Genomic DNA, 257,331 nt, shown 5'->3' with positions numbered 1-257,331 from the left:
CTTAGACTTTGTGTCTGCAAGGCTCAAGCAAATGCTCTAAACAAATATTCTGTTGAAACCTGTGTACATAAAAAGTTTTTAAAGAAACCAACTATACTTTATTTCTTGCACAGACATCCTTATTCTGCTGAGTTCTATTTCACATCACCTTACAGATCATATTCCTGTTTTTATATTTGTATGTAACACCCTACTTTTTCACAGTGAAAGAGTGTTTTTGAACAACACTCACTTGTGAGCCACTACAGTTCCAGATTCTTGTCTGCAGGATTGTTTCCAGACCTGTTGCTCCCTGCCTGCCCTTTCTTTACTGGGTTCTGCCCTCTGCTTCCAGGTATAAACCGCTGATTTACATCCTGTCTTTAAGGTCACTCTTCCATTTTTACAAATAACTCTGAGTTCTGATCCTTTGTTCCTCTCCAGTTTATGTCTTCCCAGAACTCAGTGGCAGATTCTGCATTCTTTATCCTTACCAATAAGTAAATTTAATAGTACAGGCGGAAGGAAAGACTGCCAAAATTATTTTACCAGCAGAACCATAGGTAACTGTTCTTTGATTATGGGCTCTGGGGAGTCTTGGGGGAGGAAAAGAGAGCTACGTAGAAAAGTGCCGTGAGGCGGCAGTGTAGCCCTGAAATGGAACCGCTTCTGCACTTTCTGCTGCCTCTGGCAGCCAACCGAAACTACCGAGTCGGAGCAGTGACTCAAACCGTTTCACCAGTAGGACACTGGAGGTTGCCTAGTTACTTGAGAAAGTAATGTTAGTATAATATTAAAGGAACAAACTGAAAATAAACTGGTTACACTAGAAAGGGTGTGACTGCTTCGTCTTGCTTCCCCAGTTGTATGTGTGGTGTTTATTTCCTTTCCCTGTGCACAAGAAGGGGGTGTTTCAGTACCCAGTCTGTTGCCATTGCCCTCAGTCCCCTGGCTCCCTCGAGGGAAGGAGTGCCTAGTTTAGATTTGTACTCTAATAACTTTGATGTTTATCTGGTTTTAATGAAGCCCATAAATTTAAGCAGAGTCAAATCTATACAACTGTCCTCCTCACACTCCCCACATAAAAGAAACACAACTGTTCCAGCTGCAAAGCTTTTGAACCTCTCCAAAATCCAAGCCAGTCCTATGGTATACAGTAAGGGTCATATACCACAAGTTCCCTCCCCTCCTGCCCCCCCCCCCCCCCCCCCCCCCCCCCCCCCCCCCCCCGAGATGTGTGTCATGACCATTCCAGACTTGTATGATCTGAAGCCATTTTGCACTAAGTCACATTGTCTCAGACAGTCCTTAGAGGATTTTGATTAATCCCTTGCTTAGTCTAGGTTTGTGATGATATGATGCCACTTGCTTTAGCATGTGTGCATCTGGATGCATGTGCAGAAAACCTGCAAATAATTACAGGAGAGAATGTTATGCTTATAAAAGCAGATCAAACAAATTACAGAATTAAGGATGTTGTTTAATTTGGCTTCCTGAGCTTTGGTAACTAAAATACACTCTTGCCCTTTTGTGGGGGACTCAAGAATAAAACTTACCTCTCTAATGTCACACTTTCAGAAATTCTTTTCTTCTGCCATGATTAAGGGCATTCAAAATTATCTTCAGTTATGCAACTAAGACTGCTCTAAATTTATACAAATAGAATGGAGACTGAGGAGTAAGAAAACAGATGTCTGGTTTTAGAGGGGTGGAGAGTAGACCCTTCAGGCTGACAATTTTCTGTTCAGCTTTTTTGTTTTCTTGAGGATGGTTAAAAATCATTTAAATGCAAAAATTTGCTAAGGGAATTTGGCGAACTTTCTCCAAACTGCTGAATCTCTTCTGGTAATGTTTGTGACTTCCTGCATGAGTCCAATGGACCCTTACTATTATTGTGTTCCTTAATTTGGAAATAAAGTACAGCATTGTTAGAGCTGAATTCAGTTTCACCTGGTCCTGAGTATTACAAGGCAATGGCTACACATTTTTTTCTAAATGTTATTGTAATATTAAATGGGATCTTCCACACAGTTTTGGCCTAAAAACTCAGAATATTTCACTGTATTATTTGTTTACATTTGGATATTAGATTGCATTACTATCAGTCAGGCAAGTCCTGAGCAAGTGGCCAAAGGCAGTGCTAGCCAAAGGCTTCTCAGTAGTACTGGGGAGTCTGAGTTGGCTAAGCAAAATCTGGAGCTGTGTCCTAGGCCAGAGACAGAAAGGAGTGGAGAGACCTATACACTGTAAGGAGATCTGTATAAAGCTGGGTTTGTGGCTCCAGAGGCTTGGGTGGAGGTGGGAAGCTCAGACACCATGACCTGCTGAGCAGCACTGCTGTCCAATGGACTCACCTGCCAATACCAGCAATCAGCATGGATTTCCAGGGCCCAGGTACAGGCAAGATAAGCAGTAAGGGCACAATAATTTTGTTACCTCCGGCAGTCAGCTGTCCTAGGCAAATCCTGGCTTTGCCCATGGTTCTAGTTGAACCTGCACAAAGGTGGGTTTTAGTTCCAGCTGTGCATCTGTGATGTGTTTTCCTTGCTTAAAAACCCTGGGAGTCTTCGCTTGAAGGGCCAGGGTATGCTGCAAACAGACTCACCTGCAAAAGTAGTTGCTAAAGAGTAGTTCACTGTAAAGCCACAGGAGAGGGAGAAAGAGGGGAATATCTCTTCAGAAAACAGCTTATGGAGACTAGGAAGAGTTGGCTGTGTATCTACCATCTGGATGAGAATAAGGTTTACCATACTGGTTTTCAGTTTATGGGTCTTCTCCAGGCTCAGTCAAAATCAATGAGAAGCTTTCTATTGATTTCTGTGTGTTTTCAGTCAAACCCATTGTGTATTAGTTTTCAAATATATCAATACATGTCAAATGTACAAGCCTATAACACTGATATAAACTAGGCAAAACATCATGAGATTTTAAGATTGTGTGTCCTATGTTCAGAGTTTGGAAACACACGATTAACTTCAGCTTTACTTAAATAATCAGTAAACATGAAGAAGAGATCACAGAATCATAGAACCAGAGAATCATACAATCATAGCACCGACTAGGTTGTAAAAGACCCTTAAGATCATAAAGTCCAATCACTACCTCAGGACTGCCAAGACTGCCACTAAAGGATATCACTGAGGGCCTCACTAAGCATTTTTTGAACCCTTCCAGGGATGGTGATTCCACTACTTCCCTGGGCAGCCTGTTCCAATGCCTGAGCACCCTCTCTGTAAAGACTTTTTTTCTAATCTCCAGTCTAAACCTTCCCTGGGGCAGCTTGAGGCCGTTTCTTCCTGTCTTACCCCGTATTACTTGGGAGAAGAGACCAACCCCCCACCTCACTACAACCTCCTTTCAGGTAGTTGTAGAGAGCGATAAGGTCCCCCCTGAGCCTTCTCTTCTCCAGACTAAACAGCCCCGGTTCCCTCAGCCATTCCTCATAATGCTTATGCTTGAGACCCTTCACGAGCTTTGCCGCCCTTCTCTGGTTCTGCTCCAGTAGTTCAATGTATCTTTTGTAGTGAGGGGCCCAGAACTGAACACAGTATTCAAGATGCGGCCTCACCAGAGCTCTGTACAGGGGAATGATCACTGCCCTGGCCCTCTTAACTCTGTTAATTTTATAGTGTCTGCCAAATAAGGCAGGATTTACTTATTTTTGTCTAACTTCAACTGCTTAAATGATAAAATTTTTACAGTAATTATGCCTTGGATCTTTTTACTACGTGGTGCCACATCCCTTTCCTCTACTTTTTCTTCAAGCACCTGTCTCCTATTTCATGCAATAGTGCTCTCCTGGTTCCTTTGCCAGCTAGACTCCAGTATTGTCTTGCCAGTGCCGTATAGTGCAGCTGATAGCAAATTTTCTTTCCCATTAGAAACCTCAATAGTCACTCATTTGTTCTAAGTTATGTTTGCTGGAACATTTCCTGGGGTTTTGCAGGTGGTTATTTATTTCTCAAACAAAGCTAGCACTTCAAGTGATTTACATATTAGCCAAATAAAACAAACTTGTAAAATTCTGCTAGCTCATTTACCTGAAGCAAGTACATTCTGGTGAGGAATGGAGCCATATGAGTTGGACGGGGTGTGCATGGGTGAGAAAAATGCATGTGTTATATTTTTCTATAGCAGCATGACAGTACTTTCCAGCAGGGCTTATAGCAATTTGTTTTAGTCTCCTGTGAAATGGGTTCATTTTTTTCCATTAATTTTTCATCAGTTTTTCAGTGAGAGTAGACAAGCAGACTCAGCATCTGGTTTCCACAAAGACTAGATTTGAAGGGTGGTTGGAAAGATATATCTTGCTTGGGTTTTATATGCACTTTATGTTTGGATGTTTTGGGGTTTTGTTTTTGTTTTGTTTGGTTTGGTTTTTTCCTCCCTCCAGAATTCAATGCCTAAACATTTTAAGCCGTTCTAATTGCAACATATAGTATGCTCTTCAGATATGCAGCTCAATCAATGCTTTAAAAAAACTGAAGATTTATATTGAAAAAAAGAGTTGGGTAAGCCATTTCAGAACACATTATGACCACATATCAATTTCCAATACTAACATTCATCCTGAGGGAGTTCTAATAGGGAAAACTCAGGGATGATAATCATGGCTATTTGTGAGGAATAGGCAGCAATGAAACCAAGGGATGCACAATATTAGAATATTATTTTTACCTCTTTTTCACTCAGTCTGTTGAAATGGAGGAAGGCAAGACAAATTTAGTATATGGGGTCATGATAATGTGGCAACCAATCGCTTGAAAAGATAGCAAGAAAGATGGGCAACCTAAATTCGTGAAAGAACATTTCTCAATGGCTGGAAAAGTGTTTGAGACAAGTGATCCAGCTGGCTGACCCAAAGCTGTGTAAATGTAGATTTCCAGTGTGGATGTTTTTATAGCTCTTCTAGGAGAAGTTTAGCTGAAAGAGCAGATCAGAAAACAGAAGCAAAGGAAATCTGAGCCAGTGTGAGTTTTCCTGTTATTTTTCCAAACTTTTCAAACACGTACATTCGGGCAGCTGAAAAGCTTCTTCATTTGTCCCACAGACTTCTTTCCACTTGTACAGCAGGAGAAAAGCCAAAGGTAGAAATATAAAATGGTGGTGCTTCAGGGTGTTGTATTCAACTTATTTTCTTTCTGTTTTTCCTTTATCTGGTGCTTATCTTAGTAACTAGATTCTGCACTTGGCCTACCTATGACTGAAGTATTTATGAAGACTGAAGCTTGCCTGTTAGCTATATGTTAAAGAATGTTCAAGAGCATAAATTATTCCAGGAAGGGAAAGGAATAAAATACTCAACAATTTGCTTCTGGATTGACTTTTCCTTGGACAGCAGATAGGAATAAGTTCTTCACCTCTCCCAGTGCATGTAGTTTTGCTTCAGCCATGTCTCTTTTCCAGATTGCTTGTGCCAGCAAAAGATGTTTCATGGGGAGGACCAAAACATGTTGCAGAGAAGAGTATGCCCTGGATCAGCCTAAATGTTTGACACTAAAGGGCTGTCCTGCCCTCTTAAGTGTAATTAATTTTCTTCTTAATATGTTAGAATTAATGTAAACCCCACAATGACACTGAAATGGGCACTTGAGGCTATTACTGTAGCATTTTATATTAAAGACCACTTTTTTTTTTTTTAGCTAAGGTATCAGTCCCATGAAAGGCAGGGTGAGACACTGTCACCCTCTGAGACTCATTACCACTTAGATCAGGGCTACTTAACAGTTCAACAGGACAGATGCCAATTTTGGGCACATCTGCTGTCCATTTATGCTGCTCTTTCAACTCAGATGGGATTATTGCATCAAAGAAAGGGCTGAAGCATGTGCAACCACAGTAGGATAAGTCTGAAGTGTTAGAGGCTGAGTAAAATCACCCCACAAGCTGCCAACTGCCTCCAGTTCTAACCTAGACTAGTTACTCTCTGGTATCAGTTCCTACCAGACCTCTGTTTCCAGCATTTCTTATTGCTGGAAAAGTGCTCAGCAGATGAGCAACTAAGGAATAGAGTTTTTTGTTAACAAGACTATCATTCAGCATCAGGGAAGTTAATTGTAACTCTTTGTAATACTAGATAACCAGTCTAAGACTATAACAGGTCAATGAGAAATCCAAACACAAGGATCTCAGAATGAGGGTTTCTGACAATACTTCTTTTCAAGTTATTGTTACAAGGACACTAATTCTCAAAACAAAGGCTTGCATCCTCTTCTTGCATGTACAGTGCTACACTGTTATCAGTGGGTTGTTTATATGCAAAAAAGAAAAAAACCTGTGGATCTGTCTGCCTGCCCAGAAGGTTTTTTGAAAAATCTCTGTGCAGCCAGCTGATTAGGTTCTTAATGGGTTTGAACATTTGATGTTGTCAAACTGAAATTGGACATCATTAAAAGCAATGTAAAAATACCCATTCTTGTTTCAGGAACCCATAATTGTGTAGTAATCAGTGTGCAAACAGATCCTTTCTAATTAAGGATGCAATGATACTAATTTGATTAGTCCTATAAAAAGTGGTCACTTGGATGAGTAAAAAAGCAGCAGACCTGAAAGTGGGGACAAATTCAGATCATAATGAAAACTCATTTTGAGATTATTGCTTTTTTTGGGTTGCTCTTTCTTTGAGCAGTTTCACATGTGTCAAGCTATACTCATGTAAGGAAAATGCTATTGGACTTTCGCTGATGGGAAATAAGTCTTATGAAATTGCATGCAGGTAATACTAACATGTCTTGATTTATATGGCTCCCTCAGAGAGAGTTCCATTAAGAATAATTTAGAAAAAAACCCAGGTTTTGAATAGATCTTTTTTAAAAAGGTTTTCTGTCATGGAAAAGCAGCATCATACAGAGATACTGAGCTAGAATTAAATCAAGTAATCTGCACGCCAGAAGAAATTCAGATATGCTAACATGGTTCCCTATCTAGCTAATTTTAGCTAGCTTGGGCAATTTTTGCATATTAGCTTTGCTTTATTCCAGTGTGCATGTGTGCATACATAGATCTCCCTCTGAGAAATGTAGTTTGAAGGTGACATTATTTATGTTCCTAATTAAATAATGAGAACTTTCTGCCTTTTGTAGGCAAACTCTCTCAGACAAGAATCCAAAACACACAATGTCTTCTGTTTGAAGAAGGAGGCAAGAAGCACATCATAAAGTCAGAGCACAGGCACAGAGAACAGATTTCCAGTAAATGCCTCTGATGTAAAACAGAAAGAACGCCAGTATTAAGAACACATAGAAAATGTGCCTCAAAACAAACATGTACACAGAGATGCTGCATTGGCAGACAGAAGAGTATAGGCAGTACCGTGTATGAAACTGGAGAATGTCTCCATAGACAAAAGGTGAACAGCAATAATAATTTTCTTTCTTGGGGGTCATTATGTGACAATAGCCATCCACTGTGGACAATAAAAGCCTGTGACTTCACGCAAAAGTTCATGCTAGAATTAGATTTAAATAGGAGTCAAATATAAAATAAATTCAGAAGTACTTATAGACAACAATCTTAAGATTAGAAACAAAAATCATGCACAAGGGAAATTAGAACCATAAGTCCAAGCAAAAGGATTCACAGATTTACCTGAAAAATAGTGGGGTCATCTTACATAGTTTCACATATATAGAAGTGATGCATGCTGTCTGAGCACATTATTTAGACTTTATAGTCACTCAAGAGAGGTGAACAATCCTACAGAACAGTTCACTTTACCCTAAAACATCACCAGTAAAATAAATGGCCCTCTGGAAGAGACTTGCTTAGAATATGTACTTAGTTTGAAACAGTCATATGTAGGTGAGAAGAACCACATGTGACATGATCATGATAGAAAAATACAGGAGTTAAACATTCGTTTGTACTAAATAGAAAATGTTAAAGGGACCCTTTCAACAGGAAAACAAATGCCTTTGGTGTTACAAAGCAATGCATGCTTACTATGCATCTAGAATTAGATGCAAGTTCAGAGAAAAAAATTAGTAGATGGGTATCATAGAATCACAGAATCATAGAATGGTTTGGGTTGGAAGGCACCTTAAAGATCATCTAGTTCCAACCCCTGTGCCATGGGCAGGGAAACCTGCCACTAAACCAGGTTGCTCAAAGCCCATCTAACCTGGCCTTGAACGCTTGCAAGAATGGGGCAGCCACAACCTCTCACGGAAAGAATCCAGAAATTTGGTGATACCCGTTTTTTGCCTCTTCCAACAATTTCTGTGATACCATTTTAACTTCCTTTTTCATAGCTCCTGTTAAACAGGCAAAAGCAACAATAACTTTTTAACTGCACTCCCAATGGATTTCTGAGATTTTTCTTCTTTATGTGGCCAGTGCTAGAATAACACAGATACTTCTAGTATTTATTTTCAGAGCACACTAAGAAAAGGGAATTTTACCATCTCTTCACACTCTGACCCTGCCAAATGCTACATAGGCTGAAATTTGCCTAGGGTTTGGCTTAGCTGCTGGACATATAGAAATCTTACTCATTCTTTACTATTATCAAAAATATTACTGCAACTATTCTTCATATCCAGACAGCAATGGAAAATAGATCTATGGGAAGACTGGCTAAATTAATCTAGGTTCCTTGGATTTACGCACACTGCTTTTGAACCAGTCTCTTCTCCATGTAGTCACAGGCAAGAGTCTACATTTACCTCCAACCTGTCACTTTTATTTTGCACATAGAAGAGGACAGGTTCTTGAAGCACATTTTTACAACATGTAGGTTTCTCTCTCTGAAATAAATACATTAGATCAGTGTTATTGTAGTAACTTCTTTCTGGTTCCCTTGGCTAGTACTTTGTGAAATAAAGCCATTGCAGCCACAAAGGGTCAGTAAGCAAGAGATAAAGATACATGTGATTCACAGCCTTTCAATCTGACAAAGCTATACTACAAGCATTTTTAAACTGAGGTTTACCATGTTTCTAAAAATCTTTACATTTCCGGCCTCTGGTAGATAATAAGTATAATGGAAATCAGAGTGAATTTCTCTAGTTTGCCAGACAAATTAACCCCAATCCTGGAAGTACTTTTGCAGAGACTTAGCTTTACATCTGAGAAAGCAGACCCCACTATGGGTCTGCTCAGTTTAGTAAAATCAAGCATCTGTCTACTGATTGAACAGTTGTAGGGAAGGAAACAGGTAAGATGAAAGGAAATCCTAAATTGATTCAGTCTCCTTCACTGTGTAATTTACAAATTGGATTGGAGGAAGCTTTGATGTGCCATATGGTGTAATTTGTCACAGGATGAATTTCATCAGCACCTACAAGAAGTCCTGTTTCTTCTACATAAGTGAATTGGCACAAGAGAACTAAGGAAGCTTCTAAGGAAGCCTTGAACTTCGATCTTCTTATCTGAAAGACAAAAAGAAAAAAAAGAAGTTCTGTACAACTGGAGAGCTCACATCTAATTATGATTTAATGTCCCTTTCAGGACACAGCTGATACACAGAGGAGCCAGCTGTCCTTTTCAGCAGGTAACATCCTGCCTTTTCTAAGAGAAAATAAAGAAACTGGTACAGAAAGGACTTGAGCATCACCTCAGGTTATTTTGAGCAGAATAATGGGAGTATCTAGTATTTGGTAGTTCATCAAAAGCTTTGAGTCCAGAATTTTTAACAACTTCCTAGAAGCAAAGAAATGTAGGAAATTAATGTCAAGATTCAGAAATACTGTTAACATTATGTAACAAGATTGTTCCTCTTGCAAATTTTGAATTTTAGGGCAGTAACCTTGAAGTCCTGGGAAAGGTTTCATTCATCACTGCGGAAATACAGATAAGTACAAAGAAATACTTATTATAATCTCTACTTGTATAAAATGGAGGGTAGTGTGAAGAATCAGGAAAATGATATTATCTTTGTTTATAGTGCTGATACTGCCATACTGTGTACAGTAGAAATGCAGACAGAAAGTGAAAAACAAGTAATTAAAAATCATTATAATACCTTATAGTGATAAATGTAAAGAGCACAACCTGTTCATATACACCCAATAAGCTTCTCATACATAAAATACCACCCTTGATACTTTTACCATGGACATTACAGTAGAGAAAAACACAACAAAAAAGAATGTCCAGAAAATTTGAGAAATGAGGAAAAAAGCATATATGTTTAATTGTGGTAATGACATCTAAATAAATTGTCAAGAGAAATGTGGGATTCTCCATCCTCAAACTGAAATTGTCTGAAACACTTTCCAGAGCTGAGCACAAGACTCAATGTGAGTTACTGGATGCCACTCCACAGATGACATTATGCAGGAAACCAGGCTGGTGGTTTACTAATCTATGAATCTATAAGATTTTATTGGCCCAGCTGTGCTATGACTGTGGACTTCCTTGCAGAGTTCAGTACTATTATTAATATTATCAAAGCAACAGATAAATTACAAATTATTTTCTACTCTTTTGCTTTATTTATTACCTCCATGTGTTGAAATAAAGAAGACAAAGTCATTATTTAATTTAATTTTCTCAGAAAGTGTTCTGCCCAAGAGTGTCAATGAATCACGGTTTGTTAGGGTGGCCCCTTCAAGTCTACTTGAAAATATTCATGTGTTTATTGTGGTTGCAATTTGCCCATTAGTGGTAGGATAAAAATAAGCTTCACAGATGTCAAGATTTATAGAGTCATATGTGAAAACGTAATTTGGAGGGGTCAGAAAATGAGATCAAGCAGTTACTTTAAACTGAGAACAAAAATAATATATTTATTGACCAATTTATTTCTAAATCTGTTATCTCACATAAGCCTTTCATTAAGTCTCCCCCAAGTTTGACTGTTAAGGGAGCAAATGTATTTTGTCATCTGGTTTTATTTTGATGAAATTATGGCTCAATGTTAAGATTTTTATAATAAATGTCTTCAAGGAAAGCTTGAGGGAAAGTAACATTAAATCAAATTCCAAGCAACAATTCCAAGACAAAGTCATCATTAAAATTCTGATTCTTAATATATTGTATTTATTAAGACAAGCATGAAGGGTTACATTTGAAGTTACCACTCTGTGGCTGGAGTTGTAGATTTATTTTTTAAAGCAGATGACATAATATGTGTGATGCAAAGTGAGCTCTCATTCTGTTTTCAGAAAAAAAAAAACCAACCCAAAACCTGTCCAAAGTAGCTTTGACAGTGCAGAGAATTACACTGGTGCAAAAATAATCAATCCTAAGGTTTCATCACATTGCATGAACTTGGGCAATGCAATGTTGCTTTAAAATGGAAATACAGAATTCATACAACTTCTTCCACAGACTGGTAACCTCAAATGCAGCATATTAAATGCAGTGTGTTAATAATTAACTTAATTTTAATCACTACTGTAATTTGCTGTTTGGGTTATAATCTGATTTTAGTTTTCCTCAAATTTGCCTTTACAATGACATAAAACTAAGCCATAACTCTTCCTGCCCCACAAATCACATGATAAAATGTATTTGATTTTTACATATCTATGTCTGAAGTTTTTCATACAACATGAGCTGGAGCAGTTTGGCTAGATGTTTTGACCTACATCTGCACCAGTGTAATTCCCAATGCAATCAGAATTTCTCCTGACTGATGCTTGTTTTATAAAGGCAGAATGAAACTTACTTTACACAGTTTTATTCCATTGTGCATATCAGTGGATTTCAGCTTTTTTGAGTTGTTGACCTTTCCTACTTTTCCAAGGGAAGTACAGATCCCTGGATAGTGAATTTAAATGTCTTGGGTTTTATAATCACATCTTGAAAACCTTTCAGAAGCAGTCATCAAAATCCCAGGGGTCTGTGGGACACAGTGTGAGAAACACTGCATCTGAACGCTACTCTTAGAGGAAATACTTGCCAGCCTACGCTGTGACCGATAGAGATCTTTCCCTCTATTCTGTAGGGCACAAAGTAACCTCAGCTTCACCTCCCTCCTTTCCATTTCTGTAGTCAGACTAGAAGAGCAGGACTCCCAATACATCACAAGCAAAGCACAATTGAAGTACTTATAGTTAAAAATACATGGAAGATGAAGAAGTCTGATTCCAGACCATTTCTTATTTCCAGTCTCTGAGCAAAACACACCATTTTAGAGCCTATTTCCAAAACAGTGTGCTTCCTCTTCAGTGCAGGCATTGACTAATGCTAAGGAATGTATTCCATTACAGCCCTGCTGGCTTGCACTGTAACTTCATGTAGAACCAGTTAGTTGCTGTGGTGACAGTGACCAACAAACAAATAAAAGTCATCAACTCTTTCAGGACTGGTCAGAGCAGTTTAATGACAGCATCCACACTTAAAGCTTAAAAACTTTCTTGCTCTGCTCTCTTTTAAAAAGAGACTCAAGCTCTCTTTTAATAGGAGACTAATGTCATTTATATCTTCTACCAAGATGTTGTTTCACACATCTTGTAAATTTTGGCAGCTATAGAGACACTAATATATAGCTGTTGTTTCTGGAGTTTATCTCTCTATTAACAAATTGAACCACAGTTAAACTTGATGAAAACCCCTTTGTCTTTTGGAGAGATATGTGAAGACAGAATCTACACTTGTTGGTGAAGAGCTGGAAATAAATTATAACATTCAGGAAAGTTGTTTGGAAGTTAAGGCATGATAAATATAACGTTGCATAATTTAAGAGAGAAGTATGAATTACCTAAAAACTCACACACACAAAAAGGTCTTAACTATCTTCATTATTGCTTTCTTTTTCTAACTTACTAAAATTTCAAGAAAGGCATAGTGCGGGGCTCAGCCTATAAAAAGGTGGACATTTCTCATTTTAAATAGGAAAAGATATTTTACAAGTCCCTTATTCAATTTTAAACTTTTTAGAGTTTAGTTCTGCATATGCAATTCAGTGACAATGGGTGGGTATAATCTGTAGTTCAGGTTACTGCAAGGATGTGTGTTCTTATGTGCTTTATACTGAAGGAGATGGAGCTTGGGGAAAAAGGAGGTTACTTAGGATTCATACTGAAACAAGAAGATTCATATATCAGGAGGCGATTATTGTGCTCTCTTCCCTGGGATTATTTTGTTCAGTTTGATCAGTAAGGAACCAAGGAAAAGAGCTCACTACTGCCCTTTATGTTAGGGATAGGCTGGAGAGTATGGAACTCTCTCTGGGGACAAGTGATCAGTTAACAGAAAGTTTGTGGGTCAGGGTTAAGGGGAAATCGGTGATGGGACACATTACTGTGGGGATATGTTACAGACCACCTGATCAAGAGGAACCTGTGGATGAAGAACTCTACAGACAAATAGGAAAAGCCTCACACTCCCAGGCCCTTGTTCTCATGGGGGACTTCAACCACCCTGACATCTGTTGGGGTGATGGTACGGCCCAGCACAAGCAATCCAGGAGGTTCCTCGATTTTGTGGACGACAACTTCCTTCTGCAAGCAATAGAGGAGCTGACGAGGAGAGGCGCCCTGCTTGACCTCGTGCTCACCAACAGGGAAGGGCTCGTTGGAAATGTGACTCTCCAGGGCAGCCTTGGATGCAGTGATCACAAGATGGTTGAATTCGAGGTCCTCAAGACAGTGAGAAGAGCGTGCAGTAAGCTCACTGCCCTGGACTTCAAGAGAGCAGACTTTGGGCTCTTCAGGAACCTGCTTAGCAAGGTTCCATGGGATATAGCCCTAGAGGTCAAGGGGGCCCAAGACTCTTGGTTAATATTGAAGGATCACCTGCTACAAGCTCAGGAGTGTTGCATCCTGACTAGAAGGAAGTGCAGCAGGAGGGCCAGGAGACATGCTTGCATGGATAAGGAGCTGCTGAGAAAAATTCACAGGAAAAAAGATGCTTATAAAAGGTGGAAACAAGGACAGGTGGCCTGGGATGAATACAGGGATGTTGTCCGGGAAGTTAGGGACCAGGTTAGGAAAGCTAAGGCCCAATTGGAGCTAAACTTGGCAAGGGATGTTAAAGATAATAGGAAGGGATTTTATAGGTATGTAGCGGCTAAAAAACAGACAAAGGACAATGTAGGCCCCCTCCGGAAGCTTTCAGGAGAACTGGCTACACAGGATTTGGAGAAGGCTGAGGTTCTGAATTACTTCTTTGCCTCGGTCTTCACTGGCAAAGGCTCTGACCGCAGCACCCAAGTCTTGGAGGGCAGACGCAGGGACTGTGAGAACCTAGACCTTGGGCCCACTCTACGAGAGGATCTGGTTCGAGACCATCTTAGGAACCTGAATGTACACAAGTCCATGGGACCTGATGAAATCCATCCGTGGGTCCTGAAGGAGCTGGCGAATGAAGTTGCAAAGCCACTGTCCATCATATTTGAAAAATCATGGCAGACAGGTGAAGTTCCTGATGACTGGAAAAAGGGAAATATAACCCCCATTTTCAAGAAGGGGAAAATGGATGACCCAGGGAATTACAGACCAGTCAGTCTCACCTCTGTGCCTGGCAAAGTCTGGGAGCAGATTCTCCTAGAAGGCATGCTAAGGCACATGAAAAACAACAAGGTGCTTGGTGACAGCCAGCATGGCTTTACTGGGGGAAATCCTGCCTGACCAATTTGGTGGCCTTCTGTGATGGGACTACGGAACTTATGGACAGGGGTAGAGCAGATGATGTCATCTACCTGAACTTGTGCAAAGCATTCGACACTGTCCCACATGACATCCTTGTCTCTGAATTGGAGAGACATCAATTTGATGGATGGACCACTTGGTGGATAAAGAACTGGCTGGATGGTCGCACTCAAAGAGTTGTGGTCAATGGTTCAATGTCCGGATGGAGACCAGTAACTAGTGGTGTCCCTCAGGGATTGGTGTTGGGATCGGTCTTGTTTAATATCTTTGTCACTGACATGGACAATGAGATTGAGTGCGCCCTCAGCAAGTTTGCCAATGACACCAAGCTGTGTGGTTATGTTGATACGCTAGAGGGAAGGAATGCCATTGAGAGGGACCTTGACACGCTTGTGAGGTGGGCTGATGCCAACCTCATGAAGTTTAACCATGTCAAGTGCAAGGTCCTACACCTGGGTTGGAGCAATCCCAGGCACAGCTACAGGTTGGGCAAAAAGGAAATTCAGGGCAGTCCTGCAGAGAAGGACTTGGGGGTGTTAGTCAATGAGAAAATGAACATGAGCCAGCTTCAGTGTGCACTTGCAGCCCAGAAAGCCAATCGTATTCTGGGCTGCATCAAAAGAAGCGTGACCAGCAGGTCGAAGGAGGTGATCCTGACCCTCTACTCTGCTCTCGTGAGACCTCACTTGGAGTATTGTGTGCAGTTCTGGTGTCCTCAACAGAAAAAGGACATGGTGCTGTTAGAACAAGTTCAGAGGAGGGCCACAAGGATGATCAGGGGACTGAAGCACCTCCCATATGAAGACAGGCTGAGAAAGTTGGGGCTGTTCAGCCTGGAGAAGAGAAGGCTGCGTGGAGACCTCATAGCAGCCTTCCAGTATCTGAAGGGGGCCTACAGGGATGCTGGGGAGGGCCTATTCATTAGGGACTGTAGTGATAGGACAAGGGGTAACAGGTTGAAACTTAAACAGCAGAGGTTTAGATTGGATATAAGGAAGAAATTCTTTACTGTGCGGGTGGTGAGGTAGTGGAATGGGTTGCCCAGGGAGGTAGTGAATGCTCCATCCCTGGCAGTGTTCAAGACCAGGTTGGATGAAGCCTTGGGTGATATGGTTTAGTGTGAGGTGTCCCTGCCCACGGCAGGGGGGTTGGAACTAGATGATCTTAAGGTTCTTTCCAACCCTAATTATTCTATTATTCTATGATTCTAAGTTTGGCCTTTTTTGTTCAATCCTTTCACAACTTATACTGACTGCTAAGAACTGTGATTGCAGTTTTGTCCACTGCACATCTGTGATAGAACTGAGTTTCTCTTCTCTCAATACTTTCTGTTTTAGAAGAGTGTTATAGTTAAAATTGATTATGAAAAACTATTTCTAGCTGAGGAACTCATGAACCTGGAAAAGTCAGAACCCAATCAGATTTTCAACCAAATTGCAGAACAACAGCATAGCCCAGGCTGAAAGGGACCTCGAAATGGTCCTCATTTGGTCCAGCCTTTCATGTGAAGGTGAGCCTAGATGAGATTATCTATCTCACAACACGCTCAGGAGCTCATCTGAGCATCCTATCACCTCATTGCCACCCCCACAGAGAAGATGGCAGAGGGCTCTTCCTGTATGGGCTCAGCTCCATCTGAAAAGAGGGAATCTGTGATCAGTGGGCCATCTGAGTTCAGCCAAAGGTCAGGCAGCATGTGAAAATACAAACATGAGATACCATGAGGTACCCAGGGAGAGCTAGAGGGTGCCTGGGCTCCCTTGTCTCAGAGGAGGGTGGCTGTAGCAGCATGTACAGGCACATCTATGCATATATATACCTGGCATTGTGAATCCATGGTGTTATTCTCATATATAGATGTTGGAATGGCCTAACCATCAGATCCATCTGCTGTGAAGAACTGTGAATGTACAAATCTACGTGGAATAAACAAGGTTGCTATGGTGTGAGGTGAGTTGTGGATTTTGGCTCAGAAGTTATACATATGCATATAGCTGCCTGTAAGTATACATATTTGTATGCATGTGTGTGTTTGTATATTTCATTAATATATAGTTTATTATTATTATAGTTGGGTAATTCTCATCACATTACTTTTATTGCTATGTTTGTTAATTTACCATGTATCCTCAAGAGACTTTATTAACATTGGCAGGGTAAGCCTAACGGCTGTTGTGATGTCTAGACAAAAGGAATTAAAGACACAGCAGAAATACTTACACAGTATTTCCCTTCTGTGGGAAGTTTCTGCCTCCCTCTTACAAGCCTTTTAATGTAACTATATTAAGGATTTAATGTAATAACCAGTGTGTGCTGTAATGGAATAAGTGTGAGCATTTTGCGTGTATTTACAGTTGGCTGGGCAGACTCTTCCTGCCTAATATCAAAGCCGATTTAATGTTGTGGGTTTGAAATTAAACCAGGAATGTTAAGTCTCTAGGACTGTCATTGCAAATGAAAAAGTATCACATTAGTTAGACTGGTACTGTGGAAATCCTGCACTATTTTCAAAGAGAAGGTAAACCCAATTCTTTGAACAGCAGCAGTCAGAAAAAGTGAAAAAACTTGTGGAGTCCCTGTGCGGGAAACATGAGCCAGGGAAGATCAAGGGATGCCTAGATTCTAGGTTAAGGAGGACCATTATGAGAAAAATCTTAAGTTCCTACCAAACCACTGGACAAAACATCCTGCTGCATGCTCCTATTTTAATTGCTGAAACAAGAGAATTAATGAGAAGAGGAACTGATAGCTCCCTTTCAAAAATTATGTCTTGATTTTAATTCTGTCACATCTTCTAAGTTATTTACATTGTCTTCTGCAAAGAGGATCTGAAATTTGTGATTGAAGTAATGAGAAAAACTCGGGAGAAAATACAAATATTAGATAAAAGGACAATCCAAACATCAGGGGAATGATCTGAGGAAGTCTAGAGTAATGTGAGATGGAAAAGAGATATGTCAGAAGATAAAGACATTTTGAAAACTTCCATAGTTATGAACATTGAGCTGAGTGAAGCTGGTCTGAGCCTCCAGCAAATAACTGAAAATATTCACTATTGGTTCTAACTCACCAGTCTCTTCTTCCTGGGGCCGTGCAAGAGGCGTTTCAGTAGAATTGCTTAATTAAAATTAAAGACAAAAGCCAAGAAAAGCCTCCCACATTTATAGCAAGACTTAATCCCAGCTATTGTCATCCTTTCCCTTTTTTCTGGAGTTGAGTCACCCGCTTCATCTCTCTACTTTCACTGTCCATCCCAGCGTGGAATATCCCACATTGCATTGTGGGAGGCCTCAATCTCTGCTGCATCACAGCCCACATGCTAATATTTTTCTTTTTGCAACATCCTGTTGCTTTGACCCCATACATACTTTTACTACCAACGTGGGCATGTGGGCCTCACCTGTTATCCTAACTACTACACCTTCCTCCACTGACAGATTAAGTATCTTAAAATATGAGAACAATGAAAGAAAAATAGATGTTGCTTGGCTTTGGAGATCCACTCATCTTTATCTTTTCCAACAGGGAAAATAATGTAGTCAGAACCAGAAAGAGAAAGAATTTATATGACTAAACCCCAGAGTTTTGTTGTCCAGATCTTTTGGTATAGAAAACATAGTCTAAAAGAGTGATATAAAACTAATGAAAAGAAATGCAGAAGAAAAGAATAAGACAAAAGTACAGAGCTTAGAGAAGGATATCTGGTTTACATATGCTGTGTTGTTAAAAAGTTTAAAGATGTATTTTGTTCTGGAAGCTAGGAATATCTTTCGTGAAAAGATAGAACTCCATCAAGACCCAGATTATGAAAAGGCTTTCCCCTGACCTTACTAGAAAAGGCAGTTGATAGCGGTTTGGAGGCTGTTTGACAGCCTGGAGCATGGGGCTTAAAATGATCTATTTTTTCTGGACTTGATTTTGAAGTTAGACTACATTGTCATGTCAGCAAACCGCAAAACTCATGTAAGCCAAAATAAAGCCACTAACCAATTAAAAATGCAACAAAATACAGGATACTTACAATGCCAATGTGCACTTGGGTAAACTGTACCAAACATCTTTATCAGACTATAAATTTTCAAAATACAGGCAAGTATCAATATATATTTTTAAATACATAAAATGATGAAAAGAATACAAAAGTAAATAAAGGTGCATAAATGTTGTGTAGCCAATTAATTTAAATTTAATTAACACATTTCCTGCCTGATTCTTACACCAATGTTGAAAACTCATGTAATGGAAATGTTGTAAATTTTGAGAGCCTGAGAAAGCAACATGGGTGAAAGGTTCCACTGTTCTTCATGTGGCCATCTTATTTGTACAGGTACAGTTTTTAAAGGAATAGTTTCAAGATGTCTGCAGACTCAAGAAGGCAAAATACAATCTAGTTGATTGCAGACATTGGAAGTACCACGACGGCAAACAATAAATATGCCCAGTTTTCCACAGGTGTCTACTTGGGTCATTAGAAAGCCAGCTACCTCCATGGAGCACTTTTATCTAAAATCAGCTGTGCAAGTGAGGGGGGCTAGGAAGAAAGATTTGATTCTTAATAACAATTCTGAGTAAATAATTATATTCTTGAGTGATAAGGTAGTAAGTCTCCCCCTCTACCTTATGAAAAGCTTAAGGATTCAACAAAATATATAGGTCTATATTTTTTCATACAATTTAGAACTAGAACAAGTTCACTAAGTTCTTAGTATTTTCCTCTTCTAAGTGTTCTAGAAAAGCAGTATGCTCTGTGCATCATTCTTGGATGGTACCCAAATGAAAAAAAGTAAGCAAATATAAAACCTGAAAATAACTAGTATAATCTTCAGACAAATGCTGGCCAGGGGCACCTGTGTATATCTGTCCTTTGCCCTATTCTCTGGAAAAATCATAGAATCATAGAATAGTTAGAGTTGGAAAGGACCTTAAGATCACCTAGTTCCAACCCCCCTGCCATGGGCAGGGACACCTCACACTAAACCATATCACCCAAGGCTTCATCCAACCTGGCCTTGAACGCTGCCAGGGATGCAGCATTCACTACCTCCCTGGGCAACCCATTCCACTACCTCACCACCCTAATAGTAAAGAATTTCTTCCTTAGATCCAATCTAAACCTCTGCTGTTTAAGTTTCAACTCGTTACCCCTTGTCCTATCACTACAGTCCCTAATGAATAGTCCCTCCCCAGCATCCCTGTAGGCCCCCTTCAGATACTGGAAGGCTGCTATGAGGTCTCCACGCAGCCTTCTCCTCCAGGTTCCAATCCAGCCTTCCCTAGTGTCTGAATGCTTCAGGTTTTGCTTGCCTTCTGCTTTGCAGATTATTTTCCTTGCTGGCTTTCTCAGCCAAAATGAAGTCTGTAATTTTCCTGGACTGTTCCAATCCTGAAAAAGTGCTATTAAAAGATTTAATACAGTTAAGGGATAAATAAGTTATTGTTAAATACATAGTGAAGTCAGCTAAATCTCTGCTAACATTTCCTACAAGTCTTGAGTAACTTCTAAGGATATTTTTTCTTTCTGCTTTTGAATTGAAGTTCCCAAGGCAACTCATAGCTGTAATACTGAGGGTATTCAAAAAATGATTCTTCTGACATTCTAGCTCACTGTGCAAGAAACAAGCTTGGTATCAATTTCAAGGGGTATTCTGAGAAACCAAATGCATGTATAGGGTTGAAATAAATGTTTCTGTTTATATTCTGCATAAAGCACTCTACACCTGAAACTTGAAGAATATTGAAAATACTGGGTGTTATTGACTGATTCAGTTGTTTGGTACACGTGGGGGTAGGTAGCATCCTACCCGTGTTTTCCTGGAGAGCTGAATGCAAGGACCCCCTCCAAAGTGCTGTTGACACATAACTCTACCTGGCAGAGGTTTATTTCTGAGCAGGAGCCAATGACCACTCTGTTACAAGCACTGTTTAACACAACAGCTGCATCCTAAGAAGGTTCAGTTACCCACTTTTTCCTGTTTCCAAGCCAAAAATAATGAAATTAATTAGCAATGTTGATGTAAGCAAAATGTAACTTATGTAAGCAATTTACATTCAATTATTCTCTGTTTCAGCCAGTGCATTCAGAACTGTTGTCTGATGAGCAGGTCTCCCCAAAGACACCTGTGTTCTGTTGTTGGTATGTTTGTTCATCAGATTGTATCACATGCCAGCTCAGCCTGCAGTGATTGCTCCCCCTCATAGACTTCAGGAGCAGCAGCAGCTCTTTGCTTGTTATCTCCCATGTTTTTGGGAGAAGATGCGTATGACTCCATAGGTTTTATGTAGCTACATATGACAGTACAGCTGCTGCTTGCAACTGTTTTTCCACGAGAGGGGGTTTGTTTTGCTTTATCTGTCTTTCTAAGACACCAGGCTCTGACTGTGCTCTATTGTAAAAAGGCCAGCAAATAACTCAAACTTTGCTCTCTTCCCCTCCTAATAGTGCAAAGTACTGTCTCTGTAACCTGTGGTACAGAGGTTATTTTATCCATTACAAATGTCTGGAGTGTAAATTAAACATAAAACTGATAGAAAATTGGTGCTGTATGGCACATTAGATAAATTATATGAAGTATGCCATGTCAGAGCCATACACTATTGTGATTTTCAGTTCTCAGCTGAGCTATTTTTCTAAAGATGATAGCATATGCTTTCTTGGTGTCGTTCTATCATTTAGTAGTGCTAAATATGCATCAATGTCCTGAGCTCCTTTACCTGATTCCTTCTCTTTTTTAACATACCAGAAGCTGTTCGCAATGCTGCTGCTCGTATGAAACGTAACATACAGATATACGTATGTACATATGTGTACATATGTACACATTTCTATGTATACATATGTATTTCTATACCATGAAATACATATGTATTTCTATATATGTACACAATTCTATGTGTATATATGTACACATAGAATTGAACTTTCTTAGGAACACTTTTTTTCTAAAACCCAGTTGTGGATGTTTTAGTATTGCAGCAATGAGTCATCACCACTCTAGTGCTCTTAAATCGGATTTCAGCAAGCACTGACTGTTCCTTCTCTGTCTGACGGGGGTCTGTGAAATTACTGGACTAGCTGCTTGTTTTGCTAGTGTGTTGTGTTAGTTGCACATTAGCACATTAGTTAGTCTCATCCTCACCAGTAACTCTGACACTCACAGTTTTCATTTCCTCGGGCAAGGTTTTTATAGTCACTCTCCAAAATGTGTTTTATTCTGTGTTTATCAATGCCTGAAAGGTATTTGCATAAACTCCAGTTTACTGAGCTTAGTTTGAAGACATATGTAATCGAAAAGAAAAAAAAATCTGTCACTACAGGATACAGAGATAGCGTGTTTATTTGTTGTGAGAGAAAGGCGCATGAGGCTCAGGTGTTTATGGCATGCATTTTAAAATTCATGACACCCACTAGCTTCCCATGAGTAATATGTAAAAATCTTTATATGCATGAATTATGTTTCAAGTTGTGTGTTCTTGTATAAACCACTGAAATTGATAATTACCGTTTCTCTCATATCATCTATCAACTTTAGTGAGGCCCTCAGTTTCTCAAACACATTTACATTATAAGTATCCTTGGGTGATATGGTTTAGTGTGAGGTGTCCCTGCCCATGGCAGGGGGGTTGGAACTAGGGTCTTGAGGTCCTTTCCAATCCTAACTATTCTATGATTCTATGATTGTTGCATACTAGTACTTCCAAGCTGCTTGTTCGGGTAGTTTAAGTAGGCAAATATTTTCCCATCAACAGCAAATTCCATTACAAAAGGTCATCTATTTTTCTTCAAACTGTTTTCTGATTTATAAAAACTAAACTAAAATAAAATAAAGGGATGCCAAATGTTGAGGCTTTCAGGTATTTAATAATTGTGAAAGTTGGCAACACTCTGGAAAAATAAGTTTGTAGTACATTATGCTTCCATATTCCCTAACCTGTGATTTCAGCTATTTCTGGTTTAGTCTTTACCAACTTCTCAATTCTGTAGGGAAGTGAAACACTCCCTGACAGATTTTGTTTTTCTGAAAGCAAACTGTTGCTATAGCAATATCTGATGTTTCAAATTTAACTACAAGGTAGGCTAAAGGAGAGCAAGATATTTTAGAATGTAAATCCTCCCTGTGAAATCACTAAACATGATGTTTAATTAACCAAAGAGGCTGAAATTATATTTAATTGGAAACTTTCCTGTTACTGAAAATCCTCTTTCTTTATTGGAATCTACCAGCTTAAGTTTTCTGTTTAAAAATATTTGCAACTCTCTTCCAGGGGCAAAGTATGTATATTTTCTTTACTGTATGCTTACATATCTGTAACTTAGCAGGTGAGATTAAAGTATACAAGGAAGCCACTGGCCTGGGTCTTGCCTAGATCATTTCTGCTGTATACTCTGGGACAGCTGGCCTTCATGGGAGGGTCTAATGGAAGGAAAAGAAGTGTGGTAGTCTGAAGGTGGATCATTTCCCACCTGGTGGCCTGGCACTCCTGCTCAGACAGCAATTTCCATTGTCTCGTAACCCTGATAGAAAGCCCCTTGGTATCAATGCAATGCTGGGGGAGGGAGGCCTTGGCCAATATATGGGAGCAAGTTGCTTTACTCTCTGCAAAGACATTTGACCAGGTGAAAAGAAATCCATTCGTGGAAAAAAAAAACAAAAAACAAACCATGATTTCTTTTGTGACTGGGTATAGCATTGCAAATATTTGCCTTCATCTGGTATCCCAGCCTACAGCTGCCCCTGGCCTGATGGGAGTCTCCTGACTCCATCTCCCAACCCACTGTCTAAGTCACACTGGCACTGAACTTAAATATTCCCAGTGTCTGAAAACATTCACATACATGTCTATATAAAGGATATAATGGAGCATGGCCATTGGAGACACCCAGGCTAGCAGCAGCCAGACAGATTTAGGACCAAAGGCAGTGTTGTGTCAGTGTAGACTCTGCTTAGGTTAATTAGCTCTGCCAGAAGTAGGGCTAATATAGCTCAGGGGCAGTGTTGCAACCTGCAGAGCTTTATGGAGCATGTGATGCCACATGGCTACATTACAACTGCTGGGAGCTAGTTTAGAGGGGTTTGCTCCATACTACATGGCACAGAGTAGACATTACCCTTCATCCCCAAAGAGCATTTAGTGATGTGCAGTAATACCATGAAGTAATGGGCCAAGTAATTTTCACACCTTCACCTCTCTCAGTCTCAGAGCTGGGTTTTGTAACAGTTATAAGGAAGGTGTTACCCAGCATTGTGGCAGACTCTAGTCAAGGGTTAACAGTTTTTTTCCCTCACTTTGATACAACAAAGAAGTCGAGGGGAGTGCAGGTGGCTTCCATCTTACACAGGAGCTGGCTGAAGCCTGCATGCTGGTCCATCTGACTAGGGCAGTGTGTACATAAGAAGAAATCTAAGAAAAATTTTAGACTGAAGAATTAGACATCAAATTCAAAACAAACTGTATTTTCAGTTTTCATAGTCCTGACACTACTGTAATGCAACAAAAATTAAAACTTTTTTTTTCAACTGGTAGCCTACCTTAAGTACAGGCCACCATTGAAAATGAGCAACTACTTCCCATATTTGTGTAGCACAAGAAATGTGCTATAAAAGACGAAGTTGAACATCTTGACCATTTGGGAAGTTAAAGTTCTCTTTTCTTTAAATATGGAACTTTGAGTATGATGCTTTTTCAAATGATAGCTGAAAATGTCTTTTATATCACCTAAAGGGTGCCTTTCATATTTAAAGCACAAAAAACCTTATGGACAACCTGCCAGCAATATAGAGTCACAAACCAATCCAGAAATATAGCTAAACATGTTTGAATAGAACAAAACACATTTGAGTAGAGAAGTTTAATGATCAAGCAGAAATAAACAGCTTTTGCAAAGTAGTCCACTTTTGCTAAAACCAATCAGCCACTGAGCTCTCCCTCACCTGAACATCGTTCTGCTGTCAGCCTGTGTGCCCTGTAGAGACACCAAGGCTAGAAGGCACCTCTGGTGCACCATTCTCTTACAAGATAGGGTCAGCTATTCTTACAGGAGTTCTAAGGGACTACTTGGATATTATTTGTTAATAATGGAAAATTTTACATGACATGTGGGCTTCCTATATAGTTCCTGTCCCATTCTTATTTTACCAAAAAGCTTTTTCCATGAGTTTATGCTATTCTGTGTGTTTTTTTTTTTTTTCACATAAATAGAGCTAAAATAGAGTTGTCAAGGAAGCAAGTAATGACTGTAGTTAAAACAGCCTGAAGTACTTATTAGTATTCAACTTGAGTGTTGAAGTGGACAAAGCCTTGTTCAGGAGAATTTTACTTGCCTGAATCCCAAACTGGATTGCTTAAATACAGCTGTTTCCATGGTGTGCCAGAAATGGTGTCTGTGTTTGTGGAATCTCACACTGAACTGTGTAGATCCCGATGGATAATGCTGATAAGGTCAAAAGAAGAAGATGTTTGAATAACACCCACCATAGATTAATGTGCTCAAGCATATTCTCAAAAATTGGAAAATTAATGAATTCTTTTAAAGATCTGTGTTTTCTTACAAGCTAGAAATGTGTGACACATACCAATATTTTGAAGATATCCAGTGAAATACTTAATTTTCCTTTATAATCTGTAATGTAAATTATTATTCTTAATATGATGCTGCTTTTTACAACACCTGCTGGGAAACCACCTCCATCCTCCACAGTGCCCTCTAGATGCTCAGGAGAGAGATTTTCTTACTTTTGTTCCACCAAGAACAGGGTCATCTCTTCATCTCCATCAGAATATAGAAAAAGGAGACATAAGTAAAGAAGCCACTGCTGTTGGCTACCACCTAACCCTGGAGTTCTCTGTGTGACTGCTCAAAAGGGACCTTCATTTTCTTTTACAGCTGTAGGGAAAGCAGCATTCTGCTGCCACATTATGTTCTTTCTACTCCAAGACTGTGGCTGTTCTTCTCTTCAGTGTGTCTCCTAGTATTGATAATATTTACAGCTATCACCTACAAAGCTTACCTTCCTCTCCATTCCCATAGCCAAGCAAAGGTGATTTCCCAGGTGTTTACTTTGCAATTGCTGCTCTTCCCAAGACTGAACATTTGTTCTCACTTGGAGGAAAGGCAGATTATTTTTATCTGTGTCCTTTTGCATTTTCTTAATCTTGCTAACAGGAGATAGGCACCTGCCAGAGGCATGGCTGCCGCATGGACACCATACTGGCTGACTGCCACTTTGTGCCAGGCAGCTGTGCTTTGGCTCTACACCCACCACATTCCTGGCAGCCATTCACATAGTCAGGGCTGCAGGAATGGCTGCCAGGGTGAGGCTCTTCGCTGTCCCAGCACCATGCTGCTTGCTTGCAAGGGCGTCTTTGTGTTTAAGTGGAAAATTAACTACTGTCTCCTGTGCTCAGGGGCCACTTCAGAGCCCTTTGAAATTGGTGGGGATTTTTCTACCCACTTCAAAGGGTGGAAATACTCCTGAGTATACAGCACAAGGTGCAACAGTTAATTTTTAAGCTCCCATTATCTGAAAACTTCTCAGAAAGTACTGGAGCGTAGGGCTGGGGATGAGCTTGCTGAAACACTTGACAAGTCACAGCTGAACAAGTGGAATTAAGAATTTCTTTCTTGACTATTTATTCTTTTATATCACACACAGGCCTTTTAACCATTCCTTGTAATCATTTACCCCTGTTTTCTACTGTCCTACATAGTTAGTGTTTCATTGCTCCCCTTGAGACAACCTTCCCAGCAACGCATGGTACCCAGCAGGGTTATGAAGCATGCAGGACTTCCCTGAGCTGACCTTGTATTTCTGAGCAGCCCGAGGGTTTAGAAACCCCTGCTGTGTTTGAGTTCAGCCTGTGTCACCACAGTGGTGACTGCAGAAAACCACTGCCACCAAGGAGCACAGTGCGCAGGCTGTGCAGTCCCTTGACAGGGTGCTAGGTGGCCATCACTCCATACCTCCCAGCCTCCTCCAGAGCATGGCACCCAGTGTATTATCTCCCCCATCATTGCTTGGGGTGCTTACCAACACAGGATGGTTACCAATAGGACAAGTAGAAGTCATTCAACAGTGTGTAAATGCTGCTCTTTTCTTTGGCTCTTGTTTGTAAGTTGCATAAAGAATGTGGTGTGATACTAAAAAACAAAAAAAAACCAGGTAAAAAACAAAACAAACATATTCCTTTTATTTACTTTCTCAGGAGATCTTCATGTCTTTGTTTCATCCAAAGTCTTCGCCATCCACCATTTTACATCCCTGCTCCAAGAGTAATAAAATAAAATAAAATTTAAATAAAAAATAAAAAGAAAAAAATAAATTGGAGAGTAGTTTTTAAAGTAGTGAACATAGGCAAAGAAATTTTATTCGAAGACCAAGGAATAAATAAATATACCTCCAACTGAACTGTAGAGTAATGTCCCAACGGAAATAGTGGAAATCAAATTCCTTGAATAATTTAGAACTAGACTGGACAAAGCACTTAATAATATATGGCAGAAAGAAAGCCTGCATTGGCAGGAGATGGAGTGAATGACTTAATAGGTCTTTTCCCTCTCTAGCCTGTATGATTTTATGGTTTGTTACTGTAGATGACTCAGTGTTAACAATGCTTAGTTTATTTTCTTACAACTGCTTGCCACAGGACAGAGTATGTCCATGACATTATACCTTATTAATTATCCCAGTTACCAGAAAGGCACTGGAAGTGCTAAGCAGTGTTTATGCATGAAATAATGTGTGAGTGCCTCTGGTTTAGGGCTGCAGATGTGAGAAGAATGGTGAAGCCATCCTTCAGCTCCATAGATCATCCTAGAAGGGTATGATGTATATCACATATCACTGTCATGCTTTGTGCATCATTGTAAATTAGAGTAAAACTCCTTGTGGAGTGTTTTTAAAAGCATTAAAATGGGTTTTGTACCACAAAACATAAAGCTTACTTTGCTTTATTTACCACAGTGTAACATTGCAGAGCTCTGTGAGAGGGGAAAATACAGTCTGCATTGCATCTGAAGTGGACACTAGATAAAATACTATATTAACTTTAGAAGTACCTATAAATGACATAAAAAGTAATGGGCACCTGCTGTTCTGTCTTATTTGGCTATAAGGGGCCTTCACACTCCTTGTGTGAAACACACTGAGAAGCATGTGGGCTGAGATACTCCCTTACAGGTCCAGGAAGTGTTTATTGGACGCTAGGTAAGTCAGAAAGTAAATTACTGGGAAGTCCAGATGCAAACCAAGAACTACACAACTATGACAATATTTCTTATGAAATCTATATTAACAAGACAGACAAACATTAATCAGATAAATGCAAATGACTTAAATGTAGGAGAGCCTTCCTTGGTTCAGGGGCTGGGCTAGATTAGCTCTAAGAGACTTACAGGAGAGAATAGAAAAACACTGTTTAGAGACGATGAGATGGGAGACACAATATAAAAATCTCTAAATATAGACAAAAAAAACCTATATAACATCTTCTAAGTGAGAGCAACAGCCTTGGAGAAAGTGAAGTGTAAGACACATGGAGAATCTTTCTAAAAGTAAGAAGAGTGAAGAAATGGAATATTTTGCTTGGGTAGTATGAAATTGTTCAACGGATGCCAGACAAATATCCATTTAGCATGATTTAGGTGCATTTGATACTACTTTGGACCAAAGTACAGTAGATGATTTCTTCATGTTCCTTTCAGCCCTGCTATTCATGAATTTGTGAATCAAAGGAGAAGGCATGTGTGGAGAGAAAAATCCTCAGAGGATACTGACAAAAGGCCTTATGAGACTGGCATGGAAAAGACATGCATGCAGTTATCTGTTGTCCAATTTGTACATTTGTCATGCTACCTGAAAAAGACAGAAATCAACATTTTGGAACCATGACAAAATTTTTCAGCTGATACGTTGGTATTGTAATCCAAATCACCTACAAGACAGGAGTGCCGGAAAGGTGCATTTATGGAGATACTGAGAAGTCTGCATTAATTCTAGCCTGAGGATCCAAATGCTTCTGCAATGTGTAATTTAATCTCCATGAAGGTGCTACAGACAGGGCTGAGGAATAAAGACACCGGCAAAGAAGAGATTGTTACTTTGCCAGTTCTGTGTTGAAAATACTTTCCCAATACTTCACAAGCTCTCCAACAGCAACAAAAGGTTTTGTCAGTGTTCTCTGACCATGTTAATGTATATTGGATTGTGGCGGTATTCCACATGCAAACAATATAAACCATTCAGTTTTAGTGTCTGGGTAACTATGGTAAAAAGTCCTCTGAACCTCTTGGTTATTTCTGCTCTATAAACCTTGAATGCAGTTTTAAGCTATCTGATTTTCACATCTCCAAATGCCTGAAATGAGCTGAAATTAGTACCAGATCTGTCATGGATCTCTATCACATCCATCAGTATCTTCAGAAGATCCAAATCCACCTGCAAGGGACACGCAAAATACTAGCTGTAATTGGAGGTTCTTTTAAAAGTTTATCCCCCATGTTGTTAATAATCAACATAAAGTGCTATTTGTTGTGGTGAGAACATGGCTTTTGGGGATTTAGGATTTGGTTTTACTCCTTTTTTTTTTCCCCCTCTTACATGGGATTTATGTCTTCCCTTGTTCTATTGCTCTCCTTTTAGTTCCTTGTGTTCTCTCTCTGGAAACCATATCATAAATAACTGAATACAAGCTCATCAGAGCTGTCACCCTTTACCAATACCTACAAGTATAACTTCCTTAGTGATGAACTCCATGAAATGAAGCAGAAAGCACCCCCCAGAATGCCATCTATTCTGCTCTGTGCTGAAAGCCTCTAGGTCATTGCTCCCCACAGCTCTTTTAGTATTTTTTCATTGGCTTTAACAAGCCAAGGGTGAGATATCTGTAGAGCTCCTTGGGAAGAATAAAACAGTTGGCGGCACAAGCAACTTGGAACAGTGTCACTCTTATTTTCTAGTTCTCTTATTTTTCCCCTACACTTAGTAAAGCCATTACAATACTAACCTCCCCTCAAAGCTGCACTCTGCAAAATTATTTGGCTGTTCCTGTTCCAGTCCCATGGGGTTCAAAGCCTATTAATAACAGCAAATTTAACTGATGCTTTTTGGAGTTAGGTGTTCATAGCCACCTTTCTGGTTTGTTTTACTGTTTGTGTTTTTTTTCTACTGTAGGAAAATAAAATGGTTTAAAGTTGTCAAAAAGCACAAAGTAAGCCTTGAAGAGATGATCAGAGTGCTTCTCTGGTGTTTCAGAAGGGAGTAGCTGATGAGATGTCTGATGAGATGTCTGATGAGACGAAACTCATCAGAAGCAGATGGCCCTTCTTAGTTGTACATCAGAAATACTCATACAGCCAAGAACTACATGCACTGCAAAAGCTTGAGAGGAAAGGAGGCCTTGATTGTGAGTCACAAGCAGAAGCTGCCCACATGGCTGCTGGCAATGGCAGTGACCCAATGTGGGTGAGGGCTGGGGGTAGTGTGCCACTAGAGGGCAGATGGAAGGCTCAGGATACCATCCCACTGCCTCTGATGGCTTTTTTTTCCAGGAGATGAGGATTTGGATAACTTAGTGAAACCTAATAAAGTGATTCAGATGTAACCTGCGGCCTGCATTTGAGCAGCAGGTAACAGGTTGATGACATCTGATTTATGCTGTAACTATCCGCTATTTATTTGTGCATGGGTGTCATGGTTTAAAACCAAACTGTCCACCACCCATGGCAGGGGGGTTGGAGCTAGATGATCTTTAAGGTCGCTTCAACCCAAGCCATTTCATGATTCTATGATTCTGAGCCTCTGATCTCTTCTTTTAGACCTAAATGAGCTTAACATCAAAAATCACCTGTGCTGTACTTTTTCATTTACAAGTTTGAATGAGTCACTCTGGTCTGGATGAGAGTAAGGAACATAGCCTCTTAAGAAAAAAAAGAAACCAAAACCCAAAATAAACAGCGAAACCATCAACCAAAAAACCAAACCAAGAAAATAATCCATGCTTCTGAACAAAATAAATCAAATCAATTCAGGACAGGGCTAAGGCAGAAGTTGGACAATTTGTGAAGTTGGCAGGCAACAGGCAGTTGACTGAAAAGGGTGTGCATCACTTGGCTTCAGGAGGAAAAATAACCCCAACAACATTTAAATAGCATTTAAAGTACAAATAATAAAAGAATAAAAATTATTTCCAGGTTTGCTGTAGGGCATGTGCTAAGATTTCTAGCAGAGGGTAGTGGAACCGCACCCCTTGGTATCATATATGCTGTGGTCTGGAAGAGACTTGGAGAGATGCCATTGCAATTATTGGCCTTTTGCTGAAGCAATTAATATGACTGAGACAGTAACTGATTGGAAGCAACAGCAAAATTCTTAGCAAAGTAAAGAAATCTCAAGAAACAGAACAGTCCACAGGCCTCCCTGCAATTTGAAGGAAGTGCAAGGTCCTACACCTGGGTCGGAGCAATCCCAGGCACAGCTACAGGCTGGGCAAAAACGAAATTCAGGGCAGTCCTGCAGAGAAGGACTTGGGGGTGTTAGTCCATGAGAAAATGAACATGAGCCAGCTTCAGTGTGCGCTCACAGCCCAGAAAGCCAACCGTATCCTGGGCTGCATCAAAAGGAACGTGACCAGCAGGTCAAAGGAGGTGATCCTGACCCTCTACTCTGCTCTTGTGAGACCTCACTTGCAGTACTGTGTGCAGTTCTGGCGTCCTCAACACAAAAAGGACATGGAACTGTTGGAACAAGTCCAGAGGAGGGCCACGAGGATGATCAGGGGACTGGAGCACCTCCCATATGAAGACAGGCTGAGAAAGTTGGGGCTGTTCAGCCTGGAGAAGAGAAGGCTGCGTGGAGACCTCATAGCAGCCTTCCACCATCTGAAGGGGGCCTACAGGGATGCTGGGGAGGGACTATTCATTAGGGACTGTAGTGATAGGACAAGGGGTAACGGGTTGAAACTTAAACAGCAGAGGTTTAGACTGGATATAAGGAAGAAATTCTTTACTGTTAGGGTGGTGAGGTACTGGAATGGGTTGCCCAGGGAGGTAGTGAATGCTCCATCCCTGGCAGTGTTCAAGGCCAGGTTGGATGAAGCCTTGGGTGATATGGTTTAGTGTGAGGTGTCCCTGCCCATGGCAGGGGGGTTGGAACTAGATGATCTTAAGGTCCTTTCCAACCCTAACTATTCTATGATTCTATGATTCTATGAAAACTGGTGAGAAGAAGCAATGACAAGTGATTGACATAGAAAAGGAGAGGCATGAAAAAATACCTCAAGGTTGCTAGCCTGGGAATTTATATTCCAAGCTTTGCCTTGAGTTCAAAACTTTTACCGTGAGGCAAAACTTGTGTTTTAATTATAATTCTGCTGAATTCTACTCCATTTAAACTGACCATATTTGAGAGGCAGGAAGTACCTGTCCCTGTCTGTGTCAATGACCACCTCTGTGTGCTGGCCCAGAAATAGTTCTCGGTTGGTGGTTCTGAAGGTGTGCCAGATCCACACAAAAACTCTTATGTCACCATGAGCTGTGGGGCTACACCTGGGCTTCCCTCTTGAGGTATGTTGATGTCCACACAGAGAAATCCCAGTATCTATATCAGTGGAGAACAATTTTGCTGTGTATTCTCCAGTATGAATAATTAGAGTGATTCAGGTGTATGGCTGTGGCTAAGGACCACAGAAGATCAAGCAAGCAGATCTTCTTAGACTGAGGAGTCATTCTGCTACTATGGCACCATATTTGCAGATTAAAAGGGAAATTTGTCTCAGCAATTTCTCACCTGGAGAACTGATGGTATGGAAGTAAAACCCATAAGATGATTGCACAGGGGCAAGTGAAATAAACAGGATGGAGACATGTTAAGCCTAACTCTCTACAGTCCTCTGCTCTGCAGCCTGTTGGCAGCATATACTGATCTCTCATCTCTTTCCAGTTCCGGATTGCCCCATAGGGAGGATAATTGCATTGTACTTTCACCTAATCTTCTGTTTGTTCTGAAAATAAAAGTCTCTGTTGTAGATCTAAAGGTAAGAACCTTATCAGTAATTCAGTTTGGTGGCCTGCATTGCTCCAAATGATGATAAAACTTCCAGTTCCCAATTTTACTTTCTCTCCCTTCCTCCATTTATACTGCCACATTTAAAACAGTCTTAAATGAACTTAGAAATTTCAGCCAAGCATTCCAGACACTATTAGACTTCACCTTCACCTGCAGAACAATGGCTTAATGGGAGGCATCTCTCTTGTTGCTGTGGTGAGGATTTAATACAAAACCTAAATGAGCAAATGCTCTATGCTAAAATAATCACTGGTGCTGCCTGGAGGAAGACAATCACAATTCACAGTAATGTTTCAAAGTGTGGGTTGCTTTTGTGTGCAGGTATGTTCATTGAAATAAAACTAAAAGCTTTCAAAAACTTTTGAAAAAATACATCATCATTAAAATATCTGTTTTGAAATGAAGAGCAGAGATTTGTGCAGGGGTGGCTGCTGGGAATCCTATTTGAAAAGCATTATTCTGCTTGTTTTGGAGCAGACTTCCTATGATGACTCTGAGGATTATGTCAAAACCATGTATGTCTCTGTGAAACCTTTCATTTTTAGCAAAACAACGTATTTTTAAAAAAAAATTGTTAAAAATATTCTGAACAGGCCTATTTTCCATATGCTGCAGACCTTGGAAGAAACTGGTGGCTGCCTGAACCATTGTATTTGGTCTTATATAATAGATCTTCAACAAGCAACACTTCAAAACTAAGTAATCAGAGGACTATCTTGAGTCTCCTTTTATGCTTTTTTATACCTACAAATTTTAAAGAAAAACAGAAAGTATTTTCTTTTTAAAATTTGACTAAAATCTGTTTCTCTTCAATGCTTAGAACAAGTGCAGTGTCACAACTTACAGTAGAGGCATCTGTTTGCATTAAGAAACTTTTGGAAATTTCATATTAGCTGTAGAGGCTTCTTACAGAGACATGTAAGACTTAAAAGCTTCGGAGGATTCTTGAGATAGGAAGATGTATACATATTGCTCTTGATTTTATGACCTTTAGCCTTTTCTTGCTTTATCTGTTTTATGAGTTGAGTTTTCAATCACATTATCACTTCCCTTCCTATTGGGAAGGAGAGAAAGAAGACACATTCGAGTGTGTTGGAACATTAAAGCATAATAGCAAGGACTGTGTATCAAACAGGCACACGGACACAATAATTAATAAACTGTCTTCCCAAAACAAAAATAAGTCAAAGATCTGAGTAGGTGGAAGTGCACAATTGTAGCCTCCAAGCAGTTCAGCTTTAGTAAGTGAAGCAAAGCATGAGTTATATGGGCGTTCCTTTTGGGGTCTTCCAGATTCTGGAGCTGGCTTGCAGTCATTCTGATTTCTAATATAAGCCAGGACAATTCAAGCTAGATAGTGACGCTCACTGCATTTCAGCTCTGAATATGGATGTTATTCTGCTTTCTAAAATTTTAAGAAACCTCTTTGAAAGCTTTGATTTCTTCCTTTACCTAGGGTATGCAAAGAGCTGTTCCAGTAGACACCCTTGGATAGCAGATTTGCCATTAAAGTTTTTCATAGATCATTAGCTAAATAATTATGTAGACTATAAAAAGGCATTCCATAATTATTTTTTCCTGCTTTTATCAAGTATTTCAGGTATGGCATATCTATTTCTAATCATAGGCTCACAGAATTGTTTAGGTTAGAACCTAAACCACAAACCTAAAACCATTAACCTAACACTGCCAAGTTCCCCACTAAACCGTACCCATAAGTGCCACAGCTACACATCTTTAAAATATTTCTCCAGGGATGGTCACTCAGCCACTTCCCTGGACAGCCTGTTCAGTGCTTGACATCTCTTCAAAGGTGAAGAAATTTTTCCTAATATCCAATCTAAACCTCCTCTGGCGCAACCCTGGGCAATTTCTTCTCATCCTATCATTTGGGAAAAGAGACTGACCTACACCTCCCACAACCTCCTTTCAGGTAGTTGTAGAGAGCAATAAGGTCTCCCCTCAGCCTAAACAACCCCTGTTCCTTCAGCTGCTCCTCATAACTCTTGTGCTTGAGACCCTCCAGCAGCTTTGTTGTCCTTCTCTGGACCCACTCCAGCACCTCAATGTCTTTGTTGTAGTGAGGGGCCCAGAACTGAACACAGTATGCAAGGTGTGGCCTCACCAGTGCTGAGTACAAGGAGACAATCACTTCCCTGACCCTGCTGGCCATGGTAATTCTGATACAAGCCAGGATGCTGCTGGCCTTCTTGGCCACCTAGGCACAAGCTGGATCATGTTCATCTGGCTGTCCATCAACCCACAGGTTCTTTTCCTCAGGGCAGCTTTCCAGCCACTCTTTCCAAGCCTACACATGGCATGGGGTTGTTGTGACCCAAGTGCAGGACTCGGCACTAAGCCTTGTTGAACCTCATGAGCTTGCCTTGGCCCATAAATCCAGCCTGTCCAGATCCCTCTGCAGAGCCTTCCTACCCTCCAGCAGATCGACATGCCCATCCAACATACTGTCATCTGCAGACTTACTGAGGGTGCACTCAATTCCCCTCATCCCCATGACTGATAAAGATACTAAGCAAAACTGGCCCCAGTACTGAGCCCTGGGGAATTACACTTGTGAATGGCCACCAACTGGGTTTAAGTCCATTCCCCACCACTCTTTGGGCTCTGCCAAAGACAGTTTTTTACCCAGTGATGTGTATGCTTCTCCAAGCCATGAGCAGCCAGTTTCTCCAGGAGAATGCTGTTGGAATCAGTATCAGAGGCTTTACGTAAACAAGATTCGCAGCCTTTCCCTCATCCACTAAGTACATCACCTTCTCATAGAAGTAGATCAGGTTAGTCAAGAAGGACCATGGTCCAGAAATTTTCAGTGAATACACAATAAAAAAAACTTGAACAATGTTATCCCTCTTTAGCAAACATTTGCTAATAGATTTCACAATAACAGTTCATGTTTTCAGGATAAAATCACATGCAAACTAAGCATGCTATATTCTGTGTGGGAACACTAACAGTTTTCCATCTTCATTAGGGATGGGTTGGACCCAAACATTTTTGCTATAGTTATTAAATCATATTACATGTTCCGGTGTTGACAGGTCTGGACTTCTTCCAGAATGCTATTGATACAGAAGGCTGCATAATTTCTCTCATTGGGTAATTTTTGAACAGTGCTGTTTATCTGTTTTTTTAGAGACACAACTGTGTGACTGATGGCTTTATTTTATGAACAGGATGTATTCATTTCACCAGCTTGTATATATAATGTGGCAGGGTATCAAAATTACTATCTGAATAACCAAGACAAATGGGAAAACTGAGTTATTTGACTATTCTAAACTCTGGGAATGGTTTAAGAAATATTTCTCCTGGCTTATCCCTCCTGATTCCATTCACTGCCTTCTTCCCTTTTGTCTGGGCAGCAGTGCTTTTCCATGCAAGAGTTATTACATGGCCCAAGTCTTTTTAGCCAGTTAATGTCTCTCCATAGTGTATATGAAGCCAGATGAGGTCTCAGGAGTGAATGAGGAGTTATTTCCTTTTAGTTCTTTGAATATACACCCAGTTTAACATAATAATTTTACACTACCTCTTTTTGCACTTCTTTTGTGAAAAAGAATTACCAGCTGAGCTTATTCCTTAAAACTTTATTTTAGGATAAATTTCTAGTGAATCCCATGCTTGAAGCAAGACCTATCACAATGTTGCTCATTGTTAAGTTTTGATTAATGTTTCCACTCGATTGCTGACTCACTCTCTTTCCAGCATGTGCAAATATTTAATTTTTTCTTTTTCTGGAACATGTTCTGTAGAGCCCATTGCTGTAGTATCCAAGCAAATTTTCAACATCAACAATAATATTAGCAATAGAGTAGAGCTTTTGTGATATCCTTTTTTTAAGGGTCTCAGAATTCTCAATTTAACCGTCTTGGCATTCACATTAAGCAACTATGTGCTATTCTGTTGTTTTACACTGAGTGAGAACAGTGTGATATCACATAGGGAGGTATCTTACTCCAGGTCTGCAGCTGAAGGTTACATCAGAAGTAGTGTAAAAAATCCAAGTATATTAAAGGCAGAGCTGAAGTCCGTAATCCTTATGAAGCCAGTTCAGAAGACCATTTACAGTCACATATTTGACGTTAACAAAACTGAACCAGTTGGGATAAATTTTTCAAAGTCTGTGGTTAAATCTAATGCAGGTTTTCCAACACTTCAACCATATCCATGAATAAATCAGAATCTTACTCTCCTTGAAAGTCCAGAGTCAGAACTTTTAAAATAAATCTTATTTAGGCTGGTTGTAATTTGAAGCTCATCCTTGATGAGGCTGTTGGAAATATAATATTGCTCTCCAGCTTTATTAGTAAAGCAGATATCTAGTGATCCTTATGCTCTTCAATGAACTTTCAAAGACTGCAAGATATGCCTTAACAGAAACTTCCCTCATAAAAGCCTAGAGGCAGTCTTTCAAAGTAAAATGACCCCCTGGATCTCTGGGTCACTAAAGTTTCATAACATGGCTATGAAATCCCTCTTTCTTTAATTCTCTGCAGTCCTTCAGGCTGCTTTTCCCTTTATTCCAGCTCTCTTCTTCTACAGTATCTCAGAAAGAGTAGTTGTACTTAAACTTCAAGAGTACCCCTAATTTTCCCAGAACAGGGCTGATCTGGGAATTACCTTGCTATACTTGTCTGATCCAAACAGTACTGAATTAACACAGTTTTCATAGAATCACAGAATCATAGAATGGTTTGGGTTGGAAAGGACCTTAACATTATCCAGTTCCAACTCCCTTCCATGGGCAGGGACACCTTCCACTAGACCAGGTTGCTCAAAGCCCCACGCAACTGAGCCTTAAACACTGCCAGGTATGGAGCATTCACCACTTTGGAAAACCTTTTCCAGTGCTTCAGCACTCTCACAGTAAAGAACTTCTTCCTTATATCTAACCTGAACTTCCCCTTTTTAAGTTTGAACCTATTACCCATTGTCCTATTGCTACAGTCCCTGATGAAGAATCTCTTTCTGGCATCCTTGTAGTCCCCGCTTCAGACAGTGGAAGGCTGCTGTGAGGTCTCCACATAGCCTTCTCCAGGCTGAACAGCCTGTTTCCTCAGCCTGTTTTGCATTTCTTGAAGCTCTCCCTGGAAAATCTAAACACCCATGTATACATTAAATTTCAAATGCAAGTAGAAATAGATCAAAAGCCTCTCACCAGAGAAAGTCTCCTACCCCCCTAATCAGTCAGTGATTTCTAACTCATGATTTTCCGCAGTCAGTATGAAATTGCAGCCCAGACTCCAAAACTGCTCTTGCTTGAAATGTTCTGTCCCTTGCTCCCTAATTTATAATACCCAAGCTAATATCCCCCAAACAATCAAAAAACATTCCTCACCACCCACCCTCCATGAAATAAGGTGTAATTTTTATTGTTGATGTCAAGGATAAATCCTGGTTTCCTTTAGAAACAGGCATGGATTCTGTCTCAGCAGTGCAACTGAAAGAGATTGCTTAATTGCTTTCTGGAATCAGCCATGTCTCTGCCTGGAAGAGAGCCTTTTCTGTTACCTAATGATCATTAGGCATTTCTTCCTGTCCTGGTGCCTGTGAAGAACACCCTGCTATGCTTTGATACACAGGAGATGCATATTACAATGCTGTTAAGGTGCTGCAGATTATATTTTCACTGAGTATTTGGGTGGGGAATGTTTTGTCGTTATTCGGTCATCTTGAAGTCACTCTTAATGCATGCCAACTTAACCAAAGATGCAAGCATTAAAGCATTCATTCATTGAAACCAAGCAGACCATGCATCTTAAAAAGCTTACAAAAGACCATGGTGAAGACAGGACAGAAAGAGTGCACTTGATCTGTTTGAACTATGAACTGGCTGAACTAGTTTAGCTGTTCATGCCTACATCAGGACTCATGATGAGGACTGAGTAGGCAGTCTGACCACACTCAGTGGGAACATTTCTGGGTTGCCACCAGTCTGATCAATAAGGTACAGACCATGTATTACACATCTATATTCTGGCTGCCAAAGATCCAGAGGGCTTCTCCGTCGTCTTTTTCTTCAGGTCAACTCAGTCTGATATGCAGTATACCATAGCAGGCAAACAGTTTCTGCCTCATCATGCTAATACAATTGGAGACAACTGGGTCTCCCCATTAGTATCCAGGCACTTAACTCTGTAACCCTAGTGACCCTTTATATCTCTTCAGTTACAAAAGGTGCATCCAATCAGGCTATTTAACCTTCTACCCATTCCCCAATGGAATTGAAACAGATGAGCTCTGACATGAAGCAGACTATGCTTTGAGGCAGGAAATGGCAGGCGGAAAGAATGTTTCATGCTGAAGGTAGCTGCCATATGGCAGCTTTAGTAAGACTGAAAATACTGGTTCTGTTCATGGGCCATATGGTTCAGTTTTTTCTCTCTCTCAAGAGCCAGAAGGGCCTTTTGAAGAAAACTCAAAGCAAACTGCCTTTCCTCTGGTGCCTCAGTACTCTCCTAGCCTTCATTTGCATCACAACTGATTTCCTGAGCCTTGAAATCACTCGTAATCAGGTGATTTCCTTTGTGGCTTATTCAGTAACTCCCAGGGTGGATCTCTCTTCCAAGTACTTCCTCTGTCCCTTCTGAACCCACATAAACTTCATGCACCTACACAGAGCTCCTGTGTGGTGCCTAGAAAGCCAGTGACTCAAGCACCTCTGATGCCACAATGGCAGAATGTATATGGGTATATCTGCCTGCATATAGCTGTTGGCCCATGATGTTATTCTGGCACCTAAAAAAGTATATATTATTACTTTCCTGGTGTGGCTGCAGAATGAATATATTGCATGCCAATACTTGTTAGTTATTATATCAGGAAATATCAGGACTTCAAATCTGCTATGCTATGAAGTACCAGGGCAGTTCAACTTTAACCACTCTTGAGTATATAAATGAATTTATTTTTTTTTTTGAGTACTCACTGATAGAAACCTAAATGACTATAATAGTACCTGTTTACCATAAAGGGACACTTTAAAAACAAATTAATATTTGTGAAGCACTCACAGCAATAACCACTATAAAATTTTATATGGAAGACCAATTTTTAGAAAGCTGAGAACATGCAGTTAAATCCATTATTACAGTGCCTCCCACAAGAAAGCTGGTAAAACATTATACAGACCACCATAACCTGCTGTACACCATGCAATCTTAATACTTGATTTTTCAGTATTCCTCTGAGGACTTACTTAATAACAGATATTAATCCAAGTTACATGATCCTGATCTAGGTCCAAATGTAGCTGAAATATGAGGTAGCTGAGACACATGATTTCTAAACAGGAACTGTCAGAAATACTGTGCTCTTCTTCCCCAGCATACCTGAAGTGAACGATGCTGTCGAGGGTCAAAATATAAATCCACTGGCACCATTAGAGAGGTACACACTAATGTTAAAATTCAACAGAAGATCTGAAGGTATAAAGTCAATTCCACTGCCATCTTTTAATTAAGAGCATTTCTGTCTTTGGCCTCTTTCTTAGGACTGGACTTAGAACAAATCATCCCATGAGTGCAAAGGCAATTCTGTAATAGAAATAGCATGTCCTTTCTGCTCCTCACTGGGCTATTTCTAGGAAATTGAGTTGTGTTCTGAGAAGATAAGCCTATTGATCTATGCTACTCAGTAACACACAGAGAAGCCAAGTTGACGTTCTGTTGTGCTAGCCTGGTTTTTACTGTGATTCACAGTTGGAGTTGAGGGAACCCTTGAAAGACGATTTTTCTCCTGTCCCCTAGGTATATGGATGACTTGTGCTAGTGTCTGACTGGGTGCTCTGCCGTGTTCCTGTCCTGTGTTCACACCATAGCACAAGTTATGAGGGAATTGCTCTGCTTGTGATTCCTAAAGCCACCTGTGATGTGGGTATCTCATGACTATTTCTGAAGACACCGAAACATGAGAAGAATGTGAATATTTTAGAAGCACCTTTGCTGTGTTATTAATATTCCTTCAGTGTGAATCTAGTCCCACTCTCTGTAAAGGTTTGTGCATGTAAAACTAATAAATGGCAAAAAAAATAGACTTTTATGACAATGTATTGTTAAGAGTACAACAGGTAACTATGTTATTTATTTTCATGTATACAACACCATGTTTTATAAATCCTTCAGTATGGTCTTATAGCAATCCAGAACATCTGACTACTAAATCTATTACTTACTCAGACTTTGTTATAAAATTAATGTTAATACAAAATATAACTTGTAACCATGGAATTCCTAGAATAAAGTCATACTCAAGAACTGAATATCTCATTCCAGAAGAGACTCAGAGGCACAGAATCAAATAGGTTGGAAAAGACCTTTAAGTTCATCAAGTCAAACTCCAGGACTGCAAAGACTACCCCTAAACCGTGTCCCTGAGGGCCTCACCCACACATTTTTTGAACACTTACAGGGATGGTGATTCCACCACCTTCCTTGGCAGTCTGTTCCAATGCCTGACCACCCTTTTGATGAAGAAATTATTCCTAATATCCAATATAAACCTCCCCTGGCACAGCCTGAGGCTGTTACCTCTTGTCCTATCACTTGTTATATGGGAAAAGAGACCAGCTGCCTCCTGCCTCCATCCTTCTTTCAGGTAGCTGCAGGGAAAGACAATGTCCGCCCTGAACCTTCTCTTCTCCAGGATAAACCACCCCTGTTTCCTTCAGTGTTCCTCATAAGACTTGTGCTCCAGGCCCTTCATCAGCTTTGTTGCCCTTCTCTGGACCTGCTCCAGTAATTCAATATATCTCCTATAGTGAGGGGCTAAGAACTGAATACAATATTCAAGGTGCAGCTTCACCAGTGCTGAGTACAGGCAGAATCGCATAGTGTTTCTAAGTATATAAATAACTTTACCTATCTAAGAAAAGCTCCAGTTTTTCAAACTTGGGCCTGTATCTCTATATTCTGTTTGTTTTAAAATTACTAAGCAATTGCAACACCAGCAAATTGCCAAACGAATACACTTGCTCCTTTGTATGTCATTAGAGTGCCAAGATCCAGCAGAAATTGAGCCTTCAGCACATTTTCCCATTTCAATAGCAAAGAAACTCAACCTAAAAACTCTTTACTCTTAACAGATCATTGATCACTACTTCTACACAGATCAGCCAATATTTCAAGACTAAGTTATAAATTGTAATTCTTTATTTTGAAAGCAAGATACCTGAATGAAGCTCGATGCCCAAGAAATGTAAGCACACAATAATCAGGCCCTTCTAGTATTTCTTGCATTTTAGGCATTTGAGTCATATATTATCCCCTGAAATTTCTCAGCACTTGTGAGTATTATGATAGTGATGTTAATTGCCAGACTGTGGTGGTACAGAGCATGATCCATGCTGCAAATATGTTGATTCTGTTACTTCTTCAAGGTTAACTCACAGGGTGCAACAGACAGCATTTGTAGGGTGCCACTGATTTCAGAATGTACCTCTAAAACTGGTTAGTTTGCCAGAAATTCATTTATAGCACAGGCTTCATAACAGAAGAAGCTTCCTTTGGCAGAAGGAGATAAAAATGTAGACTCTCAGGGGCACAGAAATAAGCTTCTTGTTAAAGGCCAGTATTATACATGTCTATTGCTGGAATTTTCTTGGCATAAGTAACTTCAGTGAAGCTATGTCTGCTAGTGTCAATAAGTGTGAAAAGAAGGTATGCATATTCCTGAAAAGAAACAATAATAGAAGAAATAACAAAAATAAAATGGCATTCAGTTTGCAATAAGGATTCCTTAAAAGGTAGGTCAACAAAAGTTTGTTTAGTTCTACCACTCATCCTCATTGTGATTTGCAGGAAACCATTACTTTACAATTAATTTTCACACCTGCCTACAGGGAAAGAAAATATTTATCCCTGTGTGGGAGGTGTCTTGACATCTCTGTGTGAAACGAATTGCTCAGATGCATATAATATAATTTTTATTCCAGTATATATGATGGAATTTATTCCACAATTGCTTCCTCATCAAAATTCTCATTAACTTTTTGGGGTGGCTTTGTCTTTGCCTCTGGTCTGTACAAAGAATTGCTAGCAACACTTCTGTATGTCTTTGGGAAGTGAATATGCCTCTCACAGTGCAATCACGTTATCCAAGGCTGGCTCATATAAACAGCGGTTTGCAGGACAAAGCCATGACCTTGGCATTCAACTTTCACTCCAACAAACTTCCCACAGAACATGTGCAATTCTGCTCTAAGGAAATAGCACCTACCCTCTGTTCTAAGTAAATAGCACCTACCCTCTGATCTGTTCAGTGTCTTGCTAAAGCACTGTGTAACACTAGGAAATCTGCCAAGTTTGCCTCCAGCCAAGCCTACTCTGAAAGACCCATCTGGACTTCACTAGCACAGAGGCAGCCCTGAGCACAGAGGAAGGTTAACAACACATTTACCTGAGGAGCTCTCAGCCTAGCCAAAAACCTGGAGAAGTTACTGTAGGCAGAAGAAATTACAGAAGGAGAGACCAACACTGGTTTTTATATATTATTCATGTATATGAGAGGCTGATTGCAGTTAGTAGAAAGATTTGAATGACTTCAACAGCTTTGGAGCAGTTCCTACATTTTTTGGTAACTTCTAGTACAAAGCTTTTGCTAGTACAAAGTAAACTGGTTTAAGTATTTCCTGTGACTCATTGGAAAGTAAATGAGCTATTTAATAGAACTGCTATGTTCATTTCAGTGGATATAATCTAAGACCAGTCAAACTACACTGGCAGAATTATGTAAATCACTATTGGGCTGGTAGCAACTGATAAGATAATTGTTAAAACACCATTAACAAGAAAGCACTCTGTGAAAAAGCTGTGTTGGATCAATGCTTATTCAATTACTGTGAGATTTCAGTTCTGGAACCTTGTTCCTTATTCTTGCCTGACTAATTTAAATAATGAGATGCTGTGTGTTTCGTCACAGAAAACATTATTGTAGGCTGTCCTCAATATGCAAGGAAATTCTTGGGATGCAGTTAACTGTGCAGTAGCTCTACTACTAAAAATAAGAATTTTTAAGCTAAAAGTATGTTTCATGCTTAAGAAAACAGAAAAACTCTAACTGAATTTGAATACCTTACACCACAGCTAAGCAATAACCATGAGACAGGAAAATGTCCCAAACATCCTTTCAAACAAACTACAAATCCAGACTGGGAACTCAAACTCACAATAGCTTCTCTGGATAATTACAATGGAAGACTGGAATTCTTTTTTTGGTGTCCTGCAGTCGTAACACGCATTTAAGTGTATATAAGAAGTTGCTTTGGCTGTATCTGGATACCATATACAGTGAAACCAAAGAAGTATTTTAATTTAGGCCTTATATTTCATATAAAATTGACAGAATTGCTTGCTGGTGAAACAACAAAGTACAACCAGAGTTCTTAAAATATAGGTGAATTTTAAATCAACGAAAAGATCTTCCTGTGCTTGCTATTTTAAGTGAAACCTGAGCCACTGAAAACCTAGAAAAAAAGTCAAGGTCATTGCCAATAGCTTTGATTATCAATAAAAGGGACATAAGAACAGGCTAATGGTAAAAGGACATTAAATATTAAAAAGGTGCTATTGATTTAAAGTGCTATTGTGTAAACTAAGTAGCAGTAGCTATTGACCAAAAGGTAGACCGTATGTTTTTGACAACGCGTCCACCAACCTGTTAGTATTTATCCAGTTGTCTTGTAAATACTACTTATTCTGTCTAGTTTCACATTGTCTTTTTTTAATCTAGGTTTTAAAAACAGACTACACCAAGAGAACAAACATTCCAACCTAATCACAAATCATTACACACAATAAATTATGTTTCTGTGTCCAGGAATATGTAGAAAAAGAAGTAAATAATACCCATTATTCTAAGGACACCTCTCTTATATTCCAGTTTGCAAGAAAAGGCATCAACGCACAAATACAGCCTAGGTGTGAGGACGTGCATCTGTGAGTTACAAGTATATATACCTTTGCAAAACATTGAAGATTTCTCCAAGAAGACAAGCCACAGGAACTGAGAAGTCCTCTCAGGAAGATGGGATATCCCTTTTATTGTTCACAGAGGCTTGGATGGATGAAAGGGGGAAGAAGTAAAGAGAAGACCCTGAGTGTACCTTTTTTACTGGCCTTCCTCTGCCCCATTTCCAAATAACTTATATGTTTTCAGCAGAAATATACACCTACAAGATTTTACTGACACCTTATACAACAAACACCAGGAACACTTGCATGTCATAAGAAGATAGCAAAGAACACAAAACAGTGTTTTAAACTAACACTTTCGAGAGCCAAGATGATTATACTCATGATGTACAGAGGGATGACTCACACACATAAAGTTAACAGGTGCCTTAATGCATTAATAACTCTGTGACTCTGAATCTCTCAGATAAATATCTAGAATTCTACATGGTATTTTTTGGCTTTACTTTGTAACTTCTGAACTCAGGACTATGGGCATTTTTTGTATGCTTACCTTATACCCTAATGATGATAGGAGCCTTTGTGGTGTGCTGAAATACTATATCAATGCAATGCATTTAAGGAAAATAAGTATAAATAGAAAATATTTATATAGTAGTGGATTAAAGCACTGGAGAAAGTAGTACACAAAACAATTCCACACTAGCAGTGAGGTGGATGTGATGAGCAATCTTTTAAGTCCATTAACTCCGTGGCTCAGTGAATATCTCAGATATATATACACATAACTCTACATAACAGTCTGTGACTTCTTTGTTTCTCCTGTAGCTTCTAAAACAATTTAAATTTATATTTGTTACTTTATTATTTTTAACTCGATGTATTTTTAGCAGCCTTTCTTTCCTGGGAGTGATGAGACAGAATATGAAATGTAGAAAACACAGCGGAAGTGATATCCTCACTTTAGCCTCACTTTTGCCATCACTAGCTCATTTGCAGTAGTGGCACAGAGACTGCTGTGATAAAAGCAAATGTGGAACAATTTCTTTAGAAATACTATTAGAGGTGGTTTGGTGTGGTATATTGAAATGTGTGTGCATGTACAGTACATGAAAAGGCTTTTCTTTTCATATCATAAGAGTCTGGGAAAATCTGTAAATGTTCCTGCCACTGTACATTTTGCCTTGATTTTTGAATGAGGCCAAAATTAAGAGAATAAGGATTTATCTGGGTTTCAGAAGAAATGTTGTGTGGCATACATAGTATGGTATAGCAGTATAAAGAGTTACAGACACATCAGTGAGTGAAGCATGCATCTGGACCAAGAGATAAAGCAAATGTGAGTTTCAGCTTTCACATAGATCAGTTCATCAAAAAGAAGATGATGATGATTTGCTCCTATATTCACCAATGGAAAGTGGTCAACAGATCACAAAGTGCACTGTGATCAGGTTTGCACAGTGATAACTTTTTGGCCTGCACATGCTTAATGGCGAATGAAGTCACTGAGAGGATGTGCTCAGGGCAGGATATATCAAGCTCCTTAAGAAGCTCTTCAGAACTGATTTTTTTTTTTGTGAGACTCATTCTGTATATTCCCTTCTGGCTCATCTGAAACCTTTTCCCTGCCTTATGATATGCAGCACATTCAGGTTTTCTACCCAACTGAGCGGCACAGTGGAGCCAGCTAGTGTATGATGCAGCGGAGTAAATCACTGCTTGGTTCTGCTCAACACAGTCACTTGCCTGTGCTGGACTCCCTTTTCTCTCCAAGTTATCCTAAGACATATTTCTGTAATTTTCCCTTTGCCCTCACCACCATCATGCCTTCCAGGGGCAGGGTTTATGGCAGAAAAGTCCCTGCATACAGAAACTCAATCCAGAATCCAACAGGAATCCCTGCACAATGAATCATGCTGCAAAGGCACACCTAATCCTTTATTGTCTATTTTTACCCTTGAGGGCATGAAATTTTCATTAAAACTACTATTTGTTTGCTTGTTTTTCATAGAAAATAGTATGTATTGGCAAAGCCTCTCATGGGAAACATTAGCCACCCTTAAGAAAATCAGACATGTTTCAGGATGCTGCAAGCCTAAAAAAAATAATTATTTTGGCTGAAAATATTTGGGGTTTATGATAAAGTGTTTCTACTTTTAAAAAGATTTTGTGAATGTTTTTGACGTTCTGACACATGGACTACCAATTTATTTTTCCAGTATCTACCAAATACTGTAGAACAGAATAAGATGTGGAAGAAAACAATACACTGGACACAGAAGGAATTCACCGAAAACAGAAGGCATAATCTCTGTGTGTGTACCCACCTCTAATAAACATTAGCCTGTTTGCAGAAATTTCTATGAGATTGTCCAGGGAATTTGATGGAACCTGTGGTTAATAATTGATTATCTTCCTATGTAAAACTGCAAGTTGCATGACTTGGTGAATAGCATATAGGGGAAGAATGTAGTAAGTAAATATTTAGCCATTATTATTTCCATTTGTGTTATGTAGAGCAAACAGTACTGTGTACAAGCTGCCACTTCTTTAATAAGGAAAAAAAGTAGTAATGCCAATAAAAGGTGATTTTTATTACAGAATAGTAAAGTGGTTACAGATTTTGAATGCTTTAACTTCACTTATTAAACAAAGATTCTTCCATTAGTGCATAGTTTAGCTATTGCCTTTGTTTGCAGTACAGTTTGTATTTCTTTGAAAAGTGTTGGAAACAATCTGTGAAGGAGTTGCCTTAAAAAGAGGTGGGAGGACTTTATAACTACCTTCAAGTACATAAAATTTAGTGCTTCAGAAATGTTCAGGGCCCTTAATCTTTAGATGTTTCCTGTGAAGTGCTTTTTCCAGTATACAATCTATGTGCTTTAAAATGTTACATGTGTTATTATGAAAACAAAGAGACTTATGATGATCTCATTGCATGATTTATGACTGTAAATGTAACCACAGATGCTTCATTTTCTGAAGATCCTCCTGAGAATCAAAACACCAAAAAGTTAATCTTAGCACCTGCACCCAACCACAGCCTTGGAAATATGTGTCATTATATAATCAACATGAGCAAGCCATTGAGTTGAAATTGGGAACACCCAAACTGGTTGTGCACGCTCAGATGTTAAGACAAAGTGCATGGGTACTGATGTGCATTAACCATACATAATCCAATTCTTACCTAAAGTAAAATAATGAAAATATTAAGTAATTTCACTGTAATTCAGTCTTATAGTGGAACGTAACTCTGGTGTATTCTGGTGAACACTGATTTGTTTTACAGAGCACATGTTCTACTATAGTTTAATATACAGCAATAAGAAATTCTTTCAAGAATGTACTTTTGCCAGTGATTCAGTATTTGGTATTCATCCTTCTTTTTTATCCCATTTTAAAGCTCTCAGGCATCTGGGCAGTCAACTGGAAAACGTTGTTAGACATATTTGACTAATCACATACCCTTAACAGTGAAGAGCCAATAGTCAAATGAAATACCCTTCGGGAAAAACAAACAAAAAAAAACCCAACTGAAATTTATTTCCTAAGTTCTTTGGCACAAGCTTACGGATAGTGAAATATGTTTACAGTGATCACAGCGAACCTGTGAATTATATGAGTGCTGAAGGACCTGGCAGAGGAGCTTGCTAAGCCACTTTCCATTATCTATCAACAGTCCTGGTCTAGTGGGCAGGTCCCAGAGGCTTGGAGGTTGGCCAGTGTGACACCTCTCTACAAAAGGGCAGGACAGAAGACCCTGGAACTACAGGCCTGTCAGCCTGACCTCAATTCAGGGGAAGGTCATAGTAAAGATGATCCTAAGTGAGATCATAAAGCATGTGCAGGAAAATGGAGACATCAGGCCCAGTCAGCATGGGTTAATGAAAGGCAGTTCCTGCTTGATCAACGTGATCTCCTTCTACGATAAGGTGACCCATGTGGTTGATGAGAGAAAGGCTGTGGACATTGTCTATTTTGACTTCAGTAAAGCATTCGAAACTGTCTCCCACAATGTTTTCCTGGACAAATTGGCTGCTCATGGTCTGAATAGGTCGATTCTTTCCTGAGTTAGAAATTGGCTGGATGGCCAAGCTGAAAGATTGGTGGTAAATGGCGTCACATCTAGTTATCAACCAGTCCCTAGTGGTGTCCCCCAGGGCTTGGTGTTAGGGCCAGTGTTGTTTAGTACCTTCGCTGATGATCTGGATGAGGGGATTGAGTGCACCCTCAGTAAATCTGTGAACAACACCAAGTTGGGCAGGAGTGTTGATCCTGCAGAGGGATGTGGACAGGGCTGGATTGATGGGCTGTGGCCAGTGGTATGAGGTTCAACAACATAAAGTTCTGGGTCCTGCATTTATGCCACAACCTCATGCAGAGCTTAGGGAAGGCTGGTTGGAAAGCTCCTGTGAGGAAAAGGACCAGGGGGTGCTGACTGACAGATTGACACAGCTGAATCACCATCCTGGAAGTGTTCAAAAAACATGTAGATGAGGCCTTCAGTAATATGCTTTAGTGGTGGTCTTGGCAACCTTGATGATCTTATACATCTTTTCCAACCTAGTCTGTTCTATGATTCACAGGTAGGAAGATCTTTTTTTTTGTAAGAAACCCAGTCTCATAAGCGTCATAAGCACAAGAACCTCCTATCTGGAACTCATAGTAACAGCACTATCCTGGGTGTCCATCAGACATCTCAATTCACTTGAATTAGCCTAGTGGGAGTGTGTGCAATCCCAGATGCAGAGATAGCTGCATCCTGATCTGACCAGGAGTGCAGGTGACCTGCCTAAAATCTGCTGGACAAGCAGCACCCCCAGTTCGAGCATCAGGTCAAGTATCAGCCAATGGTCACCTACCTTCAGTTTAAGTAGTGCTTAAAAAGAGTTAGAGATACTGCCTGGTGAATGAGAACTGCCCCAGGGAAACACTTGAGCTGCAACTTAAGATAAGCAAGCATGAAAGTTAAGCAAACCTGGCAAAGACAGACCAGAACAGATACAGGCTAAGATTATAGGATAAGCCCTGGGATAGCACAAAACTGAATATGTTACTGGGTGGCCTGCCTGAGGTGAGAAGATTTCTCATCCCCTTTCCAGAGAGATTTTACAAATAAACCTGTCAGTTCTAAAGGGTATATAACCCTGACTGATGTTTGTGTTCTCCTGGAACCAGACTAGTATTCAACTTCACATATTCCCAGCTCCACTGTAGCATGTTAGCTTTTCCTTATGTTGGCCTAAAAACATAGAGAAGAGTTGATTATTTTCTTCCAAATTGCTAGTTAAATATATGTCTTAATGGAATAAAAGTGTTGTGGGCTCAGGGTATTTTTAGGCTGGAGTACTGGGTTCCCACAATATTTCTTCCTGAACTGTCACTGCTCTTGAAGAAACACTGAAAGAACTTGTTTATACAATATTTTTGTGGGCCGTGCTCTTCCATATTCATCTGATCAGGTAAAAAGAGAAAATAAATCTGTAGAAAGGAATTTCTCTCAGCTGCCTTGGCACTAACTGTTTACTTTTCAACAGTTTTCCCAGCACTCAGTTTCTGATCCATTAATGCGCGTGAAACTCCTTTGACCATGCTGAGCTTGTGCCTTATAGTTGATTTTTTTTTGTTACAAGTAGTTTTTGATTACACTAAGTTATTGTTGCTCTTTGTTCAGCTACAGGATATCTCAGTATTTATATGTTTATGCCAAGCTGCTAACCATGCTATGTCATAAACAACTTGTGCATAACAATTAAAAAGGTTTAAAAGCAAAACAATCTAGTCTTTGGATCTCTTCAACCAGACATATTGTTGATGCTTTTTTAAGTGCTAGTTTGACTGGACTTAAAAAAAATTGATTTCTGCAGTTAATGCAGACAAAAGTACACTGAGCTTCTTCCCTAGGTTGTCTGCGTGAGGCTAGGAAAGCTCAGATGAGAAACCCCCCAGGCTCAGTTTCCTCATTCAGCTACCCAGCCAGCAGTCATGCTGCGGCTGATGGGGATAGTTCCTTCCCCTTTGCCCTGGCTATGATATTCTACTGTAATGCTGGTGTTGGCAGCAGCAATCATGCAGCACATGGTCAGCTGGCTCAGGACACTCCTCTGACAGCTATGCCCTTTTGTACGGCCTCGTGTTCAGCTCTGTTCATGAGCTGCTCCATCGTGCCGTGTGACAGGACACTGGCTATTGCATCTTCTCAGCCCGCCCCTGACCATAATTCAGGCGCAGACACACCAGTGAGTGTGCAGGATCCTGGCATCCAGGCCACCAGGAACGGCTCCGCTGACACTAACTAGGTGTTGAAAAGGCCTCATTTGGTTGGGGGAGCGCGTGGACTGGCCGCAGTTTCCAAGTCTGGGACACCACACCCGCGGGCTTGCTTGTGCAAAGGCAGCAGCTGCGCGGTCCAAGGGAAATGGAATGAGATGCAGCTGCTGGGTCCAGTGGCGAGATCTGCTCTGCCACTCCCTAATGCATCCCAGAGGCCGCCACAGGTCCCTAGGCTTTCCAAAACATGTTCCTAACCCAGATATGAAACACTGACCCTGGGCCTCTATCAAATGTTGATTCACTTCAAATCATGGATACATGTTGAATAAACTAATTCAGTTATTCATGACAAATATATGAAATCACCGCGTATTGCAAAAGCAATTCACTTTTAGTCTTGTTATCTTTTTCAATTGCCTCCAACTCTTAATACCTTAGCCCACATGAGCGGCCAGAGAGATTTATAACATATTAAAAGCAGGGCTCTTTTAAAGGCAATCAGCTTGTGGGAGGTAGGAACCACAGATTTAATTTCTTTTTCAGTGCCCCAACAGTCTCATTAGGTTTATTTATTTATTTAAAATCTGCAGTGCGCTAAAGGCTTCTCTGCCAAATGTTACAGTATACTAAAAACCACCTCAACATAAGGATTTAGAATGGAAAGACTGACACAGCAATGCTAAAAATGCTGGAGTCCTGTGCTCTTATACTGCTTCTCTTGTGTATATTTTTCCAAATGGAAGGGACTTGTTAAGGTCATTAAAGTTGAACATTGACCATATATTTAATTTCCAACGTTCTGGAGTAAAACATTCACTTTGACAGAGCAGCTGAAATATCTCACTCTCCTGAAATCAATGAAGGGCCAGAGTTCTGCAGCTGTGCCTGTGACGTAGAAATTTTAATAGCTTTGGGGAAACAAGAACTGAAGTTGGCACATTCAGATTGTAAATACGATTTGATAATTACAGTGTCTGTGATCTCGTAGTAGCTTTTCCTTCATATTGCAGCATTTTTCTTTCAATACTTTTATGTTGGCTCATAGCTTTTATTTACATTTTCTGATGTAACCAGAAACACTCTGAAAAATCTGAAAATATTTTCCTTCAGTAATTACAGGGTGCTTTACTTCTTTAATCATATTGCAGAACTAAGTTGTTTAGGTTTAGAAATGGAAAGTTCTTTTTATAAACTTTTTACTGTGCATAATGGGTGCTGCTGGTAACTTGCTAGGCAAATGATCCCCTGTTCTGAATTACGCCCCCAACCTTAGTAGCCTACTCTGCAGCTGGAGCTACTGGTGGCCACAGAAGAGAAACTACCACGGAGCTTCTATGACATGTTTCTTCTGTGCTAGTTGGTATTTTTGTTAATGTTGAATTATGTCAGGGTGTATTTAGATAAAAATTGAAATGTGATTAACGTGCCTAGAAAGAACTTTAATTTTTTTTTTGATAATTGGATTAAATTTTTGAAATAGGAAATCAAATTAAAAGCAAGATTATGAAAATATGCTTTGAATTTTAAGATGATTGATTTAGTAAACCATCTGTATGCATAATTAGATAAACAATTATTTCAGAACAACACATCTTACATAAACAGTCTGATCTTACCACCTTTTACTTTTTTATTAACTAATTTAATTTTAATTGATTAAAAAAAGAAAAAATCTTATTTTTCTCTTAAGGCTTTCTTTACATTGTCCACATTAAATAGAGGCCCTTCAAAATATCTAGTTTCACCATTTTTAATTGCCGGCGTTAGATAATGTTCAGCTTGCCCACAGGATTTGTTATCTTCCTTTCATGTGTACCTGATGAGCTGATAGAACTGAAATGTCCTTCTATGGGCTGGATAGTTTAACCCCTCTCAGCCCTAAAATCCTAAAAAATCTGAAATTTAAAAAGTTCTGAAGTTCTGCAAAGTGAGCTGTGTCCAGGAGTTTCAAAGTCATCTTCCTATAATAGAATAGATTTAGGCATCCACACCTGGGTTTAGGAATGCAAGTAAAACAGCCTCTTTTGCATGGGAGAAGGTCAATGACAAGAGCAGGCATTTGCCACCTCAGAGATCCACCTTTGATTAGATGCCTAACATCAGGCTGCAGAGCTGGACAGTCAGATCAGCATGCAGCAGAGCATGTTAGCTGCTCCTACAAAAACTGCCAGGGCCGTTACCTTGCACATTTCATTTTATGAGAGTGAATGGTTTAGCAGGTGGAAATGACAAAAGAGCTTGACTTGTTTAACATTCCTGTGGCTCTTACACTGAAAATCATCTTTGGTTCAGGTTGATGGTCTTTTTCATTGACTAGTAGGTGTGAGTGCTCATAGAAATACCTGTTGCTGAAGAAATTAATTCTCCTAAGAGCTGGAACTTGCCCTCTGTGTAACACAATTTCCTTAGTCTCCTAAAAACTCCATAACTAATTCAAGATGGTGGGTTTTAGCAAGGTTTTGAATATGATTTCTAAGCAGGCAACATACATTACATCTGCAGTTAGGTCATTATTCCGTCACTTGAAAAATCTTGTGCAGTTATCTAAGAAAAATCAGATGACTTTAGATATTATTGCAAAATCATCTGATTATTCAAAAATGTTAGAAGTTATCTTGGCAGCATTAGATATCACTGAGCCAAGAAGATCTCATAATTGGAATACACTGCAGATAAATTAACTTGTACTTTGTGTAGATCTCAAGTTAGTTTCACAATACCTCTTCAAATTGTCATCAGTTAATGGGAAGAAAGTTTACAAAATTCACTTGTTAAAAACTTTAATTGAGGAGACAAGGAGGCAATCTGAACATAAAGATGTCATTATTTGAGAAAAAAACCCTAGGTCAGTTTATACTGATTGTAGATCTTCTGTGTAGGAATTTTAGCTTTACACTGAAGTTTGGTTGAAGTTACATGAAACTGGTAACTGCTCCACTGCTATGGCAAAGCTTTGCTTACTGGATACTGGGAATTGACTGGCTTCCCTGTACTGAGTTTCTACTTAAACACCCAGTAGATGTTTGTGTGGTAAAACAGTAAGTTGCAATAGCTTTTCTTCCCACACAACATTCAGTACTTTGTGGACTACAAACATGGGAGTAAAGGGGAAGTTCCCTCCAGAAACTTCTTATCTTTGGTAGCCTCCTTGCCTCTGATTTGCCCTAGCCTGTTTTTCTTATCCAAATGATTCCTTGTCTTTAATCCTTTCTGCTTTTGATTCCTTGTGTATATACTCTGTAGGCAGGGCTGTGCATGAATGTTGCAACGAATGTTGCTCTTTACCTACTCAGGAGCATGTGATGATTCAAATATATAAACTTCTCCCATACAGATCACAAAACCCAAGGGTGTTTTACAGGGTTTGCAATTTAGGCAGTTTCTGTGGGATGTACATATGTGGCATACAGATGAGACTGGAAATTTAGTCACCTTCCAATTACTCACATATATATTGACTGAATGCAGGAATTTATTTGTACACATTTTTTGGAGGGATATGTTGCACTTTCTAAAGAGAATCTCCATACAAAAAGCCTGTATACTAGATATTGGGGCAGAAGCCCAATGTCCTGAGAAAGACATAACACAGTTTTTCACCAAGAGTGAAATGAAAATAAACACCATGAGCTTGTCAAGAATATATTTATAATAATTTCATCTAATATATAATTACGTATAACTACATAATAATATATGTTATCATTTATACATCAGAATATTCTTGCTAAGAATAAGCCCTCAAAGGAACTTGAATATGTAACAACAAACATCTGTCTGCACATTTGGTGCTCATCATTTCAAAAGGGAGGAATTTGCAAGCAGTTACCACACGGCAATATCTGGCATTACCACTTTCACTATATTTAGAACAGGAAATGATTGCATTAACTGACACAGCAGTCCCATGAGTGCTTCAGGCCAAGACTGCCACTGAAGGGAGTGGCCATGCCTCACCCCCCATGCTGCTCCCTGCTCCTGCCCCAGAGCCATCCTCCACTCTTCATGCAAAAGCATCCTGTGTGGTCCCTCAGCCTCTGGGCTGAGGCACAAACCCATGTCAAACACCCACTTACAAGTACCCCAGTTTACTGGGTGGGCAAGCAAGTAACTGCGGTGCTGGTACAAAGCAGGTCATGATGTGAAGAGGGGAGAAGGATCGGCAGCTGGAGAAAAGCAGATGTGCTGCACTGGCTTAGTCTGTCTTAGCCACTGTATGAAACCGTGACATAAAACATTGACTTCTGCTTCACATACGCACAGGGACTGAATTTCCTTATAATTGCATTCTTTATAATCAGATATCTCTATTTACGGCTGAGGAATATTTGGCAATTTCACAGTTATTTATTAAGGAACAGTAACATTGGTACAATTCAAAACTCAATTTCATATCTGAAAATCCTGTAGTTTGTGGTTAGCATCCTTTCACAAATAAGAATGGTTCAAGGGGTATCAGCCAGGTCTCTTGATCATACACTCTGAGCAAGTATGACCAGCCTGAAAATCAATGAACAGAGAGCAGGTATGCCTAGGAAATTTACACTTGCCTTTCTTAATGAATTTACCCACAGAGACTTTCCATATAGTCCTTAATTGTAATGGCATTTCACCACTTACTTTTCCCTATAGAAAAGTTTGAGAGGACTTAGACCATAGAATGGAACATTTAGGGTTGGAAAGGACCTTAACATCATCTAGTTCCAACCCCCCTGCCATGGGCAGGGACACCTCACACTAAACCATGTCACCCAAGGCTTTGTCCAACCTGGCCTTGAACACCGCCAGGGATGGAGCATTCCCAACTTCCCTGGGCAACCCATTCCAGTACCTCACCACCCTAACAGCAAAGAATTTCTTCCTTATATCCAATCTAAACTTCCCCTGTTTAAGTGTCAACCCATTACCCCTTGTCCTATCACTACAGTGCCTAATGAATAGTCCCTCCCCAGCATCCCTCTAGGCCCCCTTCAGATATTGGAAGGCTGCTATGAGGTCTCCATGCAGCCTTCTCTTCTCCAGGCTGAACATCCCCAACTTTCTCAGTCTGTCTTCATATGGGAGGTGCTCCAGTCCCCTGATCATCCTCGTGGCTCTCCTCTGGACTTGTTCCAACAGTTCCATGCCCTTCTTATGTTGAGGACACCAGAACTGAACACAATACTCTAAGTGAGGTCTCACAAGAGCAGAGTACAGGGGCAGGATCACCTCCTTCACTCTTTATACTCACTGAGAGCTCCTGTGGGAGATGGCAGTATCTAAGTTGTGTATATGAAGTAATTCACATTAATTTTTAATATTTCTGAAGATAAACATCAAACTTATTACCCGAATGAATTTCTAGGCTTTGTGGTTAAGAATATGCTTTATCTTTGACAATCATTCTTTAAAATGCTTATTAGATTTTCCCAGCACATTTATTGAGTTTTCTCCATCCAGCTGGGATTCTACATACTTAATGCTCACAGCTATGTCTCTATTAATCTTCGTTCATTTATCTGTAAGTATGTCATTATCTATCACTCTTGGCTTAAGTAGCAGTTGAAAGCCGCATCAGGGTTTTTTTGAGAAACGGAGAATGAGTATCAGATTAAAATTGTTTGAGCAGGTTAGTTCCTGATAATGTAGATAAAATCACTTTCTGTATCTGTGCTATAAATCTGTGTTATAGACAGCCTACAATAGCCATCACCTTTTCTTTCAGGAAAAACACTATTGGGAAAATACATGGAGCCTGGGAGAAACCAGTAGCTGTGAAAAAGCTTTCACTCAAGCAGTCATGTCTGATAGAAAATTCCAGATCTTAAGCTTGTTTTTCAGTGGAAGAGGATGAAGAGGGATGAGCATAATATTGAACCAAGCCAGGTTTGCTTCAGCCTTTGGAAAGAATTAGGCCCTCATTTGCTCACCAAAGGCCTGAGAATTAGATACGTGTTTTACCTGCAAGCAGAATGAACCACAAATAAATTCTTTTCTGAGGACACTAAACCAAGATTCAAGTTTCATTTTCCTGCTGTGGTCATTCTCTGTAAATAATGTACCTGAAACTATCAACACATCTAAGTATTAGGAATTATAATCCGGTTTACACTGACAATGAAGTTAGTGGAGATACGTCTGTTCAGTGGTTCTAAGCCAGCGATGACTTGGGTGTTTAGCCCACAAAACGCTAAGAAGCTGATGAAGTTGCTTCCTTCTTTCCCCCGCACCACTTCAGATTGCTGCAGTGAAATGTGTTTGACCAAACAAACCAAATACCGTTACTCCACAATCAGACATTCTCTTTTACTTCTTGTGAATGATAGCAACCTAATAATTGAAAGTAATTCAAACACTAATTAAAAAGAGGTTCTTTTTCAGACAAAAGTGAATGTTTTTAGATAAACTACTTACTGAGAACAGTCACTGAAAGGAACTTCTCAGTTTGGTGAATATGAATAGTCACATACATACGTAATCAAACACTTTGATTTTACATTTCTGAAAAAGCTGATGGATACCTGGTTTTATAATCCTAAATAATTAAAGCCAAATCAGATCTTTTAATCATGTTGATGATTATCCTTTATTATTTGCATATACATACATACCTAAAAGATAAGCATAAATTTACATAGATATTAAATGCTGTATATACCTCACACAAAGAGTGATACATGTTTCATGGTTGTAATTCAAGCTAAATTTGTATTTTTGCAAAAGCAAACAGAGGAAAATCAGGCATTAAGAGAATATACTGCAGGCTGAAAGACATATCATTATCATATTATCACATATTGATGAAATTGTTTACAATATATTATATAAATTATATATTATGTGTGGAGAGATATTTAGAAGACAAAAGTTGCAATATCACAAAACAAGTCAGAAGAAGAATCCAAGGAGCAAGTTCAATTTTCCCCAGCAAATTACTATTCCATTGTTAGGTTTATTGTATCTTAAGGTAAGCACTTCCAAGATTTTTGGTTGCCAGCAAGCAACTGTGAAAATAAGTTCCAGTCATGCAAGAACGCCTGAAGTTTCTTTTTGTCTCCCTGGCCACATCACAAGAGCATGAAGACAGAGTTGAAACATCTGCTACCAGGATTAGATTAGTTACCAGAGCCTAAAGAATCTACACTAACTTTAATCTGATAACGTCTTTATATTTCAATAGCTTCATCTCTTAAACTCCAATTACATTTTAATGAAATGCTGGAGAGCCAGCACACATAAAAGAGATCTTAAGTGTCAGCAAATTTAAATTAAATCGAATAAGAGATAGCTGACTGTAATGAGAGAAATACGTTTTTATTGGCTTTGCAGAAAACTGGCCATCTTTTCAGGCTTCATGAAAAACAAAGGGCCATTTTTTCATGCAAAATGTAATTATTGGACTTCATAATGTTTTCTTGGCAAAATGATAGTCAGGATATGCAAATCATGCTTTTCAACTTAGGTAATTTGTGAAAATAGTTAATAATTAGTCTATGGTAGAATTTTATTGTCATAGCAGTGTGCAGTGACCACATGAACCATAATAAATCCATTGTTTCAGCAACATCCTGTGGAATTAGGGTGGCAGTCTGTACCCTGAAGTGTGAGCCTCTTACTAGAGGATGTCTGGGGGTTCATCCTCTTCTCATTCAGAGCTCTTCTTAGACTGATGTAACTCCATCTTCCATGGAGCCTGGAAAACTAACTCGTATTTAGTGTTGTCTAAAAAACAATCCTGAACTTTAGTGTAATGCCTCTGGTGTTTCTGTCTAAGTTTCTCTGGCAGGGAGGCTGTAGGCAAGCAGTGTGAGACAAGGCTGTGGCTGCCCGCAGCCATCTCCAGAGGACCCAGTGCAGGGGACAGGTAAGCCCCTTAGCTAGGATGGGGGTGCCTCTGGGAAAAAGTTTTTAAGAAAGGGCAAAATGCCACATGGCAATGTGAGGAGCAAGATAAAACACTGAAAGAAAGAGTCCTGCAGACACTGAGGCCAGTGAAGAAGGAGAGGAGGTTCCAGCCAGAGCAGAGGCTCCCCTGAACTCCTTGGAGGATATCATAGTGGAACTAGTACTTCCCTGCAGCCCACGGAGAGGGTCCTGGTAGAACAGATATCCACACTGGTGCCCATGGAGGTAGATATATCCTGAAGGCACGGTAGCTCATGAAGAGTCTACACTGGAGTGGGTTCTGTAGACCTATGCTGGTGCAGGTTTATCCTGAAGGACTGTAGTGTATGGAGAGGACCTGTGCTGGTGCAGGGAAAAGTGCAAAGAGGACAGAGCAGCAGAGAAGAAATGTCCTGAATTGACTGCATGCCCTATGCCTCACCCTCTTCCAATGCCTGGGGAGAGAAGGGAGAGGAGCTGGAAACAAAGAAGCAAATATGAGCCTGAAATATTCACAGGGTGGGAGGAAGATGGTTTATTTTTTCCCTTTGTTTCTCACTATCCAACTCTATGTTATTTGGTAATAAACTAATTTTCCCCAAGCCCAGTCTGTTTTGCCTGTGATGGCAACTGGTAACTGATGTCCTTGCATTTATCTCGACTATGAGCTTTTTAATCATGTTTTCTCCCCTGTCCTGCTGAGGAGGAGGAATGAGAGAGTGGCTGGTGGCTGTCTATGAACCTGAGAAGGCCAACCCACAATATGAGTATGATAGTTTCTGTTACCTTTTATACACAACAATATCTGTTTTCTTTTACAATATACTGCCACTTCTTATGTTTTTTTTTTTTTAGTGCAGCTCAGACAATGTTCTAATTTCACAGTGCAGCAAAATATGGAACTCAAGAACTGCACATATATGGCAGAGAGAAACACATGCCAGATGCTAACTGTGATTTCTGGCTTATTTTGCCCCTAGTGACATGAATCATTTTTATAGTTATAATGCCTGATACAGTCTCTGGAACCAAAAGACTCCAGAAATAACCTTGCAAATGTCATATATTTGAAATCAAATTATTCAGCTTCAAATAATTAAATACCATAAAAGACAAATAAGACAACTCTTTGAAGATACCATAAAGCTCATTTAGTATTTTGAAGAGCCAATCATTATTTTAATGTAATCATGTTGAAATGGAAATATTTCTGTGGGGCAATATTTTAATGCACTAAACCACTGAGTAAAATGAAAAATGTACCTAACAGCAAACAAAGAAACTAGAGCTAATGTGTGCCTAAGTAAAAACTTAGCAGACAAAAAAGATGCAAGGTACCCAAGACTGTATTGCCAGAAGACTTTGCAAATATAATTTTTCTGGACCTACTGCAAGGTTTAAGGTTAGCCCTTATATTACTGGTGGAAAACTTCTGTCAAGGCCAGATCTCATGAGATGTCATATATCATCTCTAAAGATCATATATGAATCTCAGTGTGCCATGAATCTAAGAGTAACTAGGAATGTAAGGCCAAACACAACTACTGAGAAAAAAAATTGGATTCTACTGTCTGTGTACAAATATCCATATTCTTGCATGCTCCAGGTGTCAGCTGACATTATGATCTCAGCTGGTCATTAACTTTGTTTAGCAATATTATCTCCAGACATGTAATACAGTCCCATCCCTTTTCTTTATTTTCTTTTGTGGCCACAGCTATGGGCTCTTTGCTGACCCAGGAACCTAGCACAGCCAGCAACCTTTCCAGGCCTATTTCCATTTGAATGGACCTTTCTAAATAAAAAGGATTAAACAAAACTCCTCTTAAGACCCTAGTGATTCTTTGGCAAACCAAGGCGATTAATACAAAGTCGTATAAAGAAGTCTGTGCTCAATACTTTGCTGGGGGTACACGGGACCACCATTGGGACGTTCCTGAAAGTCAGAACAAAGTTCTGTCAGCATTAGTTAGGGGTATTTTGCATCTTGTATAAAATTAATTTCTAATCAGTACAGTAACCAAAGAATAACTTAGAGGAAATAATTCATCACACAGAAAAAGATCCTAAAGTCATGAGTAAGTTGGTTTTCTGTGGACATCTCGTTTATTCATGAAAATCAATCATACAGTTCTTCAGTTTTGCCGCTGTTAAAAGTCAGACTCAGATACCATTATACATTGAAAGTAGCTAAGGCAGTCATCAAATACTATCGTAAGCAATGTGTACCTTCTTTCCAGCGGACAGCAGTAGGTCCAATTCTACATCCAAAATGCAAATACAAAGAATGAATTCCATCTATGTTCAGAAGATTTGCACAAGACCTAGCAATCGCTTAAACAATACCTACGTCCTCAAAACAGATATCTAACTCCACAAACCTTTTGTAAAATTTCTCCTGGCCTAATATATGATATATACTTGAAATACATATGCTATTACTTGGGACTTGTTTATCCAGGATAATATAAAGATTCAGGACCTTGATAAATTTTAATTTGATCTTGGAGGTAATATATTTCAGAAAATTATGTGACATTGAAATTTGTGTCATAGCCAGGCTAAGTTTGAAGCTGATAGAATATAAATCACACAAAAAGCCCCAAAACAACAAGAACAAAACAATTCCCCAAAACCACAACAAAGTACACACCTCCCATAAGAAACTCTCAGACAAGTTTACCCTACACAAAGGGCACCTTAGCAAAACAAAATATAAGAAGATAGTTAATACATTATATTGATATATCAGTTATTGTGGTTTCAATTTCTGCACTGCAAGTCCAGTGCCACCACTACGTGTTTCAGTTGCCTTGTCCCACAGCTTTCAGACTGAGCAAAGACTTGATACAAAGCACAGAAACGTAAGTGGAACTTTGAAACAAGACAAAATTTGAGAGCTTTGGAGAAAAATTTGCAGTTGCATAAAGTTATGAAAAATTTTTACTTTGTTTTTTTCTAAATCTGATAACTTTACATGAAGAGACAATGACAGTTTGTCTATGAGTTTGTCACTGCAGCAAGGGGGGCTGTAAGACATAACTTTCTCCTGAGTATCTTCTCATTTTCTTCACTCATAAAATAAAGCTGACTGAAACTGAAAGCTTAAAGTTGCTGTTTAGTATAAAGAAGCATAGCAGTATCATATTTTTTGTAATATGAGGTATAGATATAGGACTGCTTGTCTCAGGGAGAAATTTGCGAAGAGTTTAGTGATTCTGTGAAGGACAAGGAAAGCATTCCCCAAGTGCGAAAGATTCACAAGTAAGGTTGTGTATGCTCAGTAAAATGTTCATCTGATTTCAGTATGATAATTAGCACATGGATTAAATGCACTATTAAGAGTGAGTTGTATTTATGCAAAGTTGTATTTAGGGGAGCACAATCCTATGTTTTCCAAGGCTGGCCAAATTACTGCATTTATCTGAACACCAAAATAAGGCGGGTAGGAAGATGGAATATAATGATGAACTAGGGATATAAAAAGTGGTTATTAAAGAATACAATATAGTAAGTAATGTAAGGAGTAGAAAAACATTTGCAGAAAAGATACAACGGTTTAGAATCAGGTTGATAGTTTTCTGTCAAAGGTTTTACTCCCTTAAGCTCCATGGAGCTTCACCATGCTTATCCCAATGGAGGTTTTAATCTAGATAAATACATACAATATCTTAAAAAAACAGGGCAAATAGCAAAGAAGCCTGGAAGAAAAGTTAAGACCAAAAATAGTCATAAAGCCATTCAATACAGAAAAGTTCTACAGCCAGAAAGTTGCAGTTCCTTAAATAAAAAAGGTTGCGCCCCCCTTCCTTGCCATGGCACAAAATCTAACAGCTTCTATTATAAAAATATATTTTGAGTCATTCCATTGGAAAAAAACTTTTTTTTTCTTAATAAATTCGAGTTTTGTGAAAGATCTAGAACCTTTAAGAAGACATTCCAAATTATTTGAGGAGACGGGAACATGAGGGTAAAAGAAAACATTGATTTCCTGGCACTCAAGGCTTTATACACTTCTTTTTTTATCTCAATCACCCAGTATCACAGGTTGTTTAATATTTAATATTGCAAATTATTTGACCTAGGTAGAAACAAGAAGTGTATTTTCTGCACAAAGCATTCAGAATGTCAGTCAGATTACAACTAATGGCAGTGCTGAGGTTTATTAAAACTCCTGTGGTTCACTTAGCCAGAGAGCTTTCTGGCATCACTGAGAATGACATATTATAATCGCTGTTAACATTTTAAATGATTAAATAAAAAGATACTTCGTGTAAAACAACCAGTGTGTATAGAGAAAGGTTGAAATATTATCTCTGGTCTACAGATAAACAACTAAATTGCTGTCTACCATTTCATTGTCCTTTTCCATCATACATCAAACATGTCACTACTGATTTCAATGCACCCCAAATGAAGATAACAAGCCATATCTTATGTGATGACTCTTACCATGCATAGTATCTGCTTCCAATCAGATGTAAGAATTGTTGAAATGCAGTTGACCTGTTGCCCAGCTGCACATAGCTTGTTCCAGAAGCTGCCACTTGAATACCACTTGAAATTTCAGTCTTTGCCTCAGAAATTGTTTATTGTAAAGTCTATATATACTGAAGACTCTGGACAGCTAGATATCTCCCTTGCCTTAATCCTCCTGCAAAGTAGCAGCATTAAGTCAGCTTTATGACTTATGTATGTATATAAACCTGCACTCTAGACAGAGCCATGGAGGAAGGGTTATTCTGAGCTGAAAAATTTTCAGACTCCAGTTTTCCTCCAAATATTTTAGTGTGATTAAACTTTGTGAAACAGATTTATGTTGGTGTAAAATCAAAGGCAGCATGGATTAGCTGACCTTTTAGGAACTGTGTTCCTCACTTCCAAACCAGTAAAATATTGAAAAATGGATGAGCTTGAATGATGAGTGGCATTAAAATAGAAGGAGTTGAAACTTCAGAAGAAAGGTCTTCCAGATGACCTCACTTGGAGTATTGTGTGCAGTTCTGGTGTCCTCAACATAAAAAGGACATGGCACTGTCAGAACAAGTCCAGGGGAGGGCCACGAGGATGATCAGGGGACTGGAGCACCTCCCATATGAAGACAGGCTGAGAAAGTTGGGGCTGTTCAGCCTGGAGAAGAGAAGGCTGCGTGGAGACCTCATAGCAGCCTTCCACCATCTGAAGGGGGCCTACAGGGATGCTGGGGAGGGACTATTCATTAGGGACTGTAGTGACAGGACAAGGGGTAACGGGTTGAAACTTAAACAGCAGAGGTTTAGACTGGATATAAGGAAGAAATTCTTTACTGTTAGGGTGGTGAGGTACTGGAATGGGTTACCCAGGGAGGTGGTGAATGCTCCATCCCTGGCAGTGTACAAGACCAGGTTGGATGAAGCCTTGGGTGATATCGTTTAGTGTGAGGTGTCCCTGCCTGTGGCAGGGGGGTTGGAACTAGATGATCTTGAGGTCCTTTCCAATCCTAACTATTCTATGATTCTATGTACTGCAGCCATTTGCTAAGGTCTCCCCCACTCCCTGATTCGAAAATTTTCTATAAAGTGGGCAGAGTTCAACACTGCAAAACGGGAATACATTATGGAGTTAAACTGGGGAAAGGAAGCTTCCTCTCCTTTCATACATCAAAAGCAGGTTTTCTTTCTCACTAATCCTCAAACCATGATGGCATCTTACACTTTACTCTGCCTGCCCCACCGTCTACCTCATATTTTACAGCTGAAATGCACATACTTTTTTTAAAAGATACAGCAAAGCCAAGAACAGAGTTTACACAGGACAACTATGAATGCAAGTTTTCCTTTCAGGAAAAGAAGAAAAAAATGCTGTCAGAAAGGAAATGACTTGGCATGAAAGCTAAAATCCTTTCCCTAGTATGTGAAAGATACACATTGCAGACCATACATTGGAAAAGTGTTCCCTGATTAAAAAAAGTAAAAAAAAAAAAAGATCCTTCTCTTGCTTTACAAGTTACATAGGCCTGGGAATCAGCAGGAGTATAGTAACCTCCTTGCCTTTATTTTAGCAGTCCATGTTATGATCAAGGTCTTACTACACAAAAGCATTTAATGTGGAGTCAGTAGAGTCAGTGTAAACTTTCAGAGGTTAACATAGCTTTTTTTGCAAATTAAGTTTTAAAAAAAGAAGAGCAAAAATGTGAAATGTTCCCAGAATGAGAATTTTCCTGCCAAGATCCACACAGACCTATTTTTTTATGGACAAGTTACAACTCTTTTAAAATGCTTTTTTAATGGAAATACAACTGTTGGTACAATTTAAAATGAATGAGTGCCATAAATAGAGAATTGAAAGTTTTTATAGTCTTTTCCAGGTGTTCTCTTCAGAATTGCTTTCCTTGGCAACTCTTCCCTGTAGTTTCCCATAATGTTAATTAGCACCTTGGGCTGGGCTTTTGCGTATGTGAGCCTTTCATCACCTTCAAGTGTTTTACAGTTCAAGGACCATTGTGCTTTGCTTGGCCAAAGGTGTATTTTTATGCTGAAGGAAAACAGAGGGTTAGCAGTAGTTCTCACAGCATCACAGACCAGCTGAGGCTGGAGGGCACCACTGAAGATCCTCCAGTCCAACCTTCTGCTCAGAGCAGGGATTGCTGCAGGAGGTTGCCCAGGACCAAAGGCCTTCGAATCTCTCCAAGCATGGAGTCTCCAAAACTACTCTGGGCAACCTGATCCAGTGATTGATCACCCCCATCATAAAGAAGTTTTTTTTTATGTTTAAATGGAATTTCTTGCATTTCAGTTTGTGTTCCATTCACTTTTAACTCCACCAGATAACAATGAAGGCTCTCAACTCCAGAGAATGGAGTATGGCATAAAAACATATGCAGAAGATGAAGTATTGAAGGGCTGATAATCCAACAGGGCAGGATGCTTGTCCTGCTGCTACATCGAATCATAGAATAGTTAGGGGTGGAAAGGACCTTAAGATCATCTAGTCCCAACCCTCCTGCCACAGGCAGGGACACCTCACACTAACCCATGCTATTCAAGGCTCTGTCCAACCTGGCCTTGAACACTGCCAGGGATGGAGCATTCACAACTTCCCTGGGCAACCCATTCCAGTGCCTCACCACACTCACAGTAAAGAATTTCTTCCACATATCCAATCTAAACTTGCCCTGTTTAAGTTTGAACCTATTACCCCTTGTCCTATCACTACAGTCCCTAGTGCATAGTCCATCCCCATCATCCTTACATCCCCCCTTTCAGATATAACCATTCACTCTTCCTATTAGTAGCATGAATTTTTGCTAAACAAAACAGCATCAGGAACTAGATGATCTTGAGGTCCTTTCCAATCCTAGCTATTCTGTGATTCTGTGATTTTCTTGTGGCCTGGGTACTGGACAAATTACCTCCCACCTTTATCCCATTTTGGAATGTAAATGCAATACAGACACTGAGCTGGAATACAGTCCTCTATGACACGGCTGTGTATGTAAGCAGGAAGACCTGCAACATGGAGGTCAGTGGGACCAATAACATGGTGAACATAAATATCACTTGTCAGCAGTAATGACACAAGCCACAACTCTCTAAACATGTCTTCTTTTAAAAAGTAGTGAAATGCGTATTTTGTTGGTGAGTAGAGGCTTAGAAGTTAACCACAGAGATACAGTTTTTGTGGTTGTTGTTGTTATCGTTGTTATCTATTATTATTATATCATTCCTGGACCTTCGGTTAGAGAAGATACTACATATTTCTCTTTTTATGAAGAAACAGCAACAGGCAAAAGAAAATCTTCCACTGAGCGTTGTACTTAGTATTTGACAACATGTGTAAAATCACAGCTGGACAGACTAAACCTTCTTATTTAATGATTACATATCTAAGAGATTTCTTTTACATATTGGTTCAGTTAACATTCAGCAAACAATCTGCTCATGGTATCCACACCTATACGCTACTTTCTGACAAAAGAATATTAATAAGTAGTTATTCTATTAGAATGCTAGACAGGTACATCTACTGCAAGGACTCTTTTGTAAGAGATGGATTCATTGGTCAAGCACAAATTTGGAACGGACACAGCCTCTTTTTCACAAACTGAGCTCTCAACTTTGTGCTAAATATGTGCAGTTTTAAGATTAGATTTAAGATCCTCCTCCCTTGATATGTTTAACTCCTTTCAGCATCATAGCTAGCCCGTATCACTTCCTTATCCTAAAATTGCTCACTTGCTGTTTACATCTTTGCAATGTTGAAAGCAGAAAATAGACTGAAAGTCACAAACGATTTTATTTAATTTGCAGTGTTACAATTAGTTTAAAAAACACCTATTTTTTACCTAATAATTTGTAATTTACATGACTCATAACTAGTATATGAGATTACAGAACATGAGTAATTGGGGGTGGAGGTTGTATTTATGTATTAAACAGAGAAGTGTAACCATTTTAACTGCTTTGCTGTACCCTCCTTGGAATGGACCATATACATAACACAGGGCAAAGCAATCTTCAATCCTGAATACTAGGAATAAGGAAGGAGAAGAGAGAAGCAAATACAGAGCAACACTGTCCTGTCAAGCACCTCTGAGAAACATCAGCATCATACTGTAAGTGAATAGGCAAACAGACCTCACCTCTCCCACCACCTCTCCTCTCCCCTTTCTCTTGTCAATTACTTACGTTTTTTCCTACCGGGACATGAATTACATCATTAGAACATGTCCTGTTTGGATAAGTAACTTATAAACACAAAATGAATACTGGAGTATGTCACAGTACTGGCTTACCTCCCTAGGAAACATATACACACACATACAAATAAAGAGTTTAAAGAAAAAAATAATAAATCCCAAACCAACTGAAAGCATAATATGAAACTTTGGTTAAGGTGAAGTTAATGGAAATTTAGACGCTTGCTTTGTTGGCGTCATTGTTGGGGTTTTTACATTCAATCTTGTTAAACACAGGTGAAAGTAAAATTCTTGAATTGTCAAACCTTTTAAATGCAGTATTTCTCTGCACAGGAAGATATGTAGCCAAACACATTAACACCAGTTTATGGTATCTGTACTCTCATTTTCAAGTTAGTCACCTTTTGATCAGTAAGTTCCTGAAACAATAGCTTTATTCAAGGTATTAATATGATCATTTTGCCTGGGGAGAAAAGATCTGCCTCCTTCTCTCTAAGGGAGCATTATTCTCTTAAACCTGTGTACATCACCTGCTATTTCTACTAAACTAGTGTTCAGTATTGCGCAAGCATAAAATAAAGGAGGCATTGAGCAATCTGAATTAAGACAATCTTTTTTTTTTGGCATTTTCTCAAAAACATGACAAAACTACTGGGACTGAAAAATTTTTTATCATTCAATTATCCATGGTTGTTTCTCAGACCTGCTACAGTCTACGTTTTCTTGGTGAGTACATGGGAATTCACCTTCCATGTGACACTGGCCAGATCCAGACATGCACTGGTATCTGAGTGAATGTACATAAATTTCAGGGACTTCCCCATCTAAGCACAGCTGTAAAGATGCACTTTGGGAATTAAGTTTTTTATTTAGTTCTGTTTTTTACGTCATTATCAATCAATCTGTTTAGTTTCTCTTATGTTACTGGACACTACTCAGCTGTATGAATACATAGTTTAAATAAACAATTATAGATATAAGTTGTGTTTCCCTTTTGTAAATTACACAGTATTTTCTCCTGCTAAATGAACTTGGCTTGACTGAAAAGGGACTAGGTATTTTGAGGTAATTCCCTTGCCTGCAGTTACATTTCAGTGCTTGAAAGTTCAGCAACTGGCTGATTTTAATAAAAAAAAAAAACAATCATATGTCAGAGGTGTCAGGTGGACAAAGGCAGACTTCCATTTAGTTGTGCACTGGTATCTACTCACACAACAAGCAACACAGTGAGATTACTAACCCTGCACTGCCAACACGTAATGTGCCCAGGGGGAACCTTGGCTTTATTTTCCAACCTCATTCAAACTTTCAGCCTTTCTATTGAGACATCGCTAAGCCACATTTGTAAAGCACACTGTTTGTGGATGCGTCACAACAACACTGATGAAGAACCACGAGGTGTGTCTTTTCATAGGCAAACAATATTCTCATATATCACACCCCTAGCATTCAGGACAGTTTTTCTCTTCTTCTGTATTGACCTCAGATGTCCAGATCAGAAGCGAAGGAGACATGGTACTCACAGGCAGTAAAAGCTAGGAAGAGAACACCATTCATAGTACTTAAACATCTGAAGAAGTTAAAAATTTAAGATATCCCACTAAGCAAGGCAAAGAAAAATAAATGTCTCCTGTTTTTTCCTGTATGAGGAACTGCAAAAGCACTAGCCTTGTGTTCCATTCACTAGATGCCAGCTCCAAAGTGTCCAAAAACACCATCGACTGGAGTAATCCCAAGCACAAATACAGGCTAGGCAGTGAATGGATTGAGAGCAGCCCTGAGGAGAAAGGCTTGGGGGGCACTGGTTGATGAAAAAGCTCAACATGACCCAGCAGTGTGAGCTTACAGCCCAGAAAGCTGTGTATTGGGCTGCACCAAAAGAAGCAGGACTAGCAGGCTGAAGGAGGTTATTTTCCCCCTCTACTCCACTCTTATGAGACCCCCCTGGAGTACTGTGTTCAGCTCTGAGGCCCCCAATAGAAGAGTGATGTGGACCTGCGTGAGTGAGTCCAGAGGAGGGCCATGATCATGGGTTGCAGCATCTCTCTTACAAAGACAGGCTGAGAGAACTGGGCTTGTTCAGCCTGGAGAAGAGAAGGCTCAGGGGAGACCTTACAGCAGCCTTCCAGTGCCTAAAGGGGGCCTACAAGAAATCTGGAAAGGAACTTTTCACAAGGGCATGCAGTGACAGGACAAGGGGGAATGGCTTTAAAATGAAGGAGGGGAGATTTACATTAGACAGTAGGACAAAAATCTTCCCAGTGAGGGTGGTGAGGCACTGCCCAGCCACGGATAGGTGGGAGGTTACCCAGAGAAGCTGTGGCTGCCCCATTCCTGGCAGTGTTCCAGGGCAGGTTGGACCAGGCTTTGAGCAGACTGGTCTAGTGGAAGGTGTTTCTGCCCATGGCAGGGGGATTGGAACTGTATGAGCTTTAAGACCCATCCAACCCAAACCATTCTGTGATACTACAAGCAAACCAAAATAAGCCTCTTCAGGTAACCCCAGCTCTTCTTCATAGGTATTTTCTACATGAAATCCTGCTCATCACATAGACTCATCCCACCCTGCAGCCTCAGGAAGACCTGCTGCAGTTCCTAGAGTCTATTGCTGTCTTATCTTCAGTAACACTGAGGAGAGTCAATTGCCTCAAGTTCCAGCCTTTCCCTCAGGATGTGCAGGCTGAACTGCTTTCCCCAGCTGTGCCCAGGTGTTAGGCTTTTCTCAGCGGTGTCTGGTGACAAAAGCTCCAGCTCGCAGACAAGAGAGCAGCTCCTACACATTTGGTGTATCAAGCAATTAAAAATAAATAAGTAGTTGAAAATGCTGCATTTTCAGAATATGATTCATTACAAGCAATTAAAAAGTGGGAAGAGGGCCACAGTTTACTGACATCGTGGTGGCTAAGTGATGTTCATTTGCACGGCAAGTAACCTGAACCAACTGTTGGTATGAATCTCAAACGAAATCGAATGAAGGCTGTTAATTCTGAAAAACAAACAAAAAATACATTAGGGCTTATTTGGTTAAGTCTGTTTTACGGGAGAAGTAAACTATGAAGAAAGAAGGCCGTTGTAACACTGAACACATTGTTCACCAAGGAGTTTAAAACAGTCTAACCCGACTGGTAACTCCCCCCTCCACCACCGAGTGCTGTATCCAGCTACAAAGCGTCCCCACGTTCTGTCTCAATCTAGCCGACACCGCTCGCTGCCTCCAAGCTGCCCTCGGCCGACCGCACCCCTCAGGTCTTGTCCCGCCAGGACCAGGGTCCCTGCAGAGGCCCGAGACGACGCCCGCAGCCGTAGCCGCCCTCGGGCCCGCCTCGCCGAGGGGGTGCGGGGACCGCTCCCAAAGCCACCCCAACCCGCCGCCGCCGCGCCGGTTTCCTCTCGGCTTCTCGCAGCACCTCCCTCGCCTGCCTCCGCCCCCAGAACCGAGGCCGGCCGCCGCCTTTCGTGAGCCCAGCGCGGAGCGGGCAGGGCGCTGAGGAGGGCGGCGCAGGACGGTCCCCCGGGGCCAGGTGAGCGGCTGCTCGGCTCGCGGGGGGCAGAGGCGGCCAGAGGCGGCGCGTCTGGAAGGCGAGGAGGGAGCGGGAGACGCTCGGGCTCAGAAGGTGGGAGCCCGCCCTGCACTCCCGGGCTGAGGTGAGTGACTCTCCGGGGCTGCGCGGCGGAGGTGCGTGGCTCTCCGGGGTGAGGGCAGGGAGGTCCGGAGGACAGCTACCTGCGGAGCTGGCGGTGGCGGGCGGAGGAGGGCAGGTCGCGGAGCTTTGACCTCCGGAGCCAAGCCCGGCGGCTCCCGCTTAGTCACGTCCCTCTCACGGGTCCTCCTTGAGTGGCGCTTGTGGGTTTCGTCTGTCCGCGGAAAGCCCTGCCCGGGAGAGCTAAGGAAAGATCCCCCTCGCGAACGCTAGCCCTGCCGCTCGCTGCCGGAGCAGTTGTGCGTGGTAGTTGGGACCCATCGCCGGCCCGGTTAGGGTGTGAGGCCACAGTGAGGGGCTGCCGGAACACGTGTGTGAGGTCGTCTGGAGGGGGACTGCGCATTTGACCAGGTACATTCCTCGGTGCTGCTGATGGAAAGATTTCTTTCTGGGTTTCAGCCTTATTTTTAAGCGCTTAATCAGAGGTGATAAGAATAATAATAATAATAATAATAAAAAAAACAGTAACGCATTTAAACCGGCTTAAAAAGTGAACTGTTTTGACTAACGTGGTTTAAGATGAAGAGCTAAGACAGTGTCCCGTTGGGATATTGCCTTCCTGGGCTGGGCCAGGGTTTGCTCACCTACGTTTTCTGCGGGAATGAGTGCTGAGAATGTATTCAGCTCAAAAGTTTTTGCTGCTTGTACGTTCTGCAAGGTAATGTGTCACTGAAAGTAAAATGTCTCTGGAATCAGCTGTCGCGCACAAAAATTGGTTTAGGAGGTTTTCTGCCTTTTTGTCTTGTCCCTTTTACACTGCCTACGTCTGCTGGAAGCATCCTTGCCTAGATGCATTCAGTTTTGCTTTGCAAATATATAGGTTTTGTTATTCATGGGTATTATTTATAACAGTATTTAACCGTTGCTTTTACTGCGGGGCTGTCTTGTATTGATTTATGCAGAAATGTTGAAGAAATATTTGTAAACTAACTCATCAGCCTTCTAAAGGCATGCCTATCTAGCCAATTAAACATGCAGTTGTACAAGTCTGGGCTAGTTTTGGCTTACACGAAATCAGTTATAGTAATGCTGAAGACATGGTAGAATGAGCTTCAATATGAGCCAAAATAGAGTTTATGATCTTAGGCATGCAGCTCTAAGTGTTACTCAGTCCCAAAACAAATTAATTTCTGTGACTTGTGCTGGAAAGGTAAAGTTGGCATTATGTGTCTCAAAACACATTTCTTCCTTTTGCTTGCATAGGCTTAACAGTGTATATCATCTTTAGAAGAGAGCTGCTCAAGTTGATATTTATGTTCTCTAGCTCTAAGCTTGTGACTTTAGCTCTTCCTTCCTAAGCTGTAATGTATAATTCTGTAACTGTTCGCATGCGGCAAACAAGCAGGCTTTGGTCCTCTGTTGGATGACTGGAAACGCGTTTGATAAATCGAACTAATGAACAGAAAACGTTCTTGGTTTGGAGGGTCTCCAAGCCCTTGTCTTCACTGAGGAAGCACACTTAGGACTTACTGATAAAGACAATCTATAAGGTGAAATGCATTGAATGAAATTGCAGGGAAGAAATTACTTGTAAACAGTTTGCTCAGATATGAGTTTGGGCCACAAAATTTTTTACTTGCACTACAAACAAGCATGATGTTACTGCTGTAGTGGCAGTCAGACACCAAGTCTATTATTGTATTAAGAATCTTTATTATTACTAATTTAGTATCAAGGTAATCCTATAGATCAGATGGAGTTTGTGAGCATGTTTTTTTCTCTAAAATGCCTTCCAAATTTAATGTTAAAAACTTCTAATACATCAAGAGAAATTGGCTCAGTTTAGAGCCAGATGGAGAGAAATAAAGAACTAAGTTCCCATTCTCAAGTTAATTGCTCAATTTATACAGTTTTTTGTGCTGTGAATCCTTTCAGTCAGGTCTTCCACTAATAACTGTAGAATGTTGGCAGATAGAGAAAGTTTTGGACTTCGTGAGAGAGTAACTATTGTTAAATTTGGACAATTTTTAGTTCTTAATATGTAATATGATCAGTGGCCTTGGCAAACCCAGTGGAGCTTTAAAACCAGTCACTACACTTGAGTTTGAAATTTTATGTTTTCAGTCGAATAGTAGATTAGATTGAAAGCCAAAATCAAGGTAGCATATACCATTAGTCTCATTGACTTCAATGGAAGAATTGGCATGAAAAAGGCATGCTGTTTGCCCTGAAATGTTAGCTTGCTGATAAATGGTAAGTGCAATAGTATTACTCTATCGAGGTTCAAGTAAAAGCTTTGCTCTTTTTTTTCAGATGCATGGATTTAGAGAATATTAGTTTGTTGCAGCACATTGGTAGGTGCTGTTCAGCTCGTGAACAAGAAGGGAGCAAGGTGAATAATTTGATGCTTTTTAGGTAGGTGCTCATGATTATGAGGGTCTTATTCTTTCCAGTTGTAAATTCCTGATAGTTACGATTTGGAAAAGATCTATACTTGTTCTATGAACAAGGCTTGTGTAACTGTGCGGTAATTAATAAGGACTCAGTTATTTTGGAGTCTTGCATTCCTTTTGTGCCAGAATATCTTTGAAATTTATTGTTGTTCAGGGTGGACAAAGGATCTTTTGTAGCAGACAATAAATCAAAGACAAAAAAAAAGGGATCTCAAGCTCCTTCCTGCATGAGTCACATGGATTTGTCTCCAGCTTGTATACCACAGGTGCTCAATCTGTGAGTGTTTCTTACATCAGCTTCAGGACAGTTTTACTCCAGGTAGTATGCAGTGGAACTGATACAAGATTTTGGAAGTGTAATTTCCAGCTGAAGACCCAGCCTCAGCATTTTGTTTTTCTTTTATCGAAGAGCACTGTAGCTTAGAAATCTATATATTGTTTGACACAATAGCTGCTTTTCAGCTAGTGCCTTAGTAAAACAGTGGTTTAGTTCTTTTCTAGTCCTCTTCTGCTGAAATACAATGTTCTTAACATCTCAAGAGAAAAAGCTATATTTTACAACATGTTTTGCTTACTTTTGTTTGCTTTAAAAGAAAACTAGAATGTCAGTTATACTAGATAAGACAGTGTACAGAAATTAATAGTTGCCCAGACTACTTAAAATACTTTTTAACTCCACAGAATTTAGGGGAAATTACTAGAACTTTACACATTATTTCTGTTTTCTGAAATTTGCATAAAATTATTACTTCACGTGATGCCTTATTTGCCAAAAAACAACCACTCAGAAACTGAGCACTGTGTATGTTGTCATTTATGGCGTTTTTTAAAGGAATTGTTGAAGAGTTAAGGCCTAAGAGATCCATCAGTAGGTTTTCCAGAAGTTGTCATGTTTTACGAGATGTGACGCATACAGAAATGGTAGAAGTAGCAACAAAATGAGTGATATGAGAATGCTGATTATAGAAACATTAATGTGCACATGTAACAAAACCCAACAGCTTCTTGCAATGCTTTTAGTGGTTTAATATTCTCTTTAAAATCCCTTTTATATTCTTTAGAGAAAAAGTTACTATGGCTCTCTGCCTGGATTTGTTAGACATCTGGGTATGCCCAGTTGTGAATGTTGCCAAATTCCTGATTTCTGAGTTCCCAGCAGGACTTTGAATATCTTTGTTTCTTTTGCACCAAATTAATTTTGGCCATAAACCGACTGAATAGGTTTCTGATAATACTAGTCATTTTCTGTTTTGAAGTATGTGGGACTTAGTTCCATCATTACTTATTCATAGCATAATTCAAGTATTCATACAACTTGAATTAAAAAACTTTCTTTGTTTTTTCCATGCTTATCTATGTTTCAGCAAGTCAGTATTGCGGTTAGCGTGGCTTATTTGTAAGAAGGCTAATCGCTTTTTTTTATAGACATGGTGGTGGTGAAAGAAGCCATGTGGAGCATGCTTGTAAAAAGTAAGTTTTCTGGGCTGATAGATTCATGGGACTGTACACAGAAATGGTGCTGGTTTAAATAAATTATTAAGTTGCTTTGAAGTAATTGACTCTGTTGTGTGATGACTTTTAAGAATTTAAGAATGATTGCTGTTGGTTAACTTGTTTCAGTTGTACTGGTCTAGCATGGGTTCTAGTCAGAACATAGCTGCCTCATTTTCCCTGACAACTGATTATGGGGTTTGTCCTTTCCCCTGTGCTCCATAAACTTACATTGTACCCTAAGGAAGAACAGTGTTAAAAGAGGCCCAGAATACTGTTCTGTCATAACCCTGTTTCCTCAGATGTCTTAATAGAGGACCTCTAAATATTTGCCAAGGGACTGAGGTGCAAAAGTGACTGTATTTCTCTAGGGTAGAGATGCCTTATTCCTAATCATCCTGGAAGATGCTTGCTTCAGCTCTTCTATCTTTCAAAACAGATGAGCTTTATTTCTGTGGTGCAAAGAAACTACTAATTTTGGTCATTGGGCTGTTGACTACAACAGTTTGAGAGGTTGTTTAGAAAAAAACCCAACCAAACACGAAACCTTTATCAAGTATTGTGCTTCTTGCCTTCCAGAGAAATTTTAACAGCTCCAAATGCAAGATCCAAGAGACCTGCTAAGTCCATAAAGTGAAGCTTAGGATGAAACCACAATATAATTTCTATTTTAGGGTGCTGCCAAGACAGCATCGAAAGGAGAGTGGGAAAGGCAGGAACAACTCCCTCCCCCCCTTCTCCCTTACACTAAGATGAAATAAACATTCATTTTTGAAAAGTAGGAAAATCAAAAGCATAAGCCAAACAGTTTTCCTTCTGTCATGTTTGACCCTCACTTGATTCCTTAGGGCCTGCTTATATTGTTCACTGATTTCAATATTCCACCTTTGGAATTGTCCTTCCCTATTTCTGCATCAAATTCAAGTCCTGTTACCAAATATAAAGGTTTTTGCAAAACTTTGTCTACTTTTCTATGCTTATGTCATTGTACATAATACTGTTCTTTTGAGGAATATACAATGCAGAAGAGGGTTTCCTTGATGCAGAACTTTTATAAGAGCTAGAAAGAGGCCTCTTGCTCATCTCCCAGATGGCTGCTGGATATGAGGAGGTAAATCACTGCCAAACTGGTAAGAGGGAACAGAAACTTGCTTGAAATTGTCCTCTATTCCATTTTTGCACTATATACAACACAAGTTGTTGTTAAGAGGGAATTAAGTACCAGAAATGCTTTTTTTTTGTGTTGAAGTATCTAATCATGAGCCATCCAACAGAATATTACAATCATGAATTTGCTTATACAAACCTTAATTATTAAGCTTACACTTTTGTGTGAATCTAAGGGGAGATCTGTGAGTTGAACTGAGGGAGGACCTTGGCTTGCACAGCTTGGTATTTACAAAGTAAAATAAAATTGAGTCTTTCTGACAGCAGTATCCTTAAGCAGCTGAAATACTGTTGAAAGTTGAAATGGATTTCTGGGAGAGTTTTTCCTCCTGTTTATTTCTGTTAAAAACTGAACCAGTGAGCTATGAGTTTCACAGTAGACTGATGCCTGTAACTAAGCAGCTTGTTTCTCTCTGTAAGCCAATTTATTAAAAGCTGAAATGCTTAATATCTTTCAAAACAGTAAAGATTTGTCAGGAGGGTGTGTTTGTAAGTTCCTTGAACTGCCTTCACACATTGCCATTGCAGTCTTAGAAAAAGCTGGTGTTCTGCATAAAGTGACTGTATAGGACACAGTATGCTTGTTTTTTTACAGCCTTTGATAAATACTGGAGAAAATTAATGAAAACCAAGGTATTATCAGACTGTAATAATCCTATTACTGTCTTCTGGAAAAACATATTAAAAAACTCCCTGTGGAACAACATTCTTAAATCAACGGTGCTACTTCTGCTGTTAAGTCAGTGAACACAGTATGTGCCAGAATTCACAGTGACGTAAGACTTTCCAACATAAGTGTCCTCCCTATTACATCTGACTTGCTTCAGCCAAAATTTAAAAATAAAATAACAACTTTATTAGGTTTTAGTTCCAGTCTGGAAAATACAAGGGGTTGATGGAAAAAGTCTGCAGTCTTGCATTTCTGAAAGTAATTAAAGGCATCAAGAAGTTTTCATACCTGGGCAATACAATGTTTCTCTTGCTCTTTTCTGCTTTTAATCACCTGGTATAGATTTGAGTAGTGCAGACTGTCACAGAACAACAGCCGGAAGCTTACCATTCACTGTTACCCTCCTCAGAAAGAAAGAAATTCTACAAATTTATTGGGTACAAGTACTAAAGTAGACAGAATGAGCCCCAGACTATGGATGAAGTGTGACTTGAAAAAAGCTTGCTACTTGGTTAGCTGACTAAACAACCTTATCAAAATATGATTTTTAGGCATTCAGGAGAAGCAAGCTGAAGACAAATTTGGATGTGTTTCCTGTGAATCTTTAGAAAGCTAGCCTGTCTTTGAAATTTCTTGCTTTTTTAACTTTTTTGTTTGGTTGGTTAGTTGATTTTGGTCTGTTCCTGCATAGGTTTGTGTGTATTAGCTATGTCCATTGTTTTATTTTTTGTCAGCTTTAGGATGATTGATTTTCATACTGGTTTTATCAGCAGCCTTTCTTCTTGCTTGTTAACACCCATGCAGATGTTAGTCAATTTGACAATTGCCTTAGTGTATTTAGATTTTAAATGTAGCATCCAGAATCTGCAGAGGGGAAGCAGTATGTGTCATCATCCAGATGAGTCTGTTTCAGTGCAATCACAATGTTCGTATTTTTCTGTAATTATTGAAAACACTGTCTGGCAATGGTGTCACAGTGCTCTGAGTTTTCAGAAGCCTTTGCTTTGTTTTCTGTTCTGTTATTGCAGGTATATAATTTATTTTGTGTGTACATTTAATCAGTTTCCAGAATGTCAATTACCTAGCAAGTAGTGTCAGGACAAGGGGTAATGGCTTTAAACTGGAAGAAGGTAGATTTAGATTGGATATAAGGTACAAGTGATTTACTGTGAGGGTAGTGAGGCACTGGAACCAGTTGTCCAGATGCTCCAAGTTGTAGATGCCTGATTCCTGGAAGTGATCAAGGCCATGTTGGACAGGGCTTTGAGCAACCAGATCTAGTGGAAGGTGTCCCTGCCCATGGAAGGGGGGATTGGAAGTAGATGATCTTTAAGGCATTTCTAACCCAAATAGTTCTATGATTCAATGACCTTTAGGTGCCCCAAGAAACTGGGCTTGTTTTGTACACACAGCTGGAAGGCAGACGGGATGAAGTCTCTGCCTCTGTAACAATCCTCGAAGGGGACTGCATGGTACAGCTCCACTCAAAAGTGATGCATGAGAAACCTGGACTGCTTTCCAGCTGTGCACACACTGGTGACATATCCTGAAAGAGTTCACAATTTAGAGTCCCTGAAAAGAAGGAAACCTATTATAGCCTGGTATATATAGCATGTGCAAAAATACAGTCAAGTTTGCAAGCAGTATGAATGGTAACATACACTCATATATGCATCAAACATGATGGTAAAGTTAAACTTCTGGTGTCATGCAGGATTCTTCTGTGTACCATAAAGCTGATAAAAAATACATAAAGTTTATTGCTTTGCATTTGTTTCAAGAACCAATTATAGAATCACTTGTAACCTATGTATCTCTAAACATTTTTGTTTAAGAAATAATGCATGCAAAAAGCACACTTCACGTAACATTTCTTTCAGTATATAAAATCAGAAGATGTACTTTTTTTAAAAAAGATGTCTTTAAAAAAGAAGTGTACAATTTCATAGAACTTATCTCTTATAGTAGGAGGTATATTCTATTTCCACCACCATGTCCTATTACTCCCATTTGGTACCCATTGCTAGGAGGAAATGTGAACAAATCAAGTTTTCATTATGCTGTCCATGAACTTGCTGCCCACAGTGACTTGAGGCATTTCTCATTTTTTTTGCTTCTTTCCTTGAATGAGATGATGATTGGGAATCAGTCTCTTGCTTCTTCCTTATGAGTTCACTATGCTGCTATTAAAATGTCAGGTGATAGAACTTTCTGGGTAGGGGACTGAAGAGACGCTTTGTATATACTGACTGAGATTATCGAAGCTTTTGGATAATATCTCCAAGCTTGCTGTCTGGCTGCTTTTAGTTGGTTTTGTTTTTATTTTTCCTCTGTGTAGGTCTTTTGTGGTTGTTGTTGCTTGTTCATTTGTTTTTAAAATGTTGAAAGCCTTATTTGTGCAAGGACTTATAGCCCTGCTCTGATGTATTTGTGAGACTATGGAGAATTTGGTCTTTAGTGAGTTTGTTTTGTTTTGCTGTTTTGCTTTAAGCAAACAGCTCTTTCTTTCTCAGCAAGTTGGCAATATACAAGGTATCTGCATTTCTATATGCTGTATACCCAATAGTGTAACAGGGTTGGAAAGGTTTACACTCTTGGGTTGGAAACACAATTTATCATAATATCTATACACCTGCACTTTTTTTAGTCACTGTGTTTTGTTCTGTTATTTGTGATTTTTTTCCTTTTAGAATGGCTGCCTGGGGAAAAGAGCACTGCTGCATTCGCAGTATACAGGACATTTTCTTGAGATTCAGGATTGTTCTAGCAATTCTTTTACTTCATTTGTTCCTGGCTACAGCAGGCAAAGGTAAGACATTCTTTCCTCATTTATCTAGTGTTGGTATTTCAAATGAATAGCATCAGACTTGATGAATAGGAGCAGGCAAGTTTCTGCCCCCTTGAAATCAAGAGGAAAAACTGCCATTAACAAGCAATAAATCAGTTTGTGTTTAACACTTTGGATATACAAACCCTATGCTTAGAGTACTTGTTTTCATTAAAAATTCATCAGTGGTAACTTCTTTTCAGCTATGGATGAGGACAAGAGGTAAACCCAACGTAACAACAAGAAAAATTACTTTCTAGCTGTTTTTGAACTAGAAGTGCTACTATTTTCACAACCTGTTGTTAAATCTTTCACAGTGTTCTTACACAAACACCACAAGATCCTTTGAGCTTCATTCTACTTAGTGCATGTATGAACACAGAGTATCTCCTGCATTGCTCTTGGTTGTGCTGAACATGGCTAGGGAAAGGATAGAAAGATCCAAAACATGTAACAGAAATGATGCATTTGATTTTAACAGTCTGCTCTTTATGTAAGAGTTAATGAAAAATAAATTCTTATGGTTCTTGTACAAATTGGGTGATTACCTGGTGATGCTTTTCTTTGAGGTACAGAAGAATAAGCAATTTGTGTTTTATTCATGGCTATTCTGTAAGCTGGCAGATACAAAACTATTGTCTACTGCTACTCTGGACCTCAACTGATGTAGATTTACAATTTACAGTTTACATTTGCAAGTGAGAATTTACATTTACAATTTACAGTTACAAATGACAACTGTGCTTGTCATTTGTAAAACTTCCTTATGTCAATGGTGTGTAATACATTCATCATGTTAGTAATGTGCATGGAATGTTAAAAAATTTAGAGTTGTCTTTTTCCATGTACTTGATGGATATTTAGGAAACTGTTTCCTCTGTCATGGCACGTTACTTTGGCTCTAGAAGGTCAGAGTTTCTTGCAGTTTAAATGTGTTTAGTAAGTATGCCTGCTTAATGTACTAGCAATGAAATTTCATACATATACAGACTAGATTAATTCTGATTCTAGTTCTCCAAATGAAGTAATTTTCATAAAATGAAGCTTTTACTGAGACACTGGTTGAGATTCAGGTGACAAACCAGTTATTATGATGATGAGTTTTAACCTTTTGTACTTTGAATAGTAAAAAGGACAGGGCTGCTCAGAAGATGGTTGGATGTTCTCTCCCCACCTAAGGTGCAAAAGTATGTTTGTGTTCTCCAGGAAATATGAAGAAAGAGGAACTGCCTGTATTCTTTCTGATATTAGGATACTGAAAAATGTGATGTAGTTTATCCCCATATCCAAATAGAAGTGTCAGTGAACAGGAGGACTGAAACTCATTTTGAGGAAACAGTTCTTAGCTTTAGATTTCCAAAACAATCAGCAGGATGAAGTGACCCATATGTAGAAAGCTTAGAGTTTGAAGTTTTTATAAAGAACTGTCATGAGGTCTAGGCAGAATACATGAGGCTACAAGGTTCTTGTGATGTCATTTTAGTGGACTAGTAAACCAAATGTGTTACAGGTGGCAAGTGCTTGATAGAAATTGACTGTTGTTGCTGCTTAAAAGCCAGATTATGAAGACACATAAACTTGTGACTATTTTTATTCAAGAAAATACTCAACTGTATTAATGCTCAACTATACTGGTACAATAGCTATTAGTAATGTAAGAAAAACAACAGTGCTGCTTATGTACTGGGAGAATCTGCTTCTGTATGTCTAATTCTTACTACCTGTGGTTGGATATCTCTTGTAAATACCAAATATCACTATCCAAATATGTTTGAAAAAAATTACATTTTTTGGTTTACATTTCCATTACCTTGTCATTCTGAGAAAGTTTATTTTCAATGTTTGAAAGAATGTACATACATTTCAGGGTTTCTTTTAGGGCTTAAGAGAATGTTAAGTAGATACTGTTTTAGTGAGGGTAAAAACCCCAGCTCCTGCATCTATTAGAGATAAAAGTATTAAGAAGGAACAATCTGTATTTCTGAAAGAGTTTAAGAGCCTGACTACAGCAAATGACATTGAAAAGTCAGCCCATGATTACAACTGCATGGAGTTTCCTTGACTCCGAATTGTGATTTTTCGCTAGTTTTTCTTACTCTGGAGATGTTTTGAGCATTCCTTCTACTATGCTGCATTTCTGGTCTGTGGTGATAAACATGGCTGGGTTTCTGAGTGTGATTTCTGAAGTCTGAACCCAAAGGAAATAATTGTAAGCCAGAAATGCCACTGTCAGAGCACAGTCAGTTGTAGCTCCTCGGTTTTATGGTCAAGGGCATGTTGCAGACCACAGCTACAGTTACGACAGAAAATAAGTGATGATTAACAGAACTTCCAAAAGCTTTAAAGTAATGTCATCTCGTACTTATGTTGCATCCACCATATCAGTCCATATCAGACTTATTCAAGATGGTGATAATTTCCAACTAATTCAATGCTGTACTGCATGTGTTCCACTTAGAAAATGCATTTCATGGTTATGATTTCCTTTGTGCTTTTCAGCATTCTTCGGGTAGACAAACCGTGTAAAATTTTCCAAGCCTTTCTTGTAATAGATCAGGTAGTATCAGTATCTATTCTGTTAACTTTGCCACCCCTTTTTGTTTTTTAACTATTTAGAGCAAAGTAGGCCAGACTTTCCAGTTTCCAGAAGGGTAGGTCTCTCTAAGTAAACTCTTTTGTTAGTTTAAATTAATTTGTTGGGCCTTGCATTCTGATCAACAGCAGCCTTTTTTGAGTGATATAAAGCAGACTAGGAGAATCATCAGCAGGATTGTTCTCATTTTGCGTTATTTTTGCTGGTTACCTGCTGTAAGACTGTTTTCACCTGCAAGTTTATGTCCACTCTGACTTCCTTGACTTCAGTGTCAACTCCCCTAAAGAATGTAATAGGATTTTGCAGCCCTTTAATTGATTCACTGTTGGCACATAAGCGCTATTTTTAATCAATCATAGCGTCATTTTAATGTTTAACATGAAATCAAGCCTCTCTCAGAACTCATTCACTTCCAAAATCAAGTCTGCTGATGGTACCTCAAGTCTTGATTAACACTTTTGCTCAGGAATGGATTTACAGTCTTCTGATCTGGGTAATTAACAATGACTTCAGGTTTTGAAGCTATGTTGGGAAACTTCCCTAACCACTTTGGCCATCCCTGCATGCTCAAGACAGGAATTTTGGAGGGTGTGTGAGTCATGCACTCATTCACATCAAATTACTGAATTCATGTTATAGTTTTGGGCATGGAGGAAGTAATTCTACTGCTTGCTGTTAGGTTAAGTATGTTTTTCTTCTCCATTGCCATAAACCCATGCTAAGTATTACCTCGCAATTCAAAATCCGCTGTCTGCTAGTTAGGATTTTCACCTAATTTAGCCTGTACCCTGAGAGTTTTCTTGTTTGGTCTATAGCCTTCTATGGCACTTTCATGATGTATGTTGAACTTCAAGAATGATGCAGGGTTGTAAAAGATGCCTACAGGTTTCTGCTATTTAGCACCACAAAGAGAGTCAAAGCTATAGTATGCAACAAGCATAGTCATTAATGGCTTTCCATGAAATTGGATTGATTTATTTTATGTGTCAAACTTTTTCTGGTGGCTTGTACCTATTAAGCTGTACTTGGAAGTTAGGAACCTCCTGATTTAATTTGTTGCTATTGAAAAAGAAATTTGAAAGTGCCCTGGTCAAGACATAGATGAGTCAGAATTGGCCTGATGAAAGCTGGTGCTCTGGTTGGTTGCAAATATCACAGAAGAGGGAGCTGTGACCTTGAAAGTTAGCTAGGACTATGACTGTAACCCACCTTGGGAAAAAAACCCAACACCATAAACTGATCCAAGCACCTGGAAATTTGTATTTCAGCAGAGAGCTAATGGAATAGATTTCCCCCTATATTGACTGATCTTTTCCTGCTATCCAATCCTGACCAATCATTACTAATCACCTACCTCATCTGGAAGATACATAAAAGTTCTGCATATATTGATAAATAAATGCCTCCTAAAGGTGTTAGTAATGTGTTCTCTTGTGTTGGCTGAGTATCTACCAAGCTGTTTCATTTTTCTGGACTTACATTTCATGTGCTGTAGGAGTTTTTCTTAGATTGGATGTATTTTGTTGCTGATGGGTGCACCATAAAGCAAGCAATCATGATAATGATTATATTGTCGGAATGTGCATTTTTCCACAAAATAAGAGTCAACTCCAAAGAGCTTACACTTATAGCCGCAAAAGCCTGAACTTCCTTCAGTGGGACAGTAGAGGAAATGAGGCACCTACCAAAACTTAACAAATATGATTAAGTTCCAATGTTTGGGGTATTCTCTGTCACTGCTTATTTTACCAGCATTGACAGAGCCTGAAATCTTGTTTCCAACAGTAAATTTACTGTTAGCACCTTAAATTTTATTTACTCTCACAGTTGAATTCTGAGCTGCTGTCACCTCAATGCCTCATCTAGGTAGCAATTGACAGACCAGATGTCTCTGCAACTAAATGCCCTGGTAGAGAACAGGGAATGGGAGCTGGATGGGATTAAATTCAAAATATATCAAAACACATTTTCTAAAAGTTACTTAAAACTCATTCTCTTCTAGAATATGGCTATTTTCTACCTTTCTTGCTGAAACCCTGCTGCTATGCAGCACAGGATTTAAGAATCTCATGGCTGGAAAAAAACCTGAATCATAGCATCATAGAATGATTTGGGTTAGAAGGGATCCTAAAGATCACCTAGTTCCAAGCCCCTAACACAGGCAGGGACACCTTCCACTAGAGCAGGTTGCTCAAAGCCCTATCCAACCTGGCCTTCAGTACTGCCAGGGATGGGGCACCCACAGCTTCTCTGGGGATTTATTCCAGTGCCTCACTACCCTCACAGTAAAGAACTTCCTTATAGAATCATAGAATAGTTAGGGTTGGAAAGGACCTTAAAATCATCTAGTTCCAACCCTCCTGCCACAGGCAGGGACACCTCACACTAAACCATGCCACCCAAGGCTCTGTCCCACCTGGCCTTGAACATCGCCAGGGGTGGAGCATTCACAACTTCCCTGAGCAGCCCATTCCAGTGCCTCACCACCCTTACAGTTAAGAATTTCTTCCTTAGATCTAATCTAAACTTCCCCTGTTTAAGTTTGAACCTGTTACTGCTTGTCCTGTCACTACAGTCCCTAATGAATAGTCCCTCCCCAGCATCCCTATAGGCCCCCTTTCAGATACTGGAAGGCTTCTATGAGGTCTCCACGCAGCCTTCTCTTCTCCAGGCTGAACAGCCCCAACTTTCTCAGCCTGTTTTCATACAGGAGGTGCTCCAGTCCCCTGATCATCCTCGTGGCCCTCCTCTGGACTTGTTCCAACAGTTCCATGTCCTTTTTATGTTGAGGACACCAGAACCTAATCTACATCTACCCTCTTTCATTGTAAAACTGTTATCCCTTGTCCTATCCCTACTTGCCCTTCTAAGGTTTTCTCCAGATTTCTTGTAGGCCCCTTAAGGTACTGGAAGGTTGCTGTAAGGTGTCTGTGGAGCTTTCTCTTCTCCAGGCTGAACAAGCCCTGTAGGAGTTTTTCTTAGATTTGATTCTCTCAGCCTGTGTTCTTAGAAGAGGTGCTCTGGCCCTCTGATCATCTTCATGGCCCTTGCTCCAGCAGGTCCATGTCCTTCTTGTGCTGAGGACTCCAGAGCTGCACACAGTACTCCACGTGGGGTCTCACGAGAGTGGAGCAGAGGGGCAGAATTACCTCCCTTCACCTTCTGGCCATGCTTCTTTTGGTGCAGTCCATGGTGTGATTGGCTTTCTGGGCTGCAAGTGCACATTGCTAAGTCACATTGAGCTTCTCATCCACCAGTATCCCCAAGTCCTTCTCCTCAGGGCTGCTTTCAATCCAGTCTCTGTATTTGTGCTTGGGATTGCCCTAACCCAGGTGCGGGACCTTGTGATTGGCCTCGTTGAACTTCAGGTTTGCACAGGGCCACCTCTCAATCCTGTCAAAGCTGCTCTGGATGGCATCCCTTCCCTCCAGGGTGTTGACCACACCACACAGCTCGGTGTTGTCAGCAAACTTGGTGAGGGCACACTCAATCCCACTGTCAGTGTTGCTGACAAAGACGTTAAACAGCACCGGTCCTAATACCGACCCCTGAGGAACGCCGCTCATCACTGATCTCCACTTGAACATTAAGCTGTTGACTGAAATTCTCTGAGTGCAACCATCCAGCCAATTCCTTATCCACTGAGTCATCTACCCATCAAATCCATGCTGCTGCAGTTTAGAGAAAAGGATGTCATGTGGGACAGTGTCAAATGCTTTACACAAGTCCAAGTAGATAATGCCAGTCACTCTTCCCTTATCCACCAGCACAGTAACCCTGTCATAGAAGGCCACCAAATTTGTCAGGCTCAGTTTGACCTCAGTGAAGCCATGTTGACGGTCACCAGTCACCTCCTTATTTTCCATGTGCCTTAGAAGAGTTTCCAGAAGGTTATGCTCCATGATCCTGCTGGACACAGAGGTGGGGTTGACTGACCTATTTCCCTGGGTGTTCTGTTTTTCCTTTATTAAAAATGCATGATATTGTTCAGAGAAGGAGAATGGAAGCCTGGGACATGAGAAGGCAGAAGGGCTATATTCCCTTCTAGCACTGTTTCTGTATTTTATTCTGTGTCTATTAAATGCAAAATACCTATGCAGTCCTGGGAATAAGAACCAGGAACTGTGATTCTCTTTTTGCCTGCCCCTTGTCATCTGTGTGCTGCCCTAGATAGACATTTTCTTTTTGATCATGCGTTGGTTTACGTGACACCAGGCCTGCTGGCAACATATAGGGTACACCTGTCTCAAAACGGGAGAAAGATCTTTGCACAGGAATTTGCAGGGTTCATTAGAAGAGCTTTAAACTAAATTTTAAGGGGGAAAGGCATAAAGCTTGTCTAGCTAGAGATAAGCCTGGGGGAGCTAGAGGTAAGCCAATGTTTGAGGGATGGTGTGCTAGCTAGGTCAGTCAGTCTGCCGTGTTCTGGAGGGAGAGGATGAAGATCCATTCGACAGCAAAGAGACAAGGGTTATTGATGTGTTAGAAACCATGGATGTGGTTTTGAAAACTCCTAGATAAATGCCTAGCAAAGTACTATACGGAAGAGTAACATTCATGTATAAGATCCTTTTTAAAAATAAACCATTTTACAAATCACCTTTTCTTTGTTTAGATCAGGAGGATTTCCTAGGACGATACAAAGCTGTCTTTAAGACTGCATGTGAAGATCCTTGGATTATGTCACCAAGAATTTCTCTGCGTCCCTTGAAAGAATTCATTGTCTGTGTGCACCTCAAACTGTATTCCTCAAATGGTCCCTGGACAGCATACGTATACAGTCAAGAAGCACCTCACACAAATCTTTCTGCAGATACATATGATCTTGGACTTACAGGAGATCATGGTAAATTGAGGATATGGTTGTTTGGAAATGAAATAAATACAACAGTGGAACTTAATGAAAACACTTGGAACCAAATATGTATCCAGTGGAAAAGTGAAGATAAGGAAGTGAAGTTATTCATAAATGGAACAAAGAAAGAAAACAAAAAACTAACTGGGCAATTTAATTTCCCTGGAAAAGGGCAGTTCTTACTTGGCTGTTCAAAGGTGCCGGGTACAGCTGTGTCACCTAGCCTGGGTGTGACTGGGGAGCTGTACATGTTCAGAATGTGGGATCGAGCAAATATAAAACAATCTCTGGACTGTGAAGATAGCGGCGTTATACGCTGGAGAAAGGAGGATTGGGTCTATAATAAGACAGTAGAAGAGGATAACTCTTTGCCGTGTGGTAAGTACCAGTGCACCCCTGTTTTTAAAATAGTATTTTGTCAAAAGTTGATATGAATGTGTTTAATATTTGTCTTTCAGGTTTTACAAACTTTTTGCCTATTAGTAATTTCTAGCTAAATGCTTAATGAGATCATGTGAGGATCTTCAGCTTTCACCATCTTTTATCCAAATGTCTAAGGCATAGCAGCAGTCCTTCAGACACTTTCCCCTTGCTTCAACTTTTGTGTCTGTCTACTGTCCATGTAATGGCAATGAGAGCACGATGCAGCCAACCAAAACTCCTCGGAGTATTAGAGCCTTCTATCAATGTCCCCTTAATATATTTAAATTACACGCTTTCAGTTCAGGGAATAAACATAGAGGAAAGCATTGCTTGTCCTCATTCTGCTCTTCTGCTGAGCTAGAACTTCAACAAATGCAACTTTTCAGTGCTTCCCTGGCTCATTACATCATCTTCAGCTGGTATGGTCTACATCTGTAAAGATTACTGTAAGCTCTGATTTCTTGTTTCTGTATCAGTAATGTCTTCCTTTATTAAAATGGCCAAATGTTCCCTCACACATTGCTCAAAATTCCTCTCTGCCGTGAAAAGAACCATAAAAATCTTTAAACCAAACCAAGATTTCATTTTTGAGAAATTGAGCTAAAGCAATGGAATAATCTTCTTTCTAACTTTCCCTATCATATCTGTTGACAAGAAAGACAAATTTGATCCCTCTCTAGCTTGATTCAAGTTTATCAAACACAGTAAATGGTATTACCCCCAAAGTTCTTCAGAGATTTTAAGGTGACTACTATAATTGATTCCTAAAATTCTTATATAGCATAGAAGCTTAAGTTAATCTGTAGTACCAGTCTTAGTCCTCATCACTTTTATCCTTAAAAATTGTACCTATCTCTTCTGTGCAGACTAAAAAATATATTTTAGCTGTATAATGTTATAATCACTGCCTGACCAGGTAGATTAAAAGTGTCTTAGTAAGGGCATTAAAATGAAGTTACCATATTAAAATAAGGTTTTTCTGGGAGGGAAAGAAATCTGTCTGCCAAACCAAGTCTCATGGAGAATGCCTCTAGTGGTAAGTCATAGTGAATGAAATGCCTTTGCTGGCCTCATGCCTTAGTTGGGAGCACATAATCTCTACTGTGTTGCGTGATTTGGGAAAGGAGCTGAAGACAGGATGTCTTTCAGTTTTGCTCTTGTATGACTGAGTTTGAAGGAACACAGTCATAGGGTTGAAAAGGAGAACATTCTGTCTACCAGACAAAAGTTTGGTACAAAGAAAGTCTGAGAGACATCTGCCTGAATAGTGGGTTATATATTAGTCAGAGTGGTGCATCTGATTATCTTTCACTGGGCACAGAAAGGACAGCCTGCTTGTTTTCAGTTCGAGCCCTTTCTGCCCTGAATATAGAGCATGACAGCTTGGTCAGGCAATGTGCAACTTCAGCCCCAACTGATTTATGATCTTAAAAGTAGTGATTTAAGGGTTTGTGAAATCCTTTGTCTATCTACAAGAGCTCTCTAGTACTGTAGTGTGTAAGATGCATGGTTTTCGAAGCTCAAATTAAACTTTAATTATGCTGATAGAGGTTTGTTTTGGTACAGAGGCCATCTCTACTGCCAAATATGTTATCTCCTCTAGATAACTTGGAAGAAAAACAACTTTTTTTAAGAAAAGTCCACTGGATTTTTTGTAACAGTTTATTTGCCTACTTTAGCTGATTGTTCTTCCCCTCCAAATCAGCCAGTGAAATGCATTTATTTAGCAAATACCAGTTCCATAATTAAACAAAACCAAAGCATTGACAGTAGGAGCATATCATAGTCAGTGTCTGGCAATTTTAATTTGGTAATTCTACTAGTTTTACATTCTGATTTCTTTGTATAAGCTCCTCTGTACACCTGTGTAAAAATGTTCTGATTTTGGAGGTTTCTGTATTTGTTAAAACCAGAAGGATTTTGAGTAGTAAGACTTCAAGAAGATCTGATTTTGCACCTGCAAAGAACTTAATTGGCAAAGGGCTAAAGCTTGGGAAAAGCTACGCCTCCTGGTTAGGACCAAAAGGTGCAAAGGAATTGGTTTATTACTGCTATAATTGTGCTGGAGGACAAGTTTCAAAAATTTTTTTAATGACTTGGGTGACATTTTTTGCCTTCATAAACCAACAGTTTGTCAAATACTTAGTCAGAGGTTACTGTGATTTCGCCTTCGCTTAATCACCCAGAATCTTTGTGATTGTAAGCCACTAGCTAATTGGTGTCTCACAGGCAGCAGTCCACTAAATCGATGCTCTCCACTAAGAAATCCAGCTTGACTTAACATCACTTTGTTAATGTTTCCTTACCTCCTTTTCCCACCTTTCTTTCTGTTGACTGTTCAGATTCTTTTAATTTTATTATTAATTTTTATAATACTTACTCAGATTACCAAAAATATGTATTTATTTTTTTCTTAACCATGTGAGATCTAATAAGGACCAGAATCACAATTCTGGTAAGATTTATGTATTCGCTTAGCACTTAATGGCACACTTAACTTTAACCAAGTATCTCGTTCCCAGAAGCAGATGGTATTACCTTTGCAGTAGCTTTTTAACTTCTATGTCTGAAGATTTGCAAGAAAGGACATAAATTACTGCTTCCCAGTTTGTGATGAGAGCTTATCACTTTCTTGGACTAATGGAATTTAGCAGATGCAACTCTGCTTCTTTCAGATAACAAAGTCTTCTGCTTCTCCTTTGCTTGGTGTAGCCATTACATGCTGAGCAGGTGTAAATACTGCAGGTAGGGCTAAAGATGGGGGGAGGCCCCACACATTGTGCCTCACTAACCTGCTTACATTCCTCAGGTTCCTTTGATAATTCCTCTTTTTCTGAGAATGAGAACTAGCATAACAGCTGTGATATGGAGAAAGAGTGCCACAGGTTGAACATATCTCACTTTAAAGATCTGATTTTTAAAAATGTGGAAGTGAAGAAATATGTGTTCACTGTTCCAAATGCTGACTTTAGAAAATCTCTATCTTGTTCCTTGACGAATAATTTCTATTTGGCAATACTATTCTATGTAGCATACTTTAACTCTGTAACTATTGTCTCTGCATAATTCAAGGGAAAAACTGCACCAGAAAAAGCTCTGGGTGATTTAAGAGAATACAAACCCACAAGAAAGTAGCTGAGTTTAAAAGGCTAAATGCTTGGAAAGTTATTTTAGTAATCTGTGAGCACCAGTTGTCTGGGACATTTGCAAGTTGCCTTTAAGAATAACTTGACAACTGGAAGAAATGTATTGTTTAAACATTAATCATTTCAGTTACACATCAAACAGTAACATTCCTAATCCAAATATAAATAACCAAACTGTTACACTGTGTATTTATTCAAAGGAGCACAGAGATGATGGGATATCTTTTACAAATTTCAAGGAGTAAATAAACCAGATTATTGGTGGCCTAACTGTAAGTAGTATCACTGACCATAAAGCACTGTCATCTCATTTTCTGGTATAGATGCCCTAACTTCCAGCAGGAGTCTGGTGCCTGTTGCTTTTGGTTGCATTTTTTTTTTTTTAAGAAATACATTTTAGTATTAATGCTGTGGCATTTTAGATTTTTCTAAACTGTCCTGTCCAACCTTCAAGATTAAGGTGTTGCCCCCTCTATTCCTTGTATTCTTTTCACTTCCAATATTGCTGAGCATGATACTTGTGTTGCTGGAGGGGATTTCCAGGCTTGTGGAAGCCGAGCAGTGATACTGATGGGAGAAATCGGAGTGGCTGGTGCCCTGTGTGACTGTTTCACCTTTGCATGCTCAAGGAAGAGAAAACTTCAGTTTGGGCTGTCGTTCTGGTTTGCAAGTGTGGGCAATGGGAGGTATGATTTAGGCTCATGTAATCCCTCTTAAAGGTTTCCAGAGCCATGCGCACTTCTGATGCCTGCATCAGCTTTCTCAAAAGGAAGGGTGGAGTCCCCAGGGCTTCACCTCCTCAGGCAGAAGGTGGAAATGTAGCTGCCACTCATCCAGTCTGCATCCCGGTCTGTTGGATATGAAACTTTGGGCCATATTGTTAGGTTTACTGAGCAGATCATGAGAGCTGGAGGTGACGAAATAAATTTTTGCCGTAATACTATTTTCTTTTCTAAAACTGTAAGGACACAATACTACAGAAACCTCTGGAAGCTTTAAAGGAAGTAAATGTGACAGGGAAAAAATACCTGACTCTGGAGTGCCTATTAGATGAGTCATGTACCACTCTACTTTTTACCTATTAACAGAATGCATGTTTGACCTTCCCTTTCTTTGCTCTCATTGCCTCCCTCTTATGTGATATCAAAGAAAGTAGCTTTTTGGAAATAAGCCTGCCAGAGAAGAGGTGATTTTATTCACCTTACTATCTAATGTACAGCTTTATACAGATAAAAACTGTATTTATAACCCTGTTTCCTAAAAACCTGTTTTTAGGAAATCAAAGCTGAGTTAAAAATATTGCACCTAAATGTTCTCTTAAGGATACTAAAATGAGCTGGCCAAAGTGACAGAGCCTAATACGAACACTTTCATAATTTTCTCATATTTGCTTCTGTCCAACAGCCAGTAATAATTCATCCTTTCTTCCATGGTGCCACTGCTGAGAGTCAGAGCAGACGTAAAGTGTCATGAGAGGCACCAAACAATAAAATTAAGAGTACATGTAGTTTTATCCTATAAGCTTCTACAATGTGCCTCAACCTAACTTACGGAAAAAGTCAATATGGCCTAATGTCTACAGTGGAACAACTGGGGAGGTGTTACTGTTACTAATGCCTTGTGTAACAGGATGGTTCATTTTGGCAGAATGTTTATCCAGCTGAAAGGTTTATCAAATATTAAAGGTACCCAATCTCTTTATAGAAAATATGGATTTAATTTTAATATGAGAATTGAATGGTTTATTTTCAGTGTCCATTTCTGTAAGTAGATTAATTTTAGAATAGTACCATTTGGAAATGTTGCTGTTTGGGCTACTCAGGTTTGTCTATGAGCAAGTCCTATGAAATGCATTAGTGCCAGGTATTGTCATATGGTTGTATCCTAGTAACAGTGAATACAAATGGATGGTAGTTGCTCCACAGTGCTGGTAACTGATGTAATACATACTGATAACTGTTGTCTGTGAGAATATTTAGAAAAGAATTTGTATTGACTTAAAAATGCAGTGTGGACTTGACTTGTTGATCTAAAATGGTTGGGGTTGGGTTGGGTTGAGTTTTTGTTTTTTTTTTTTTGTTTTGGGGTTTGGGGTTTTTTTGTTTGTTTGTTTTTTGGGTTTTTTTAAATATTTTTAAGCCACAAAGTGGTATGTATCTGTGTGGAATAAAAGCTTTCACTTTGTAATTTTTGGAGGGAATTTTTACTGCAAAACAATTCCCCTGCCTGAATCAGTTGAATTTTTGGTATGCTGTGTTGCTATCACATCTTATTTAGAAAATCTGTGGTTTTTACTAATTTCCTGGTATTTTTGTTTGTATTTGTAAATCAAAACTGATCTTATCAGCAATACACAGTTGTGGTTATCTAATGCTATTCTGTGGTGTCAGCCAAGTACTGCAGTATAGGGAGATCAAGGTGTCCTTTGGGATTCTTCCATTCAGATTTTGCTTATGATCTATTTGTGAGAGCTGCCCTGGTTGAAATTTCATGTCTAGACTTGAGTATGAAGCAACTGCTCCTTACATTCTCTTACCAAGTTTCCTAGAGGTCAGCATGCGTGAATGACCCTTCTTGCTGTACCATCCCCTGCGCCTCCACATCACACAGACTGGGCAGGGTGGGTGCCCATGTGGACTCTCTAGTTAGTTACAGTTCACACTCTTTCCCCAAAGAAGGCACTTTAGTTGCTATCTCAGGCTTGCTCAGACAATGCTTTTTGCAAAAGTTTAAAGGTGATCATGAAGTGCTAAAACAGTAAACCAGCACTGAGATAGGGAAGCAAGAAGCAGCTGCCAGTAACTTAGTTCTTTCATGATGTTGCTATCTGCAGCCAGGTTCTAGATGTTTCTCATTCCTCCATACTGGGAAAACTGAGCTGCTGCTGGCAGTGGGTTGCCTGAATACAGGTGAATCAGAAAGGGTACTGCCTTTCCAAAAGTTTTAAGAGAGTGTATACTGATCATAAATTAGATTGGCACTATGGAGAAGAAACTGATACTTTTAATTCTTCCATTTGGAGGCAGAACATTGTACATTGTTCATACTTTAAGGGCTTTTTCTGTACCCTCTGAGTTACTAAACAAAAAGGCAGAAAAAGTGATTATGTCTTTGGTACAGGGACCAGAACCATCCATCGCATCTCTACCAGTGTGTTACAAATCCTCTTTATCTTTTTCTTTCCCTTTGGGTGAATTGAGTTTTGAATTCTGCTTTGCTTGATAAAACAGCTTCAGCAGGATATGCGGAGACCATCCCATCTTAAAAAAGCCGTAAGCACCAGGCTATTTTGTAGACAAGGCCAGACACTGGTATCAGAGCTATGTCACGTTGTGGATTTAGGCTTATGTACTATTATTCAAGGATTTAGTCTCCTACCAAACTAGAACTGTTAAAGTTACAGTGGTTTCCATTGTCATACAAAGTCAAATGGGAAATTAAAGTTGTCACAATCCAAATACTCGTGCCCAGGTAAGCTTTTTGCAGCTGTGGTATGGAGCGATAGCAAGAGTTGCTAAACAGGCTTTATACCAGTGGAACAGTTTGGCTATACAGACAGAATTCTCAAGTCTTGGTTTACCAAGCTATTTGTGTCAGAATAGTACAAAGTGATATGAAGACAGTAAGGGGGATGCTGCTTTTGTTTCTAATGATGGACGTTAGTAACAGATACTGGTGCTTATTTAATTGAGTTGCCTTTTCCTTCAGAAACAAATAGTTCTTGTGGGAACCTCTTCAGTCTCCCTTGCATCAACAAAAAGAAAGAATAATACTGAAAAATGTTACTTGCCTATTCATTGCTGGAATGTTCCCTATTAGAAAAAATGTAGAAAAATATAACTAATATATATAATACCGTGTTTTACAATAGGATATTTGGTATGCTGATTTGATGATCCCAAACTAACAGTGTTGCAAATAGAAATGCATGAAGCTAAGAAAACAAGATTTCATATAAGTAAGGATCTTATTCTTCTTAGCAATAGTAAACGATGTAATAGAAATAAAAAATAAAGCCCTATTCACTTTCTTTTCTAGTTCTTAAACACAACAAAGGAGGAGGGTTGACGAATGTAAATGAAATTAAATCATGTATGACAGTATCTCCTCTTTCCCGCTTTCTGTATGCAGAAGTGATTCTGATAAAAGACTTAGTGAACTTAATGCTGCACCTTGATCAGGAAGAAGTCTCATTCTCACTAGTAATTTCTAGCAGCTGTATGCATGTGCATATCATGCTGTGAAAGAAATCATGATTAGGTTTGTATCCAGAAAAAAGTGTCCCTCTGATTATGTGTGTCATTATGTGAGATGCTCCAGACCCTTAATAATTTTAGTAGCCCTTCACTGTAGAAGCTCCATGTTTCTCTTGAACTGAGGAGCCCAGGACTGGACACAGCATTTCAGGTGGGACCTCACCATGGCTGCGTAGAGAGGGAGGATTGCCTCCCTCAGCCTGCTGGCAATGCTTTTCCTAAGGCAGTGCAGGATATCACTGGCCTTCTTGACTGCAAGGGCACTTTGCTGCTGATTCATGGACAACTTGCTGTCCATCAGAACCTCCAGGTCCTTGTTCTGTACTGGGATATCAGCCACTTCTCCCAGTTTGCATTGTCAGGAAACTTGCTGGGGAGGCACTGCATCCCTTCGTCCAAGTCATTGTTAAGTAAGTTAAACAATACTGGACCCAGTACTGGCCCATGGGGGATACCACTAGTACAGGTCTGTAGCTAGACTCTGTCACTGATCACAGCCCTCTGAGTCCTGGCATTCGGCTAGTTCTCAATCCACCTCACAGTCCACTCGTCCAGCCCACACCTCCCGAGCTTGGCTATGAGGATGTTATGGGAAACAGTGTCAAAAGCCTTGCTGAAGTCCAGGTAGGCAACATCCACTGTTCTCCCCTCATCTATCCAGCCAGTTGAACCATGGTAGAAGGCAATCTGATTGGTTAAGCATGATTTTCTTTTGGTGAATCTATGCTGTCTACTCCAGATCACCTTCTTGTCTTCCACATGCTTGGAGATGGCCTTCATGACAAGCTGTTCCACACCTTTCCAGGGATGGAAGTGAGGCTGGTTGGCCTGTGGTTCCCAGAGTCCTTCTTCTTGCCCTTTGTGAATACTGTGGTGACATTTGCTTTTGTCCACATGCACCTCTTCTGATTGCTGTGACCTTTCAAAGATGATTGAGAGTGGCTTAGCAGTGACATCCACCAGGTTCCTCGGGACTTGTGAGTGCATCCTGTCAGGGCCCATGGACTCGTGGATGTCAAATTTGCATAAATGATCTCTAACCCAACTCTCAGGAAAGACTTCCTTTCTTCAGATCTTCTCACTGGTCTCCTGGGTCAGGGATTCCCAAGGGCTGGCCTTGGCATGGAAGACTGAAGCAAAGAAGACATTTAGTACCTATGCCTTCTCTGTTCTCTGTTGGCAGGGCCTCTGCTGCATTCCATAGCAGGCCTACTTTTTCCCTAGTTCTTTTTATTACTGATGTATTTGAAGAAGCCCTTCTTGTTGTCTTTGACAGTCAGATATAATTCCAAATGGACTTTGGACTCATCATATTTCCTTATATTCTCACAACATCCCTGTATTCATCCCAAGTGGCCTGTCCCTGCTTCTGCCTCCTGTATATTTCTTGCTTGTGTTTGAGTTTCGAGAGGAGTTCCTTTTTCATCCATGCAGGTCTCCTACACCCTGATCTATCTGCTCATTGTTTAGATGTTCTTTGGTCATGCAGCTCTTGGGCATGTGAGCGTTTACATGGTATATACGCACATCATGATGTAGATGTATTCTCAAAGTGTCATGTAATTTGTAAGTATGTGTGGAATAAAGCATCCATGTCCTACCCGACTCTCCTGCCCCATGCTTTTTATTTGTTTAATTTCTCTGTTTCTCTTTGAATTAATAAAATTTCACTTTCTGAATAATTCAGCAGCATTTCCACATTTTTGCAGAAATAGTTGTATGAAAGCACAGTTATGCATGCCTGTTACTTTTTTGGTTGCTGCTATATAGTCTAGTTCATCTTCACTCAAGCAAATGTGCAGAAAGGGTTTCTGAAGACATTGGCAATGGAAGGGCAGTGGGAAGGCTCACAGGCTAATCTGTGTCTTCCATAAGCATTAAAGTGATATACTGAGTAAGAAATTGAGCTCGTAAGAGTCCAAATTCCAGCTTCCAAAAAGACTTGACATACATTTTTCAATGGATGCAGAACAGTTTTTGCACACCAGCTTGAAGTGAGTAGCACATGTAAAATTGTTGTGTTAAAAAAAGTATTTGTATATATGCATTTGTAAAAATGTATATAAAAACTTCTGCTCCTAAAAATTCTTCTTCCTTTGTAGTTGACACTGCTGCTACGCTGCCTGGTAAAAGAGATGTAACAGGTATATGGGGGTTCTGTGTAATTTTTTTCCCCATTGTTCTTATATTTTAGAAAGTGGGTAGAAATATTGCTACTGCTGTTACTTTTTAATTCATGGAGATAGTTAAATATATGCAAATATTTGTAAATTAATTATCCATATCATCCTTGTAGCTTATTAGTATATTTCATCATGCAAATAGCATCATTAATTTTCCAGAGAAAATGAAAATAAGATCACTGAGATGGCTGATTCTTCTTTCACTGCAGAAATCAGATTTATATTTATCCTTTGGAAAAAAGCTAATACTAGTTTTCATTATAGCAAGCAAAGTAGTCTGAGCAAGGTATCATGGGAGTGATTAGCATTTCAGAAACTCCTTGTTAACTATATTTAACCAAAAAATTCTGTGTTTCTGCAGGGACTTTTGGTATCTCTGACTTATGTCTTCTACAATAGGAAAGGCTTTATAGTATTATTAGTGTATTGTAAGTAACATTATAGGATTACTTGAGTTTTGAGAGAAGATGCTGAGCTGAAATACTTTAACTGTGTTTTTGTAAATAGTATTTAATATTTTCAGCCAGCTGTTCTTTAGGTTGTGTATCTATGGAAACTGTGATTCGATGGCACTGTCAAATACCATTCTATGAATGAATGGGCTAATTTTGAAGTTGGTGTGGCAACCAGATACCAAATTTTTTTTTTTTTGTAATAGAAGTACTGACTATAATAACATTATAGTGAGTGGTATTTGCTATATAGAGTTAGCTGGCTGCTGTCACTATCAGAGATTCAAACTTGAGTTAGCTATTTGGATTACTGTTCTTTGCAGGACAGAAAGAAGAACAGATATGTAGTGGATAAATTTGCCAAGTCTCAGTATTATTATACAAAGTCTGAGAAGAGTTCTTTGTACCAAGCTATAGTCACCTTGTTATGTATGCTTGGTTCCCATTCCCAGAATTAGCAAGACAGTCAGGGTAGGTCTGTGGCTTTCAGTCTAGTGTCATACATATCTTGGATCAATTATTTTTTGTTTTCTTACCATTATACAATGCAAACGGTTCAGTATTTGTTGAAAAGAAATCGTCTTCAGATGAATTCTGTTTGAATTCATAAAAATGGTAATTTTTTTTTCATCAGAGATTATTACATCTGCCTTTTTTGGCAACCTGGAAGTGTTCTGGTAAGCAGGTATTGCCCTCTGCTGGTTAATGCAGTAAACTTTGATACATAAGGAAGGGCTGCTGAGGACGGTTATATATGTGTTAGAAACTTCATTATGGGTTTTTTCTCTCTCTCTCCCTCTCTTTTTTTTTCGTGTCTGAAAAAAGGTGATGATTCGGGAGAATCGGCTGTAACAACTATTTCTGGTAAGAAAATCGGAACTTTACTGCAATATTTGTTACTTCCTGATAGATAAATCTGCTTTTATCTGAGGTAATGCAGGAAAGTTGTGATGCAAATAAGTTACAACACATAAGGTTTTTATTGTTTGTTTTTGAAGAGTAGATTAATTTCTTCATTCTACTTTGCAATAAAATAGTTTACCTTATAGGATCACTCATGGTTTGTGACAGTGATGCTTGGGGACAAAGGAGGGGCAAGTTGTTTGATCAGGAGGCCTTTGTCCAGTAACCTGAGGAGTGAACAGTTTGCAGAGATGGCAGAGGAGAAGCACTGTAGTGAGGGAGCTCCCTTACATCTCCTCCTGCTCTAGCAGGTGTGCATATGTCATTTCATGTGGTGTGGTATATTGCATGCACGTGAACACACATACGCACACAAAACTAATAACTTCTGGGACCAGAGATGATGAACATCTTCTATGAAAGCATTTTTTTTAAATGTAAAATTTAGACACACAGAAATAGCTGTGTGAAAACTTTCTTGCTTAATGTATACTGACATATCATGCTCTGAAGAAAATAAATAATTCAGACACAAACACACATACTTTTGGTTTTTTACAGATACAGTCTTTCTCTGGAAATGGTTCATCTTTAAGAACTGCAGCCAATTCAATATTTGTTGTAGTTTATACCAAGCCAAATAAAACAAATGAAATCAGCATTTAGTTTTCACTCAGATTCCTCATATTTTGGCTGCTTGTTAGTTGGCTTAGAAAATAATTTGTCTTCAGTATTGTTACTTAAGAACCAAATATGCTTATTTGGCTTATTTATTATATATTTATTTATTTATTATGGTTTATAAGGGTTTATATAGCTTATATGGTATTATGTATTTATTTATTTATTATAGTAATATATATATAATTGATATATATATTATCAGAAAGAAAAGCTCCCTTTCCATGGAATGAAGTTGATTGCTTTTTTGTATTGATATGAAGCTGTCTTTATGCAGGGTCACCAACTTTCATTTACTATACTTAAGATACTGCTCCCTGCTAGTGATCTCAGTGCTTTTAGTGGAGAAGTTTGGAAAGCATAGTGTTCTCCTGCTATGAAGCTGCTCTGGCCCGTTTTAAAAAAGTTGCTAAGTTGTCATATTGGTGTGGTATGAAGTGGTCCTCTAACCACCTTGTATTCCTGCCTTGACACCTAAAATATGCTTACTAAGCACATCCTTCCTAAGCAATATTTAAATTTTCTTCCACTGTCTTAATGTAATGATCTTTCTTTTTCTTTTGATGTAGCTAAAAAAATCGCATTCTTACTCTATTTTATTTATATATGGTTACTGTAAAAAACAGCTTTTTTTAAGATACAGTTTGCCAGACCCAGTGTGTCATCTCTGGTCATGACTTCGTGCAGGAAAAGATCCCTGGGGCTAAGCACTTATCACTATTGGGTGTGCCAAATTCGTATGCATCTTCTAAAAGAATGAAATCAGTAAAAGGAACTTCTCTGAAGGAACTCCATTACAAGCTGTTTATATTCAGTTACTCAGATTTTTTAAATAATGTGAGCATTATTTCAAATACTTGTATTGAAATAATTGAAACATTTTTAACAAACAATGCAGTTGGTTTTAAAATGGATCTTAGATAAATATTATATTCAACATTTTGCATCTTTTTTCTACAAAAATCATAGAAATAACATATTAATACAATTTTATCTTTCTTTTTTGTCCCCAGAATCCTCTATTTTTACTTATGTCATGTATCCTATTAACCCTTCAGGCAAGCTTTTATTAATGTCTCTGTTATTTAGATTTAGTTAGATTTAGATAATTTTTTTCTTTAGATTTTATAGATTTGTATTCTTTTTCTTAATTGTTTTTACTGTTACTTTTCTTCAGATATGACTTTGGAGAAGACTACACAAACTGCAGGTGAGAAATAACATGAAGAGTGTTAAGATCTGAAGAGGGATGTTTGTTGCATTAATGAAACCTGAATGTTTTTAATAACTGTGATTTGTTTACTCCAAATTATTTTCTTACATGATCTTAAAATTTTATTTATCTGCAGTCTGTATTTTAAGTCTTCATGGTTAGGGTTTTGAATAGCATTTAACTGACACTGAGCTTTCTTTTGCATTTAAAATAATACATTGCTTACCTGTCATGGTTTAAGCCCAGCTGGCAACCCAGAACCACTCAGCCCAGGCTGAAAGTCAGAAACATAGCACTGCACCAGCTACTAAGAAGGAGGAATATGACTGCTACTGCTGAACCCAGGACAGTATCCACCCCTTATTCCATACCATTCACATCATGTTCAGATCCCACATTTTTCAATATACCATCACTCTTGTATCATATATATATATATATATATATATATATCTACACATCCACACAGAGAGAGAGAGAGAGAGATCATTCCTTAGTGCATGGACCAATCCCTATAAAGTTGCTGAGTTCATCTGGTCTGTGATGTCAGGCTCCATCTCTTGTAATAGCTTTTCAGAGCAGGAGAGGCTGTGTGCAGTGTTGGATTGTTGCCTGCTGATGACACTGCAGAACAGAACTTGTCTGGTTTCATCAAAGTTTATTCTCTGTTGGGATGATGGTCAGAGGGAAGTCAGGGCCAGTCGCTGGTGACCTGAAGACATTTAGTTGATGGGCTATAAAGGTATTATAGAGCAGGCAACAGCATACAATTGAGTTCATTGACTGTTTTCCACTAAAATCAAATTCCCTTGAGGTATACTCAGACTTCCCCATCTTCCCGCATTACCCACCAAGTATATCTGGGTCCCTGAGCAAAAGCAATCCCACGAGTGGGTTTGGCTTTACCTGAAGCAGGAATAACCCAGACTGTTTTCCCCAGCAAATTCTTTATGTGCACCACAGGAACTTTGTCCCCCTCTATGATATGTAAAAGTTCTGACTGGGCTGGACCAGCCCTATTGGCAGATCCTCTGGTGTTGACCAACCAGGTGGCTTTTGGTAAATTTGTATCCCAGTGTTTGAAAGTTCCCCCACCCATTGCTCTCAGTGTAGTTTTTAACAGCCCATTGTACCATTCAATTTTCCCGGAGGCTGGTGCATGGTAGGGGATGTGATATACCCACTCAATGCCATGCTCTTTGCCCCAAGTGTCTATAAGGTTATTCCAGAAATGCATCCCACTGTCTGACTCAGTTCTCTCTGGGGTGCAATGTCACCACAAAATCTGTTTCTCAAGGCCCGGGATAGTATCCTGGGCAGTGGTGTGGGGCACAGCATATGTTTCCAGCCATCCGGTGATTGCTTCCACCATGGTAAGCACATGGTGCTTGCCTTGGCTGGTTGATGGGAATGTGATATAATCAATCTGCCGGGCCTCCTCATGCTTATACTTCAGCCATCGTCCTCTATACCAAAGAGGGTTTAACCATTTAGCTTGCTTAATTGCAGCATGTGTTTCACACTCATGAATAATCTGGGCAATAATGTCCATCGTTAAGTCCACCCCTTGATCATGAGCCCGTCTGTATGTTGCATCTCTGCCCTGCTGGCCTGAAGTGTCATGGGACCACTGGGCCAAAAATAATTCAGTTTTATGTTGCCAGTCTAAGTCCATCTGAGTCAGTTCAATCTTAGTGGCTTCATCCACTTGTTGGTTGTTCTGGTGCTCCCGAACTCTTGGGTACACGAGCACCTACATGGCGTACCTTCACCACCAGCTTCTGCACCCAGGCAGCGATATCTTGCCACAGTGCAGCAGCCCAGATGGGTTTACCTCTGTGTTGCCAGTTGCTCTGCTTCCATTGCTACAACCATCCCCACAGGGCATTTGCACCATCCATGAGTCAGTATAAAGTACTGGCCACTTTTCTCATTCAGCAATGTCCAAGGCCAGCTGGATGGCTTTCACCTCGGCAAACTGATTTGATTCACTGTCCCCTTCAGCAGTTTCTGCAACTTGTTGTCAGGGGCTCCATACAGCTGCCTTCCATCTCTGACACTTCCAAAGCACTGGAGAGACCCACTGGACTGGATACTTGCCCATACTGTCCCGCACACCCTGCCACTCATGGCTGTCCATCCTCAGAGAAAATCTCTTGGTGATCCTCCTATATCGTTGTCTAATCCTAGACAAGACTTGAGCTGGACCCTGCTTAGCTTCCATGATCAGACAAGATCGGGCATTCTCACAGAGGTCACACAGTAGACAAAACAGAGAGAGCATATGCAGCAACAAGCTGGTCCCCAGCAAGAGGAGCATGGTGCTTTCAAGGGCATTGAAAGGATATTCAGGATCTTTAAATCTTCCAGAATCCACTCCCACTGTAAATAGTCTGGTGGGGGAGCAGAGGGTGTGAGGGAATGTCTCCTTCACAAGTTGACCACCCGAGGAGGGTAAAAAAGATGTGTAATTGCTAAATACTTCCATTATATACCTCCCAAAGTATAAAAGTGATGACCACACTGGGAACACATAGCAGCCCAAATTCATGATCAATGAGTATATTGCATTACAAGTCATTGCCATGAAGTACAGCAAAACAATAAGACTAGCCCAGGCCCTCCAGCTGATAAACACTAAAACAGCAAATACCAGCTGTAAGTAAGGTACGACATGCTGAAACTCTGAGATCAAGAGCAACAACTTTGAGAGCCAATAAATCAGCATTGTGATGAGTGACTATTAATCTGAAACAATGCATACTTGTCACAAATATGATTAGACACACTCTGGTCAGTTGTTATCTCAACTCTTCGTGTCCCACATTCGGCACTAAGAAGAACTGTCATGGTTTAAGCCCAGCCGGCAACCCGGAACCACGCAGCCGCTCGCTCACTACCCCCTTACTCCCCTGGCTTCCAGAGGGATGTGGAGGAGAATGGAAAGAATGTAACTCCCACAGGTTGAGATAAGAACAGTCCAGTAACTAAGGTATAACATAAACCACTGCTGCTACCACCAATAATAATGATAAGGGAAATAACAAGGGAAGAGAATACAACCGCTCACCACCCACCGACAGATACCCAGCCTGACCCGAAGCAGTGTCTAGCCCTCTGGGATAACTGCCGCCAGTTTATATACTGGGCATAAGGTGCTGTGGTATGGAATACCTCTTTGGCTAGTTTGGGTCAGGTGTTCTGCCTCTGCTTCATCCTGGCTTCCCCTCCTCCCTGTCAGAGCTTGAGACTCAGAAAAGTCCTTGGTCAGAGTAAACATTACTGAGCAACAACTAAAAACGTTGGTGTTATCAGTGCTGTTCCCAGGCTGAAAATCAGAAACACAGCACTGTACCAGCTACTAAGAAGGAGAAAAATCACTGCTACTGCTGAACTCAGGACATTACCAAAGCCCAAACTGGGTATATTTCTGTTTAGCAAGTATGTAGTTTTTCGCTGTATCTATATATAGAATGTTTTCTATACTTTCTGATGCTATTTAAAGTCTCAAAAGAAGTGAAATGTACACCCCTTTCCTTAAAGGGACATGATACATGTTCATGCTTCTATGATTCTATGGCTCTATATATATGTTCTTGCAGTGAGTTGCCAAATACAATCATTAAAGACTCAGTCAGAACTTGCTGCCCCTTTTTTTCCCTAATGCTTGTATTTGAAAACAAGGAATACGCTCATCCCATGTCAGTACAGATTCTTACATGTCTGTATATGAGCTAGACATCCTGCTGTTCATAGCTGATGGACAGAAAGACACATTTGTAGAACATGATTCATCTTATGCTGAAATACCCATGTAGAATAGATTAAATGTGAATCACAACATTAAAAGCATCACTTTCTCCACTGAATAAAGGGAGCCTAGAGGAGCTAGCTCATATGGGGACATAGACATTGTATTGGATGGATCTCACTCTGAGAGGTGCTTTTTATTTCCATTTCTCCTGGGAAGACAGAGTCTGAAGTGGAAAGTAGGAAACTTATTTATGTGACATGTATTTCATATCATATTCTTAAGTTAAAATGTGAAAACTTAATTTTGAAACTTTTTTTTTTTGACAGAGGCTCTTAATGTCACTGATTATTACTCCTCTGGAACACCAGGTAGGATTCATATATCGCCACTTGTCTTCTTTTATGCTTGTCAAACTTCAAGTGTGTGTGAGTTTAGGAAGTGTGCTCCCAATTATTTGTAATAGGATCTTCTTCCTTGTTACGATGGTGTGTCATATTAGCAGTCTGCCTTATGTCATATTGATCTCCAGTCTGGTAGAAGGTTTAATTCTGCAGTGCTTGCCTGGTTGGCCACGTACAGAAGAGATTGGTCATTTTCTAAGTCAGAGCAGCAGGTTACCACAGAGATGTAAGAAACACAACCTCAGGGACCATATTTGCTTAAAACAAAATAATCCTCATGTTTTTTTGGAGACTGAAGCAGAATTAATCCAGTCATGATATTCTCAGGGAAGGTCCAGTCTATAGGAGTAGGCTGAATTAATTTTTTATTATCCAGTTAGTAGCCTGATAAACCAATTAGAATGTATTTGCGCTGAATTAGTGCAAATGGTGTCATACCAGTGGGTGCTCTGAAAAGAGAAAAGACTGATGTTAGTTTTTACTTTTGTGTCACTTCTGGATTTTGTGTTGGGTTTTTGTGTTATTCTTTATGTAGTTGACAATTTTGACAAATTCAGTTATTTATTAACATTTCTTTAAGGATTGTTTAAAAAAAGAAAAGTGCTGATACAGTTTTCATAACTTATTTCATTGACAACTGCCAATACCAAAGGGAAGGCAAATTTATTAGTCTGAAAAGAATGTTTTCTATTAATTTGAGTACTGCTAACAGCATACAGTCTGTATGCTCTGATGGTAGTTTATTGATGGTGATAAAATTGATGATGCATCAAGCTATAACAGGCAAATACTTGTACCACAGAAAGGGTAAAAATGTTAAAAATTTCCATTTAATTTGGTATAGCTAATGATAACAGCAGAGAAAATAGCATTTGTTTTTCTGTCAGTGGAGGCTAATCAGCTTAAGGCTGTGCTGCCATGTGTTTATGAACAAGCCTAGGAGTTTTGTCTTGGATGCAAATATTTTTCTGGTCCTATGTTCTGAGTTTATACAACAGAACTACCTGTTTACAGTACCCTTAGTATGGGATCCATGTTATTTCTTTGCAGTGTAGGCAGTATTAAAAATATGGGAGCAGCCAAAAGCTTGCTGTAACTAACAAGCAACATGTTCCATTAGTAGGAGTATGCATGCTTGCTGTTATCATATTTTGGATTCTATCAGGTAGAACAGTTACAGTTTCATTCTACTATAAGTAGCCATAGTAGGATCCTCAGAAGCAGATAACATACTACCTAATGATTGAATATGGCGATATTTGAAGAGTTTATTTATGATATGCTGATTTCTGGTTTATTTGAATTAAAAACCAAACCAAACTAAAACAAACCCACAACCAGTCATTTGCATGTAGGTCTTCTGTGGAAACTGTTACAGAAAATGGTTCAAAATTAATTAATCAAAGCCAGCATGTTTTACTCTGAATGCTAAGTTTTGGAAAATGTCATGGTAAGTGTCCTAAAGAAGTGAAGACTAAACAGTATGTGAAATATTTCTAAAAGGTAAAGACCTTTACATTTAAAACATTAAAATGACTGTAAATATGTACATTTGTCAGTACTGGGTTTAAATTCAGCTTTTTTGCTCACTAGATTTTTTTGTCCCCCAAAAATCTATAGCAGGAGAAACCATTTTATGCAACGTAACAACTGTCTGTAATTTTTCAGGTTAGTAGTTTTCTATTTCCTTTTTTTCTTACAAAAACCATGTACAAAAAATATTGAGTAATAAATCAACTTTTAGTTGTTATGTGCAAACTATCTCTGCAATAAATTTCCTGTGAATTTAGAGAGATTTTGTATAAAAGGGGGGGAGATATTTTAAAGTAATGTTTAGTCTATTGTATTTTTTTATCTTTGGTTCCTTATCAAAGGATATATAGTTGCAAATAAGAATTATAAACCTGAGGAAAAAAGAAACTACTGTGCTGTGGTGGATGCTAATGCCTGCCTTATTGAGCCTGACTGTATCAGGAATAGAAGTTGAAATAGTGTTTAGGAGAATTATTGTAAAAGCCTGTGTGTGTATTAAAAGTGTAATAGACAAACAAAAGAAAGTGGAAGGGGCCATGATGATCAATATATGTGTGTTAACAAAAACATATTAAAAGAAGATTTTGTTGCTACATGTTGCTGCCTTCTGAAAAACTGATAAATGGCTTTTGTGAGAAATACTTAAGAAAATGAAGTTACTTCTGCCAAGTAGCCATATGCAGAGTAATTTAAAGGTGAGAAAGAGGCAGAATAAGTAACTGGGCCCTACCACAAGTTTCCCTGCTGACTGATGGAGTAAACTGCTAGATGATTTGGGTGATGTCATGTATGCTTTCCTGTATGGGCCTTTTATCAATAGCCTTCACAGAATGTGTGGCTGCAGGAAGAGAAGTGTCATAGAGGTTCCTTTATGTCTCCAAAATGGACTTCCCAGCTCTCAAGGAGTGTTGAATGTTGCCTTGAATTATGGCATCCTGAAAATTCATTAGTCCCCGAGGGAATAATTTTCAGAGTATCACTTTGCCTTTACCCACATATTTTATTCTGGTTGTGGGAGTTGGAGTTGTATTAATAGTAATGTGCAATGGGGTTTTTCTTTTTGGAGGGTGAGAACTAGAAGGAATTTAGAAACAACTGTCAAAACTAAATATATAGAAAATAATGAAAGCTATTGGACTATTTTATTTGTGGAAGTAGTAAGTGAAGAGATGGAAGAACAATTGCAAAAATACTGAATGATCAGAAAAGCTACTGTAAGTACTCCTTTCCCTTCTATTGTAATACAAGAGAGTGAATTTCTGATTTCTCGAATAATTTTACATCATCTGTTTTAGTGTTGATTTTTTAAACTTTTTTGGTTTTGATTTTAGTGTTCTATGTGGGGAAGGTAAAACTTCAGGCAAGTGAAGAAAGTAACTCATCACTAAAAGTAGAAATAGTAAGTGTTCTCTCTGTTAAAACTTGTCTTGGTACGGAAGGTTGAAATATGTTTGTCTACACTTAAAATACTCATACCTTAATATAATTCTTGTTATGGCTTGTATAGTTCTGTTTTATTTCAAATGTAGTTTGCAGTACAAGGTAATATTTGCAGTGGATGGATCTGCTCGCTCTCTCTCTCAAACAGTTGCTTTGCACCTAAATTTTATAACTCAGATAAGTAAACTTCATACAGTAAGGGCCTGTATTCTCTGTAGCCACTGAAAGGAGGGGGAAGCCAAGTCTGGAGAGAGGAACTGCCTAATTAATAATTTACATTCAGGCATACAGGATCTTCCTTTGGAGATTTGTTTAGGCAACATCATTGGATGGCAACAGTGTGGGCATAAATTAAGTTAGATTGTTTCCTGGGAATAATTCATCTTGAGACTCTCACAAATAGGGTATCGTTCTATGTTTTCTAATATGTGGTTAATCAGTTATTAATTTTGCAATAGGCCTATGTGACACAAGTGTGTCCACTTACACAACACAACAGAGGTTTAAAAGAACAGTATCATGCAAAGCAAGGACGATATAGGTTATTCAGTACTGAGATAATAATACTATGAGGATGAGAATAATTAGTTGTTACAGATGGAAAACTGAAGGTAGGAAAAAAAGGAAACATTAACTTGTGAAGGGCCTTGTATCTTCCTTCTACACAACCCTGCCTGCATTCAGTGTGGAATTTGACATGCCAGACTCTGCAAACATGAGAGTAGTCAGCAAAATCACCCCAGAGAGCTACTGCACAGGTGTGCATGAAGCATTGAGCTTGGGCAGGAGTAGCTCCCGGCAGAAGCCACCTCTGTATCATGTTGTCTTTCAGTGGTGATAATGCCTACTGATACCATCCCAGTGTATTAACGTTATGCCTACCGCTATTAGAAGAATGGTTTTACTGTCTCTTGAAACTCTTCTAATTTTTAGAAGAATATTTCTTAGGTAATGTCAATACTATATATATTAGATGATGTTTTCATCAGAGTGTCTGATGTTTGCATCGCGGCAACCAAAAGAACATAAGAATGCAGATCTAAAAAGGGCATTTAAATAAACCTTATGATGTTCACTGGCCCTAAGGTTAGATCATATATATTTAGGTCATTAGTACCATGCCTTTCACCTAAGTTTTTGACTTCTTATTCCCAGGATTCTACACAGTTGGTTACTTGTGTCTATTTTGGAATTTGTCCCATTGCTGCACTTAGAAAGTTTGTTCAGTGTCTGGTCTAAGCTGCCTTTGTTGCAAACTAAGCCAAATTCCAAATTCCACTCTTTTCAACATGAGATATGGTGAGGTCAATATCCTCTTGCCCATATCTTTCACAAAACAGATCCTGTTGCTCAGACTATACTAGTTGAGCCAGTTCCTTCCGTAAGTTGTGACAACAATGTCATGATAAATATTTGTTGAAATGTATTCATGAGAAAATGTGCTTCTTATCTTTGGAATTCTAGACTTGTGTGTAACAAACATGTTTCTTTTAAGGATAAGATTTCCTGGTTTTATTTAGCTGTGGCATTTTTGTTTCTAACAGGTTAATAACATGACCAACAATCAAGTTACAAAATTAATTGCAATTCCAGCACCTACCCTGCAAGAATTGAGGTGATTTTGAATAAGGATTGAAATCTTTGTTATATTTGAAAAAGATTAAGTGGTTTGTGTGGTTAGCAGACTCTGCATTATTCCTGCACTTTATAAATTAAAAACCTCAGGAGTTACAAGTTACTGTTTTTTAACATAAAATTAATATTGATTAGAAAAGTACTGGTTTTATTTTATGTACCACTGGAGTTTGTTTTAAAAAAATGGTATGCTTGCTGGTTTCATTTTAGGTCCTTCAGTTTTCTTGGGGCTCAACAAGGCCTAAAGGCCTTGTTTATATGATGATAATGTTAATAGTAGTAGTAGTAGTAGTGGTAGCAATACCTGGTAACATGATGTGTGGATTGTTGAGAATGCCAGTCTGGCTTCTGCTCTTCATGAAGAAATGGTCAGTATAATTTCAGGGATTCAGTCTATCTCATAGGAGATTTACTAAGAGAAATTTCATATCTGTGTGGTTTTTAATACGTATTCTTGGAACCAAAACTATATTTTTTATTTTGGTGTAGTTTCTTCTTTCACAGTCCTCATAAGGAGAAGTTTGAATGAATGGATATTTACTGCCATTCCCAAAACTTGCCCTGAAAATCAAGAACATGTAATTGGCCAACAGGTCTTCTCTGTAAAAGAAATTCACATCTTACTCATTCTGTTTCTGTGGTATGGAGTTTAAATTTAGAATTCTGTTCAAAATGATTGCAAAAAGGCGATGTTAAGACTTATCTTTTGTTCTTCCGAATAACTTTTAAAGAAGTGGATTGGTGTTAACATACGTGATGACAGAGGTTTGAACTTTGTGGGGTGACTACTAAAAGGCAATTTACGACGTATTTAATCCTTTGAAAAGTGGCCTTACAATATTGGAACTGGCATGATTTAAAAAACAAACTAACACCAATCAACTGTTACTTTCTTTTGGTGTTTTTTTTTTCTCAGTAGTTGCTTCTTTTATTTATTATATGGTTGTAATTGTTTTCAGAAATGTAAGTAGAAATTTTACATAATGGTAACTTTTTATTTTAAAGAATTTCAGAGTTCAACAAAACCTTGCAAGCAGTAAGTAAGGTAAGATTACTAATTGTTGTTATAGTTTGGAAAACTTTATTATCTAAGTATCAGTTCTGTTTTGTCCTGACAAAACAACCTATTTTCACTTGTCATTACAGTCCTCCATTATGGAATGCAGTGCAGAAAATCAGAGGTTTGTTGTTAATCTTTTAAATGCTCATAAATTTACAAGCTCACATATTAATATATCAAGTATGAATGGCTGTGTAACAGAAATAAAAACAAATGTTCTAGCAAATTTAAATTTGATAAATAGACTGGAGAGATACATGTAGGCCAACAAAAATCTCATCCCATTATTCTAGCATTAGTAATTTATTTTTTTTTACCAAACTATATTGCTTTTCATTAGTCTTCTGGTGAAATACCAGCTTGCCTGTCATATTTCCTCTGCATCTCTATATTGGCTGACTTATATAGCAACTTAACCACTAAAGCTATGGGTTTTGGGACCACCAGACTTTCAGAGCTTGTAAAAACAATGCAATGTTTGTGAGGGAATTGCTTCAGGCATCCCAAGTTGCTGTTCTTTGGCTTGGGAAACCAGCCATCCTCAGGGTAATGGGAGTCTGAGACAGTAAGCGGTTCAGAGTTTGGAAGCCATGTGGTATCAGAATGGCAAGGCTGCTCTACAGAGATGATCCTGAAAGCCCTGCAATGTAGATAATGTCTGTCAGTTTAGTTGCTACTCACCACTAAATTGCTGGGCCTTTGAACTGACCAGCTTGCAAATACTATATTCTAAAACAAAATGTGGAACTTTATATCCCCAAATACTTGAATTTGGGGTTTATCTTCCTGTGTTAGGATGAAAGAAAAGTCCAAACCACTGAGGTAGTTATAGACGATAAGTCAGATCACACTTTCATATTATATACTGGCAGTATAGGGTACTCTTCATTCTTGTTAGCTGAAAAAAATGTGAAAATTTACTCAGGGTTTCAAGTCATTGAACCATAATTGTAAATATGTAGTTACATGCTAAATGGGTCTTTAAGTTCTCTCTAAAGTCAAGTGAGAAAATACTGGCTTTCCCTAGGTGATGGAGATTTAATATACACTAACAGTAGCCACCAGCAACACCTAGAGACTCTCAGGAGGTTTTTTACAGTAATGGTGGAGATTATGTTACTATCTTTACAAATCAACTCTGTAATGGCTAGTATTAATTAGGGAGGACCTCATTTAAGAATAAACAGTGTCTGTAGAGAAAACAGAAAAGAAGCTGCCTCAAACTGATGTATTACTCTTATGTATAGCCTGGCATAGTGTTTTATGTGCATTAAAAATATCCCCAAATCTGAAAAAGCCTAAGAAAAATGTGCTTTCAGACTTAGTATTTGTGCTAATGTGCTTTCAGTTAGTATTTTATGCATCATAAAGATGAGACAGATCTGTTTCTTGAGTCTAAAGGGTTTTCTTCTCATCATAGTATATACTGCAATTTCATAATGAAGCCAGCCGAAAGAGAGAATACAAGCAGTTTAACAGACAAAGCAGAAATAAGCCAACTTGGTAAGTTATGCCTTAAACACAGTCTTATCACAGTGAGCCTTTCAGATTAAATTTTCTGTTTTTACATGTGACCTTCAAGAAGCTGAAGGATAAGATTGTTACGTATTTTTAGATTAAAATATTTTTTTGCTGAACAATAAAGTACATAAAAAAATGCAGCTGTCTGATTTTGGGGTTGGGAGAGGGAAGATAGAAATATGTTTAAAAAAACTTCAGTATAAAATTTCTGGCCACAACAATAAAGCAAAATTTGAAAGAATTATTTGTAAAATTACTCAAGGACATAAATGTGTTACTGAAATGGTGATCTATATTGAAAAGTTTATAAAGTAGCCAGGATTTCTTAGTAATATTGTGGTAGTATGAAGTGGTGACTCATACCACTTGTTTCAAAAGATGTAGCATTTTATTTTTGTTTGTTTACATTAACAAAAAAGAAATCTGTACTTGTGAGGCATTGAGCAAAAATCTGGGGGTATTTCAGTATTCTGACTGGTCAAGATATGTTTTGTAAATGCCATTCAGAAAAAAAAAAGCAATTACGCAATTTACACTATTGTGTAAATTGCATAATTTAGCAATTGCATAATTGCATAATAAATCACATGCTTATTTGAATATCCTATTTACTCTTTAGCAATTAGCAATTTTTATGCTTCAGGATAAACTTGGTTAATGCTTCCTTGTCATCTCAGACCAGTGCTGCTGTTCATCCCTGGAGTATTGTTCCTTGACTGCTGAAGAATTACGGATGTAGTAAGTATAAATACAAAATCTGACTTTCTTATTTCCTAGATTTCCCAATGCATTAATAGAGTCGACTTCCATGATGCAGTGTAATAGCCAGGAAGGACTCCACAAGAACAAACGGACAAGCTTTTTCCTAGATAGCTCCCTTTCCATTCTTCCCTCTTCCCTTGGTTTTTTTGTTTGTTTTTGATGCAAATAGCTTTTGTGTTCAGCATCAGGTCACCTCCAGAACAAGCAGCAAAGGCAGCAGTAGTATTTACGGGCTTGCTAGTTAACAAATAGAGCAAAATAGAATGCAAGAGCTCTCAAAGCATCACAGAATTCATATTCGTTACTTGATCATGAAATACCCAATCCAATTGCTTTTAAAATATGCATTATTGCTATTATGTCTGTATCTTTTATATATATTCCTGTATGATAACTTATTTTCTTTAAAATATAAACAGTGTTAAATTTAACATGCATTTCTGTCCCTTCTTTTTCTTTTTTTTTTGCAGTACTATAAAAGTGCCATCTCATTCTATATGGGTTCCTTTCCCCCATTTCCCTTCTCTCCCTAAAAAGATTTCTCCCAAATCCAGTACTCTTACTTCCCCCACTATGCTTTCCACCAAACAAAGCCCTACAATTAGACCACTGATTCCACCATTCACAGAAATGTCTTCTGGAACTCTTTCCACATCTCCCACTACAAATACTCTCTCTGAAGCTTCTACCACATCCACTACTGAAACTTCCATGTCTTCCACCAGTGTTACCACTACACTTTCTTTTTCTGAGTCTCCTGCCCAGCCTACCATGCAAACTCTTCCTTCCATAGCTTCTAATAAGTCTGTCACTATTTCCACACCTGCAGCAAAATCTGTCACTAATGCTGCTTTCTCAGTTAAATCTGATGGTGTGTATCTTAGCAAGCCCATTACAATAATTTCTCCTTCTGTAGGTTTCACTAAACATTCTGCAGTATCCTCATCTGAGCTTCCCCCCAAACCTTCAGTAACAGCTTCCCCTGTCGAGGCTACCACCAAATCTGTTGCAAAAATTCAACCTCCTGCTACAGATTCAACCCAACCTATTCCTAGTTATAAAAACATTACTACAGCACCTATTCTTCCCCTTACTCCTTTCACAATAACTTTGACCCCTACTGTTAGTCCTGTCAACCATGACGTCTCAGCTTATCATCATCATTCTACCGCTGATAGCCATGGCAGCCTGCCTAAAGGGAGCACGGGTAAATATGACTAGTAAAATGATTTTTTTTTGTTTAAATTGAATGCTATATATCAAATTTGCTTTTAAATTTTATTAAAGAAGATTATATACCCAATCTGTGACTTTCCAGTTACTGTGAAAAACCTGAGACTGCTCTCGTGAGGTGCATACTTACTTTAAAATACATTCAGATGTCTTTGGCCATGATGAGTGGTACCTCACTCCACAAATTGGTTTGTAACTGTGATAAACAGGTATTGTGCTAAGTTCCCAACAGGCACTTTTTGTAGAAAATATTAAGTCACTGAGCCAGGTAGCTATATTTTTTACAAATCTAATATTTAAAATATTGCAAATCAATGTTGGATCATTCTTAAAATTTTGTTATTGATTAGGAATGTTCTTAGTGGGTATGTATTTTCCTGTGAAGATTGTACACATCTTTACAAGTTTATTTTTAAATTGCTGATCTTGCCTTGATTTTATTCTAGTTTCAGACATCCAGTACCTAAAAATCCAGAATAATAGATTATTTACTAATGGCTTGATGTGAGGAACTTTGTAATCAATAAAATGTTGAATTAATGCTGGCCATTTGAAACCTTGCTTTATGTTTTCATAAGATTTGAGGTATTGCTATCTGCAAGGTAGCTTATAGTGAGAAAAGGGGATTCTATTTCACGTAACATGTTCAGAGACCTTTCAAGTTGTGATAAGATTTGTTGGTGAAGAGCTTATTTTTTCGGCATCTCAAATGTTCCTTAATTTGTTGAATGCAATGTTTAAATAAATGCACAACTTTTCTTTTGTCACAGGAAAGACACTATCAGCTACCAGATACACAACTTCTGTGTATACCACCATTAATATCACCACAGCTGAGCAAATTGTGTCCAAAATAGAAAATGATTTAGCAGCTGGAAAAGTAGGGCCAAAAGATGTAGAAAGGATGGTTAGTGAGGTTAGCAAAGTCCTGACTGCTTCTGAACCATTACCACCCCGAATATCTAACAGGTAGGTCATTGTGACAATAGATAAACATGTGTTGTATTGACTGTCTTGATAAATGGGTGTTAGCAATATTAATTTTTTAATAATCATCGTGCAAAACAATGTTTCTTGTTCAAAATAGGAGTATCATTCTAGTGTTACCAGATAGAATAGAATAGGATTATAGTATAATATGATCTAATATAATACCATAGAAAACAGTATAATTTTTTTCATGTTAATACCATAGAAGTAAGCAGAGTCAGCTGTATTTTACACTATGCTTCCATTGCTGCTCCAAAGCTACATCTTGCCTGAGAATTTTGGGTGTATGTACTTAGTGATACTGAGTATCTCTTTTCTTAACAGAATTATAAAACTGGTGGATTATATTGGCTTAAAGCTGAACTTCTCAGGAACATCTGCTGATTTTGCCTCCCCTTCTTTGGCTCTGGCAGTTGTCAAAACCACCGGCGTCCACTCCAGCCAAATGTCTTTTGCTGTCCAGGACTCAGCTGATCTCCAGGTTAAACACTGATCATTTTAAATGGTTACAAATTATCAAACATTTATTTAAAAGTATTTATGATTTTGTATTTATATGTAATGTGAGTTTGTTCTGTGTTTACATCATAATTTCAGGATCTTTAATTCATGTTAGTTCCAGAGAAAAAATACATCCGTTTTGAAGCCCTCCATAGTCTTCCTTTCATCTTCTATTGTGTAAATAAGTAACAGACCGGCATTTGACTAATAAGCTGTTAGAGAGGTAGAGCCAGAACACTGGAATGGACAGAGTGCTTGGCAGAATAATTTTGCCTCAGAAACCCTGAATCATGAGTCACTTCATCACGCACCTGACAGTGCTGAAATTTGTCAGAGTGTTACCAGATGGCTTCATCTGTTAGAAGGAGATTAATTGCAGAGTGTTCCAGGAAAGAGCTATTATGTTGTTCGCATAATGACATTCGTACATTTGTTGCTCATGACTAGTTTGTCTTGCCAAGAAGTGCTTAGAAAGTTTGGATCCACTTTGTCTCTGAATCTCCCTCCTGCTTGAAGAAATAATAATTTGGGCAATACCGGTCTTGGAGGCTTAAGCAAGGAGAGATAGAAAGTTCTGAATAGATTTTGGCACATTCTGTCCCAAAGAGAAGGAAGTAGCTTAATGTAGCATGAGCCATAAGTAGTGCTGGAACCGTTCTGTGACACTGAGAATGGTATGATAACATTTGAGTTCTTTGATATATTATTTGAAATATGTGTTGCATGAATCTGAGGTGACTGGGAGGTGATAGTGCTGAAAACCAGATATTTGCTAATGATTTTTTGCAAAACCTCTGGCACTGGCAATGAAATGCAGAGACTTTTCAACAAGTATTACTTAGTTCAAACCACAGCAACAGGAATGCTTTTGTGGAATTGATTCAGGATTTCTTTGGTGACTGTCTAAACCAGTGATCTCTAGTATGTGGTGTGAGTACCCCTGGTTGTGCACACAACAGTCCACTGGGGTGCAAGAAGTAAATATTTTTTATATGATTAATAAATAAAAATTATGTATTTTTAAAGAATGTTTAATCCTCATATAATCCTTTTTCGATTTCTATTTTTGTGTATGTTTTATAATATAAATAATTAGTACAGTAGTGCATGCATATAACTTATAAATGAATAGATACATTTTGGGGTGCATGGTTAAAAAATTTTTAAGGCATGCATGTTCGAAAATGTTTACTGAGCAGAACAGAAGAATTGAGAACAGAAGACTTAAACCACATTGTTAAGGCACTGTGAGGAGCACACACTGATGTTTCTATTACAGCCATTGTTTGAATACACAGATAACTTACTTCTTCAGCTTTGCTGATGTTACGCATCTCTCAGGAACTCTGAAATGATGATATTTGTATGTAAAGTGACTAATGTACAACAAGAAAATGTTAGAGACTTTGTACTAAACAAAGCTCTCTGTCTTGTAAGTACAGCACAGAAAACTGGATGGAAGTTCAGATTTTTTTCTAATAATATTCTGCCAGTGAGCTCTTGAAATACCTGAATTGTAGATTATCCAGTTTATTTTTGTTATTTTTGCCAGATGACCATAAAGTTAGGATTTATGTTCTTAGATTCTGCTTAACCTACTATATTTAAAAACCTATTGACAAATAATAGCTATTTAAAGTTTTTCTGAATTCTGACATACTTCATATAAAATTCTTTGCCTTGCAGGCTTAAATATTCATCTCCTTACACAGTTACATAGACTTACTTAGGTTGTTGCTCTTCACCTTTTTCAAATCAATATTATCCATCACAGCAGTGTGTTCTCTTCCTGTACGCAAATGGGGTAAAGCCAGAGTATTTTCAGCGGTAGGCAGACCTGAAATGAGTTGCATCCTTTTCAAGCCTGAGGGTGCTATTTATTCATGGAGCAGGAGAGCAATGAGACAGCAGTAGTGAGTTCCTGACAATGGTAAAAGAGATACGCATTTCAAAGTTCTAAACTGAAAGTAAGTCATTATTTTTAATTTAGTGATGGTAGTAAAGCATAATCCTTGCATTTATTTTTCAGATTTCTCTAGGCAGTAATGCTGTTAATGATGTAAATAATCTTGGATCAATTACACTTCCTTCATCCTTGCTGACCAGTTTACCCCATGATGAGTTGAACTTGGCTTCTAGAATTATATTCAACCTCTTTAAAAAGACCACTGTGTTCCAGGTATCTTTTTGATCCTCTATTCATAAGGGTTTTAAACTCAAGCCTAGAGCAAAATAAAATGTAAATGGACTTTACTACCACAAAGCACATAACCGAGCTTCCTGACTTTAAATGTAATTGTTTTTGTCCAGTGCTCACTCCGGATAATACCAGAGCTTGTAGGTGCTATACGGTAGTATTGTTTCATTTATGATTTTTAAATCTTATTCTTTTTTGTTGTTCAAGGATCTGTCCTTGAAGAATGCATCTTTAATCAGCAGTGTTATATCATCGAGCGTTTCTAACCTCACAGTTAGCAACTTAAAGGCAAATGTTACTGTCGCATTACAGAATATCAAACCTAATCAGGTATGATCTGCATTTTGACATACAACTTTGTTGCCTCCAATAGAATTGTTCTAGACAAAACACTGTATTAAGAATACAGATCTGTTGGTTCTGCTTCACTAGTGTGGGCTTTTCATCTCCGTTTGCACTTTCCAAATCACTCATCTTTGTTTATTTATCACTGATATAATTTTTTTTCTCCCGTGGTTTCAGATAATGTCACTCTATAACTTATCCATTCAGTTTTTATGTTTTTATCTTTTTTACTTACTCTTCTATCATATTTTTCTAATAATAAAACCTTTTAGATGAAAACCTGACAGCATTGCTACGCAGATGCTGCAGTCATGACATTTGTAGGTGCGTCATGGCTGGACAGCAACACAAGTATTTTTTCTGAGGGGGCATGTTGTTCCTTAAACTAGAATATACGATTGTGTCATCTGCAAGTATGAGGGCTCATCTACAGCATCTCTTTCCTAAATAAGCAATAAAGATTAAAATCTTCTATCCCATATCTTAAAATGTAGTGTGGTTTTTACTTACATTGATACATTATTCTGTTTTGAGATACAGCTGTAGAAGTATTAGTATTCATAGCAGTATAGTGCATTATTGCTACTATTTTTAGGATTTTCATATGTGTAGGGGTAATCCACTTGTAAACCTTTAACATCATGGTAGTATAAAGGGATCAAATGTTTGCAAATGAAAAAGTTTTTCCTTGTCTTTGTGGTTGTGTTCTCGATACTTTCAGAATCACCAAGGATGAGAAATCCCAAGAATTTGTATAGCATGGGAAGGCAGCGAAAGAGCATTCGTTCATCATGTTCTACCAGGAACAGAATCTTAGCATAAACATGAGAGCTAACTCCTATATGCTGACTTCAGATTTGTTAAGCATATTTTCACAAGCATATTGCAGTATTAATCCATTTGTTGTGCTGTATACTGTATTTATTATTGCCTGCATTTTGTAGATAATTAATAAGTTACTTGATCATAAACTCATAGTTTAGTAAATTTTTTTTTTAACCTCCTGAACAGGATAATTCAACAGTTAGATGTGTTTTTTGGGACTTCAATAAAAATGGTAAGTACCTGATATAATCTAAGATACCATGCCAGTTTAGCTATGTTATAGAATCATAGAATAGTTAGGGTTGGAAAGGACCTTAAGATCATCATCAAGTTCCAACCCCCCTGCCATGGGCAGGGACACCTCACACTAAACCATGTTGCCCAAGGCTCTGTCCAATCTGGCCTTGAACACTGCCAGGGGTGGGGCATTCACAGCTTCCTTGGGCAACCCTATCCAGTGCATCACCACCCTTACAGAAAAGAATTTCTTCCTTATATCTAACCTAAACTTCCCCTGTTTAAGTTTGGACCCGTTACCCCTTGTCCTGACGCTACAGTACCTAATGAATAGTCCCTCCCCAGCATCCCTATAGTCCCCCTTCAGATACTGGAAGGCTGCTATGAGGTCTCCATGCAGCCTTCTCTTCTCCAGGCTGAACAGCCCCAACTTTCTCAGCATGTCACTCATGTTAATGTAAGTAGAAGTTTTTATGAATAACAAAGCTGTTTTCTTTCACAGGTGGACATGGAGGCTGGTCATATGAAGGTTGCATAGTTAAAGAAAGTAGAGTAAATGAAACAGTCTGCTCATGCAACCACCTCACAAGCTTTGCAGTTTTGATGGTAATTATTTTTTAAATTATTTTAATAACTTGTATTAAAAATTACCCTGATCCGAGAACATACTTAAGCATGTGTTAAGCAAATGAGTTTTCAGTAAGCACATACCACCTATGACATACTACTCAGATTTATTTACTTCAGTGTTAGTACTTATGGCCATTCGTTTAGTCACATGCTTAAGCTATCTGTTGAATGGCAGCCCATGAGTTCCACTGTAGTAAAAAATTCCTTAATTACTTACTAAAATGCAGCTTTTACATTTAGGCAATTGTTTATACTGTAGGAAATAGAAAATTAGGATAAATCAAATTTAAAACAGGTTTTTAATCAAAAGGGATTTCACAATTAAAATCATGCAATATTTTCAAATTGTAAGGGACCCATAAGGATCATTGAGTCCAACTCCCCACTCCTTGCAGGACTAGATTGGCTTTTCTTGGTTTTAAGAATGATTCATGATGGAAAGAACTGTTTCCTTTGATATTTATCAGCAGAGGAAAAGGTGTATTTTGGGGGGTTTGATCTTTTTCCATTTAATAAACATTTTATCTGAAATTAACTTCTGTTTCCATTTTAGAACTTGTATGGAAATACTCCTTTGAATCCCACACAAGAATTGGTACTGACATTTATATCCTATATAGGCTGTGGCCTCTCTGCAATTTTTCTTTCAATTACTCTTGTGACCTACATAGCCTTTGAGTAAGTACCTGTTCAACTGAGCTCCCATTATTCTTCAATTATGATTGCTTGTAGTCTTCACTCCAAAGTCTTTTCCAATAATATGGATTCTATCTCAGCTAATAATACATAGATTTGTCCAGTTTACCAGGAAGGTGTTGATTCAGTTTTCAGGAATGTTAATGTTGTGCACAGGTGAATTAATCATGAGGCTTTATACAGTCAGAAGTGAAGAACTAGCTCTCTTAAATACTTTATAATGGATTATCATAATAGAAGGGTGAAGGAATGTGTTCAAAACACAACATATATAGAACAGAGCAGAACGATAGAATTTTAAAATGCATTTGTATTCTTTGTTGGTTTTAGAACTATTCTCTTACATTTGAGCCTTAACTATTGAATCCTCCATCCTATGTTTTGGAAACTGTACTCAAAGTTGCTCAGCAGGTTTTTAGTCTCTCATTATCCTCTCATCAAGGACTTGCTTGTCTCTGTCAAGCCTTTATAAACCCAGTCAAAAGCCTAATCCAGCTCAGCAATAACGAACAGTCACATTTTCATTTTTGGATGAACAGTAACAAGAAGTCCAATATGCAGTGTAAAACAAAAAAAAACATGCTACTAAACTCCAAGAATTCAGGTTAATAGCTTTATTTACGTAGCCTTATTATAACAAACTTTATTCATATATGAAGCATTACATATGAACAAAAATATGTATATTTTTTCCTTGGTATTTGTGCACTAAGGACTACAAGAGAGGAAGTAAGCCAGAAATCCATGGACAATTGATGTAATCTCACTAATTTGCCTTTTATAGGAAAATCCGGAGAGACTACCCCTCCAAAATCCTTATTCAGCTCTGCGCTGCATTACTTCTACTCAACTTAGTTTTCCTCCTTGACTCATGGATTGCACTGTATGATACACGAGGCCTGTGCATTGCAGTTGCAGTATTTCTTCACTATTTCCTCTTGGTTTCCTTCACCTGGATGGGCCTAGAAGCTTTCCACATGTATCTGGCCCTTGTGAAAGTCTTTAATACCTACGTTCGGAAATACATTCTTAAATTTTGCGTCATTGGTTGGGGTATGTAGGTTTTATTTTTCCTTTTCTCTTAATAAGTATTTCAATTAATGTGACACAGGTTAGAAATGAAAATGAAGCAGTCAGTAAATGTTACAACCTTGCAGTGACCAGGTATTTATTATCAGTAAATCTGATCCTATACATTCCTCCATTCTGAGGTAGGAAACTCCTTCCTAACAGCAGAACTGAGGCTGCTGTGATGCAAATTGATAACGAATTTTCCTTGTGCAAGTACGATTGAACCAATTTTGACCGTGCATGCTTCCGTTTCCATTTACCAGACAGATGGCGTCAGTTGTGTCTTGAAAATAATAAGTGTATATATATATTCTATTTCTGGGATAGCACTGTTGCTAACAAAAAGCCAGCAGAGAAGATCTAACTGGGTAAAAAGATTCTAGACCTGATTATCCTCTTTGGCCACTTGAGTAAACATGAGTGAAGGCATGAAAATCAATAGAACTGTTCTATTAAAGCAGATGTAAGAAAGAAAGTCAGGTATGAAATCAGTTTATTGAGTGATGGTATTTGCTGCCTTATTCAGAAAGGTTTGGAGCTAACTGTGGAGAAGAACTCTTGTTTCTTTGCAAGTTAAGCTCCTGAAGAGTGTGAATGTTCAGGTTTTAGATACTATAGACAGCTAGCAGTCAACAGAATTCAACAAATTTCAGAAACAAATGTACATTTCACAGAAAAATAGAATGATTTTGTATGCTCATACTACTGTCTTTCTCATGATTTTTACTTTTATAATCTCATAATCTTTAAGGGTTACCAGCAGTAGTTGTGTCCATCGTGTTGGCAGTGTCACCAGATAATTACGGACTTATAACCACTGGAAAAGTTTCAATAAACAGACCTGATGAATTGTGAGTTAAAGGGGGGTGCTTTTGGGGGTGATGGGTGGGAGAGACGTACTACAAAATGGCTTTTCTTTAAGGATTGGGAAGGGAAGAAAACAATGGGAGAGTTTTGAAATTATATAGCTCTACAGCATATCATGTGTTTTGTGATTATGGCTTATATGAAAGTTCTTACCTTTTAGTCAAAAAAGTACTTTCTACTAAAGAGGCATAATAGTTTGCATTGCAAAAAACTACACCTTTATCTCATGTTCATTTTACTGCATTTCGGTATCTGAAAATGATTGACAGACTGCTCTTGTGTTCTAGCTGCTGGATTAAAAACAGAATTGTCTTCTATATTACTGCTGTGGGATACTTTTGTGTGATATTCCTGATCAATATCAGCATGTTCATTGTTGTGCTGATTCAGCTGTGTCGTATCAAAAAGAAAAAACAGCTTGGTGCTCAAAGAAAAACCAGTATTCAAGACCTTAGGAGTGTTGCCGGCCTCACATTCCTGTTGGGAATTACTTGGGGATTTGCCTTCTTCACAGTAAATGATGTATTTACATACCTCTTTACCATTTTCAACACTTTGCAAGGTAAGTTTATCCTTCATGTGACATCTCATTGCATACAATGTAATGAATAAAGCATTTGGAAATGGCATTTTCTTGATTTAGCAATACAGTAATTTTGATACATCCTTTAACATGTTAATTAGAGATGATACTGCTTTACTGTAATCTGAAATTACAGTTATGTTACAGAAAGGCACAGGAAAGCTAGCTACTATTTATAGGTATAATGTATTTATAAATATTATAATTTTTAAAATGTATGCAAACCAGAATCCAGTGGAAGTGACGGTATTTCTCTGGTCAACAGATCAATTGCAAATAGTTGTTGTATGGGTTCACATAATAATGCAATTAATGTAGTGACAACTGTATCATTTTTCCACTTACCGCTAAAGCATAGGATTGAGGTATGACATTCAACAAAGGAGCGCTGAGACAGGCAAGCCTGCAACATCTTAAAGTTAGTGTCGTGGTTTAAATCAAGTCTCCCTACTCCCGGAGAGTTAGGAAGAAGAATCCAAAGAATGTAGCCCCCACGGATTGAGATAAAAACGGTTTAAACTAAATCTGCACAGTTCCCCCTCTGTTCCCCTTCCCCCCCCCCTCTCCTTCCCACTCCCGGAGGGATGGGAAGGAGAGCCGGAGGGATACAACTCCCACGGATCGAGGTAAAATCAGTCCAGCAATCAAGGTATAACAGAAGTAAACTACCGGTACCAATAACAAATCAAAGTTAGAGGAGACAAACAGAGAGAGAGAATACGATACCACCCGCCGCCACGAGGCCAGCAGCCGGAACCCCCCAGCCGGAAGCCCCAGCTAGCGCTTCCCCTTCCCTCCCCGAGCTCAGCCCGGCGTGTTAACTCCTTCCCTCCCGGCCAGCTTCCAGTTCTCTCCCCAAGCAGGACGTGCTGTGGTATGGAATACCTCCCCGACTAGCCCAGACCAGGCGCCCTATCTCTCCCTCCTCACTGGCAGAGCATGAGCTACTGCTGAACCCATGACAGTTAGTGATATAACTGTTAAGCATGGCCTTTAGTACACAAGAACATAGAGGAAGTAGACATGAAGGCACGCAGCTTTGCAAAGGCCAGGATGATAATTGGACATAGAGTTTCAAAGGCTGCAAAAGCTTTCATATAAACAGAAGGTACCATAGGTGCTGGCAGTTATCAAAGCATACTTGAATTGCCCTACTGAAGTTTGGATTCAAACTTCTGCTTAAATGGCACTTTAGATGACTGGCTGGCTGATTTCCCAGAGAGACTAAAACAGAACATTGCACTTCAGTGTATATACCTCTCCCCTATTACTGTGTTGATCTTTTGAGTACCTCTTCGGTAACTTGAGGGGTTGAACCCACATCTTCCCAGGTCTCTCATGGGATTGTGTTGAACTAACACAAGACTAGATTCTATGTGGTCAGCATAATTCACTGTGTAAAGTTAAGTTGCCCTTCTACCCAGTTTTAAGTTAGGTGCTGGGCAAGTTTTTGTATTAGAAGTAATAAGGGTATATAAATTGTATTAACTTTAATTGAGCTAATGTCAGTGTTTCAAAACTATATTTGAAAATGGTGTAGAACCATCTTTATAGAGCAACACTTAGCTACAGTCAAAAATTCATCCCAAAAGCCAAAGTTGGGAAAGATACTGAAGCAAAGGATGACATAAATAATGTCTTCTAGTGGGATTTTACACACTTAACTAGCCTTAAAAGCCAGCAAATCTAACATACATGTCTGTAGCAGCAGTCTGATCATTTAGCTTTTCTTGACGTTATCTTCCGTTAATTGTAAACTAAACACATCTGTTCTCAGGGACACACTGCAGCTGAAAAATTGTGCAAAGACCAAGTGCCACTTTTTATTACAGGGCAAAGATGACAATGGAATTTTATCAGAGAAGGTTAGAACCTACCATGTGTCAGGTAGAAATAAATGAGAAACAGACAAGTCTGTAATGTGGCACTGGCAAGAGACAGGGATGGCAAGAGCCTCATCCCTTCTAGAAAATATTTGGCTTTGAATTTCTGGCAATGAGGATACTAATTATTTTAGGTATGAGTTGTTTTCTTTGTAGTTACTGGTTCTGCTACACTTGGTGATAACAGGTTAACTGCTAATAAAAGATGGGACAGTGTCACACTATGTGCTAAAAGCTGCATAGCTTGACAGTGTCATAGCATATCCTCTTTTGACATTGTCTAGAATTTTTTTCCAAAACAAGTAAATTTCAGGATCCACAAAATTTTTTCCTTCTTATTTGATAGAAGGAAACTTTATACACTTTGTGGATTTAGTTACATTTGTTGTTCCTGCATTTGTGTGTATGATTCCTCTCATCTATTTAATGAAAAAGTACCCTTCAGTTTTGAGGGCTGTAAACTTTCTCACCAAAGAAAGGTGTAATTAACTTTTGATTACAAATTTAAAAGCAATGAAAGAAAACCAACTCATTGTTCACTAAGAAGTAGTAAAAGTAAATTTTGCAACATTCTCTAATGTTATTGTTTTGCAGGGTTCTTCATTTTTATCTTCTATTGTGTAACAAAGGAGAATGTCCGTAAACAATGGAGAAGATACCTCTGCTGTGGGAAATTCAGGCTGGCTGAAAACTCTGGTAAGTATGAATACTTCTGAATGCTTACACTCTGTTAAGTTCCTAGTATCTTATAATACTTTTCTTAAAGAAAAAAATAAATCATGTTACTGCAGTTGCAGTTCTAATTTATTATCCAAGGTATACTAAACCTCCAAAATTATACTCATTAAAAGTGGTGGCTGATGCGGTTCTTACATGCTTACATGCTGTTGCATTAACCTGGTAACTGCAGCTGATCTCTTCCACTGTATTATAAAGGCATGGCTTTGCAGAAGACTTGATCGGTTAGAACCGATGAGATTTGTTACAGCTTCTGAGTCAACTGTAGTTCTACCAGTGACTTCCACATAGTTAAATCAAAAAAACCCTGTAAATGATTTTATGCTATTTTGTTATTCAGTAGTTGACTTCTCCATAAAGCTGTATATGTTTTATACACTTTCACTTAGAGGGACAACTGTACTTTAGTTATTCTTCTGATCTGGTCTTCAGTCATAAAACTGTTACAGTTGGGTACTTGTATTAAAAAAGGGACAAGAGAAAAGGGAACTAGATTTAAATAATTATAAACATCAATCATAAAATTCTTACAATATTATTCTGTCTAGAATACTGTGAGGAGAGTGGGAAAAGCCTTATTTTTATTTTAATGCAGTGACATTATTAACTATCTTTTTATATATTGCTTGTATGAGTTGTGCTATTTTCTGTAATATCTATCTATTGTAGACTGGAGTAGAACTGCTACTAATGGTTTAAAGAAGCAGACTGTAAATCAAGGAGTATCCAGTTCTTCCAATTCCTTACAATCAAACAGCAACTCCACTAACTCTACAACACTCCTAATGAATAATGATTATGCAGTGCATGCAAATGGAAATGGTATGTATAATGCAAAATAGCAGGTTTTTTCCTTGTCTTAAAACAGAAGTTTTAAGCTCTTTCACACTGATTAAAGTGAAGTGCTGACAAAATATTATTCAAAAGTAGAGGGTCAGAATATTTCAGTATGTCTCCACAAATAATACTACACATCTGTTTTAGGAAACTATAAACAAAGTTTTTAAATATCCATTTCTCCTACTCAGTGGGAACTCTTGATTTATGTATCAAATAGTAGGTAAATTTAATTATAAGAGAAATTACTTACCAGAAGCTGCTGTTAAAGCTTGACCTGAATATGTGACAATAAAATATGTTTTAGAACAGTGCATATTTTATGCCTCATTAAAACAAAAATTGCCTGAACAAGAAAGAAATATATAGGATAATAATATAGCCTTGAAAGTGTGGAAGAAATCATGTAGGAGATAATATGAGGAAGAACATGAATGGGTTGCTCACATGGGAGCTCCTTACAAGAGAAATAAAAGAAAATGAAGACTGTAACTTATAAAATCATCTCAGTGAAGAGAGCACTCCTGAGAGGGCTACCTCACTGTTGCCTGTAAATACTGAAGCTGATTTTCTCTGCAGCCGTTTACTCCCCCCTGTGGGTTTTTTATGGATGTGTTTGGCTAACACATATATCTTTGTTGTAGGAAAAATTCTTCAGAAGTCAAATTTTCAAGCTAGTATCTAGTACTAAAAGTTGAGGCATTATTACTTTTAAAGTACCAGAGGCTGCACCAAAAGCCTTCTAAAATACGGGGATGCTTACCATATTAGAAAAGTTGCTTGCACTTTTCTTCCTGAAAACCTTGGAAAATGGGAAATATAAATGCATGTCACAAAGAAACACTGCCAAAGCTGTGGAAAGCAAACAGCTCAATGGCAGTAGGTTTTCTGGCACTGAAAGGTCAAAGTGACTTGGGTGGGGAGATCAGACCTAGTGAAGTCAGTCTGTGCCATTTCCCAGCCTGTAAAATCAGTAACAGTTTCCCCCCAGCTAGGCACAGTAATGAGGTATTTTCCTCAATCCTTGCTTCTTCCTGTTCTAGCACAGTACTGTCCTCTGAACTGTTATCCTTTGCTCTGTTCCTGAGAAGCTGAAATGCAGGTGCCTGCAGCACTCCAATCAATTTCACTTGCAAACTGGCATAGCTTATTTGTCTATTGAGAAAACTAGATATGAGCAAAATTTACAGGTCATTACTTCTGTGTGCATAGGGTATTTTTCCCACCTGATCAAGAATCAAAGCTAAGAAGTCATGCCGTCAGCTAGGTTGTTTAGTATGAAGACGTAGAAGATGCTCACAGGGGCTGTGTTGTCTTCATTTAACAGAATCCCAAGGGTTGGAAGGCACCTTAAAAGATCATCTAGTCCAACCCCCCTGCAAGAGCAGGGTAACCTAGAGTACATCACACAGGAACTTGTCCAGGTGGGCCTTGAATATCTCCAACGTAGGAGACTCCACAACCCCCCTGGGCAACCTGATCCAGTGCTCTGTCACTCTTACAGTAAAGAAGTTCTTCCTGATGTTAACGTGGAACCTCCTATGCTCTAGTTTACACCCATTGCCCCTTGTCCTATCACTGGATATCACTGAAAAAAGCCTAGCTCCATCATCCTGACACCCACCCTTTACATATTTGTAAACACTGATGAGGTCACCCTTCAGTCTCCTCCAAGCTAAAGAGACCCAGCTCCCTCAGCCTCTCCTCATAAGGGAGGTGTTCCACTCCCTTAATCATCTTTGTGGCTTTGTGTTGGACTCTTTCAAGCAATTCCCTGTCAATTTCCTCACACATGTTGTCAAAAGACAGCAGATAACCAATGGGATAATCTCAGCAGATAATATCTCAGATGTACAGAGTATAAGCTGTAGAGTTCATATGTGTTTCCCCCTTAATAGGTTACTGTCCATTTGGATGTACTAGCTGCATATTGTAAAGAAATTGCAACAATTCAGGAAACAGGATTTGGACATGCCATTGGTATCACATGGCTGAACCTGCTATTTCCTCACTGAGGAACAGAAATGACTTTCCTGAATTTGTTTGCATAATAGCCTTATTTTCTTCTCCAGTTTTGCCCTGACAGCTATTTTTAACCCTCCTTTTAAAATAAAACAGTTGTAGCCAGACAGGGAGTTAAACAACTACGTATTTAACAGTGACACAATTATCGGTGTTGGCAAGTATGGGTTTTTTCTGTCATTTCGGGCTTTATCTGATTTGTCTAACAAAGCTCCTCTGTTCAGCTTGCCCTATTTACATTTGTGCCTAAGTGGCCTTTTAAATTAATAACTAATATTAGACTTTTTATTTAAGAGGTTTCACATGATCTGTTGGGTCATAGTTTCTGTTTTGTGGGTCCAGTGGAAGCTCAGTAGTTTGTCATGGAATTTGTTTGCCAGCCACCACCACAAACACACTCCTTTAAACTCCCATCCTGAGATGTTTGTTATATGCATTACATTTTGAAACTGGTAGTAAACTTTATTAGCTAAAAATACACATTCACATCTTACTTAAAAAATACCATCTCTCAATAAGAAGAAAAGTTTGTCAATGAGACTTTGATGACACCTGGAGCCGATATGCTTAAATCAGTAGGATAATTTCTTGAAAGTATGCAGTCTGCCTAAAGTGAAGGATTAGTTTCTAGAGGAAGCATTCAGGGAGACCAATACAAACCCATGCGCTTGAGGGCCCTGGCCCAAGCAGAATAGAGAAGAGCTGTCCAGTCTAGCCACTCAAGCAGAGAATCATTTCTGCAGGAGGGATTAAGTGCAGGGGAGGAATGTCACCATATACTTATTCCTCTGGTGACCCCAACAAGACGTAGTTGAAGAGCATCCTGTAATGTGGCCTGCCATTTCTAAAAGGGTTCAGAAGCTTGAGATACTGAGAGACTGAAAGGGCAGGACACAGCCAAAACAAAATTCTGCTCCACTATATTTGAGGCATTTTGATGGACTGAATCCAGGAGTTCTGAGGGAGTCACCTTTCACTGTCTAGAGGTTTCTCACCAGTGTGTTTCCTCCTCGTAAAACCATAACCCACAAGCAATTTCTACCCTCACTGTTGTATCTTTTCAGTAGATTTATTGAAATCTACTGAATCATGATGACATTTGTATATTAAGTGTTGAGAATATTAATACAAATAGCAAACTTGGATGTTTTACGTTTTTTATTGTTTCTGGTATAAATGATAAAGTGACAGCTCTGCATCTGCATTTGTGAACTCATTTCTCAGTGGTTAACAAAATTATCCCCTCCCAAAAGAAATACTGCTATCTAGTGAACTGAGCATTTGTGGAGCATTTCATTAATAGGCTTCACTCACCACTAGCATTATACATGTTCTTTGTAGAGTCACCTAAATGTGTAAGATTCTCAGTCTATGGCTTAGACCCATAATTTGACAAGGCCATATTCTGATTGTCCTCTAGAAATAAAACCTGCAAGTTGAGTGCCTTTCCAAGTTTTAAAAGAAATCTCTGTATTCTCCAACACTTGCTTGTTTCAGATGCATGGCAAACCCAAGAAACCTTTTAAACTTAGCTTGTTAAAGCAAAACTAGAATGAGAAATATTTTGCATCTTATCTACTGATATTTATTCCAAGTCAGAGTCTGCATTCTGAGAATGGTGACCTTTGCTGCTTCAAATATGGAATCCTATTGTACATAAATACATTAACATCTCTCAGATCTCTTACTGACTTCTACACATGAAAAGAAATATATGCAGATTATGTACAGAAAAATCCACACTTGGAAATTGTTGCAGGTATAAAATGAGAGTGCCTGAACTCCCTACAGTGACTGAAAAAGTGTGGGAGACATGAGACTGAACCTCTCTGATGGGATGCACTTTTTTTTTGTTTCAACAGGCCATCTTGCCAGTGAGAAGAACGGTATTTCTTTCAGTGCACAAAATGGTGATCTGTGTCTCCATGACTTTTCAGGCAAACAACTTGTATTGCAAGAAAAGGATGATACAGGCAGCCAAAAAAGCCACATCTCGTTCAGAAGGACTTCAAAGAGGGGAAGCCTAACTTTTATCGAGAAAATGTGATTTCCTTTTAAACAGCATATTGGTTTACAGTGTGAAGTAGAGATTTACTTTAACAGCTTTACATAATGTGAGCATACCAAGAACTGATTTTATTTAACATATGGTACTGGAACTTCAAGGCAACCATGCATTGAATTGACAAGGACAACTATTATTAAAAAAAAGAAAAAAGGAAGCTACTATTTTGACAAGTTACTGTGGATGTCAAATTACAGCTGGCACATTTCCATTATGATTCTTCATTAGAGGTTTATTTTGAGGTCTTTTTTTACATTTAAAAGAAAGTATTGATTAGACTTTTTTATTACAACTAAATTTATCTGGATATAATGCATAGTAGAATTATAGAAATGTAGGAAGTTACAGTTTGTCTGTAGAAATGATGTTATCTCTAATAATATCCATACAACCTTCAACTTTTTGTACGTTGTAGAAGCAAACTCTGTAGTGATGTACATAAACAGAAAAAAACCCCCAAACTAAGCATCTTAATGTTACTTTTATATTTATTTCTTGTAATATAAATTTGAATATTCTTATGTATAGAAAAATAATTGGTATTTTGTTTTAAATTTTATTGTAAGTTTGCCTTCTTCTTTAATTGAGATCATTAACATAGAATGAGACAGAAGTTGATTTCCTTAGGAAGTGAAATCACAGTGGTTTAAATATGTTTAGTAGATACAGAACTGTAAATACAAAGTCAGTTGGTCTTGAACCTTTAGCAACCTCTCAGTACACCACGAGAAGAGCAGAAACTGGATATCATCCAAGTGCCATGAATGAGGGAGTGATAAATAGTAGGTTATTAAGTACAATTCATTTATGTTGGTGGCTTGAGTAAGTCAATGGGAACTTTTGTGTTGATTTCAGCAGGGTCAATATTCTACCTTGAGTGTGGTTCCAGAGATTAAACTCGCTGCCATTTCTCATTTGCATTGATAAAGTAGAGAAGTGTTGTTTTTAGAAGAAAAAAATACAGAGGGTAAATGCTAGCTGCTATATTTAGTAGCCATGAAATTAATTGTTCCATTGTGTGGCCATTTTTTAAGGGGCAGCTCTTGCTCTGTGTGGCTGTTTTTTAAGTGGCAGCTCTTGAGCTATGCTAATGAGTATTTCTGCTTGTACTTTGGCCCTTGGCTGGTTCCCTTTTGTGATTATTTGTCTGAAAAAGCTGGATTTTGGATCTTCATGCACAACAGCTGAAAGCCCCATACAACATTGTGAAGATTCTTCCTGAACATGAATTAGCCTGAGCCCTAGTTGTGCCTCTTCATTCTCACACAGGTGTGCAGCTGTGGACACTTGTATTCTCAGGCAAAGGTTAGCTGCTCCTGGAGGAAGAGCTAGAACAAACTGGGGCCACACTGCAGAGTACCAGCCCCTGTAAAGGAGATTTTTTGAAGCAGATGCGCAGTGGAGGTGAAAAAGGGCTTTGCTTTCCCAGAAGACTTGGTAGGGAGCCCTGGAAGTGCTCTTATCGAAAAAAACCCATCAGATAGATGCCTCCTACCTGGGGCTTGGTTGTAGCTCAGCGGTTGAACCCCTTCAGTACTGAAACCTTCTTGTGGTTCTGTATGCAATGCACAGGTTCTTTTGGTCACCTGTGTCCAGGACTACTCTGAATAGACTTTTAAAGTGAGAATTTTAAGTATTTGTTGTGTTTATCCACAAGGTTTTAACTGCATGTTAATAAAAGACTGTCCTGGAATGCTAGTAGCTGGAATGCATTTCTGTGAATGCTTTGACTATTTGGCTAATTGCCTTTGCACTGTTTCTTGTAAATTTATTTAATGTTCTTGTATTTATATTTTCAACTGTAAAAAAAAGTAATAAATTTACATCAAGTACAACACATAAAATACATAAGCTTTGTCTTTTAGCTAAATGTGTCATTATACTGGGCCATGCTACAATTCTTCAGATTACGTGAGCTGCAGTATGTAACCTCTTGGAGAGGATGCTGACTAGCGCTTAGGTGTATTGTCTTCCATATATTTTTCCTTTCGTGGTTCTAGCAGATCTGTTTTTTAGCAGAGAAAACCCTGACAGTGCTTACCCTCAAGTCTGCTGAAGCTCCTCCAAAGCTGAGTTGGGCTTAAGTAATTAAATTCCTTATGAAAACACATATTCCACTGTCACTGACCTGCTTGGAATCTTCCTCTGTTTCTATTTTTTGCACACTAACATATGTTATGATTCTTTTAATGATTTTATTTAATATATTTCTGGAGGTGGGGGGTATTTTCTGACTTTGCCACTTAAAAGCACACACATACTGTAGAAAAATTTTGCACCCACAGCAGCATATTATTTTATCTCAGTAAATAATTCTCATCATTAAACTAACTGAGAATGCTTTTGCACACTGGGTGTCAATATCCTTTTGGTCCTTGGTGTCTTGTGCACTGGTAGCAGTTGAGCCATGGCAGCCCTGCACTCCGTGAAAGCCGTAACCCCTTCACAGAGCACCAGGTGGTCATTCATAAACAGCAACACGCTGCGTACAGCTGGCACCAACCTGCTCAGCGAACATGTTCCCTGTGCATGTGCAATTCTCTCACAGTTGCCTGGAGCAGAGAGCCCATGCACAGCTTAGGGGAGAGGGAACGGATCCACTCTGTGGGACTGTGCAGCCTCCCCTGAACTGCAGCTGCAGGGCTCAGGCTGATGGAGTTAGGAGCTCCTGAATAGTGCCCTGTCCCCTTCCTGCTGTGGGGTCCTTATCAGAACAGTGTCTGAGAGCCACCCCTCAAAGTACAGGCCTCCTTTGAAAATTGTTTTGTCAACCATGCTGCCAGTTACACAGTCAATGGAGTCAGCACAGCGAAAAAGAATTACAAAACTAACTTAATGCTGCAGTTGCACATGAGGAAAGCAAAAAAAGGCAACAGAAAAAAAAATCCTTTATGAAGTCTGAGTGAATCCCACACCTCCCACCTCCAACTACTCTGCAACATCTTTTCTGTGCTTCAGCACCCATCCACGCTTTCCCATTGCTCTGTGATGGAGAGCACAGACGAAACTCACTGAAGATTTCAGGACTCTGTAACACATGTAGTTTTGGGTTTGCTTGTTTGTTTTAAAGTCTTTGTCACGTTTCTAAGGCTTGGTGTCCTTTGCCTGAGTGCCCTTCTTTCTGCTGGCTCCCACCATACCTATAGTTGGGAAATACAGTGTGGAAGCGTAAGTCATGCTATGGCAAATCATCTCCAAAGCACCCACTGTCTAATTTTTTTGGTGTGCATCCATGGGAACAGTGGGTCCATTTCTATCAGAAATCTCTACATCTTCAATGAATTGGAAAGCCAAGGCTGGGGTGTGAAGATACCTAGTAAAGGTATTTTTAATGCTAAAAAAAACCAACCAATCATTAAAAAAAAGAAATCTTTTAAACCTTATGAATGTTCTGGCTTTTTGCATTATTATAGAACCATAGAATGGTTTGGGTTGGAAAGGACATCTAGTTCCAACCCCCCTGCCATAGGCAGGAACTCCTCACACTTAAACCATGTTGCCCAAGGCTCTGTCCAATCTGGCCTCGAACACTGCCATGGATGGCATTTACACTTCTTTGGGCAACCTGTTCCAGTGCCTCACCACCCTCACAGTAAGGAATTTCTTTCTTATATCCAACCTGAATCTCTTCTGTTCAAGTTTTAACCCATTACCCCTTGTCCTGTCACGGCAGTCCCACCAATGAAGAGGATCTATAAAATCGCCCTTGCTTTTGACCCTTTATCCTGGCTTTCATCACTTCTCACGCCACAGCTCAGGCTGCCCAGCCATGCCTTTATCCCTGGACACAGACATTCCCGATGTCCCAGCTGCCGGCCGTCCCTCACGCTCACCTTCTCCTGCCGCTCCCCAGGGCAGCAGCTGGGAACACCGCAGGTAAAGCCTTCTTCTTCCCACAAGCTGAAACTGTGATTTCGGGCTTCCCGCCTAGCACCATAAGCACCCTTGCTCCCTCGGGCTCCGCGGGCTCGCTTTGCCTTCCACCCCACCAAGCTGGAGGCAGACAGCGATGGACGAACGGCGGCAGGAGGCAGGATTCCCCGCTCCGCCCCGCCCCGTCCCGCCCCTCCTCGCCGGAGGGAGGGCGGGCTGGAGCCCCACCCGCCGGGCAGGCCGGCTGGCCGGGAGGGAGGAGGCAGGAGGCAGCTGCCGCCATCTCCGGGAACTGGCGGGCCGATCGCGACAGAGGGCCTGGAGGCGGGCCTGGCAGCTGGGCCTGGCAGCTGGGCCGGCTGAGGCGGTAGCGGGCCGGCCGCGGAGCGATGAGGAGCCGCAGCAACTCGGGGGTGCGCCTGGACGGGTACGCCCGTCTGGTCCAGCGAACCATCCTCCGCCACCAGGTGAGCGCGGTTGCCGCCTCTGCGGGACGCCGGGCCGGGGTTGTGGGGCTGAGAGGGGACGCGGCGGTGCGGCTGGGCGGCTGGGGCCTGTGGCCGCAGCATGGTCGTAAAAGGGGCACGACGGGGCAGGGGGAAAAGAATCTCTTGGGTCCCCCGCGCACAGCCTCCTTTCCCTGCCTCCTTTCCCGGCTGAGGAGGAGCGCCGGGAAAGCTGAGGCGGTGCTGGTCCTCGGGGTGCTCACCAGCCGCTCGTGTAAGTGCACATTGGCAGGTAGGTAAGAAACGCACCAAGTCTGAGCTTGCAAACAATAATACTGTGTATAGAATGTGTTCGTGGTCATATGATACACACCCACCCTCTGTAACGGTATGTATATATATAGATATACACACACATACCCATAGCACTCCTAAGTCCAAGTAACAACGTTTCCAAGCAAGGCCTTTGAAATGTGTCTGCCAGCATCAGCTCGGGGTGAATCCAGGACAGAGCTGGACTCACAGTGCTTTGTGTGGTATGTGTGCAGTGGTGCACGTCCAAGAGATTCCCATCCTGACCTGCTGCAGGGGCAGCATGTGCAGCACTGGTGTGCCTGGGGTGACTTCTCATGGTGTCTCACTGCTCGGGCTCTGGGTTGTGGAGCAGGACTGCCGGTGTATGTGAGCAGCCAAATAACAAAATAGTGTCAGGGCTGGTGAGAGAAAAACTATTGCCTGTTCTGGCTTTTAGTCAGCACACATTGAATCATATAATGGTTTGGGTTGGAAGAAACCTTAAATATCACCTAGTTCCAACCCCACTGCCATCGGCAGGGACACCTTCCACTAGACCAGGTTGCTCAAAGCCCCATCCAGCCTGGCCTGTAGTGCTCTCTGCTTAATGTCCTCACTTCACCCAGGCAGGTTCTGAGCACTTTAAAGATTCCGCTGGACAGGGTGCTGGAGATGGTCATGCTTGCCATCCAGATGATGCTTGAGGTTCCCTTCCAACTTGGTGTTCTATGATGCTGTTTCTCACAGTGTGCTCTGCAATGTCATGCTTCAGTTAAACCAGTCCAGTACATGAAGAGGAGAGCAGCAGGTTTTTTTTTTTTTTTTGCATAAATCAGTTCCCAAATATACTTGCTGAGAGTTACAAGAAACTGGAAAGCAGTAAAAGAAGAGGTTAGGACCTAAATCCACTTAGGTCAGTAAGATTGGCTGTTGTTGTGGGCATGGGGTCCAGGCACCCGTGAATTAATGTTTGTGAACTAATAGTTATGAGCTCATTAGAAACAAATGCAAGAATATGGCATAAGTGGTGTGAGAAGATAATTTTGCTCTCTCTCTGTGCTGGGGTGCAGGAGATGCTTCAAGTTGTGCTTCAGCAGGATGACCTTAGACAAGTCACTGGCTTCCAGTGACTGCCTTGGTTTCCATATTTATAGGGTGAGGATGTTGATAACAGCTTCCATTAGAGGAGAGGTGGAGCCTCTGAGATCCAGAGATCAAACATGGCCCATGAAAGCTGTGCCTTAACACTATGAATAGCTAACGATAATAAGGGGGTAGCTTAATGGTAATGTGGGAGTCTATACCAGTGACATAGAATTTCCTAATTGCTATTGACAGTGCTTGGATGTATTTTCCATTAAGTGCACAATGCTGGGGAAAGTTCAGAGGTGGCCAAAGGACATTCTTTGGTGTGTGGAAAGCAAATTGCAATCCAGCAGCAGGTCAGAGGGATAGTGTCACAAGGTGGTCCAGAGAGATACTGCAAAGCACATTTCTAGCTTTGTTTTCTGTATATGTAGTCCCTATGGTTTTCTACTGCAGTAGGCTGAAAATGTTCAGCTTAGTGAGGTGAAGAGATGCAGTGCTTCCTTGGGCAAGTTAGGACAGTTGTCTTTGGGTCACGTGCCACCCTTTCTTGCTTGGGAGCAGAATAGCCTGTGACAGGCTGGGCTGCTGCTTCACTGCTGGTGCTTTCCAGGTGCCTTTCAGGACAGAGCCAGGGAAGGGAATTTAATCCATTGGTTTGCCCACGAGCAGCCTGGCAGAACCAGGAGGCAATTAAGGTGCTTATGAAGTGCTGCCGCTTCTCACAGGGTTGATGTGTGGCTGTGACCATGTACCTCTGTGCTGCAGGCATGCCATGTGTGCAGACCTGGCAAGTATACTGTGTGCTCTGATGAGCAGCAGTAATGAGCTTGCTCTTGTAAGGGTGCAGCAGGGAGAACACGTGTGCTCAGGAACATATTGCTTTGATAAGAAGGTGTTTAGTACACCAGGGATCATGTTCCTCAGTAGCAGGAACTGATCTTGTGTTCATTCCAGTGCTACCAGGCAGACATGCATTCAAAGCACAGTTCTGGATCCCTCACCAACATTGACAGTTTTCCATATGTAGCATCTCATAGGGTTGGATCTGTAGCAAACTTTTTTTGTGTTTTGCAAGCACTGCATTGTGCTAATCAGTACAATCCCCTGCAGTGTGCACAGGGATAGGTACAATTCTGTTAAAGGTTGTACAAGGAAGGTAAGACCAAAGTACCAGCTCCTGTCCTAGGCCCTTGGGGATGGGGGCCAGAGGGATGCTTCATTAGTGTAGCAGAGCAAGCAGTGAAGAGCATGACCTGAAGGCTGTTCTCAGCTGCTCTTACACTTGTTAATTTGATTGAGGTAAGAAGAAATGGAAATCTTAAGGTATGTCCATAAAATAACAAAATTTGACATCTAGATCCATTGCTAGGGTACTATAAGAGAAAAAGCGTATGAAGCTGGTAAGGAAAGCACCTGTGGCATACATTTATGTGTAACCCCAACTGTGCTATGCCTGGTTTCATGTAAACAGTCTTACCTGCAGACTTTGCTAGAGCTTATGTCAGTTTTCATCTGATGAGTAAATGAGTAAATTAAAAGTAAATGAGTAAATTAAATAGGTTTTCAGCAAGATGCTAAATGTGGGCTTAGAACCCCACTATTTTTGTGCCTGTAATGCTGAAGTTCTTAATGGCATCTGGACCTCTGTAGGAACTGGTGTTGTGTTTTGGTCGGGTTTCTTTTGGTCTCCAGATTAACAGATCGACTTAGAAATAGGATTGGGCACAATGTAGCAGTTTAAAGTCTTAGTCTGGCAATCGGCTTTTTTGTAGAGATGCTTTCAACTCACAGAGCCCATGGGTGCTGGTAAAATTCTTTGCTCCATGAATCTGTATGTGCAGTGTGACTTGCAGGGTGAGACCTTCTAGTCTGTTTAGTGATCACTGCATGGACATTTTAGCTGAGCTAAAGTCTCTTTGACATCTTTAGGGTTAAGCACACTCAGTGTTTGTTTAGGTTTCTTAGCATTTTGTAAGGGTTGTGCTTTTCATATGGTTTCAGCAGGCAACAGAAGAAAATAAAATAACTGTAGTTTTTTAAAGTAAGGACTTTCTAAACAAATAAAAAGACTCCCAAACCATTTAAATATTAATTAATATTAATATGTGTTGCTCTGCTAACATTTTGCATGTGCACGAGGATCAACATTAATGTGTTGTCAGTCCATGTGAGCCAGCCCCAGTGTGCCCCAGGAGCTGGGACCTTCTTGTAGGGGAACCAGAGGCTCTGAAATGGTGATAGCTGCCTGTGGAAGTGTTTAATGCAGTCTCTTGAAAGTAGACAGGTACCTCCCTGGGGACTGAATGGTCTTTCAGAGTCTTGCATGGGCCATTTTTCTGGGATTTCCATCTTGGTACCTGGAGGCATTTTGATTTTGCAACTGGCAGCCAGCCCAGCATGGAGGATGGGGAAAAAAATAAACCAAAACGTTGGTTCCTGCAGGCAGCAGAGTGATCTCTGTCAGCCAGGGCTGCAGGTGCAGAGAGGTTTGTTGTCCTGCATGGGAAGGAGGGAAAAAAAGTGCTCTAAAAATACTGGGCACATGCACTCTGCCTACTGAGATCCTGTGTTTTGTAACACAGGCGCAGTGCTGAGCTGGGAGTAGCCTGTCCCTTCTTTGCTTGCTTACTTCTGTTACTCCTTGGTTTGACTTTTCAATTTCAGAAAGAAGTTCTTTAAGCTCCTTGGATTCATATATGCTCTGTTCCCCATCAAATATAGGAGTTGATGTTCTTTGATTGTTACTTGGTTTGGGAAGACCGAGCTGTGAGTGTTTCAGCAGAACTACATGTATCCCGCTCTTTGCCAGCCACTGGACATTGCTGTATTTAAACCATAACAATAACACTGACTGTGCCCAGTCATGTGTGTCAGGCTGTCACCGTTTTCATGCCCACTTGTCACATGCAAAGGAAATTGTAGCTGAAGCTCGCCTTCTCAAAACTTCTGTCTTAAAAATAGCTAAGGAAGGAGTTGAGTGAACCAGTGTGTGGCAGAAATGAAAAATTGGTGTATGTGTTCTTTTTAATTTTACTTATCTTTATTACTATAATCTTTGCCCCTTGTCACACTAGCCCTGGCAGCTGGGTTTTGTGCACTGAAATGTTCTCTAAAGGCTTGATTTGATTGAAAGCTCTATCGACCTTTTGCCTCCCTACCTCATCTTTTTGTTAGTGAAGAACATACAGCTGAGAAAGATGGTCTTGAAAACTAATGATAATGATGGGAATTAATGATGCAGTGAAAAATTTATTGGAGAATTTGGAATGCAGGGGGCTACTCAGTGTGCTGTTTTTCCAGCAGTGCTGCTTTGTAATACCAACAGAATTTCTCTTCCTGTTCATTTTTGAAAAGAAGCTACTTTTGAAAAGGGCTTTGCATGCATTTGTGCTTTAGCTGTCACAAACCCAGCAGGTAAATAATAGAAATACTGTTTAATTTCCTAGAAGGGAAGTACTGCTTTTTACTTCCTGAAGATCATGCCACAGACCAGTGCATAGAGAAGAACAGATCCAGACTATATTTCTAATGTTAACTCAGTACTCTCTTTTCCTTACAAATACGTAAAATTGAAATTCCTGTTTCCTCAGTGTATTTAAAATTTTACTCAGTGATTTAGTTAATAATCCTGTGTGTCGATGTGCAGTGAGATGCTACAAGCTTTACATCCTGAAGTGTTCACATACATTTTGTATTTCACTTGTGTGAGTTTGGGAAGGAAAGATGGGACCTCACTTCTATTTCAAAATTGCGACCAGTCATAGCGTGCAGTCAGTGTGAAATCATCTTTGGCTCTCTCTTTTGTTTTGTTGCCCTTTGATACAGAAAGAACTGGTGCTTCTTAATACAGATAATGGTGTTTGTTCTTTATTCTCTCTCCTGTGGTTAGAACCCAGTTACAGGGCTGCTTTCAGCCAGTACAGACCATAAAGATGCGTGGGTACGGGACAATGTCTACAGCATCCTGGCTGTCTGGGGGCTGGGGATGGCTTATCGGAAGAATGCAGACCGGGATGAAGATAAAGCCAAAGCCTATGAGCTTGAGCAGGTATGTCAGAGTTTGGCATGAATCAGTGCATTGGTTTTTTTTTTCATACAGTAGTGATTTCGAATGGCGTGTTCACATTGTTGCGCTGTCTAGGATCTGGCAGGGTTTTCTCAGCACAGAGTACATGTCATGTTTCTATGAGTGCAGGGGGTGGTATGCAGTGTTTCTGGCAGCCTTCCAGCAACCAGGAATGTGGAGAACTGGATATCAGAGAGGCTAACATCTGAATTAAAATATAAATAAAATAAAACCACATAGGAGTCAAACTTCCATTGGTTGGATGATTGTTGAGAATTAGGCTTCTGAGAGATTTTATGCCCAGATTTACAAGCCACTGATTAAACCTTGAGATCCTTCATGAGCAGAAATCCAGCCTAGGTTGCTTGGACCCCATAGGAGAAGCATGCCAGTTTAAGTAGCAGTCTTGGAAATGTGCACTGGTGTCATCTTAGAGGTGTACATGATGTATAAATGTGTTTGATCAAATGAAACAATGTAAAGATCTCCAAACTCAGAAGACTTGCATGCTGGAGAATTGCAAGGGGAGGTCAGTCACACTGTTAATTTCTGTAACCTGGAGCTGGGAAAATGGGCATCAGAAGTGAGAGTGCAAAGTTGGGATAAATGGGAAGTGAGTTTGTGCTGGCATCGGTATCCTTCTGTTTTGCAGGCACTGGGTAAATTTTATGCTGACATTTACTATTCAAACCAGGGAGATCTGTGGTGGCAAAATAAGCTTGACTCAGTGTGCATAATCATATTTTGAGGCTATAATAATTTTAGGGTGAAAAGATGGGGTTGTTTTCATGTAAGGCACGATCTTATACTTCTCTTTGTTCACACTAAAGGCCTTTTCCTTATGTTAGTCATCTGCTTTCTGTTTTATAAAGAGCAGAAGCAGCTCAACAGGTTTTCCAATCATGCCAATGTCTTGCAATGTCTACCAGTATTCTCTGAAGCTGTCACTCTAAAAATCATTACTATTATTATTATTATTATTATGACAAGACATAGCATTCCTCTTACTTCCTTAGCTGGATAGGAGGACCACAGAGAAATGCCCCATTGTTTAGAGATGATCTTCAGGAAAATACTTGTACTTCTGGTCAGGGATGTGGGAATAAAATACAACCATTATATTTATTTATATATATATATATATAAAATGTGTATATATATATACACACACATGTATACATATATATATAAAAATGCATGTAAGGCATTTCAGGCAAATACACATTTTTATTTACCTTTGCCAGGGCTTTAGTAGGAGATGTGAACTTGGTCACTTTTGAATATTGTTTTTAGCAGCTGCTATGTGAGGGTGTCACTTGTCTGTTTTGTTCCTGCAGAACGTTGTGAAGCTGATGCGGGGACTCTTACAGTGCATGATGAGACAGGTAATGTCTTAAGTATGAGCTGAATTAGTACATTTTGTATTTATACAGCGTCTCATCCAAAGCATGTGTTTCTCATGTCTTTTCTGTGTGTGTAGATGGAGGTCTGGAGAGTCTTTTTAAAACTCTCGAGGAAAGTTCTGATTGTACTTGCACCTTTTTGAGATAGTGCTTGTAGCAAATCATGGGTTTGCCTTTGCCAGCTGATTTTCACCAGTATGCATACCTGTAACTAAGATCTGAACTCAACAAGGCAGTTTTGTCTCATTCTTCCCCAGACAGATGTGGATTTACATGGAGCCTAAAATTAGAGGTGCATTTAAGCACTCTGATCAATCAAAACACACTGAAGTGAGGTAGCAGGAATCAGGGCCTGAAGTTTCTCTTTGCCTAAGAAAAGTTGTTCGTTTTGATGTAGTTCAGAGAATTTATTCCAAAATGTTTCAGATTTGAAATTTGTGGTGTTTTTTAGGTAGATAAGGTAGAGAAGTTCAAATGCACACAGAGTACCAAAGACTGCCTCCATGCCAAGTATAACTCTGCAACTTGTGCCACGGTGGTTGGGGATGACCAGTGGGGGCATCTACAGGTGGATGCAACTTCCCTTTACCTGCTCTTCTTGGCACAGATGACTGCATCAGGTAAGCAGAAGATACTTTAGCCTTGACCGTTGGTGCAGTCTTTTTGTATTCTAGCTTTCATTTAAAAATGGAAAAAAAGTTGTAACTAGCTTTAAAAATCTTTACATAATTATTACTCAGAATAAAGTAGTATTTATCTAGAAAAGAGATGTGACTTACTTAGGATTTCATGTTTATAGTAACTGGCAGTGTCAATTCCCTTAATGTTTGTTGGCATATAAATACATGGAATATTCAGAGTTGTGTCAGAGAAAAGTTTTGTGTTTGAAGACTACTCAGGGTGTCCTGATGGACAAGCAGGATTCTTCAGAGAGTGGTGACATTGAGCCAGGAGCCATCAGTGCCATCTGTGTTCCTCTTCTTGCTGGCACTGTTCTAGCTTGTGTTCTTCTCAACTGTACTTCTGTAGGAATAAGGATATGTTTATTTATGTGTTTTTCTGTCCTCACAGCCCCTTGCCATTGACCCCTGCAGAGCAGGTGCCTGGGTGTCGTGGTGGTCTCTTGATAGAATATTTAACAGGCGGAGGGGTGGAGAGCTGTAAGAGTTGGGATACTCTCCAGAGCTGGTACAGAGGTCTCTCCTTTGTACCCCCTCTGTCTGAATGCCACCCTCTGTGGAGGGGGGTTTGGTTCGTCTTTGAAACAATATGTATTGGTGGCATTTGAAGTATTTTGTCAGTATTAAGTATTGAGTCTTGCTGCCTAATTTTTTGAAATCAGCATGATTTTTTTCCACTGATTTCAGTGGACAGTAGTTGGTAGCAAATAAACAAAAGCATGAAAGTCACTGAAGAGAGTAAATATTTCAGTTCTAGTTACAATATAATTACTCTTTTTCCTTCTTATAACCAGGGTTACGTATTATCTTCACCCTTGATGAAGTTACCTTTATTCAGAATCTTGTTTTTTATATAGAAGCTGCCTACAAAGTTGCTGTAAGTAGTTATGTGGATGTAAATCACCCAAACACTCCTCAGATGTGGGTGGGAAATTACTTATTGATGGAGAAGAAAAATACAGACTTTTTCTTCCATTAGAAGATAACAGAACCTATCAGTACTTTGCATTGTGAGCAGCATTTAGGAGATGGTGGGAGGGCTGTGGAAGGTTAACTGCTGCCTTGGTGAGGTATGCTTGTTCTATCATAATGATAGTTTTTCTTTATTGATAATTAAAAATATTTCCTGATGTCACATTAAAATCTTATGGGACTTTCTAAAAAGAGCAAAGTGCTAATAAACTTTTTGGAAAGTGCCAAGTTGAAGGGGCACAGGAGAAGCATGCACAGGGGAAAAGGTAAAGGGTTTTGTGTGCTGTGAAAACAGTGATGCATGACTGTAGACATGATCCTGCTAGGATACGTTTTTATGTGCTGTTCTTTAAGCCCAAGGAGGAGGTCTTTAGGGACTTGGAACATTTTTGGTTTGATTTGTTAAGGCAAATAAACTGATTTCATGCAGGGGTCTGGTTTTGTTGTGGGACAAGGGAGGAAAACACTGGTTTTGCATATAATCATGCCAATTTTTTCTTGATGATGTTGTTGCAGGATTATGGAATTTGGGAACGTGGTGATAAGACAAACCAGGGCATCCCTGAACTGAATGCAAGCTCTGTAGGAATGGCCAAAGTAAGAATGTCATCCTGGCACCACCTTCATGGCTGTTCTGTCATGCTGAAGGGCTCTGACAAACCTGATGGCTTCCTTTGCATAGTCTTCTTTTGCCACTGTGATAATTAACTGGTTGTATAAGAATTTTTTGGGTGTGAGAGATTATTTTTTAATGTCAAACCATTATGGTAATGGTTTTCATTGAAGGACCTCAGCACAGTTGTTCTAGGCATTGCAAGAAGGGTACCAGATTCATTGAGCCATGAATCTGATAAATTCAGTGAGTTGCAGTGCAGTGTCATAAAGTGGCCTCTGGTTTTCTGTCCCTTCTTTGTTAATTCTCCAGCCCCAGTATTATATGTGATATTTTCATGGTAAGATTAGGTCAGATGTAAATCCTGAAAAACAGCAGAGTATCAGTCTAAGAAATTATTCACAAGTAATTTAGAAAGAGACATGAGTAAAGATGTACTTAAAAGAAAGTGGATATTTCTGCTTCCCCCATAGCACAAGGTTACGGAGATGCTAAATGACGCTCAGAAGGCCATGAATGTAAATATGCAGTCAACAACTACCTTTTTACATGGTGTCTGGGTGGCTCACACAAGCTAATTGCCATAAAGGCCAAAGGTGTAGTAGCATTTCAGCAAGATTTATTAATTAACAAGACCTTGGTGGCTGCAAGAGAGAATAACTGCTGGTTTTGGCCAAGTTCAGTCGCATAGTGGTGGGGCAGTGTCCATGCGGGAGGTTATTCCTTAAGTGTCCAGTATGAATGGTTTTGCCCTGAATATTCTGGCGTGGGTTGCTGTGGTCTCTGCATGACTTCTGGGCACACTGATATCGGGACAATCTGCAGAACTGACTGTACAGCTTTGCTTCTCTGTGGCTCTGAGTTCAGTAAAAGTGCTGTTTGGGATGAGGACTGGGGGAGGCATGTTGGTGGCACTGCTGAGGAGGTGTAAGGTAGATAGTTTTTCTTTAATCTGCCTCAGGACTCATCCTCCCTCTCAACATTTCTCTCCCGTATCTGCTTTGTGTGGCTGTCTGTGGCAGCAGTACCACACAGATCATATGCCTTTGAGTGAATCTCAGTGTTTTTTCTGCACCTCTAAGGCTGCCCATGGTACCAGCTGTCAGTTCCTCAACGGGCTTTTCTGCTGCTATCAGGAAAATCTGCTGCTGTAGTACTCTGCTAGAGGGAGGCACTCTGTAGAGCCAGTAAGCCCATGTTTGTGTTGGAAGAAGAAAAATACACTTGCACCTCTGCAGAGACATAAGGCAAGTTGTGCTGTGCAGTCTTTGTCAAAGATTGACATTACCTTGAAGATGCAGGGCAAAAATGGGCATGGAGCAGCATTCAGTGCTACTGCAGCCCTGTGAATATGAATTTCAGAGGAAGGTTCTTCTAGCTTGGCTATGGCTGTCTGGTCCTGGATCTCTTCTTGCCATGTTCCCTGTGTGGTGCTGCACACCCCACTTCTTCAAAGCCAGGTTTTGTAGCCTGCTGGGTTAAAGTGGCAGTGTCCAAATGAAGTCAGTGTTTGGGTTGCTGCTGTCTTTGCTGGGCAAATATATTATGGCCAAAAGGTATGAGATGTGATGAGTCACCTGTTGACATAGAGCATGCTGTGCCTCAGTTGGCTCTGGAGAGAGCAGATGTCTCATTTCTCTTTCCTTTGGAAATGATACTATTAGAGAGATGGCAGTGCTTTCTTCTAGAGGCAGCGGCCTCTGCTGATTCTGGGTTGCCTTGAGCAAGCCTTCCTCTTTGAACAGCTCTTGGTGCAGGAGGAGTTGAAAGGCCACTTAATGGGGGTTATTTTGGAATATAGCATTTATTACTAATTATTTTAATGTTTAGATATTATCCCAGTGGAAGCCCAGCTCCCCATTGTTTTGCTTTGCCTTTAAATTGTAAGAAGGATCATCAGCACATCAGCCCTGTATCCTACTAGCAGGAGGACAGAAAGACTGTTTCTAAAGTATTGCCAAGCATCTCTTTGAAGATGAAAAAATGTCTGTGAGCAAACTTCCTTCTTATTTTCCTTCAGAGGATAAGCACGGGTGCTAGAGTGTATACTTGGCTTAAAATGTATTTAATGATTTTTGGCTGTTTGGGTTTTTTTGAAGGCTGCTTTGGAAGCAATTGATGAACTAGATCTTTTTGGAGCTCATGGAGGACACAAATCAGTGATTCATGTTCTTCCTGATGAAGTAGAACATTGTCAGGTAAAAAATAGTCTTCCCTTTCCTTTGCTAGGGCAAACCCCAGCATCTCTCTCCTTTCTGTTTTTAAATGAAATCTTGATTAACTGAACCAAGAACTTAATATAATAAGGATGGCTTCAGACTATGCTTTTCACCCTGTTTCTAGTAGATCATGTGAAAGTGAGTGTTACGAAGATTCTTGTTCTAACTCCGGTAAAAATAATTATACAATGAGTTTTCTGTCTTTGCAAATACTATAGTCTATTCAATTTGCACTTGACATAGTCTTTTGAAGTAGGTAAATTGTGTTGCATTTCTTCTGTTCTTGTTTTGCTCAGTCTATTCTATACTCCATGTTGCCAAGGGCATCCACATCAAAGGAAATAGATGCTGGCCTTCTCTCTATTATTTCTTACCCGGCTTTTGCAGTGGAGGATCTAAACCTGGTTAATGTAACCAAGAGTGAAATCATATCCAAATTGCAGGTAAGGAATTCCTTTATTTTTATTTTCCAAAAGTAAACAGAACCTCCTTTTCTTAACCAGTAGCCCTAATTAGACAAGGGTTACCAGACTTGGTTCATCTGTGTGGGGAAGAGAGGAAGGAAATCCCTAAGTGACACTTAAAACTCAGCACATACTTTTGTGCTGATGTTAGTCTGTGAGGAAGAACAGCACGTGAAGTTTTGTGTACCTTTGTCTTTACAGGGCCGCTATGGCTGCTGCCGCTTTCTCCGAGATGGTTACAAGACACCCAGAGAGGTAATTCTGATGTGTATTTCAGTTAGGCATTAGGAAGAATTTTATTTCTTGCTTACAGATATTTATTGTGTCATTTACATGAAGGAGTGAAGTTCTGTATTGCTGTTCAGACATCTTTGCATTTGGATTTTGGATTTGGAGGCAATCCAGGTGTCCACCCTAGAAATGACACACATCTGAGGAGGCTAAGGGTTTGAAAAACAATTATTAATAACAGAACTTAATTATGTAAGAAATAAGCCCTTAGATATGCTTGTGGTGCCTAAGCAGAAGTGGTGGCTGAAGTGTCCCAGAATATCATCGAACTGAGGCAGAGCCAAGATTATTTGGGTGACACAGAGATTCTGAGACTGGGAAGGGTTGATTTGTCTAGGGAACAAATGAGTTTGAATGTGGAAAAGAAGTCAAGAGTCTGCATGGGAACTATTTCTGGTGGTTTTATTGGTTTCTTGGTTGTAATTACTTGGATAAAATAGGCTGCTATTATGCTTGGAATATGAGTGACTAATTTAGCACTGTGACTAAACAAGTATAGTTGAATTTCTAGGATCCAAGCAGGCTGCACTATGATCCTGCTGAGCTCAAGCTCTTTGAGAATATTGAATGTGAGTGGCCGGTATTCTGGACGTACTTCCTAATTGATGGAGTATTCAATGAGGATAAAATTCAGGTAAGGAAAGTAAAAATCACAGTCAGTGGAAATGCAAAGCCATTTACCCATGGTATTTTGTAGCTTGCTCCATATTTATTTTAGGTATCAGTTGGATACCCCATCAGCAGGATGGGAGTAGTCATCAGCGAATTTTACCTTCCTGGGGAGTTGGTGATTTGGTAGCAACTGCAGTGTTGTGCATGCTGGGGCCTCTGCCAGGTTGAGTTACTCTTTTAGCTGGTGTGGTCAAACTGGGCTAAACAGGGTTTATTTGCCTAGTTCTGTCTTACCTCCAACCTTGGTACTTCTTTTCCAATTAATTCAGGATGAGACCACCTTCTTTTTCCCATGACTTCTGTGGCTTGGCTGCTGAAAACAAGATTCAGAGTACTTTTAGTCCTTCTGTACGTTCAGGGAGATTTGTGGTTGGATTATGAGGAGCCATTTAATTTTCATGAATTCCCTAAGTTACTTCATGCCTTTACGGTGTCAAGCATCCAGCGGTCAGGGAAGCTAAAGTGACTATAGCCTTCCAAAATTCATAGTGGCACCTGGAGAATATTGCTGAATTAAGGAGCAACATGTAGCCAGTACTAAATGTATTCTGTAGGCTGGTGGCTTGAAAGAAGTAAAAAACTAATGTAATCTTTAAAATTGTCTAGTATGCAGATTGTTAAACATAACCCCTTAAAAAAAATGGCATCAGAAACAAAACAGTGAATTTCAGACCCAAAAACCTTCTTTATGTACCAGATGTTGTAAATGAAATTAAATGCTTTCTGAGACTAGAAATGTAATTTGCTTTCCTGAACTCAGGAAAATAGTCTGGTAGAGAGAGAAAAATAGCATTATTTCATGAGGGGGAAAATCATAAAGTTTACTGACACTTCAGTCATGTCAATAAAATACCACTTATCAAAGCAGTGTCTAGAACTTAGTTGGATTATCTGGGGCAGTATCCTTTGTGTGTTTCACTCAGAAAGGGATAGCAGAAAGAGGCAGGTGCTGGTAGTTTTTGAAAACAGCTTCCCAGTAGGTAAAAGCTTGTAATGGAATGGTTAACAAACGGAACAAAATAAGTGATCTGGTAAAAGGAACATTAAATATTCTTTATTTTGTATCAGTCTGATATTCCTCGGTGTAATACACATAACACAAAACCAAGAGGATTTTCTGTTCAATTAATGTCAATAGTTTTAAACAGTTTAAATCAACTTTTAAGTTTTGCCTGGGCAAATTTTTAAGCAAATCAGTTAAATTGATTTCCCAGTCTTGTGAAGCAGAATTCAGAAAATCATAGACAAATGTGCATGGCAGAAAGCTAATAATTTATCCACCTTATGCTTCTGTGGGTATTGGCAGTCCTGACATCCATGTCACTGCATTGTCATCCATTGCAAATTCCATGTAGGATTTGTTCCAGTGACTTCTTGATAGGAATATGTAAGAAGTTTGTACTGCAGTGGTGTGTTATAGATTAAAGATGTATGTTCATGTTTCTGAGGCTGAGAATATTGAGATGTTGGAACAGTCTCTGAGAATTTGAACCCTGATCTTCCATCCGCAAATAGTGATTTTCCCTTCCTCCCCTCTTCCTCTTCCCCCCTTTTTTCTCCCCCACGTACTTTCAGCAGAAACACACTTCTGGAAAGTACTAAAATTTTACAGTTCTGGTTTTGCAGATTGTAATGTAATTTTTCACTCTTTTTAAAAATATTTTTTAGGTACAAGAGTATAGAGAGGCTCTGGAAGGAATACTTATTAGAGAGAAGAATGGAATAGTGCTGATGCCTGAACTGTATGCAGTGCCTCCAGAAAAGGTATTGTGAAAATGCAGCATCCACTTGAGTATACAAAATGTGGATATCAAGATGAGTGTTAATTTTATTGCTGTCCTGCAGGTGATAAACGTAAACCAGCAATAAAAAGACTACTGTACATTTAAGAACTAAAAGATCTCTCACAGCTCCCAGTGAGAAATGGTAAACTTTAGGCTTCAAATGGTAACAGTTTTTACTTGGGAATATGGGTGACTATGGAAATATTTAGAGCAGGTCTAAAGTTTTAAATCCTTACAGCAAGACATAATATTTAAGAAGTGCCAATGCTGATTTAAGAACTGAAGATCAAAGAAGGAATAAAGCATAGACTATCCTGCTGTCTAGTCTGTTGCTTGATTGTGTGCCTTCTTTTCCAGAGCCTGTATGTGAGGGAGAAATGGATTTCAGAGAGGTGGAACAGGGTTTAGGCTGAGTTTTTTGTTTGGTTTGTTTGGTTTTTTTTATTTGGTTTGGTTTTGTTCCACCCCCTTTCCCCCTACTTTTTGCTATTACTATTTACCTGATTCTCCCACTATGACAGAGAAATTCATATGAGCTTATGTGCTCTTCCATGCTATTTGCCTTTGTATCCCTCCCTGCCAACTTCTTCCCCTGCTGCAAAATTCTCAGCCCTCACTCACTAAGGGTATGCAGCCCCCTGGCTTGGTCTGAGTTTGGGCAAGTGGTGTCAAGAGCTGATGTCTTGCTCCCAGATTTGAGGTGGAAACTCTGAATTGGCTTCCTAGTGGAAGCAACCATGTAAGAGTTAACAGCTGGCTTGTGAATTTTTTTTATGATGATGATGATCTGATGAACATGTCAAATAAAGAGGGTAGATTTTGCTTGTCATTTAAAAAATCATGGCAGTCAGGTGAAGTTCCCGACAACTGGGAAAAGAGAAATATAACCCCCATTTTCAAGAGGGGGAAAATGGGTGACCCAGGGAATTACAGACCAGTCAGTCTCACCTCTGTGCCTGGCAAAATCTTGGAGCAGATTCTCCTGGGAGGCATGCTAGGGCACATGAAAAACAACAAGGTGCTTGGTGACAGCCAGCATGGCTTCACTAAGGGAGGCCTGACTAATTTGGTGGCCTTCTATGTTGGGGCTACAGAACTGATGGACAGGAGTAGAGCATCTGATGTCATCTACCTGGACTTGTGCAAAGCGTTCGACACTGTCCCACATGACATCCTTGTCTCTAAATTGGAGAGACATCAATTTGATGGATGGACCACTTGGTGGATAAAGAACTGTCTGGATGGTTGGAACTAGATGATCTTAAGGTCCTTTCCAATCCTAACTGTTCTATGATTCCATTTATGAATTTTAAAATGGGTACTGTAAAGATGTTACCAAGGAGGATTTTTCCTCCACCTTTAGTAGATCTGTATACTGCAAAAGCAAAGCATTTTTTCAAAATTTGGAGAAGTTTACTTTTAAGTTTTCCATTGGCCAGTCTTGTTAACACAGGAAAGGTAGAACAGCCTTCATTTTTGGAAAGCACCTTTACTTCAGGAAACTGGGTAGACATCAGTGAAGTTCAAAGATCATCTTGAAAGGGGTTGCAAAGCAGACGCACAATTACCTACAAGCTGCCTAGAGGGAAGGCAGCAGAGGCATGATGAGAAGAAAGGGGAAGTGCTAACACGAAAGCTGTAATTACACAGAGAATACCCATTCACCTTCCAGCTTCAAAGGGGGGGGTGTATGAAAAGGAAGCATAGTTCTTGTCCCAGAAAATGTGCAGCCTTCAAAATAAGACCAAGAAATCTCAATGTCAGTAATAATGAGAGGTTAGAAAGGGTAGATGATAGACCATAGTTTTTAAATACTTCCATGTAATTGATTGTTCTTCAGAACTTTATGGTAATTTTTCTTGCTATGCATTTGTTTTCAGGTAGATGAGGAGTATGAAAATCCTCACTCAGTGGATCGTGTCCCAATGGGAAAGTTGCCTCATCTTTGGGGCCAGTCACTGTATGTCCTTAGCTGCCTGCTAGCAGAGGTAATCATTTATTGTACAGCAGGTGGGCTTGTGTGTTATTTTGTTTTATGTTGGCTTGGGTTTTAAGAACAGTTTGGTTGAAAGGCAGAGGGCAGTGTGTTTTCCAGTAGAAACATGTACATGAACCATGGAAGAATGAGCTTTCAGAAGCTTCTTTTCGTCTTGTACATAGATATGCAATTGTCTGTTTCTAATCAAGCTGAATAAGTTGTCATATGGTTAGGCTACAGGAATATGCCCAGGCTGACTTGGCTGCCCCATAGCTAGGATCTGGAACGTATTCAAACTCCACTAGGCTATGCCTTACTCTGTGGCATAAGATGCCTACGGAGTTGTCTCATACTAGCCATGGACTTGTTAGAAGAACCACTGAATAAAAATAAAAGATCACTGGCCTGGTGAAATCATGTCATTTGCTGAAACTCTAAGAAATCTGAACATGCAGATTGTGTCAGTCATAACCATTTTCTTGCTGTTCCTAAAAGTATTGCAGCCGTTGTTTTTATTGGCTGTACTACTTAGTGGTCAAGTTGGATAAACCAGGCATTAAGTCCTGCCCTTCTGGTAAAATCAGAAGCCTTTGACTTAATTTTTGTTTTTTTCTTTCTCTTGCATTTATTCTAGGGATTTCTTGCTGCAGGTGAAGTTGATCCCTTAAATAGGAGATTTTCCACTGGACTTAAACCTGATGTTGTGGTGCAAGGTGAGGGAGTTTTCTGAACATTCTGGGTGAACTGGACCATGTTATGGTGAAGTCTCTATATACAGGAAAGAAGACAGACACGATTAAAAATAATGTGCATTTTGCATTGGTTGTAGATGTTTTGATGATACCATGAGAAGGAGAAAGGGGTTCTTTGGCTGCTTTTTTCCAGAGGGAAGATCAGGTTTAACAAATGTTTTAGTTTTTAAATATTTCTCAAAATTTTAAGACCTGTCAGGGGCTGGAGAGCAGCAATCTGAATCTTGTAGCAACATGGAAAATCTTAGCGAATTCTTTAAGAGGCAAGGGGTGCAAGAAGGAGCAGGACTGGTAGGAGACAAGTCAGTTAAGTTTCTGAGCAGCCGTTTTCTGGAAAGCCCAGAGAGCAGTGAGTGGGGAGGATCTCTGTACACAGAGATGAAACAGACAGACTTACGTCTGTGTTTTGGCTGCTGCAGGGAGTGACTTCTTTAGTTAGTGCAGGAATAGCCTAAACCGGAAAATTAAATAGAGGGCAAGCACCAACTGATCAGCACCTAAAGGTTTTTTTTTAGGGGCCTGTACTGCTCTGGTAGAGCAACCAGCTCATTTTATCAAGAGCAGCCTTTGTCAGTGATACTGTGGCCTGGGCAGGTGCTTGTTCTTTCTAATGTATTTGTTTTCTTTTATGCAGTAACTGTTTTGGCTGAATCTAATCAAATTAAGAGTCTCTTGCAAGACCATGGAATCAATGTTCAGAGCCTTGCTGATATCCATCCACTCAGAGTGCAGCCAGCTCGCATCCTGAGTAACCTCTACACCATGCTTGGTAGGTATTTGAACGTGGAAGCCTCTCTCTACTGCTGTGCAAGATTTGCTTTTAAGGGTGGTGTTTTGTTGTTTGTTTCTCTCAGTTTCTTTCGTTTTTCCAACAGGAAAAAAAAAGTTGCCTCATTAGAAAAGGTGTCCAAAATACAAGTTTTCCTGTGCCCTAAGAGTCAGGCAAGAACTGATTTTTTTGTCCTGCAGGATCTACTTGCACAGAGAAACTGGCTTTAGAAAATATGCCTAGAAAAAGACACGAAAAAAGCAAATGTTGAGTACTTATGGTTTAAGTCTGGAAATAGCAATGCAGTTGCCGTTCTACCCAGACACCTGGGAGGTTTTCCGCTCCAAGCCAGGGAAGCTGTGCTGCTATTAAGGCATCTTTGGGTTGTCAGGTTCCTTGCTAACCTTCCCTCCAGTCCTAAATTGAGTTGAGCTGCTGAAGCTTTCAGGGCTTTTCTAAACACAGGACTTCAGACATGTTCCAGTTCCTCAGCAGTGGCCCTAGAGGCCCATTTTCCTCAGAATGTAACAGTTGTATTAAATAAATACCCCAAAACTCTGGCTAGTTCTAGTTGTTGAAAATATTTTGATAACTGTCTCTTTTGATAATTCTTGCCAGAATGAAGGTGAGCTTGGTGGAAAATTTGTTACGTGTATTCCTAATTGAATTTAGTTTTACAATTTTAAGCATGCCAGCAACTTGTAACTCAAAATTGTGGATGTTACTACACAGTAAAATTGAGGTGGGTTAAATCAGCACTGGTGCATTCCTTTGCAGTGTGGACAGTGCTTCTCTGTCAGTCACGAGCATCTTCCCATGGCAATGTGGTTACAAATAATGGTGAGGGAGACCATGAGAGCATGGGGCAGGTTTGGTTGGTTGGTTTTTTTTTTGTTGTTGGTGGTGGGGTTTTTGTTGCTTGGGTTTTTTTTCTTTTAATAGAAAGTTGTTTGGATGTCTCCAAAGGAGAATGTATTTGGAGTGTGAACTTTACTCTTCAGTAAATTCCCTTTCCAGTAAAGGGGAATTTTAGGTGTTGTTTTGGGGAGAGAATCTGTCTCTTTATCAAAAAAACTGAGTGCACACTGCTGGCTCATGTTCATTTTCTCATTGACCAACAGCCCCAAGTCCTTCTCTGCAGGACTACCATGAATTTCCTTTTTGCCCAACCTGTAGCTGTTCCTGGGATTGCTCCCACCCAGGTGTAGGACCTTGCACTTGGCATGGTTAAACTTCATGAGGTTGGCATCAGCCCACCTCACAAGTGTGTCAAGGTCCCTCTGGATGGCATTCCTTCCCTCTAGTGTATCAACAGAACCACACAGCTGGGTGTCATCGGCAAACTTGCTGGGGGCACACTCAATCTCATTGTCCATGTCAGCGACAAAGATATTAAACAAGACCGATCCCTGAGGGACACCAGTCGTTACTGATCTCCAGCCGGACATTGAACCCTTGACCACAACTCTTTGAGTGTGACCATCCAGCCAGTTCTAAACATAAAAAGGACATGGAACTGTTAGAACAAGTCCAGAGGACGGCCATGAGGATGATCAGGGGACTGGAGCACCTCCCGTATGAAGACAGGCTGAGAAAGTTGGGGCTGTTGAGCCTGGAGAAGAGAATGCTGCGTGGAGACCTCATAGCAGCCTTCCAGTATCTGAAGGGGGCCTACAGGGATGCTGGGGAGGGCCTATTCATTAGGGACTGTAGTGACAGGACAAGGGGTAACGGGTTGAAACTTAAACAGCAGAGGTTTAGACTGGATATAAGGAAGAAATTCTTTACTGTGAGGGTGGTGAGGTACTGGAATGGGTTACCCAGGGAAGTTGTGAATGCTCCATCCCTGGCAGTGTTCAAGACCAGGTTGGGCGAAGCCTTGGGTGACATGGTTTAGTGTGAGGTGTCCCTGCCCATGGCAGGGGAGTTGGAACTAGATGATCTTAAGGTCCTTTCCAACCCTAACTACTCTATGATTCTATGATTCTAAAACCTTTTTACAAATGAAATGTTTGCAGGGCTTTGCTGAAGTTTACATTTATTTCATAATAATTCATAATAGCTTTCTTTCAGTAGTAGGGAAATGAGTAGGATGACTTAGCATGTTGGTGTATTGTTTTTAACGGTGACTTCTCTGGGAATTTCCACAGTGGTATTTTTTTCAGACACCTGGTTGTTTGGCTCATATTCCTTGACAGATAGAGTCAAGTCAGTTCCTGGCTGCTGGAGCAAGGAATGCAGTGTGAATTATTCACAAATAAGCCCTACTGAAAAAAAGTGGAATTTATTGGGTTGATGAAAAGAATGAAGATCTGTCTTTGTATTTGGATGTACTTTGTATTTGGACGTAACCCTCTGTGGGCAAGAGTTTTTAATGTTCTACAGTGAACTGTAATTCTGCAATTTCAGCACTGCAGTTTCTGTTGTCTGTTGATGGCCTTGCTTTTGAAAGGGCATACCTCATGTTCTTTTGGTAGAGAAACTTCAGGTGCTAATCAATGCCTGTAATTAAAACTCTCAGTCCCATGGTCAGTGAAACCAAGATTTTTATTTTTAGTTGGGCCTTTAAAGAGCTCCAACTATTATTTTGGTGGTTGTGACAAAATGCAGCATCTTACTCTGTTACCTGTCTTCTGCCTTACTGGTATCAATGAATGATCTCCTTGTCTTAGATGGTTGCTGTGGAAAAGCACACAGGAAATGTTAGGTGAGACCTTTTTTCTCTCTCTTTTCTTCACAGGCCGGAACAAGAACATGAAATTAAGTGGACGGCCACACCGACATATTGGAGTGTTGGGCACCTCCAAGCTTTATGTGATAAGAAATCAAATATTTGCTTTTACCCCTCAGGTGAGCATTTAAAGCTGACAGGGAAATTACTGCTTACTTAATGGCTAATCATTAGTGTAGCACTTAGCTTTTACATGCTGTCACTCAACTGTAGATAGAACAGGGATGATAAAGCAGATGTGCTTTTCTTCGTGTTTTTTTTTTTAATAGCACTGGATGATCAGCATGGTAGGAGTGCTGATAAATTTCCCTTCTGTCATACAGAGTCTGGCTTCTTTGGATTCAGGTGTAGGAGAACACAGCAAATCAATAGTACAGAGTTGTCACTGAACTCTGCCTGAGCCAACATTCTAACTAATGAAACAGTTTCTCCAGAAATAGGTCACTTAATTTATCTTCCTACTGATTGCCTTGATGGAAAATTTAGTTTCACATGAGTGTGCCAAGTACTGTGACCCCCAAGATACTAAGATGTCATCTATTCATTATAATGTTGAAATGGTCAATAGGGCTGACAAAGGAATGTTCTGTCTTTATTTTTCTGAATTAATGGCTCTTATTTGTATATTTAATGAAATATGACACATTTATTCCTGTAGAATTATTCTAGCAGTTAGTACTAAAAGGCCAAGGGGTCACCTACTACAACCATGCAACTGGAGCAGGATATAGAATGCTCACACCCTCCTATATGGATGCTTGACTAATGCAGTCCTTAAATTCCAGTGGAAGACATGTTCAGTGAATGCCACAGATGGCTTCTGCAGTCCTTCATGATGTCCAAACAACATCAGATTTACTGCAAAAAATGTGGATCCACCTGAAATCTTGCCATGTATCAAGTACTTATTGACATATTCCAAAATGGCCTTTATCCTGCTGAGTTAAACTAAAATCTCCGTAACGTTTTTGCTTTACTTTGTGGCCAGACATTTTCCCCTGACTTTTTTGTTGAGGGGGGTGGAATTAATGTTTAATTTCACCTTCCTAAAGTTAGCATTTAACTCATCTCTGTTGATCTTGACAAATGCCCACAAATTTTGTGGGGTTTTTTAGTTTGTTTCATCTTGTTCTCTAATGAAAATATTGATTGAAAATATTGAAGTGTGGGGCAAAGGCTGACCCCATTATGGTACCCTCTCGTTCTGAAGAAATAGTTGATAAGTACTATTTTGAGAACAATTTTTCAAGCAGTTCTGCCTCCTCAGGTATTTTTTCTTCAGCTCACTGGTGTGAACATTTGAAAGTTGAGAGATGTCAGCCACTTTCTTGTGCCTACCATCTGGTTGCTCCCAAAGAAGGAAATTTGACTCATTTGCTGAGATTGGTTTTTGTTATGATTGTTTAGCCATCTTGCTTTATAATTTTGTAATCATCTTGGTATTCTCGAATTGGCTTTGTTTTCCTGTGCTTTCAGGCACTGGAATTGGCTTGACTGGTCTCTATTATCCTGGCTCTTCCTCTTCAAAGTGTGTTTGCTTCTCTCTGGATTTCTGGGACCTTTTCTGTCTTGAATTAAAACTAATTGCAAGTGGCTCAGGGATTTATTTGGCTAGTTCCTTCAGTTCTGTGAAGTAATTCCTCTGCACATTGTCAGCTTTGAATTTATGTGCTCACCCCTCCCCAAGACCAGTGTCTTTCCTTAACTTTTTTTGTGGGTGTTTTGTCATGCTTTCCATTGTGTGTCTACCTTCGTTGGTTTTCCAGCTCCTAAAGTCACCGAATAGTCTCTTACTGTGATTCTTGGCTTTCCTCTGTAGTGGGAACAGCACACTTTACCACTGTACATTTAATGTACCTTTTTTACATGGTAACTGCTAGCTTTTCTGTATTCAGCTTGACTTTCAGATTGTTCCCAAGAGACATACAGGTACCAGTTCCCAGTCCTCAGTGTGCACTTAAGTCTATTTATTGCGTTTGTTGCTATTGTTAGCTTTCTCTTTCACATTTAGAGTACTTCCATCTTCCAGACCATAGGGTACTGTAATTCATCACTGGGAAGATTCTACTTCTTATTTGTATGGTTTACTTCTTTCACAGTCAGCCTCCATGTGTAAGAAAATGGTTTCTGCTGAAGCATGGATTTCTTTTTCACATTCACAGGCCTTATTAGGTTAATTTATGCAGTCTTTGCTGTGGTCAAGATTAGCTTATATGGCTTTTGTAAATGATTTAAAGGAGGACATGTAAAAAAAAGGAGTGCTGACAGCTACTCATGGTGTATTTCTTTGTTCTCTAGTTTACTGACCAGCATCACTTCTATCTGGCTCTAGACAATCAGATGATTGTGGAGATGCTGAAGATAGAGCTGGCGTACCTCACTTCTTGTTGGAGGATGACAGGGAGACCAACCCTGACATTTCCCATCACCCACACTATGCTTGGTAAACCTAATTTTCTGTGTTTCAAGCAGAGCAGATTGAGGAGGAGGGAATAGGATGGAAGTCAGTTTGAGAAGAGACATTTCAAAATCTGAATTCCAATATCAAAAGTGCAGTTTAACTTCCTCAAGTGTGTGCTAAATTTGGATGATATGGTAGTATTTCACTTTATATCACTTTATATCCTTGCATCTCTTCATCATCTCCGTGCTATTTCTGTCCAAAGAAATGTGATAGAAATCCCTTTGGAACTTCTGTTAAGTGGGTTGGGTTTTGTCTTGAGAAATCCCCTTAGAACTTGTTTGGTTTTTTTGTTTGCTTGTTTGGTTTTTTTGAATAAGCTAGTATTGGTAAGTTTTAAATGTGTCAGATTTACTTTGTAGAGAACGCCTAGTAATCTACTTTATTTAGACGTGATAATTCAAATGTGATGGTAAGCTTAGACTCTTCTACTACTCTTTTTCAGTTGACGATGGTACTGACATTCATCCTGCAGTTATTGCCACCATAAGAAAATTAGAGGATGGGTATTTTGGAGGTGCCAGGTAAAGTCAGAACCCCCAGATGATTCTCTCTGGGGTATATTTTTTTTAATAAAATCATATACAATCCTCAGGTTTTAACTTGTGATAGTGCACAGACCTTGCGCTAGAGCTCTGCAAAGAGAGAAGTTTCAGCTTTGGTTGTGTGTCAGTCAGATGGTAGTTGGACCTCACATGCAGTGGACAAGATCTGTCTCCAAAAGGGGTACCATCTCTGACTGCCATTAATGAATAAGGAAAAATGAATGTCAAACCCTTGGAAATACGAAAACTTGGTCTTGGCTGGTCTTCTGGTTTTAAGATATAATTATGTTTCACAGTTACTGGAGATGTTTTTAACACAAATTACATGTTGTTCTTATAAGCTTATTTGTTCCATTTATCCACATATAAAAGCAATTTGATATGATGCCACAGTACCTCGCTGTTCTCTTTCTGCTTATTCTCTGTCAATCAGTACTTTTCCCCAGTAATCAGATATGCTTTCTGGTTTTTAGCAGCACTGCAGTTTGATGTAAAGATACTGATATTCATGGGAACTTCTCAACACCAGTTTTTTTATACATTATCCTTAGAGTTTAGGTCTTTGTTCTGGGTCTGTCTTCATACATACAGCACCCTGCATAATTAGACTTTGAGTAATACCTCTAAGTATCTAGAACACTAAGTACTCAGATCTGCTACTCTTGTTTTACATTTGTTTTTCTTACTATCAGTATCTGCTGCTTTGTAGTTATGAAGGGTGGATTTAGCAGTTGGTCTTATAAATTTTGGAGGAGTTGTTGAAAACTCAGTGAATATTACTCTGATACTCAGTATCAGAATATTGTATGCCAATGCTTTTTGGTGTGTATTCCTGTTTGCAGGGTGAAGCTGGGCAAGCTATCAGAATTTCTTACCACCTCTTTTCATACACACCTGAGTTTTCTGGATCCAGACTGTGACATAATACTGTTTGAGGACCCTAATGAAGGCCGCAGTAGTCCTGACAGTGAATATGGAGGCTATTCAGCAGATTTCTATGAAAAAGGTAGTGGGTTTCCACTTTTTTCTTTTTTTTTTTTTTCCCTGCCAAGTTCTATTAACAGAGTCTGTTTTGTACATAGTTGATAGTCACTCAGGTTTCTTGTGTGTCAGTCTGAGGACAGTACTTGCATGACTTAATTTGGAGAAGGAATTTATGCATATTCTTCGTACATTTGTAGTATCGTGTTGAACAGTAACTGCTGCAGTAAAGCCGAGTCTGAAGAGTCTTTCACACAGATGGGGACTGTGTGAGAGAGGCTGGGGGGAGGAAAAGACTGTGAGAAGTCATAGACAAGAGCTTGTATGGGGGAGATGATAGACTCATAGACTCATTTTGGTTGGAAAACACCCTTGAGTTCTATGAACTACTAGCAAGATAGAAACACTTTAACTTCCTTTCATAGGGAAAACCAACTTCTTAACGTAGCTGTTTTCAGAGTCAAAAACTGATTTTTTTTTCTTTCCAGCTTGTTCAGCTAAGAAATCTCTTACTTATGATATTCTTGCATTTTTGTGTGCCCTTCTATATAGCAAACATAAAATAGTATGTTTGAAAAAGAAAACACTGATAAATTATGATCTTACCTTTAATAAACCTTTTATGTATGTCTCACTAGAAAGCCAGGATGAACTGGATCAGTACATAAATGATGTCCTGCAGAGTACAGCACTGAAGTCATACCTGCCTCCAACTTCAAAGACTGCAAATCAACCACCTGTGTTCAATGCAAGCAATTCCACAAAAGAGATACTGTCAATAATGGCAAAGACAAAGGGCTTAGAAGTTCCAGGTATTTCTCCGTTAGCAGTTCAGTGATAATAATAGAAAGTATGGTTTGGGTGCTAGAAGGGGCAAGTTCAAGTATTTCAAAGTTCTGCTGTTTAGAAAGAACTAGTGTTTTGAGTACATTGTAGTTACCGAGAAATAAGAATGAGTCTGAAGCTGTTAGTGTTGTTTTCCCACCATATCCCTTGTCTTGTTGTATACGCAGATAAGCTGCTATGAAATGTAACATTTAATCAAGGTTAATGGTATGGAAACTGCTACAGCTTCTCAGTTGGATAGAATTTTAGAACTCAAGTCAGTGAGTTCTTTTTCTTTTTTTTTCTTGTTTTTTATACAAAAGCAGACAAAATGTATTTTCTTATTTTAGTAAAGTTGCGGTGAAGTGAAATGTTTCAATGCCAGAAAAAAACATAAGAATGCTCATGTATTCTCTAAATTTGTAAGAACAAACAGAGTAGAGAGGGAGGATAGATTCTTAATTACTGTACATTTTTAATAGACTGATGGGAGGTTTTACACCAAAATAGTGCTTTGACTGAATTTGTAAATAGATTCCAACATATGCATTATTTTATATTTTGGTATGTAGTATTCAGTGCCCTGATTAAGGGAAAGCTTCCATTAACTGGAAAAATTAACTGAAAATAAATGACTTTTAAGCTCTTTTGTTAGTGTTTTCTCCCATCTTTCGTATGCTACATCATTTGCTCCTCTATTGAATTCAATGTATGAAGTTAACAGAGAATTAGCCTACATTTAGCATTATCATTTTAATTATGATACCTTACCAGTTAGACCATTTTCTCCAAGTTCTTCCTGTTGAAATGGTCAAAAGCCTTAGCAGGTTCAGGTCATTGGGCTGTAGGATTTCTGAGGCATAGGCTACCATAAGAGATACCAGTTCAGCATGTGAAAATCTCAGGCACTACATGCTCATCTTAGAAGCTCTTGGAGCAAGCCTGCAAGGAGATAAGGTTCAGAATCTGATCTTGTCCAAATTCCAAGCACAGGATCTCAGAAACATTGCCTCTATATTTTGACTCTTGGAGGTATTTTTTGTTTTTACCTACTGTAGCTGCTTCATGAAGGTGTTTTTGATTTTTATGTTACTGAAACAGACTTTTTTTTGTCCTTCTTTTTTTTCCTTTGTGGCTTTGTTTTCCAGCTGTGCCTATGTCTCTGCCCACTAAAGTTCTGAACACACACCGGAAGTCTCTGAATCTTGTTGATAATCCCCATTTCTTCGAGACAAAGGTAAGATGTGGGAATTTTCATACTATTTGTCATTTTGAGACCCAGTACTGTGTTTTTTTCCTGTGTTTCCCAACCAAACCCTATAAACATTCTCATTTTCCTTCACAGACAAGACATTCTGCCTGAGGCACCAGATAGCTACTCCCTTGTTTTGGAATTTATGCCTGGGTGAAGTTTTTTTGTTTAAATGGACATTATCAAGTGGAAAGTTTTTAACTGTGTGCACAGTATATATAGGTGCCTATTTTTAAAGGCCAAAGATTAAGTCATTGTCTTTAGTCCTAACTGAACACACAAAGGGAAGAATAGGGTGTTCGTGGCTTTTAGAGATGTTCTCCAAGCAATGCTACTTATAGTAATATCTGGGTAGGAGGGGAGTGTGAGAAAGGGCAGGTGTCCTTACAACGCTGATCAAATCCCACAACAATGTATGAAGCTTGGAATATTTGTGATGGAAACAAATGCATTCACAAAGCACCACATATATACAGGTTAGAGGTGGTACTCAAAAAGCCCTAGATTGTTTCAGCTAAAAAGAGATGGTATCCTTCTACTTTTCTCTTTACAGGTGGCAGCAAATGACAGGAAAAGCATGCACATAATTTAATTTCCTTTTTTGACAAACTTTTTCTTCATTTTGTCAAAAAAATGGCTTTCCTTGTTGATTGAACCAAGACTAGAGACAAAGTTCATTCTGGGTGTTGTGTTTCTTGGGGATCGATCTCGTTTTCATGTCTGCAGTAGTCTGGCAAGAACTATGTGATGTATTTCAAGTGCAGAGTTATGTTGCAAGTCTGTTATATGTTTTTAATGGGAAGTTACAGTTTGAATTTGATCTGCTACTTTTTTTAAGGATCGTTTCTGATTTTTTTTTTTCATCCATCTTTGTTACCAGGACCGTGGAAATGTTTTGCACTCATCTAAAGATGCTCGTGGTGATCTGGATTGCAGGAAACTTGTTGAGCAGTTGAAGGAATGTCCAACACTCCATGATCAAGCTGATATCTTATATATCTTGCATATACTAAAGTGAGTTGTCCAAGTATAAACTTCAGCATCTTGAAGTCTGATCACAGCTATAGTCACCAATAGGGTCGTGGCTAAGTGAGTGTTCAAGTTAATGTGGAAGTTCCTGGTACCAAGGGTTTTGTCCCACATATAACTGACCTCTGGTGAAGGCCCACGTCCCATGCACTGCTTAATACAAAATATAAGCAGTGTGATCAAAGTCAGGCTGCTTGTTGTTTATTTGTTAAGGTTAAGCTATATAACATTTACGGGATGACTTAGCTTTCTGTGTCTTTTCTGGCAGAGGTGCTGACTGGGACACAGAGCTGGATGGGCAGTATGGTGTCACTGTTCATTGCCTACTCAATGAGCTCTACAGAAAGGCAGGCCTCAATCAAGAATGGGGATTAATCCGTTATATTTCTGGTATACTCAAAAAGAGAGTGGAAGTCCTGGCTGAGGTATGAAATACAAATAATGCTGGTTCAGTTTCCTGCCTAGAAACTGAACTAAAACTACCAGTTTGCTGGTGGAGCTTGTACTTGCCCTTCTTCTGGTCTTTACTTCACAACATACATAGTGCAGCATTTTTCAGTAAATATTGGTTGCTTTTCTGATCTCAAATCTTACTATGACATCTTTACCTTTCATCTGTACTGCAGACTGCTAGTGCTGGCACAGGCTGAGAATGTCACTGTAAACGATTGTGAAGGCTTCATCCCATGTCTGGTAATGGGAGAAGCTCAGTTACGTGATTTGAAAGCTGTAGTTGTCATTGGGAATTGTCTTGTTGCTATTGCAGTAACATGAACAGTTTAGGAGCACTGCTATGTCAAGGTGCTAGTGATGATATAAAACATACTCTGCTGATTTCCATCCTATTGGGCAGACAGTTTGCTGTGTACAAGGTTGTTTGGATTAATTAATATGTTAATGCCTCTAAAATTATTAATTTTAATAGAGGGACTATTAAGTAGTAACAAGAAAGATCTACTGTAAGGGTACAAATTTAATTTTGAACATTGCAAAAATGCTCTCAAGTACTCTAAAGTATTTGTTTAATTTCCTACTTAGCCCTGCATATTTCTGAGGAGCTCTTTATAAAATTCCTGTCCATTTTCAAAGCTTTGACTGTCACACCTAGGATGCTCTATTTTAGCAGCAGTCGTATCTGCAGGAAGCAATTTTTGATAGTCATGCTGCATGGTACTTCATTAAGCACATGAACTCTTCCATCCTCAAGACATGATGGATGAGCAGTACAGACATGCTCACAGGCAGCTGCGTATATTCAGTTGAGAAGATACTGACAAAGAACTGGGGAGGAAGTGAGTATGGCTGATCTGTTTTGTTCAGGTTCAGCGAGGGAAAGCAGACTTCAAAATCAGAGGAACCTTGTTCTGTGAGGTCTTTGATTCAGGATGCTAGAACAGGTGAACTGAACACCCACTTTTAAAGGACATTGATGTAAAAAAGTAAACACTGTGGATCTAGGGCAAGCATCTATTTCAGAATGTAGACAGGGTGCCAAATTAGGAAATGTGATGCAGTATGTTCCATGTTTGTTTGTTTTAAGAGATATGTTAGTACTCCAGATATTTTATTTTATTATTTTTTACTTTATATCTAATACTGCCAAGTACTTCATTGATTAAAAACATTTTTTTTGTCTTAAATAAATAACAAATGTTTATCTTATGATTAAGGATAAAGTCCTTTACTGATCAGCCAGCCCCACTGGAGTGCCTAATCGTTAGCTGCTGATTTCATTGAGTTTGGGAGCAGACTTTCAGCCTGGCAGACTCTCATAGTCCTGTTGACCTCAGGGGATCTTTGGCAACTAGTTAACAGCATTCTGCTGGATCTGCATGTCTCATCATTAATAGAAATGCACTAAAAAAATTGTAAAGGAATGGTTTGTTTGGGGGAATTAAAAATGGTTTCACTTCAGTGTGACTCAGAGAAAGGTTTTTTGCTTTCTGTCCAATTATGATAGGCATGCACAGACCTTCTGTCGCATCACAAACAACTTACAGTAGGCCTGCCACCAGAACCTCGTGAGAAAATCATTACCACGTAAGTTGGAGCTCTACCTTAGTTACAGAAGCAGACTGCCCTTCATCTTCCTGCTGGTACTGTTCTGTTGCTATTATCATAGAATCATAGAGTTGTTTGGGTTGGAAGGACCTTAAAGATCATCCAGTTCCAGCCCTCCTGCCATGGTCAGGGACACCTTCCGCTAGACCAGGTTGCTCAAAGCCCCATCCAGTCTGGCCTTGAACACTGCCAGGGATGGGACATCCACAGCTTCTCTGGGCAGCCTGTGCAGTGCCTCACCACCCTTGTAGTGAAGAACTTCTTCCTAATATCTAATCTGAATCTCCCATCTATAAGTTTAAAGCCATTCCCCCTTGTCCTGTCTCTACCTGCCCTTGTCAGAAGTCCCTCTCCAGATTTCTTGTAGTCAAAATTTGGTTCAAAATTTATTCCTCATCTTTAGAAGGAACTGTAACCATGCAGGCAAAACCATAGGCACCTTTGTGGCACACATGTTTTTAGGTGATTTGGTTCCAGTGCTTGTTCAGAGGTTAATAGCAGGTGCCTGAATAACTGCTAACTGTGGTTTACCTTTTTGTAGCCCACTACCACCTGAGGAGCTCATAGACCTGATTTATGAAGCCAGTGGCCAAGACATCAGTATAGCAGTCCTGACACAGGTAGGTAGCACGTCTAAAAAGGGTTCTTTCAGCTCTGCCCAGGGTGGCACCAGTGTTTGCTCTGTGACTGGGAAAGCCAAGAGGACTCACTCTGAATGGGTGCCCTTATGGATTTGTCCTTGCAGGAAATAATTATGTACTTGGCGATGTACGTCCGGTCACAGCCTAGTCTTTTTGTGGAGATGCTCAGGCTCCGCATTGGTCTGATAATTCAGGTGATGGCTGCTGAGCTGGCCCGAAGTCTGAAATGCTCAGGTAAGAGTAATTTTATCATAAGAGTACACAAGACGTTATTTCTGCTGCACCTCAGTGGTTGATTTTTCATTTATATGTGTTAAATACTTCAATTAACTTCTTCATTCAGCATGCACAGCTACAAGCTTCAAAAATAACTTATCTTTCTGGCTTAGTGAAAGATTCCTCTCTCACAATCCCACAGTTATTCAAACTGAAGTGGTTATTAAATAGTTCATTACCATGGCTTTCAGTAAGTGTTTGATGTATAGGTCGTCACACTGCATATCTGTGTGTATTTCAGGACCCAGTGCCACCATTATCAATGAGCATTAGGACCTTAGGCATCTTCTGAGCATTTGAGCTTTAATTCATAGTTCTGGTTGTTTTTATTCGAAGTAACTGCTGATCTTCCACTTATGTGTAAGCCTTCTCCATTTGAATATGCTTAGTTGTAAAATATTTGCTGTTTAGAATTCAGCTAGTGATATGTTATTTTGTCAGCATATCAATAAAAAAACGTACAGGCCCCCAGGATGTTGCATATGCCCTACAAAAACTCAAGAAGTAAGTAACAAGTGGTGCAAGGCACAATATTTTAAAACTCATTTTGGAATTGAAATTAAAATAAAAATGAAACTAGAGAGAGATCTGAGGATGATGATGACTGAGGAGAGATCTGAAAAATCACTGAAGGATTTTCCTTATTGATGGGGGTCAGAAGTCTAAGAAGGAGCAGTCATGGAAAGTAACCAAGTTAATGTGACCAATATATAGTGAAATGCTTCCACTTAGGAGCATGATCTAGGCCATATTTTTATGGCTCAGCTCTTGTTACCATTTCTGATGCCCTAGCACACCCTAAATGGGAATAACTTTGTGGAAGCAGATTTCTTGTCTCTCTCCAGTTTTCTCCCTCTTGGAGTGAAGAGGGGGTCCCTGGTAGTTGGGTTAGATGGAGCCCATTTTGGATTCTGCTTCTCTCTTAACTTGAATTGGTAGCTGTTGCTGGGAGTAGCAGGTTTCTCCCTTAGGAGTTTACAAAAGGAGCCAAGTAATTTTTATAGAATCATAGAATAGTTAGGGTTGGAAAGGACCTTAAGATCATAAAGTTCCAACCCCCCTGCCATGGGCAGGGACACCTCACACTAAACCATGCCACTCAAGGCTCTGTCCAACATGGCCTTGAACACTGCCAGGGATGGAGCATTCACAACTTCCTTGGGCAACCCATTCCAGCGCCTCACTCACACTCCTTTTCTGGGATAGAATTATAGAATAGAATTATAGAATACTTTGGGTTGGAAGGGACTTTCAAAGGTCATCCGATCCAACCCCCCTGCAATGAGCAGAGTCATTCTCGACTAGATCAGGTGGCCCAGAACCACATCCTATATAGAGTGTACAGAAGGCCCTGTCTCCCCAAAACCTGTAGCTGGATAGTGAAAAGTGCTTTCTTTTTTCACACTGCAAAGTCTGTTTTTCCTGGGGTCCGTTTTGTTATTCCTTAGCCTTAAACACCAGCTGCTTTGTACACTACTGACAGCTTCTTTGCTGCCTTTTCCGTGTTCTTCTATGGGAGATTTTTGGTGCACACATGTGCTCATGTCTGTGTATGTGCTTTTTCTTTCTGTCAGAAGCATGATCCTTCAGTCAAATAAAATACAACAAGCCTTCCACATGCATGCATTTTGTTATGGAATAACTGGTTCTGTAATTTAGTTCTACATGTCAGCTGCTTTTGGGAGATGGCTGTAATGCCTTTCCAGTTGATCTTGCTTTACAAAGAAACAATTGCTTTCTCATCACCAGCTTCAGTGGGATTTCACACAAGCTCCAGCATAATATCCACTAATGCAAATAGTGTTATTTCCATGCAGTGTTTGTTCTTAAGTCCTGAAGTGAATTTTCTTTGAAATATGACTATACAGATTAATTTTTCAGAGAAAGCTTTAGCCACAAAGGTAAATGTGACTGAACTGCATTCAGCAACAGTTACATAGGAAAACAAGGTATAAACCACCTATAATGATGCTTGGGTTTTCTTCTCCTGTTTTGACACTAGGTGAAGAAGCTTCAGAGAGTTTGATGAATCTAAGCCCCTTTGATATGAAAAATCTTCTACACCATATTCTCAGTGGAAAAGAGTTTGGAGTGGAAAGAAGCTGTAAGTTGGTCACTTGGGTACTTGTGTATGTTAAGTAAGAACTATAAATATAAAGTTAGATTTTCTTGTAAGTAGGAATCTGTTCTCTCAGCATGTAAAATAGAGGTATAGGTAATGTATTTAATTGTGGGTGGCCAATACACCCACAGGTGTATATTTGCTGTGGAATAAACAAAACAAATATAATGGAAGCCATCTTGCACTGAAATACAGTTGTATCCAGTTTTCAATGATATGTAGGCAAGTTTTAAAATGAAAACATTTTATGTGATCAGAATGAAAACCGTGAAAAGGGCATATCTAACATACATGCAGGAAGTGTGTCTCACAAGCACTGGCATGTCAACTACCTCCTGGGTTTATTCCTAGGCCCTCACAGATTGATTGCAACTTTGAAGTCTTTTAAAGCTATGATTGCTTTGTGTCTTGGAAAATCAGGTCCTGATACCACAGTGTGGATCTAGGCCCCTTGATGCAAAAATTTTGAACTGTCAGTGTTATTTGCAAGGATGCTGTCACGAGGAGCACTGTACACTTGTGAAAGATGTGTTTAGCTCTAGATACAATGTCATCTGCTTTTCTACCCCTAGAATTTTTAAAATGTCCATTTGCTTCTTTTAGTGCGACCTGGAGATTCCTCTTCATCCAGCCCTTCAATTTCTATTCATGAAATGGGGCATTCTGGAGCAACCAAAACAGAAAGAAGTGGTATTACTAAATTGAAGAGTGAGATGAAGCAGGTGAGGATTTTCCGTCAATGCTCATCAGAAAATGCAGCTGTTCTGGAACTGTATTATGTTAGGCTTTGTTCTTGGTAAAGGACAGAAATTTCAAAAGATCCTTTGATTTAAAGCTGATCGCTAAATAGAAGGCAGTAAGGGGATGTTTCCTCCAAAAATGTGCTTTCTTTTCTGTTCTTGTTTCGTATGCTGAATATAGAAGAATGTGAATAAACTCGATTGCAGTCATAATACCAAGTTTAAACCAGCTCTTACTTATCTTTAGCTAAGGAAATGTCAGATGTTCATTCTTGTACTCTGCCCCAGTTGCTGAAGTTGTCCACATTCCTTCTGGAAAAGATACACTTGGAAAAGATCTCTTGATGGCTTTGATTTCTCTGTTTTGTGTCTCTACTGTTATCTCTTTTCCTCTGCTGTTATTTATATTCCTCTAGACAAATAGGAAGGTAGTGATCAAATAAAATACATTTATAAGAGTGGTTCTATTTTTTTCAAGCCCGGCTTATTCAGCTGGAGAAGATAAGGCTCCAGGAGGACCTTGTTGCAGCCTTTCAATATATAAAAGGGGCTTATAAGAAAGATGAGGAGATGCTCTTTACAAGGCCTGTAGTTATAGGAGAAGGGGCAATGGTTTTAAACTGAAAGTGGACAGGGTCAGATTAGACACAAGGAGCACATTTTTTTTATTATGAAGGTGGTGAGAAACTGGAACAGGTTCCCCAAAGAACTTGTGGATGCTCCATCCCTGTCAGTGTTCCAAATCAGGTTGGATGGTGCTTCGAGCAGCCTGGTCTAGTGGAGGTGTCCCTACGTGTTGCATGGCCTAGATGATTTTTCAAAGTTCCCTTCCAGTGCAAACCATTCTATATTAGAAATCTATTTTCTAAAGGCCCTCTTGACAAGTAAGCCTGTTTCTTTTAATCTGACACCATTCCCTTAGGTTGCTAAGGAGGTATTTTATGTTTTCCTTTGATTGTATGAAACACATTTGCTCAGTAAGTCTTCAGAAAGGAATGGCATTTCTGCATGGTCTGGTTATGGAGCTTTTGATGTTGACAGTAAAGGGTCTGTTAAGGATTCTTCACAGGACATGATAAGGCACCTGTGTTTGAGCCGTGTCGTGGTATGGCTACGAAGATGCTGATAGCTGTAGCTGCTTTCCACTGGCCCTGAAGTGGCTTTGGGGTTTCAGTGTGAGCAGGGCTTGCAGCCCTAAGGCAGGTGCCTGACTTGAAGGCCTTTCCAGGAAGGAAGAGGGACTAGGCACTAGGTGGCAGCATTATTTTGTTTTAAATACAGAGATGGGCCTGAGCTGAAGTATTCGGACCTTCGTTGAGGTTGGAAATGCGGTTCCTGTATTGCTTTTGCATTCGATGGAAACCTGGTGTTTTGCACAGAAGAGGAGTTGGCTGGTTTTATTTTTATTTCCCTCACCTTGCCATTCATGCTGCTTCCTGCCACGTCTCATTGCATTCTCTGAGTAATGCTCTAGGTACTAATTTAATGTCATCTTGACTGCGGGGGAATCAACTCTGTGTTACAAGGAACATTTTCAAGCACCTGTAGTAACACCTCTGAACATCAAGCCTTTGCCTGGGCCTGAACCATTAACACTGGTTTGGGGTGGACAGTTACAGAAAAATGCTGCAATTCTGAGGTGCTGCATTCACATTTCAGCAGAAATTTTGCCTTGAAGCTCTTTGTTTAGTGCTGCTCACCCAGCTGGCAGCCCACAGACTTTCTGCAGCAAGGTGACCTTTCTTTTCTCTGAGTACTCAAGCTCATTCCCTGTTTCTTGTCTTCACACATATGGGTTACTTAACCTTGTTTGCCTCCTGTTCTGTCCCAGCTGCCTGTCTATGTGTTGGTGTCTGGTTTTCTTTTGTAGTTTTTTCATGAGGGCCACTCCATGTCCAGCAGCATGTTTGCTTCCATGGTAAAACCCTGTCTGCAGCTCTGCGTCTGCTCCTCACCCTGTGCTTGTGTGCAGGGCTCTTAGCCATAGACATCTCTTGTGACCTCTCCTGCATAAAAAATTGTTTTCAAACCCTGCCTCTTTGTCTTGTCCATCTTCATTGGGAACCAATTCTCATTACTAATCTTTTAATAGACATTGAGCCTTGCATTTAGGTCCACTTAGTTCTTCTGAAGCTTAAGTTGTAGCAGATAAAGCACTATAGCAGATTTAGCTACTTGATGGTGGGTAATGTTACAGGTGTCATCAGGATTTAAAACTAATGTAGCGCTGATAAATGCTGGCAGTCTCTGAGCAGAAAGGAACTCACAGTAGCTTCATGTTGCTGGGACAGGGGTTGTATGGTCACGGGTATCTCCTTATGCAAGACATCTTCTTTGGAGGCAAAGAAGTGTAGCTCTTCTTAAGCTTTTGCTGTTAAGGAATATAATTGTTCCTCCCCATGCTGACCTGCCTCCTCTAGCTCTGCGTAGCAGGATGGAGGAAGTTCTGTCTTGGCCAATGTGCAATGGAAAAGAATGGCAAGCATCAAAACATCAAGGGGACACCACCTATGCCTAACTGATACTAGTTCTGTTCTTTCTGCAGAGCTCATCTGTGCAGAATCAGTGAGCCTACCCTTTGCAAACATACAGTTTTCAGTTTGTTTTCCTTCTTCCCAGTACTTTGCTGAGGTGGTTTCTTACTCAGAGATGTTGAGATTTGAGACAAGGCTGTCGGTGAAGTCCTTTCTAGGCTGAAAGTAATAGGTGTGCAAAAAGGTACATGGAAGCAGAAGAGTGCAGTCTCTGGGAGTGCAAAAAGTAGGCAAACTGAATGTGTGGGAATAGGAACAAGAATTTGGAGGTGCCACAGTTTTGAAGGTGATTTACTGCCTAATTCATTGCCCAAGTCTGGTAGAGTAAAATAGTAGAGCAGTAGTGACAATAAGGGTAACAAGACTGATACTTAGAGGGAGGCAGGCATGATGATTACATGACCACACTAAGTTGGATTTTAGTCTACTTACTTGAATAGAACTTTTTGCATGCAGGACCTCTCTTGCTGGAGTCAGAGACCCTTTGGTTCTCTTAAAAATCCAAGTGAGTCCAGCCTTCCTGCAAATCCCACCATCTTGCACACCAGTGACACTGCCCTGACAGCCAGCTTATGCCTGTTAAAATAGTCAGGCCTTGTGCTGAACAAAGCAGTGAAGTTTACTAGGTCATGTCTTGTTGAACTGCTTGCCTGTTTTGTTGAGAAATGATCAAAGTTCTGTGGAAGTGAAGCTTGTGAAGGGGAGAGGAAGGGATCAGTCCTGCTCCTTCACTTTGTGTGATATGATAATATGTATTTTTTCCCTTCTTCTGTGATAACATAGTAAAGGGATGATACATTCACCAGGAGTAGCACTTGGGGTGGTAGAAGGCAACTAACCAAGGCTTTAATGTTTCTTACAGAGGAGCAGTACTCCGTCATCTCCCAGTAGTCCTTCTCCTGCTGGCTCCAGTGGAGACATGAGCTGGGGTGACAGAAAAGGGCAGTGGCTGCGCAGAAGGAGGCTTGATGGTGCTATTAACAGGGTTCCTGTTGGCTTTTATGAGAAAGTGTGGAAAATCCTTCAGAAGGTAAGCTGGCAGCTGTGGAGGAGAGGAAGCAAGCAAGCTGTATGGTAACTTGGGAAGATGGCAGTCCAGAGGTGGCACGTTGCTGGGAGCTGAAGTTGGTCTTCAGCTGGAAAACTGGTGGAAGCTAGTCACTAGTAGAAGTGTGTCTCTCTAGCATAGAAGGGCTCTGTTACCACAAGTTCATATGTTTGTTTGGGAGTGTGTTTCTTCTCTGAAATCACTGGTGCTTGAATTTCAGCTGAATGATTCTGTTCCACCACTGTCTGTTTTGCATCACACATGCCCTAATGCGAGCTGTGGTCAGGGCTGTGAGGTGCTGCAATGTAGTGCAGTTCCTGCACTCGAGTTCAAAAGGGATGCAAGGAATGAAGTAGGAAACTACTGACTCTCAAAATGTGTCAAGGTCTCTTGCTGGCCCTTCTGAGCTGTATGGCATTCTTAACAGGGTTTTTTTCCTTGCTTGGATTTTTTAAAGTGAAAATAAGTTCTTGCCAGCCCTTTGGAGACCAGGGGCATAGAAATGTGTTAAGGCAGCTCTCCAGGAAGGACTTGGTAGGAATTACAAGTTCTTACTCATTTCAGAGTGATTATACACCAGTTCTGCTGTGCTGGATGAAAGCCAGCACTGAGCACCTTGCAGCACTGAGCAATTCATGCCCACACTTTGGGGAAAAATGTGCATCACCAGCTTGGGTTGATTTTGGTTATCCTTCTGAAATCTCTTATCCTTAAGCTTTTAGTGTTGATGTCAGCCAAGATGAGTCATATCTGACCTTGTGGCTATTTACTAATGGGATTTTTCAGTAGAGTGAGCATCACTTCTGTCCTGACCTAACATAATAGCTGGGGGTATCTGAATGTTTTTTCTGGCTATTGAAATCAGTTGTGCTTATTTATCTTCAGTATTTCATTCTTAAACTCCTTGGAGCATTCATAAAACCTCTCTCTTCTGGGTGTGTTTTTGTACCGCAGGTACCCAGATGTGTCACTGTTCAGCTTGCCTTCTCACCAACTAGATTTTGTCACCCTTTCCTTGTGTACAACTTTGTATTTCTAACCCCACCTCTCCCCCACTGTTGGTGGCCCATGTCCAAGCACCACAACACGTTGACATGCTTGAGTTGCAGTACCCTGGATCTGAAACACTTAACTAAAGATTGTTTTAGTGAAACTAAAAAATGAAGGTTCTCACTTCAGTGGTCTGTTGTCATGCTTTTGCATTACCTTTTATTTCTGCATCCTCTCTCACAGGATGTTCTCACTGATTTTTTTCCCTCTTTTGTGTGCCTCTTGCTCTAGTGGCTTTCCAAGTACTTTCCTCCGCTTCAGTAGCTGGACCGGAGCACAGCACACTCTCTACAATGTCATGTCAGGCTATTTCTAATGTTTGCCAGGTTATATAATAACTTTCTTCAGCAAAGGTGAAATAATATTTTAAGCAGGTTTTGTTTGGGGGGTTTGGGTTGTTTGGGTTTTTTTTTCGGGGTAGGGGTGTTGTTTTTGGGGTTTTTTTTTAACCGAAAGTTGGCACATACTATCTTAGAGCAGAGAAGCCTCAGATTTACTGGCAAGAACTGTAATTTCTGATCATTGTCAAAACATTGTTGTTTCAGTGCCACGGTCTGTCCATTGATGGATATGTCCTTCCTTCTTCAACTACCAGAGAGGTACAGTAAAATGCCAATGATTTTCTAGCCCCCTGCCTGAAAGGTTTTTTTTGTCATTGCAAGGTGCAGTGCGGCTGCTCTTGCAGATCCTTGGTTTCAGGAAGGTTACAAGATAGGGGCCTTCTCCCAGAACCTCCACCTGCTCTCCCGGGGCTCTGCAACTGAGTTCCTGCCAGACAGGCTTGGGAGTGGGTCTGTGGCAAGTTTCCCCTTTGCTTAGCCTGCTCTCCACACACCTTCCCTGACCCTGGGAGCTCACAGAGCAGTACTTGACAGAGTGTGGCTGATGGCCATCCTTTGAGCTGGCTGAGGGGAAACCACAGCCTGGCTAGAATAAAGCAGACCCCTTGCTTGCCACTTTTTAACATGCAGCAACAGCAGTCAGTATATTTTGACATTACAGTCTCAAAAGTAAGTATCAGTTTAGAATGATTGTTTCTAACCAAAGCTTCGACTCTTTAAATCTGTAACATTTCCTTATGTATTTTTTTCCTTAGTTGGATTGCTACTCTTGTCTTTAGGCACTCTGGCAAGTTTTGAATTTACAGTTGTAAAACAAACTCTTGTGAACAGTGATTCATCAGTGCAGAAGTGGTGCTTGTGTGCCTGAGACTGGTTTTCTCTCTGGTTCCCTCAGATTTGTCTCTGGGTTCCTTTGTGTCTGAGGAATGGTGGTGAAAGCTGACAAGAGAAACTGGACTTTTCTGCCAAATTTACACTTCTTTTTTGTTCCCATAATGGAGAGCTTTATTTATCCCTATTGTGTAGGTAAATAGGCTTATATTTTTAGCCTTATATTTTAGCCTATTGGACCTCAACAGTGTCTAATTTTGTTATTTAAATGAACAAGGACAAACCTCCTAAGGCAGCAGCCTTTCACATTCACCCATAGAGCAATGCCAGTGCAAATGAAGCTGCTCTGCAGACAATACAGCTATACCTCTGTGTGGAAAAGCATTCAGGTGGTTATTTTAAAAACTCAGCAGTGATTTTTGGCTTTGCAACTAACCTGCGATGCCAGAATTATACTTACAAGGCAGAGTGCGTCAGACCACAGCATGAGGAACAAAGAGTTAATTTGCTAGCTAAGCATCTGCCTTCCTATATGTAACTAAAAAGTGTGTGTGATGGGTTGCAGGGCTGGAGGAGTCTTCAGTTGCTTAACTGTTCACAGGGCCTAGCAACACAAGAAGCTTCTGTAAGTGCTAAAGCCACACAAACATTTTCTTCGCTTTGGTCAGCCTACCCACATGTGCAAAGAGGAGCCTATGTTTCAGTGCCTGCAGGGTGTGATGAGCCACACTTTGGGATTTACCAGTTTTTCTTTCCATTTCCACTCAAACTTGCTAGATGACACCGTGTGAAATCAAGTTTGCTGTGCATGTGGAGTCAGTGCTAAGCCATGTACCCCAGCCTGAGTACAGGCAGCTCCTGGTGGAAGCCATCCTTGTTCTCACATTCCTCTCTGACATCGAGGTGAACAGCATTGGAGGCATCATCTGTGTGGACCGAATTGTGCACATGGCCAATGACCTCTTTCTGCAGGAGCTGGTGAGTTCACAGGGCAGTGGTGTGAAGCCTCCATGTTTGAAAATTGCCCTCTGCTCCCTTTTTACTGTTTGTGGTGAGCTTGATCTTACCCATATTATAGAATCATAGAATAGTTAGGGTTGGAAAGGACGTTAAGATCATCTAGTTCCAACCCCCCTGCCATGGACAGGAACACCTCACACTAAACCATGTCACCCAAGGCTCTGTCCAGCCTGGCCTTGAACACTGCCAGGGATGGAGTATTCACAACTTCCCTGGGCAACCCATTCCAGTACCTCACCACCCTAACAGGAAAGAATTTCTTCCTTAGATCCAATCTAAACTTCCCCTGTTTAAGTTTCCTATCGCTACAGTCCCTAATGAAGAGTCCCTCCACAGCATCCTTGGTAGGCCCCCTTCAGATACTGGAAGGCTGCTATGAGGTCTCCACGCAGCCTTCTCCAGGCTGAACAGCCCCAATTTTCCCAGCCTGTCTTCATAGGAGAGGTGCTCCAGTCCCCTGATCATCCTTGTGGCCCTCCTCTGGACTTGTTCCAACAGTTCCATGTCCTTTTTATGTTGAGGACACCAGAACTGCACACAATACTCCAAGTGAGGTCTCACGAGGGCAGAGTAGAGGGTCAGGATCACCTCCTTTGACCTGCTGGTCACACTTCTTTTGATGCAGCCCAGGATACGGTTGCCTTTCTGGGCTGTAAGCGCACACTGAAGCTGGCTCATGTTCATTTTCTCATCGACCAACATCCCCAAATCCTTCTCCTCAGGGCTGCTCTGAATCTGTTCTCTGCCCAACCTGTAGCTGTGCCAGAGATTGCTCCAACCCAGGTGTAGGACCTTGCACTTGGCATGGTTAAACTTCATGAGGTTGGCATCAGCCCACCTCACAAGTGTGTCAAGGTCCCTCTGGATGGCATTCCTTCCCTCCAGCGTATCAACAGAACCACACAGCTTGGTGTCATTGGCAAACTTGCTGAGGGCGCACTCAATCCCACTGTCCATGTCACTGACACAGATGTTGAACAAGACCGGTCCCTGAGGGACACCACTTGTCTCCAGCTGGACACTGAGCCATTGACCACAACTCTTTGAGTGTGACCATCCAGACAGTTCTTTATCCACCAAGTGGTCCATCCATCAAATTGATGTCTCTCCAATTTAGAGACAAGGATGTCATGTGGGACAGTGTCGAACGCTCTGCACAAGTCCAGGTAGATGACATCAACTGCTCCACCCCTGTCCATCAGTTCCATAGCCCCATCATAGAAGGCCACCAAATTGGTCAGGCAGGATTTCCCCCTATTGAAGCCATGCTGGCTGTCACCAAGCACCTTGTTGTTTTTCATGTGCCCTAGCATGCCTCCCAGGAGAATCTGCTCCAAGATTTTGCCAGGCACAGAGGTGAGACTGCCTGGTCTGTAATTCCCTGGGTCATCCATTTTCCCCTTCTTGAAAATGGGGGTTATATTTCCCTTTTTCTAGTCATTGGGAGCTTCACCTGACTGCCATGATTTTTCGAATATGATGGACAGTGGCTTTGCAACTTCATTTGCCAGCTCCTTCAGGACCCGCAGATGGATTTTATTAGGTCCTGTGGACTTCTGTATGTTCAGTTTCTTAAGATGCTCTCAAACCAGATTCTCTCCTACAGTGGACCCAAGGTCTTCATTCTCACAGTCCCTGTGTCTGCCTACCAAGACTTGGGTGGTGTGGTCAGAGCATTTGCCAGTGAAGACTGAGGCAAAGAAGTCATTCAGAACCTCAGTCGTCTCCAAATTCAGGGTATTCTTCCCCTTACAAAGACAGACCAAATCACTGAAGTATCTTCCGGAAATATGTTTAGAAAGCTAATTTAAGAGTTGTGGGAGATTCAAAGGCAATAAAATTATAGTGGCTAACAAGCTCTGAAGTAAGTGCGTAGACTGAAGTTAGGTTTTGCTTTACCAAGGCATCAGAATTACCAATATGTGAGTATTCCCCCCACAAAGACAAAAATCTGGGCTGTTACATATTCCTCATTTACTCCCACTTATCCAATTAAGTCATGTGGGTCCTATAATAACCCTGATTAAAGTTTTCATGAGGGAAAGGAGAATTGCTTTCAGTATTAAGCACAAATGCAAAATCATAGTTTGGTGTGTTTTTTCCAGTAAATAAGTATGCGCACCTAACATTCCCTCCTCTTTTGCTTGTCTTTTCAGAAATCCTTTGGAGCTACTGGTAGTATCTTGGAGAAAGATGTAGCCACAGGAATTTGCCACTTCTTTTATGACAGTGCTCCAAGTGGGGCCTATGGCACCATGACATACCTAACAAAAGCCATAATTATTTATTTACATGATTTCCTGCCCAGCACGGGCTGTGCGATGCAATAAGCGATGCCTCATGCAGGAGGGAAGGCTCAGCAGCTCCTTCTCCCTCTTTCCCTATCATGAACTTCTGGTTTAGTTGCTGCATGTTTGTGTGCCATGCACTACCTCAGCATTTCACACTGGTTGTCATGCCATGTGCATGCCTCCCTGCAGGGGACAGGTAGGTGGGATTGGCCTGGGTTTGTGGGGATGGGTGGGAAATAACAAATACTAAGGCTTGTTCTGCCCAAAGTGCATCAGTGTAATTCATATTAAATTAGCAAGAATTAGAGAATTCTGTCAAGGGGAAAACAGATTACACTGTGGAGATCCTAAGGCATAATAAAAGGAAAGAGCTGTAGCTCGGGCATAAAGTCTCCCAAATAAGGGAAGTGATGGAATTCATTAAATTTTCTCCTGCTGCGTGTAAATGTACATCATGTGAATCACTAATGCACAGTGTGAAACACCCAGGGAAATGTAAACTGCAGGCCTATGAATAACTTTTAATAAGCAGGTGATATTTCCCATACACATTTATTCTGATTCTCATCTCTTTTGCACTCAGGCAGTGTAGTGCTAACACCAGCTGAGACAAATGTCTTACAATAGCCACTGATACAAGAGGATGGCTTCTTTCAGGAAGCTGCATCTGTCTTTAATCTGACCCAAGCAGCTTCTTTCCCTGCATCCCTGAGGCTTTGGAGCCAAAATCTCAAGTCTCCAGATTCTCCAAGGTGACAGACAGTTTTATGCCTGTAATCCTTTCCTCTGAATGGAGCAAGATAAACCTCTTCTACTCGAGCACTCTTTCCAAGTCCCCCAATCTTTTCCCTTGCGAATAGCCTCAGAGTTAAGAATGGCAGAATTGCCACCCTTCCAGCACAGCTGGAGTTTGTGGAAGGCTTTGATATTTCTCTTTTTTTTTTGTTGTTTGTTTTTTGTTTGTTTTTTGTTTGTTTGTTTTGCTTTTGTTTTTCTTTTGGGGGGGAGTGTGTTTTAATGTGGGTGGGTTTTGTGGTTTTTTTTGTTTGTTTGGTTGGTTGGGTTTTTTAGTTTTTATTTGTTGTTGTTTTTTGGGGGGGTTATGTTTTTTTAATTTGAAGTTGCACTTGTTACATGCAGTTAGGGCTGGGCTGCCCTGAAGTCTCCCGTTAGACATCTTCCACGTTAGTGCCTGCTCCTTGAATCTATCCACTGGAAACCAGTTTCTGAAGAATAAGTGTGCCCTGCAGGGAAATGGCTCTGTGGTCATTTAATCTGACAACAGAGGTAGGCTGCTTCTGGAGGGGAAAGCCCTCCTGTACCCCAGGTGCCACCACCCAGCATGCATCTGGCTGACAGCTTTGGAATGCACCTGTAGCTGTAGCCTTGCCCCATAGTGTGGAGGTGTGCTGGCACTGTCAGCAGAGAGGGTCAAAGTGATTTTATGTTGCCAGGGAGAGTGGAAAAGAGCAGATATGGCCAGTAAAAAGTGTTTTCTGTAGTAATAAGCCTGATAAGCGTATATCCATGAGACTTCTTCCACTCTTTCAAAACATAACTATGCCATTTTCATAGGATTTAGAAACTTTTTTTCTGTAATGGAAGTACATGGTGATTTTGAGAATGAGATTTTTGGTTCCAGTTTTGTAGAGATACGTGAAATACCCTGATGAAAGCAGGGAAGTAAACCTCACTTACCAGCACTCATGGTTCCGGGGAGGCTACACTCATGACAGCCATGGTACTCTGCCTGCTGTCCCTCTGCAGAGTCGCTGCTGCTTGTAGCAACGGCTGGACATTGGCTTAAGGAGAGCAAAGGTGTGGGAGGCTTTAGGAGGTGATTCTGCGGGTTCTTTTCAGTGAGCAGGAGAGTTTTGCAGCCCAGGGGCCTGGGGCCCCTTGGGCTGGATGTCCTGAGAGGCCTGTTCTATGTCAGCCACCATGAAAAGTGTGGACCTGTTGAGGAGCTGGTGCAAAAGTGCAGCTCAGGTACAATTAGCACTTGGATGTAGAAGTCACTGGCATAGTGCCTGTTGTGCAGGAATTTGCCTTCATAATGGTTTGTTGTTTTTTTTTTGTTTTCATATACATTGTGAGAGATCAGTTAAAGCTTGTTTCTAGGTAAATGAAAGAAAAATCCTGTGCCTAGTTTTAAGCAGCCAGATGTGGCAGTGTAGAGCATGAGGGCACAAAAACCTGTGCGATGGTTTCTTGTTCTATCTAGTATCATACAAAAAGTCAGTAGTAGCAGCTGGTTTTGCCAGCTGGTTTTGCTTTTCCTGTGGAATCCTAGGTTTTGGAAGATGCAAGGTGACTTTTCCCTCAGACTACCTTTTTTTTTTTTCTTTTTTTTCTTACCTGCAGTGTGATCTTGTCATCAGAAACATGAAGGGCAGTGTAGCTGGTTCCACAGGCAGTAGCACTGAAGTCTGAAGCATTGGAAATGCCTGTGGGCAAGCATAGCTGAGCCCCCCTTAGCACTTGTTTTTTCAATCAGAGAATCATTGTATTTTAATTTGAAAATCACAGTATGACCAGGAGTTTGGTATATTTTTGATCATGGACTGCAGGCACTTGGAAAGTATTTCGGTGGTAATTTGAATTCAGGTACCTGATGGTGAAGGGTGGGATTCTGAAACGAAAGGCCAATGGAAGGGAAACTTGTGTCACTTGCAGTTCAGGCACCGCTCCAACCTGCTGCTGCATTACTGTTCAGACCAAAGAACTATTCCAATTGGAGAGCTGCATATTAGTGCAAGCCTAATTAAGCAAATAAACTTTTATATAGACCCCCTGCTTCACTGAGGACCCACCTGGAGGGGGCAGAGGTTAAGTTCTTGCAAAGTAGAGCTAGCATTGGTGAGGCAGGGGTGTACTCCCAGTTAAAATACATGATGCCTTTGCAGTTTGTGTGGAGGTGTGCTGACTGGCAGAGGCTCAGTGTGGCTGTTAGGCTTTCCAGGGGAGCAGTAGAAAATAACACAGCCAGCTTCAGGTCCCTGGAAACTCATTATGGAAAAGAGTCAAAGGCAAACAGAAACAACCCATGCCTCAGAATCAAGGGCAGTAATGAATTAAAATAGACCAACCTGAGACTGTGTTGTTCAAGTCTGAGCGGCACTGCTGCCCTAAGCTGTTTCATAGGATCACAGAATGGTTTGGGTTGGAAAGGACCTTAAAGATTATCTAGTTCCAACCCCTGCACAGCTCAGGGGGTGGCCAGCCAGGCCTGCAGGCAGCCTTGGGGCTGGTCAGGGGCACTGCCCGCGATAGTAACTGTGACTGCCTCAGAGCACACAGTGGAGGGTCTGGTAGCAAAGGCAGACTGCAGGGCTGCACTGTCCCATTCCACCTTGTCCCAGGGTAACCAGAGTTGGAGGCAAGATCCCACCACACATGGTTGATGTTTATCAGGGGTGGAGGCTATTTTGTTGCTCCACTGGAGTAAGGTGGGACTGACCCTCATAAAGCATAGCTCACAATCAATGTGTGCTCAAAGCGAACAGTCAGTATTACCAACCATTAAAATGTACTGTAAATTTTGTTTGCACTATTGAAGATTCTTCTTTCCCCCCTCCCCAGGGCAGTAGAAATACGCGTGTGCATGTTTGTTCATTCATCTGTCAAGTTACCGTAGGCAGCAAGACGTTAAGGAAGAGAGCAGTGCCCTCAGCCTAAGCTGCTGTTACATCCTGGGATGATGAACTGGGATGGGTGCTTTGTTTTGTACTTTTCGGACTGTGATTAAATAAAGCCTAGCCTGTCTTGCACCATGAAAATCTAAAAAGGGGCTGGGCTGGAACCTTTCCCTACCCAAAAAGAGCTTTGAGCACCCTGGATGTACTAAGGCTGAATTAGGTAATGCCGTTTTCAGAAAGTGCCTGACCTGGCTGCACTTCATCTCATGTCTGTGTGTTTCTTTCCAACTGGGACATGCAAGAGATCCAGATCTCTCCACTATTCCTCTCTGGGCAGGTGGATAGGACGGGTAGGAACAGTAGTATTGGCTGGCAGCCCAGGAGGGGAGGCAGGGGTGCTGGGCTCTTCCATCTTGCTGTGTTCCCAACACTCAGTTTCAGAATTTATCAGTTTACTTGGTAAAGCATTATGGTTAACTATATGCAGGAATATTTAGGTGTGGTAGTATCAAAATGTGTTTACTTGGGGTTCTTGTTAATTCCTTTGTTTTAAAGATGTACAGTTCATCTTTAGGAAGCGTGTGTTGTATTCAGATGTGTGTAGGATTCCAAAATATAGGCAAAAAGATGACACACCTAAATGTTACGGTGGAGGCCAAAGGTTTATTGAGTGATCTGTCATGGGTGACATGAGCATGCTGAGGCTTTAGCCTCTGTTGGGGTAACAAGTTATGATTGCTGCTTAAGATTGTTGCTTAGCTCCAAATGCCAAGAAATGAAGGGAAAGGTAACCAGTGGCAAGAGGAAACCTCACGCAAGAGTAAACGCCATTCAGGTAAGATCCTCTGAGCTGTGCCTGTAAACTCTTAAGAGGGAAGGTAGGTAGTGACTTGGAATGTTGTAATTCCACTGTCACACAAGGAGCAGGATTAAAAGCAAAACCACTTATTTTAACTATATTCTGCCTTGTTTTCCTCTCTGGGGCTGTTGTGCCTGTGGTATCACCAGGGAGGGTCTGATATGTTCCTTGTTGCACCACTGCTGTTTCTCAGCCATTGCTAAGGGCTGCTGTTAGAAACATGCCCAAGTTTCTCTTCCCATGGGACTGAAGGTGCACCCATGGCAGTGTTCATGGCTTAGACTGATGGGGGAGATGCCACCAAGGGGGAGGATAAGTTGTAAAGGTACTCATGTGGCAGTGACACAGTAATACCATAAGCAGTGGGTTTTCATCTTTGTCTCATTACTGTCAGCTGTACATCACCCAAAAGGGACAAAAGAAATGCTTACACAGTGATGGCCAGGAGTACCATACTGAGCCCATTTATTACCAGATTCCCAGACTGCTTATGATTTCAATGGGAGTGTGAACTGCTATGGTAGGCCACAAGGTCTTCTTTTTCATGAGTTTGCCTTTCTCTCTAGTCTATGAACCACATGAAAGGCCTCTAAAAACTCATTGAAGTCAATGTAGCCATCTTTGTTGTAGTCTATGCTGAGGACTAACTTGGCAAGAGACTCATCAGTTACATCAATGCCCAGGTGAGAAGTGAAGAATTTCCATGTGTGGCGAAACTCCTCAAGGGAAATCAGACCTAAAGGAGACAGGCAGAAGGTTGCTTTCTCCAGTGCTGTTTCTCCTCCCTGCATTCACAAAAGCATGCACACACACCTTTGCTGCAAAGAAGTTACCTGCCTACCATGGCTTGGGTATATGTTTTGATTTCATAACTGAAGTACATTTTTACTTCAGGTAATGATCTAATGCTTTCAGCAGTGGATCTGAGAACGTGAAATACTGAGAGTGGAAAGGAGAAAAAGCCTCCAGAAAGAGCCAAACCAGTACTGGAGATGGGTGCTGTGAGAATTTTTTCCCCAAGCTGGGCTGTGTGCACTGTCCCTTATATGGTTACAGCCTGGCTGCTTAAATTAGTCTTCACTAAACTAGAAAAATTACATCATCTCTAGTTCCTCTATATTTGGAAGTCTTGAGGAGGAAACACAGTGGGGAAAAGTAACTGGTACAGGGTTTCTGGAACTGGCACGGTGAGGCTACCTAGACCTACCTGAGTGATCTTTGTCAATTATATTAAAGATGAGCTCCAGATCCTTTCTGTATCTGCACAGTGTCTCCACCAAAGCTGGCTGAACCTGGGTTTGAAATCACATACAGGAAAGAATTCAGACTTTGGTTTGAGTTAGTCTAACCAACAGAATATATATTAGCCAATTCTGTCTTCCCAGTTTAACTTGTCACATGTTCAAAATAAACCACAATCCTTATGCTTGAATTCCCTGGAATGATACTTTGTGCCTTGCCCCAAGGAAAAATCAGCTAAAAGCTGGCAGTTTCAGATGGCAGGGCAGGGGGAGAAGGAGCCCTTCACACCTCCTACCTTCCGTAATTATTTGTGGAAATATGGATCATGTAGGGAAGATGCTGCATGCCATGAGCTCATACAAAGGTTTTGCTGTACATATGTGAATGGATCCTGCTGGTTAGAAAAATGATGGCACTGGCTAAGTACCAAAGCACTGTGCAGCCACTTGGTAACAGCTGGACTCTGTACAAAGACCTCAGCTGCCACTAAAACTGTAAAAGGCCATCTACAAATGTGACTCCCTCCCAAATGCGACAGGTGCCTGAATTGGCTATGGAGCACATTTGAAAAGCTCATCTCAAAGAGGGAGGACTGGAAGTCAAAAGATTTGTCGCATCTCCTCAGTCACATTATCAAAATGCCCTTGAGAGTCAAGAGAAAGTAAGGAGCAGTTCTAGCATGTGATTCATCCAACCTATTTTAAGCATCTACCTTAGCAGGGAATGATGATGATCTGCACCCTTGCAGTGCTCATTTCCCTCCAGGGGAATAAAAGGAAGCTTGGCATCTTGTTCAGCTGTATCTGTCTACCCGATCAGCCAAACAAGTGTCTTGTGCCTCAAGTTGCACCAAAAGCTGTTCCTCCAAGCCTTGCTAAGAGGCATTTTCATGCTTACCTCCTTTACAGGTTGACTTATTTTCAGATCATAAAAACATGACATGAAGTCAACTTCTCCATCTGGGGTCAGCTGTACTAACTGAGAGCGCAGCATCCTCCAGGGCAGTCCCAGCTGTAGGACAGACTCCATTGCAGCAGCCCAGTCATGGACAGAAATCCTGCCTGCCAGAGGGGGGGGTCAGTTCATGATTACAGGCAGTACGTGACACAGCACTCATCAAGTCACCAGCATGCCTTCTGCCCTTTCTCAAAACGGTTGCAAAACACAAATGATTTCTCAGTAACACTGGGATGAAACCCCTCATACCAGTCGGTAGCAGGGTTGGATTAGGCATTTCCTCACATCTCTTCCAACCTTAACAACTTTTTGATGCTATTATGATGTCCAGCATGTTTTAATGCCTTTTGAGAAAACCAGATAATGTCACAAAAGGTACTTACTTCAGGTTTGAGCTGAGCTGCAACTAGAGAGATGTGGCTGAAAACCCAACAAGACAGAAATAACATTGAACAGGTGTCAGTGGCCAAAGAAGCAGTACCTTCCTGTAACTGATTGTCCCTTTAGGGGCACAGATAACAACTCAGTCAACTGAGAAGCCATCACAAGCAAAAAGTTATATCTGTGCTAGAAATCATCTACTCCTTACTCTTACATAAAAGGTTCAGGTATTGGTTTGCCACTGACTTTTTTTTCAGATGTGTCTCTTAGGGACACAGCCACTTGCCAGCTTTCCTCAGATACCTCCCAGACTCAGAAGGAGACTGGTTACCTCTCACCTGAGACCCCAGTTCCCCATCTAATAGCTTCTGAGGACACTCCTGAGTGAAGGTGGTTGGTTACCTTTCAGCTTCTGGATCTGGATTTGCCTGCCCAAACTGCCCAGCAATAAACACTATTTCATAATTTGCCCATGTGTTTCAGTCATTTTCTTCTTACTTAAAGCTTCTGCCCCTCAAGTTTTTTTCTGGGGCTAGGCACCTGGTAACACCTGTCCTCTGTGGTCATGAAGAACATAAGATCAACCACCCCCTGCTAACCTCCAGCCTTACACTTGGCAGGCAGGACCCTTCTCCATGGGGTTTGTCCCCTCTGCCCCGCTATGTTGATGGAAATGGTGTTCCACATGGTGGCAAGTGGACAGAGAGGTAGTGTTACCTGTGCCGTTGAGGTCATACTGTGCAAAAGCACTAGTAAGTTCAGGCTTGTAGGCATAAATTTGCTCTCGTAAGGACTTCAAGGCAGATGATTCAATTGTACCCACCCTAGGAGGGAAAAAGTGCAGAGCATATCACTGAAATTTGTAAATTAGCATTTTATGCTTTGCAGCATTTGTAATTGAATTCTTACACCCTTTAACATGTACTATGTTTAGGGTCATCCTACAAGACAACATGGGGTAGTGGGGGGGAATAATCTGCATTTATTAGATAATCACATTTATGCAGGTAACACTAACATGCTTTGCACTGGTAAATCTGACCACAATGCTAGGCATGGCAGAGCTGTCACAATCAATTTTTTGGGCTCTGTTCATAGCAGGCTTTGTCCAGATTAATGCTGCAGTCTTAAAGCAGACCTAACAGACAGGCGCCAGCCCTTTATGGGTCCCTAACAGTTGTCTGTTCTAACCACTTTCTGCGACTAATTACCTTTGTGAGCTTCTCAGGAAACCAATTAGAGCACTTAGAATATGTTTTGTCTACTATCTATATTAATTTTTAAATTGTAAAATTTACAAGGAAACCAAAGGAAAATGATGCCTATTCAATTACTCAAGCTATAGATCTGTGGCAAGTACTCACATGCTAAGTGAGTACACACTCAAGTGCACACAACACACAACTTTACCTGTTGTGAAGATTCTTCCTCTGTGTGTGCTCGCTGACTTGATACTGAACAAACCGAGGAATCAGTTCAGGATTCAGTTTGATGTACGCTCCCCGGTTGCTCCCCTCTTCATAATAGTTAGAGGCAGAAAATATAGTGATAACCTGATCATAGGAAACAAGGAAACTGAATTGGCCAGAACAACTCTTGAGACTGATTTCTGAAACTGATCTTAGAGAAACATCCAGGTTCCAAAATTAAGCATCTGCATATAAAATTAGAGGTCAACAACTACATTGTTCACCAAATAGCTTGCACTTTTTGAGTCAGAGACCCAGGCCTGTATTTTAGGCCTGTCACTGGAAGACTTCAGGGGCAGTGTGGTATAACATGCTATTTAACAGAAACCTCATATTAAGAGAGACCTGGTTTTCAGAATTCTTGCTGGCTGCCATGTAAGAAAACAGGCTCAGAAGAGAAAGTATGAAGTTAAAAGGCTTCTAGAGCCTTAAAGCATCTCTTGCACTGTATTTACACATAACTCTCCTCAGGGATTTTGTTGATATTCATTTGTTTTCACACAAGTAAAAAGCTAGTCCCAACTTCCTGAAGCTGTAAAGAACTGTGTTTGTCAGAACTCTGTAATTTGTTCTAACTAGGGCCCAATTTCCCCAGTCCCATTTTAAAGAAATCATTCATTTTGCAGGCAAATATACTGTGGATGTGCCTGTGAAATTCACAGAAGAATTCTACTTTACTTGGAAGCATCTTACCTTCCCATTGTGACTGATATCATAACCTTCTGGCTTAAATTCATGAGACCTGATGAGCATCTTCAGATTATACTTTTTAAACAGGTTGGCAGTGACATCAGGACCAAAGTAACAACCTCCTCCTCGTCTCTTGTTTGGTGTACAGCCCTTTTGGCTTCTTGGGTCACTCCAGAGAATGTCAAGGATCTATAAATGGCACACACAAGCAAGTGAAGACTTAATAGGTAAGGAATGGCAGGCTGTGGCTGTTGTGAGTACTGGGAGAAAATGCACCTGAGTGAACAAGTAGGCTTCTTTTTTTCCTTTTAGTAGGGCATTCTTTTGAGCTGAAAGTTCTGCTTTTCTTAAGAAACATTACCTAGATTTTGGATGAACTTTTTTTTCAGATGAAATAACATTTCAGAAATGTATCTATGTCCTTTACAGCTGAGGTTTCCAGACTCAGGTAGGTACATTGGGAATAGTACATAGGGTACTTCAAAGAGAGCAAAAGCTGACTTCTTCTCATGTAGCTGAGGGGTATTTTCTATTTCACAGGCCTGATAAACATATGGGTCAGTGGTTTTACTTAAACTAAGCTTGAGAGTGCCTGCTCTAAACATGACAAGAGGTGCTTTTTCTTTATTGTCTTCAGTTAGATTCCATTTCTAAACAGGATTTTACATTATTATGTCAGGATTCATTAGGATGAATTATCATAGTCTAAAGTTACCTAACCAAATAATTCTGGTCTATGGTATTTGCACTAGAAGGCAAAATGTGTTTGTTTAAACCTCACTGGATAAGGTTTACACTAACACATTCAATTTTACCTTTGTGTGCATGGCTAGGTGAATGCTTGGTTAGCTGGGAGAGTGTTAGATCTGGGGGCATTACTTGTGCCCATTGTGCTAGTTTGTAGGTCAGATAGGTATCCTGGGAAATCACATTTTCAGAGACAGATAGGCATCTCAAGAAGCTGAAGAAAACTATCTGCCTCTTAAAGCAGTTGTCTGATGAGAAGCTCAGAAAAAAAACCATAAAACTCAATTCGAGCTTCTCAATTGCTGTGCAAATTAAGCTTTTCAAATTGTCACAATTTTTTAAATTGCAGTATGACAAGAGCTCATGTTGCCTCTAATATTTAAGAGGAAATGAAAGGCCAGAGGACAAAAACTATTCACTCTTGAGCAATCAGTCTGTAGGAGTTGGGGATTTTTTGGACACAATCAGCATTTAGCTGCCAAAACTACAGCCAAAAAAAAGGTGCTTGCTATTGCAAACAATTTCAAAGTCTGACCTATTTAAGCCGACAACTATATATGTGCCAACAGATCCAACCACATGAGGGCATGCAAACACAGTTCAGACTGAGCAGTTTCCTCCTCGTCATGGCTGAAGAAAACACTGAGTAAACTGTACTTGTATAGAAGCACGAGCCTTTCTTATCAGGTCTGCAAAAAGCATCAAAATAACTAATAGCTGGCTAGTATACTCCCAACAGTGATGGGTTTCTTATTAAGAGACGGCTCCCTCAGACCCAAACATACTGTCTGAAGAGAGCATCTGCTGGCTTTGTGCAGGAGGGGTTTGGAATCAATCTGTCTTTGGTTTCACATACTTGTTTCCATTCCTTCTCAGAAGGGTCTGAAGACAAATTTGAGCCTGAAGGCCTAGTGGAGCCTGACGAAGAGATGTGTTGTGTTTTCTGTGCAAGATTCTGGCTGGCAATCTTTTTACTGGGTCTGGTTGTAGGAATGCTCTCCTTCACTTTGTCTTGTCTGACTCTTACTGACTTTGGAGGCTGCAGCAAAGATTTCACCTATTTAAAAATAATAATAAAAATGGAACAAGTTAGCAGAACATAAAGATGATACAAGCATGTTAGCTGAAATGCACATCACTTCCCTTTTTCTGTACTCAGTATTGAACTCTCATAATGTCATGAACTCACAGGTTTGGTGAAAGCTACAGGTGTTTGTCACTTGCAGAAATTTTGCTTTCTATCTATCAGTGATCAACCTCTTCAGAGCTGTTCTTATAATCTTACTCATATCCAAGGACTCATTCCAAGCCACAGTCAATCATAAAGCTGCACTATAAAGCAGGTACAGTATGGGCTCCAGAAGGAAACTTAAGTGCCCAGCATCACTGGAAATGGAAAATATACATCTATACTGTACTGATGAAAAAACTGCATTCATTACTGCTCTGCTGCAATACTATGCTGCTATTTATTCAGCTAAATGGAATACCAGGAGGATAACAGTGAAATTTATATCTATCTATATATATATATATATATATATTATAATTCATCAGGCCCTTTCACTGTTAAATCAATCTCCTCCGATATGCATGGGCATTTGATTTTTTTGGAGCTGTGTGGTATGGCTCCATGAATGCATGTTAATACAGACTCCTCTCCCCTGATGATCTTTTTTTCTCATTTGAGATTTTCTCATACTAGCTCATTTCCAAAAGAAAAGAAACCCAACAACAAAACACACACACATGCTCCCCCAAATTCTACTCTTTAACAAAGAAAAGGACTGATGCAAAACAAAATGCAAAATACTGGGTTATTCCCCAGCTCACTGACTAGTATTTGAGACCTGTCAGTCTCCAGCTGTACCAATTAAAATACATCAGTTGGCCAAGTGATATTTGCCCCAAGTTGTGGCCCACACTTGTCTCATTAGCAACACTCTCCTGTGACAGCAACTTTGATCTGTTAATTTTGCCTTTCACAGATACTCTGTCAGTAACATGCTGAGCCCAGCCTTGGTGAAAGTGTGGGCAGAACCCAGCTCACAATTAAGATACCTACATCTGTTGTTAGGAACCCAATTTTACTGTACAACAGTACAGCCAATAGAGTCTAGACTCCCATGACCAGAAGTATAATTGGCCTTTTCGCATCTTTAAGAAACTGTCACATCTTTAAGAAACTGTCCTGTAAAGCATTTATTTCTGCATTAGAAAACAAGGATAAGAGAAATAGCTCTTGATTCCACAGACATGGATGACAAGGTACACAAGGTCACTTAAATGTGTGTATATCATACCACCTGATATCATACCACCTGGGATGTTCTACCATGTGTGTGAATTAACATGAGGTGGGCAGATGTCACCCAGGAGACTGGTGGAGAAGACCTGTGAAGGTTTTGTCCAGAGGCAGGCAAAGGCTGGAGGGGACATGCCTAGGCTACAGGGTGCCTCCATGAACAGCAGTGGAGACCTATGCCTGAGCAAGGACAAGACCTGGATGTCCATTGATTATAAGGAGCCTCAGCACCCTCGTCACAAGCAGACATCTTGATTTATTTGTCCAAATTGAGACTCACGCCATTTTTCACTGATTTGAAGGAGCTGTGTCTGCTCACCATATAAAAATTAAAAAAAAAAAAAAAATCTCTTCCAAATCCCTGAAAAGCAGTAGTTTCTGTTTTTTCAAGCCCAGTCTTGATGTTTGATCCTCCTGGAAAGGCTCTCCCACATGTGCAAAGCTCAGCTGCTGCCACGGGAGAGTCTCACAGCTGGAGAAACACCCACACACAACAGATGGCAGAAGCACAGCCCCAGGACAAAGGCAGTGCTAGCAAGATGTAGCTAGATTGATTCATGAAGTGTCTAAAAAAACCTGAGAATTAAGTACTTTTTGTACTTTCTGGCTGATGTGTCATCACTGCAGGAAGGAGGTACCTTAAGTGGTTTTAGACATCTTAAAGTCAAAAGACCCATGTTATTTGATAGCAGCCAAACAATTGGCTCCCAAGGCCTACTGAAACTTTCTTTCCTAAACAGTGATTTAGAAGAAAAATAAGATTTTTCCCCCTTACATACCTTACGCAGCAGCCATTTGCTTTCCTAATGCAAACAACTTGATCTTAGCATTTTTACTCCTATTTTTTTAAAGAAAACAAAATTAGCCCCATGTGAATATGATCTTTTACCTTATTTCTCTCAAGTGCATTCAGGAAATCCAAATCTGTGGTGTCTGAAATCCCTCCATGCAGGATAAGAACTTTGTTATTAATTATAGTGGCAAGGGGAAGCCAGCTAAAGACATCTTGCAGAAGACACAAAATCTGATCCCCATGGTCCTGTAAAACATAGGTGTATATTAGACCCTATTTCTTGCAGATTCTGTCACTTCTAAGCCCAAGATTTTGCTGAAGTGTCTGCCACAGTCTGTATGAACATTCCATCCAGGAGAGTCTCTGAACTGCAACATTGTTAAACAAACATGTTCCAACATTTACTTTAGAGCTGCTTGATTGTCTCTAGCATTTTGGTTTTCTCACATTTCACCTCTTTTTGTGTTCTTGAGTGGCCTTAATGATGTTATTTATTTCATCCCATAGATCTTTGAGCATAAAAGGCTAATGCTTTAAATTGTTTTGTCAGTTATTCCACTGATACTCCAAAATAATTCCAACTCCATTTCTAAAGTCATTCAGTGCTACACCTAAATAAACTGGTTGGAAGTTTCCTTGTTTATACAGTTTTTATTTTAAAAGTGCAAGCCTATAAACAAAATATAGGGGAAGGAGGAGGACTCTTACCTTGTACTTCCTCGAAACTTCCTTTGTGAAGCCATATCTGAAAATAGGACAGCATAATGAGCTGCTTTTCAGTATATCCTTCTGCATTATTTTCTGTGCTACAGTGTTTGCCAGGAGTTTTCTTGCCTTCTTTTTGTCCTGCCATTCTAACTCAGTTAAAATGTGTTTTCTTCTGCTCTGTCTCAAGAATTCAGTTAAACTGATTTCTTGTATATACAAGTGATCAAGAGCAAAATCCAGACCAGTAATGATTAAGTGGCTTTTTTCCCAGCTAAATGAAATAGCTTAGCAGTTTTACCTTTGGGATACTGTAGAGAAATCTCAAGGAACCTGTTAACAGGAAAAAATTCCTACAAAAACTCACTCAACCTTATTAGATTATGTCATCTGTCACATCTTTTCGCTCACAAAGAACATGGATTTTGATACCTCATTCTTCTAACACCAAGATATCCTTGGTGCAAAGGGAGTTTTTGCAACACCCTAACTCAGCTTTCAAATTTACTTACATGCAGCACAGCAAAATGCCCACCAAAGACCCATACACACTAATACATCTTCGCGCTCCATACCATCACAGACTTAGGTAATATTTTCTACTATTTTGAGTGGGAATTATCTTACCTCATAGACAAAGTAACTGATCTTGGTTTATGTTGTGGGGGTTTTTTTAATTAGGTGCTGGAAAAGTAGGTATCATGTGAACTTGGTTCTCTTACATGGATCATTAATAGGATTTGATTTTTAAAACAGCAGTATATTCTGCACAGATCAAATGATAGAAGGGATACAACAGTTTACCCACCAGCCAGTCCCCCAGAGGCTTACTGGGACAGCTTAGAATCACAGAGAGTAGGACTAAGGAGTTCAAAACTCTTTCAGATAATTTTGTCCACAAGACACACTTTCACTACAGCCAGAGACACTGGCCACGCTCACTCCTGTGGTAGAGCTGAATACAAATGTCTGTATTAGAAAGCAGGGTCTCAGCTGTTCCTGCAATGGGACAGACTGGCACCTCTCAGCTAATGGATCTCCACTATGTAGAAGTGCAGATATTTACCTACCCCTTGTGTTTGGGAAGTGACATCTAAGTCTAAAGTTAAGTGAAATATCAGCTCCTGGTTTACAGGTTCCATTGTATTGCATATTACTATGTCTTTTGCTATGGTATAGAAAAGCCAATGATTTAACTAAAATATAATCTTTCCATCCACCCCCCTTCCCTAAATTTGATACTCTGGAAGCTACACTAAGCCCATTGACTTCAATGGATTATGATTAGGTCAGAGGCATGACTCCTATTGAAGTTCCTGTGTATAATGAGGGTGCTCTTTACCCCCTTCATACATCCTGAAGATGCAAAGCTACACCTGAATACCTACTAAAACATTATTTCTGTTTTAATGTGACACAGGGGCTAAAGTAGCATTCAAAAGCTCCAACATTTCTAGTGAAAGGCCAGATACTCCCCCACTCACTGCCCCCTAAAACCTACCTCAGGTTCATGATGTAGTCTTCATGGTTTCCTCTATTCAAGTGTAAATTATTGGGGTAGATGAGAAGAAATGCAAACAGGATTATAAGAATTTCCATAGAATTTTTCCCTCTGTCAACAAAATCACCGTTAAATATGTAAGGATTTTGTTCTGAAGGCAGACCATTCTGCAAAAGGAAACAAAACCAAGAACATTTAGAGATGTTGCTATCCTACTGGTATAAAGGAAACTGTTTCAATGAGATCACGTTATGCTTCCAAAACTCACAAGAAAGGCTATAGTCCAGAGGACATAAAAACTTACTACAGAACTCTTTAAGAATTTGATTCCTATTGCTTTAATCCTGAAAGCACTACTTGAATTTTATTCACATTACACTTTGCCACCCCCTAGAGGAAAGAGGCTAAATGTAAGTATTTCTTGCCTTACTTTTTTCTGAAGATGCTTTATCATGAATGGTGACTTACCGAAAGCTAGTATTGTGAACTGATGGTATATTTAATATGATTAGATATCAATATGGCAGTGAGTGCCATCAGCTTACAGAAAGTATAGTAGCAACTACCTATAGCTCCATCATTTCCAATAGAGATCAAAATATGATTTCAATTTTGATTGCCAGAAAAAGGAAACCCCTTTTTTCACAATTTGAATGCACAAGAATCATCAATAGAACCCATATAAAATCATGTTACAACTGTGGCAGCCACTCTTAACAGATCTGGCAGCATTGCAAGACATCCCATTTCTGAATTTAGCTACTGTGCTAATGTCCAACATTTCCTATGTTCCTATGGTATTCCTGAGTATACTGCCTTATCAGATTTCTTGCAGGATGCATTATTTGGCCAGGGACTCAAATATTTAATTTGAATTCATTAAGAAAAGTCTTTTTTGTCCCAGTCAAGTGTCCTGTGCTGTTAACGTCAGAATGCAGTAGTGAATCTTGGTCTCTTGATTCCCACAGTGGCACAATCCCAAATGCTGTAAATACTGCTTGCTTGGTTTTCGCTATAGCTTCTCCCCAGCATTATCCAAGTTAACTTAGAGGAGGCCTGTGATTTCCCTCTGCTCACAAGAGTGGCAATTCACAAGACTCTGCTAATGCAGTGGCTTGTAGTGGTTTTAAAAAAGAAATGATGCATTTCAGGTGTGGAACAGAAAGGAGAGACTCAGAAGCAGCTCCTGGAAAGATAAGTTAATAAAAGCTGTGTCTTTACACCAACAAGCTTGTTAATCATGAGCAGATTGCCAGTATACAGACAGCCACCCTAACTGGAGTCCTCATGGAAAGACAGAGTGACTGAGGCATTTTCTAGATTCTATAATTGTTTTTCTAAAAGCTTACCTACCACTCTTAGTTTTAAATAAAAGCTTGTTTTGGACTTCTAACTTCAATGTGAAATTTTAGTTTTGTTCTACACTCATGCAAAGTTTTATTTCCTTTTCTGTGGTTTTGACCAACAATAAAAACAAAACTAAATTAAAGGCTGTTGCAGCCTCTGACATGTCAGGGTGGACAAGGCCCTGTAATGATTAGCAAGTTGCTGCTGGGCATCATTACTGTATCTGCTGGGTTAGTGATTAATTAACTTCCGTTTGTCGTTTGCATTTTCTTCAGGCTATTTCTATCCATGGCATCCATTATAGAGCAATACATAATTTAAAATTCAAATGCTTCAAGGAATTTCAGGAAATGCTGTAATATAATGGAGATTAATGCAAGGACTGAATGAGCCTCAAACTGGCTGTTAAGAAAAAAAGTAATTATCCTACACTCACTCAAACCAGGTTTAAGCATGACAAGCAGTACTGTATCAATAAGTTGTAGATTGCTAGCTTCTGTGCGTTTGCTGTTGGCAGCCTGTAAAAGTGTTGCGATAAAAGCTCCCTGGATGGAGCCCCACGCTCAAGGTGCTGACCTGCAGGCAGGTAGCCCAAATGCTTCAGCAGCCATTTTAGCTCCGCACAGCTCTGTGCAGACCTGAGATCACTACACTCCTCACTCATGGCACTGTTTTGGATTGTACCCACTTGTTTTAGGTTATGAGTGGTTCATACCAACTCAGAGGAGGATATCCCTTCCAACTGAAACAGTGTTAGGAAAGCATAAAAAAAAATGGATCCCAGAAGCTGATGGGGTTCACTGCTCAGCTGAGTAAACTACTCATAGGGGAAATGAAACACTGTGTTGTTTAATTTGCTTCTAAATAACTAAGCAGCTGTATCATGTGCTCTCTGTTTTCTCAGCCACTTTGAAATGACAAAATATTTGTCATTATTAGGTTTTATGGAAGGACTCCCCTAGAAGCTTCACAAAGAATGACTAGGGGATAAATCTAGTCCCTGAAGTCAAAGGGAGATTTGGGTCCAAATTTACTGAAGTCAGGATTTAGTCCTTTCTTAGAGTTTTTCTCTTTGTAACATTCATTAGAGAGGGGAAAAAGCATCATCATCTGTTTCCTCCAAAAGAGTAAAACTCAGGCTGATTGCAGCTGTAAATATATCTGAGCATTTATCTTTGACATAGTTACTTTCCCCATTCCAGATCCTGTGAATGAAATCAAGCTGTATCCTACTCTTATTCCAACTTCAAAAGATAGTCAAATATTTTAATTAGATGGTAAAGAGACTGAAAGCCAAGGACCAGCTAAAGGTAACTGATGAGAAAAGTGGAACTCTGTAAAAAGGTCTGATTATACTTCAGCAGACTGCAGGTATGCACCTGGGCAAAACAACAAAGTTGCTATTCAACAAGTGTCAGCTACAATATAACAAAATTTGGGGTGGGGGAGGGTGTTGGGGGGTGGAGGTGGGTAAGGAGGAGGCAGTTACATAACTTAAACATCTGGTTTAGGTCACTTCAGTCTCCATTCAGTGCAGATGAATGTATAAGTATCAGACACAAATCCTTTCTCCCAGAAAGCTCAAAGCAAAGAAAGTATCTGCTGAATGAAAGGTGTCGATTCACGTTAAAGATAAATGTGAAACTAAATACAGGAAATTTCCTGCATCTTCAGTAAACATACAATTGTGGAAAAAAATAGCCTGGAGCTTTATTTTTTTCACATCAGTTAAACAGAGCTAGGCTTTTTAACATTAAAAAGTGATCAGTTGTTCAGGGATATGTGACGGGTGCCCTTGGCATTTCCATTTTGTGCAGACTATGTGATTGCCTCCAGCACTTAAAAAGCTTTTAAACAGAGAATTCTTTTTGTTTCCTGTAAACAAATAATAATAAAGACCACTTTACAGATATCAATGTAAGGCCTAAGTGAAAGCTTCTGCATTTTTTTCCGGAAAGCCAAAATTATCCATGGTGTAATGTTACATAAGAAACTAGTTATCTCCTGATTTTAGAAGACTTTAGTCAAGATAGAATACAAAACAGCAGCAGGACTTTGGAGGCATTGCAAGGAACCCTCTTGAGTTCTGGTTCTGCTCCAGTTCAACACTTAGGAAGAGGAAGACCTCCTGGATCCCCTCCTTCACAGTGAGCAGGAGGATATGGAGAGGAAAAGCTATGACAAAGGTACCATTCAAACTGTTCCACAAATGTGTGCGTTACATGCACGGGGCATGTACAGTTATACAGTGATAAATCAGACATAAATTCATGTTATTAACAAGTCATGAAATGAAAATGCTATGTCACAGACTGCCTACCTACCTTATAGAATATCAGCAAAAGATCATCCAAGTTTCCATGCAAATCTCCTACAGGAAACAAAAAAATAGGGTTTTGTTGTTGGGTTTGTTGGGTTTTTTTAATATATTTTCTCACAGAAGAGAAAAAAAGAAAAAAATGGAATTATAAAACTGGAATTAGTCTGAATATGTTTTCCCCCATGTTATCCCCAGTAGTTTGCTTTGTATTAGGACCAGCTTCATTTAAGGTACAAGCTGAAGCTGCTTGTAAAATCTGGCAATTACTTTAAAAGTCTACAATTGTCTTGCATAAAGTTTTTGTCTTCCCAGCTAGATCTGAAGATTGGACCAGTCACACAGCCAGAGGTTCAACAAGAGAAATGGGACTAAGATGAACAAATATATTACGAATATGAAAACCAGAAAATGTCACTAAAAGACATTCAGACATATGATAGACTTCTACATACTAACACATTTAAATTGACTAAGTAGCCCACTGTCTACAGCACAACTAAACATCTGTCTGATTCACGGCCAGGTTTTGATTACTACAGGCAGGATTTGATGGAGAGTATGTATGATGTATGCCTCAGTGATGAGACAGGAATGAGAGATTTGGCTCCTTCTGACAGGTTTATTTTGGAACAGGTTGGGGATTTCACCCCAACACAAAGGATCACTGCAGCACAGCTCCCCACACATATGACTAAATTTCATGCTCACAGAACCAACCTCATGTCTGTGACTCACCACCAAAAAGCCACAGCAGTTTCAAAACTGATCTTGTAATAATATGCTTCCACCAGCAAATAGTAGGAAAAGTGATGTTTTTACACTGTCTACATATTCTCTGTGCAACTTTTTATTAATTATCATCCTACAGAAGGCATTCTAAGCAAACATTTCACATGTATATTTAATCTGCATTATTAGTTTGAAATTTAAAAAAGGGAAGAGGGATTTCCTTATTTCAAGGAAATCAACATTTTGGATCAATTATCTCTAAAAAATGATCATCTTTTGCAGAGGATCTTTCTGGGTACAAAAGCTATTAGTTTCAGTTCAGGAAAGGGACCCCTTTAGATGCTGCTTACATAATGCAAATGTAATACTAAAATGCAATACTAGCATGCATTCTGCATAGTAAGAATATGCTTAATAAGAACGTGTAACAAACAAGTTTGAATCTGTGTTACCTTCGTTTGGAGAGAGGTTTTGTTGGCTTGGTTAACAAATCATTGTTTATACGAAACCTCATTTAAGAAAACCCTTTCCTGGCAATCATAGTAGGTGCACAGCCACATCTTCAAAAGCATTATTAGTTTTGCATGTGTCACAGTACCCCTTCTTATATCACTTGATCATTACACACAGCACACTGCTAACCATCAAGAGTTAACATCACCATTACTGTTCTGTTTTGCAGCTACTATGTTCTGTGAATCAGGATACTGCATCCCTTTATTCTGGAGAAGGCTGCATGGAGACCTCATAGCAGCCATCCAGCATCTGAAGGGGGCCTACAGGGATGCTGGTGAGGGACTATTCATTAGGGACTGTAGTTATAGGACAAGGGGTAATGGGTTGAAACTTAAACAGCAGAGGTTTCGATTGGATATAAGGAAGAAATTCTTTACTGTTAGGGTGGTGAGGTACTGGAATGGATTGCCCAGGGAAGTTGTGAACGCTCCATCCCTAGCAGTGTTCAAGGCCAGGTTGGATGAAGCCTTGGGTGATATGGTTTAGTGTGAGGTGTCCCTGCCCATGGCAGGGGGGTTGGAACTAGATGATCTTGAGGTCCTTTCTAACCCTAACTATTCTATGATTCTATGATTTACAGAAGTGTTACAAAATAAATGGGCAATGACCTCTTAGGTCTTTACCTTGTGACACATCACATCACTCTGTGAGACCAATTTTTTGCTTGTATAAACACTCATCTATCCTCTTGGGTCCCTTTAGAAATGAGGGTTTATTATAATTTCAATTTATACTAGATAGTCATGCTGTCAGTGAAAGGCCTTGTTTGCCACCCCTATTAAGTCCTCATTAAAATCATTACTGAGTACATTGTTGATGGCAAAATCTTTTTCTCAGCAAGAGGAGAAAGCAGTGAGACTTGCAACCAGTGATCAGAATACTCTGCGACATTTCAGAGATTTGTGCAGGAATATTTAAGCTACAGTGCAGTGTTAGCTGAATTAATACTGACTCATTCAGGAATGTTAAATGAGAAAAGGAAAGAGTTGCTGAGGGACTTTCTTAAAATGTACTTAGTGTGACTCAGGAACCTTTTTTAGCTGTTGTTCCAACTTATGCATTTGTAGGGGAAAAAATCCAAAAAACAAACCAAAACCAAAACAAAAGCACCAGGAACTTCCTTGTAATGGCAACACCTGGAAATGTCTGTATAATTTTCTAACCACTTAAAATATCAACTCATAGCCCAAAGCAGTTATCTTCTCTGGCACTTTACCACAGACAGTTATCTCCTTGGAGTAGGAAGTTGAAATACGGGTGATATTTGGCATCTCCTTGAGAACCCTCCTAGTTTCATATAGCAGCTGCAGTACATAACGGGCATGAAGAAGCTGTGAGGAAAAAAAAATGCAGGGAGAAAAGAAAGACGTATTAGATGTAGCAAAACGTCTGTTTGCTTTATTGATCTCCGACATGTATTGCCAAGATTACTCATACTACAGACCTCTGGACCTGATTGAAGGCTGTATGGTTTAGTGTTGGGAATTAGAGGTGTTCATAGCCTTGCACTTGCTTCCCAGTGAATGGATGTAGAGCCCTTAATGAACTTGCTTTACGTATTTTCCCATTTTATTTCTAGTGTATTGTTTCTACTATTCCCATCTACAGAAATGATAAAAGATTGCATTTTACAGCACTGTTAATCATTACATAAGGTCATCTGTTCAAAGCAACTTGAGGGAAGAAAAAAAAAATCTAGGTGTGAGTTATAAAAACCCAAAAAAACCAAACCCCCCAAAACAAAAAACATAAGCCAAAAACCAAACCAAACAACACAAAAACTACAAACAAACAGAAAAAAACCAAACCAATCAAAACAAAACCAACAAAGGCCATAAATGACATTTCAGCAAATTGCAAATATGAGAGGGAAACTCCAGCAAGAGTTACCTTTATGAAAATTTTGTCAGTTTGTGATTTTTAAGGCATTTAATACAGACAACTCTGAGGAAATTTGGTAAAGGAGACAGATGAGCTATGGACTGACTTTTCAAGAGTTGTGGTTTAAAGCAAAAAAGAAGGCCAATTACATATAGTCATTTCCTTAATAAAATGCCAGCCACAGTAAGAGAAGAGAGAGCTGACAGTAAGGTGAAATCTGGGTGGGCTCATTTATCATGGATTTTATATTTTACTACTTTTAAGATCAGCCTTCACAGAAAATTACAGAAAAACCCCCAAACCCAAAACAAAAAACCAACCAACCACCATTACTTAGTAAATTAAAAAGCAAGACAGACTCTTATCCATTACGTACAGTGTACTGGTTAAGCACAAATGACCACAAGTTCAAACAAAGCTGTGCCATGCAGTGTTTCCCTGCCCCACTCTCATCTTGGAAGAGGGCAGCGAAGGAGCCTGTTCAGGAACATAGAGAATCAACAACAGTCTTCTCCATGCCTTGGCAGACACATACAGTAAGCTCCTGAGATTTGTGCTTTCACCCTATTCCACTACACTAGTGGATTCTTCATATTCACTCTTTTATTATGGTAGTCTTGCACACTGGAACAAGGTGACCATTCAAAAAGCACTTTTAACCCAGAAAAAGATGGTAACTAGTTTCTGAGTTAGCTTAGGACACCTTCCCCAGTCTTGCACCTTCACTGATAACCCCTGCCTTGAAGCTGCTAAGGGTTCCCATTACATGATCACTGTAATCTCTGCCTGAAGAGTAGGTCCCAACTAGTCCCTGCTTCCTCCCCAGTGCTGGCTCTGGTGGTCATGCAGTCAAATAGTGAGTCAAATCTGGGAAACAGTCTGTCTGAGAAGTGACTGTTTTTGATTTTGTCATGGTAGATTCAAGCCAGATCAGTCTCCAAAGACAGGTCACCATGCATCTCTGTGATCACATGGGGCTAGCAGGATAGGGTAATAGGATGGTAAGGGTGAAATAACTCCTGGTCACCCATTTAGCCTTATGTTGGATTCAACCGATTGTGGAGCTACAACTTGACAGAAACATAAAATAAGTTAAAAAAAAATCAAACTACTTGTAGCTTACTTGTTCACTCTTGAAAGCATGAAGAAGAGCATTGGCATCATTAATAGTAAGGGGGAAAGAGAGTCGGGGTCCATAATAAGAGTCTGGAACATCAATCTTCTTTTCAAATTCTGTTAAACTTAAGCCTTCTTCTACCAGATCAGAAACATTAGGCCTGGCAAAAGTTTCAGAAACTGGAAAAGAGAAAAGAAAAACAACAATGTAGAAACTCCACCAGTCCACATAATGCCCTAAGAGCATGACTAGAAATGATGAAAGTAAATGATGCTCTATTTGCTGCAGTATTACCAGTGGCCTTATATAGTGGAATAGCTCCAGGTCTCCTCAAATCATTTCACAATACTAAAACGAGCAAACAAACAAAACAAAAAAAGCAAAACCCAACCAAATGAAAAAACAGGCAAACCCTCTGTCCCAATAGCCAGTAGCTGTGGTCAAGTTGCAAAGCATTTTGTATTGATGCTGTGAACCAATCTGCTCTCAGAAATAATGAAAAACCTAACATGCTACAGACTTTCTTCTCCTTCCCCCACAAAGCAAGACGATTACAAAGTCATAGCTGATCATTCAGTGACCATCATCTGTTTAATGTTCAATGTTACACTTTTAATGCAGGTTTTAAAGATTCACTTTTATTTTCTATGTAAAACTTTAAGGCTAAATACCAGCAGGTCAGTGATTATTTAAAATGTCATCAACAGAATCCTATTTATTCACAGTAGATTGCAAAGCACTCCTTTCTCATACACCTAGGACACAATGCCAGCTTTGGCTGGCTGCCATAAAACCTCTGGATGAAATAAAGTAAACAAGACCATATGGTAAAAGCAGAGCATAGCTTCTCATTTTCCTGATAAATGGAGAAAGCAGGCACATTACTTCAATCCAGTATTTTCTTGACATATCCTTGAAATGTAACTGAGTGAACAGCAGATTTCAGTGTTTTCTTCTTGCAGATTGTCTTTATTATACATTATTCTAAAAGAGAGAACCAGTCCCTAGAGGACAGTGTTCAGGCAGCTGCTCTTGCAGAGCTGCTCTTGTGAGATGCTTGTTGTAAATGCTTTTTGCTGGGCTACAGGTAAGTTTTCTGTAACCTTTATTAGATGGAAGTGGAAACAAAAATGTATTATTTACTACTAAGGAATACGTGTAGCTGTGACTCAGAAGTCACATCAGCTAAAACCAGCATGTGGCCTCATAAAATATGGGAGGCCAACTAGTCTCGTAACTGGATAAAATCCATATTAGAAATAGATAACAGTAAAATTTTGACCAGTTCTGGATTTAAAAAGAAAGAAAAGCTATTTATCAGTTCTTCTGCTGTGAGCTGATTAGCACATTCAGTGTACAGCTACATAAATGAATTAAGGCATCAAGTAACAACAAGGTGCTCAGGGTTCATAATTTCCACAAAGTAAAATGATTTGCAGCCTTCCACCACAGTTACAGTTTTGTCTGGCCAGATGCCAGAACATCACTCGTGGGCTGAAACTGCTGGTTCCCTGATCACATACTGATCAGCCAAGCACATCTGCACTGAGACTTGTCCCAGCCTTTTAGCAGCAGATCTCTGGACAGCATTTTTCTCTGTGCCTTACTTCTCAGGAAGTGGGTAGCTGCAAACCCCCTAAGCCAGTTTCTCAGCCCACTCAAATTCCTAATTGCTTACCTGTTCTGGCAGGAGGCTCTCCTCATCTGACAAGATTCTTTCAGTCAGCTGTCTTCTCAGCATTTCAAGGCAGGCAGACTCCTGCCCACACCTGCTCTTATTCCAGCCCTCCCTTCCTGCATATAGCAGGCTACCCATCCTTTTACATCTGAATACGAACCTGCTTTCCTCACAGCCTCTCTTCCTTTTTTTGGCATATACCCCAGCTAGGAAATCCAGTCTCCTTCTCTGTAGGGCATATCCCTGCAAAAGTACACCCCATTTCCTACTTTAGGATAAATTGTCAAAAGCCAGTCATGGTCATTAGCCTTAGAGTGCACTTACATCTCTTCTCAGACAGTCTTTCACCTAGATTTTAAGGCTTCTTCCTGAACAGGATGAGTGTCTCATCTCAGAGCAGTCAGTAATGGATGCCCTAAGGCAGCCTGGGAATTAGCACTGTGGCCAATGAGTGCCACAGCTCACCACAAAGTCCCATGCAGGAGTAATTTTGAAGGATCCAGCACCTCCTTCATTTTAGTCATCCTCTAGTTGAGGCTGTCACAGCTTTTTCAGTCCATATTGAAAGACAGGGACAAAAACTCTTGGTTTGCCTAGTTCAGGGAGAGGTCTTAAGACAGAATGAAATACCCTCTGCCAGCACCTGCATCTCTCCACTGACTAGAGGGAGCACAGGGAGTGACCTGCTTTGTACTCCAAAGACACCAGCAATCTAGCCCAATCTCAGTGATTTCAGCCTTGCTATTAGACCCCATACAACTACTCTACAGGACAATAGCCATATTCCATATTAAACATGAAAACCTAGAGCTACATGGAGTCAGTTTGGCCACAGAAAACCCAGGAATCTTGTTCTCCTGACAAGACCACCTCACCATGGGAGTTGTTCAAGGCAAGTCCAAGATGCCACTGCTAAGGATATACTCACTATCAGGGTAACAGGCAATCAGCTATTTCTGTAGCTCTGAAATAAGCTCTCTGTTCTCCTACCATCTGTGTTCCTTCAAACTAACCACTGGGGGTACCTGAGAGTACCAGATTCCTGAGGAATCTTTTATCTGCCAGATACACCCATCAGGTCAAATCCAGATGGACTTCAAGCCCACTAAGAGAATGAAGATTTCTATAACACTCCAAACATTCATTTATTCATTCCTTGTGCTGCAACCTGAAAGCAGCTGTGACTTATTCCCCACTGTAAGAATCACTCTATGCAAAAAGCCTTTGAAGGGTGTTAATAAAGCTGTAAGGGAGGCATCATGGGGAGGGAAACTACAAAAAACAGCACCTTTTTTTGTTGTTCCCTTTTGAAGGAGGCTCCAGGAGGTGTGTGGCTCCTGCCCCTGTTACCTTGAGAGGCATAGGAATGCCTCAGACTCCCAGTCCTACTACCTTGCTCAGGACATGTTTGCAGCCTTCTCACCCTCAATGCACCATATGAAGAGTGAGTAAATGAGTCCCCTTTACCTGGAAAAGCAGTATCCAGCTTTCTCTGTCCAGAGAACTTTCCAAGTTGGGGAGGGAGAAAAGTGTAAGGTGGAAAGGTTTTAATTCTTACTTCTCACAAATCTTTGGAAAACAGCCTTTAATCAGAAGCAGAACAAGACACATAACTGTAGAATATCCCCATCACAACTTAAACTGCAATGGCATTTTAAGCAGGATGAGAGGATGAAGAAAGCTTTAAGGTACAACAGATAAACATTCACATCAAAAGCACTACTGTGTTAATGAGGCAGTGGCTGCTTTCTTCTTTGAAAAACGTACGCTGAAAGAGCAGATTAAAAAGTGGAAAGTGACAAGATGAATAGTGGAGACTGAGCAATTTATAATGTACAGAAAAATAGATCACAAAATCTTCAGGTAGCTTTCTCATCACATCCTGAGATGAACAGGCAACCTATTCTCTGGTAAGAATATTACATACTCTCTTTTTGGTGAGGGCTTTTGAAGCATGTGCTATCGTTCAAATTTAAGTGAGCACACACTGGAAAAAAACAAACAAACAAAAAAAAGGAATAAAAGCCAGAGAATAGTGGGGTTTAGAAAATTCTTGAGAATAGCAAGGCCAATTTGAAGCCTCTCTGCTTGTTAGGTTTACGCTCATTGTGGCTCCTATCTTAAGATCATGATTCAGCAAAATTGAAAGCAGTTCATTACTCTATGCAGCACTGATTTTGCTTAAACAGATGGGCTATCATGAATGCTGCAAAGGTCACTTAAGAGGGTCAAGCAATTGATCTTGAAGTAAAGAATGCACACAGCCAGTAACTGGACTGACATAAGCACAAACCACACAACACAAATTTTATGTGCAATTTCTCAAAAAAAAATAGCACATAAATAGAGAGACTCAGCAATCTCTCTATTAAACATGTACCTTCTGGAATCTTTCAGCTCCGTTTTGGGTTCTGTTATCTGTAACCCGGGGAGTTAGAAAGGGGGAAATAAAAAAACCAAGACAAAAATAAAGTCTTTGGAGCAGTTATCAAATCTTACCAGCTTCAGTCCTGACAGATGAAAGTTTTAAGCAAACAAGACAAAGGGAAGCTTTACCAAAAACCACACGCTTTATCGTGTGTTTCAGCCTTCAAACCATGCCTGCAACTCCCAATATCCTGAAGACCAAGAAATGGGTCACCTACTCAGTGGTGACAAGTGGCAACCCACAGAACCCTCTGTTCCTTCCTGTGCACAGGTAAGGCCTGGATCTCCACTTGCCCACGAACAATCTATGCACGTAGCAATGTCCTCTGTACCAGTCATGTCCTGAGCCCCAGCAAGTCACCCAAAGCACCTCACCTCATCTTTGTTCCTTCTATCCATAGACACGGTTAATAAAGGTGGATAAATTATATCTAAAGTGAGCAATTGTAAAATTCTCTTTAAATATTATAATGAAAATAGAAATTAACACTATTTTTCCAAATCTCAAACCTCGCACTACTATTTTCTTTCCCACTCAGGGGAAACAGCTGAACTGTAGTGCATGCTGTTGCATGTAGAATTAGATGAAGTGAGCAGTGTCTGACTGGATACAATAGTCTGGAATGTTGTATCATCTGCCTTGGCTTTGGAGCAAGGCTCAAATATAATTTTTTTTCCTGCAGAGCACAGAGAGCATTAGGCACTCTAAAGCATTTAAGGGAGAAAAAAAGCCATTTATAATGGTTGCCATTAGAACACTGAACCACTTATGGATTTGATAGTGGTTTTATCCTGCTATCAAAGTTTCCTGTGCAAATTTTAATTGAAATAACCTGTGGCTGGACCAGATGAAAAAGAAAGGACATTCTCTTGTAATTCAATAGGAAAGGGACAGCCTCCTTTTTAAAAACACTGGGATTAGACCTATTCTCAATTTATTCAGGGAAGTCATGCTTGTTTTCTGGACTTAAGAATCACTTTCAGTCTGTCCTTCCTTTGAGCTTGACCTCAAAAGTAAGTTTTGTCCAAGGATCCAACAATACTTCAAGAATTATGGGTTATTCTTTGAATAACTGAAATTTAATTGGGATGGTTTCTAAAGATTTATCTCCAGCAGTGTAAATTTCTTTCATTTTTAATCATTCACATACTGACATGTTTTGCAGTGAAATCCAAAACAAATCAAATTAACAAGTGGTTCAGAACTGCTTCAGGGTTAAAAAAAAAGAAAAAGAGGGAACAAGAAGAACAACCTCTTTGAAGGCAACTTCTTCAGTTGCCCTAAATCAACTAGACACAGTTTTTCTGGATAATCACATCTCGTAGTTTAAGAAAACCTGTGCAGAAAATAGGAGTCAGTAAGACTACCATTAGAACAGCTTAAGGGTGGTAACATACAACAAAGCTCTCTGAGCACTTCTGAGTATTCTCATAAAGACAAAGAAGTATCTGTTCTGTCTTACATCTTGAATCACTGAATAGATATTGAGCAGAGTCAACATTTACAGAATCAAATTCTTATTACAGTATTTGGGAAATCAAACCTCAGCCCAGCTTGTGAAGTAGGCTGTAAATATCACATTGAAAATAAACGTTCTTCACATTGGGTTTTTTAGTCTTAATCTCCATATTACTTTGATTTTTATCCTTACCTGCATCGGTTGGAGTACAGTGATCCAGCATGAATGTAAAAAAGTTGGATAGCTGAGCACAGAAAAGAAAAGAACAAACACTGATCAAACAGCAGTAACATTTTCTTTCTTTACATGGTTACTAGCAATTTCTCACTTAGGGGGATCTAAGACACCTCTGTCTTAGATCGGGGGGGAGAAAAATCTAAGACACCTCTGTATGACATACTGAGACTGATATCCCTGTTGTACATCTTGCCTCACAGACGCAGTTAGGATCACCCATAGGGGATGACCTGCAATTCCTGGCTAACAGAGCTGTTATACAGGAATCTCTAACCTGGATATAGTTGCATGGGCAGAACGGTGTCCTGGTGCTTATGTAGTTATGTATATACATATATATATACACACACACACACACATGCATATATATATGTATGTATACACACAACCTAATTTATGTGTGAGGCAGGGAAGCAGTTTTTATACACAGGACACAGATTTGTAGGGAGAAATAACAGCTCACACATTTGTTTTGGCTTTTTTTTCAACTTAGTCCTTTAGGATAATGCAAGTGCTGGTACAGGAAGAATTGAAGATTACAAACCTGTAGCTGATCTTGCTCATCAGCATATTCAATTGACTGAAAGATACTCAGAGAATAGCGCCGCCTCATCTCTAGCCGGGCCATTCTGAAGCGGTACCAATTCTGGATGAGGACAGCAGATCTAATGACTGTCAAAACAGAAAGCAATGGAGTACGCATGGATGCAGTGTAATCTGCTTACAGGCCCCAGTCATACCACAAACATATCACATTCCCTTAGCTGCTCAGATACAAGTTTATCAAGCAGAACAACATCCAATGGCACAAAAGAGGTCCTGGGATGGGCACTGTCCCATGGGGACAGCTCCTCACATCTATGTAAAGCAGTTAATGCTGCATGAAGAGTGGACATCAGCAAGAGCTGTGCAGGGGGACAGGAGCTCCAGGAGATAATGCTCACTTGATCCCTCACCACCATGCCCACAATTCCCCCTGCTATTCTTGGTATCCAAAGGGCAGCAGCTCTAAGGAGCCAGGGCACTACCAGCAGGAAGACAGGAAGAAAGGCAGGTGTACCCTCAGCATTACTAGTGATCACTGCAGCTTCCACAGAACTAGAGGGAGGGGTGGAAGCAGAAGGCTGGAGGGGCTGTGCTCAGCCTGAAATAACCATGATCCTGGGAGAGGAGGAGCAGATGAGCTCAGCAGCAGCTTCTGCTTTTCACAGAGTTATGACTCTTTAGTGCTTTAAGGGTGCTCATCCAGAAAGATCAACTAACTTTGAGAAAAGCATTCCTCAGTCATTTGTAAACTGTTTTTTTCAAGATCAACTAGAGAGTAATAAATGCACCTTTCAGTTACTTAGGTCATACGTAAGTATGGGTTTATCATCCAAAGGAGGACACCATTTGTTATACAAAATTGAAATAAAATGCAGCTACTGCCTTGAAAATGGAGCAGCTGAAATAATGCCAAATTCAAATCTAGACATTTTCTTAAATTACAGTCAGAGGGAGACTCTGCATTAACATGCTTAGCCCTACAGCGCAGTAACAGAGGCAGTCAAGAGGTATCACATGCATCACTGAATAACAGCAAGAGGAAGAGAGAGCACAGGGCTATTGGCTCCCTAAACCTGTCCCAGTGCAACCACAACATCACCACTATATCCTTGCCTGGCAACAAAAAGGAGAGCAAGGTAGGAGGCTGCTTTCAAGTGATGTCACATTTACTCACTTGAAGTTGAACATAATTCTCATATTTTTCTGTACCTCTTTTTTCCCTGTACTTTCAACAGGATACTGGTAAATAAGTAGAAGGCCAGAAATGTCAAACCTGTACCTTCAGCCCTGCAGCTAACATGTCATTTCAAGGAGTTTCCTAAGGAGCACAACACTGCATGGCTCAGCAGAGGACACAGCAAAAAAAAGTCTTTACACTTTTGATCTTGGGACAAATCAAAGCAGCTACAGGGCAACTCTACAGTACAAAATAATATACTGATTTTAGCTCCTGACACTCCCAAGAACTACAGCTCATTTCTGAGCAAATAAACAGATGATCAGGAGAAGCACAGAAACAAAACTGAGACATTATCTGAATACCCAAATTTGACACAATCACCACTGCAAAGCATTGTAAATTCACAAAAAAAAGAGGAAACTAAAATCAACACTAATGTCTTTACATGAATATGTTTTTATTATATTACAATTGCCAAAATGCACAGTTGATACTGAAAAGCAAAACAAGAACTCATACCAATACTTTTTCTCCCTGCAAATTTGCAAAGAAAAGCTCTGTACCACAGGGACAACAGTTTACACTAGTCAATTATTTCAGCTGATCACAAATACCAAGAAGAGACTAGGATAAGTGGCACGCCTGAATGAAAACGATTTTTTTTTCTTAAACTGACAGCTATGCAAGTAAAGAAAAACTTCCATAGAAAAGTGATTCTGTTAATAAATACATAAAATTAAGAAAGTTTTTTTTACTAAAAATGCTTAGAAGTGATATAATAACATGGGGTTTTTTTTTGCTTATTTTACTATTAATAAGTATACAGCACAGTTAAAGTGGTAAAATTTTCTAGTCCAAACAAGGCCAAAAGTCAGTAGAGACCCCCATCCAACAGATACCATATCCACCCTAGAAAAGTCCTCTTGCATGAAGGAAATGTAGTCCTTATATGATTAAGCACATCCTTTGTACCCTACGTAAACTCTGAGATCTTCCTTAATTTCTACCCTTTCTGGAATTCACAACCACCATCACACACCAGAAAGCCTGACACAGCACGGCTGTCATCAACTTTTCTCTTTAGAAGAATTCCTAAGGGGCAAAGCACAGAAACTGATTTCCAGCATCAGAACCATTGAACTTCCCATTATTAATGCCCCCCTAGGTTGCTTAATGGTCCTGAACACTTAACACAGCACAATTCCACTGGTATCACATCAGATAGGTATCTATTGACCTCTTTGGTTAATATTGCAAATCTAACAGAATATTTTGGGTTGTTTTTTTTTCCTTCTGTTTTGTTTTTCTTTGGGGGGGCATTGCATTTTTCTGTTGTTTTGGGTTTTTTTGCACTTTTGTGGGGGTTTTGTTGGTTTTGTGGGGTTTTTTTAATTGTACTTGCTACAGCACTATTATTCTCAGGACTGAATTAGAACATGATTTTCACACTAGGCTAAACTGTATCTGTAGAAGTAATTGTTATCAGCTGCAGAAGGTCCCTACCCTGGCAAATACCTGTTAAATTAATGTTATTAATGCATTAGAGGGACATACAGCCTCAGGCTGCAGACCAAATGATAGTTTGGCATCATTTGACTACTGCTGAAATGCAGAAAGAATATCATCCAGCAACTGGAGAGGACAAAACATTGTCAAGCACACAACAAAATCATAAGCCAGCTTTGGGATAGCAAAGCCTGGCCCCACTGCAGTGTGTATTGATGGTTGTAAACCAAGAAAGAGGTTTACAACTCCTCATGCCTGCTGCAAGCTTTTGTACCCTCAGAAATATTCCCAAATAACTTGTTTCTGAGGCCTTGCAAGGCACATATATGCACAGATGCAAACCCAAAAGGGAAGGACAGCTCCTCAGTTAGAGGTAGGTCTGAGACTCTAGGTGCTTCCATGTTACTTCCACTGCTGTGACACAGTGCTGATGCTGCTGTGATAACCAAGCAGTGTACACAAAGCTGAAGCTACCCTTAAACCAGTCAGCTTGGGTGCCTGTAAGTGCTCCTTCTTCTCAGTCGCCAGTTTCCTGTGACTTGTGTCCTGGCTTAGTAGCCAAAAAAAGCCCTCCTTTTAAATCATGGCTGGTCAACATAATAATCTCCTAACACTATGCACAGTGCCACATAACATGGGTCCTGGCAGACCTCTAAATTGCACTTTAATGACAAACCTTGAAAGTGAACACAAAGGATCTGAACAAAGGTCTGAGCTAATCCTGGAACCCATGTGCCTGTGCAAAGGCTGGTGCGGTATGATTAAAAGCAGGGCGATGAGGCATTAGATTTTTAATTGAACATTTAACCAGGTACTGTGGAGACTTTCAGCTCAGTGACAGACAATGGAGAATTGCAGGCCAGGCAGTTGGTATGGCAGAAAACGGATTCTAAGAGTCATTATAATAGCTCTGCTTTACTACATTTATTTCATAATCAGGGTCACCCACCAGCAGGAAAACTGGGACATTTTGCCCAGAAATCCTGTGCTGTAAAAGGCTCTAAAAGTTCCCCCTCAATATCTTAATCTATCTGCTTTTCTAGTAACACAGCAGCACACATACATATGAAATTTAGGTTCTGCCCCAGATACCGCGAATCTTTTCCTAATCTATAGATGCTAGAAGTGGTCTACAGTTGCCTTCTGACCTCAGCCAGCATCTAAAAGCTATTCACTCTTTCAAAAGAAATAATTATAAAGTAATTTTTTTAACAAGTATTTTTACAACAGGACTGGGGGGAAACATTATCTTGCAATCCTTTTCTGGTGTTACAGAGATAACAACTGCTGACCCTGAAGACAAAGACAGCACTCACCATTCTCTGATGTTCTGTTGGCTATAGAACTGCTGCACCCCATGGTTCCAATGATGCTTCCCATCAGTTTTAACTGTGGCTGATATGAAGCGCGTGTCTTTCAGCTGTTATATACATTTCCTGTGTCATTCATGCAATGATGAGGATTATACCCTTCCAGGCTTTTCCTAGCACTGCTAATAGGGAGGGGAGTTGGAAGGGGAAAAAAAAAAGGGAAAAAAAATAAGAAAAAAAAAGCATTTGTAAACACAGACTCTAAAATAGCTACAACTAGTACAAAATTACTGTACAATACCTCTTGCAAAAACTGGACCTGATGAACCAGAATTGGTTTCTTTTTCACATCTGATTACTATCAGCTTGCATTCAAGACTGAAGAACTCAGTAATTAGTAGTTTCCTCCTTACATGTTAGCTGGAAGTTAATGTGCACCTGTGATTTCTTGGTAGGAACAAGAGTAGTAGAGACAAGAGACTACAGAGGCATGTTACTCTTCATTCTTGTGATTTGAAAATCAGAACTGCAGAATTCTAAGGACTTAAATTACATCTGATACTACTGCTAAAAAAAACCCCAAACCTCACCCTCCTAACATTCTATTGTTTTGAAAAGTGCCCTGCCACTCCGTTTATCACTTTTCTCTCAGTGACACCACCACCAAACTTGCAAGTTGAGATAGTACAATAGCAAATTGCTTCATCATCAGATTTCATTTAAATAAGCCATCCACTATTCAGTTGCATTTCTACTGAAACATTGGTTTCATTAAATAAATGAACAAAGTACATTTTGCAGTATGGCTTTTTTTTTTTTTCTCCTGGTACTTGCTCAGCTCTTCACTAAATGCTATTATTCACTAATGCAACACACTTCCTAACCAACAAGCTCAAATGAACACAATTACTCCGAGATATAAAATAAGTTAATTTCCAAGTAACAAGAACGTCACTGATGCTCTTATAGATTGAACTTTGTAGGAACTAAAGATTTCTTATATGATCACACTGATCCTCCTCTCTTCCTGTCTCCAAGGATACAGGTTTCTCTCTAGCATGTCTGATGTCTAAATTATTGCATTTGTTGTTTTGTTTAATTGATATTCCTTTTGAGTTTTAAAACAAAGAAGAAATTCATCAGCATAAGATGAATGTTTAACTACTATTATTTTATTTTGCTTTTAATAGCCCAAGTAAAAATAACAGGATAAGAGAAAAAAACAAACGCATAACAAACCTATTTTTAATCTCAACAGATATATATTGTTGCAGGACTATTTACAGTGTTCATGTATTTTCTTATATAATGTCCTGTTACGTTATATTAATATTGCAGAACTCTTTATAGTTGTGGGGCTACTTTTCAGCATCCCACAACACAAAGGCATCCTACACTTGAGCGGGGTCTCCCACCTTCTGAGTCAGTATTTATTTCAGGAAAGAATGATTTTCGTTTTTTTTCCTCACAATGGACTGCTTTTCTTCCCTCTGAAGGAGCTATCATGAAATCCAAAAAAAGTGCTGTAATGTTAATTTTGAGCCAATCGGTGGCTTTGTCAGCATCAGATACACTGATATTGCTAATAGCTTAAATTTGTCTTATCTCCAAACAACTGTTGTTCTCCTGAATACTGTCTCCTCACTTGCCCTTTTAGGGGAATAAGATTTGGTGCTAGTCCATCTCAAACCAACCAGCCACAACTTGAACTGTGATCTGAAGACTAGAACCAAGAGCAAAATAGAGCATACAATCTAAGTCCTGTTGCAGTGAGATGACCTTCAGTGTGTGCCTTGCAACTGGGTAACAGGAACCCCAAACAGAACCATCATGTTTCTCAGGATGCCACCCAAGCCACAGCTAACAATGATCTGACCCAAGAAACAGGGATCTGAATCATCATTGTAACCTACTTTCAATGACTTAAGCTTTTCTCCTAGTCACCCCCACTTTTCCCTCCACCTACCTCTAAATTCATAGACTACTAACACCTCCTTAGGCAAAGAAATAAAAACTATAGAGGCATAGGGACACAAATTTTAGGGTGATAGCAGTAAATGAATCCTGAAACATACACTCAAATCTTGGAGGAAAATGTGCACAAAAATATCCATCAGTAAACATCTGAAAAAGGATAAATCTGACAATCAAAGAACTAGTCCAGGGGAATAATCATCACCTTCAGTCCCAAGTATCTTCATCCTAAAATGGACATAGTGAACATTCAAACTACTACCCTATTTCCTGATGGCTTCTCAGATAGCAACAGAGCCATCCCGGCCACCAACCTGCACAACCAAACTCAGACCAGCCGTGCCTACTGAAGACTCCAGCAAGCTGAGTCTCCAGCCAGGCCCAGCAAATTCACTTTCTGCAGTTCTTGTCTGACTAAAGAATCATGAACAAGGGGAATAAGCCTCTGTGGAAAAAGTCAGTGCCTCCTCCAGGCCAGGGCTCTTCACTGCTCCAAACTGAGCCTCTCCAAAGGAAGAAATCCCTCCTTTCCTTACCCCCAGTTATGCTGGTTCAAACCAACTCCTGTGCCAGGCCAAACCCTTCCTTCCTGGACAAAGATGTAGAAAAATACCAGGCAAAGACCATAAATGCCTTCCATGGAGAAGAAGGTTGAAATCCAAGCATTATAGCATCAGAGTAATTTATGTGAGCTATTCACTGTGCAGTGTAGCAACATCTAGTGAGGAATCATTTGCCATTATAAAACTCCCCAAAATGCTGGATGGGGAAACAGAAAGCTAGGCTTTTACCAAGGTAATTATAAAGGCTTCAGGGCTGCAAGGTAGCTGGATGAGAATTTGGGACATAATGCTATGTTAGCATTCTGGATGGCACTGGTATGCCCTTAGAGAGAATATGTCATGTTCACTAAAAAGGAGGCAGTAATTCAACATCTGCAAGCTTGTTCCATTTTTTTTAGATATAACTACAAGAAACTGCCATATTTCAGTTCAGCAAAAAGGCAATTTTGGGATGGACAAGCACTGAATACATTGCCCATCCACTGAAGCAAAGTAAAATATCATTCCAACCATGCCAATAGACATGGACCAAGTTAAGTCAGAGTGGTATATGCTGCTCTTTTTCTGGGTAAGAGTCACTGAAGGTTACACTGCAGCAAGTGCTCAGAAATTTGGGGTTCAGAACCTGAGCTGGCGAGAGCCTGATTTACAGAGAGAATGAATCAGCACCACTTCAGCTGGATGTAATAGGTGCTGCACAAAATCAGTCATGTCTCCAGTCTGTCAGTCACATAAAGACCTGGCTGCCTAAAGAATAATGGAAAACTTTTAAAGATTTACAGCTGGCTTTTAATGAAATCAGACTGCAGGTCCTTTGGGCAGAGCGCCATACTTTCTAATATACCTTACCTTTTAAAATTACATGAGCTGTGCTACAGGCAGACAAATGTAAGCTAGGTCAAGCCTGAGTATATTGAAGCCATACAAGTAAGAGCCACTGGGCTTTAACTTCTTATTCTTGCTTTGTTCCATTTGTTTCTTACCTTTGATAAAGAATGAAAGGCTCCTCCCACCATTTTTGCTGGTATGGGAATTATGTTATTTCCTTTAAACAGCTCTCTCCAGAAACATGCCTCCATTCCCTATTTCCTCCTCTCTCAACCAGATTTGTGAACAGGTAGTTATGATCTCCTCCCACAACATGTCTTAGAAGGTATATGTGGTCAAAGAAGTGATGAGATAGGGACATTTTTCTCCATTAAGATCAGATGGATGGGTGGGTGGGTAGATGCTTTCAGTGACAGGGGCTTTCCTTTGATCCCTTCTTACTATCAATTTTTTCATTTTCTGTGATTCCCAGATTTCCTTTAGAGTTCTTTTCCTTTGAAAATTAGGACTGTAGAGAACAGAGGGATACCATAACATCGTTTAGTGATTGATTTGCTTCTGTGCATTGCTTGGCGAATAAAGCAGGAAGGAGCAAAATGCTCGAGAAAGCCCAGACATTAAATCACAACATGCAGGTTAGCACCTTTAGAGGAACAACTCTTCAAAACTGTCTTGTGGCCAGAGTTGGGATTGTCAAGGATGGGAATCTAGAGATTAATTAAAAAAATTAATTATCTAAAAGACGCACCCGGCAGAAAGTGGGATGAAGCAGCCAAAGTCAAATAACAGAGTGAAAGAGAACCTTGCGATGCCACAAGAATTCTAATTTTGACATCAGCACTGAACTTAGTTTGACAAGGAACTGATATGAGAACATCAAACATAGGGAAAGCAGTATCTATTTAGGTCTCTGTTATTTTACATCCATGGGATAAATTGACATTGTCATTAAGTGACTTCCAATGTTTACATGTATGTGAAAGAAATGAGAAAGCCTTTTTGTTTACAGATGATTTCTTCAACCTGCTCAGAGGAACAAAGCTAAGCTCAATATAAAACTGAAGGAATCATTTTTAGCAATGGCTTTCTTGGCAGATCTCTGTATTTGGGCCAAGGATCAATAGGGACTGGATGTAGTAAGATACCAGTAAGCCAGCAAAGCCTGATAGAGAATGAATATATAGAACAGCTCAATAAGGTGGACTCATATTCCGAAGCCCAAAAATGCTCTGCAAGAAGAAATAAAAGCAAGAGCTGCAAAGTTGTGAACATGCAGAGATTATTCAAGCAATTGCTGAGTTCAGGAACTACATGCAAATCCAAAGAACTGTAGAAAACTGATGGAAGAATGCCAGTTTGTGTTATTTACAATCAATAAAGAATACACTTACACAAAACATTTGCACCTTTTTGTGAACAAAATAAACAAACAAAACAAGCAACCTCATTTTTTGCACAGCAGGATTTTGGGCAGAATGTTTTTTTTAAAAAGAGAGGAAGTAGCAAACACAAGTGCACAAATGAGGTGCAGATCACCCTGAACTATAAGCAAAGCCATCACATAATTTTCTAGAAATGATAAATGCCTGTAGGGGAAGATTTCTCTGGGAAGCAAGGAGAAAACTCAAAATCCAGAAGCAAAGTTGGTTCTAGTAAACTGGAGCCAACCAGAATGTAAAAGTTAACATCCTTGTCTGAACCATGCATTGACCTGCAGTTAATGTGCAGGGTCTTTAATTCTCCTTACTTGAAGGGGAGAAGGGTTGAAAGAGCAAAGCTCCAGAATGAATGTGTTAAAATCTAAGCCAGTTTTAATATTAAATTAATGCTTCATCTGAAATTCATATTGGTTAATAAAATATAAGTTAAGCATCAGAACAAGGTTCAAAATTATAATAAAAATATTTTTCCTAAAAACAAAAGTACATGAAATACAGTAGTCCCAAAGCCAACTGATTGCATCTGTATTCAGAAGTTCTGGATATCTGATCCAGTTCAGGTCAAACATTATAGTCCGAAGCACACTGATTTTTCTCAGGGTAAAATAATAAACAGTTACACATACGTCATTCCCTACACAGACATAAGATTAAGTCAATTTGCTCTTTAAAAGTGAACTAAAATATACGTATATACCCCACCCAAAGCTTACTTGTTTTTTTCTTTCTGTTTCAGCAATACCTTTTTTTTTCCTATAAGGAGTACCTTTAGAAGATTCTTTTTTTCAGGAGAAAGCAGCCCCTTTTTGGCAGCAGAACTGCACAATGACGGGTGAGGCTCTGCAGAACAGGTGCTCCGATTCTCTCTGAGTTTCTGGAGCTAGGAGATGCAATGCACTTGCTCTCCACCTATTTAAACAGCTTCCTGAGAGGAAATTTCTTGAGCACAGCTCTTCAGAAACAGTCAGGGAAAAGCTGTTTTCATCATTCAGCCTCATGTGCAAGCTCATGGCTGTAGCCCTCCAGCTGCAGTGTATGCATGCTGTTGAAGAGCTGTTTTGTCACCATGCACCCTGAATCTCAGGCAGAGAAAGGGATGGGCTGAAGTTATCTGCTTCACATCTGAAGTCACATGATCTCTCTCAAGAGGAATGGCCTTTCTGCTGTGATGAGGTGATGATTTGCATTTTAGCAGCTCTTGTGCACTGAAAAATAACATAAGGGCTGTGCAGGTATTTGATGATCTGACATGACCGGCATGGTTATGAAAGCCCTTAAAGAAAGAAAAACTGAATTTGTGATGAGGCATTATATCTGCATGTTAGCGGAACTGGTTTTCTCCAAAACACTCATACCCAGATAACAGGACCAGCATGAAGCATTCAAATCTTGCACTCAAAAGCAGTGCGCTGATGCCTGTACACTTTGTTTCTTCATGTGCATTCACATGTTCTTCCATAAATGTGTGACTGAAATTCAGTGGACTCTGTTCATGTTTTAGCTTGTCTGCTCCTTGTGCAACTACTGGAAAGGGACTGAAGAAGCAGAGAACTCTGCAGTGTGACTCCCCTGTGCAGTCAACAACCCATGGCACCGCACACTTTGAAATCAAAACTACCCCCTGGAAGCAGGGCCCACGACTCTGATCTAGCTCCTCACCTCACTGACCAGGGTCTTTCAGTCACTGCACAGGTGTCATTTGCACACCCAAGACGATTTGTTACTGTCCACTGATCCACAAAGGCTCCTAAGGAACCTGCCACTTCAGGCAGTATACCAATACCATGGGGACATTTTGAACACATACACCACTGAAAAATATAAATAGCAGTATAGTATTGTAACATCACCAATACAGTCTTTGGCCCAGTCTTCAACATCACTCATCTTCATTACACATTTTTCCCAAGTGTGTCCTTCCAGCCCTCTCCAAAAGCTGTGGAGGGGCTGCTTGCTGCTGTGCCAACTGATGGAACAGAGCACAGCAGCCACTTCTGTGGCATCAGTGCAGCAGCCTTCAGAGAACAGTGACAATCAAAGCAAGATCTTCACCCTCCAGCCCCACCCCCAAAGGCTAATAACACTGTAACATGGTATTTTCAGGGAATTTCTGCCATCAGTCTGGTGACAGTTATAGAAAGGCATCAACCACCACTGTGAAGGACAGTGATCAAATAATTTTCTGGGACAGAGACAGACAACTGCCCCTACTGTGATGTAACAGATGCATCTATTAATGTGTGAAAATCTATTAACGTGCAAAAGATATTTAAAGTACCAAGCTAGCAAAGTAAAAGGTACTGTGTGAATGAACTGGTTTGATGGACTGAGCTAGTCCCTTGAGGTTCTGGAGTCCCAGACAAAAGCCTACACTTTCAAAGCTCTCTTATGAGAAAAGACAGTAAACGGCGTATCTACCAGGTGTGATAATTCTGTATGACCAAGAAGAGTTCTGATGTTTGCTTTTCTGGCAGTATGCACTTTCCCTGATCAGAGTTGCAGTAGCTAATCATTTATGTATGATCACTCTGTTCTGCCAAAATGCATGCAAGCAAAAATACACCACAACCTCTTTCGACTGCAGTCTGGCAATACTTATTTATAAAACATTTACTGTACCTGATAAATTCATCTCTATTGGCATTAACCAAGATTTCTGCATAATGTGAGGCTATAAGGCTTGTTCCAACGGCCAACAAATCCATCAAAATGTTTCATCCAAGATAATGGGAATCAAACCATTAGCTGTTAGGTTCTATAGGACATAAAGTCTCCACTGCATGTTTTGTTATTCATGGAAGTTGTTAGCCCTGTGTCTTAGTGGTCTGATGTGACCAAGCAACCTGATAAAAAGTCAGTCCTACTGGACTGAGCCACCTCTCCAGTTACCTATGGGTATCACAATAACATGCAACTTGAGGAAACACAAATATGCTTTCCAAATTAACCTTTCCCATTCAAGTCCAAGGATGTAGGCTGTATCAAATGGGCATTCTCCTTTCTGCGTAAGCCAAAGAGAATATACCAGTCCCACCAATAAAGTCTCACATACTACCGCTTTTTTGTTCAGCAGTCGTGTATCACAAATACACTTAAGATGCTGAAAAGGTTTTAGCATCAACAGTTGCAACAGAAAGTAGGCCAACACATGCTGCCAATATGTTGTTGAGCAGTCTGGCATGACAAGAAAAAACCCAGTTATGTACAGAAATCGGGACATCCCTTTACAGACAGCCCTTCTTGATGTAATAGCACGTACTCTGTTTTAAAATACTTTGGAAACATTAACCTCCCTAGCAAGCTTCCATGCAGCATTCCACATACATAATTCAAATTCAGTTTCAGGCCTACTTCTCAGAAGTACCCACTACAAAGTGATGTAACTCATATTTGCAGAAAGACTAAAGATAATCATAGTCAAAGTGAATGTGCTCCCTCTTGAGCCTTAACCATGGCTCCCCATCTTTTACACTTGCTCAAATAAGTATTTTTGAGTATTTTTGAGCTTATGAAGCTCAAAGAAGTATTTTGAGGTGACTAAACAATTTTTTAAAATACCAAAGTATTTTAAAGTACTAGCCAGGGGACAAGGCCCTGCCTGAGGACCTGGATGTTCAGTCACAAACAGAAAGAATCAAAAGAACAGAAGAAACAAAGAGAGAGATAAACGTCCAGAACAATTTCAAACTCTGCCTCAGTTAGTCAGATGACCAGGAGTAGGTTAATTTGTGTGAATAGGAAAATAAATTCCCCCCTGACAACTCTGGGTGAGATGATGGGTAAGATATTAAAACTAGCATCGCTGGCAAAAAGAACGCAAAATCAGAAACATGAAACAAAGACAGGTGTAGGGGCTCCAAACTCTTAAAGGCCAAGAAACTAATCCAGAACACTGTAAAAGCATCAGGATACCTTCTGTAAAAATGAGAACTTTATTTCTTTTTTCTTTTTAAGAAGAGTTTCCCAAATTATCAGTTGAATGCAAATAATTTTGGGAAGCAATGACTAATGATCTAATTTCACAACTCTACCTCCCTCATGTTAGCTTCAGCCTCCACTTGGTGCCTGTAGAGATGGTAGCTAGCTATAGCATTCAGGTTTTGCAGTCTTAGTAAAACAAGAAGAGGGAAAAGAAAGAAGCATACGAACTGCCTAACAGCAGCTTGAGCTGCATTTTGTTGGTCTGGTCAACCAAAAGCTGCACTGACAGTGCAAAACCTACATCCTGAAGCCTCGAGCCTACCAGACTGTCTCTTCCCAAAAGGTGCCTGTGGCTAAATCAGGCTCATAAGGTCACGAGGGTACACAGATTGGACTCACACACTAATGATCACTATGTAAAAGGGTTTGGATTTTTTTTTTTTTAAAGACTGGGAACTACTAAGTACAACCATCACATACATGCTAGGGAGTCAGCAAAGTCTATGGAAATAATTTTCTTCACCTCTGTTTTCATCTTCTCCTTATGAAATTGCTTTTAATGACAGACAAATTTTTCTACCTTCATTTGCTTCTTCAGCAATCAGTTTCAAGAGTCAAGGCAACTACAATATTTAGCTAAAATCAAAATATTGTTTTGCTTACAGACACCACATGCTTCTGAAAATTAACAAACAAAAGATAATTTTACATTCCAAATTAATTCTTTTTGTAACTTTAGTCCTATAAACATTGTACAGGTTCTTTAACGTGTACTTCTACAAGCCACTCCCTTTGGGATGTGAGGATTTAGCACGGTGATTTAAGTATATAGCACAAAACCCCATAAGAGATGACATAAGAGATGCATTGTGTGATGCAACAGATGACAAAAATGTTCCAGAATTAATGAATACCTGATGCAGACAGGCACAGAACTGCACATATACAGCTGCTCTGTACCCTCACAAAGAGCCATCTTCTGCAGAAGATACACGGTGAATCCACAGCCTAAATAATCTTGGATTGCTGATGGGTGGGAGGAGGGTGTGAGCAGACAGTACAAGGAGCTCCATCAGCTTCCCTTTAGCAAAGAGACACTTACGGAACACTTAGGCCGCCTCGTACTGTATCCACACATGCCACAAACCTTGCAAAAACAACCCAGCTACAAAGGAGGATCCCTCACAATCCGACACACCGACCACAGTACAGTACCGACCACAGGGGGCTGCGGCCAGGGAGGTTGGGGAGATGAACCGGTGAGCGTGGAGAGCCCCCTGCTGGCGGCGCGGTGCGGCACCGCGAGTGGGCCTCAGCCCCGGCCCTTCTGCTCGGCCCCGCCCAGAACAGCCCAGCCCGTCCTTCCGAAGCACGGCCGCCAGCTCCGCCGCTCACGTCCCATGTTACGTGCTCCCGGCGACAGGGTGGAGCGATGCGGGGCGAAATGACCACTCCCAGGGGAGGTTTGCATTACCCTGCTGGCGGTGAAAGCAAGTCACCGCTGTTCCGTCTATTTTAGAAAGCAAAGGGTTTAGCTTTCACGCCTCGCTTTAAAAACACTCTGTAGAGTGTCGCATGCTGTGCCTAAGGGGATGAATCGTAACTTTCGCACATCCGTTAGGCACCACGCAACAGCTTCCTCAAGGAAGCACTGACAAGCTCTGCCTTCTGTCTTAGCACGTTGCTCCAAACAGTGCCTCCTGTGCCGATGAAACCATCCACACCTTCCTCCCGCGCTGCCGGGAGGGCTGGAACACCCGCCGCCCGCGGAGGAGCGCCTTCCCATGCCTGGCTGACTTGGGACCCATGCAGCAGCAGCCGCGTCCCTCCCAAGCAATAGGGATGCTTCTGCGCCTCTACCGGAGCTCAGCCTGCCCTTCCCACGCCGGGAGCCAGCCCGCGGGCCAGCCGGCTGGGTACGAGATGAAACGCACCAGTCCCGCTGTTCCCCTCTCACGTGGGAGAAGCGAGCAGCCGAGCACACCAAAGGGCAGCGGGATGCGCAGGAGGGGCTGCCTGGCCAGCCATTTTCCAAGCCGGGTTGGAGGCCACGGCGTTAGGAGAGCCCAGGCTGGAAACCACGATGTACCGGGTGCATGGGAAGGGGGTGCTCGCAGTACCCGCCCCGGGTCATAAAGGGGCTCTTGCCCTCCAGGTTCGTTACCTGCCCCAGTGATGAGTTTGGTGGGGCAGAGGAGGGCCCGAGGGCAGGAGCTGAAAGGCTCTAACGCATGGAGATGCATGCCGACACTTAAGTCGCACATTAAACCTTACCTGTGCCTTCCCTACCGTGAGAACTACTAAAGTGATTTACCTCTGCTCCTCTGTAGCTAGCTGAGGGGCAGAAGACGCATTAGGGTAATTTTTAATGACTGCGGTTTTAATTAACCAGCAATTTAAGAGGGAAATTAAAAAGGCGCAACCAAAAGCCGCGGCGGCGGAGACCTGACCCGTCCTCCCTCACAAGTCGCCCCCGCTACAGTCTAACGGCTCCCACGCGCCCACTGGCTGCGTGTCCCGTCCCCCGCCGCCTCGCGCCACACACCCACACAGGTGGGGCGGCAGGAGGCGCTCCAGTGTCTGATCGCATAGGGGTAGCCCCGCGGCACGGCTTACACATGGCGGTTCCATAGTGTAGTGGTTATCACGTCTGCTTTACACGCAGAAGGTCCTGGGTTCGAGCCCCAGTGGAACCAGCGCCGGTGGTTGTTTTCGTGCTTCCCCTCAATTTTTCATCGTTTCCTATAAAGCGATGAGTCTCGGTTTGCTTCCTACTTCCCACCCCACCCCCCCAGACGAGCACGGACAGAAAGGGCGAGCCTTGCCTGCGGCAGGAGAGGGGAACGGTGAGGCGAGCAGAAAGGCTCCCGAAGCAGGGAACTCCCTTCCACAGGCGCTGTGCAATAGAGTATTTTTCTAAGAGTATGACCATAATTTAATTTGGCGTTGTTCGGCCTGGAGGAGAGAAGACAGACCTATCTGCAGCCTTTCAGTTCTGAAAAGGAGCCTCGAAAAAAGATCGGGAGAGACTTTCAGCAAGGCTTGTGATAGAACAAGGGGTAATGTTTTTAAACTAAAAGATGGGAGATAAAGGCTCGACGTGAGGAAAGAATTCTTGATAATGACGATTGTAAAATACTGGCACAGGTTGCCCAGTTTGTTGGTGGTGTACCACCCCTGGGGACATTCAGTTCCAGGCTGGATGTGGTTCTGAGCAACCTGATCTAGTTTGAAGATGTCCCTGCTCATGGGAGGGGGGTTGGACTAGATGGTCTTTGAAGGTCCCTTTCAACTTAAACCATTCTATGACGTTATGATTTTATGATTTAGACAGTGTTGCTGAAGTGCTTGCTTTTTTCCTCTAAAAAGGTCAGTTTCCTGCAACAACATCAACCAAAATGCAGAGACCCAGGGAGAGCTGGCTTGTGCCAGCACCCCGAGGTACTGGAGCAGCTGGTGCTCTCTCTACCTGTCTGCCCAGCATGGCTCTGCAAGGCAGGATTTACAGGGTTTAAATCTGGTTGCTCACCTTACAGTACTCCCTGGGCGCCAGTTTTGTGGTGGTTGGTAGCCCCCATGCCTCTGGTGTGGAAGGGATGCCTGGGGTAGAGCAGGGGCTGTGGGCCTGTCTGCACTGAGGCCTTTCTGAGTGTCACCTGGAAGAGGAAACAGACAGATGGAAGCCTGATAAAAAAGTGTTACCCCTTTTAAGTCTGCCTGATACAGGAGCTCTTGGGGGCCATTCTGCATCTTCCCATGGACCCTTTCTCACTGTTGCAGCTTAGGCCGAGGCTGGCTGCTGCAGAAGGGTGCAGATGGGGCCTCTCCCTGCCACAGGTCAGAGGCTTCATCCTCAGCGGGCAAAAGAGGAGTCTTTTCTCGACAGCATAGGCTTACTATGGTCCCTGGGCTGGGTAACCAAGGGGACTACAGAGACCAGAGGCAGCCTTGGAGGCAGAGGGGAGGAGCCTGTGCTCCTCCCAGGCAGAGTGTGCGAGCATCCACATGGTGGTGGTGAAGGCTGCAGCTCAATGCATCCCCAGGGAGAGTTTTCTCCAGGTCAGGCTGGAGTTTTCACTGTTTCGCTGTTGCTTTCACCTCTATGCTCAGAGAAGTGTTTGAGTACAGGAGAAAAACTGTTTTCCCCTGTACTGCTTGTACTGCTGATTTTATTAATCGAGAAAGAAGCCATCTGAGCTTGCCTTGGAGCAGTTTGAGTTATTACATGTTGCCTCATTTTGCCCATGCAAGCCTTTAGAAAAGAGTAACCTCTGGGCATGGATGCTGCCATGGCATTTGTCTGTGTGTGGGAGCCCTGATGAGTGCTGGGGCTAAAACACCTCTGCAGAAGGAGGAAGTTCCTTAGCTCTGCTGATCAGAGCAGGAGGGTGTGATTTACCTGTCATGAAGATGGAAGAGAAAAATCGGCTTAGCTGAAACTTCTCTTAATCATGATCATAAGAAAACTATGAATCCTTTGTCAGTGTTTGGTCTTACTAAAGAAACACTCTGGGGTGTGGGCAAGCTGCAGTTACATACTGCAGTGCAATGTGCAGATACCTGGACCGGGCTGCAAAAGCTGGTTTGGGTAGAAGGCACATATATATTACATTGTAAGACCTAACAGGATAAGGTCATAATATTAAGCACTGTAATGACACCAATGGCCTGTGTGTCCTGCAGCCTGAAAGTGCTCTTGTATCCTGTATCCTCTGCTTAACTTGCTTAGCACTGTGCCTGCAGCTCATGGGAGGTGAAGCCAAAACAATGTATCCCACCTCTTGGGTAAACTGTCTTTCACAGATGGATACAGTCTCAAAGCTGAATCAGCTGTAGCTAGACTTTTCCTAATGTAGGGTATGCAAGCTTTTGGTGTAGGTACTTCCCATCTAATAGGGATGGTGGTCCCCGTGGTGCCTACCCTGCCGATGACAGCCACAGCTCCCCCAGCTGCATTCATAACAGGGTGAATGGGCCTGATCCTGGTGGCCAGCACCAGGTAACTGTCTGCACTACATTTAGGGAAAAGGCTTCTTTTCAGAAGAGAACTTAAGCTCACACCTCAGGCTTGTGGAAAGAATATTTTATTTCAAGATACAGATCTCTGCATGTGTAGACCATCATAGCTTCATCCATTTCAGCAGGATCCAGCTCTTTACTGGTTTGACTCAAGCTCTGAAAAGCACTGGCAGTCTTGCTCTCAGCATGTCAGTATCCTTCTTCTGTGGTTCACACGTACATGTATAAATGTGTATTTTGTACATTCCCTAACTGTGCTAAAACCAAACCACACCAGTCACACATTTGTGCTGAGACACTGCATGTCGTGTGTGTTCAGCTCTCAGACACGTGCATCTGTGCATGCCACTCTGATTTAGCTGTCTGGCAGTCTGACTTTGGGAGAAGCATAAAACCACTACATGGACTTGCACTTCTCTCTCACACATGAGTGCTTCTCTTACCCGCTTCCCTCTGAGGGCACACGTGCACACTGTCAGTCAGTCAAATGCCAGGAAGGCCTCCATGCCCATATATGTGTTTTGGGAGCTCATGGATACACAGCTCTGCCATGCTCAGAAACAAATTCATTTCTCATAAGGAGAAAGCTATGGGCAGAAAGCACTAAGTTTGCATACAGTACTGGCATAGAGCTCCTTAAATGGTGGTGAGCTGTATCTTTATCTGCTAACAAAGCCAGGCCAAAGTATAGACTGGAACACTGGCCTCCAGTAATCCATGCTGTTTAATTCTTAGCAAACTCCTGGAAAAATTGTGGTTCAGGCCACCTAATCCAGCTGGGGAGGGACACATGTCAGGGAGCATTCCCAGGCAGGGTATTGAACAGCCTCCACTCAGCTTGTTCCCCCTGCTGCCATCCCAGGGAGTTCATACCCTTACAAACCCCCGTGCCTTCATGTCATGCCCCTGGAAATGCAAGCTGTACTCAAACTCCTGTACTCAGAGCATTCCAGTGGTGCAGGGTGGCCTTTGTGTTATTTCCCACAGTATGGGGGAAGAAAACACACCACAATATCTGAGGACCATGAAAACATACCAAAATGTCTTAAAGCCAATGGAATGCCAGCTGGGCCTGGAGACGTGTGGCCAAGAGTGAGCCTGCACAGTCTGTTCCTGCCTCTGTTTTACATAGCACTGTGGGTATCACCAAACCTCCTCACTTTGCACCATTTGTACCAGGCATAGTTTTGTTCCATAATCAATGCCAGGCTAATTTTATCCTTTTCAATTTAAGGGCAAATGTAGCCCTATCTGGTACTATATTGTGTACTGGCTTTAAATTGTTTTCTGTCTTCTGTACCTGAAAGTATTTGTATGCTCACTAGGAATTAACTATGTGATTCATTTAGCGATGTTGTCTGCAGTGGCAGCACAGTTTTGCTCTTTACAGTTACTAAAATGAAGGCCCATGAACACCATTAGACACAAAGGGTCTGAACTGTGTAGAATTTTAATATATTTTTAATATACTAAAGGCTTTTCTACTCTTTCTGTGAGCCGATTCATTTTTTTTTTATGTTACAGACACATTTTTAAACACAGATTGCACTTTTTTTTGTAGGGAGGGAGTTTTATAACTGTGAGCCACCAATCCTGACAGTGTACCTTTGGGTGAAGTGTTCTTTGATAACAGCTGTGCTATTTTCGAACATGATCCCTGAGCTATTGCATTTCTTACACAAAATCAAGACCTATTTGAAAGGTGGAGTTTGACCATAACCCATGGCTGATTTTAAAATGCTTAGGATGGTAGGAGAGAATTTGGTTTCACTTTTTTAAAATACAGTAGGTGATTTCTTTTTGGGTAGGCAGCTCTGCCTCCCAGTGACCATGAGGTGAGAGGCTGAAGTTCTGATCTGGTTTTCCAAGAGATATGTGAATGAACGTATTTAGAGATTTTTAAGCTGGGGTTTTCAAGACCACGGGACTTAAATACCAAATGCTCATCAATGCAAAGAGGGAATAGATATCCAAGCATCTTCAGGAGCTCTGGAAATCTTTGTCTCTGTAGCCACCCTGCTTACTCACCCTGCCATGCACTGATGTTCCTAGTGTTTGGAGTGGGTTGGCCCAGGTCCAAGAAGCAGGATGCCCGTGTCCATTCAGGGGTCTGCCTGTTATTGCCTGTGCTCTCCGTGAGGGTAGATTAAAGTGGGAAAAGTGTTGGGTTGAGCGGGTTAAACTGCTCAAGGCTGAGCAAAGCAGCAAGCCCCCTTGGCAGGAGGCTTGTCCCAGTCATGTTGCACACCCTGGTGAGGGCAGGATGTAGCACTGGAGGTGCATCTGCAGAGAGATGCTGTCCCTGACATCCCATTTACAGAACATTCCAAATATGTGGGTATCCAGAAGCAGGTGAGATGAATCCTGCCTAGGAGACTGTTTCCAAAAAGTCAGCATCCTTGTTTACACAGTGATTTTTGAATGGATGTACACCAGAAAACTAGAGACAGGTCTAGTTTAATTCAGCAGCAGCATACATGGTCTATGCAGCACTTTATTCTGCGTGCATACAATCTGAGATCTTCTGAAACATCGAAAGCTGTTTCCAAAGCAGTTGCATTCAAAAATCTTCATTAAAAACTCACTGCTAATTGCACGTAATTATCAGAGATTGGAGGAATGGGTGCAAGATCCACCAGAATCACTAGCAGTCTGTTTATGTCTTGAATCTTTCAGTCATTTATAATTAAATGTGTAACTCTCTTTGATGTAAGCTGATTAGAGGGTACCATAGGTAGAACTGTTAGCAAAGGGAGGTTTACTTTTTTTAGTTTGAGATTTTTACAGCTCAGAAAGTAAACTACTGAAATGTGCAATTTCCATTTGATTTACTAATTGCAGTTTTCAACCCATTGCTATTAGGTGACTGAAAGAGCATTAAGGTCAGGGCAGATTTCTACAGCTATTATTAGGAAAGGCATAGATAGTGTAGAGGTAAACAATTGGGATGGAAGATAATGAATACATACTACATACAATAGACAATACATACTTGTCGTGTTTTAACCCCACACAGCCCCACACAGACACTTGCTCACTTGCTCACTTCCCCTGGTGGGATGGGGGAGAGAATCGGAAGAGTAAAAATGAGAAAACTTGTGGGTCAAGATAAAGACACTTTAGCAGATAAAGAAAAAAATGCACACACAGGCAAAAAAACCAAGGAATTAATTCACCATTTCCCATAGTCAGGCAGGTCCATCCCCAGGAAAGCAGGTCTCCTTCATGGTAATGGTCACTTGGGAAGACAAAAACATCATCACTCCACATATCTCCTCCCTTCCTTCTTTTTTCCCAGCTGTATATGCTTTGCATGATGCCATATGGTATGGAATGTCCCTCTGGTCAGCTGGGGTCAGCTGTCCCAGCTCTGTCCCCTCCCAGAACTTTGTGCACCCTTAGCCTACTTGCTGGCTGGTAGGGTGGTATGAGGAGGAGAAAAGGCCTTGTCTCTGTGTAAGCACTACTCAGCAATAGCTAGAACATCCCTGAGTTATCAACATGGTTTCCAGCACAAATCCAAAACACAACCCCATGCTGGCTGCCATGAAGAAAATCAACTCTACCCCAGCCAAAACCAGCACAATGTTACATATATTTCATAAGCATTAGACAACTACATTTCTATGGGGAATATATGTGGTTTCTAGGTAGGTATCTCCCTGTTTAGTTGAATAAATGTCTCCATACAGAATCAGATTTGTACTCAGTACCTCAGTACTTTTTACCTCTTAAAAACTGTTATACATGATGTTCTAGATAACTGAGTTTGACAATAATAATTTTGTGGTTGGCTTGATGGTGCTTGATAAAATCATGAGAATGAAGGAGAGTAAGGTGCTTAGGCAATGCTTAAGTTAATCTCATGCCTTCCCAGTAAGCCTAGCAGCATGCTAAGGAGCTATTCTCAAAAGAGGAAGGAAAAGATGCAGTTCAAGATGGGAAGCGTCCTGCTGTTTCTTCTTTTCTGGTACAAAGGTACGCACTTTACCTCCTGAAAGGCACTTTCAGACATCCCTCTTTGTATTTCTTGTCTCATCCACGCTTCTACCAGGGGCTGTGGAGTATAGAGACAGCTCTTCACTGCATTCTCATGGAGGCATAATAATTTGGGGAAAGTCAAAATTGTGGAGGAGATGCATAATTAATGTACATGAGTGAGCAGCATTCTTACAGCTCTATGAATATTCAGTAGTAAAACTGTTTTACAAAATAATTGCAGTGTAAAAAATTTGCCATATAATTTGTCAAAATATGAATTTGCAAAGAAAATTGTAGTGCAGCTGAGCCAGTGTGTAAATAATAATGCTGATTTGAAAAATGAGGTGCAGTATAATATGAAAGACTGGTCCTTCCTTAATCCAAACTCTTGATTAATGAAAAGCTGATCAATACCAGTAAGACATTGCTGATGGAGATAGTTTTTTAAAAGTCTCTTTCAGGTGTATTGGCCTGGAAAAACCTTCCAAAGGCACTTTAGAAACAAAAAGCAATCATAAGTCAAGAAAAATATCAATTCTGAAGCTTTCTCAAACTTACTTTTCTGACAAGTAGCAATGAAAGCAGGTAAACCAGAGCTAGAAGCAGCCAGAGTATTCAGGATCATGGTCGCCTTCTGTGGAACTCAGCTGTTGAACAAGATCATTTTTGTGGGTTGTGTTTAATTCTGGCTTCATCAAAGCCAATAGCAAAGCTGCTGTTGTCTTAAACAAGGCTAAGGTTGCTTTTGCTAAGTGCTGGGCATTATCTACCAACATTAATGTGTGAATAGAGTATGATCTGTCAGAGTGGGGGACAGATTTATCAGATAATCCATCTTTTCCCCCATTAATGTTGAATTATCAGTGTTTTGCTTTGTCTATTTTTTTTATCCTTCTTTCTTTACATTGAATATTTTGGTCTACCACATTTCATGGATAGGAAAATGTTTCCTAAATAGCCATGCCTTCACATCATCCTTTTACGTTTGGCTGTAACCCCCTCTGTCTAATTACTAGGGCTTTTTAATCTCCCAGCATATATTTGTGTGTTCTCCTCATACTGTATCTCTTTGCTCTCCTTTGTTTCACCTGGGAAGGTTACTGGTAACTGAGCTTCTTGGAAGGCTGTTTTTTTACCTGGACTCCATCATTTTTTCCCAATGCATGGCATAACCTGCAGTTAGTCCTTGGAATGAGTTCATACCTTGCTCTATATCCCAGACACAGCTTGCTTTTAATAGACACCCACACCAGGATATTTTTGGAAAGCCTGCAGTGAAAGATTACTTGTATGATCTCTTTCTAGGCATTGCTCCTTTGGTATTGAATTTATTTTCTTAATTCACTGGTTTTCTTAGTTTACTGGCTTTCTCTGATTTGTGGTCCATATGTCCTCTTCTGGATAAAGAGCAAGAAGTGGTGCTTTGCCCTGGTTCACCTCACGCTGCTGCCTCTCCTACCATGGAGCAGGTGTTGCTAGGCCAATCCCCTAAGCCACATGTGCTGAGGCCGTGATAAGCTCCTTAACTTATTTTCCCTGGCAAAACAAGTGGCGTAGAGGAGCACCCCCCACACCTTGGCTGAGCTTGTGTTTGCCGGTGACACCATCACAGCAGCAGCAGTAGCATATGGTGCAGCAGGCAGGCTCCAGCGATGTGAGCCACAGCAGCTGCTGGGGCCCCTCCATATGGTGAGGGGGAGCACCCTGAGCCCTGGGTGACATGAATACGCTTTTAGCACATTGAATGTGACATGCCTGTGCTGCATTATTCCAGCCATGCGCTCTACACATTGGGAAATAAGCACGTCTCAGCAGTTGAAAAGAATTATTTTCTTTTTTTACCCACAAAAATGAAAATCAAAGGCCCAAACCCACCTCAGATCACAGTAAATAACATCTTTAGTGCTGCCCTTTGGCATAGTCAATATATCTAATTAAATCATCATGCAGGCAATGTTCTTTGTAGCTCTAAGCTCTAAGCAGGAAGGAACAAACATGTCAATAAGATCAGAAATTGCCAAAAGTTTTCAGGGGAACACTTTGGAGAAAAAAAAAATTTACACATCTCTTAAGAAAAAAAGGGTAAAGGTTGATTTTTTTAAACTTTTTTGGTTTTTTTCACATCTCTTCACAACATAAAAAAATGTGGAAACATTATGAAAACAGCTGGCACAAAAGAGAAATTCATTAAATAGTTATAATTGTCCTTATTTAACTAGGTTTTTTTTATAATTTTAATATAAATACCAGCAAATATTATATGAGACAAAATACAAATGAATGAAAATAGATACCAAATACAAATAATTTAAATAAAATGAAATGGAAATGAAAATAATGAAACCATGAGAAAATCCCCACAAAAGGAATGAGGAAAGCAGAAGCTGCATCAAAGCAGGAGAGAGGAGCCCTTCTCCCTTCTGCAGACTGGCATTGGTGCTGGTCCTGTTGCCTTCCTGGGGGTTGCCAGGGCCAAAATACCATCTATAGAGTGGCTTTAGGTGGTGAAAGTCTGTGGATGAACAGCCTGCTTTCACCAGGACAGCCTGACTCCCCAGATCTTCTGGTGGACACAGATCTGCATATGCCCTGACCATTTAAAGCCTGCACGTTTTACAAGTAAAGGCACTGTTTGCTCAGCTCAGTATGGATCCTGCTTAGCATGGCCATGGAAAAAGCCCTGAGGTGAAAACAAATGAGCAACCACCAAATGACTGGGTGAGGGGGTTACGCCTGCCAAGGGGAGCTGAGGACCAGCCATGGCTGTCCCGTCACATCTGGCACAGGGGCAAGGAGAGATGAGGAAAATGCCATGTATGATGGTGGCCTGGGATGCGGCAGCTTCCCCATATGCACCATGCTCGAGGCTGGTGCAGCCCGATGTGAATCGTCGTGCTTGCCTGGTACAATTTCCACGGTTGGGATGTAAAAATAGCTGAGGTTAATAATACAGCAATCCACAAACTAGCACCCAGTGGCAACAGAGGTACCACAGTGCTTTTTTTCAGTGTCTCGACCCCCTGTGCTGTACCTGGCTCTGCTTCCTGATGCTCTCTAATGTGGTGCTCAAAGAAAACAGGGTCTTGAAGTGGTGTGCCTCTCAGAAAATGTGTTAAAATGAATGCCATTCATTCCACTCACCCCTTTTCCAGATCTCCAGTCAATTTTTCTGTTTTTTAAGCATTTTTCCTTTCCCCTGCCCTATATGCAGAAGGGAAGCAGTTGACTAGCTATGCACCTAGGAGCCACCATGCTAGGAAAGGGATGTGTCATGAGGGAGTGCTCTTCACTAGGAGGAGAGGAAATAATTTTGCTAATTTTTCTGAGCTCTGTTAAACGGAGTTAATACTTGCAGAGATGAAAGACAAAATTAACTCTTTTCCAGATTAAGCTTTTAGGCCACCTAAATTGTAAAGTCAAGAAATAAACAAAGTCATTAACATTTTCCACATACTTTACCTGCAATGGCCAGGTTTATGTGAACTTACTCTGGCAAATCAAGTGACTGATGTTTATTCTGTGTTATATTTTATTTCTCTGTTTTATTTTAAATGTGCTTTCTCATGCTTGCACATCTGTCATTAATTCTAGGCACCCTAAAAAAAGGATGGCTTGCTGTCATGGCCCTACGGGCAGGATGTTCAGTATGATTTCTCAGAGTTGATGTTACCAAAATGCCTTATTGGCTTATTGGCTGCCCCATCCCTGGCAGTGTTCAAGGCCAGGCTGGATGGGGCTTTGATCAACCTGGTCTGGCGGAAGGTGTCCCTGCCCATGGCAGGGGGGGGTGGAACTAAATGATCTTTAGAGTTCCTGCCAACCCAAACCATTCTGTAATTCTGTGATTCTATGAAATGGACCCTGCCTTTGTTGGTGTTACTTTTTCACACACTTAACTCCCTCCTTTCTTTCTCCATCTAACCATGTTATTAATAACCACAAATCTTCTGGGGGACACAGTTACCTGTTGCTGTCACTAAAATGCCAGCAGCTGAGCTTCCTTGCTACTGCTTGCCCCTTCATTTCCTTACCTAGCCTCAAGCTGTGGCTGCTGCTTTATACCACTTCCACCTCAGGAAACCTCTGTCCTCTCCACACCAGTATTTCACGACTGCCTCTGCCATCTCTTTTCCTTCTGCCCCAGACCTGGCCCAGTCCATGGGGTCGCTTTCCCCCATCCTGCTCAGCACCAGCTGCCAAGCTGCCAGGTCCCATGCTTCAGCCCATTCCCATGAGGCACAAAGTCATCCCCTGGTGCTTTCCCAAGTTCCTGTCCCCAAATCCTGCACTACAAGATGGCATTTTTGCATGGCAGTGCATTGAACATGCCATGCTGCGGGAAGGGATGGAGGGACAGGAAAGGTATATGCTTTATCTTCCTGCCTCTCACAGATTTGCAAAGATTATAATTTATTTCACTAACTGATAGTTTGCTGAATGTCTGGGAGGGAGGGGGCCTGTTGATAGGGCTTTTTCCTTTATAATGTATTGTGTTTTTTTTAATCTTGTACTTTTAAAACAACAGCCCCTGGCGACCACGCAGGACTTATGACTCTCCCATGAATTGCAACAATTTGTTCTGTCTGACCTACAGTTACCAATTATCTTTGTAACCTTCCTTGAAGGCAAACATGCTCACTATAAACGCATGCTGGCCATCACATTTTCAGACTATTGGCAGACAGCTTTCCTCTTCATTTCCTTTGTAGGACAGGACCCATCACAGCTGTAAACATACCAATATATCAATTACTACTTTTTCTGGATGACTGCAGGCAAGGGCATCTTTTCCTTTCCTCTCATCTCCTGATGCCAGGGGTTATCAGGCCATGTTGCTCAGGAAGGACTGCTGTGCTTACCCCAAGCCAAGCCTGCTGCTTTCCTGTGTCTCATGCTGCAGCTGCCGGACAGCTGAGCCACTTGTGGGAGTGAGCCCTCAGCAGTTAACCTCTTCTAGCTCAGAAAGGCAAAGTTGACCTCTAAATCACATGTCTAAATGAAAGTTGAGTGCCTGCAGACTGAAGGAGCCAACTCTGCAGCCCCTCAAGCTCAGACCTACTTGGTGATTGCTGGGCAGTAGGGATTCATGGCAGGCTGTGCTGGCTGGGGTGCAATGGGCTGGAGGGGCAGGAGAGGCACCTGAAAACCTGCATCTCATGCCCCAGGTGCCAGTGCCACTCCAGCATCATTGTCAAACAGAGCATCAAGCAGGCCCGAGAAGCACTGCACTGCTTTAATTGGCAAAGGTGGTACAGTTTTGATGGGTGATCAAGTCCTCATTTGTATGGCATTGTATTTGTATTGTATTGATCCATGAGAGGCAGTGTTAACTTAAGCCACCTTCCCTCTGGTTTAAGTTGATCTGAGCTGCCCTGTGTGGCACAGCATGGCCTTGGGCTCGCACCTCTGCTTTGGTTTTCTTGTTGCACAATGGATCACAGATCTTGGCTGGGTGACATCTGTGCTGGGGAGGGTGGAGTGCGGTGCTGTGCGTAGCCCCCAGCCTACACTTTCCGAGAGGCCAGATTTGGAGATGTGCACTCATGACTTCCTGCTAAGCTTGATGGTATCTGGGTGCCTCCTGCCTCCATCTTGGGCCTGACTAAAAGTGACATCTTTTTATTGTAGATTGATGCTTGCTTCTACTCCTGGGGCTGATGCCTTGGGTTAATGCAGTAAGTTCCTGATGCCAGAAATGCTGCCCTGGGACACTGAAGCAAAGGACACCATCTCTGTGTCCAAGAAAGGATTTTCCTTTTTACATTTCTTTATAATTTTGTTCTTTGCTGTGGTCTTTCTTTCAGACTCTTTATACATTCAGGCTCAGTGTCACATGCAAGGAGCTGTTGCATTCCAGTAATAAAAAGAGCTTTGTATATAGTTTATATTTCAGCTGATTATAATTGCACAGAGTCTGTGAGTCTTTTGAGATGAAACTTGCTATAGAAATGTGAGATGTAAATTCCCAGCATTAGTTGGAGTTTCCTAGGCTCAGCAAATTGACAAGATATGAATGAATAAATCATAACTAGATTTTACTGAATAATTGGAGAATTATTCATTTGGTGAGAAGGTCCTCTTTCTGTATTCGCAAAATCCCTGCTTGGAGATGAGGGGTTTCTAATGGCTCTTGCATACAAGTTTTTATTTGCTCAATAGCTTGGTCCTTAGTGGCTTGAAGATTCCCTGCTGGCATTGAATATACGATGTTTGACATTTGACTTGTGTTAATGAGTTATCAGCAGCCATGGGACTATTTTTTTCAATTATTTTGTTTTCATAGTTGACTGGGCACTATGCTGATGGTCCAGCATAACATATTAACATAGCCTGCTTTGGACTTCACTAGAAAAAGCCATTGCTCAGTGACAGGCAGGAGATAAACCAGGTCAGATGCTACAAAAATCTCTTGTGGCTCTTCCTCTACAGCCACGACAACTGGTTTTCTTTAAGAAAAAACAAAAAAAAAGTCTTGTATGTAATATGGATTGGAAAGACCTATTTACATTTCATTTTCCTCTATCCCATCCAGAGGGAGTGCTCTCAGGCCAGACACCTTGCGGGGTGTCCCATCTCCTCCAAAGGCCCTGGTGGTTTGCAGTGTCACCATGCTGGGATTTCACCCTTGGGGCTCACTAGCTCACACAGGGCACAATAAGAAAGAGAAACTGTGAGGCAAGAAGATTGCAAAAAGGGATAGGAGCAAGATCAGCGATAAAGCAGAAGCCAAGGGGGCTGGCCTGGGTTTCTCCTCAGGATGTTTCAGGTGTATCTGATCAGAAAGAGGAGATGCCAAAAACATCAAAAAGAAAACACAGTGAAAGAGTAGGACCCACACAAGCACACATAGTGCTCTGTTCCTGAGCATGTTCTCTTCTTTCCCCTGCAGTTAACTTGGGAAAACACAGTAGATTTGTCAGTCCTTCCTCACTTTACTTGTTCCCAGCTCAGGAGTAAATGTTCATTGCATTTCCTAACATTTGCTTGCAGCCTTTTCATTTCTGATCTCTCTATTCTTCCTTCCATGCCCGCTGCTGCAGCTGCCATGGCCCTTTCCCCAGGAGAGGTAAGAGTCTCTGGCTGGTTTGGCTGCTAGGCAAATGCTGAGGGTTTGGCATTGCCCAGTTCTGGTGCCTCAGGGCAGAAGGAGGGATGGCACCTGGGCCTCCAAGCCCAGGCACATACTCCCACTTCTGAATCCAATGGGCAGTCATCCCATGTTTCATGGCAGGCTGACATGAAGGATGGGGCTCAGAGAAGGTTCAGCAGCCTGAGTGGGTGCTTCAGTACTCAGATTAATCTCATGTCACTATTGTTGATGACTATGTTGATTTATTACTGGTTTTTACCTTCCCTTAAGGATGAGAGGCTGGAGCTGTGGCACAGCAAGGCTTGCAAATGTGACTGTCAAGGAGGTCCTAACTCGGTGTGGTCCAGCAGGACCAACAGCTTAGAGTGCATGCCAGGTAAGGGGCCAGTGCACTTTTAGTCATGTCTGTCTGGTGATCTTCAGCAGCTCCCCCATTGCACCCTGCAGTGGCATAGGTGGCATGTTACTAGTATTTGTGCCAATCCCAGCTGCTGGTGGGGCCAGGGGAGCTGTACTAGTGGGAGGTGCAGGGTGACCCTGCATCATCAGGCAGAGGGACAGTAGCAGCAGAGGTCACGCGTGGACCTTGGGAGATCACCCAGAGTGGCCCAGGCTGGTGGGTGCCAGTGGGTGCTTGTCTGCCCTGTCCTACAGCCCTCCACACCCGTATGGGAAACTGCCTGGGGCAACTAACACAGTATGCTGTAAGAAACCTTTTTAACACCTGGGCTCATCTTCCCTTGCTGAAGTTTAGCCTGGTACTTTGTGTCCTCTTTCCAAGGGTCAAGAAAAACAGCTTATTCTTTCTTTGCAGCATATTTTTATAGAGTAAAAGACCACAAACGTGGGGTTTTTCTTGAGTTTTCTCCAGGCTGCCTCTGCCCAGCTCCTTCAGCCACTCCTCACAGATTATGTTTTACAGGTTTCTGATCAAGCTCTTTCTTTGTTATTCTCTGCCACATTTTCCCCGCTGTGTTATCCCAGCAAGGTTTTATCAGTACCCAGCTCACCTTCAAGTTTAACTCGTGTGTTCTACAGAAGCTGCACTTTAATTTGTGCCTCTGTCATACTGATGTGTTCATCCCAGCTGCAGCTGGGTGGCATGCAACAGCCTCATGCCCACTAGCAACCACTTCCTCCCAGCTCCTGCAAGAGGCTATGCAACTAGATGTATGTTATGCTGCTCCATTTCCCCAGGGGAGATACACAGGGGAAACATCTCCCCAGTGCTCAGTGTCATGGCTGTGCCCTGGAGGAGGAGAAGTTTAAGTGAATTATCTTGAAATAGCTCCCAGTGGAAGTCAGGGCAGACTACAAAGCAAATAAAACGTGTTGACAAGAAGATACGACACCATTGGCAGAGCCTGGCACAAATAGAAATGCGAGGTATAAACCCCCAGTTGTTTCTATTCCATGCTTCTGCTGGACCTAAAGTTTTCCCTCCTACAGTGTGAGGGAGCTGACAAGCACAGAGGCATTCCAGTCATCCTGGTTGGGCCATCTGCTTTCCCTGAGCTCTCCCTCTGTGCATCCTGCTCCTGTGGAGGCCACATCTGCCTGGGGCTCAACCAGCTTGAACATTGCCCACAGGCTTCTTCCCTGTCCGGAGAAACTACAAGGGGAGGATTCAACCAGTGTGCATGAGTGGTGTCTTGCCCCCAGAGCAGAGCAGCCCCCAAAACCCCTAGTAATAAAGGGTTATGGCTTCTCACACTGTCATTCTGGTTTCTGCAGCTGTTATCTCCATAGGGCTGCCTGCTGGGGTAGGTCTGAAAGGGAAAAAGGCTTTTGCTGTAGATAGCAGTTGTGATGCAGAAGAATCACTTATAGGTGTTCCAGAAATGACACTTTATATGTCCTGTTCTGAGGGTTTCCTCCAGTGTCTTATGCAAGAAACCCATATGCACTACCCCAGGCATAAACCTGAGCTGGTACAGCCCCGTCTGGGCTCACCGCTCCTTCAAAGTGCTGGCTACCACAACTCTTCTTTGTCATAGGATCATCAATGAGCCTACTGTCCTTTGGCAAAGACATCTCTCCTTAGACTAGGTTTCTCAAAGCCTCGTCCAGCCTGACCTTGTGTAATTTTAGTGATGAGGCATCCACAACTTCTCTAGACAGCCTGCTCCGGTGGCTCACCAACAGAGTCACAAAATTTTTTTTTCTCTATGTCCAATATAAACTTACCTGCTTTCATTTTAAAACTTTGTTCCTTGAAAGGGAAGGAAAGGAGACGTGGCAGGTTTGGTTGATCTCTCCATGGCTGAGGGACACGTATGAGAGGAGCAGCTCTAGGTTTCTTGGCCAGGCCAGTTGTGAGGGGTGCTCTCACACATTAGCAATATGTAGCTGAGTAATGAAGGTATCTTCCTTGACTAATAAAGGCTATTCTTCTGAATAATGGATCTCCTCACTGTGTCTCCCGGCTTGTCTCTCTCCCCAGCCCAGCCCAGCCATAGTGGTGAGGCCTCACACCTCCGCTGCCTGGTGACGCTTTGCAGAGCAACCGTGCTGATGTGCTGCAGAGCTGTCTCTGGCAGGACTGGAGGGGAGCAGCTGGCCTCACAACCACTCCATGAGTTTTCTCGAGGTTTGCAGTAACAGCATTAAATTGCTCAGCCGGTTTGGCCAGGAGGGCACCAGGCATCCGTTTTGTGTGTCCGTGCACATGGGGCAGCTGGACATGCCAGAAGGTGACCTGCTAATTGCATTACAGTTGTGTGGTCAGAGGATTTGTATTGCTAAAAGCAAAGTTACGAAGTGTTTGAGATAAGCCTGCTGAGCAGTAAACAACACAGGGCCAGGTCAGCCCGGCCCAGCAAGGGTTTTAACATGGTGGAAAAACATGATGTTTCCATGCCTGGAGGAAAGTGGGACAGCAGCTATGTTCCTCCACGGGGAAAAACATGTTAATGAGGTACTGACTGAGCAAGGTATGTTAATGAGATATTGATGCATAGGATATAGTCATAGTGGAGCATGCTAATGAGACATTGACTGCATGGCTGCAGTCACTGAACCAGGGAAGCTGCAGTTGTGCCAAGCCCTGGGTGCCCACTGATGCTCCCTGCATGTCTGCCATTTGTAACAAAAAAACCTCACAACTATGTTCAGGCAGCATGTAGGTTCTCTGCATGGCAGCATGACTAAAGGCTTGTCTTCCAGAGCACTGTGTGTGACCCACCACAGAAGTTTTTGATAGTGAAGGAGTATTTCTGCCCCTAGGGGTTTTGCAGCCAGCAGTCTTGCTGAACTTCTCACTGTGGTGGAAGACAGCTGTGGGATCAGGTCTGGTAGCCTGAAGATTGGAAGGCAAAACCTCAGATGGAGATCCTTAAGCCTTCAGCAGGCCAAGCATGAAATCTCACTGGCACCAGAGTATCCACAGGTTTTCCACAAGATGGCTTTCTCCAGATACAGAGACAGTCCCCATAGCAAAAAATGCAGAAGATCTGAGGGATGATCAGAGCAGATTCAGCAATTTTGCCATGCAGGCATGGCCATAAATCAAGTCAGTGAGGAGGAGCAGAAGGAGATAAAGCCCAGTAAGAAAAGGCATTTCTCCAAGAACCAGGCAGAGACTGACAACCTGGAGGCTGGATTCAGGTCAATGGGTTCCAGTCTGGATCTGCTTCCACATGCTTGCAAGAAGGAAATTTGGACGCAACATCTGAATAAAACCTTCCCTTCAAAATGCTGCAGGCAGCACAGGTTTAATAAGTTTGATAGAGAGATAAGAGTTAGAAATTCACACAAGTTAAAAATGGAGACACCATGGCCCTGTGCAGCAAATACTGTAGGGTTTGTAGTCTGGGTCTAAGAGCATCCCCACCATCCTGGCCAAGGAGAAGAGGGAGCAGTGAAACCCCGGAAGGTGTTGACAACACATGTACAAACACACCCAGGGAACAAAGACACCCTTAAGGTATTTTTTCCTTTGCTCTGCAGAGTGCCCCTACCACAAGCCCCTGGGCTTTGAGTCCGGCGCTGTCACCCCAGACCAGATAAGCTGCTCCAACCCTGAACAGTACACAGGCTGGTACTCCTCCTGGACTGCCAACAAGGCCCGCCTCAATGGTCAAGGCTTCGGGTGAGTCCAGAAATGCCTCCCCAGGGGGCCTCATGGACCAGGGACCCTTGTCTGTGTGGGAACAGGAGGCCTGCCCAGGAGGGCAGTGCTGGCGGATGTATTGGGTTCAGTGGTGTCCCCCCAGGTGCGCGTGGCTCTCAAAGTACCAGGACAACAGCCAGTGGCTGCAGATCGACCTGAAAGAGGTGAAGGTGATCTCGGGGATCCTCACGCAGGGGCGCTGTGATGCCGATGAATGGATGACCAAGTACAGCATGCAGTACCGCACTGACGAAAACCTCAACTGGGTTTACTACAAGGACCAGACTGGCAACAACCGGGTCGGTGGACTTTGCACTTTGGCCACTGGTGCAGGGGTGGCCTATTTGGTGACATGAACAAACCAGGTCCTGCTGGGGAGGTGCCACTAGAGGGGGGCTCTGTGAAAGGAGCAGCGTGGATGTGGCCTGGTGCCCACCCCAGGTCCAGGGGCAGCACAGAGTCAGGGCATCCTCCCATGTGGTGAGGGTGAGTTCCACACTGACCAGCCACAGACAGGCAGAATGAATTTTAAATATTTTCTAATGATAACAGGGGACTCCACATTAAGCTTGGAGGCATTAGCTGACAGAGGAGGCAGCACCTCCATGATGGAACCTCTTTCTTGAATGCAGCCACAGAACCCCAGCCATGCCTGAGCACTGAAAAATGGGGGCTCCTTTTGCCATAAATTCAGGGCTAATGCATGATGACAACACAGAAAAAACCCTGAGACAAAATCTACAACTAGTCAAGTCACAACCCACTGAACTACTGTCATGCTGCACTTAGGGGTTGGTTTGAAGCAAAAAACTGCACTAGGGAGATGGTACAGTGGTGCCTGCTGTACATCTGCATCCCACCTGGGCTGGGGGATGCGAAGGCTGCTGCCTCCTAGCCATCCTCAGTATCCATCTGTGGGGATTGCCCCATCCCAGCATGGGAGGCTCTGATGGCTTTGCTGAAGTACTGGCTTCTGTACCCCTAGGTAGATGCTGAGCTTTCTCTGAGTATAAGCCTTGGCAGGAGGAGATGTGGCAGCATGGCCAAGAAGAGGAAAAAGGTCCCTGAATACATTTTTTTTGTCTAAATCAGTGTGTCTGGGAGCCCTGTTCATGAAATGCAAACAGCCAAGACCAACCATATTCACTCCAAACATGAAGTGCCTTGCACTGTGGCAATTGACAGAGAATGGGGGGAGATTAAGTCCAGCCTAACCATAAAAAGTGCAGAAACAACAGGGGGAAAGTAACTTACTCAGAAAACCCTGTCAGTGTGACAAATTTTCTGCACCTGGATATTTTTAGTCTTGAATTTTGGGGGTGAAGGAGAGGGAGCCTCCTCCTTCTCTGCTCTGCACAGGCATCCCACACTCATGGCGCAGGATTTCTAGCCCCCTAACCACCTGCCCATACCTCTCTCCACAGGTTTTCTATGGCAATTCGGACCGCTCATCCTCAGTGCAGAACCTGCTGCGGCCACCCATTGTGGCCCGCTACATCCGCCTCATCCCACTGGGCTGGCATGTGCGCATTGCTATCCGCATGGAGCTCCTTGAGTGCCTGGGCAAGTGTGGCTGAGCACCATTCCCTGAGGCAAATGCGTTGGTGTCCACCTGTGCAGTCAATCTGCCTTGCACCAGCACTGGCTGAGGCCACAGTCCTTCAGTATGAATGCCCAGCTTGCAAACAGAAGGGCTGTCTTTAATAAAATGTTTCACACCATGCCTGGTGATCATAGAATCATAGAATAGTTTGAGTTGAAAAGGACCTTCAAAGGTCGTGTGGTCCAATCCCTCTGCAATGAGCAGGGACATCTTCAACTAGATCAGGGAGTCCAGAACCATATCCAGCCTGGACTTCACTGTCTCCAGGGACAGTGCATCCACCACCTCTCTGTGCCAGTATTTTACCACCCTCATTGTAAAAAATTTCTTACAGAATCACAGAATGGTTTGGGCTAGAAAGGATCTTAAGATCATTTAGTTCCAACCCCCCTGCCATGGGCAGGGACACCTCACACTAGACCATGTCAACCCAAGACTGTGTCCAACCTGGCCTTAAACACTACCAGGGACAGAGCATTTACCACTTCTCTGGGCAACCTGTTCCAGTGCCTCACCACCCCTACAGTAAATAACTTCTTCCTTATATCTAACCTGAATTTCCCCTGTTTAAGTTTGAACCCATTACCCCTTGTCCTATCACTGCAGTCCCTAATGAAAAGTCCCTCCCCAGCGTCCTTGTAGGCCCCCTTCAGATACTGGAAGGCTGCTATGAGGTCTCCACGCAGCCTTCTCTTCTCCAGGCTGAACAGACCCAACTTTCTCAGCCTACCTTTGTATGGAAAGAGCTCCAATCCCCTGATCATCCTCGTGGCCCTCCTCTGGACTTGTTCCAGCAGGTCCATGTCCTTCTTATGTTGGAGATACAAGAACTGTATGCAATAATCCAGGTGAGGTCTCACGAGAGCAGAGTAGAGGGGCAGGATCACCTCCTTTGACCTGCTGGTCACGCTCCTTTTGATGCAGCCCAGGATACGGTTGGCTTTCTGGGCTGCGAGCGCACAATGAAGCCAGCTCATGTTCATTTTCTCATCGACCAACACCCCAAGTCCTGCACAGGGCTGCTCTGAATCTCTTCTCTGCCCAACCTGTAGCTGTGGCTGGGATTGCTCCAACCCAGGTGCAGGACCTTGCACTTCACTTTGTTGGACTCCATGAAGTTGGCGTGGTCCCACCTCCCAAGCATGTCAAGGTCCCTCTGGATGGCATTCCTTCCCTCCAGCGTATCAACCAAACCACACAGCTTGGTGTCATCAGCAAACTTGCTGAGGGCACACTCAATCCCACTGTCCATGTCATTGACAAAGATGTTGAACAAAATTGGTCCTAAAACTGACCCATGAGGGACACCACTTGTTACTGGTCTCCAATTGCATATTGAGCCGCTGACCACAACTGCTAGTGTGTGGTCATCCAGCCAGTTCTTTATCTACTGAGTTGTCCATCCATCAGATTTATGTCCCTCTTGTTTAGGGACAAGGATGTCATGTGGGACAGTGTCGAATGCTTTGCACAAGTTCAGGTAGATGATGTCAGCTGCTCTACCCCTGTCCATCAGTTCCGGAGCCCCATCATAGAAGGCCACCAAATTGGTCAGGCAGGATTTCCCCCTAGTGAAGCCATGTTGGCTGTCACCAAGCACCTTGTTGTTTTTCATGTGCCTTAGCATGCCTTCCAGGAGAATCTGCTCCAAGATTTTGCCAGGCACAGAGATGAGACTGACTGGTCTGTAGTTCCCTGGGTCATCCATTTTCCCCTTCTTGAAAATGAGGGTTATATTTCCCTTTTTCCAGTCGTCGGGAACTTCGCCTGACTGCCATGATTTTTCAAATATGATGGACAGTGGCTTTGCAATTTCATTCGCCAGCTCCTTCAGGACCCATGGATGGATTTCATCAGGTCCCATGGACTTGTGTATGTTCAGGTTCTTAAGATGCTCTCGAACCAGATCCTCTCCTACAATGGGCTTAGGGTCTTCATTCTCACAGTTCTTGCCTCTTCCAAGACTTCGATGGTATGGCCAGAGCACTTGCCAGTGAAGACTGAGGCAAAGAAGTAATTGAAAACCTCAGCCTTCTCCAAATCCAGGGTAGCCAGTTCTTCTGATAGCTTTCGGAGAGAGTCCACATCATCCCTAGTCTGTCTTTTGCTTGTGATATACCAATAGAAGTGTCATCTTTCACATCCCTTGCCAGACTTGATTCTAACCAGGCCTTAGCTTTCCTGACCCTAGCTTCCTGGACAATGTCCCTGTACTCTTCCCAGGCTGCTGAACCCAGGACACTGTCCTCGCTTCCACCTTTTATAAACTTCTTTTTTCCTTCTAAGTTTTCTCAGCAGTTCCTTATCTATTCATTAGTGGGCCTCCTGGCCTTCCTGCTGCATTTCCCTCTAGTCAGGATGCAACACTCCTGAGCTTGGAGTAGGTGGATATCAACGAGCATTCTTGCCCCCCCCCCGCCTTCTGTGGGGCTTTATCCCATGGAACCTTACTAAGCAGGTTCCTGAAGAGGCCAAAGTCTGCTCTCTTGCAGTCCAGGGCAGTGAGCTTACTGCACGCTCTTCTCACTGTCCTGAGGATCTCGAATTCAACCATCTCATGATTGCTGCAACCAAGGCTGCCCTGGAGCATCACATTCCCCACCAGCCCCTCCCTGTTGGTGAGTATGGAGTCAACCATGTCACCTCTCCTTGTTGGCTGTTACTTGCAAGAGGAAATTGTCTTCCACACAGTCAAGGAACCTCCTGGATTGCCTGTGCCGGGCCGTACCATCTCTCCAACAGATATCAGAGTGGTTGAAATCCCCCATGAGGTTAAGGGCCTACAAGCATGAGGCTTCTCCTATCTGTCTATAGACTATGTCATCTGCAGAGTCCTCCTGAGCAGGCAGCCTGTTACAGATCCCAATAGTAATGTCACCCATCGCAGTTCTCTCTTTGAACCTGACCAAAAAGCTCTCTGACTCATCATCTGTTCCCAGATAGAGTTCCATCCTCTCCAGCCTATCACTGACATAAATAGTAACTCTCTGTCTGCCTAGGCTGTCTTTCCTAAAGAACCTATAAACTTTCATTCCAACACTCCAGTCATAGGAGCCATCCCACCATGTTTCTGTGATTCCAACAATGTCAAAATCCCATAGATGAGCACACCTCTCTAATTCCTCTTATTTAATCCCCTTAGTATGGGCGTTTGTGTAGAGGTGTCGTGGTTTAAACCCAGCTGGTAACCCAGAAACCATGCAGCCATTTACTCACTCCCCACCCCTGCCTTCCTTCCCCCACTCCCAGAGGGTTGGGGAGGAGAATGGAAAGAATGTAACTCCCATGGGTTGAGAGAAGAACAGTGCAGTAACTAAGGTATAACACAAACCACTACTGCTACCACCAATAATAATAATGATAAGGGAAATAACAAGGGAAGAGAATACAACCACTCACCAACTGCCGACCGATACCCAGCCCGACCTAGTGATCTAGCCCTTCAGGATAACTGCCCCCAGTTTATATACTGGGCATGAGGTGCTGTGGTATGGAATACCTCTTTGGCTAGTTTGGGTCAGGTGTCCTGTCTCTGCTTCCTCCCGGCTTCCCCTCCTCCCTGTCAGAGCGTGAGACTCAGAAAAGTCCTTGGTCAGAGTAAACATTACTGAGCAACAACTAAAAACATTGATGTTATCAGTGCTGTTCCCAGGCTGAAAGTCAAAACCACAGCACTGCACCAGCTACTGAGAAGGAGAAAAAATGACTGCTACTGCTGAACCCAGGAAAAGAGGCATCTGAGCTGAGCTCCAATAAAGATGGCTCATTGGCTGGAGCGGCTGCAGTAGCTCTGCATTGCTCCCAGCAGTTATTAGAGGTGCTGGCAAATGACTGGGTGTGTTGGGATGAAATTATGCTCCCCTCACCCATCACATCTAGTTTAAAGCTGCCTTGACCAGCCTGTTAAGTCTCCTACCAAAGCAGCTCTTTCCCCTCTTTGTCAGACCAGCTCCATCAGCCTCCAGTAGATCTCGCCTCCCAAATAGAGTCCCATGTTGTAAATAACCAAACCCCCTAATTACTACCCTTCTAACCATTTATTAACCTGCCAAGTTTACATGGCCTTTTCAAGGTCCTCCCCTTTGACCCAGAGAATTGATGAAGAAACTATCTGAGCTCCAGAGCCCCTAACCACCTCTCCCAGGGCTCTGTAGTCCTTCTCAATGATTCCCAGGCTACTGCTGTCAGTATCGCTAGCACCCACATAGACCAGAAGAAGCGTGTAATAGTCAGGGGGCTTACAAAATCAGGCAGCCTCTCAGCAACATCCCTGATCCAAGCTCCTGGTAGGCAACTCTCCCTTGAGATCAGGCCAACAGATGGGTGCCTCTGTACCCTTCAAAGTAGAGTCCCCTGCTACTGTGACCCCCTGCTTTCTCCTGGTGGCACCAGTAGTGATCCTCTTTACCAATATATCAGCAGGAAGTTAATTTGGTGCAGTGTGAGTTTCCTCATTAGCCCCCTGCAGCACTGTGAAGCAATTCTGGATGGGGACGTTGGAGCACGGAGAAAGCCCCTTCCGTTTGTCGTCTTCCTCCTGTTTTTTTTTTGGTGGGTCCTTTTCCCTTTCCTTTCTCCTTTCCTTTCCTTTCTCCTTCCTTTTCCTTTCCTTTCTCCTTCCCTTCCCTCCACTTCCCCTTCCCTTTTTCTTCCTTTCCCCTTCTCCTTCCCTTTACCTTTCCCTTCCTCTTCCCCTTCCCCTCCGCTTCGCCTTCCCTTTCCCCTTCCTTTCCCTTTTGATTTTGTTTGTTACTAGCTCCCAGCTCCCTGGATTACTGCCCTCCTCCTTTTCTGTATGCGCTATGAGGGACGCTTGAGGCCCCTGCCCAGCCTGGGCCTGGAGCAAGCAGTCCAGCTCCCTCTCAGCTTCCCTAACACCTTTCAGCTACTGACAGTGTCTCACAGCTCAGCTCCTGCTGCAGGAGGGCTTCACTAATGGGAAATCCTTTCTGACCAATTTGGTGGCCTTCTGTGATGGGGCTATAGAATACAGTTCTGCATGACAAGCTCTGACGTAGGTCTGAGGGGCTATCTGCAGTGCAGGTCCCAAGGGAAGCCAGTCCCCTGACAGACTGTGCAAGAAATAAGCCTATGGGAGAGAGACCAGCGTCATTCTGCATTTCAAGGATTTGAACAAACGTGCTGGAGGCATTTGTTGCCAGTCTCTAAATCTGCGCCCTCTATACAGTACCCTGAGGTGATACTTAGCAGAGGGCTTTGAAACTGTTCTACACAACTGAGTCAGTTACTCGTTTTCCCTGAGTGTTGCAAGGAAAAGCTGCCAAGTCCATGGGGTTTAAACAGAATTGGGATCGAAACACTTTACTGAGCTACCAAGAACATGGAATTAGGCAGCAGTCAGTGAAGTGTTTCATTCAAGTAGTAATACAAGAGGTGAACCCCCAAACTAGACACATGAATGTTAATAAACACAAGCAAACACCTAAACACCCTGTGTAAAAAACGCAGAAGGAATTTCTTAAATTCTTCTTTCCGAGAAGAAGACCTCACCATAAGCAGCCTTAGTAGCAAATGCCACTTGGTGTATTGATAAATAATGGTGAGGAAATCCTGTGTGCTCTCTACGTTTCTGCAAAGTTCATGCAGAGGGAACCAAAACGCCTTTCACCTCTGGGATCGCCACACACAAATGACTGTATGTGGTATAAAAGCCTGTATTCATACAGTCTGAACACACAGATTGATTTACAGGGACACCCAGCAGCGGTGCCCAGCGTGTGGCTGCTGTGGTCAGGGACATCCCCCTGGGCCTCCTGGGCACAGGCACTGCCTCAGGGCCAGCAGCCCAAAGGCCTTTCTCCAAGGGATGCTGGGTGAAGGGGCGGCAGCAGCAGCAGGGCTGCAGTGGGCAGGGCTGCAGGGGCCCCATCACCCCCGTGTCATAGTGCCAGCACCCGGCAACGCAGCATCACAATGCTCTGGGGCAGTATAAAGCAGCATCCTCCCATGTCCCACTGCCAGAGTGCCTGGCACTGCCACCAGGACACAGCAGCCTGAAAGCACCTGAGAGATGTTCCTTGAGGCACCAGTGGAATTACCTGGAGGGGCTGAGGAGAGAAGACTGCCCGAAGCTCCTGGAGTTTCTCTGCTGCAATTCCAGCTCCTGGAGGGGCCACACTCAACGCTCATCGGATGAATGGATGGAAATTCTGCTTCAGTATCTGGAGAGATCGCCGTCCTCATCTTCTGGGGAGATGTAGTGTAGCCATAAGAAACAGGATCCACAGGTGGCCTAGTGCCCTCCCCCAGTGTTTGATAGCTCCCACTGCCAGGCACAGGACAGGTTCTTGCCCCCAGGGTTAATCAGGCCAGTGGCATTTTGCTACTCCTGGAAGCCCCTGGGATGGCTCAAGGTAGAGGCATAAAAGGCAGTGTCAGGGTCCCCTTAGAGCCATAACCAGCCTGTGGAGCAGGAGCAGGTCTTGCTCATGTGCTCAGGAGGTAGCCATCCCCAGCTCTGGGGTCAGGAAGGAATTTTCCCCCGGGGCAGATTGGCACCAGTCCCCGGGGGTTTTTTGCCTTCCTCTGAGCACTGAGCATGAGCACTTGTCAGGGCTCCTGGCTCCATTCTGGCCGCGTTATGGCCTGGTGCTCGTGCTCCACGAAGGTGGCTCCTGGTGTCCTGCAGCTGGGGGGGGAAGGGCTTTTTTCCCCCAGGCTGGACTTGCAAGCGTCCCTGGGGTTTTTTGCCTTCCTCCGCAGCCGAGCACAGCCCCTTCATGGGGCTCCTTTGGGTTACTGTGGCCCAAAGGCAGCTGCTCGTGCTCCACGCAGGTGGCCCTCGTGCCCCGCATCCGGGGGGAGGCAGCCTTCTGCCTCTGGTGGCCCTAGAGTGGCCCCAGGACTTGCTGCTGTCCTCTGTAGCACTGAGCACCACCCCTTGTTAGGGCTTCCCAGGCCTATTCCGCCTGGGTTCTTGAGCTGCTCTCACACCACCAGGGCACTGCTCTGAAAGATTTAGAAAAAAAGTAAATATAATCTAAGCTAAACTAGACGGAAATTAACTGAACTAATCAAAACTAAACTAAACTAAACTAAACTTTATAAATAAATAAAATTATTTTTCCAACTGTAAACTTTCTGAATTGTGTCTTTGAAAGTGTTTTTGGTGCTGAAAACCCCTTGGCATTTCAGGAAAATCATGGTCTCATCAGTATGTAACTCATGAGTGCAGGGAATGAAACAGAACAGAATGAAATGGAACATAATGGAATGGAATGGAATCCAACAGAACAGAAGGGAATAGAATGAAATGGAATGGAACAGAAGAGCTATGATATGCATCTAGTTTCACATGACAAGCTCTGACATAAGTCTGAGGGGTTATCTACACTGCAGGTCCCAAGGGAGGCTGGTCCCAGGTGCTGAGGCTTATGAACACCCTCTGGAGCCTGACAGTAGACCTGCACTCTTCACATACTCTGCTTTAGGCAGGTATGAGGTGCCACTGGTGAGAGAGCATTGGGCCAGATGGACTCCTGACAGAGTGACATCATTCTCAGGCTCTGATGTTTTGTTATGTTTCTCCAAGAGAAAGAACTCAGGCATTTTCACAAACCAGTATTTGGGGGAGGGGTGGGGTTGGGGGTGGGTGGAAATCACAAGGACATGAGCAGGTATTGCCCACATAAAAAGGATTTGCAACCATTTAGTTCAGGAGCACATCCTGCTTCAGGCTGAGGGCTTGATCTTTGAGCCTCACTCATGTCACAGATGCGGTCTTTTGGTGCCTTGCAGAAACCCAAACAAACTGGATGAACACAGAGGTTTCAAAAACCAGCTCACACGTGTGTTTCACAAATCTGTTCAGATGCACAAATCATCCAGAGACAAGCTACATCTCACACCCATCTGAAGGCACAGGCCTCCTTCCCACACAGTGACAGAGCCAATGCCTTTGATGGGACATGGTCCATTCTGCTATGGATATAGTGCAGGGTCGGGAAGAAATGATATCTAGTACTTCCTCAGCATGGACTCTTAGGCAAAGAAGGAAGTAGGGAGAAAAAAAATGGAAGTTGGGAAAGACCTACAATGACCATCAAGTCCAACTGCTCGACCACTTTGGGGCTGGCCAAAAGTTAAAGCATGCTATTAAGGGTGTTGTTCAAATGCCTCTGATGGGCACAGGGCACTGATCATCTTCTCTAGGAACCCTGTTCCAGTTTTTGGCCACCCTCTAGGTAAAGAAATGCTTCCCCATGTCCCTGGGCGCAGATCTGAACTATTCCCACAGGTCCTATCAAATGGATCCCAGCAAGAAGAGATCAGCACCTCCCTCTCCATTTCCTCTCCTTGGGAAGAGCTGTAGAGAGGGTCACCCCTCAGCCTCCTTTTCTCCACACTAGACAGACCCAATGTCCTCAACAGCTCCTCACAGGAAGCCACCATCCATACCTTCCAGCCCCATCACCAGCTTTGTTGCCCTCCCCTGAACGCATTCAAGGACCTTCATGTTCTTAAATGGTGGGATCCCCTTCATGGGGCTCCTTTGGCTTATTGTGGCCCAAAGGCAGCTGCTCGTGCTCTATGCAGGTCGCCCTCGTGCCCCTCATCCGGGGGAGGCAGCCTTATGCCTCTGGTGGCTCTAGAGTGGCCCCAGGAGTTGTTGTTTGTCCTCTGTAGCATTGGGCACCACCTCTTGTTAGGGCTTCCCTGGCCTGTTCCAGCTGGGTTCTTGAGCTGCTCCCACACCACCAGGGCACCGCTCTGAAAGATTTAGATAAATATAATCTGAGCTAAACTAGACCCAAATGAACTAAACTAAACTTTTATAAATAAATCAAATACACTTTCCACCTGCAGCTTTCTGATTTCTGCCCCCACCAGAGCGCACCGAGCGCAGCCCTGCCCATCGCACACCTCACGAGACCCGCGCAGGCTCTCTCTGCCCCCCGAGCTCCCGCTGCAGCCTCCGCTCTCACCGGCTCCCTCTGGTGCCGGCGCTGCCACCGCCGGAGCAGCCGGAGCAGAGCTCCCAGAGCGGGCCCGGGCCCGGGCCCTGCCCTGAGGCCAGGGCTCCGTCCTGCCGCTGTCCGCCCGCGCTGTGCCCGCGCCCCCCGGGGCGGGTTCTCCCCGCTCAGGGCGGGGCCGTCCCTCCTGGCCCCGCCCCCTGTGAGTCCTTGCCCACCTCAGCGGAGCTGCGGCTCCCGGGCAAGGCTCTGCCAGGGCTCGGGGCTGGGGCTCCTGGGCAAGGCTTGACAGCGACCCGGGGCTCCCTTGTCGGCTCTCGCCGCTCGGAGCTGGGGCTCATGGACGCTTCCTCATATTTCCCCTCTTTTAGTGTAAAACACCTCGTCCCACCACAACGGGCCCTGCTAAAAAGTCTCTCCCCATATTCCGTATAGGCCCCTTTTAAGTACTGGAAGCTGCTCTAAGGTCTCCCTGGAGTCTTCTCTGGACTGAACGAACAGCCCCAGCTCTCTCAGCCTTTCCTCATAGGAGAGGTGCTCCATCCCTCTGGTCATCTTTGTGTCCTTAAAAAAGAAAACCTGTTGTAAAGCTGATGGGTGTTTATGTGCCATATACTGGGAAAGGCATGAGGCTTCATGGCTGCAGGTTTGATCCTGTGAGATGTGGTGCTTCTGGCCCTCCTAAGAAGGTTGGTAAAATCACCACTGCAGCATGCTGTGGAAACCTAAGTAAATGCAGATGGGGTCCGAAGGCGGGGCTTGGACTCCTTCAGGGAGGGCAGGTCTGTGCTTGATTATTTGTCCCTAAACCTGGGCATCCCCCCACTGCCCTACTGGTGTGACTGTGTGCCAGGGCATCACATCTGCCATTTCATCCTGCCTTTCCTTCTGCTGGCCTCTGACATCCTTGAGACACAGTTGAGGTCAGATGTGGTCTGTCCCCAGTATGAGGGGTGCTGCCTGTATCTCACACTTAAAAGTCACCACATGTCCCTTTCTATCAGGTGCCCTCTGTCCTGAGCTGCTGTGGCTGGTTTTGGTGCCTGTGCATCAGATGGCCAAACCCTCTCCATATTCTTCTCTGAGGCTGCAGAGAGTCAGTCTTGCCCAATCTATGCCATACGATAAGAAACTGTCTCAGCCCCCTGGACCAACCACATTATTTGTAAGCCAATAGCTCCTTTCTCTTTATGTGTGCATGCAGGAATTATCCCTTCACTTTGGTATGAGAGACAGGTGCCCACACCCACTATGCTTCCCATCCCACAAAGGACCAGTGCTGATACACTGGGGCTACCACAGCATGGTCACTCCATTTTCTGGAGCTCTGCAGGCACCACCTCTGTAGGTGGTACAGAAAAGGGTACGAAGTGCCTGGGGTCACTACAGTGAGATCCTTGAAAGAATAAGAGCAAAATGAGGCTGTAAGAGTAAACCCAAGTTCCCAGAGCTATGCACCTCAAGCAAACAGCCTAGAGAATACATTTCCAGCTGGGACTGTTGAAATGCTGGACATATTGTCCTGGTGGAGGTTGAAGCCATTAGCTCAGGCCAGCAGTTTTCCTGTTCGGGAGGGGATGGATACAGCTCAGTGAAGACACCAGGCACCAGCTTCCTCTCACAGCAGCTGTGGCTGCGGCACAACCCATCAGGCAGTCAGATCTGGAAGGATCTGACAAGACTGCAAGTCCCGGCTTTCAGTAAGTCTGCTGCTGCAGCACAGAGGGAAAGAAGGGACACCAAGGTAAAGCAGTCTCTACCCCTCAGGTTTTTTCCAATTAATCTGAAGAATGAGAGACCAACAGAGAAATATTTAAAGTATTTTACAGCTGCAGACAATAACAAAGTAAGTGAGGGCCAGGACACATTAAAGAGGAACCCATCAAAAACTGTATCGCTGACACCTGAACATTTGCCTAGAAGAGCCTCAGTGCACGTGCGGCTGTGATGAAATGTCAACATGCTACCAACAGTGGATCTGCTTCTGCAGCAGAGACAATTTAAGGGCTGGAAACTTTCAGGGCCTTCTCATTCCTGGGTAGTGCCTGCTGAGGGGATTGGTGGGTTGATACTATTCACAGGAGAGAATAGCTGAGATTCCTGCCCTGAAAGGAAGAACAGCCCCAGCTGTTATGTTCTGCCATATGTTCTGTGATGAGACCACAGGATTGGTGGGCAACAAGGTGCTTCAGAGCTGTTTTCCCTGTGCTCCTGTGGAAATGTCAGGCTTGGGGGCAGATACAAGCTGGCCTCTGAGCTAGGGCATTGGCCAGGACCTGGGAGTGACCTGTCAGGCAGAGGAGTCCTGGTACATTTCTGGCCTGTTCTGCCCATCTGAGCTGAGCTAACTGAAGCAAACTTGTCGGGAACAAGATCAGCTGCCGAGCAATGCCAGTGTTCTAGTGCAAAATCTGCATTTTTATTAAAGACATATTTTGGAAGGCCCATTCAAAAATACATTGTGCTCAGTAAAAATTAACCATTTCCATGCTGATAATTAAGGTTACCACAGGAATTACTTTTTTTTCTTTTTCTCTTTTAGAATATTTACAGCAACAATAGAAATTATACATTAATTAAGAATGGAATACATGCCCCCCCAAAAAAATCTGGTAAGGTGTGTACCAACAACATGATACAAAGGATTGTATACAAACACTTTACAAATGGTTTTATTAAGTTGCATGAAGTCATCCTTAAATATTCAACACATTTTAAAATCAATTTTTATTTCAGGATTAAAAAGATGAACACCACATCACATCCCTTCCACAACAGAAAGCATGGTAAATTTAAAAGTTTGTGCGCTTTAGATTTCTAGTAGCTGCTAAAAATATCAGGGAATCTTATCCATAAAAGTAGAAGTTTGAAAGTTACCTCTCCAGCTTAGTTTTTGAATAGTCTGTACTGGCAGATGGTGAAAAAAAAAAAAAAATCACATAGTTCTAAATCTCTTTCTTCCTGCTCCCAAATGACACAAATTCAGAATTCAGCATTTCACAGTGGAGATCTAAGCAGTCCTGGAAGTCCTTAGCAGATAAACCAGACTTTAAAATGCCTGCATAGAATTTCCAACAAAATTATGGTTTCAGGGATATATATATGTTACTCCTTTCAATTAGACATATTCTTCAGTAGTACGAGTCTAAGATGTGCACTAGCGAAAAAGAAAAAAAAGAAGAAAAGGAAAGTTGAGACAATTACCTACACTTAAACTTTTGCCTTAAATTTTTAAAAGAGTTAAAAGCTCTGCCATTGGATTTACATGTCAGGAGTTTACACCAAGAGGTTCATATGCTATAGGAAACCTGAATAGCAGCTTCCATCCTGTGCTATGAACACGCTTTAACGTTGTTAATGGAAAGCTCTACAACAGCAGTCACTTCACAATGCACTTCTAAGCCTGTACAATGAAGATGCCACCTTGCATTGCTCAGAATGGATCCAGAGAAACAATGCCCTGTGAAAACAGAGACCTGGTGGAACAGAAGAAGCCTGGTAGGCAGCATGTTTTGGTGGGTGCACAATGAGGTAAGGTATCTCACCCAGATGAAATGGGAAATTAAAATTAAGAAAATCCTGAGCAAGTCTAAGGATAGCTGTTTGGGATAAAACAGCAAACAGGGTGGAGTAGTAGATAAGGCCTCTAACTCCCTGATAATCTGCACTAGAGAGACAACAAAGAACAAGGCAACTGCAATATTTGAGAACCACAAGGGGAAGGGCAAGGGAAGACTTGCAAAGCAGTGCAAAGGATGGCATTGGGATTCTAGAGGGAGAGCTCAGATGGCTTGGAGGTTTCAGAAGAATACCAGAAGGCCTATCAAGATTTTACTACTTGGTTGCTAACAGTACCTAGAGGAAGAATATTTTTATAAGTCTCTTTAAAATTGGGAATCAATAATAAGCTTCAAACAAACAAACAAACCTTGACCATATTCTGCAAGAGAGAGGAGGTAGATTGACTTGCAGAGAAGACAAGAGATGTGTAGAGCCACTCTTACCCTAAAGTCAGAAATTCCCTGTTCAGACTCTTGGGCCATGTCTTAAGATCCATTTTTGCCCAGCTGCATATTTTGAGTTATGTTCTAAAAGAGCCCAAGAAGCAATCTGGTTTGGTAGAATGAAAGCATCCAAACATAGCAGGGCTGGTCCTCTCACACTTCTCATGCATCTTCCTCTTAGTTTGTCAAAAGCCAACTTTTGCACCAAACAACTGGCTGTACACAAGATAACAAATAAGCACCCCAAGCAGAACTTGGAGCAAGTAAAATTCAGACCTAATCTTTTGGATTTATCTATGCTGTCTCATGCAGCACCTATTAAGACAGCCCACAGAGAACAGATGACCTTCTACAGTTTTTCTCTTCCAGTTTAAAGATGATTTCCTGTAACATTTACTTTGCTTAATTTACATGAAATTTGCTTTGTGACTGCAAGAAAGAAATCTTCAGTTTCAGTACAACATCTGAACCAAGTGATGTGCACAAGCCTTCCTATGCCAGATGAGCCTGAGCATTGATGCACTGCTGCTGTTTGACCCTTTGAAAAGGAGCCAACAACTAGAACTTCTAAGTTGTGTTATATTAAAAGGGTTTATCAAACTGCTCCCTTTTTAACAAAGGCCAGAAGTTAAATGGCTTTTCTCCTCATTCACTACAAACCCATTTTAATGAATGGTTAATATTATGACACCATTAGAAAGACCTGCATAGGGAAAGGCACCTGTTCTGAAATAGTGGTCCTGATTTGAAGGTCGTTTAGAAGTGGTTAAATAGGGCACATCACTTTTCCAATCACCTTCTGTGACATTCCTATTTCTAATGGTGAGCCTACTTATGTGAACAACAGCCCCAGTGCATGGGTTATGATATAACCCCATTAATTGATGTATTATGTATCCTAGCTGGCATGGGAAAAATAAACATTCATTGCCACCCCCAATTTGCAGTATATTAATATATGGCTATCCTTTTCATACTCTTTGTGTGACTGGGATTCAGATATTCTCCCAGCTTGACTCTGACAGTGTTCAACACATACAGAATGAATTATAGGCAGATATTTTTGAAGCATGCCTCACTGCCAAGTCATTATAAGACAACAAAAAAATGAAACTTGAATAAAACCCCCAAATACTTGTAAAGCATGGCTCCCCTCAAAAGTGGCTGGGTTTTGCCTTAGCTAAATAGATCACAACCGTGCTCTTAGGGCTGTATAATCTGTGTTCTCATTCTTATAAGGGAGGACTACAGCACTGAATTGTTACGAATACATAGCTGTTTCTGGGTGAACATAGGAGTCTACTCAGCCATTAGCCACAGTGGCTTTTGAAGAAAAAAGGAAAGGTTGGTATATAGCTTTCACACTGGTAAGATTAATCTGTTAAGAGACCTAACTGCAATGACAAAGAATGGCTAAAAAACTACTACAGGACACTGCTTATTGACAAACCTCTCCAGCTTTGCTCCTAGAAACAAGTTGGTATAGCAGAGAGAAGGGCATCAAGCCAAAGGATAACCTGAGGGTATCTCATATGTTTGCAAGTCTGAGGCCTGCTTTAATATTGATCTAAAAGAGTGAGTATCTGTAAATAGAGTGGTGTCAGGACTGACACAGTCAGGCATGTCTGACATAGGATGAGAAATCAAAGATGGTATCAGTCCCACCCCATGTGAGATGGGGAATATTTTAGGAAGAAGAGAGTGAATCTGGGATCACTGACTTCCTGCTGAGAACTCTACCCGATGCTCCATGCTGGCAACCTCTCAGAGGAGCAACAAATCTTGGACTGTAATAAATGGAGCAAAAAATGTTAATTTAAACAGCTCTAAGAAATTGTTTTCTGTGGTCAGGTCTGCTGAAAAAAAAAAAAGTTATTCTAGTTTAATACATTTACATGGCAGTTTAAAAGGACAGCTTAAACACATATACAATTTCAGTTAAGATGAGCTTAAGGTGCTTCTTTTCAATTAAAAGAGCTCAAGAGCTATAGTAAAAACATATAGATGAGTTTAGGCAGCTTGAGTTCTGCAAAATGACTGGAATTCATTTCTGAAACTTAGTTTCTTTTCTATTCACATCATTAATGATGCCATAAGACAAAACAGATTGCCAAAAATAAAATTCAATTTAACTAAGATACTTTATACTAAGTAGATCTATACAACATATAGCACAAGACTCATAGACCAGTGAAGAGGAAAGCTCACATTTACAAAATAGTTTGTTCTGTAATTCTCTTCCCCTTTATTGAGCCAGCAAATCTCAGTCACTATAGTAAGACACCTTTGGATGTGTTGGCAAAATTACATTAGCAATATTCTAAATATTGGGAAGTTAGACCAGGTTAAAAATACACCATTTATCCCAGTGCCAGTTGGCTGAGCCGCTGGACCTTCTTTCCAACAGAAGGAAGAAAATACTACACACATTTAACACAATTTAGTACTCAAGTGAAATCTACTATGGTTTGTTGAATCTGAGAAGAAAATGCAGTATGAAGTAGAACAATTTTCTGTAAATATGGGCCACAAAATACTTGAACATTCCTTGGGTCACCCTTGGAGCTTTGCTAACTACTTTAAACAGCTATATGTACAGTCAGAGATTACCCTCATTTAACTTAATGGGTACTGAGAAAAAAAAAACCCTTTGGAAACATTTTCATTTGCTAGAAATCAGAACAGCCACATACAGACCAGTATCATCATCCCCAGCATGAAGCTCTTACCAGCAAGCTAAAAAAAGTCTTGCAGAGGCAAAAAGGATACATATCCACAAAGTACAGAAGAATCTAGTCAAAACGCTCCCTCGGAGACATTCAAACCATGCTGCTTAGAGCTGCACTCTCAGACACTGCTTCTGTGAGGGATTTCAGTGGCATCAGCCCATTTCAAAGCAGGACTAACAGGACTAATCTAGCTGTGACCAACTGGTGAATCCAAAAAAGATTGCTATAATATGCTGCTAAACTCTGGTGGTGATGAACTACACCACAGTGTTTTTTCTGAATGCCCACCAAACTTATAAAAAATGGAATACTCTTTCATGTCTACTGCATTTATATATGCTATATATATG

General features: G+C 41.0%; 4 protein-coding genes and 1 non-coding gene across 6 annotated transcripts; 4 read left to right on the top strand and 1 right to left on the bottom strand.

Moving 5' to 3' along the window:
• The first annotated feature begins 70,870 nt into the window (after positions 1 to 70,870).
• On the top strand, positions 70,871 to 130,252 carry ADGRG2 (adhesion G protein-coupled receptor G2). The gene is made up of 29 exons (XM_034059955.1): positions 70,871 to 70,966; positions 79,434 to 79,552; positions 86,779 to 87,396; positions 96,946 to 96,987; positions 97,941 to 97,949; positions 98,319 to 98,342; positions 100,240 to 100,272; positions 104,356 to 104,397; positions 106,051 to 106,098; positions 107,295 to 107,362; positions 108,948 to 109,018; positions 110,044 to 110,083; positions 110,185 to 110,219; positions 111,519 to 111,601; positions 112,297 to 112,357; positions 112,852 to 113,588; positions 114,385 to 114,583; positions 114,929 to 115,085; positions 117,135 to 117,284; positions 117,510 to 117,632; positions 118,659 to 118,704; positions 119,212 to 119,315; positions 119,893 to 120,017; positions 120,820 to 121,088; positions 121,858 to 121,957; positions 122,261 to 122,535; positions 125,034 to 125,135; positions 125,847 to 125,999; positions 129,899 to 130,252. The coding sequence occupies exons 2-29, from the start codon at positions 79,435 to 79,437 to the stop codon at positions 130,081 to 130,083; spliced, it is 4,017 nt and encodes a 1,338-aa protein (XP_033915846.1). The 5' UTR covers positions 70,871 to 70,966; position 79,434; the 3' UTR covers positions 130,084 to 130,252.
• Positions 130,253 to 134,248: 3,996 nt separating this feature from the next.
• Positions 134,249 to 178,164, top strand: PHKA2 (phosphorylase kinase regulatory subunit alpha 2). 2 transcript variants are annotated; one of them, XR_004080905.2, is made up of 32 exons: positions 134,249 to 134,441; positions 139,693 to 139,851; positions 141,207 to 141,254; positions 141,724 to 141,892; positions 142,747 to 142,829; positions 143,441 to 143,521; positions 145,637 to 145,735; positions 146,053 to 146,199; positions 146,422 to 146,475; positions 147,023 to 147,145; positions 148,852 to 148,947; positions 150,848 to 150,955; positions 151,580 to 151,658; positions 152,332 to 152,466; positions 155,207 to 155,316; positions 157,496 to 157,640; positions 158,104 to 158,182; positions 159,046 to 159,209; positions 159,823 to 159,996; positions 161,158 to 161,246; positions 162,142 to 162,275; positions 162,559 to 162,715; positions 164,251 to 164,330; positions 164,893 to 164,971; positions 165,097 to 165,226; positions 167,271 to 167,372; positions 167,994 to 168,112; positions 171,527 to 171,694; positions 173,308 to 173,361; positions 174,712 to 174,912; positions 177,111 to 177,441; positions 177,829 to 178,164. XR_004080905.2 is itself a non-coding variant. In XM_031051146.2 (31 exons), exons 1-31 carry the CDS (start codon positions 134,364 to 134,366, stop codon positions 177,282 to 177,284), a joined length of 3,618 nt encoding a protein of 1,205 aa, XP_030907006.2. In that variant the 5' UTR covers positions 134,249 to 134,363; the 3' UTR covers positions 177,285 to 177,691. The 2 variants fall into 2 exon arrangements, 1 of the variants encoding a protein (XP_030907006.2); XM_031051146.2 differs by lacking the exon at positions 177,829 to 178,164 and having other exon boundaries at positions 177,111 to 177,691.
• A 4,041-nt stretch (positions 178,165 to 182,205) lies between these two features.
• Positions 182,206 to 210,856, bottom strand: PPEF1 (protein phosphatase with EF-hand domain 1). Its single transcript, XM_005151558.3, has 16 exons — positions 210,793 to 210,856; positions 206,789 to 206,916; positions 206,200 to 206,251; positions 200,449 to 200,621; positions 198,661 to 198,775; positions 196,204 to 196,250; positions 192,533 to 192,699; positions 191,035 to 191,071; positions 190,423 to 190,572; positions 188,085 to 188,285; positions 186,485 to 186,670; positions 185,733 to 185,875; positions 185,040 to 185,146; positions 183,882 to 184,045; positions 182,950 to 183,034; positions 182,206 to 182,478 (listed from the first exon to the last, which is right to left on the bottom strand). Exons 1-16 carry the CDS (start codon positions 210,854 to 210,856, stop codon positions 182,285 to 182,287), a joined length of 2,013 nt encoding a protein of 670 aa, XP_005151615.2. The 3' UTR covers positions 182,206 to 182,284.
• An 11,278-nt stretch (positions 210,857 to 222,134) lies between these two features.
• Positions 222,135 to 222,207, top strand: TRNAV-UAC (transfer RNA valine (anticodon UAC)). Its single transcript has one exon. It is a non-coding gene; the product is annotated as a tRNA-Val (tRNA).
• A 6,171-nt stretch (positions 222,208 to 228,378) lies between these two features.
• Positions 228,379 to 241,289, top strand: RS1 (retinoschisin 1). Its single transcript, XM_005151472.3, has 6 exons — positions 228,379 to 228,508; positions 235,552 to 235,577; positions 235,872 to 235,977; positions 239,550 to 239,691; positions 239,816 to 240,011; positions 241,137 to 241,289. The coding sequence occupies exons 1-6, from the start codon at positions 228,379 to 228,381 to the stop codon at positions 241,287 to 241,289; spliced, it is 753 nt and encodes a 250-aa protein (XP_005151529.2).
• The last annotated feature ends 16,042 nt before the right edge of the window (positions 241,290 to 257,331 follow it).

Source organism: Melopsittacus undulatus, chromosome 2 (genome assembly GCF_012275295.1).
Source record: "Melopsittacus undulatus isolate bMelUnd1 chromosome 2, bMelUnd1.mat.Z, whole genome shotgun sequence".
NCBI lineage: Eukaryota > Metazoa > Chordata > Aves > Psittaciformes > Psittaculidae > Melopsittacus > Melopsittacus undulatus.
Note: the sequence above shows the minus strand (reverse complement) of the source record. Positions and strands in the feature narration are given on the sequence as shown.

Excerpts from the sequence above, each read along its gene's own strand:
- ADGRG2 (XM_034059955.1), top strand. The coding sequence starts at position 79,435 with ATGGCTGCCTGGGGAAAAGAGCACTGCTGCATTCGCAGTATACAGGAC. Across the intron at positions 109,019-110,043 it reads CCTACCCTGCAAGAATTGAG|AATTTCAGAGTTCAACAAAA; the intron begins GTGATTTTGAAT and ends TTTATTTTAAAG. Across the intron at positions 117,285-117,509 it reads AAAAGACCACTGTGTTCCAG|GATCTGTCCTTGAAGAATGC; the intron begins GTATCTTTTTGA and ends TTGTTGTTCAAG.
- PHKA2 (XM_031051146.2), top strand. The coding sequence starts at position 134,364 with ATGAGGAGCCGCAGCAACTCGGGGGTGCGCCTGGACGGGTACGCCCGT. Across the intron at positions 152,467-155,206 it reads TAACCTCTACACCATGCTTG|GCCGGAACAAGAACATGAAA; the intron begins GTAGGTATTTGA and ends TTTTCTTCACAG. Across the intron at positions 158,183-159,045 it reads GGGTATTTTGGAGGTGCCAG|GGTGAAGCTGGGCAAGCTAT; the intron begins GTAAAGTCAGAA and ends TCCTGTTTGCAG.
- PPEF1 (XM_005151558.3), bottom strand. The coding sequence starts at position 210,856 with ATGGGAAGCATCATTGGAACCATGGGGTGCAGCAGTTCTATAGCCAAC. Across the intron at positions 206,917-210,792 it reads CAACAGAACATCAGAGAATG|TCATTAGATCTGCTGTCCTC; the intron begins GTGAGTGCTGTC and ends CTGTTTTGACAG. Across the intron at positions 186,671-188,084 it reads CTGAGAAGGAATGGAAACAA|ATCCTTGACATTCTCTGGAG; the intron begins GTATGTGAAACC and ends TGCCATTTATAG.
- RS1 (XM_005151472.3), top strand. The coding sequence starts at position 228,379 with ATGCTTAAGTTAATCTCATGCCTTCCCAGTAAGCCTAGCAGCATGCTA. Across the intron at positions 235,978-239,549 it reads CAGCTTAGAGTGCATGCCAG|AGTGCCCCTACCACAAGCCC; the intron begins GTAAGGGGCCAG and ends TTTGCTCTGCAG. Across the intron at positions 239,692-239,815 it reads CTCAATGGTCAAGGCTTCGG|GTGCGCGTGGCTCTCAAAGT; the intron begins GTGAGTCCAGAA and ends GTGTCCCCCCAG.